General features: G+C 32.2%; 4 protein-coding genes and 2 long non-coding RNA genes across 46 annotated transcripts; 2 read left to right on the top strand and 4 right to left on the bottom strand.

Moving 5' to 3' along the window:
- Positions 1-16261: 16261 nt before the first annotated feature.
- On the bottom strand, positions 16262-22797 carry LOC129795367 (uncharacterized). 2 transcript variants are annotated; one of them, XR_008751120.1, is made up of 2 exons: positions 21918-22767; positions 16262-16960 (listed from the first exon to the last, which is right to left on the bottom strand). XR_008751120.1 is itself a non-coding variant. In XM_055836591.1 (2 exons), exons 1-2 carry the CDS (start codon positions 21942-21944, stop codon positions 16325-16327), a joined length of 663 nt encoding a protein of 220 aa, XP_055692566.1. In that variant the 5' UTR covers positions 21945-22797; the 3' UTR covers positions 16262-16324. The 2 variants fall into 2 exon arrangements, 1 of the variants encoding a protein (XP_055692566.1); XM_055836591.1 differs by having other exon boundaries at positions 21918-22797.
- A 3495-nt stretch (positions 22798-26292) lies between these two features.
- On the bottom strand, positions 26293-27573 carry LOC129795368 (uncharacterized). 2 transcript variants are annotated; one of them, XM_055836594.1, is made up of 3 exons: positions 27317-27573; positions 26822-27120; positions 26293-26684 (listed from the first exon to the last, which is right to left on the bottom strand). In XM_055836594.1, the coding sequence occupies exons 1-3, from the start codon at positions 27330-27332 to the stop codon at positions 26313-26315; spliced, it is 687 nt and encodes a 228-aa protein (XP_055692569.1). In that variant the 5' UTR covers positions 27333-27573; the 3' UTR covers positions 26293-26312. The 2 variants fall into 2 exon arrangements, with proteins under 2 accessions (XP_055692569.1, XP_055692570.1); XM_055836595.1 differs by having other exon boundaries at positions 27396-27573.
- A 30-nt stretch (positions 27574-27603) lies between these two features.
- LOC129795383 (uncharacterized) lies at positions 27604-28021 on the top strand. The gene is made up of 3 exons (XR_008751123.1): positions 27604-27655; positions 27729-27801; positions 27886-28021. It is a non-coding gene; the product is annotated as an uncharacterized LOC129795383 (long non-coding RNA).
- A 90288-nt stretch (positions 28022-118309) lies between these two features.
- LOC129795333 (serine/threonine-protein kinase MARK2) lies at positions 118310-227108 on the bottom strand. 39 transcript variants are annotated; one of them, XM_055836509.1, is made up of 17 exons: positions 226996-227108; positions 225217-225586; positions 198528-199525; positions 167380-167819; positions 163252-163533; positions 161570-161763; positions 154658-154770; positions 154255-154435; positions 153209-153371; positions 151433-151557; positions 151178-151340; positions 140477-140565; positions 137789-137912; positions 124057-124098; positions 121876-122025; positions 121668-121786; positions 118310-118883 (listed from the first exon to the last, which is right to left on the bottom strand). In XM_055836509.1, exons 3-17 carry the CDS (start codon positions 199362-199364, stop codon positions 118825-118827), a joined length of 3081 nt encoding a protein of 1026 aa, XP_055692484.1. In that variant the 5' UTR covers positions 199365-199525; positions 225217-225586; positions 226996-227108; the 3' UTR covers positions 118310-118824. The 39 variants fall into 39 exon arrangements, with proteins under 39 accessions (XP_055692484.1, XP_055692483.1, XP_055692468.1 ...); XM_055836508.1 differs by having other exon boundaries at positions 226923-227091; XM_055836493.1 differs by lacking the exons at positions 198528-199525; positions 225217-225586; positions 226996-227108 and adding exons at positions 177782-179088; positions 180685-181389; positions 183308-186665.
- On the bottom strand, positions 135790-136568 carry LOC129795382 (uncharacterized). The gene is made up of 2 exons (XR_008751122.1): positions 136134-136568; positions 135790-136057 (listed from the first exon to the last, which is right to left on the bottom strand). It is a non-coding gene; the product is annotated as an uncharacterized LOC129795382 (long non-coding RNA).
- On the top strand, positions 227085-237993 carry LOC129795365 (trypsin alpha-3-like). Its single transcript, XM_055836589.1, has 3 exons — positions 227085-228490; positions 228620-233499; positions 234703-237993. The coding sequence occupies exons 2-3, from the start codon at positions 233448-233450 to the stop codon at positions 235455-235457; spliced, it is 807 nt and encodes a 268-aa protein (XP_055692564.1). The 5' UTR covers positions 227085-228490; positions 228620-233447; the 3' UTR covers positions 235458-237993.
- The last annotated feature ends 24602 nt before the right edge of the window (positions 237994-262595 follow it).

Here is a 262595-nt window from a genome sequence, read left to right as displayed (position 1 = left end):
GGCCAGAAAACGGCAAACCGCTGCGGGAATCGAACCCACAACCCCAGCGATGAGTGGCATTGAGTGGCGCTTTAACTCTCTTTGCCACCGGGGCTTCATTGTAATGGAATTGTGATGAAATTACGATAGAATTGCACAAAGCAATACAATTTAATTACTCACAATTATGTAAAATAAAATAAATGAGCTAAAACGGCTGTAAATGTACTACAAAAGTGCAATAAATGTTCTCTAGAAATGCAATAAAACTCGAATAAATAAATAAAGCCAAAATGTTCAACGGAACGTAATTCGATTTTATTAATTTAATACATAGAAATATTTTAATTAAATTCATTTAATTATATTAAATTTTTTACTTGTACAAAATGATATAAAATTCAATATAAAAATAATCATTAAGTAATGAATAGAAGTAGATTCTGATATAAATCTTTTATTTTCTTACAATTCCTGACTTTTGAGATATTTGGTATTCTGAGAAAAATCTTATAAGATTTTTACTTTTTTTTCTTTAATCGAGTTTCTGGCGGAAAATTGCTTTTCCAGGGCTCGTATTAACATCATTAGATCTATCTGCCTGTTTACTGGATGAACAAATTATTTGTTTTTTATTTATAAAACGACAATAGAAAAATTTTAAAACATCAACTGTCAAAATCTTACAAAAACTTTTAAGTTGTTAGAAAAGAAAAGGAAAGATTTTTATCAGAATTGATGCCACATAAATAAATTATTTTCAAAAACCACATAAAAGTATTTTTTATGATTAAAGGTATTCGAATTTTCATCAATAAAAAAAGAAACTGTTTCATAAATATTGAGAAATATATTCCAAATATTCTTTAGGAAGAGACCTACATATATTGATGAGCATTTTGGGGGTGGAAAAGCTATTTTTCTCTTCCATCTTACTGATTAAAAGAGGGGAAAAAAATTGGAAATTCATTTCATTTTTTTAGCACAAAGAGGCTTCTGCTTTGAATATGAATTTATATCTCAAAGAATTTCCTTTAGGCCATGTGAATTTCAATATACATATACATACCTTTAATCATTTTCTTATTTTCCAGGAAGTGATGTATTACCTATATATGTATATAAAAGCTCCATATCAAATATTGATACAAAGAAGCTTTTGATTTATTTTAACCGCTACGGCGAAAATGTACAAAATATGAATTAAATTTGAATTATTAATCACATAAATATGGGAAGATGTGGAGGAATTTTACTTAAAATTAATCCAAAAAGAAATAATAAATTGATTTGAGGTAATTTCCGTAAATGTCACTTAATATTTGAAATTTAAGGAAGCAATTAACGTTCCATTTAAATCATTTTCCTCTCTGCGAGAACTTTATGAAGCTTTTGCCAATTCCTGCAGGCAAATGATATGGTAAAAGCTCACAGCAGGACTCAAAAGACAGACTATTCGGGCTCTTGCTGTGCTGAACTAAAGTTTCCTTCTTGTGGTTTTAATACCGCCGAGATGAAATTTAGCAATTTATGCATTGAGCCAGAAAGCCCACATAATATTCTCCCCGATAAATTCACCTGTGTGTGTTCAAGCTCAAGTTGTAATATATTTTAGTTAATTATCAGCGATGCAACAAAGTTTCATACAAAGTGAACGCAACAAGAGAATGGAGGAAGAAAAAATTGTAAAAAAAAGACAAAAATGTGAGGAATTTGCAAGGTCGTCGTGACGCTCACAGAATTACCGTGAAAGTCACTTTAAAGAGACTTCCTGTGCAAATGATTCATTCACAAAACTCAACGCTATTTATCAAAGCTTTTACAATTTATTCTGTCAATTAGCGCGGGAAGCTTTTGAGACACTCGCACTGACAAGAGAAGATTAACAAATGAATCATTTAAACACGAGATTCTCTTCGCAAATGAGCTTTTAATTAACTACGGGTGAGGGTGAAAAAAATCACCTTTGAGCTATTTCTCATCTCTTTAGCCTTTGCAGAGGGCAAACAATTTAAATTTACCCCAAAGGCAGAAATGGGGAAAGAGATTTCGCTGCTGCTGGTACTGGTCAGAGAAGGAGTTTACTTATTTTGATGCAGTGTTGAAGGTTTTTAAAGATTTCTAAACACAGAAAAAGCTTCTTTGTCAATTTTAGTACAACTTTATATAATTTTTTTTTTAATTTATAATGAAAAAAAAAAAGAATTTTTCATCCCTCTTTCGCACTAAAAATCATTTTAAAAATTCAAAGAGATTTCCCTTCAAACGGATAAAGTTTATTTGAAAGTTTATTAACTTATGGTTAAAGAAAAATTTCTTATTATATGTATTTGGCCATCAAATCACCCCACCCTACTCCGCCTTGAAATTCTCCCCTTTCCAGGGAACAGCATGACCTCCACTGAACGGAATTCCTCAAGGAAATTAAATACTGCTTCGGTGCACACCAAAATTTTCCATTTATAACAGATTAATTTAAATTTATATTTAAAATCATTAAAGAGAACGCAAAAAAATTTTCCGTGAGACAGCATGTTGATGAGAATCTTCAAAGACGCGCGTACCACCCTCTTAAGCCTATTTGATAGCCTGTTAAGGGTGTGTGGGGAATGGGAACTTTTTTTCTGCTCTTGATATTTAAACATTCCACCTGGAAAGTTTTAAATTTCTCCAATTTTTTTCCTCGCGAAACGAGTAGGAGGGGAGAGGAATGAATTTTCTGAGAGACGCAATTTTATTTCCAAAAATAAAATAAGCCTTCAAAAATATTTAAAAAGAAGAGCATTTTCTCATGGAATGATTATCCCCTTCTCATATCACTTTACGTGCCAAATAAAAATAGCCCCTGTGTGTGCTTCACATTGCAAGCAAAGAATCTCGCAGTGAGAGAAATATTTGATAGGATTTAACAAGGTTTTGCTTTTACACACCGTGAAATATTTCAATGTTACCGAAAGGAAAAAAAATCACAAATTGATTTTCACTTTCACCTCCAAATCGACCTGAAATTCCCAACAATAAATGGGATTTTTTTTACCTCCGCTCTGCTGCCCTAAAAAGCAATTCGATGCGAAAATCTCGTACAACACTGAAAGCTCTGTCACAACCTCTAAAAGCTCTCCTTGTAAGCTTTTCTTACAAATAATAAATCTTCAATGTTTTCTTGCACAGCTGCAATAAAGGGAGTAAAATGATGAAATTTCTTGTTAAATTTCAAGCAAAAGGAGGTTATTCAGGTATATATGAGTGTTGTCGTGATTCGAAGAAACAATTTTAACTTGCATTATATTTTAGAAAATCAAAAATGAACAAGAAAATGAAAAAAATTCTCGTGGTCATTGCCCATTTTGTCTCTTTAAATGTTTCGAAACATTCGCCTTAATGTTTCATAGCGACAAATTCAACGTACATGTCTGAATAACCTCCTTTCCTTTGCAAAGCGAGAAAGAATAATATTTTCTCATTAAATTCATGAAAGTTGGTGCCAATGAACTTCTTCTTCTTAACGTACAATCTACGTATATTTTATCGTTCTCATTTGCAATGTAGAAGAGAGGAAATTATTGTAAATGTGCAGCAATAAAATGAGAAGAATTGGATGACTTTGTACCTACTAAATAATTCATCTTGTCTCCCATGAAGAACAATAATTTTTTCATTTATAAATCGCTCATATAGAGCAATTTTCAACCCTATAATCTTCTCTCATAGACTATTTTGCTTTATTTCGATGAGAAAAGGGATTTCTGAGTGTTTTTAACATTAAAATAATTAAAATTTTCATTTTTTTTTTCACAATATTGGCTCATTTTCTTACATTATCTTTAATAAATACCCTAAAAATGCTAAATCACGCCGCCATTTTGATTTTTTAGACATGCAGCATATGCTTCAGTACTTCATTAATGACTTATTGTAGTACTTAATGGAGAAAAGAAACAAAGAGCGTTTGTATATTTAAAAAATGTACGAATAAATATTTCTATCTCCTTAAAATTCAATCCATTTCCACAAGAATTCTGCTAAAGGAATTTTATTCTTCTGTCACGAAGAATTCCAATGTATACTGGTCATTCCTGCATGATTGCTTTCCATTTTATCCTCTCTGAAGCATTGGTTGATTAAAAATTTCTTCCGTTGTACTTCAAGCTGATGGAAGACAATGCAATTTCTCACACAAATCCTCCATAACTTCGGAGCCATTTGTGTGATTGTGCAAGAAAACATCCCCACAATGCATTTTCTTGTGGAATAATAAATTTTGCTTATGTTGGACTAAATTGTGCTTTTGTGGAAGAAAAGTTTGTATATTAAACTAGCACTTTAAACTTATTTCTCCTGAATTCATTGAGAACTTGTCTCATACAGCACTTCAGTGTGAAATCATCCATTTCTGCATCCTTTTGAGCTCTCATCCGAATTGTGAGGAAGTTTATTGGGCCAAGAATTACCCCCAAAAACTTGGCAAAATTCACATTTAATCCCATCAAAATGATCAAACATGCATGCCAAGAAATTCAAAAGTTTTATTATTTAATGCATATTAGGGGGAGGGATTGAAACTATCATCTTCACTTTGGATATGTTTTACCATAACTCCACTTCTGTGGTGGGGGAAAATGGATTCAATAAATTGTTTGCAAGAAAAAGGATGAAAAACAAGAAAAATGAGAGTGTTTATGTTCTGTGCTCTGGGAAAACTTGAGAAAAACCCGGAAAAATATCCCCATCCGGTCAATACTGCCTGAAAGAGAAATAGAAATTGACGGAATCCAAAAATAGACAAAAATTGACCACAGAAGAAGGCGAGGTAATTCGCCGAAAGCTCTGGTAAAAATTGTGTTTTTCTCGGATTGACACGCACCCTTGACGCCCCTGGAGAGAGCATCCCAGCTCCCACCAAAAAAGTCAGAAAAACACAGCATTTCTTTACTTTAATTTCGTATTTTTTGAGAAAGATTCCTTTTATTGAATTTAATAAAATATTCAAATAAATTTCTTACTTCATGTAGACCTGAAGAAGGCAACAATCATCAACGAAATATCATTGGAAAAAGAGACAAGAGAAGATATAAGGAGCATCCCATGTTGAATTTCTTTATAATATCTCAGCAAGAAATGCAAATCATGCCACAATCTTCGCTTTCGCTTCTTTTCCCATAAAGCATATGCTTCATTGTGTTCTCCCTTTAATAGTAATTGGAGAATAAAATTTAGTACCTCAGACTTTTATTTGTTTCGCCCTCAATTTGCTTCACAATTTTTTTATTGGATGGACTATAAGTTTGAGTACATATAGCATATGCTTCGTAACTTTGTAGATTAAAAACAAATTAAGTGGACAGTTATATGGATTGACCCTTCTTTTAACAGTTAAAAAAAAATTAGAAAAAAACGTTTTGAATGGAAATTAAAGTACATTGGCATGGATTATTTCACTTTTCTGGGTCATAAACGTCATAAAGCATATTCTTCATCACTCTTTCTCATTGATAATATTTCAAACTTAAAATTCATTATTTCAGTCATTTTTTTTTCTTTTTTCTTTAAAGTATTGTTCTACAAATCATTTTACTGGACAAATTTTTAATAAAAAATCATTTGGAGCTTATAAAGCATATGCTTCATAACCTAAAAATTACGTAACAACAGTTTATATATTATTTTCTTTTTTTTATAACAATTAAAAGGAATAAAACTATAAAAATCAAATCTATCTCAGCATTGATGCATATGCTGCAATTCTTGGGAAATCAGATACAACAGGGGCGTGATTTAAGTACTTACTAACACATCCATTTCCCAGCTAAACAAATTAATGTCGTTTCGCATTTTCTTGAGTAATTTTCTTGCTCTGATGTAAGAAATTTCCTTCGGTGTGTTGTTTCAGTAGCTTGATGGTAATAATGTCATGAATGTGCTATGAATGAATAATGTCCTCCAAATTGAAATTTAACCGTTATAAATGAATAAAGTTTTGAAAGTAAATGAGATATGCAATTCAAGTTTGAAAGTTTCTTCTGCAATAACTTTACTTTCACGAGCAAAGAACGAGAAAGCTAAAAGAACCACACCATTAGTGATTGTCAGAAAATTAAATTGGGAAAATGAATTAAAATATAATTAATGGGAAAAGTAAGAACTTTCTGTGGTCAATGAATTTTGTGAACTTTTTCCTCACATTGATTTTCACAAATGAGCGATAGGTTAAACGCTAAATCTCCTTTGCTCTCTTGACTGAAGGGTTTCTTTTTATCGAAGCTCAAACGCTGAAAGTTTCCAATTTATTTTCTGCATCAAACTCAACGAAATGTGAGACACTTGCGGAGATTTTTCACTGGGAAAATCCATGTGATTTGTTCAACTTGATCTCTACTTTATAGATGTATATGTAGGTACCTTTTAGCTTTGACTTGGTTGCAGCCACAACTCTTATACAGAATGAATGTACGTGAGCTTATGTAAAGCTTGTACGTGCAAGTAAATCCAACGCACGTTGAAAAAGCAAAAATGCATTTTGTCCTTTTTTTTGCTCCACTCCTCGTTGCTCTTAAGCGTGTCAACGGTGAGAGCTTTGTTAACCCTTTCAACTCAAACATGATTCACCTTTAACACTCACCCCGTTCCGTGTACACGTAACATTGCACCACCTTCGCAATGAGTTGAAACTGAAACATGAAATGTGCTTCAATTTAATTCATCTCAAGTGGAATTGAGTTGTAAGAAGGTGAAGATGTGTTCACTCTTTGGATAAAATTTATTGAAGAGTTTTTTTTTGAGAGGTTGAAAGTAATTCAATCCAAGCTAAGAAGTTGGATAAGAAAAGGTATAAATAGGAGATCCTTAAACCTTATCTAGGTAATTGTTGTAAAAGAAACATTAAACGTTCGGAGAGAAACGTCAAATATTTGAATTTAAATAATCAAACGTTAGAAACTGCTAAAAATCATTAATTTCCTTCCTTTCAACACATGGAAAATGAATTTATTTACAAATGGGTGACTTTTCTTAACCAACCAAGAAATCTTTTCCCTTCAGTGCTGTTCTACGTTGTCCGAGAGAGTACAAAACTTTTGTATATAATTTCAATTTGATCCAACTCCCCCTTCACAGATGACCTGCCTGTGAACTTTTGCAAGAACTTTATGACATTTCCAAGGCTATGGGAAATCATCTACAATTTATGGATATTTTTTTCTTGGCAAAGGAAAAACTTTTCTTGTGGCTTTTCTCATTTTTAGAAAGAAAAAAATGCATGAAAAAGAAACTTTCAAGCTTTCACAGAGAAGAAAAAAAAATGATGAAGCCAAAAAGGCGGAAAAAAGAGGCTTCGACCTTTTAGAAGGGTACGCAGTACACCTAATTAAAATCCTCTCTTACAGTTTTGGGTATCCTTCCTCCGCCCCCTCCCCCACGTGACACCCTTCCTGGCATTGAATTTGATTTAATGGACACTTTGCAAGTCATCCATCATACTAAAAGCCATCCATACATTGAGAGGGTCGCTATACTTCTCCCGGAAAATAATACCACATTGCTTAACCACCACCCCCGCATGTGTGGAGAGGAGCATATGTGTGACGAGAAAAATGTTTGAGCTTTCACAAACTTCAAGCCAACAAAAGCTCTTTTCCATACATAATACTTTAGCACAATGTTGACCCATGTAGAGCTTTCCAAGAAGATTAATGTGTTTATTTATGCACATTTTCTTGAGGAGGAAGAAGAAGGAAAAATTCACTGTTGGGTGACCTCTATTGGGTCATAAATAAAATTATAGGGCTTGTCTCATTGAATTGCAAAATCTTCCTTCAAAGTATAAGACACCGGAAACTTTGTGAGATTTTTATTCACTTTCTTGAGAATATTCTTTGCGGAATGCAGAGTTTTATCACTGAATATGAAGGATATTTTTAAAGATTAAATGCTTAAAGACTTGTTAAACTATATAAGGAGTTTTTATTAATTGTAAAGGATTCAAAAATGAATTCAAATGAACAACCTAAAAGTTAAGAGACTTATGAAAAATTAGAAAACTGAGGCTACTAAACTAATAGAACGACTCAAATGCATTTCAATTAGCAGCTCTTTTGGCACTTTGGTTAACCCTTTAAGGTCCGCGATCAATCTAGCGAGCTGATTGAACTAAAAATAATTTTTGGGGCTTTGAGCTTAAATAAGACATTTTTGACAAAAAATCCCGAGTCAAAAATTTTCAGTTTTTCGTCCTTCCTGGTCCTTGTGAGTCCTTGGGGATGTCCTTTTGTGGTCATAAAAAGATCAGGGATTGTAAAGACATGGTCTTATATTAATTTGGACTCAATATTCATAAAATAACTACAGTCGTGATCGTGCAGTAGGACCATCGTCAAAAAAACTTCTCCGCGGTAAAACGGCTTCAAAATGAGGAATTTTGCCTTCGTAGTAGGACAATTGGTATCCTACCTTTCCAATAGTACTAATTGTCCCACTGCGAAGGCGAAATTCCTCATTCTGCAGCCGTTTTACCGCGGAGAACTTTTTTTGACGACGGTCCTACTGCACGATCACGACTGTATACAAAATGAAACCTTTTCAAAATCGAACCTTTGGGCCAGCGAATAACCCAAAGAACCTTAAAGGGTTAAGCAATTCTAATATTTATCATTTATTCTAACCCTTGACGATACTTTACTAACGTCTGATGCATGTATTGCTTTTACCAACGTTTGATATTTATTTTCGAATATTTGACAGTTTCTGTTTTAATATATGACTTTTCTTGTATTGTGTTTCACATTTATTTTCGATTATTTGACGTTTCTTTTACAACTTTTTCTAATTTTGTCGTTTTGATCTAACTTTTCTTTCTACCATTTAACGATTCTTTACTAACGTTTGATATTTCTTTCAAACGCATGACATTTATTTTCGAACATTTGACGATTCTGTTTTGAAATTTGACATTTATTCTCTAGCTTTAAAAATTGAATAACAGACGTTTCTGTTTTAACATAACGATTCTCTTCTAAAGTTTAATATTTCTATCTATAGCATGATGTTTATGAATAAATAAAATTTTTATCATGCCCTTTGCAAACTAGTGCTTAGGGCCAATCGCATGACGTTTATATTCGAACGTTTGACGTTTGTTCTCTAGCGTTTAACATTTATTTTTTAACATTTAACTTTTTTTTCTAACATTTATAGATTCTTTACTGACGTTTAATATTTTTTTCTAACTTTTGATAATTTTTATATAGCATTGTGGCATTTCCTTTCAAATCGTCAACCAATGTCAAAATTTTTGACGTTGGTTTTCTAACGTTTGATATACTTTTAATTCTTTTGTAACTGCTTCTACTTTACTCGTTAAATGCAATAAAAATTGAAAATTTAGAATAAATAAAATTAAAAAAAAAACTTTTTTTTATTCCCGAGGGAATTCGTTTTTTTTCTCAGAGATTGAAGAGATTGTAAAGTTTATTTTTACGGCTTTTAATTCTCTTCTTAAAGGGTTATAAAATGTCTTCTTCACGTATCAATTAAATGCAAAGATAAATCATGAATTGAAGAAATATAACTGAAAGTTAAAGTTGAGCTTTCTTAAGTTTTTTCTTCTTCTTTTTGGTGGGATGTGATGCCAGAGAGACAGAGAGAGAGAGAGCCAAAAGCATTGGAGATTTGCGATATTCTGAGAAACGAAGTGTGGGGGTGGCGGGAAATGGTGTTTTTGCGATGAAACTGATAAAAGAATAATTCACTTAATTACATCCTTTTTGTGGTGAGGATAAATCAGTCTCAACGACACTTCCTTGGACATTGTGGCATCCCGCAAAGAGAAAATTGATGGGAGGGATGAAAACCAACCAAAGCCACCCCCACAATGGCCTAATTGGGTAAACAAACATTGTGAAATGGCTTGTCGGGAAGGACTCCTCACCACACACTGCTGATGAAGTTCTTCCTCATCACCAGCTAATCTTAAATGACGACAGTTAAGAAGCTATTCGACCAAATTGCCAACAATTTCCTGGCCCAGGGAGGAGGAAGAAAAAACACAATTCACGATATGATGGGCCCCTTGGGAGGCAGAGAACATAATCCTCAAACATGCTTCCTGGTAGTGTTCGTTCTTTGCCCCTTCTTCCAGCAACCACCCAAATTCCTCACACACTCTGATAAATTTTATCTATTATCAGTTCTCTGTCTTATATTTGTCAATTTTCTCTTCTAGAAGGAATCAATTCGCATTGAAAATTAATTGAATTCTTTATGGGAAGATCTTTTTTTATTTAACCTTATTCATACATATTTTTTATGCTACTAACATCCGTGAAAAGTTCAAAATGCATAAGAATAAAATGTCATGACCTTAATACAAAGCTGCGTTGTTAGAAACTTTTCCCACCACACACCATAGTTTATCTTCCGGCTTTTGGCCAGAAAACTTTCAAAAAATTCACGAAAACATAAATTATGCCAGGAATACATAATACAATTTGCAGAGAAAAATATACATATGATGGGGAGAAAATCAATAAAATAAAAAATTAGCAAAAAAAAAGGAAATTCTGGGGATGATGGTGAAATCCTTTTGTGTGCAAAACATCCATGTCAGAGATTTTTTTATGGTTAAATCATCTCCAGGCGATATTTGTAAAAACATAAAAGCTTCATTTACAATGATGTTTTCATGTTATTTAAAACAAGGATGTTATGCACAATGTACAAGCTTTAATAATTTTGCACAACTTATGCTAAATGCTGTTATGTTCAAATTTATTTAAACGTAAGTAATTTTAATGGAAAATAAAATATAAGCTGTTGCATGAATAAAATCGTTTTGAAATTAAATTTGAAAATTTATTTTGATTGCACTGCGGTACTCTCGGTTCAATTGATAAATGAAGGTACATCCCTGCAATATTTTGATGCTGGTATATTGCTATTATTTCCAGGAAAACAACAGAAACATTTAGAGTAAAAGCAAAGAGCAGAAAATTCCGTACATAAATGTTGAATGTAACTCATTTTATTCATTTGAATTTGTATTGAAAATTACATTTATGCCGGAATTTTGTCAATTTCCTCAATTTCATTGATTATAAATAAATATTTTGTACATCATCCATTTATTCTTTGATATATAGGGGATCATACTAAATATCATATGTCAGGGTTTTAAGTAACTCACAGTGAATAAATAATATAAAATTCTCTTCTATGCCCAATAAAAGCCTAAATATCCAAAAAAAATTGAACAATTTTATCGTTTTTCCTTCTTTGTTCTCTTTTTTTTAACCCTCCAGCAACTCGTAAATATAATATTAACCCTTCATTACAAAAAAAGAAAAAAAGAGATAAAAATTTGAGATGAAAAACGATACGTATGTCTTTATTAAAAAAAAAATAACGAAAAGAAAAAACTAAACTCTGACAAATAAATCCTTTAGTTGAGCTGAAGGGTGTGAAAAGGGGCTCTTTTTACACCCCTTTTTTAGGGGGGAGGTGGGAGAAACTCAACGCATTTGAAAATTATCTTCAGCATCCATATTTTCCCAGAGAGAATTTATGGGTATCTCGTGCGAGAAAATCAAGTGAAAAAGGCCTCTCAGTCGTGGTGGCTATTTTTTGCCCAAAGGGGTTCTATACCTTCTAAGATGAATTTTAGTTCTTATTTATTAGGGTTTTTTTTTACATATTAAAATAAATTTGTTAAGAACTTTGTAAAAGAAGCTTTGAAGACATTTTCAGTAGGTAGTTTAAACGTAAAATTTCATTTCTTGAAGAAAATCTCTTTTATCCAAACTATCCAGACTAGGTCCTGACACTGTGGATAATCTTTGTTGGGGCATCCCATTATGCACAACATAAAATGCAACAGATAAACCACAATAGGCATTCCTGGAACACTGTTAAATATCGGAAATTGATTATCACGGATAGAAATTTTTTCTCACGGATAGAAAATTTTTTAAAATTTTTTTACATAATTCTGTGGAAAATTACAAAATTCTGCAAATCTCTGCTGGGACATCCTTTGCAACATAAAATGCAACAGATGAACCAAAGTAGGCATTCCTGGAACACCGCAAAATAACGGAAATTGATTATCACGGATAGAAAATTTTTCTCACGGATAGAAATTTTTTTTACATAATTCTGTGGAAAATTACAAAATCCTGCAAATCTCTGCTGGGACATCCTTTGCAACATAAAATGCAACAGATGAACCAAAGTAGGCATTCCTGGAACACCGCAAAATAACGGAAATTGATTATCACGGATAGAAAATTTTTCTCACGGATAGAAAATTTTTTTACATAATTCTGTGGAAAATTACAAAATCCTGCAAATCTCTGCTGGGACATCCTTTGTAACATAAAATGCAACAGATGAACCACAGTAGGCATTCCTGGAACACCGCAAAATAACGGAAATTGATTATCACGGATAGAAAATTTTTCTCACGGATAGAAATTTTTTTCTCACGGATAGAAAATTTTTCTCACGGATAGAAAATTTTTTAAATTTTTTTTACATAACTCTGTGGAAAATTACAAAATCCTGCAAATCTCTGCTGGGACATCCTTTGCAACATAAAATGCATCCGATGAACCACAATAGTTCAGTGCCCCCAGCCAATGAAAGCTCAAGCCGCTTGACCCAGCCGTCGATGTGATTTCTCAAGCCGCCGCCGCCGAGTCTTAGAATTTTTTTTTCAATCCGTCGCCGAGTATTGGGAAAAAAAAACTTTTTTTAAGTCACCGGCGCCGGAGTTTATACAAAATCAAGCCGCCGCCGCCGTTACAGTGTGCGACTGGGGGTCCTGCTGCGCGCTCGGCCACTCTCGGTGTTCTTTCGTGTCACTTGCCGAGTATCTTCTGCTAAGGGGCACGAGTGCGCCTTTGCAGGTATTTGTTTTCGGTGATTCTCGTGGGGCTTTCGGATGCGGTAACTTTTTTTTTCCGGGCGTAACAATATTTTTAATTTAAAGATAAATTTAAGAAATCTCTAAATCTTAATATATAAAGCTGAAAATTTTGTTTGTTTGTTTGTTTGTGGCACATGAACTCCTCCGAAACGGCTGGGCCGATCTTGATGAAATTTGGTATGGGGGTAGAGGGGGTCAATACGAGTTGCAAGCGCTATTTGGGATTCCGCCCCAACCCCCCTTTATAGCGCCCCCACACAAAAATTGATTTTTCCCTATTTCTACCTGCTGAAGGGTCAGATAACGGGATTTTTTTTATTTTTAGAATTTTTCGAGATACCGTATTATTCATCCCCCCTACTAATATACGCCCCCCTTTTATAGCTTAAAATGAAGTTTGCTCACACGTGATTGTGGGCTCGGGTTGACTAGTTGAATAATATTTCGAAATCTTCACGAAATAAAAGGTATTTAACCTCTTAACTTGTATTTTATTATTACGTCACATCCACTGGTGGAATAATTTATGAAAATTGCCATGGATAATCCACCATAAAAAGATACGAATGTGAAAGCTACAATATCTGTAGCGGCATAGGGGGAGGGATGATGCGTGGGTGGGTGCTCTTAATTTAATATTAATGCGGTTTAAATTAATGTCAATAGCTTGTATTTCAATTTTCTTCTTCTTCGAAGAAATCCTCCTTTTGTCTCTCCGACAGCCGTATGGTCTTCGTAACATCAAAGCCACAGCATTTGGGATATTTTATGCAAAATGTTATGCCCCTTTCCACCCTCTCGCAAAAAGGGAGGCCTTTTCCCAGTACTAGAAGAAGAATTATTACAAAACTCAATGGAACAAGGACTGTGGAGCTTGAAGATTATCACAGAAAAGCTCTTAATGGTTTTATATGTGAAATGTGTTTAGCGCGTTTTGTACTGTGAGGGGAGGGATGGAAAACAATGGAAAATAATCATGCGAGCGAATAAAATCCCTTTTGGACCTTAATATACATATAATACGAAATAAGACCTTCAATGGTGGATGGGAAAGTAGCAGGAGCCGTCTCACCGCATCAGTGGAAAACCCTAAATTGATATTGTTGGAAAATTAAAATTTTATTATGTACAAAAGCTCACGTGATGGAGTACAGATAGCACAGAGAGCGAGTATATTTTAGGCACAAAAGACACGGTGATGGTTCCACTTCGTTGGACGCTAATTTGAAATTTCAATTAGCACAGAGGGAGTAAAACATCGACAGGACGGGATATGCATCACAAATTCCTTTATATCAAGTTCACACAGAGTGTTAAAACAGAGGGAAATGTGAAGCTTCATAATAATTTACACACAGGAGCTTTTTGTGAGCTTTTTGCAACATTTACTAGCACCCGCATACACGAATTTCCTCTTTCACAACTTTGTGTTTGAAAATCTTTGTTCTTTCCACTAAATGATTGAACGATTTCGTGCTTTTCTGCCTTGTTTTTGTACCTTTAAAATTAAAGGGTGTCAATGTTTTGTCAGTAAATTAATTTTATGAGCGGGGAAATGTTTGATTTGTGTCAGAAAAAAATTAATTTGAACTAGACGCTTATTCTGACTCATTTGTTGCCAAATAAAAAACTTCACAAATGCTTCAGGCAGTGCAATGCATTCAATAAAATTGAGCTTAAATTTAATTCATTTAATTGCCCCCTCAACTCCATTCTACTGTGATAATTAATTATTTCTCAGTTCCTTTTTTATTTATTTTTTCCTTTAAACTCTACCCGAAAATGCTCTCCATCAACCCCCAAAAACGACGAGAAGAGAAAAAAAATCCTCTGAAGAGGGGCACTTTTAATTATTGAACACCACAGCTATGCTTTTGAGATACTTTTATACGTTTTGGAGGAACTTTGACATTCCTACATATAGTAGAAAATATATAAAACTACATACATAGGTATTAAACATCTGCCAAACTTTCCGGTCCGGAAGTTCAGATTGTTGACATGTTTTGAGGGGATTCTCCACTGTACGACCCCAGAATAAAAATAAAGTGTAGTAGAAACTTTAATATATCATTCTTCATTTCATATTGAATGAGGAAAAGTTTCACGTTTGAGTTTTGATCAAAATCCGATATGTGATTTTCCATCTTGACATATTTACCCCCACAAAAGCACAAGAAAAGCTCAAATGTTGGCTCAAATCTTTGGTCACAAATTGAAACTAAAACATCCCCATTTAATGATATCCATGCTCACAACAAAGTGTCGAGAAAGTTCCTCCAATTCAATCTATCCTTAAACAATAAGGGGTGATTATCTGGCTAACATTTTGTGTTATTTAATTTCTGAATATTCCGGATATTGAAAAAAAAATTAAATATTTCCGTTTGACCGTTTGACCGTTTAGTGACAAATATTTAAGAGTTTTTCTGATGATTCAACTATTTTACATTTTTACGCATGAAGCAAATGCATCAGTGCTTCATTCTGATGTATCCTAACTCACACATAAATCGGAAATTAAATGAGATATAAGTATTTGATGCCTATGCGCTTTATTCTAATGTATTCTAAGTAACTCGAATAAGTTGAAAATCAAAAGAGTCAACTATGTACTAAAAGGACTAAAAGCTTATGCTTCTATATTTTATGCATGCAAAAACTACACCACATTTTGAAAAGTGAAGAAAATCGTATAGAGAAACGCTGCATTTCACATCAGAATATACGTACTAGCAAATACTTTGTAATATACTTTATAAATATTCTGAGTATTATGAAGCAAATGCATCGCAGTGCATTTTTAGAAATAGATTCATGTTCAATTTAAAAATCCTAATTCTCGGAAAAAAAAAATAAAATGAAGTTAAATTCCTTTTTAAAAGCTAGTTTTCTTGAATAAAAAAAATCAATGAAGAGCATATGCACGACATGACAATAATGCGTTTTAATTTAATTTATGGAGCTTATGTGCATATGCTTTATTCACAAAGGAATCACGATACGATAGAATATGGGCGTTGCTTTTTCAGATCAAATGAAGTTATAATGTGGGCGTGGTTTGCTGGTAATTTATTAGTTAAAAAAAACAAGGGGCATTAATCTAGCGAGCATTTGATGATTCATTGACCAGATCATTACCCCTTGTCTTACAACATTCGACATAAAGCATTTTGCGATAAGATTGCCTCGTGGGCTCATCAAAAGCTCCACAAATTCTTCCTTGTGGCTGAACTCTCGTTAATTACCATCCACCACCCCCGTACCCGCTGCTTGTTTATGGGCGGGGGGTTGAAATGATAGCGGAAGATGCGATAAATTCTTGATATGCCAATTCACTTTTGCGCCTTCGTACCCAAAGGGCTATAAGGTTCTATCCTGGTAGTCCAGGGTTTATTTGACCTTTTCTTGTGTACAGGGGTTCTTCTTTTACAGCATATCTCTCAGCGACGGCGTCTCTCGTCGTTCTATCACGATCTTCCGGAAGGGGATGATTGCATGTATGGGATGCCTTTTCCCATTTCCTTTCCACAGCAACGGGAAGAGCCAAATGACAACTCTTCTTGCGTCTCCGGACGCTGATGAAGGAGAGCTAATTGACGAGCTCTCGTGACTTCCTTCGGGACAGGATGTGGTAGAGCGTAAAAGCAACTCTACTGGTGGCTTCAGCATGGCGAAGCCATTCCTTTCCGGCGACTTTGCAGAGTCCTTGAGGTGCAAAGCGCGAAGAGCTCTTGGCGACTCCTCCATTGTCCCATGGGCCGGCAGCGCAGAGCCAATTGACAACTCTACGGCCATTTGCTGATCCGGAGGGTCTTCAGCTACACACCGTCCTCCGGGAGGCCCTCTAACACACAAGGTGACGCTGTGGGGCGCACTCAGGGGCCCTTCCTGACATCCAGGGAGGCGTTCCCTGCCGCTGAATTCCGTCTCGTTCGCGGACACTTGGCACAATCTGCTGCCACTTATCCTCACTGTCTTCTCTGTGGCTCTGTGACCACTAATTCCGGCTCGCTTCCGGAAGGCGTCCGTCTCTGAGGAACTCCTAAAGCGTACTGAATCTTTCTGTCGGGAAGAAAAGAGCATATTAACTTGTCCCACCCCGACCCACACGAAACACACACACATAAAAGGTCATCAGTGTAGTTTGGGTTTTGGAGACTTTTCAAATTATGCGTTATTTCTCCCATTTTGTAAAATTTTCAAATTTGTGCACGTTACATCACCCCTTTGTTGCAAAAGAAAACAAAAAGAAAAAAAAAAAAAAGAAAAGAGTTTTAAGTTACTCTACTAAAGGAAGTGATGCAACTACTTAAGAAAAGAAAGCATTGGCGATGGACAGAATGGTTGGTTTTGGGTACCTTCCACGTTCGGTATAAATTTATAAAGAAAATGACTTTGATAAACAATTAATCAGTAGAATACCTCGGAATTTTAACAACATAATTCAAAGGGAATTCGAGCTGATCGCACCTAGAAGAGGTGAAAACTATGGGGATTATGTATCCCGCTCCTCCAAACCCTCGAGTGAATCTCACGCCCTTAAGAAAAGGTTTCGAGGTGGAAAAAGGCAAGGAAAGGAATTGGAAGGGAAATCAAGGAATGACAAAGGATACCTTTGTTCTAATTGCCCTTCTTCTTCAAAACCCACAGTCTTCTTCTCCCCAATCATGTAGATTGAGTTTCTTCAGGTTTATCAGACTCAAAATTACATTGAAATGAAAATAAAGTTATTGATTAACATCTCCTTCAACGGGTGGATCTAAATTAGCTTAAAGATCCTTAATTATTAAGAGAGTCACGAAAGTGAAGGAGAGAAAAAAATGTTTTACTAGAGAGAAATAAGATTGGAAGGAAGGCGGTGTGATTCTTAATAAAGCTTCTTGAGCTTTCTTCAAACTGATGGTCACTCTCTCCTTACCAGCATTTGCTATTAGCAACGCGGAAGTGTTTGTGCGGGGAAAGGAGAGATGGACTTTAAATTCATCTCCACTTCTCTCTCTGATCCTTCCGCAAACTCATAAGACATTGACTCACGCGCTTTGCATAACGTGAGCCTTGGACAACGGATTTGGGGGCGAAAGATCCTAACTGCGTTAACCACTGCTGGCATCTCTCGTTGGCTCCTCGCTCCATAAGTCTCCCGAGAACCTTAAGATTTCACACAAGTCCACTCGTCCATTGTCCCTTCTTAGCCGACACCAACTCCCCACAGGAGCATCTCATCAGATGGTCTCTAGGCAAAGAATCCTCTACGCCGTTTCTCCTTCTCTCTCTCCTCCTCCTTCTCTCTTCTCCTCCTTCTCTCTTCTCCTCCTTCTCTCTTCTTCTCTCTTCTTCTCCTTCTCTCTCTCCTCTCTCTCTTTACTGAGCTCACCTCCCCTCGGCATTTCACCGGCCCCCCTACCCTATTCTTTATTCCTCCAATCTCCAGCGCACCCGGAGGCCCCGAATTACTTTTCTCTCATTCTCTTTAAAAAAAAACTGTAGATGGGGTGGAATTTAGGACATGGGCACGAACGGGGTGAACCTTCGATGAAGATTTGGCTTTTCAGGGCCTCGGCTCCATCCGTGAGATTGCGTACTGGGTGGATGTGAACTCAGTCGCCGCCACCATTTGAGCAAAAGGCTCATATGCAGAGTTATCCCAGGTTGGTGTAAAGGACCACCCCTTTCATTGGGCTCTTTGTCAATCTGACTCCTGTTTTGCCTTTCTCTTCTCTTTCGCCGCTCAACTCCTCCACCACTCTTCAATTTTCGACGATTCCTTGCCTCGAGGTCACCGTCAGAGAGCACCTATGAAAAGAAGGAGACAACCTTGGAGGTACGCCGTCCTCGCTTTCCTGTGATTCATCCACGAGCCCACGAGAATAAGTATGGGTCCAGATGACACTTTTCTGCCCTACCATTGGAGGTGGTCGCATGGCAACAAGAGGAAGGAATCTTTCTATTATTTCATGAGGGTTTTTTTTTCCGCGGACTAGACGAGAATGCGAAAGGAGTATGGACTCTACTAGTTAGGTGGGATGGGTCCTATGCATCTTGTGCATGTACTTTCATAGGATTGGAAGGATGGAATTAATTGGATTCTGCCAAGTGCAGGGGAAAGAATTCGAGGAACAAACATCTCCGATTACGAATCAAACGAATGCCATCCGAAAGAGCTCTTGCCAAATTAGGCATGATACGACTCTGACAAATTTTAAAACGTGACTCTCATCAAGGATGTTCCAAGGCTGAACAACCAATTTTTAGGGAGCGACCCTAGAGGTGCTCATGCAATCTCTTCTCATACTGCAACCATTGAGGATTCAACAACAATAAATTTACAAATTAGCAATCCATCACCTTCCTTCCGGTTTAAACAAAATGAATATTTACGGAGAGAGTAAGAAAAGACAGTTAAAACCTAGTTCCAGCGGAACATGCTTTAATTTACTTCTCTCCATGCAAAACTTGTACAAAAAGGGCATTAACCAATTTCTGAATAAATTCAGATCCTGGTTTTATGGTGATATTGGATGATTGGAAATATGAAGGAAAGGAAAGAGAATGCAAGGGTCAACAAAGTCAAACCCCGGGATTGGCGATGAATTTCAAACGAGAAAAATGAAAAGAAAAGAAAGTGGAGGATCTCGAACCGACCAGACGTTCCCAACGAATTATCAAAAGAGAATCACCCATTTAGAGTATTAATTGTTCTCACAAGAGGCATCGAAGCAAAAGCTAATCAAGATTCCTTGTGATCCTCACACAGAGGGTGCGAGGAAAGAAACCACCAACGGTCTCACATCTCAATGGGGTCGGATGGATCTGGGAGAAGGTCACATCTCCTCAAACCAGAATCCACGGCGAAACTTCGGGACGAATCCCAAAATTTTTCCGGCGAGTTCTTCAAAAGGGAAGGACTCACATCCGAACTGGATAAACCAGACTAAAGCTGGGAATCCCGTGGAAGGAGGCGCCACTTCACAACGGGGAAAAGAAACAGGAGGTCTCGTGAAAAACATAGGCCGAAAAACCACTGAGGAGACCTCCATCCCCGGATAGAAAATCTAACGCTTTAACAAGAAAGCTTTCCAAGGATGTTTGTACTACCATTCAGTAGGTTTAAATTAAATTAGCAATTCTCCTCCTTACTTCCAAACAGCAATGCAAACTGTATCAAAAACATCCTCATCAAATGGAAAGCGCGAATTTTCCATCAACCCATCATCGTTCGTCGAACGCTAAACGCAAGGACAGAGTTTACGATAAGCGATCCGCCAAATTCCGCTCAACTCGCTTAATCAATTGCTAGGCAAGATACGAGGATCGGAAAATAAACGGGCGCCCATCCTGAGTCAGCTCACATCGCATGCCCAACGCCCGATGCAGGGGTCAGGAAAACGCAAGAATTAATAGATTCAAATTGAAAACTCAATCAAGAAACTTTAAATCAGGAAATTGTGATCGGGAAAACTTCAATCACAAACTTCAATCAGAGAACTCCATCAGGAAAATCTCAATAAAAAAAAATCAAATTTGGGCGCCATATACCGAACCGTGTACCATCTGCCATGCCATTTAGTTAATATTGGAGAAAAGAATGAATTATTTAGCGAATAAATTAATAATTTGATTGCATCCAAAGTGCAAACTTTTCAAGTGCGAATTATAAAGTTCAATAAAATCCGCATGACTATTGTAATAAATTACTGTATATTTCCAAATTTAAAAATTCGAAAAGTTTTATATCATTAATAGCGTGTCAGCAATGCAAGCTGAACACGGAAATAATTTAATCCCAAAAAGAGCAAAATAATTTTCCTCATCTCATCATCGCCCGCAGGACGCAGCACGCGAGAAAAGCGGACACCCATGTTCCAGCAAATTCCGTTCAACCCGCTTAATCAATTGCCTAGGCAAGATACGAGGATCAGAAAATCAAAGGGCACCTGCGTCCGATAAGCCCACAGCGCATGCCCCACGTTCAATGGCAAAATGAGGAAACGCTCGAACAAATTAATTTGAAATAAAATTTAATAAATCAAAGTTCAGGGGATCAATAGAAAATAAAGAGATTTAAAATTGTCCCCAACGGTGCACAATTGGAAAAAAGATTTAAATTTAAGCACCGGTAAAATTTTAAAAGTTTGTAGCAAAAAAATTTCTAAAGAGAATTGCTACAAAAGAATCCCCAAAATTTTTAGGGGGATAAAGCTTTACTTTATCTCTCAACTATTATTGCAAGAGAGATCACCGCTATGTGATAAGCGAACGCACTTTGACCGTGGAGCAATGTCATGGCTCCACAAGGTTAAAAGAAAGTCAAAGATTTCTCCATATCAGAATTTTACCCATAATTGCGAGAATCTTAAATTTCCCGTCATTTTCCTTATAAGATTTGTCTAAAGGAAAACGCTGATGATCTTATCAACTCATTAAGTTTCAAAATTCACAAACACACAGAACAAATAAGTCCCTACTTTGCGATGAAAATCAACTAAAAGTTGATAAAACTTGTAGAAAGCAAAAATTTTTAAATTTAAGAAACTTCAAAAACTATTATTCATTTTGTTGCCGTTACAGGGAAGAGACCTTTCGAAAGGATAATGATTCAATCTCTTCATTCGTCCTGTTCGTGCAAATCAATCAGAGGTCCTGGGGGAGGAATATTTGCCACAGAATATCCCTCTTTCGTCCCCAGAAGGGCTCTGTATAAATTTTTAAATTCATTTTAAATGCCAACTCGCATGGCTAATTTACTTTAAGCAAAAATTTTGGATTTTCAATCCAAAACCATTTCTTCTCAAGAGAAAAGAAAAAAACGAAAAAAAAAAGAAAAATTCTTTAACGCGAGTTTTCTTTCCAGCAAGGCGGCTAGAAGAGCCCAAAATTGCTGGAAATTTCATCTCATTCAAAGGGGAACTTTGTCAATGAATTAACACAGAATGCAAAATTGCATCGAAACGCACGTTTTTCACTAAAATTCTAATTGTCGGTAGCTACCAGGGGCATGAGACTTAAATTGGGTACTTACCTGGTTCCACCGCTGGTTGGGCGCCATTTATAAGGTTCTATCCTGGTAGTCCAGGGTTTATTTGACCTTTTCTTGTGTACAGGGGTTCTTCTTTTACAGCATATCTCTCAGCGACGGCGTCTCTCGTCGTTCTATCACGATCTTCCGGAAGGGGATGATTGCATGTATGGGATGCCTTTTCCCATTTCCTTTCCACAGCAACGGGAAGAGCCAAATGACAACTCTTCTTGCGTCTCCGGACGCTGATGAAGGAGAGCTAATTGACGAGCTCTCGTGACTTCCTTCGGGACAGGATGTGGTAGAGCGTAAAAGCAACTCTACTGGTGGCTTCAGCATGGCGAAGCCATTCCTTTCCGGCGACTTTGCAGAGTCCTTGAGGTGCAAAGCGCGAAGAGCTCTTGGCGACTCCTCCATTGTCCCATGGGCCGGCAGCGCAGAGCCAATTGACAACTCTACGGCCATTTGCTGATCCGGAGGGTCTTCAGCTACACACCGTCCTCCGGGAGGCCCTCTAACACACAAGGTGACGCTGTGGGGCGCACTCAGGGGCCCTTCCTGACATCCAGGGAGGCGTTCCCTGCCGCTGAATTCCGTCTCGTTCGCGGACACTTGGCACAATCTGCTGCCACTTATCCTCACTGTCTTCTCTGTGGCTCTGTGACCACTAATTCCGGCTCGCTTCCGGAAGGCGTCCGTCTCTGAGGAACTCCTAAAGCGTACTGAATCTTTCTGTCGGGAAGAAAAGAGCATATTAACTTGTCCCACCCCGACCCACACGAAACACACACACATAAAAGGTCATCAGTGTAGTTTGGGTTTTGGAGACTTTTCAAATTATGCGTTATTTCTCCCATTTTGTAAAATTTTCAAATTTGTGCACGTTACAGGGCTTCCCGAATAATTCGCTTTTGTAGCACAGAGAATGGCATCAATTTCATTATTTGGTGTGGGTGGATTAAGTTGGATTGGCATCTGAGTGATTTTATTCCACTAAAAACATTCTTTCCGAGGTCGCAAGAGCCTTCACCTCCCGTAGGGAAAGACGACAGTGAAGTTGTCACGGAAAATCCTCTTTGTTCTCATTCGCTATCGTTGCGGCCAGTGTTTTGAGGATTGAAAATGGGGAATTTTAATAAAGGGCTTCTTGTTACATTAGAATTTGAGGTTAAGAAGCAATTTTCTTATGAGTTTTCTTTTAAATATTTTGTGTTGTAATTTAGAACTATATTCTGTTACAAAACAAGAAGATTTTTATTGGTTTTGTTCGATAAATTAGACAAATTAAAATGTGAGGTTATGTTTCTTACGCAACAGTAAAAGTACTTTGGAAAATGCAGTAAATTTTACTTTACGTAATTTATAATTGTGTAATGTGCAAGGGTAAGGAAACTTTACTAATAAATGTGAAAAAAATCAAATTCATTTCTGATGCTCAATTACGTTTTACATTCTTACGTCGTTCTTACATTTTTAAAGTGAGATCCCGCTCATATTCACGTAGAGAAAGGTATTTATTTAGAGATAACATTAAAAGCAATTATATAATATAAAATTTATTTGAACAATTATTTTAACATAGCTTTGCTCAAGAATAGAATTGTGCAAACTTTTTAACAGCACAAATAAAACAAAACTTCTGTCAATATATAAAATATTTATATATTAAATGGGATAGAAGGAGAAAAGTTTCACAATAAATTGATATCTCTAGCAATGCTTTAATGTTGCATGACTTTTATGCTGGTTCCCATTCACAGAGTCAGAGAATATTATAGAAGACATGACCAGAGAGCACAAAAAGTATTTGAATTGGACAAATAGATATCTCTCTTTTTTTCCCAGAAAGAGGAGATGTATCAGCAAAAGAAAAAAAACTCCCGAAATGTAATGAAATTCGTGGACGTATTTCGCATATTTTATCATTTTCTTCTCTCTATGCTGAATTTTTGTTTATATCCTCCCCCTCTCCCGTCTGTGCCCCACAACATTTCCATCTTGAAAATGGATGAGAAGACTTTATCTGATGAAATGTGGGGCAACTCTTAATCTCAAATCAGGCAGTGATTCTCAAATTATGGGGGATTCTTTCTTGTAAAGCAAGCGCATGCAAAAATAGATTCGTTTTGCTTCTGAGAATGTTGCCAAGGAAAATCTAAGAAACTGAGTTAGAGAATAGAGAGAAAAGAAAACTTAAAAATAAATTTAATCTTTTACAAAAAATATAGAGATATTTCTTCTGGCTCTTGTTCTAGCTAGTCCAGCAATTCCTAATTTGTTTCTTCTTTCTTTATCAAATCTAGAATTTTTAGAATCAATTTTATTAAATTCTTAGCTTGATCGAAATTGTTTCGAAATTGATCCATCGAGCTAATAAAATTAATTCTAAAAATTCTAGATTTTATAAAAAAAAAGAAGAAATTGCTAAACTACCAAAACAAGAACCAGAACTAAAATATCACAAGTTTATGCTCTATTTCTATCTAAAAGAAGTAATGAAAATTAAAAATTTCTGGTTCAAAATTATTTTCTCATTTATATTTTAAAAAAATCTAAAATTTCCTTAATAAATCAGAAAATTGTCAGAAATTCGTAATCAAACATTCTTGTCTAGCTAGAATACGAAAAGAAAATTAACAAATTCCTTTTCTAGACCGGAACTAATTTGAATAAATCTATAAATTCTTAATGAAGGTAATATTCGAGAAATTCCTGACCTTGAGAGAAAAACAAGATAGAAAATCTAGAAATTCTTACTCAAACCAGTAAGTTAGAAATAAAATTAAAGAAGAATAAGATTATATACAAAAGTTTCTGATTCTAGCTAACAAAATATCTAGAAATCTAGAAATAAATCTAATACGACTTTAGGAACATAATCTTATATTAGATTCAGAATAATTCAAAAAACTTCAGAATGAGTCAGAAAATTTTAATAAAAAATTAGAAGTTTTTCTTAGCTATTTAATAAAGTGACAAAAAATCTAGATATTCTCGGTTCTAGATAGCGAACTATAAATTTAACCAAGATAGTAATGAATTTTTGTAGAAGTTCTTTATTAAATCAGAAAATAAAAAAGAGTTTTCTGATATTCCTACACAGAAAATAAAAGTTCGTAGCATTGTTCGTCAAATTTCGTGAAAGGTTCGTAACCCCAATGCTTTTACATAGGAAAATTCACCTCCAGGTTCGTATAATGGGGTTAACCTCCCTGGGAGTGAGACCCCATTTTACGAAGATGGAGGTAAATTTTTTAATGTAAAAGCATTGGAGTTACGAACCTTTCACGAAATTTGACGAACAATGCTACGAACTTTTATTTTCTGTGTAGTCAATATTAGGTCCAGAAAATCTAGTCTAGAAATTCTTAAACTAGGCTTAAAAAAATCTAGGAATTCCTGCTCTGAAAAAAATAGTTTGTAGCGAAGTTTGTCAAAGTTTGTTAAAGGATATTAATTTGGAGGTAAATATGAAATTTAATAAACATAGTTTGTATTTGGAGATTATTGGTTGTAAAATGTTTGTAAATTCAGGGAAAAATACAAAAAAGTACAAGCTTTAACAAACATTTTACAAATTTTTGCAAACATATTTTAATAAAAGTGAAATGGAAAATTTTTACTTTTCCTCCGGTGAGCGTCGGAAATGAAATCTCAGTTCAGAATTAAACGCGCAATTCTGCCAGAGCTTTCGGCACAAGACAGTGCCTTCCTCAGTGGCTGTGAGGAGAGGAAAATTTATTACAATCAAATTTACAACAAAGAGAGGAAATATACAGAAAAACAAACATTCAAAACTCTTACATCATGTGCAAACAATTTCTGAACATCGTCAAATAGTTTCTTGCAGAAGGCATACTAACATGGAGAGGGCAACCTGAGTAGAATACAAAAATACAAAAACTCTTAAGAAAATGCAAGAAAACTCGGGAAAAATCAAGAAAAATTACAGCGTAATTGAAAAATTGTCGTCCAGCAGAGACTTCAGGGGCGCAACTGTACATGCATGGACGTTGTGTACTAAAAACACTGGAAAATAAATTTAAATTTTCGAAAGATCCCACATCCCGAATTCAAACACAAAACAATGCGTTGGTAAAGATGCTCATGGAGAGGAGGTACATTGATGAAAGGGAGAAAAGGACACTGATGTGCTACTCTGGGGTTCCGCCTAGACTGTATGGGCTCCCCAAAGTGCACAAGGAGAATGTACCGTTGAGACCTGTGGTGTCTTTCATAGGTAGCCCTAATTATAACATGGCAAAATTTGTGTCTTCCCTGTTATCTCCGCTCGCGGAAAACCACTACAATGTCAGGGACTCACGGGAGGTTGTTGAGTTGGTCAGAGAGAGGAAACTTCCGGAAGGATACAAGCTAGTGAGTCTAGATGTAATATCTTTATTCACGAACGTTCCTGTTGATTTGGCTCTTGAAGAGATTGACAGGCGGTTCTCGGAGATTGAGCCTCACACAAAGATCACAAAAGGGGATTTCCTGAAATTGGTGAAGTTCTGCTTGACATCGGGTTATTTCCTGTACGATGGAGAATTCTTCCTTCAACTTGATGGCGTGGCCATGGGATCTCCAATCAGCCCCATCGTCGCTGACGTGGTTCTTCAGAGACTCCTTGATGAAACCCTGAAGGGCTCCCAGCTGAGAATTGAGTGCGTCAAAAAGTATGTAGATGATCTTCTTGTGTTTGTCCACGAGGATGACGTCGATGATATGCTGTTGAGGGTGAATAGTTTCCATCCGAAGTTGCAGTTCACTCTGGAAATGGAAAAAGACAACACATTGCCTTATCTTGATATGAAGATTCATCGGGATGAGAACAACGTTCTACACACGACTTGGTACTCCAAACCGTGTGCTTCAGGAAGACTGTTGAACTTCAATAGTGGACATACCTTCAACATGATTGTCAATGTGGGAAGAAACTTGGTGAAGAGAGTGAGGGGACTCACTACTAAGCCTGACGTGGATGTGGACTCGCAATTGTTTTCTCTCCTCAGGAAGAACGATTTTCCACCCAAGATCATCAGGAGATTATTGAGTGGGCATGATCGACAGCGTCGTCCGGAGGACGGTGTTCCGGCTGTGGAGGTGGACCCAGGGCCTTTCCGGTCGTTGGTGCACATTCCGGGTGTCACGGAGAAGATGAGGAAGAGGATTGCAAGGTCTACGGATGTGAATGTGTGCCTTGTACCTGCAGAGAGAGTTAAGAGATTCTTTACTGTGGTGAAGGATAAATTGCCCATTGGGCTACGTTCGGACGTGATCTATGAGATTCCATGCCGGGATTGCAATTTAAAATATGTGGGAACCACGGGAAGACTCCTCAAAACCCGCCTTCAGGAGCATGAAAGGAACTGCAGGGATCCGGAGAAGAACAACGGGCTGACCTCTCTGTGTGCCCATGTCTATGACACGGATCCACACCACGAATTCGCCTTCGGGGACACCAAGGTGTTGGACACGCACCGTGTCTACTCAAAGAGAATGATGCTGGAGATGTTGTTCATCAAGAGAAACCTGGCCAATGTTGTAAACAGCCGAAGTGACATTGATCGACTTAGCAATGTTTATGCTGGACTTGTCAATGAATGACGGAGGGGAAAATGACAGTTGGCAGACTGGAAATTTAAATTTATTTTCCAGTGTTTTTAGTACACAACGTCCATGCATGTACGTACAGTTGCGCCCCTGAAGTCTCTGCTGGACGACAATTTTTCAATTACGCTGTAATTTTTCTTGATTTTTCCCGAGTTTTCTTGCATTTTCTTAAGAGTTTTTGTATTTTTGTATTCTACTCAGGTTGCCCTCTCCATGTTAGTATGCCTTCTGCAAGAAACTATTTGACGATGTTCAGAAATTGTTTGCACATGATGTAAGAGTTTTGAATGTTTGTTTTTCTGTATATTTCCTCTCTTTGTTGTAAATTTGATTGTAATAAATTTTCCTCTCCTCACAGCCACTGAGGAAGGCACTGTCTTGTGCCGAAAGCTCTGGCAGAATTGCGCGTTTAATTCTGAACTGAGATTTCATTTCCGACGCTCACCGGAGGAAAAGTAAAAATTTTCCATTTCACTTTCAACATTTCACGTCGGCTTCACTTAAATATTTTAATAAATTTGGAAGAACAAACTTTTTACAAACATTACAAATATGTTTGTATGCTGGTTTGTTCATAAAATCAAACGTTAACAAACTTTTTTGATAAAGTTTGTTAAAAGGTTTGTTGTTTTAGTACATTAACAAGCTTAAACAAACAATTTTGAAATAGTTTGTTGAAGGTTTGTTATTTGGATACATTTTAATTAGAAATAGAAAAGGGGGACGCCGTTTAAAAAAAAAGTGCAAAAAGCAGAAAAAATGGAGGCTTTATGGAGAATCCCCAACTTTATGACTTGTGCGTGCAGTTTGGGGTTTTTGAGGCAGATAAATCATATTGAATGGTAAGTTATTTAAAGATAACCTCAATCGTTTATGATATCATTCTCGAATTAATCATCCTTTTTATTTACAGATAATAGAATAAGTATGGAACTTCTGGAGGAATTCCTAGAGAGCGACATCAGTGTGATTTTCATCCACGCAACCATAACAGTGATTTTTTTTCGCGAATGGAGGAAGGAGCAGGTCGCCCATAATCACCAGGAAGCCCCACATTATCCCAAACACTTGTAAACCTAAAAGTTAATAAATTTTGATGATTCTTATTTAAAAGAATGTCTCTTATTTTAAAAGTAACAAAATATAACAAAAAAACTTGTAATAGTTTGTAAGGAGGGCTACGCAGATTTTCATACAAATGTTTACAAACAATAACAAACTTCTACAAACTTGGATATTATTTTTGTCAATAACAAACTTGGAGATTAAAAAGTAATCTCCTTTGACAAAAAAGGGCTTTGACTCCTTTTCACTTCCATGTTTGTTAAAAAATGTATGGGAATTACAAACTTTGACAAACTCAAATACAAACTTTTTTTTTCAGAGTGGTCTAACAAAACCAGCTTCAAACAAGAGAAAAACCTCAATGTTAGGTTATAGCTAGATCCAGAAAATCTAGTCTAGTAGTTCGTAATCCTGTTTGAAAATTTTAAGGAAAAATTCTAGAAAATCCTATTCTGAAAATCCACCTGGGAACAATAGAAAAATTTCAATAGTAGGTCATTGCTAGGTCCAGAAAATCTAACCTAGAAATTCCTAATCTAGTTAGAAAGTTAAAAGAAGTCTAGGAATTTCTTCCTGGCCTAAAAACCCACCTAGAAACAGATGAAAAACCTAGAAAAGAATTTTTTTTTGTAAAAGTCTAAAGATAAAATAAAAAAAATAAATGAATAAACTAAAATATTCATCCCTTGTGGGGAAAAGTCTGAGAAGCAGAGATACACCATCATGTTAAATTTAGGTCTTATTTGATGAGCTAGAAGGGAGCCAAATTTAATCTGTCTGTGTCGTCAATATGGTCCGCCGATATGGCTGAAAGATTGGAATCTAAGTTGGGAATATGGGATAAATGAATTACGAACAATCACCCAAAAGCTCCATGACGCATTATCCGCACACGATGCATTTGTACCCCAATAAATACAGCCAAAAGTGTCTCGTCCTTCCCCCTCCTCACAATACAATGGATGTGCCAATATACAGAGCTTTTCTCCACCACGCAGACCATGAGCCATGCTGAGAAATTCCGAAATAATTGAGTTTGTCTACGTCATGCGGAAAATGGTTGTTGTTCAATGCGGGAATATTTTGGATTTTCTGTTGGAATGTTTTCACTTGGAATAATTCAATATGATTATGATGAAATTTCTCATTGTGCCAGTCACGTCTTATGCCACTGGCACATCAACAGCACATCTCACACGCATTTGAGAAGTTCGATTTACTCAATCCCCAAACATTGCAACATTGTCATACAAAGTAATGACATCCTCCACCTCACTTTGATGCAATTCACATCAAGTTGGAGCTCTTGCGAAGGATTCAGTTCGAAGCAATTTTCACGCGAGATATCATTCGCTGCAATATTCGCCCGAGGGGTGGTGATGGTGCTTGATTGAACGCCATGAGAATGGAGTAAAGGAAAATTGGAAAATCTTTCTGTACACAATCTCAATTTCATTCTCCTACACGCTATGAGAATGTATCTATTCGCGTGCAATGCCAGAGATATATAGTGCAGACTTTGTGATTTCCTGCAAATTGATTTTAAATACAAATACATAGTATAAAGTGGAGGAAAAAACTGAAACGAGGATCAAAAAGAAGATATTGGTAGAAAAAAAATATGAAACTGAATGTCAAAAGAACATTGTAGAGAACAGTAAAACAGATTATCTGCATAAAAGTCTTTTTGAGTATTTTAAAAAGGAATTTAGAGCTTGAATTTATTTTTCTAAAATATATTAACAGAATTATTTTATTTTTGTGTTGATTCTGAGAACCAAAAAATCCTAATTTTGAGAAAATCAGCACCGAATTCGCATTAAAAAGGTTCTCAGAAAGAATATTAAAGGCATTTTGTTTTTTTATACTAACAAAAAAAAAGAAAATATGTTGCTTACAACATAGAACAATTTGCTGACAAAATTAAAGGTTTTGCTGACAACAGAAAACAGTTTTCTGAAAAAAAAAACATGCTTACAAACTTATTATAATAGATCAGTTTGCTGACTGAATAAATTTTTTTCTGACAACAGAAGCTGATTTCTGATAATAAAAAAAAACATGCTGACAAACTTATTAGAATAAATCAGTTTGCTGACTGAATAAAATTTTTCTGACAGAATGAAAGGTTTTACTTACAAATTAGAAATGTTTGCTGACAGAATAAATATGTTTGCTGATAATACAGAAGAGTTTTCTGACAAAAACTAAAGTACTGACGGCATTTTATGAATTTACTGACAAAATGAGATAATCTTCAGGCAAACACAGGAACTTTCTTCCAAAAAAGAAATTATTTCCTGTCTAAAAGAAAAATCTAGTCAAGTAGAGAACAATGCTGACAAAATTTACAGATTAGAAGATTTTGCTGACAGAATTCAATGCTTTGCTTACAGAATATATTGACAAAATAGAATATTTTACAGACAAGAAAAAGTAATCTAACAAAATGGAACGGAATAAAAGCGATTTGCTGACAGAATACAACCCATTATAATAGAATAAAGAATACAACCCATTATAATAGAATAAAAGAATTCCATTAAACAGAATAAAATATTCTTTTCTGAATTATCAACGAAAATTCTATTAAGAATTAATAGAATAAATCAGATAAACAAATTTTGGCAAATGCATTGATGCAAATTTAATCCATTCTTGTGGAAAATACTCAATTTAGGTATTGCTGCAGGGGTTGCAGGATAAACTGTTCTCAAAATTATGTTACAAAATTACCATATGAACGTTTTAGAGAAGATTTGATATGTGCTTATTTGCATCAAAAGCCCTCCTGCCTTGCCCCAAATAAGCTCATATTGAGTGAAATGCATCAAACATTGAGTGCGGGAGCTTTTCCCTCATTCAACATGTGGATGAAGCTTTATTGAGAATGTATAATTTTCAATTGAAGAAGCTCCTCATACATCAATTTCCGTCTATGTGGTCTATTTGATAAATTTCTTCGGTACGTGACTGACATTCCGCAACCCTCATTGTGGAATTTATCAAAATTTAATAAGCTCCACCCCCACGATATTCGATATCGCAGCATAAATTCACTTTTCCTGCTAATTTAATATTATTGCTTTGGCAGCGGGGTGGACTTACTACATATAAATGGGGGGGTAGAGTAGCACTGTAGTTGATTTACAGTCAGCAGTACCCTCAGCAGATAACCACGAGCAATAACCATAAACAGAATAGGGGAACCTGGGGTAATTCGGTGAATTTTTGGGAGATAATTTTTCCTGAGTTCCATGGAAATATTTGAGATTTCCCATGACAACTGTCTTATAGCAAATTTTCCGGGCTACAACTTTGCCTCAGACGATTTCTCTCTATCTTAACGGGAAAATGCTTTTTCAGGCCATTTTCCAAACCCTTCCACATTTGCATGTTCCAAAAATCTTGGGGTAAAATGGTGAATAATTTTCAAATGCGCTTTTCTTTGAAAATCCATGTCTGAGAGGTTATTGATTTGCTCTGGGATAAACATACCTGTTTCGATTGAGAGATCTCACTCCGTATCGTAATGATTATTCACTTTTTAGTCCTATAAAATTGATAAAACACAAATTTTGTCGAAAAGCACTTCCATTTTCACCAGTCACCATTTTACCCCAGTTACCCCTAATTTATTGAAGTGGAAAATGTGGTTAGAATAAACATTATTCGCATAGATTCGTCCATTTGTAGGGATCAATACAAAATGCACCTTCTTAATTGCTTTTTACGTTATGAATATTTTAAGAAAAGAATCATATGCATCATATTTTTCAAAGCATAAATTCTTGTTATTTTCCTAGGGGAAATAATAGTTTGTTTGACGCTATATATGAAATTTAAATGAAACTTTAAATTGATTCTCGTGGTTTTATCCCAAATTTCTGCAGTGGATGGAAGTCGCATGTTATTCATGATTTTCGCCAACTTGTTGCAAATTTATCTGCATGTTTTGGCAGATTAATTTGCAAGTTGTCTCAATCCAAAGTCATTACAATTTTGCCAAGATGATGGAGCAACTTCTCAAGCTATCCAACACAGTAAATTCATCACAACATCTTCCCTTCTGTTTATTTCATTGGCAAAACAATGATATTTAACTTGCAAAATTGCTTCAATTTGAGTCTCTTCAGGAAGCTCCTAAAGATGAATTTTCGAAGATAAAAAAATCCTTTTAATAGCTCCTTCAGCGATTTTATCATTTCCCAAATGTTCAACAAGTGAAAAACGGAAGAAATAATTAACTACCTAAATCTTTTTATCTGTAGAAGATTTATGATTTGCCTCCATTTGCTTTTAAATGTTTGTTTTAAAGCTCCCAATTAAATTCTTCAGAAATGGGAGAGAGCTTTTCTTTCAATTTATGTAGTTTCTTCCGTAAACTTTTCCATGAGGATTCATTGAAATTTTCCACCGGAATTACCTACGGCGCCTTGTTTGAAAACTTTCATTGAGAATTTCATGGTATTTTAGCAAATGCAAAAAAAAAAAAAGAAAATCAGCAAAAGCTGCTGCCGGGAAAATCTTCCTACCGAAGGGCATGGTATTTTGCTAATTAAATTTGAATATCTCATTCATGAATACCACCCATTGTCATTTTTAGAGCTGGTGGGTGCGGTTAAACAATAGGAATGAATACTGAATTCCCCAGGGGAGACTGGAGGAAACCCCATCATTACTATGGGGTTGTTTTCTCTCCTTCTTGCTCTCTACTCAAAGGGGAATTCATCTGGGGGCTGCTTGAGAGTTAAATTTTTACCAAATAAAATAAAAATATAATTCAATAAATTGGAAATTTTTCTAGAAGAAAATATACGGAAAAAGCTAATAAATATTTAATGAAAATAAAAATGTTTTGTAAAAGGTTTGTAAAAAGTTTGTGATATTTTGGTGAAAATTACCAAAATTAAATAAATATTTTTTTTTTCAATTTCGAAATAAGAAGTCAATTATTTTTAAATTAATGAGAAAAAAATTTATCTTAGGATTTTAATGGAATTTAACATATCCCGGCCGGATCTCAATTAGAAATATATTTAAAAATTCAATTAACTTCTCTTTCACAGCGTAAAGAAAATCATAAAAAAGATTTTACTGAGGAGTTAGAAGAGATATCTTCAAACGGATAGAAATTCACATTGGAGACTTTAATATTTCCACAATGGCATTTAGCTTATATGCTTGATCAAAATCAGCGATATATCAGATATTTAGTAGGAAAAAATACTGTTCTCTATTTAAATCAAAAGATTTATTTTTCATCTTCTTTCTAATGATTATAAGTCTGATGTATTGCTGATTTCGACACACAAAAGCTAACCAACAAAAATATGTCTTTCAAATCATAGAAAAATACAAACAGGAGCTTCGAAAGCTTTAGAAAAAAAATGTAAAAACAAATTTTAATTGATTGGAAGCTCCAAAATGGACAAATCGCTCATATTCTCCCAAAAAACGTTCAAAAACCTTAAAGTTAGAGAAAGATTTTCATAGATTTTCCATTCTCTTTATTGAAATTTCCAAAAACTTTCCTAACTAAATCAATTTATATTGAAAGCTTTTGGAATGAAATTGATTTCAAAGCCAGATTAGAGCCCCTTTTGCCACCTCTTTATTTCCGCCGCGGATTCCCTATCTTTCGCACCCTTATCCCGTAGCTTTGTTCCGGGGTGGTGGATTGAAAATTTGTTCAACAGTTTGGGGGTAAATTTCAATTCATTTACCTCACCGTGTTTGCTTCACTTCCCTCCCTCCTGAGGGAGCCCATGGGGAAATCTTTCAGCTTATCCACGAGCATTTGTCGAGGGTAAATGCGTGAATTTTAACCTCCACCAACAGTTGAATTATTTTTTTTCTGCAAAGATGGATTTCCAGGCCATGGCGTTGTGAACAGTCAATGGTGGGGTGATGTGGGGTAAAAGTTTCTAATATAATTATCTTTTGGGGGTTTGGTGAGAAGAGATAATTATGCCACTCACCTAAAGCTGCGAGCCACATAATTACCCCGAAGTTGTGATGGAAGTTTACTTGAAGTCTCATCGCCCCATCTCGATTCCTTTGACGTGGCTTTCACAACCAGATTGCCACGCAATTGTCCTTCCTTCTCCGAAAGCTCTCCCGCCCTAGAGCAATGCGCACGGGAAGCTCCCTCTCATGGCCCCTGCCTTCCACGTAAAATTGAATTAATTGATGCTGAACGAAATGTAAATCGTAATTTTGGGTACAAATGGGGCTCCTTTGGCAATTAAAATGTATGCGAATATACCTATATATGTATATACTTCTTCCGTGCGAGTGCGTTGGAGCGTAGAAGACCCTCTCGCAGTAAAGAAAGCAGCGGAAATTCGAAACACGATGATGGGAAAAATTTAATTGAGTGGGGATTTATAAATGGAATTGAAATTTTTTTCACGAACTTCTTTTTTTACAGCCTCCTCCGCGAAGAAATATCATGGCGAGCTATTTCTTCGTTTTTTTTCAGCATCACTTCCAAAAGGAGAGCTCAAACTTTTGCGTTGCTTCGAATAAAATTCAAACTGACAGAGAGGGGTTGTCATTTGATGGGGAAAAGATGTTGAGAAGATTTTTTTATGGGGTTGAAAAAAAATTCATACAAAAAAGATTTGAAATAAGATTCTACTAACTTTCTAATATTGTCCAGCCGGGTAATTGTCAAACGTAATTTTCTAACAGGACGTATAAAAATATAAAAGGTCTGTGAACTTTCTCTCTAGACTTTAGATTTTTTATATTTTTATACGTCCTGTTAAAAAATTACGTATGATAGTTACCCAGCTTGACAATATTGAAGTTTTTTTTTTTTTTGAGAAAACTCGTTGTTTTCTCTTTCTATATGCTTTCACAATAATTTATTTTTACATAAGATTAAACACTAGGATTCATCAAATTTGCCAAAGTTCTACAAACTTGTTACAAACTATTTTTGCAAGAAAGTTTAATTACTTCATTTAACGTTCCAAAATTGATGTAAAAAATCAATTTTCTTTAACATAAAAATCTTCTAGGAAAACTTAGCTAAATAATAAATGTAATGGATGAAAAATACCCCCAAAAAAGGGGTTAGAAAAGCACCTCAATCACACGAAAAAAAATTGATTGATTGCGGGGATTGATTTTTTCCTGTAATAAATGAACACCTCATTTGTTACATGACAAACCCATTTACTGAAATCCCTGTCCATAAAAAGTCTTCCCGAAAGGAATCCTCCTTGGACGAATGCTTTTTTTTTTGTTCTAAATAAATCTATAAATCAATTTGTTTGTCGACCGTCCTTAAAACTTTTTTGTTCAGGGATTAGGCTTGAATTTAATGGAAATCTCTCTATTTTTTGTAATTACATACATCGCGAATAAATGCTTTTAATCTAATACAGAGAAAGTTTAAAGTAATCCCATATTTGACTTAAATGGCAGCATATGGAGTGAAAGGATTTTTTTGTCTCCAAGAATTATTGGAGCTGAACTAAAGATGAACTTTGACGCGAGAGGATCATGCAAGAGAGAATGTTTGGGATTTAGAAAGATTTAAAATTCCCCGCCATTTGGAAGTCAAGAGAATTTAGGGCTCAATGGGAGCTTGAGCACATTTTGGAGCTCTTTTCACAAGAATAACTTTCACTTTTAATGCTACAAATGAATTTTGGGGTGTCTTTTATTCTTCACTCGCAAAACCACCCCACCCACAGCCCCCGCAGAAAAAACAACGGAGCTGAAATCCACCCACAAAACCCTCTTTGAGTATTTCCCACTAAACAAAATATTCATTACTGGCACGCATGAAGTCTCCTGGATGGGGAAAAACAAAAGGAAAAGTGAACAAAGGGTCCATCTCACAAGAAATTCTCCCCACAGAGGCATTTTGGGGGGAACGGAATTCATGTATGGTTGGGGATTTTAAATGAAATTTCAGATGGGGTATGATGATGGGGTTTGTTGTCACACAGAATAAAGATCACAATTGCCGTACACAATAATTCCCACCCACACCCACCCTCGCAGAAAAACGTATTGTGTTGAAGATATTGGTGAGCTCGGAGACGTGCGGTTAACCCCCAAAGAGACTGGCAAAGAGGAATTCTAATCGACTCCCACCCATCCGGAGAAAAGCAAAAACACACAACAATTGATGCTCCCACAAGAAAAGCACAATATAATGTTCATTGGAGTTTCTTGTACCCAACGCACAGCTTGTCTCCTTATTACGCAGGGCGATAGTTTAATTCCCCAATTGAGGGTGGGATCAGTTAATAAAGCGAATACGTGATAATACACTGTGAGAAGCAATTTAAATTAATTAATTTATAAAACGAACCCAAAATCACGGAATTTCTCTCTCGGGGAAATCTCCTCAATATGCTCCAAATATTCATGAAAAGCAAAGAAAAAGATTTTTCTTTTAATGGGAAAATTCTTAAATGATTTTAACAAAAAATACGTAAACCACGCCCCCGTTGTAAGATTTATTTGCAGCATTATCTGATCCCTCGAAAAGAAATGACTGAAATTAGCATTTTTTGCGAGTATGAATGACAAACACAATCATACAATCATTTATTTCATATAAATCGTTTAATTTTAAAAATATTCTGATTATTCACATATTTTTAACTTTTTTTTTTTTTTAAGTTTCAACAACTTATTACGTAAAATTTCTAACGTTACATCGTTTTATTTCTGAAATGACTAACGCTGTAAAATCTAATTATAAACTTGAGATTCCTTTAAATTCTGAGCGTCTCCTGATTATCTTTTCATTAAATCTCCAACGTTCGAAAACATAATTTTTATTTAAATCTATCATTAGAACTTTAATTAATGACAAAATGATGTTTTAATTAGTGCTAAAATTATCATTTTCATGCCATCTCTAATTATCGAATCATTTACAGAGAATTTTGCATGGAGCACAACATGACAAGCCATCAATGTTTGCTATCTGTAAATTAGCATAAAATGGTGTTGTCGCCCAAAACTGTGCCAAGGACTTTCTTCGTTTTGAATAATTGATATTACACCGGAATTGAGTAAATTTTCCAAGAATTTCCCTCATTCTTGCATCTTGTTTAGATGGTTGTTTTCCAACTCAAACATATCAACATTATGTCAAAACAGATGTTGGCACAGAGAGAGACGTGCAAACGACGTAGTTATACTAAAAAATCGCTCTTAAAAGTCATTTATATAAAAAAAACGTTAAATTCAAAGTAAGAATTACTTAGCATGAGAATAAACTTTCCTCATAAACTTGCAGGATAATGCAATTTATTTAGTTCTCTCATTTTAAATTAATTTATAAGGTATTCTACCCTCGAAAGATCCTCTCATTTACATTTCTATTTGGTTCTCACTTCCAATTTGTGAATGTTGGGGAAAAAGAAGAGGATGATGGGGGGGGGAGGGAGAGAGAAGCTGTGGTGGAAAGTCTTCTCAACATATGCTGAGTGAAAAGGGATTTCCGTGTGTGTTCCGTACAGCTGGGAAGTTTTTTTTTTTCAGTAGAGAAGGGTGCGCGTTAAAGGGGTTTAGTGGGAGGGCGGGCTGTAATGGGAAGAATGTGTGTGGAATAAAAAAAACCAGCCACTTGAACAAATCGATCAGTTGAATTATGCAAATTGGTCCTCTGCACTGTCACATCCGGTTCTTCAGGTTGACTGAGCACCGACGTGGATTATGCTTCCGAAATGGAATAATTGGACATTTGTCAAACATAAAATCACTCCACTTTCACTCATGGTGGTACCTCAAAGCTCTGCGTCTACCCCTACCCATCCACCTCTTTGACAAACTACCCTGAATTTTTCAACTGATTCACAGGAATTCACCCCAATTTGCGACTAAGAAATTGCTTTTGGGGATATAATGTAGAATTTTCGACAAATATTTGCAAAAATTCCGCAAATATTTAGCAAAAATCCACGAAAATTTATATTTCTAAAGAAAATTCTCAAATATTCGGAATATTTATTACAAGGGGGTGTTTATCTGACGAATCTTTCGATATTTTTGGCAAATAATCCGAAGATTCGAAGATTTTTATTCAGATAAACACCCCTTGATTTATTAGCAAAAGTATTTAGCAACGTTTATAAAATATTTTGCAAAAATTATCAAATATTAGGGAATTAATTATATATTATATATTTTTTGAATCTTTGACAATGCCTAAAATAATTTAAAAACTAAATTTGATCACGAGTTAGTGACTGACTGCGAAAAACATGAATAAAACACTTTAACCTCCACCAAATTCCTTTATGAAAAGATACTTTCTTTAAGGAACAATTACTAAAATTTCTTTCATCCAGTTTTGTGAAATTATTATTATTAAACTCTTGATTAAACTTCACCAAAATAATCATTTTTCGCTCAATTATTGTACAAAGTTTACGTATACCTTCAGTGCATTTATCATCATTATCATTTGAACTGCATTGTTAAAAGTTTCTCTCACTGTCAGTTCGTTTTAGTCAGTAGATAAGAGGAAGTAAAACTGAATTTATTAAACTTCATTCATTAGAACAAATTTTAGTTGCATTTTCTCACTTTTCCTCTCTTCCCCCGAATTGTCCACAGAACGACCAGAATGTCCCCAATTTCCATAGTTCGTGTAGATCAACTTTATTTATGTGTGTTTCTGTTCGTACATATGTTATGCTTTGAATGCGACAATGTTGGGGGTTGTTAATGCTTCACCAAAAACGCAGAAATTCCACCACATCCGGGAGGTTTCTCATTCCGCAAAATTGAATACATTTATTCATGAGTTTCATGAAATATTAGTGCTGAGGCTCAAGTGAATTTCTCATGAGATTTTTCACGAGAAACAAACTCCGCATAGTACGAAGACAAGCCCTCCTCACCCACCTTCCCACGCATACCAAGCAAATTCATCGGAGTGGGTGGATGGGGGATGATTTTCCTTTTGATGAAAATTAACCACACGGCGGACTGTGCGGGGTGAAGATGGATTGGATGGCATGAGATTAATCCACGCGCCCATGGGGATGGCATTATAAATAGGAGGGACTCTCCTTCTCTCTGTGTAAATTTAGTCTCCACCACGTTTGCCTTTACTTTAGGAGACTTTTTAGGGGTCATACGGATATAATCCGCTCTTGGAGCTCACCATTCCCCCTTTCTGCCACCTTTAAATTGCCCTAAAAAGGGATTCGGCTTATGATTTGTGAGAAGGGGTTCTTGTTCCTCACTTCTTAATCCCTTGCCGTGGGCCATTAAATCTGTTTAAGGACTAACAGGTACAATAAAAAAAAGGATGGGAAACTTTTTAGAAAAAATAACCTGGCTGAAGGATTTTAAAAGATGAGCTTTTGAAAGCCCAACGAGACCTATTTTCCCAAATGCTGCCCTATTTCGAAATAATTTCCAAAATATGTCGAAAGTAGCTGCCCTATTTTGGAAGGAAATCATCTTTCGAAATATATTCGGCATATTTCCTTATCAAGCAGCCCAATTTCTGCCCTATTTTTAAGTAAAAAAAATGGGCAGCCCAAGTGGAAAATATTTCGAAAAAGTTTCGACCCTCTTCTCAATAGGGAATTGGATGTCGACAGTCTGTCGAAATTTTTCCTTCCTTCATTTCCTTTAATATTGGGAAAAAATAAGGCAGCTTGTCGACTAATATTCAACATGCTTTCGACAATCTTCCCAATTTTTGCCCTATTTCCTCCCAATTTCTGCCCTTCTCCAGATTTTTGATTTCATATTTTGTCAACAGATGGACTTTAAGGTTTTGAGGTTAATGAGCTCAATGGCGTACTTATTCGTGCGCGGCAAATCAAAAATTTACTTGCTAAAATTAAATTCGATTTATTAATTATCTGAGACTTTTGCATCCAAAATAAGTTGACCAACATGTTTCAGGATGAGTAAAGAAATTTTAAAAATACTTTCAACAAGGTTTTGGGAAATTTCATTTTTTAAGTGAAATTAAAATATTATCAAAAAATTAAATTTTTGTGAAATGCAATGGCATTTTATCGCCTATGGCAAATATTCATGACGGGAAAAGGGTGTGGCATGGTTTTCCAAAGACCAAGCGTCAGGATAAGTCGCAATATAAAAATATTAATATTTATTAATATCGTGTTCCATTTTGTCTTGGCATTTTATTGTTGTCATGTAAAATAACGCCATGGAGGCCCCAATATAATCATCTGATGTGTGAAAAGAGCAGAAGAATATAAAAATATGTTGTTTGAATTGAATATCATTGGAGAGAAAGAGAAGAATAATGAGGAAATCAAGGCAGTACATGTCGACATACTTTCGAAAATTTTCCCTATTTCTGCCCTATTTCGACGGTCCGTCGAAATATGGTCGGCCACGTTTCGACATCACTTCCCAATTGGGCAGAAATAGGGAATATGCTTTCGACGAACTTTCGACAGAAAAATTGGGATTTTTATTCCCCATTTTTCGTCAAGGCGTCGAAATTTTGACCAATTCTCGCCCTCTCCCTGCCGACGGATTTTCGAAAATTTTCCCTATTTTCAAGCGATTTCTCTCCTTGGGAGCTTTCAATATGAAAATTTTATTAAAGAATTGAGCTATATAATGTACATATATTCGGAGTCAAGATTATAAGATTTAAAAAAAAGCCTTTTATTAAAAAGTTGACTTTAGCATAAAAAAATATATAAAGATTTGTTCAAAAATACAAACAATGACGTCATCAGTGTCTTTTTGTATCCTCCAATGCATGAAGCATTCACGCTTATGTTTCATTTGTGATATTTTTGACGGAAAATCTTTATGCTTCATGCAATGAAAGAGAAAAAATACACAATTGTGACGTCATTACTCGCATTTTAAGGAGAACTTTTTATCGTCCTGTTACAGCTTATTCCAGTGGAAAATAGGGAAACTTCTTGGAGATTTCTTATTCTTTTTTTGTTCCAAAAATGGTAAACTCCTTTGTAAAGCACTTTAAAAAATAAGATTAAAGAATTTAATATTCTTTTCAGAATGAATGCTTAACGCCAAAAATGAGATTCTATAAATTCTCATAATTTTCTCCTTTAAATTTCCTTGAAGAAAAATTCCTTTCATTTTTCATTTTATATTTAACTATTTGTTTCTCCGAATAATTTGTAAATTCCTCGTTGAATCCTTTTCTCACAAATATATTGCGTAGTGTTACAGAGCAATAAGTTGGAGCCTTAATTTTCAGTTTGTTAAATTATTATTTTACTTCGTGAAACTTCAATTAATCACGCCGTGTTTAGACAAACTTTCCCCCGGAGGTTGGATTTTCTTTTGGGGCTGGGAATGGTGATGAATGGCAATTTAAAGTGGTAAAGCCTGTGTGAGGCACGTTCTTGCAATACCCACCCCCACCCCAGGCGTGGGGACAGTCTTTTAAGTATCCCCCGAAAAATATATGAGCAACAAACCCCAAACCCTTTTGCGTGACTTTTGCTTCTTCAACTTGAAAATCTTGGGACGACAAACTTTCCGTGTTTAAATTTATATATGTGTGTGCTCTAAGGGTGGATGGAGGGGGTAGTATTTGGTAGACTTTGCGGGGGAGGAGACTCCTTGGGATTTTCCATTGCAAAAGCATAAATAGAAGGGGTTCTGTTTGGACGAGACTTGTTGCTCACTTATTGTTAATTTTGTTCACATCCCACCCACACCACCCTCCGGAGGAGCTTTCCAACCTCTTTTAGAAAATTTGTGAGGCACTAGGAGTTAAAAGTTTCCCACAATATATCATGCAAAAAAGGGGATAATCCTATTTTGTGAACTCGTCAATCTTTGACGGAGGATTGAACGTGTCAACGGAATGCGCCAATGAATCTCCTCCAGCCCCACAAAAGGGGGCACACTCATCACTCTTTTTTACGGAAAATCCATTTCCGGGGGTGAAATATTTCACAATCAGGACGAGGGAGAAAAAAAAAACCACATCGATTGAAACAGACAACCCCACATAGATCACAATGACCTCAAAGAGAATCTCTGCAAATCATCAATCTCTCTCCTCGTGTATCCTCTATGTTAAAAGGAGGTTATTCATTTTGAGGCTCAAACGTTGATGAAAGAAAATTTCAAAGACAGTTTTCTCAAGAGAGAAAAAGAAAATCTTCTTTCTAATTTAGATCAACTGAGAAGTGAAATTAGCTGAAAATACAATAGAATACGCCCTTTGAAATCATCATATTACCTTCAAATGCATGAAGCATATGCATCAGTGCTTTTGTTGATGATCTATTGATTTTGATATCGATGAGAAATCATCAATAGAACCACCAATGAAGCACATGATACTTGCATTTAAAGGTTAAGAAGAAGTCCAATATGCGCGGCTTATGCTGCAATTCTTTAATCAATGATGTTTCATTGATTTCCAGTTTAAAAATACACAAAAAATATTATTTTGTATTTCTTTTGGGAATACCTATTATCAATTTAAAGTGTGTATGAATCATAATTTGAAGCTATGAAGCATATGCTGCATATACTTTATGCCTTATAAAAGTTAGATACAGCCAGAGGCGTGGTTTTATTCATTTAATTTAAAAAAAAACTCCCAAATAATATCTGTTTCACTTCATTAAGCCTCTAAAAAAATTCTTGCACTTGCCAAAATTTCTTTTTTAATCTCAAGATAACAGCCCAAAAATGAATGTTCTCCTTTGACTGTGTTGCTTGTGAGTATCAAACAATTTAGCAAAGGTGGTTGTGTTTGATTTTCAGCCTCTATCTACGACATCCTTCTCGTACATTGTACGCTGTGTGGGAGCAGATGAATAAATTAGTTTAATGATGCTGTAATACCCACCAAACAAACTTGAATGTTTGAGTCCGCCCCCGCTGAAAACCTTTTCGCAAACACCCCTTCGGTATTAAATACAAAAGTATGTATGAATGACCTAATTTGCAAAATTTGACATATTGCCCTACATAAAATCCTCATATGGGGGTACCCTATATTATGTGTAACAAAATGAAAACCTAATTAAAATTTTCCTCTGCCAATTTTCCTTTATCTTAATTTATGGCAAAATATGCGGTTCAATGGTAGAGAAAATTAGGGAAAATTGGGAAAATATTCCAGGAAAAATAGCCCTGAAGGACTGAAGACTTTTTTTATAAGTTTTTTTAAGGGAAATTTTCTTTAAAGAATGCGAATTTCTTTTCTTCAAACCATCACTGTATTAATTTATTTTTATTGAAAATTCACAAGAAAATGTTCAACATAAAATCTTTAAATAAATCCATAAAATAGAATTTAATCCAATATTGACTTATTGATTTTGCTTTTGAGACATAAAATTCAAATTTATCGATAATAAAATCCTCACAACGTGATGTCGCATTTTATCGGGTCAATTTGTGTGAAGTGAATAGAGTTATTTTGCATTTCATTAAAATATTCCTTGAAGATGTCGCGGGGTCTTCATGGTTGACACGATATAATGTCAATTATTGCTTTAATCGACGACCTCGTTTAATTTTTCAAACAATGGAGGAGGCTCCTTGATCAGGCCAAGGCTGTAGACCAGCTGTAGCGCCGGTTAAGTAAGTAAGTAAGTATATAATTAAGAAATATTTTAACTAAGTATATTGATTAATGAAAAATCTAGACATTAGAATTTAACGTTTTAAGTGTTTAGAAATTAAAGGTAATTGTAAGAAATTACAGGTCAACTGTCAGAAATTTAATTAAACGGAAAAACGTTGAAAAATAAATAAGGAAATTATTTATGAAGAAATTTAATTTGAAGCAAAACGTTAAAATTTAATGCAGATTTCAATTTTTAAAGTGAATTAAATAATCGATCGTTAGAATTTTTTAACCAAACAAGTTTCGAAAAATAGCTACAAATCCTTATCTAAGGAGAATCAATTATAAATAATGTTAGAAATAAAAGAAATTATGCGAAAAAACGATGGAAATTTTTAATACATTTTTGGTGTCAAAAATTATATAAAGAAACGTTAATCGTAAGATTTTTTTTTATTATTATTTAATTTTTTTTAACTGAACAGTGGTTATAAAAATTTAATGTAAAATCGTATATCTTTACATAAAATCAGTAATAATTCAATGATTATAATGCGATCTAATTTGTTAGAAATTAACAAGAAAACGTTAGAAATTTAATCACAAAATTCAATTATTAAAAAAATGAAAATAATCTATTTATTCAATGCATTCTCATCAAATATTTTGCAAGTTTCTACGTTTAAAAATCCCAAAAAGGATTCCAGATGGCATCTTTCGAAAATTGCTGATTTTCCCTATTGTTAAACCAACTTCTTCTTCAGCATGATGTTGTCTGTATGTGTTTGTGTGTGATTTTAGTCCACTCAGCTTCAAAGTTTTATTTGAATTTCAATCCCTTTCGGACAACGACGGTGGTGGATAAAGCCACTCGAATGGGTTTTGTCGTAAAAAGAAAATATTATATTAATCTACATAAAAGTGGGTCAAATGCTAAATAGCAGAATTGCCTCGAAGATACAATCCATGTAGTACTATAAAAGCATTCGCCCCGGTGATTCATCCTCCGGTTTCATCATCCATCAATTCGTCGGTAAAATTTTGGATGGATTTCATCAAAAGCAACATTTACTCGGCCATGGATTCCCTGGGCGGGGGGGGGGGGGATGAGGAGAAGGGGGTGCGGATGCGATAAATAAAAAGAGCCCCAATAAAGCGATTGGGGGGTGGGTAGGATATGGCAGGAGGAGCCACAAATGGATATCCATTGGAGAACAAAGGTTTAATTTTACCTTTTTCTCCCTCTGTGTGGGAGATGAGTAAAAAATTGGATGATGCTGGGCATATTTGGGATACATCGATGGGACACGCACAAAGTGAAGCGAAAAAAGGATAAAGATTTTAATTGGAAGATGCGGAATGAAAGGAAAATTTGTGGAAAATGGGAAATTGATGAAAAATTGGCAAATGAACGTCGTGGATTCACTTTTCATCATGAAAAAAGATCTTTTTTTTCTCTCATGGGAATGGTCAAATCAGTTTTCTCAGCTTTATTGTTGCTCAAAAGAGATTTTCCGATAAAAAAAAATCATCCCTTAATATTTTTCTTTTTCATTTATTGTTAATTTATATCACTGTATGTACTTGCATTTCCCTAAATGTTTTCCAAAAATAATTAACAGCAAGTAAATAAAGAAAAATGTAAATATAAGGAAATGGCGCATTTTTGCAAATATAAATAAATTGAAAATTATTAAAATTAATTTAATTTACATTATTATGATGAATATAGGTACTGCAAAATGCAAATTATATCGCTGTTAATGAAATACAGAAGAGCTTATGAGAAGCACGTAGTGTTGACTATATGTAATTCCACACGTACATAATTACCCCTCCCGTCTCAAGCCCCCCCCTTCCGGTACTTCACCATAGTTGGGAGATATGTACTTTGTAATGCATTCTATTGTTTAACTAGAAGGTGTATAGTATAGTCTCTCTAGAACCAATCCATCAAAATGAATTTCATCACATGCGTGATTAATGTAAACTACATCTTCGTCTGTACATATTGTTATTGAATTAATTCATGATAACGCGACAAATATGCTAACAACATTAGATAGATGACGTCGTTGTGTAGGCAGTTCTACCCCTATATGATATTTAGCTTTGAATAAACTCCTTTTTACCTATTTTGTTTGAATTAATCTGATTTTTATGATCTTTTCAGAATTATTGATTTCTCAATTAATTCAGAATTATTAATTTCTCAATTTAGGATCGAAATAAAGTACATAAAACATTTGACAAATATTCAGAATATTATGAAAGGAGATTATGCAGTGCTCATGTAAAAACTTCCTCTACGCAAAACAATTTTGACCCATATCATCTTGTAAAAGAAAAAGAAAAAAATAGAAAATTCGCGAGAGAAACTCCCCAAAAATCCACTGAGATCACAAAGAAAAGTCAATCATAACGCGTCCAGTTATAAGAGTTGGTATACCACAACGTGGAAGGGTCAGTTTATGCGTTAAATTACTTTGATTGGTGTTGTATTAGAGGATATTATGCAAAAATCCAATATCTCTGATATACGATTCCTTGAGTAGTTGTATTTTTAAAATTAAAAAAAAATAATAATTAGAATTTCACAAATAAAAAAAACTTACCATCCTCGCTCACTCCTTCCTTCCGCATCCTTTTCAGGTTGCGCAACATTTTTCCCTTAATGGTTCGCAGCAAGTTGATAAACTCTTGCTTTCGTTCGAGGAATAGCTCGATCTCGGTGATCAGGATGTTGATTTCTCTGAATATTTGTCCAGCCTTCATCAGAGTTTAAGAAAGAGGGCACCCGGATGCTGATGAGAATCCAATTTTCCTTGGCCACGGAAGGTACCATGCGGAGAAGATGCATACCTTGGGCACCGGAAATGCTGAACACGATGGGGTATGGCCATTGAGAGGAGAATATTGGGTGCCGGAAGGACGTTTTCTATATTCAAAGACATTAGAATTAGTTTTTATCTCAGTTTATTGAAAAATAATTCAATTAATTAAATTAATTTAAAGAGAAATATTCAATATCTTGTGGCGGCTGCTCTTCATTCTCTTCTTGAACATCATCTTGGCTGTAAGAAAGAAAAAGAAACGAATTAATTAAATTTATTCTAAATTAAAATAAAAAAAAATTTCTTACAGCGAAGGCGTAGTTCCAAGTTGTCAATGTTGTTCAGCATCACCGACACCACTTGTACAAGCCTGCGGACTGTTTGCTGGATTTCCTCTTTTATGTTGATGATGGGGATTCGGAGATATTGCCCCATAAAGTTAGGCAATTTTTGTTTTTGATTTTAGCGCCTCTTGCGGAACCTTTTGGAACTTGAAATGTTCTACATAATTGTAGGGATTCTTGAAACCTTTCATTTGAGCTTGAGTTGGTCAAAATCGGTCAAGCCGTTCTCGAGTTATATTGAAAAAACACTTTTTGCTTTAGGCCGCCATATTTGCTAAACCGCTTGACCGATTTTCAAGTATGAATTATTGATGAAAACGTCTCACTGAGCTCTACAACATATTAAAATTTCAGGCTTCTAACTGTAGGGGAAGTGGTTGACGGTAGTTCAAAATAGCGGACGGCGGCCATCTTGGATTTTGAAAATGCGGAAAAATGAAACTTTACACCCACATTTCTATAGAAACTTCAAACCGGAAGTCTCTATCTGTTACTGTTCTCGAGTTATAAGGCAAAATGACGACCACCGGCAAGATAACCGGCAGGCCGGCCGAATCACAAATTTTCCATCCCCATTTTCGTAATGTGGGATGTTTAAAACGTGCTCATACCAAGTTTGAGCCCGATCTGAGGTGGTCGGTTTTTTCCGACGATTACAATACTTGGTATGCCACGATTGTGGTATACCATCTAATTGCAATTAAAGATTGCTAAAAAATTCAAAAATTGCGACGCCATTTGCAGTTTTTCTCCCTCTAAAAAATGTTTCTAAACTTTTTAGTGGACTTGTCTCGTATTTTCATCGGAGGGTTTTACTCTATCAAATTAATTTTGCATAATCAATAAAATATGTCTATTATCTTGCAATAAATATTTATTATTAATTTGAAAAAGAAGAAACCTCCGCGGAAAATGCGTAACAAGTCTACAAAAAAAATTTGAAACATTTTTTTGAGTTTTTTTTAGCAATCTTTATTTGCACTTTTTTTGTGACCCCAGTAAATATTGGGAAGTTTCTTTCGCGATTCTTCAATGTTTTTTAATTCTCTAGAAGATGAAATGGGTCAAAATTGTTCTACGATAGAGGAAGTTTTTATATGAGCGCTGCATAATCTCCTTTTTAAAAAAATTTCGAATATTTCTTAAGAAATTCAAAATATCCGTGCACATATTTTTCAACAGATAATTGTAATATTACATTTCGTTTGGTAATTAATTAGTTTAAATTAATTGACATAATTTCCTAAATGTTCAGTATTACTTTAGAGCTCCTCATACGTTGATGAGACTCATAATTGATTGGTTAGTTAGGGTATCATTTCAATCAAAATAATAATTTAATTGACTTTTCCCACAATTATATCAATTTAAATTCTCATGTATTTATAAGCTTCAAATGGATGAATTTAATCTCATATCGTGAAAATAGTCTTTTTGGTGAGATTTCTTTGGGAATTTTGTTAAGTGGGAAGGATTTGGTTTCTTTTTTTTTTCGGAGGAAAAAAGGATGTGAGCCGATAATGCTCTTTTAGGGTTGATTGAATGCGATTGAGGAGCAGCAGCATGAGATTGAAATTGAGTTCCCTTCGAGTGCGTTCGCATACCAAATGAATCAACCCACTCTAAGTAAAGTATACATATTAAAGGGCCGTAGGGGGTTGTATTTGGAGTGCTTGACCTCCATGTGGTTGGGTCATGGCTTTTATCAGAGACATTTTCGAATTTTCCAATTTCTGTCTTAGCTTGGAGAAGATTTCTCTGTGCCTTGGGTTTCGATCTCGAACAAATACGAAAGTTTTCGAGTTCTCTGAATTTTTGGGAAATTCACGGGGAAATTAGTCAAGACACAAGGATATTTCCGAGGTAGGATGAAAATGTGTCTCGGGTTGAAACTGTTAGAATTTTCGAACATCCCTAAAAAGGATGCTTTGAATGAATTTCCGTTATTCAGGGTACGCAGCCGGAATCATCCCTTCCTAAAATTCCATCCCCACCCGTACCGTTGTGAGGAATGTGGGATGATTGTCCCAAAGATGTAATAGGAATTTACCAGACTCCCCCTAAAAGAGAGAATGTGCTTTTAGTCTTCATGAGTTATTCAACTTGAAAGCAACCCCATGACGAGCTTTAGAACAATTCACAAAAAAAATCACGACGAAATCTAATTCTTCCCGCCAAAAATAATGCCTAAAATGATTTTTTTTGGAGAAAAAGTTACTCAAAATTTTTCTCTTTTTTGCCTCTTTGAGAGAATAGTTTAAGGATTCTTTTTAATGACATATTTTGATCTTCAGAGATCATAACAATATCAATAGACTACAAATTACCAACTAAAAGTTAAACGACAATGGCAGAATATCCCCCAACTTGCTCTTCAATTAAAATTAATCACAATTAAACGACAACTTCCAACATTACACCGTCGACTATTCATTGAAGCGCTTCGATACCATTCGAAAGTAACACCGACAACTCTCCCTAACACCAATTTTGGAACTTTAATAATGAAAGGTTCTCACCTCTTCAACACACGCCTTTCAACAAAATTCTACAGGATGTAGAGACACGGTGAAAATGATCTAATTAGTTTTCACTTTAACATCCGGAAATTGAGTTCAAAGACGGAATTTCAGTACTCATTGACACGTTTCAAGGATCTCTAAAGTCTCTTTGTGCACGCGCGAGAAGCATGAGAATGTATGTATGAAGAAATAGTCGAAGACAGCTTAAAAGAAGTTTACATTACGAGATAATTCCTTTGGAGACTTCCTTAGAAAAGAAAAAAAACTAATATAAAAAGCAAAGCTTCTTTGAGTATTAAGAGAAGTTTTCTCTTGCAGAAATTATTGAAGATTCTTTCACGGAGAAAATTTTCCTGAATGGGGGCTATTTGAGTAGATCTACAACTAGATTTTGTAGAAATTCTTTTCGTTACATTACAATTCGCTAGTTTTAGGATTTTTTTTTAAGTATGTATTTTGTGAAAAAGATTTTTACAAGAAAAGTATACAAGTTGTAAAAACTTTAATACATTTTTTAGAAGTAATATCTCAGACAAATTTTGTGCAAAAAAAGCAAAATCCTTTGGTATATTTTAAGCAATTAAAATTTAATAAAATTAAAAAAATACATTAGATTGTATTGAAAATTATTTTCTTCTAAAGAGAAGTAGTTTAAAGAAACTATCAAGTTTAAGATTTTTTTTTCTATTATTCCATTGAAAATAAATATGAATAATTAGACTTGCGATATATTAGAAGCTATAAAATAAACTAAAAAAAGAGAATGATTTAATCTATACGAAGCTGATACAAAGAAGAGTTTTACAAGAGATTTGTTCGCCATTAATTTACTTAGCTCGATTAATAAAAAAAGCTTTATCCGCCCCCTGATATTTTGTTCTCATTTTTTTTTTAAAGTATTGTCAAGTCTTACAAATCTTTATCATAAAATACTTCCATAAATTTTAAAATTCATAAAATTGTAAGAGAAATATTTTTCTCTAAAATCAAATGTTTTTCAGTTTCAGTTAAACCAATTTCTTTAAAAAAAATCATTAAACTTTCTCAGAAAATAGTTCTACTTCAGAAATATTTTAAGACTTAAGATAAAATAGATCTACATGATTCAAAAAATTGCAAAAATCTACAAAGCTTTCACAAAGGATCTTACCCTGTTTGATAAGTTAATCAAGAAATTTAAAAAAAAATTAAGAGAATGAATGAATAAAATTTTTTATTATGCCCTTTAGAAACTAGTGCTCAGGGCAAAAAAAATAAGAGAAATCTATCTTTCTATTTCATAAATTACTTTTAAAAAGGTCCTAAGAATTGTGAAATGTGAGAGAAACTTAATTCACAAGATCCAAAAACTCGCAAAAACTAACAAACTTTTCACAAAGAATTTATCAATGTTTTAAGAAAAAACATTTATTATTTCTTTTTAAAATATTTGAATCAAATATTTCATGAAAATAAGGGATGGTCACGTTATTTTGGAAACTCGGGGACTTTCAAGAGCGATTTTCAAGCCAATTTTGAAACCAAAAATTCGAAATTTGCTTGCACTCTTGTTAAAGTGGCCAAATATTGATAAGAATTCAGTATTTTCAATTTTGAAAAATAATTTTTGTGCTCAAAAAAATTATTTGAAATTCTCACATTTTGGCAATTTTGTTCCTGTAGAGTTTCCAAAATAACGTGACCACCATCCCTTAATTCAAAAATTTAATGTAAATTAAAAGAAATTTAACCTTTAATAACTCATTAAACTCTTCAGTTTCAATATAACAAAACTTAATGTTTTATCCATTAGGTGAAGAAATATAATATTGCATGGAAGCTATTGATTTCACGATACCACGTTACATAACGTGCCTGTTGCAGAGTTTTCCTTGTAATTTCGCCTGAAAATTTAATGGAAATTCAATTTTAATTTGTTTTAATTGATTTTAGGATTACAATTCATTGCAAAAATTGCAATTTTTTGCATTAAACTGTAAAATATTATTCAAAAAATATAAAGGAAAATATTACATTTACTGTGAATATCATATTTTTTAATATAGGGAAGATCGGGGCAAAGTAAGTTACTTTTAATTTTATTTTTGCAGAATTTTTAAAGTCAAAGAATTTTTTAAATTATTATTTTCTAAATCTTTCTAGGAAATTCAATATGTTAAGCTTTTCCTCGGGCTATTCTCAAAATCTACTAACCCCAGTTTCCCCTAAAACAATACACTCATATTTTTTTATTAATCAAATACATCAAATTCCCCAAAGATTTTTTCTACCTTTGGGGAAATGGAAAACGGTGTGATGAAATGGAATATTTTAACAGATTAAAATACAAATTCCACTGAAAAAAATCTGTTAGATTGATTGAAGAACAACAACAAATGTTTCATTTCTTTTTTTTCTTTTTTCATGAGAAATTCGCGTATTGCATGATTTTCACATTTTTGCTGTGGCAGGAAATTATTGATTATGCCTTGAATTGAGTTTTTCCGCGATAATCTTGATGGATTTTCCTCTTTCCACCCCCCCACACACACTAATCCTCCAAATAATTCGGTCCGCATGTAGAGTTGCTGCCCTCGGAAAAAGATTGTGCTATATATGTATATGTAATGTTAGCACATATGTATATAGCACCTCCAGGGCGAGAAGATGGAGGGCCTCGCATCAATTTAGCATGCCAAAAGAGACCCAATTCATGTTTTACAGCTAATCCACTTTACCAATGAATTATGCGGGACCGTAGAATGGGGATTACATGGCGACCATGTCCCTGTGAGATGAACGAAATCACGTGGGGTGTGGTTAAGAGGAAGGGGGGAGGTGGGCAAATGGGTGAGATATTGGCAGGATTTTGATTAATATGCTTTTAAATCTTTGCATGGGGAGTTAATAAATTTTGCAGTGATTTTGGGGTCTTATTTGTGGTGTCAAAATACAATTTTGTTGCGGGAGGATTAAGAAAAGTTTAAGATTTCCTTTAAATTATGGCAAAAGAAACAAGAGAAAAGCTATTTTGCAACTTTTCCATGGAAGTAGGGAAGTTTTAACAATTTCATAATTTATTTTTCTTCAGAGATGTTCATTTTATGGAAACTAATAAAAATATTAATTTGAATTTGGCGCGCACACGAAGTGGGATAGGAAAGATTGTGAATTTGAATAATGATTGCAGAAATGTGGGGAAAATGTAACTTTTTGCGGTGAAAATGACAAATAGAAGAAGAATAGCTAAAGGGAACTCACAGTTTTAAAGAGAAATTCAATTAACTAACCTTTGTGGTCTTAAAACTATGTTAAAACTAAATCCTAATTAGATCCTTAATAACAAAAAATTTATCTGGAAATTTTGACTTTTCACATTTGATTCATATAACCAAGAAAATTGACAATAAATTTACAAACTTTGACAAACTTTTCACAAAACATTTTCTAATTTTACGTTAAAAATTCTCCAGTTCTCTGGATGGAAATGAAATTTCTGACATTTCTCTTCTGAGTAAATTTTGCAGCAAATGGAAAAATTGCAGAGTCTCCTAAACATTTTTATTGGCTAACAGAAGAATCCCAGAAAGAGAGAGGCAAATTCCCAGCAAAACAATGCTCCCACCGTGTGTGTGGCATCACAGTTTGAGGAATGCCACCAGAATTTCATAATAAACATATTTCTAGCATTGTTGACGCATTAATAAAAGCCCCATCTTTCAGCAATTTTTATTTTGTTTTTGGGGAGTAGAATTCAAGAATGTTGACTGCGGATGAACAGAAAAGAAAATTCTCATCATGACTAAAATAACTTCGGATTCGTTTGCTTCACGCGAATTGAATTTTTCTGTCACCTCAGACACGCAAAATATTCTGTAATTGGACTAATTTTGTGGAATATATCTCTGCCAGGCTCTGCATATTTTTTTTATCCACAGAAAGGGGCAAAGGAAGAAAGTTCTTTTCACGTGCCTCATGCGGGTGGGGCTTTTTTGTATTCATTTCCACCTAAAGAGCGAGCTTAAAATAATAATAAGGCTCACCGCATAAGCAACAGGTTGATATGCCTTAAGCATAATGAATTCCAGATAATTCTTTGTGTGGGAATGTGGGTGGAAAATTTTCTCAATTGTTTGCCTTTTTAATTGCATCTTTCTCTCTTTCTCCATGAGTGCAATAAATTATGAAGAGTGCAACTTATTGGCAAAGTGTTTGGAAAAAAAACAGCTAATTGACACGGAGGAAAGCTCTCAATTTAGAGGACTTAATTGTAAGCTTTTATTGCAAGGTATCAGTACATTAGCAGAGCTTTCGATAAATGAGAAAAAAGAATAATTGATATTAATAGATTTAATTTTTATTTACAAAATGTCTTTCATTATTGAAATCTATAGCAATTTCTTGTTTTATTCCGTCTTCTTTGAAGGAAACTTTGAGGTGAGAATTTTACTATTAAGATGTGAATCCTCCTTTAAATTCAATAACAAAAGACGTGAGAACTTTGCATGAATGAATATCATCGGAAAATGCAATTTTATCGTGACAGTCACAGAAAAGTTTTCAACGACAACAAGGGGGTGAATATCCGCGTGAAAAATTTATTCATAAAAATCATACTTTGTTTGAAAAATTTAAAGGAAAATATTTAAAAATAAACTTTTTTCCTTCTAAAAATTATTTTTAAGAAAAGAAAAGAAAAGAAAAGAAAAGCCACTGAGGAAGGTCCGATTAAGGGTTGAAATCCTTGGGAAGTACGTCTTTTTTTTTGGACGAAATTTTCTACCCCTATCGAGATAAAAGTTTCAGAATTCAACACTGGAAATTCATAAATTTTCTCCATGGATTTTGATCAATTTTTGCAATAATTTAGAAAACATTTTAACAATTCTAATTCTGAAACGTCATATGTAAGATTGTTTAAGAATTTAAACATCTTAAAATTCCTAAAATTCATAAAATAAGAAATAAATATCTTAAATGTTCCCTCCCATATTGAGACCCCTTTGAGAAAACTAACAAATTGAATGAGAATTTAGTTGAAGAACTTTTTCTTCTTCTTTGTGATGAAATTTAATAAAATGACAATGAACTTCTTGGTAAGGAAAATTTCTCTCTGTAAGAAATACAAAAAAGAGGCGACTTGCAACGTGCTGAAGCATTTTGCAGCTTTGCAAGCTTACACACCTTCTATAGGTAACGAGGATGTAGAGAAAGTTAACGCGCGGGTGCTGTCAGGTGAAAAAGCGCCAAGATAGAGTTTCTTGAATGAGTTGTGACGAAGGTTGGTTATGTGATTGGCTTGGTTCTAGATGGTTTCCTTCACTTTTTTTCTTTCTTTTTTTTTACATTGAAAATTGCTCAAGTTTCTCATTTTTGCAAAGAAGCTTTTTTTTGACAAAGAAGCTTTTTTTCGCTTGCTGGAAAGTTGAGACGTTGAACGGATACTTTTGTGTGTGCGCAAAAGAAGTCATATATCAAGTGAAATTCCATCTCCTTACTCATGATGGTTGGGTAAAATGTTCTGCCACTACCCCAAGAATTCCTTGACGAGAAGCTATAAATTATCCTCAGGCAATATAGTGTAAAGAAATGGAGGATTTTATTGCAAGTTTTTCGCACACTGAAAGGATCCGCCTGCTGCACACTCACATAATCTATTGATGGTGATTAAATTATATATATCCACCCCCCCCCCCTCCCCCTCGCAATATCCATTGACACCCCGTTTGGTACTAAAAGAGCTCCCCTGCCCCAATTCCAACCCCTTCCTCCCTCCCAGTTTATACATTAAAGACAGCCCACACGGCTATATAGCGTGTGGGAGGAAGAAGGTGAAGAGGGTGGTTTGAATTAAAATGAAGAATCCAACCCTCATACTTCTTGTCAAGGATGGAAAAAAATGAGAGTCATGTGAAGGAGCGCAATAAAAACCATTAATGCTCGAATTTCATCACCTTTCTCACATTGAAGTCATATTTATGCTTCTGTAATAGGGCTTCGTTGAGCAATTGCATGGCCAAAAGGGTTATAAAATAGATTGAGAAATTGTAGAAAAGTTACTTAACCTTCTGTACGCTGTGGACAAAATTCTAACGCGCATTGTCATGGGGTACGGGATCGACCTTATTGAAATTTTACCAAAAATAAGGAAATTCTTCTTGACTTATTGGTACCATAGCCCCCAGCAGCCGCCGAAATTTCAAGCCTTTTGAGCCAACCGACAAGCCAATTTTTGGAAAATTATTTTTTCAAGTCTGGGCCGCTTATAAAAGGTGGGCCAAAAGTACTACACTTTAAGAAGTCTTTTTTTTTTATTTAAAACCAAAAATTATTTTTAAGCTATTTTTGATGATTTTTTTTATTTTAGAATAATCTTGAAATGAAATCAATCAAAGTAACAACCCAAAACGAATAAATTTGACCGTTACACGGATTTTTGAATTCCCACTTCTTACATTTTTGTTAATACCCTTTTCTTGTTGGTCGGATGCAACTGAAATTTTTACACAATTTGAGTGAAGACCTTAGTCAAACAGTCTTAAGATTTCTTAATTTTTCTTAAGACTTTATTTTTCTAAAACATGTCTTAAATTTTTTAAAGTAAAATTTAAGAGTTATTCAGATTTTTAAAAATACAATCTAGAGATTTTTTTAATCCTAATTTTCTTAAGATTTCTTTTCTGGCGGTTTTACATTGGGTCAGTAGATCCAAAAACCTTTTAAGGTGAAGAGGCGGGTTAATAGAAAAAAATTAAGATTTTTTCAGTTTTCTTAAGAAAGACTAAAGATTTTCAAGCAAAATTTAAGATTTTTTAAGTCAGGCTGAATTGGACGAATTGCATATTTTTTTTATGATTCTTACGAATTTCCATGCCTGTAGATGATCAGGGGAAATCTTAGAAAAATATGCATTTAGTCCTATTCAACCTGACTTAAGAAATCTTAACTTTCATTTAAGAAAACTTAAGAAATTTTATATTTTCCTTAATCAAACTGAAATTTTGCTTAAGAAAACTTGAAAAATTCTTCAGAAAATTTAAATAATCTTCAGTTCTGCTTAATAAAACTTAGATAATCATAAGTTTTTTCTAAGACAATTTAAGCATTAAGAGATCTTAAGACTGTAAGACTAGGGAATTTCACCTCTTCTCAGGTAACCAAGGAATTTTTTTCTTCCAAAATATTTGGCTCTAAATCTCTTAGAATTAAGGCTCAATAACTCCACTCTAGGGTCGATCACCTACCCCTCATAGCAATATGAAGGTTAATTTGAAGTAAAAAAAAAACTTCTTACGCATTTGCTTAAGTTGCAATGTGAATTCCTCCTATTTCGTAGGTAATAAGAAGGTGATGATCATCTCCAATATCCGAGAATTAGTGCACAAAATTATTCAGTCAAGTTAAATGTGTACCTACATACAGAGTACAAATTCAAGATGCAGACTAAAGATACTACTTCAGCTGTTTACAATATGTTCGGGGGAGTGTTGAATTTGCAAGTTTATTTAAATATTTGAACAAGTTATTTACACTCTGTATGCTAAATTGCTTCCAGGCGTGTTTTAATTAAATGTTGAAGTTTCCTTTTCCCCACACGTGCCCCTTATTCTCTTCTAATTAAAGGGAAATGTATTCTATTTAAGGAATCCTTTTTTCCAGGACTTATTGAACTTTTTCTCCATTAAAAAAAAAACGAAGCTTTTACCTTCCTTTAATGCAAAAAATGATGAACTTTTGCAGTTCAAAAATCATTATTTTTAGGTGAACTGCTAAAGCCAAAAGGGATTTTTTTGAGAAAACTCTCCAATATATGAGGATAAAGTTGGGAAAATTCAATTAATACTGTCACACAAGTTTTCTCCACTCTGCCATTGACACATGAGTCCTCTAAACCGCAGAAAGTCCTAAAATTTCAAAGGGAAAACAACAAAACTTCATTTCTATCGTTCACAGCAGTGTTCTAGTTGGGGAAATAAATAGATTTTTTGCAAAAAATATTTTTTTATAAAGATTTTCTTGATTTTAGCCAAATTGCTTTTATTTTTTTGTGGCTCTAGGAACATTCATAAAAATTATTTCCTGCATTGGAAATTGTATGGAAAATATCAAAGACAAATGTAGGAAGACCAAAGGAAAAATCATTTAGCTTCAGAGAAAATAAAAAAGAACATTAAAGAAGAAAATTTGCGTAAAATGTTTCAAAATTGCCTTTTAAATTTGAAATATTTAAACATGGCAAAGAAATTGAAAAAAAAATGAGCATAAAATCTGCAAGAAAAAGCTTTTATTTGCTCAAAATCGTAATTATAAATATTACAAATGCACTGATAAGCTAACCAAGTTTACGTAAGCTGCTACGCAAACTAAAAAAAATATTATAAATTAGATTTCACCCCCGCGATGACATTTTATTAGGAAAATATTCTCCCTTTCTATTAAAATAATAAAATAAATTAATTCTTTCGCAACTTCTGGGATAATTAATTCTATTGTGTTGCATAGTAGAGGGAAAGTGAGAAAATGTAGTACTACGTAGTATAATTTTGCAATGCAATTAATTCCACTGCTGGAGTGTTGTATGGGAGACTGCTAAGAAGCAATTTGGCAAGAGTATTAATGAATTGCATGAGGTCGCTGTCATCGCGTTAACATTGTCCTCGTCCACTCTGGCTGGTGCTCAGAAAATTCATTTAAATTTATAATGTCTTCATTTATGCGAAGAATAGTTATATATTTGCACAAGTTCTTCGTGATTTATATCAAACACAATGTTAGGGAGGCGCTCCATGGTGGAAGTTTGCTTTTCTCTTAGTTCATTTACAAAAAAAAAGCTTATGGAAGGATCTTTTGAGATTTTACGAATAGTTTTTAGCAGCACTTTCAGCAACTTTTCCCTCTTTGTTTGAAGTTTCTCCTTTTTCCATTTTTTTCTTTCTCACGTCGTATATTGTTCTTGAATCTGTTGAATGTTTATTTAATTATTTTTTCTTGAAAAAAAATGAAAGAAGAGCTTTAAAAGCTCCAGCTCTTGCACGTTTGTTTTATAGTTGATCTTTCAATTTTATTTTGCGATACTGACACGTGAATTGGAATTGGATGACCATCACGGAGAAATTCCATAAATTTCTATTTTTCTTTGAAACTCTCTTTAAATCCTCTCCCCACACTTGCTTAACCCTTACCACCCCTACAGCAGAGAACCTTGAAAAGAAGGAACCAAGGAAGGAACCCAAAGGCATCACATGATGATGGAAAAGAAGATGTTATCGAATAACTGGAAAAAATGATTTTCCACACACACACGGGGCACATATTCAATTTTCTTCTCACCAAAACCACCCTCTCTTTCCGTGATCCTCTCCCGGGTTAAAGGGCAGGGGAGGCAGGAGGCAAAGGAGTGTATGTCTTGCCGAAAAAAAGGAGAAACATCTCGAGGAACCTTCAGAACGCGTGCTCCTCTTGTTGCAAAATGAGGATGGAATATTAAGTGAAAACAAAGAGAAGAGAAAAAAAAAACTCTTCTTCTATTACCCGAAAATGCGGAAAATCTTTTATGGATTTCACGGAAAGGCGAGGAAAGAATATAGTTTAGGGCAGGGGCGTAGCGAGGGGGGGGTTTTGGGGGTTAAAACCCCCCCTCGAGTCAAATTAACTCAAGAACATATTGAACAAGTATCAGAAAAATCGCTAAAATTTTCGATTTTGGGATCGTTTTTTTCTCATTTTCTTCTATCCAAACATTCTAATTTAAATTTTTCTTAATGTCAATTTTAATGTCTAAAAGAAAAAACAAGAATTTAGAGTTTCCAAAAAATACTGTTATATAAAAATAACCACGAAAAATTTCCTTTTTTTACTTCCCTGATCAGAAAATTTCTCGAAAATTTTATTTCTTTCTTTAAAAACGTCCCTCAAAATCCACATATTCACTTCGGATCGTCTTACAACCCCGCTTAACTATGAATATTGAAATCTCTGGCTTCTTTATAGTTAAATGGATCTAAAAAAACTGCTTGTCATAGATTTTTTTTAAAAACAAATTGGTATTTCATAAAATGTCGTTACTCGATTTGAAATCGAACTGTTTAGGCTGAGAAGATTTAAATTCAAACAATGAGTGAAATTCACAGTCAGATATAGTTTTAAGATTTCTTTATTTTTCTTAAGATTTTTTAAATTTTTTCAGAAAAAAAACTTAAGACTTTCAAAGTATTCGTAAGCGAAACTTAAGTTTTTTTTTTTTATGTCAGGTTGAATCGGGCGAAATGCATGTTTTTCGATGTTTTTTTTCTAATTTAGATGCCCGAAAACCACCAGAAAAAATCTTTGAAAAAAAATGAATTTGAACCAATTCAGCCTGACTAAAGAAATTCTATAGTTTTGATTGTGAAAACTTAAGAAATTTTATATTTTCCTTAAAAAAACTAAAATTTTTCTTAAGAAAACTTTAGAAAATCTTAAGAAGTTTTTTTTAAGAAAATTTATGAAATTCTTAAGTGTTTTAGACAGATGACTAGTGAATTTCACCCAATGCAATGATCGCTACTGTGGGAACATTTTGTTCTTATAAAAAATGAAATCAAAAACTTGGTTTGAAACCATTTTATGGACCTTGAAGGAGTTCAAAAGCCGTACAATTAAAAAAAACGAAGAAGAAGAAGAAATTTTTACCAGCCCCCCCCCCCGTCGAACAAATTCAAAAGTGAAAACCCCCCCTAAAATTTGGTTCTGGCTACGCCCCTGTTAGGGGATTAAGTAATGTTGAATCTTTGGAGAAATTAATATTTCCCATGTAGGCCTTTCATAGCAGGGATGTAGCCAGAAATCTACTCAAGGAGGTTTTTTTTTTAACTTTGAAGACTCTGAAAATGATTTTAACCCTTTTACGTCCATTGGGTCATACGCTGACCCAAAGACTCGATTTTTAAAAAGTTTCATTCATAATCAACTCGCTACAACATCACATTTAGAATTTTCTTTGATGAAAATTAAAGGAATTTAAGGAAAATTAATAAAAAAAATGCTGCTATTTTGAAGTCTTCTTCTAACCAAAGTTGTGCACTAATATCCTCAGAGAAAAGCTCATTTTTTATTTAATGATTATGTGCCATTAAAACCACAGTTATTAAGTCCCAACATTCCCCTTAAAACTTCTTCTAACAAAGTCACGTCGTTACTTTCAAAATCCCCTTAAAAAATGCATCAAACATTAAAAATTCTTCTTTTACGATAACTCAAATAAAATTTAAAAAAAACTTTAGAACTTTGCACGTGATGTTAGTTTATGGGGATGATGATAGTTTGTCTTTAGAGCGTGGAAAAAGAACCATTTGGATGTGATATTGGAGCAAATGGGTTTGTATTTGTTGGATATGAAAGTGGAGTTTGTGGAGGAATTTAATGTGAAGCGGAAGGATAACAAATTGTCTGCAATGGAGACAGGAAGAAAGATGAGTGTCATCATGCCAATTAAACAAGTCCATCCCTTTGCAATGTATTTTATCATCACTCTAAAATGCACTCAAGAAGACAACTTAACGCTAATACAACATCTTGAGAGCCAAAGAAGTAGAAGGAAGAATTATTTACTTTGTGAGCACAATTCAGGAAAAACGTTATTTCTTACAAAATTCAAATTAATTCTGTTAGAAAATGTGTTTTGGATGATTTACATAAAAGGAGTTTATCCGATTTTATGGGAGAAAACCTCTAATTCGAGAAAACAACAGAGACACGTAATCTTGTAAAGAATCTCAAAAAAAATATAGGAACTCTTCAATGAAACTACTAATTCTCTCCTGAAATTCATAGCTGGGTAATATGTACTCAAAAATACAAAAAATGACGTCACCGATGAATTTTTGTTCGTAATGTTTCATGTTCTTTTCCATACATAAAGCATTCGCGCGGATGTTTCATTGGTAAGTTTTGACAGGTTAATGAAAGTCCTTCATGCATTGAAGGAGACGAAGAATACAACAGTGACGTCATTCTTCCCATTTTTAATCATATCTGAATTAAAAATAGGACTTTATGCACAATATAACGAACAAGTTTTCAAATCTTATGAAAAATTCACAAAATACTTAACCCATTTCTGTCATTTGACGCAAAGAAAGTTCTTTCAAGCATTTAATTTTACTTTTAAACAATTTCACGTTTAAATGTCTCCGCTGAGAGCTTACAAAGTTTCCCATCTTGTTTTTTTCTCACTGTCTCACAGAAAAACTATGTAGAACATTTAAAATTCTCACGAGAAGAAGAATTTATCGGAGTTGTGAAACTCTCGCGACATTCTTGGGTGAAATTCCTTCGGTTTTATATATCTCATTACGACCCTTTTCCTCTGCGCGGAAACCAAGCAAGAAAAAATGCAAATAAATCTGCTTAAAAGATAAGAAAAAAGTTAAACATGCCTGCTTGAGACATGTCTTGCGTAAAAAGCCAAGAAAAGCTCGACTTCAATTGCACAGTGGGTTGTGGATTTGCAAATATACTTGGATGCAGTGTGAAAGATAAGTTGAGAATGTTAAGCATTTACTATGCTACTTACATATTTATGAAATTTCATTGCTGCAAATTATTATGATGTTGTTTCATTGTGTGAAATTTTATTATATTCATTCCTTCCAGGATGCAGCACAAACGGGATTGAAATGCCTTTTGCGCTTCAAGAGATATGAAATGAATTTTGTTAAAATGTTAATTTTTGGCGTAGTTTATGTGGGAATGTTTTATGTTCTGGTACAGTGAGGTTAACCCTTTCACGGCAAATTGGGCCAAGAAAAAAAATAAAAGAATGGTTAGCAGAAACGGACAGTATTAAAATAATTAGTTAGCAGGAGCGTTGTTAGAAATCTTTTAAGAAGAGGTTGATTTTGGAAAGCCCATAAATTCGTTTTTAATATGAAAACGATTCTTACGTTTCCCATTTATTTTTCTAACGTTTGACGTTTGACGTTAAACCGAACGTTTAACTTTTTTTCTAAATTCGAAATGCACTAAAAAATTTTTCATTGTATCTTAATCTTGACGTTAATTCAAATGTATGACGTTTCATTTCCAATATTTGACGTTTATAATGTTTCACACAGTTTGACATTTAATCTAACGTTTGTTTACTTTCAAATGTTTCCTTATTAAATTTTGCTGTCTCCTAATCTTGAGGTGTCTTTTTCAATTTGAGCTACGTTTGACAACGTTTTTCTGACGTTTATTCCCATATTAAATGTTTCTTTTCTTAATAAAAATGACGTTTCTTCTATAATTTGGAAGTTTTAACGTTCAGTCAACCTTTTGACATAGGATTTGACTTTTCTTTGCAAAAGCTTCAAAATATTTTATCCTGAAGATAAATTCTTGTTATTAACACCCTTAATGGCTACGCAATTGGTAGTTATTTGCCCCTCGAACATACAGCTTACATGGTCTCAATGCATTGTAGTACGCAAATAATTTAAATGGAGCCGCATTTAGAAAGGATTAAATTTCCAGAATGCGAACACGTAAATTAAATTTAGTTTGTCGATATACTAAATGAAATCAAACCAAATGGATCAATTAACTATAAACTTCAACCATAATCCTCCCCATACAATACTATTCAATCAAAATCAATGCAATTTTGGTGTTGAAGTTGCGTTCAAACTAATTTAATTCACACAAAAAATGAGAAATGAATTTTAAAACAGATAGAAGATGAAGAGATAATCATAAAAAGACACAAAAGAATTAATTTAAAACCATTGACTTTTGCAAAATTTCGTACTAAAGGATCTTCACAAATTATTTATGTTTAATTGTATATTTTACCTTACAATGTGCCCTATACCTCCAAAGTTTCCTAAATGGGAAAATTTTCCAAAAAAAAATTATCATGAAACTCAAGAAAGCTCATTGTCAAGAAAACTCCTCGGAGGAAGATGAAACTTCTTGCACTTCTCGCCTCTTTGCATCGTATCGGATGAAGGTGAGAAAATACTGCAAAATTCATAATGCTCGAAGGCATTTTGCAGAAGGGAATTCTCACGTTATATATAATTATATTTATTTCTCTAAATAGCACAAACATCTGGCCTTAAGGACTTTAATTTATGTCTTGAAGATTACACGAAGAATTGCTTCGTGTTCTTACCTTTTCCTCCTCCACCTCCCCGCAAAGAAAAAGATTTTCTTCTGCTCTTTTTTCGGGTATTTTTTCGCGCAGATTTTAACTGCTGAAAATGTTGAGATATGGCTGTGGCGGAGGGATGAATGGTGGTGGCAATAATTCAGCACAAATGCTGATTTGGGATGTGTTGGCGCATTTTGTATTTGAGGCGCCAAAAAGGCAGAAAACAGCTTCTGTTGTTGGTTAGTATTCCATTGAGGTTCCAGTGATGCTGGACTAAGAGAGGCCACGAAGAAGAAAAGTCCCCTCTTGAGGATTCCGCGTGCAAATGGATTTGATTCATTTCAATTGGGTGCAAAAATGTGGTCATCATACCAAATGAAACAAAAAAAAGCTTCCACCCACACACAGCAAAAATAAACGAGAGAGACTGATAACAATTGAGCGAAAATTAAAGTCATTTCCGTCTGTACGATGTCAGAAATTGCGGATGTCTGAATGAGAATATTTCCTCGAAAAGCAAAAAAAAAAGCTCCGGAGAGGGAAACTCCCGGAAAATGAAGTAAAAAACTTTATCTTTTGCTATATGTTAATTTTCCATGTTTCCCCACCGATATATAGTACTTATAATTGCCACTTTTTTTCCTCCTTTTCCATGCTTTTCCTCCTGTCTTCCATGGGAAGCTTGTTATATTTTGCAAGTGTCGGAAGGGATATGGGGAAGGGGTGTTTGTTCATGAATATGGATATTGAACAAATAAAAATAGAATGACGTTTTTTTTTATAGTCTCAAAGCTATTCAAGAGTATTTCCATTTTATGTCTTGATTAAGTTTATTTCTCTGAATTTTTCTATCTTGCTTTTCATTAATTTTCCATAGAATCCTTTTTCAGTGACAACTCTTTTAAAGACTTTATTCATTTTTATTCGTGGTTTGAATGTTTCATTGAGGACAATGAAAATCATAGAAATTTGAAAGTGTATTTAAAAAAAAGATGCTTTACATTATTCTCTGAAATAATTTGTGAAAAGTTGGTAAAAATTTGGCAAAAAATTGCACAAACCACTCCCCTGTTATTATTTCTTTTCTTTTGAAATTAAAAAAAAATATGCGTCAGACCTTTCTTTATCTTTCATATTTTAAATGATTTTATAATTAAAAATCATTCAACAAAACAGGAAGCATATGCTTTATGTATGGAAAATAAAATGAAAAACAGTGGGAGCGAGGCTTTTGCGTTTGTGCTTCAATCAAAGGTAATTCTATGATGTATGAAAAGCAATCTTTCATTGATTTTGAGAGATAATCAAACATGACAATACGGATGCAGCTTATGCTTTGTGCTTCTTATGCACTACAGTCAAGAATTGATTTAAAAATTTCATTTTTTTTAATGTTGATGGATTATTCTGCATTTTTCTACAATTATTGCTATTTATTCAAAAAATTTAAGAAATTTTAAAGATAACAACAAAAGCACTTAATTGATCTTTAATGGGTTAGTAAGTATTTTTATTATGGAATTACATATATAAGTTAGAAAGGGAGATACATACCGCAATGAATATAAGAATGAAGGAGGAAAATGAGATGAAATAGTGGCGTGAACTTCATGTTTTCTTCTTTGTTGAATTATTTCTGATTTTTCTCAGAGAATAATTGAAAGTCTTTTGGGATTTCTTAAATATACTCTTCCAATCTTTAATTTTTAGTTGAAATTATGAAGCAAATAAAAATGAATAGACTCCTTTATTGGTGAAATTGTTCATTCACAGACACACAACCCGCGTTCTTACCACTAAAAGAGAATTATCCTCCTTTTCCTTAAGAGAGGAATTATTTTTAAAAGTTCTTTACGTTCTTGGAAGTTTAAGTTCCTCCCCAATAGAGTACTTAACCACCCCCAATGTTTAACATAAAACACATACTTCTTAATGCAAATTTATGTGCAACGACAGACCACAATTCAAGGACTCAACCCCTGAACATCTTCCAACCCCCCGTAATTCGTGTCTTTTTGACATGTCGTCGTCACAGCCACCAACAATGTGTCTCATTGTGGGTGGAATGCGTGTGTGTAACAAGTAACAAAATAGGGGTGGTGCGATGGTGTGCCAAAAAGCTTCAAAGCAATTCATCAAAAGTCATTTGAGGTCGTCAATTTACGGGGTGTTGGTGCACAAGAAGGTATAATAAATCGAGCACATGAAGTTTCCCTCAACTTTCGGAGGTTATAAACTCTTCGTTTCTCAATCCCCACCTCCTCTATCCTTTCAACCCCCACGCAAAGGGGGTCTCTGAACTTTGTGCAGCACCATGCGATTATTTTGCTCACTTCTTGGACTTGAGGTCAAATTGATTGCAATTTAATTGCTTTGCAAATAAATTTTCTCTTGGTCTTTTGTGAAATAAGAAATTAAAATGCAATAAAAGTCGATTATGAGAATGGATTCCTTTAGAGTTCTTGCAAATTCTAAAGATTAATTCATAATTGCATTAAATACATTATGTATTATTTCACATAGTATATGTATTATGGAGCTTAATTATTTTAATAACATTTCGCATCATTAGTTCAAAAGGAAAAAAATGCAAATTTTATTAGATTAGAGCCACCATTATAAATTTCTTAATAAAATAGGGGAAACTGGGGTAAAAAAAAGTCAGTGGAAAATTTTCAAATGCTAATTTCTGCCAACTTATAAATCGAAAAAATCGGAAAAAAATTATGGTGGAAAGCCCTACCAACCTCCAATATTTGACTGCAATTTGGAGGTTATTCAAGCAATACTTTATGAGTTAAAAAATAAACAAAATTTTGGGCTCATTTCCCAAACTTTTGTGTATTGAGAAAAACTCGTTTTTCGATACATTTCCATTAGCAATTTTTCAACCTAATAATGTTTCTCACTAGCTGAGATAATGTAGAAAAACGTTGCCAAGGTGCATTTTCCACTAACTTTTAATGATTTTTCTTTACAATTATTTGAATCAAAACATACCCCTTGGGGTAGGGTAACTGGGGCAAAAAGTTAGATCGCCAGGAACGGAAAATGGACTGAAAATGCATTTTCCCATTGAGATAGAAAGAAATCGTGTGAGACAAAGTTGTAGCCCGGAAAATTTTCTATAAGACAGTCGTCATTGTAAAACTCAAATATTTTCTCGGTACATACCAAGGTAAATATATTTCTCAAATAAAATTATTTTTTTGCCCAATGTTCCCCTAAATATAGCCAACTAATTTAAATCATATGGGACTTCGAACTTTTGACGTATTTTCTAATTATTTGTTGCAAAATAGTGTGATTGAGAAAATCGCAAATTTCTATATTTTAGTGGGTATAAATGTGAAATTCCTCGTAGCGGATTAAAAGGTGAGAAGTTTAGCTATCAACTACTATCAATCTTTCAGGTGGAAAATCATTGGAAATGTCGTAAAAGTCCACCGAGTTTATTTACCCCGCTGGTGATTTTATTTACCCGCCGAAAGCTCGAAAACTCATATTTCCCGTGGAGATAGAGAAAAGTGGTCTGAGACAAAGATGTAGACCAGGAAATTTCCTATGAAAATGACCAATCGACGAAATTTTCTTGCCCTTGGGGAATCCTGCAGATAAGGATTTATGCAAATTGACTTTTTTTTACCTCGGTCTCGCCTAAACTCTTGTAGATATTGTAGTTCATAATTTATAGGTCAAAGGTCTCCTTATGCTACAAATAAAATCACTTCCTTTCACCTTTATGTAGTTTTATGCAAATAAAAACCACAGAGGAGGATCAGTGTACAGGAAAAAAATTGATTTTGGGGGAAAGCAACATTATTTCTTTTGCATTCTTCCCAACAATACAAGCGCCCCACGGAGTGTTCATTCACTATATATGTTTATGTAGCTACATATGTATACATTGTACATATATGAATGGGCACAATGGGGGTGTGTTTACTTACGCACAATAAGAGACGCTTTTGTAAATTGATTTTTCCTCTCTGTGAGAAAGCAGAGTATTTTCTCTGCGTTTCCCACCACTTGGCCTTTTTCCGCGTTTGGAAAAGAAGGAAAAATCTAACATCTAGAAATTTATGTTACGGATTTATGTGGAATGTGCTCGAGGGCCAGCATAAGCCGACAAGGTTTGTGTAGGCCATGTACGCCCCATGGGGATTAAATGGCGAGGGGGTTATTGTCTTAAAAGGAAAATCACACCACCCCCCAGCCCTGGGAGCCCCTTCCCAAAAACGGATAATGATATCGTATTTGCCTCCGGGGCTCATTTGAAGAAATTTTCCGGTTGGCCCTACACGGGGCTTTTAATCTCTCCACCATTCGCACAGATATGGGAGGATTACGGAAGAAATGAGAACCGAGAGGAATAATTAAGCAATGAAGGCAAGAGGAAATCTCACCTCCATCAACCCTATCTTCTTGGTCAGTTTATTCGTCCGTCTTTTTATTAGTCTTTCCGGTCTTTCCCTTTGACTATCTCAGGCATCTCTTGGAGCTTCTTTCTCTACATTGAAAGTGGTGGTAAAAGTTTAAATGATCTTCCCCAAAAGAAAACTCCATTCTCTGGGAAAATTTGAGTGGGTGGAAAAACAAGGAAAGTGCATTTTAGCGATTTTAGCTAAAAAATGAGATTTTATAGCCCAAAGTCTGCATTTGGAACAGCTACAATCAAAACCCTAAACTTTCTTCCGAAAAAGTCCACAAACACCAACACAATATTCCCCGGGGGAAAAGCTCAAGGAAAAGCTCGTTGGAGAATTTCAGATGGGGGCCAATTGGGGTAGTTCAGAGGGTAGTAGGGGATGACCTTCTGCTGAAATATTTAACAATACATCCTCATAGTCTTGCCCCGAAATTTACTCCTGGAAAAACCTCCGTCCGGTGCTAAGAAGTTGCAATTACGAGCAAATTGTGCCGAGGAAAATGATGAAATACCTCCCAACTGTGGAAAAGTCTCAAGAGGTGCGTGCGGATATACCCTAATTGAGCAATTAAATGTTCTTTCCGGAGATTTGGGACACAATACCCTCCCCCAAAAAGTAAAATATATTTTCCAACAAATTCGCATGCAAAGTACAAAATTTTTTTTCTTACAAACATTTTATTTCTCATTTTTTTTCTTCTTCTCTGCCATGAAGGTGGCTCAATTAAGTTGAAAGATCTTGTGCCACAGGTAGAGTTGGGTAGAGGGGTAGTAGTGGAGAATGTCCCTAATAGGGTTACTCTTTAAGCCTCTAGATTGAAAGAATTGTTGAGAATTTGTAATGAAGGCCAAAGAAAAGATTTGAGAAAAAATTAAGCATGATTTAAAGCTCTGACATTTATTGTTAATTGAAAGGTCAAAGCTGAAGCTTTTAATGAAAATGAATAAAGAATAAAACTATTTTTTCAATTAGTTCTTCTGCAACTAGGGGTGTCTAAAAAACTTTTTAATTACAGGCAATTTATGATTTTCTTCAGTGATAAAAAAATAGATTTCCACTAAAGGCTAAAAATTACATAAAAAATTCAAATTTTAAAAGAAACGTCAAACGTAAGAAATCATTCGTCAAATATTTTAAAAAATAATCATCGCAGGGTTAGAAGAGAAATGTCAAACCGTAAAAAGATCGTCAAACGTTAGAAATGCATAAAGGTTTGTCATAGAATTGTATGTCATTTAATAGAGCCTGAGGATGTCAATAAAATATTGACGAAACATCGCTAGTGAGCAGAAAAGGAGTGCTTTTAATTTAAGGAGGCTGCGTTTCCGATGATTTTCTTTTCATAAAGTTTATTCATTCAATTGATTGATTTTTTCAATTGATTAAAAACGGGTTAATGTAATACATTCTTGAGCGCCATTTTGAAATATTTATTTAATCCCATTTCAATGTAATAAAAAGATATTTTTCTCTGCTTCTACTTAACCAATTTTTATAAAACTTCGTGGAAATCATCTTTGAAGAGTGAAGAAAATTTATAAAATAAGTTTATTCAAATCTGTTAAATTTCCATTGAGTATTAAAAATCTTTGAATTTTCTCAGAATCAACATAACCTAAAAATTCTTTATTGACAATTAACGCTTCTGGAGTTATAAGAATAATAATTTTTCAAGGTTTCACTGAAATTGATTTAAAAAAATAAGAGGTTAAGAAAAATTCGTTAATTCAGTACATACTTGTTAGGCGCCATTTTGAATTTTCTTTTCAATCAAATTTCATCGTCAAAAACCTATTTTTCTCCACTTCTATTCACCCGATTTTCATGAAATTAGATGTAAATGAAAGAATAAGTAATAATAGAAAAATACATTTCCAGGAAGATTTATTTACAATTCCATTTATTTTTGAACATCAAGTGTCTGTGCACAACGAACTTGTTCTTCTCTAAATTGATAGGAAATTAAGTGGCACGATGGATAAACTTTTTCCCTCCACAAACTAAAAGTAGTAAAATAGGGGATCTGTTTGTTAACTTTTCCTAAATTTAATTCTCATCTGAAAAGTTTATTCATTGTAAAGAGTCGAAACCATGTGTCAGGGTGAGTTATGTATGTCGCTCATGCTGTCCAATTTTCCAATTAAATTGACTATTTATTTCTTGCTCCATGTGAGCATTTAGTTGGTGATGTTTTGGCATTTTGTTGCATTGAGAGTGGAGAATATTCCAATTGCAAAATTTTCAGCGTATTTTGACTAATGTGTCACACCACAAAAGCAAGTACAGAGTGAGTTGAAAGTCATTCTGCTGCATGTGAATGGACAACCACATTGGATGTCAACGAGACTCTCCTTCACCACTCGATGTTGCATTTTGGAGTGTGTGTACATGAAGTGCGCCCCATCGTTCACCAACTGGCCTAGCTCTATGTCATTCAAAAAGCTTTCCTCGCATTTCAATTAATAAATAACTAATTTAGAGAATTTACAAGATATGTGACATTTTGGCCCTAAATGATGGATTTCGGGGATGGGAGGGTTTTGCAATTTCTACCCCAAACAATATTCATTAAAAGCTTAAAGTATGACAGAGAGACACATTTAATTTATTAATAAAATTGGACGATCTTCAAAATATTTTATCAGTTTTCTTTTCTTTTAAAAAATCATTTCTTTTCGCAATTTTCATCTTAATTTTCTTCTGCAGAATTTTCAGTTTTGTCTGAAATAAATTAAAAGGATTTTTTAAGATTGAAATAAGAAAAGTTTAGCTGGAAACTACTATCAATCTCTCAGGTGGAAAATCATTGGAAATATCGGAAAATTCCACAGACTTTATTTACCCCATTGGTGACGATATTTACCCGTCAAGTTTAAAAAAAGGGTTCAAGAAAAGCTCGAAAACTCATATTTCCCCGGGAGATAAAGAAAAGTGGTCTTAGACAAAGTTGTAGGGCAGGAAATTTCCTATAAGAATAACCTATAGAGGAAATTTTCTTGTCTTGGGGAATTTTGGAAATAAGAATTTATGCAATTTGAAATTTTTTTTACACTTGTCTTACCTGTGAATTGAATAATATATTAAAAAAATAGAATGATTTCAAAAATTACTTGAAAAATCAATAATAAAGCAACAAAAATGAGTTAGATTAACCCTTTCTCGACCATACGAGACATTGAAAAATGCAGTCTTTTTATTACGATATTTATTTCGTCTTCTTTGACCACTTCTACGTCGTAAATTTAATGTACTTACAACTAAAAAAAAGTTAAAGTTTTTTTTAATTTTGAGAAAATAAAATATTTCACAATTGAGTCAGCGTAATAAACGCGAAATGGTTAAATTCCTCAACGAGCTTTTATACACAATTTTTCATATAATATTTGTTCAGAATTCCTCAAAATTTCACCTTAAATCCCCTCTTTACTTCAAAATTCAGTAAAATAATTTTCTTTTTCTTAGAATGGAAAGGAAAAGAAATGAGGAGGAATGGTGGGAAAATTCTCAAGTTGAGAAAATCAATGTTTTTTCAATCTAACACACCATTTAATTCCCCCATTTAATCCCACACCCCTTTAATTCATCGACTTGATATAATTTAAATTTCTCCCCCAATAAAACTTCGAGGGGAATTGTTGTTCAAAGATTTTTGCCGTCTCATCGCAAAGCTACTCCAGTCCCTAAAATTTATTTAGAACAGCTGAATTTGCGCGGAAGTTTCTTCTACCTCACGGTGGTGTTTTGTGCCCCACAAAAAAAGGTTTATGGAATGAAAATCCAAAACCTTTGTTTTTCTTTTCTTTGGCTTTGCAGGAAAACCTATTTGCTGTATTTTTTTCTTGCTAAATTAGCAGCAACAAAAATAGGTAAATTGTGAATTTTTTTTGGGAGAGAGGAAAATGCTTTAAATGGAAATTTCCTTTGAATTTTCTCTCCCTATTGAATGTGCGATAAAGTAAATTTATCCATATAGGAGAAAGCTCCGCTGAAAGCTTTGGCAAAAGCTCCAGTTCAAATATTAACAAAACACAAGCAAATAGGAAATCCCAAAAGTCAACGAGATGTGCCCTAAAACATATGCTAGAGTACCATGGCGAGAGACTAGTGTAAGCTGCGAGTGTTTGGAGTAAAATAAATCTGCGCGAAATGTTTGATAAATTCGTCATGGTGTGTTGTCCTAAAGTAAATTCAGTAAACCCGCACCAACATGGGCTTTTCAATTGAATCCTCAACCCTCTCTCTCTCCCAATTTTCCGGTAGCGACTCTTTTGGCGTGCTGGGGCGCTGCTTTTAATGCCGCTTCAAACGCAAAAGTTTATTTGCCACCAAATCACCGAACCTTCAAACAGTTTTCAGCCAAATATTGGAACTTAATTGAATTTATTGCGGTGCACGAGAGCATTTTGAAAGCACAGCAAATACGCGACAAAAGCACAGAAATGTTTTGCAAATGCAGAGAACTTGAAGTCATTGAATTTTCTTTCAGCAGGAGGGAAATAAATGAAAATAAAAAAGTTCTTTCGAAACTAACTAAATTCTTGTTAAAGGCGAAGGAGTCAAAGCTCCAAGCAAATCCTCCTTTACCTTCTCCACTGAAGATTAATTGGAGATTTAAACATCACTCAATGTATTGCTTAATCCTACATAATAATACAGATCAATGGGGATAGGATATTGCATCATCTAAGATTACATTGCTGTATTACTCCCAAGAATTTTCATTTGTGATTGTTTCCAGGAATGCTGGAAAATTAATTTAATTAAAAGACGTATCCTTTTTTCCAATATTCTCCCTATGTTATTGAGATTAAAATTTATCCATTAAGGACCTCAGTCAGAAACTTTATTTCATGCGTCGTGTAATAAATTATAAAGTCATGTAGAAAAGTCAACCCGACTGGCCCAAAAACAAACTTTTTTTTTCATCAAAATTGTCTTTAAAAAACTTATAAATTCGTTGATTTACCTTATACTCCAATGAGCGTGTATAATACTTGAAAAATATTTTTTTACCCGACGTGTATAAAATTATTTAAATACATCGCTAGACTATTTTCCCGGCTGACCCATAAACAACTCAATGCTATTAACTCTATAGAAAAACATTGTTAAAATCTCTATTTCAACAACGTCTAAACGTAAGAACAATTTTCTAGTTTCTAGTGTTTCATAAAATTTTTTCTTGTTACTTGTGTTCCACGGAATTATATTTTTTTGTTTCTCACGTTCTGTAGAGATTATATTTTAGGTTTCTCATGTTCTTCTGGCAAGTTTTAATTTATTTACATTTTATGCAATTTATCTTTTTGATTTTTTCCCCTAGCGGTCACTTTTGAAACTTCGGATGTTCTGGAGAGTTGTAGGGTTTGTTGAGAGCTTCCATTTGACCTCAGGTTGATCAAAATCGGTTAAGCCGTTTTCGAGTTATGGTCGATTTTCGATGAAAAATTGTAGCGGCCATATTGACTAAACGGCTTGGCCGATTTTTGAAAATAAGGTGTCGTTGGAAAGGTCTTGATGGCCCCTACAACATATAAAATTTTTAGATTTTTAGCTATAATAGGGGCTGAGATATGAGCAAAACAAAACTTGGGGGTATTCAAAATGGCTGTGATTTTTTCTTGTTTCTCGTGTTCTTTTGAGAACAATTTTACATGATCTGAGTCATTCTTTTGCAGATGATTTTAGACAAACTTTCTGGTTTCTTGTGTTTCACGAAACTTTTTTTTAATTTTTAAAAATTTCAAAAGAATTTTTGCTTAATATTTCATTAAAAAATTAAATCAATTTTTACATTCCAATGCAACAGAATATGAGTTAAGAGAGACAAGAGATATAAACCTCTTGGAAAATATTCCATCCAACTGATTCATGGCACCAATATGAGCTGAAATAACTCGAGGAAGCTCTTTTAAAAATTGCAATAAATCACATAAATAAATAAATTTCCCTGTAGAATTTTTCAGAATTCTTCATAACACTTCTCTATGAGTAATGGAGTGCAATGGAAGAGGGAAAAGTTTATGAAGAAAATTAAAATTCTGCTTATAATGCAACTGAACCACCCAGTAAATTTCCCAAAAGCAAAACTATTGCAAAAGTAGTGGTGTAAAATGCATTCAACGAAGAAGGGAGAAGCTTTCAAATTAACAGCAAAATGAACGAGAAAACTCCTCTATGTTTTACCATTTTCCTGTTAATTTGATGCTCCTTTCAACTGAGAGTATCCAATAAATTCGCTGAAGAATATCCTTTGGAAAATCTATATACTTGTTTTTCAATGAAAATGCTACATAGACGGTGAAGAAAATAAACAACCACATCAACCATGATGAGTTAATCTATCCCCAGAGTACCAATTTAATGAAAACACTTCGAAGGAGCGCCGTTGAGAGAGAATTAAATGAGAATCCTTTGGGCAGGATTCGAGGGGTTTTATCGAGGCTTTCATTTCATGCCTTTTGCAATGATTTTTTAGACCAGTTTATTTAGATTTTTGTAGATTGTGAAAGGATCAGGAATTTAACGAATTTAACTTTATGAATTGAATAAAAGCAATTTTCTAAAGGTTAGAACCCTTCGATTTTTTTTTAGAAATTAAAAGGATTCTTTGTTCTATCCTTTAATTTATTAAATATTTAGGCTTATTTTATGGAACTCATCAGGGATGATGGCACCCTTTTTATCAATAATATTAATAAATAAATAAATTGGTCTATCACGTCAATAAGTTCTAAGAAATAAAAAATCTTGCTTTCAATTTATATTAAAATTTTAAAGAATTCAACTTCTAAAGGCAACAATTTTTAATACATTCTGTTTTCTATCCTTTAAAGAATTTAAAGATATCAGCAAAATGAATTCTATTTCATAGTCTTCCTAGAATTAATGTTTATTGTTCTTACCAAAATTTAACAAATTTTGCTTTATATCATTTAGAAAATTTAAAAGTCCTACTTCCTCTTAAAAGTCTCATAAGAATTTTGTTCAAAAATTCTTTTTCTACTAATCCATCGGAAAGAAAGTGAATCTTGTTCTACAAGGAATTTTAAGAATTTTTCATTTTTTTCTCTCTCAGTATTAAGTAAATTCAAAGAAAATATTTTGATAAGAATATTTTTTTCATTAGAAGAAAAATTTAAAAAAAAAAAAGTTCTAAGATTTCTAAGATATCTGAGCCAAAAATCATCTAATTTTCATAAAAATTCTGCTTCCTGTTCAACCAAGAATTTAAAGAATTCTCTTTGTTGTTCAATCAAATAAGAATAAAAGAATTTAGCTTCATGCTTTTCAAAGAACTGAGAGAATTCTTCTTTCACTCTTAAATTAAAAGAAGAATTCTGCTTCCAGAGCCAGAAAGCATAATTCTAATTCTTCCAAGAATTATCAAGAATTCTTCTTTCAGCATGTAAAGAATTTTTCTCAGCATTCTTATCTCCCTTGAAATTGGGTACTAAACCCCTTGTTAGAATTATCTTGTTTCCCTAAAATATCCTGCTAATAGTAATTTACACGAAATTTATCTTTTCCTTGCGAGAGAGACTTTCCGCAAATACTTTCCCCCGAAAGCATCCCCCATGTGATATATTGCAGTAACATCCAAAATAATCTTTCTTAGATTTAGTCTGTCTAAGGCATGGAGCCCTTGTTCTAGTGCAAAATAAACAGCCTTTTGTAGGGCAAAAGTTTATCGATTATTCCATCGTTGGAATGCATAATACAGTGTTAGCTGGGAATGAGGAGGGGGTGGCTCCTCCTTGCTTCTCCTTTTGTATACCTAAACATAAATTCCTCAGATAGAATCTTACAGAATATTAGATTGTTTGATAAGAATTTTAGTGGTAATATATAGAGGTATTGATTTATTGCATTCTCTTCAACTTTCTCTGTATTAAAGTTTCCTACATTTTAGTGGGAAATTATCCTGAAATTCCTCAAGAACTTTATTCTATAGGGGAGACCGGGGTAAAAATAGTCAATTTGCATAAATCCTTATCTGCAAGATTCCCCAAGGGCAAGAAAATTTCCTCGATATGTCATTCTTATAGGAAATTTCCTGGCCTACAACTTTGTCTCAGACCACTTTTCTCTATCTCCACGGGAAATATGAGTTTTCGAGCTTTTCCAAAACCCTTCCGCTTCTGACTTTTTTTAAACGCGGCGGGTAAATATAGTCACCAGTAGGCTAAATAAAGTCGGTCGAATTTTCCGACATTTCTAATGATTTTCCACCTGAGAGATTGATAGTAGTTGATAGCTAAACTTCTCACCTTTTGATCCGCGACAAGGAATTTCACTTTTATACGCACTAAAACAGAGAATTTTGCAATTTTCTCAAACACGCCATTTTGCAACAAATGAATAGAAAATATGCCAAAAATTTCGATCTCCCATATGATTTACATGGGATGACTAGATCTACCCCAAGGGGTATGTTTTGATTCAAAAAATTGTAGAGAAAAATCATTAAAAGTTATTGAAGAATACACCTTGGCAACGTTTTCTGTAGTAACCCAGCTAGTGAGAAAAATTATCAGATTGGAAAATTGCTGAAGGAAAACTTCGGAAAACGCGTTTTTCTCAATACGCAAAAGTTTGGGAAATGGGCCAAAAATCTATTTTCATTTTTAACTCCTAAAGTACTGATCGGATAACCTCCAAATTACTGTCAAAAATTATAGGTTGGTAAGGCTTTGCACCCTAATTTTTTCCGATTTTTCCGATTTATATTTTGGGAGAAATTGGCGTTTGAAAATTCCAAAATGACTATTTTTACCCCGGTCTCCCCTACAAAAAAAAACCAGCAAACTTTTAAGTCTAAAAATTCACACAATTCTTGGAAAAGGATTCAAATTTTCTTCAAGGTTAAAAGAAATCCCTTCTTGGAATTTTCTTTCGCGTCTTCAACTCGTTTATTTAGAATTCTTCTTCCCCTCACAAATTTTTCTTTCTCGGGAAAAGGTGAAAAAGGTAAAATGGGTGTGTGGAGGATGTTCCCAGCAAAGCTGTGGCGGAAATTGAATTAAAAGCGCGTGTTAACCATACCAATGAGGATGATTTCAGGTGAAAATCAATACCTTTACATACATAATATTGGCTTTTGATTTCCACAAGAGCCGCGCGTCTACAAAAGGAAAATTTTCATCCGTGTGAATGTTTAATTAGGGCACAGAAAAGCCAAAATAGAGCTCCCGACCAAATACCGGTGATGGTGGAGAGATAATTGGGAGCATTTTGATTACATTGAACTAAAATCAACTTCCGGGAAAAACATTTTCATGCGCTTTCGGCAAAATGAGGTTTTGCGCTTAATTAGATGGGTTTTTTTTGTGATAAATATGAAATGAGCTTTAGTTTTGGCTAAAGTTTTGTTTTGAATCACACACTTAGAAAAAAAAATCCTTTGTACTCTATTCAAATTAACATTACATTGAGTTTTCGTTGGTTGATTACATAGAATGGGCTTAAAGACAAAAGAAAACGCTTTTGCCTGATTTATTGAGAATTCTTTCATTGAGTTCTCAATTTTTATTTTCTAATTTATTTACATTTCATTTAAAAATTATTTTTATGATCAATTTTAATTAATTTTGCACAGAAGCTTAACCGGCCGAATATTTTGACTGTGGGGAATAATCCGAAAATTAGCGAATAATCACAAATACTTCTGAAGATCTGAATATTCTCATTTTCAGCTAGAATTTAGTACTTCTTCAACTTGAATTTACTACTTTCTCAGCTAGAATTTACTTTTTTTAGTACTTTTAGAATAAAATTTAGTACATTTAGTCTAAAATTTAGTAGATACTTATTTGCCTTAAAAGTACTTTTTCGGCTTAAAATTAGTAGTTTTTTCTGTTAAATTCAAACCTTTTTCGGTTAGAATTTACAAGCTTTTTGGTTAGAATTTAGTAGGGGAAGACGGGGTAATTTGGCCACTTTGGCAAAGTCATTAATGGGAATATTTCAAGTATGGTAAATGCTAGAAAATCCATTTCTCCACAGTTTATACTCCCCATAGAGATAATCAATCGTACCAAGTTTGAGGAAAATCCGATCATTAGATTTTCTTTTATTTGATAAAAATCATTTTTTCACTTTTTCAAGTGCTTTTGACATTTTGAATGTACGTCATTTTCGAAAAATTTTTAACACTTAAAAATTAACTTTTAAGCCATTAAGGGTCATTGATCCATCATAAACACGATAGTGACATCTGTTTTCCGATATCTCAAACAGATTTTCCTGTGGAAATGGTTTTTTCCGGAAAATTGGAGTGGGGTAATTTGGCCACTTGAGTTTTTCCGGCACATTTTCCGACGCACATTTAAGATATTTATTGTGGTTGTGCCTTTTAATGTTTTCTTACAGATTATAAGCAAAGTAGGATAAAAAATTTTATTTAAGAAAAGAAATTTACGATAATTTGAAAAATGGCCTTTTTTAGACTTTGCCCGTTTATGGTTCAGAAAATGTTAAAGTTTAAGGCTCTGTTAAATATTTTTATCTGGCAAATTACTGGAAATGAATCTTAGATAAATATCCTATCTACCAATAAAATAATCGAAAAAATAAAAATTTGTTGTTGTCCAAAAATTTTCATGTTTAATAATTTGTGCGCCAAAGTGTCCAAATTACCCGTGCTCGGGGTAATTTGGACACTAAGCTAAGGGTCCAGGAGAATGGAAAATTCACCCATTTCTCATCGAGATAGAGAAAAGTGTTATATGGGGAAGTTGTAGGCCGGAAAATTTCCTACAAAATAGGGCTATTTGGTTTTCTTCATACTACCATACTTGCTTGATATATCCCAAAAACCGCCAAAGTGGCCAAATTACCCCGTCCTCCCTTATGCTTTCGATTAGAAATTACTTATCAAGATTAAATTTTAAAAAGTACATACTAAATTCTAGCCGAAACTATAGTAAATTGAAGCCGAAAAAATATTCTGAATACAATGGGAAAAGGATACTAAATTTAAGCCTATAAAGTGCTAAATTGAATTTTACTTCTTCGACTAGAATTTAGTATTTTTTAGGCTTTTGCTTCTCAGTCTCTATACCAATTTATGACTAAAAATAAAGAAATGTTCGTCTGTTGAATATTTTGATTTCATTGAGATAAATATCCCTTGTCAATTCTTTTTTATTCATTTATTTTTAAAGTTCTAAGAGCCATATTTCTTGTTCTCGTTGACCGATTTTGCTCATCTTGGTGTCAAATTAAAGATTTTGCAAAACTCTATAACTTTCTAGAACATCCCAAACCTTTAGAATCATTTCTTAAGGACGAAAAATGCCAAGAACTGTTGCATTTACAATTTTATTTATCATTTTATTTTTATTAAAATCTGTTTCTAAAATTTATGTTGATTATGTTTTAAAGATTTTATCATTCTACTAAAATATTTTTTTCAATAAAATCTTGATTCAAATTTTTTTCAAAAATAGGTCAAACTTCTTTAAGAAAAAAATATTTTACCAACTTACAGAATTTTTCCTATGTATTAATCGCATCCCAATCTCATCTAAATTATTTACCCAAGCCACGCATTGAGATCAGATAATTTGCATTTATAAGAAAAAAGAAATGAAAATATTTCCAGAGTGGTCGTATAAAAAAGGATTTAGTGTGGAAGGAAAATTTGATTCTTTTCGAAAAGAAAATTCTCCCAGCACCAACCCAAAATCCTCCAATATTATCCACGAAACTCCAATAAATTTGCACCTTTTATGGGAGAATGCGTGATTCATGTGTGGCGACCCCCAAAAGAGGAAGCTTTGTGCGTGTACCACCTCAGAGGCAAAAAAGATGCGTAAACTGAAAGTTTGGGAAGAGGGAGGCAAGGAAGTAAATCATTCACCTCTAATCTTCAATTGAGCTTTAAATGCCATTAAATGGAGGTTCTTCCCATCTCCCCCTGGGGCGGGGTTTGATGCCCGCACCCTTTTTGACTTGACACAGCAGTACCCAGAGAGGGAAAAGGCAGAGAGGGTGCGGAAAACTATACCATGAAGGGGAAGAGAGAGAGAGAGAATTTGATAATCCATTCGCGCGCGGTTATCGTGTGAAAATTTCAATGGAATTTACGAGAAGAAAGGATTACGAGTCACGCAATTATCTTTCACCGGAATTGGGTGTGTGCGGGGGGAGTTTAATGCTGAATCCCACACATACACCCCATTTAGACGCAAAGAGTTTCAATGCAAAATCCACAAAACATTTGTCTTTCAAAGCAATTATTTGCAGCGGCGCAACTCTTGCACAGGTGCTCACGAGGAAAATATTTTGCTGCACATCGAGCGGAGGGAGTTTTTCTCGGAGCGGTTGTGTTATGAGTTGTTTATGTTTATGCTGTGGGTACGGAACAAACCACGAAAATGCACTCTAACGGTTGTTAATATTTGAAATTATATTTTACCCTCAAAACATTTTGGGTTTGTGCAGCAACAACATGTCCATTTTTCTCTTTTTTTTTTTTTGCTTTTCCTCTTTTACTGTGAGAAAACCTTCCGCAGTGTCGTCGTAGCAAAAGTCTGCAATGGATGGCTTTAATTACATTTAAATGGCTCACACACAGATGAGGAAAATTTAGTGAAATGCTAAAAGGAACAAATGGACATTCCTGGAAGGATATTATGCACATGGATAATTTTTCTATGAATTTTTTAAAATTAAATTTACAACAAAAATTAAAGTTTATTTCACAAGATTTTTTTGGAATTCAATGAAGAACATTCATGAGCAAAAGATGGCCGAATATTTTTGAATATTTATTACAGAACTACATATTCGAAAAGACGCGATTATTTCAATATTTTTTATTGAGACCAGGTGCCATAAGCAGAAATCAATTTTATGGGTTATTTTTCATTAATTAGTAGGGAAAAGTGGCCTAATTCAGACCTCTTAAGGCCTTTTTAAATCCGATATAACTTAAAACTGATGAAACTTTAAATGTAGAAAGTTATGGGAGTTAAAAAAAAAAAAAACATTAAATGGTACAAAATTTAAGAATATTACTTTTTATTTTATTCCATTTTTTCTCATTCAGTGTGGACTTTAGGAGGTCAGAATTGGGCCACGTTCCCCTATATTTTTTATTGAATAGAAAGACTTTAAAAGTAGATAAAAAAAAGATTGAAGTAATTACATGTTTAAAGCTATTTAATCTTTAAGAATAACTTTAAGATTTTTAGGGCATTCAAAGTAAACTTGTTATACATAGCTATAAAATACAAAGCTTTTGGAATTCACCACCACGGGAATTAATGAAAAATGAGGGCGCTGTTTATCAATTTTAGCCATTTTATAGCAAATAAATGTCGACCTCTAGATACCCAAACTTACGGGTATATTCTGATAAAAATCTTTTCTTTTCTAACAACTGAAAAGTTGTTATAAGATTTTGACAGATTCTGTTTTTAAATCGTTCTATTGTCGTACTAGAGAAGAAAGAAAAACAAAGATTTTGTTGTTCAGGAAAATAGTCAGAAAAGTCTCTGAAAAGGCCTGGAAAAGTAAAATTTTCCTTCAAAAATCCGATTAAAGATAGAAATAAAATGTTAAAATCCTATAAGATTTTTCCCAGAATACCAAAAATTTTGTAAAAAAATTGTAAGAAAAGAAAAGAAAAGATTTGCATCAGAATCTACCCCTCAGTTTCTATATGGCTATGCCCCTATTCATTGAGTTCATTTTAGTTTTCTAGCTGAGACACATTTTGTGCTATAAAAATATGGTATTATAGTTGCTAAAGAAATAAAAATGATTCTACTTCAATAAAGAAAACAATTTAGAGATTATTTTTGTTATGTTGTTGTTGAAATTTTTTTTCTAAAACTCTTAAAAATCATTATTCGCATCGCTTTGATTTTTTATAGTATATGTGTCTTGTCTAGACTACCATAAAATATCCTTTTCATTGGGAAATTTCACAAGAATCCTTGAATAACGAAAAAAATGTTCATCCGAATTTACGCCAAATGTTTTATACGCAGAATAAATCGATTGAAATACAAATTTAAAATAAAAAAATCTTTTCTCAAAGCTCTCTCTCGTTTTGGGGTTTAAGCTTCAACGCACACAAAAGCGCCTAAATCGTGCTTTTGTGTCATGTACAGTACATAATATGCAGAGAATGTCGCGAGAGAAAGAAGCTTTCTATGTAACCTACATATACATTCTACTGTGCGTTGAATACCAAATGTGCGCGCGGGGCGAAAGAGAAAAGGCAACAAAGCTTAGGCATCGAAAGCTTCGCGTACAAAAGGAACCCAAAACCTCCATCCTTCCGCGCGCTCTTTTGAAAAGCTTTTTGTGGTGATCAATTTGTGGGCCCAACAATGTGTTGTCCATGCCGGCGAAAAAGCAGAAATCTCGTTACCAATTCCCGGAAATTAATTCATATTAGTCATCAGGCTGTGAGAAAGGAATTTTTGTGGATGCGTTCAGTGCAACAATAACAAAAAATCCATTGAAAATTGCATACGGTGGACGTCATGCGTGATGAATGAAGGACTCTCTATATGTACTTACCAGTATATGGGATGGAAAATGTGAAAAAAAAGAGAATAGAAAATCTAAAACAAGAAATATCAAGGGGCATTTAACAGTCAAATATTTAAATTTTTTCCGAGAATCATCCAAATATTTCCTTCGGATAAAGGCCCCGAAAAAATTAAATACGGATAAATAAAAGTGAATTTCGTACTTTTTAGGCTTGAATTTAATACCTTTTAATGCTTTTTCACTTCAATCTGAGACTTGTACTTTCAGGCTTAAATTTAGTACATTTTTAAGCTAGAAATGAGCAGCTTTTAGGCAGAACTTGAGTACTACTGAGGATTAAATTAAGTACATATTAAGCTTGAATTTAGTATTTAATTTTCTTTTCTGACGTTAAGGATTGCTGCTTTTCCTTGGGTAACCGGGAGTTTCCTCTAACGAACACCGGAAGCCTTGAAAAACTTGAATTTAGTACATTAGTTGGTATACCACAATCGTGGCATACCAAGTATTTCAGGCTTGAATTTAGATTTTTTTAGGCTTGATTTGAGTTATTTTTAGGCTTAATTTTAGTACTTTTCAAGCTTTTTAGCTCTTTTTTAGGCTTGAAACGAGTAATATTTAAGCCTTAATTTTGAACTTTTCAGACTTGAATTTAGTGCTTTTCAAGCTCAAATTGAGTAGTTTTCAGGGTTAAATTTAGCACTCTTTAGGCTTGAAATCAAAACGTTTTTGGGTTAAATTAAGAGTTCTTTCTTTAGGCTTATATTGAGTAATTTCCAAGCAATTTTTTTACCTTTTAAGCCTGAATTTAGCACTTCTGAGGCTCATATTAAGCTTGAATTTAGTATAACCTACTTTTTAGATTTTTGCATCTCATTCTCACTTATAAAACCGAAAGATATTTATCTGCTGAATATTTTCATTTGTCTTTGTGAATTATTCGTTTATTCTCGAAGATTCGATGTACTTTCATTCAGATAAATACCCCTTGAGGAATATAAGGTTTTTTTTTGTAGATTTTTCAACATCTCGGTGTCAATGTTACAAGGTTTTTTTTTTAAAGTTAACCCCACCCTTGCCACGTATTCTCCCCAGCAAATACAAGAGAAACATTCTAGTTGAATGAAGGATGAGGAAGGGCGAGGAAAAAGAGCCTTCAGCCTTGTTTTCGCCAAACAAATAAAGAGAGAAAGAGAAAGAGAGGGCGAAGAAGAGAGGAGGTGGAGGAAAAGCCAATGGCATGGTGATGACAACGTGTTGGATTTAACCAATAAACCCAAAATCCTCTTTCGCAGTGCTTTTTGTTGCGCTCAAAAATCCCCCAAAATGGGGGTGGAGAATTATTTGTGTGCTGCAGACATATGGATTGAGAGGAAATTTGTGTGAGCTTCATGAGCTTTTACGATGCAACGAAAGCTCTCCCTTTCTATTAAATGAAACACATAAGAATGGAATTTGTCTAATGAAACTTTTTAATTTATTTCCCATTGTTTAATTTTTTTTGTACGAGAATTTTCATTTTAAAAGATCATATCCTGCCATTTGTCCTCCACACAAGGACACAACTGAAAGCTTCTCTGCGTTTGAGATGACTTTGGGGAGGGCACAATGTGGCCATTGTGGCATCATCCGTGTTAAATGAGTTGATGAAAAATTGAAATGTACCAACAGGAGCAATAACTTTCTCCGCCCGGTACAAGATGGAATCCATCAAAGATTCAAAATGTCGTCACGCAATCAAAAAGGAGGTGCCACATTTCAGCGCGTTATGTGTTTAATAATAACGACATAATAGGAAATCTGTGGGCAGATTTAACATGCTTGAGAAAATATAAAAGTCTTTTGTGGTGTTATGTACTTTCATAAAGCTCTCCGAGAAAAAGCTCACTGCTGTGACTTTATGAAAATTTTATTGAAAATTTCCTTTTGGAAAAGTCTCAACTTCCTGCACAAAGGCAAACTTAACCACAAAACTCTTCGCACATGTAACTTTATCTATATTGGTACCTAATACACGTAAAATGGATTAAAAGCACCTGCATAAGTTTTGCATAAGTTTTGTAATAAGTTTGTGTGCATAGCATGAGGTTTAGATGCATTAAAAGTTCTCTAATTAATTTTTAATTATTTTATATTAATAAATTCTTTATTATTCTGTGTTGGAACTCCAAGTATTTTTCATACAAGAATTTTATTTGTTTGAAGAACTTTTTATGTATTCGTAATAGAGCATTGTAATTTTCAAGTTTTAGGAACTTTTAAAATGAATAAAAACTATCAAATAAAATAAAATTCCGCAGCATTAAAATGAAATAAGTATATAAAAAAATAATATTAAAGTTTATTTCCCACTGAGGCGAGGAAAATCTTCACTTACAACCCACAATACTACACACACCATTCAATGTGAATTAGATTAAATAATTAGCTTTTGTGGAATGAGAAGCGTATATACTTTCCTGCCAATTCTTCTTGAGCTTTCCCCCGTCTCTTTTTGTTGTTTGCAGGGAAATTGCGTGCGTGTAGGTGAGCAGGAGGGGTGGAAGGCGATGGGGGTGGTTAAATATAGAAAAGGTGAACACGCAAGTGATATGGGAAGAATCCATGCCTTATCATTTCATTCTGTGCAAATATATCGGCAGGGAGGCTGGGAATTTTCCCAAGAAAAGGTTAATTAACCGTAAGCTTGCCGGGAGGAAGAAAAATCCTTCCCTCCCTTCCGTCCCTCACAAATGTAGGCTCAACGTATTGTTTGCTCTCCCCTCACTCCCCACCTCCCCCGCAAAACACGTATTTGCAAATTGATATTGAAATTCTATGTTGCGACAGAAAGGGTTAGGGGTGTGTGTGTGATTACCTCGTGGATTGCCGCCAAAAACACCTCCACGTACACAATGGCAATACAGGGGAGATTATTTCGTTAAATACCACGGAGGGAGCTTCTTCAATTGTATGATTTTGCAATTATTTGCGCACCATTGGGATGGGAGCAATTAAATGAGAAAAGAGCTCACAAACTTCCGGTGTGGGAGGGAGCTTTTGGGGAGGAGAGAAAGATGATTGTGAGACACGGAAAGTTCTTCTAAAGCTGTGTGCAAATACGTACCCCTTCCCCACCCAAACACAATTGAGAAAAGGAAACTTAATGTATGGGGCTACGAAGAAAATCCCATGGATTGCAAAAGGGCTTCGCGTTGTTCACGCAACTTTGAGTTGTTTAGTTATAAAGCATTCTTCATTCCCTTTTTTTGAGGGAAGGGGAGGAGGTGGATGTGAAGAGAAGAACGCCACAGAGAGGAGAAAGTTCTGTGCGGGGGTTTGAGCAACAATTGCTGCGCTAAAGAATGGATTATTTTATCTTGATTTAATTCCTTTGCACAACATTTCCCTCATCCCATTTTTTTAAGGGAGCTTTCTTGTTTCTTTACAATTGCACTGCAAATTCCTCTTTTCTCCTGTGTGGATTTAGTGTCGTAATTAGAAGGGATAGGGCGGGAGCTTTTGGAGCTTTCTACGGGGAATTTAATTTATGAGGTATTATGCTAAAAATTTAGAGGAGAGAAGCCTAAAAATTTTTAACTTTCTGACCTCAGTTTTAATTTAAATCTTCGCGTCCTCATGAAAGATACATTGAAACATGCGATCACTCTGTAAATGCTCACAAGGGCCATTTCACATTCAAAAAGTCTTTTTCGGCCTTTTATTCGTAATCTTAACGTATTTCCAACTTGGAAAAATAATTAAATTTATTTAAATTCATGAAAATAAAATATTTCACGTTTGGGTCAGCGTATGACCCAATGGACGCGAAAGGGTTAATTTCTATTTAAAAACTTTACAAAATTATGCTTTCGAATATTCGAACGATTCACCAAAAAGAAATTAAAATATTACTGAGAGTCACAAAAAGAGACTGATTAAGGGACAAAAGCCTAAAAGGTCTTATGCGCAATACAAGGAGTAAGTCCTCTGCATGTAACCAAAATTGGTTTTAAATTATTGTAGGGGATCATTAAAGGTTTAAAATAAACAATTGAGATATAAATCAACATAGGTTAACCGTCCGTATACTGTGACCAAAACACTTACGCGGATTACTATTGGGGTAGGTGACCGACCCCATAGAATTTTTCGCAAAAAAGCAACTTCTTTCGTTCAAATGAGCTTTAATAGATTCTTTGGTACTCCCTAAAAAGTCTTTTGATCATTTTAGAACACAAAAATATATTTTAAATGGATTTTTTATGCTTTTTCCAATGATTTTTTTTAGATTAGAATCGTCAAGAAAGAGACAAAGAGTGACAATGGAAGAAAACTGGAATAAATTTGACCGTTATACCAATTTTTGAATTCCCACTTCTTACATTTTTGTTAATAACTTTTTTTCTAGTGGTCGGATTGACCTCAAATTTTTACACAATCTTTTCAGATAACCAAGGAACTTATTTCCAGAAGCTTGGTTCTTAACCTCTATATAGCTCTGGGGTCGGTCACCTACCCCTCTCAGTATACGGAGGGTTAAACGGAAAACTGGAAAATTCGTATGTTTCCCAGCGCTTTTCCGGGAAATAAGCACGCTTATTTTGAACCTTTAATGATTTCCTACAATAATTTAAAACCAATTTTGGTTACATGCAGAGGACTTACTCCTTGTATTGTGCATAAGACTCTTTAATTTAAAATGTTAAAAGCCTATAAAAGCTCTAAAATCAAACCTAATACGTACTTAATTTAACCCACAAAAAGCAAATTTTAACACTAAAAAGTACTAAATTTAAGTCAAAAAATTTATTCTGATTTTAGTCCTAAAAACATTCAAACTGTGAGGAGTACAAAAAAGTCCTGAAAAGGTTTGTATTTAGCTCACTCTACTGGTCAACATTGATTGGGTTTGTATGTTCGGTATTCTCCAATTGAAACTAAAGTGAATAAACTCCTTTTCTTCTCATTATTCTCAATAAAAAAAATCTCACGTATTCAATGTAAAATATTGTGTACATAATTTAAAATATTCGTTGACTTTCCACACACATTACATACATTGCAAATACCCCTCGAATATTTACCAAACAACACATCACAGTTTGAATTTCATTGAATTCTGACTGAGAGAGAGATTCTCTTTTCCAGGAATATTTGTGGTGAATTTTCCAGATGCACACAGGCGAGGGGAAGGGGGTCAGTTGGGAAATGTAAACAAGTGTTTATGCATACGCTGCTGGTGAAGGTATAAATTAAAAATTCTGCACCACAAGAGAATTACGAGCTGAGAGAATTCAAAAATATAAATGTGTATGAATGGGATGCAATGGGTGGTGGGAGGGATAGTGTATGGAATGCATTAAGGGAGAAGTTGCAGAAAAATAAAAGAATGAAAGCCTCTGGAGAGGTTTTCCCTACAAGAGCGAATTGTAGGTATCTCTCTGTAAAGAAAATTGGAGGAAAAGCCCAACAATATTGCTCTGCAATCTGATAAAGTAATTGATATTCCAAATTTGTGTGTGGAAATAAAATTTATTAGCTCAATATTTGAAGCATAAAAAATTCAAAAAATATTAGGATATTCTTATTTTGTTCTAAATATTCGTTAATATTCGGAATATATAAGCAAATTCACAAAATGTACGGAATATTTATGAAGAATTTCACAAAAATAATGCAAAATTAAAATCCAAAGAGAACGAATAACGAACCTACATAGAATAACAACTATATTTGATTCAGTGTGTGCAAACTTTCTTCATAATACTACACGTCGGCATCCGCAGCAACACTCATAAATTCCCCTTAACCACGTCGCAACTTTCCAACTTTCCTCTACCAACTAAAAAACTCCCTTAATATTGCTTTATCCCCAACTCGATGCAAAAAAACACACAGAAAAGAAATTTATTTTCCACGAAGAGAAAAGGGTTGAATTTGGTAAAACAGAGGAGAAAAACCAAAAGGAAAATTTGGTTGACTCACCTCTAACCCCATAAGGGGGTGACCTCATATAGCGCTCCTGTAATCCGTCCCTCCTCCCCCGACAAAATCCACTCTTCGCACCGCACTATGACTTGACTTTTGGGACTTTCACACGAAGCGTGTGTGTGAGATGATTTACCACTTCCGGTGAAAAAAAAATTGTCACGTCGCAGATTGTTCAACGTGAGCAATTTTTGTTCTTGACGATGAAAAAAAAGGAGGTCACAACACTGAATTGTTGGAAGGAAAAGAAAAGCAAAAAGAAATTGAGATGAAGGAATATTCGCAGAAATGGTCACAATTTTCCCTTGTGGGGAAAGAAGTTACAAAACGTTGGAAAATGCATTTAATTCGTTTTTTTTTTCAGCTATAAACGAGCTTGGGAGTGCAAGCTTAAGATTTGCAATTAGCTCTTTTTCGTTATTAATTTGGTTCTCTAAGTAATGCGTGTGTGTATCAAAATGAATAAAGTCCTTTTACGAAGAAAAAATTGTGAAAAATACTAGAAAAATTAAGTTCTCAAGCAATGAAATTAAATCTCTTTCGTGATTTATATGGAGAATTTTAAATCCACAACTGCATGGCGTATGGCACGTTGTCAATGCAAAAGGATGATGTGGGCAATATTTGCTTCAAGGCTCACAGGGATAGCCTTTAGTGTCAAACTAATATTGGTGTCAACGCTCAAAAGGATTTATCAACTCAATTTTATCCCTCCCACGCCTAATTCAATCACAGGGGGTTAAGAACTAATGATGTTTGTGTTTGATTTGAGGTCTTAAGGAGAACGTTTCGGACTCAAAAGATTTTTTGAGGTTTTTTTTTTTTTACGGAAAAAATCTTGAGCTTTATTTAAACAAGAATTTTTTCTTTGCTGTCTGAAGTAGAACTTATTTAGATCTGACGGAAAAACTGTTGAAACTTTAAAAGTCTGATAAAAAATGTTTAAAAATGTCTCACAATAAATCTTCTTAATGGTTTCTAGTAATAATTTTAAGATCTTCACAAAAAAAATTCTTGAATTGTCAAGTAAAAAAAATCTAAAGATTTAAAGAAGTTTTCAAAATACCCAATCAAAGGTTTTTGTGATCTGAAGCAAAATATTTCTCATGTTATTTTGCAAATAATCCACAAGTCAAGCAATTTTTCTCGTTATCTAGAGCATAAATTGCGAAGGTTTGAAGAATTTGTTGAAGTTTCAAACAGAGGATTCTAGAATTTTTTAAAGCAAAATTTTCATGCGAATAAGAAAAGAAAAATTCTTATTTTTAACCAAACATTTATATACAATTAAAAAAATCTTAGGGTCTTAATGGAATCCTCATGCAAAAATTCTTGAGAAGTCAGAATAATTTTCCAAGACAGTAGGTATTATTTTTTTCTCAAGAAAGTATTCCTTAAATTTAAAGATTCATTTTAAAAGTTCGTGGAGTTTCCAGCAAAAATTCTTGCCAGCGAAACTTATTCAAGATTTCGAGCAGTTTTTTTTAAGAAAAAAGGTTCTGTAGCTTTCACAAGCAAAATTCTGCAATATCTCAAAAGTAAACGTTCTTGGAATCTTAATCGAACATTTTGGGATCTCAAGTTTACTTACTTAACCGGCGTGCTACAGTTTCTCTCCAGTCTTGGCCTGATCAAGGATCCTCCAAGTATAATCTCTCAAATTTTGTCAAAGAAAAACAAAACTTTTACTTAAGTTTTCTTTAGAAAAAAAAATATTTTTAAGAAATCCTTAAATCTTTGGCGGTATTCTAAGATAAATATAAAGATCAAAATAAAGAAAAAAACCAAGATTTGGTATTCTACTTTAAAATTCCAAGAAATTTTCAGGATAATCTTGGAAATTCAAAATATTTCAAGATTTGGTATTCTAAGATAGAGATTTACGGTCGAACCATAACCTAAAAATCTTGTTTCTTCATACAACTTCCAAGACTTTTAGTATTCTGAGATACGAATCAAAATCAAAATAAAGATTTACAAAATGAGTTGTCAAAAGAGACTTGGATAGAAATATTCCAAGATTCTGTATTCTACGATAGAGATTTACGGTCTTATTATAACGTAAAATGTCTTGGATTTATGTGAAATTCCAAGACGGTTTTAAGGTCCTTTGAAAAATTGGTTTTCAAATGAAGTAAAGGCAATGTAAATTCAATATGGGAGATATGAAAACTCTTGAACAAATAGGGAATGCAGATGCAAAATGACGGGTTTTTGCCGGATTTGAGTTCACTCCATCTTGCTAATGATAGAGTGACCTCCGGGATGTACCAGGATTGTCAAATCTTGGACAAATACGTGATGTCGGTGCAAAATTTTTTGTTTTTCACTGGAATTGTGGTCACTTCTCCTTTGTAATGGTGGAGTGACCTCCGGATTGGGGATCTCATCCCCGGATTGTCACATCCTGGACAATCCTGGGATGCTGGTGCAAAAATGTTTGTTTTTTGCCGGAATTATGGTCACTTCTCCTTTGTAATGATAAAGTGACCTCCAGATTGGGGATCTCATCCCAGGATTGTAACATCCTGGACAATCCTGGGATGCTGGTGCAAAATTGTGGGTTTTTCGACGGAATTGTGGTCACTCCTGATTGGTAATGATGGAGTGACCTCCAGATTGAGGCTCTCATCCCAGAATTATCAAGTCCTGGACAATTAGGGGATGCTGGTGCAAAATTGTGGGTTTTTCGACGGATTTATGGTCACTTCCTATTAGTAATGTTGGAGTGACCACTACTCTGGCGAAAAAACCACAATTTTGCACCAGCATTCCCTAATTGTCCAGGGCTTGATAGTTCTGGGATGAAATCCCTAGTCCGGAGGTCACTTTATCATTACCAATGAGAAGTGACCACAATTCCGGCGAAAAACAAACATTTTTGCACCAGCATCCCAGGATTGTCCAGGATGTGACAATCCGGGGATGAAATGCCCAATCCGGAGATCACTTTATCATTACCAATGAGAAGTGACCACTAATCCTGGAAAAAAATTAAAAAATTGCCCCAGAATCCCAGGATTGTCCAGGATATGACAATCCTGGGATGAGATCCTTAATCCGGTGGTCACTCCATCAATAGCAAGAAGAAGTGACCACGATACATACCCCCCCCCCCCCAGTTACCGCCAAATTATCATAATCTGGAGGCAGAAAGCACCTCTCCGACAATATTCATTCCATTCCCGGAGCAATAATGCCTGGGAATAATAGCCGAGATTATACAATCAGGGCTCCTGGATGTAATGGCAATAGGGAAGAAATTCCCATGAAGTGTTTAAATTTCGTTCAATTGTCATCCGAGAGCGAACGAGAAAGCGCAATAGAAAAAATTAATGCGTTAGAAAGAGATATCGCTAAAGTTTCTTTGGCGCGAAGCTGAAACCAAGAAACTGACAAGTAGGATAACGCAAATTTTGATTTTACTTTCCTGGATAATTCGTCGTAAGGTAGAATACCGACAGTCTTGGTCTTTATTTTGATTTTTATCTTGATCTTGAAAGGTGTCTCTATCCTAGAATACCACCCCTTTTCCTTAAAACGTTGCAAGGGAAATTTCTTGAAGTTTCTCAACTCCTAAAAGATTTTTTCTTATGTATAAATTCTTGAATTTTATCAAGATATTTTTCTTTTCTTAAAAAAAATCTTTGCAACCGCTTCGTCATGCAATCTCTCGAGATTCTCAACACTTCTTGCATTCCAAAGAAAATATCATGAAACGGAAATCTTTACACAAAATATCAGCCCAGTTACACGCCCCCGCTTGAAAGTTATTCGTTTTTGTATTTTAATAATGTTCTCTCAAAACATTTTTGACATTCATGATCGGGGTGAGTTTTCTCTGGGATAAAATCGCTCCCTGTCCCCTCTTTAAACCCTCTTTTCCACCCTGAAATGGGATTTTCCGGAACATGTGTGTGTTAGTGTGTGAATGCCATGGACTCCCTCATCCCTTCTCAATAGGGGGTGTTGTGTTATACTATGAAATGTAAGTCCAGAGCAATGTTAGGGGGAAGATTATGTGAGAAATGTGATGAGATATTGACAACACATAATTAGCATTTCTTCGGATCAACCCTATATAAAAGTGAGGGTTGAGCCATCCCTCAGCGTGGAAGAATGAGCTTTATAGGAGAGCGGCTGGGGGAGCTTCAAATTCAAAGATAAATGGGGATTGAAAGGCATTTTCCCCCCCGAATATAGTGACAGCACCAGCTGAGATTATTTACAATGCGGCTAACCGAGGTTCCTGTCTCCTTAATTAAATAAATGATGTTTCCGTTCATGCCCTACCCCCTCACTCCCCTACTCACAACCCTATATAAAAGAGCTTTCATTGAATATTGCTTTCACCGCCCAACAGACTTATTTTTCCACACATCAGGAAAATTTTCTGAGCGGAAAAGTTTCACATATTGTGCGAAGAAAAGTCTTGCGGGGAGTTTTTTTTTAGATGGGAGGAGGTGGATTTTCTTCCTTCCCCGCACAGAGACTCCTCTATCTCACCCCCACCCCGCCCACCCATAAATACACCATCCCAAACACCTCATGATTGAATTTATGTTACCAAGAAGTATATTTTTGGGTAAATATTGCATATATTGATTTTTCCTCCACACACACAGGGTGGGCTTCACTTCCTGTTCATATCACACCATTGTGTTGCTTCACTTTCCCTCTTCAAGAGCCCATGTCAGTCGCACACACCATGGCCTCCACAAGGAACACACGCCATACTCTTCCAAAATACACGAAGAGGAGCTTTTGTACTTTGTACGTAACCACCTAAGGTTCGACTTATATGTGGTTTGTGTCTCCCATAGCCATAGAAGAACCATGTCAGGCCGGGGAGGAGGTGGCAGAGAAAATTATTCTATTAAGAGAAAATAGTACATGATGGCCCCCCCCCCCCCCCAACCCAATCAGCTTTATGACTTCAGGTGAATGAACGCGTCGTCGAAATGGTGCTCATGAGATTGCTGAATTAGGACTTAATCATTCTTGCATGACAAATTGGGCTTGATGGAGGTTTCTCTCGCATTTTTTCTCTCCGTCTCTTTCTCTCCCTCTCTCTCTGTGTCTATTTATCTGCCCCCGCAATATGGGGCATCATAATGTGTTGAAGTTCTTTTTGTCAAAAACACACGAATGACCCAAATTTGACCCAATATGGAGGAGTTTTGGTTTTAAAACTTATAGAATTTCAAGTGAAGGGATTTCAAAAGGTTTCTCTGGGTTATTTTGTGGAATATTCTTTAAAGAGAATAAAAGATTTCTGAAGAAATAACTGAAAAAGTTTATAAGGATTGAGAATAAAATTTTCAAATATTTTTAAAATCTTTTAGAAAATTTATTTCTCCAAAAAATGGGGTCAAGAGTTAGGTCAAAAATTACCAAGAAAAATTTAGTTCTCCCAGATACTTCAGAGCTTTTTAATTTAATTACTCCTAGCTCTTTTTTAACCCTTTCGCGTTCATTGTGTCATACGTTGATCTAAACGTGAAACATTTTATTTTCATGAATTTAAATGAATTGAATTATTTTTCCAAGTTGGAAATACGTTAAGATTACATAGAAAAGGTCAAAGAAGACGTTTTGACTCCGAAAATGGCCTTTGAGAGGATTTACAGAAGGAATATGGCTATAAAATGATCGCATATTTCAATGTTTCTTGCAGACGCGAAAGGGATAGAGTGAGGATTCGTTCTAAATCCTTCTTAAAGACTTTCCATAACGCAAAAAACATTTTTTTTTGCATTAATTATCACAATTGCATCCCTAATGATGGGAAAATAATTAATTATTTTCTCAAATTTAATTTATGGTAAAGCTGTAGTTCTTTAAAGGGTTAATATCTTTTCAAAAGACAAATCTTTGGTCAAATTTTTACAGCTTATTATTGCATCAAACAGACAGATCAAATATTGATCAATTATTGACCAAGAATTGAACTATCTCAGGTCAAGTCTGCTTGTCCAATAAGTAATTCTCTATGCGAATCTACGTTGACTCAATATTGAGCATTTTTTTTACTGAACTGTTTAAGAGTTTAGAGCTGTGTGGATGACGAAACTACATCCGACCCGAAAAACTTAAAAAAATAGAAGTTTAAGAATTTTTCGCATTAAATTCTAAGAATGATTTATTTAATCTCTTAAAAATTTTTAATCTGACAACAAATTATTAAAGAAAATCTTCTAATCATATTAAATTCAGCCAATTTACCTGATCACGATGGAGGCGCCGGGTTGAAAATAAACATAATTCTTTTTTTTTTATCTCCTTCCTTCGTTTAAAAAAAAATATTTTTTTAGTTATTCTCTAAGGAACTTAACTTCTTTTAAAATATTTTTTTAGTTTTTCTTTCGATTTCTCTCACTTATTTTTATACGAATTTTAACTGAAATTCACCCCACTTAACTTTGTGTATCTTTAACATTGTCTTACGCAACCAAATAAAGAAAATCTTCACAGTTTTCCCTGAAGACTTTTCCACCCCCACCCCCTCACACTCCCAAAAGAAAAGGTTCCTCTGGCCACGAATAAAAAAAAACGACGAAGAAGCCAAAAAGTCGTTCATTTTCTCGCAACATTCCTTCGCTCTTTCGTCCAAATTGATTTCTGTGTGAGGTGCGGGTGGAGAGCTGCCCCATAAAAACGTGCTGGTGCCAAGGATGGATTTCATGCTTTACGATGGATTTGTGCAGCATAGTTGGGTGTGGGGGTTTGTATAAATCAAATTATTTACTTCTAACGCACAAAAGCTCTTTTCCCATCTGCTTTTGGCGATGAGGAGAGTTCACGGCGTTGTGAGTTTGTGTGGATTGTTCTATGGGGGCACGTGGCCTGGCCACACAGCCAAGGATGTGGTGGTGGAAAGAACATTTGTCCGCAATGGGGTCTCTCTCCGTTCCGGGTCAAAGATTCTTTTTTTTTCTCTAGGAGGGAATTTGGAGGATGTTTTGTGTGTGTGTTGTGTTAGAACATCCGGCCCTGCCACACCTCGTAGGCAACCACTAAAAGCTCTTGTTGGAAGCTCTCTGACGAAGATGGAGTTTCTTTCACAAATTTTCGGGTGGGCGGGGAAGGTCTAGTGAGGGGGTGGGGGGTGGCGCAGTGTTAATTGAAAAGAACCAACCGTCAGGAATTCATGAAGAAGGTCAGCAGAAAAATAACCCATTCTAGTGCTGCTGAATGACCTCACTGAACACACTTCAAAACAACGTGGTTTTCACAGAGATGATTTCCCAGTTGGGTCATAATTCACAGCCTGTACGAGAACGAGGGATTGTGGGTTCGTCGTTCATTCTCATTTTTTTTTAATAGAAAATTACAGAAAAAAAACTTCAAAAAACTATTTCCACTTCAACCTCCCTCAAAACAGAAAAAAAAAGAATGAAATATTGTGAAGAAGCTGGTGGTGGGTGGGCTTTGCGCTGGGAAAGAGAACGTACTGGGTGGTTGTGAAGATGAAAATATATATAATTTTTTCTGTGCCAAAGAAAATCCCCCGAAAAGCTCCAATGAAATGTGATCTGAAAGTCAAGCATGGAGCCGAGAGAACATTGGACAGAGTCTTCAACATTTTCTAATGGCTTTCAATCGATTCTCCGTTCCTTGCTTCATGTTGAAATTCAATCCCAGGACGAGAAATGAAATGAGGAGCAAAAAAAAACAGTAAAAACCATCAACCAGGAAAAGTTACCATGAGAAAAACCTTCTTGCACGAAGAGCTAAAAGAACGGAGAAAGGAGCTTTTTTTTTACCACCACGAGGAAGGAATTATAGCTTCCTTCAGGCTCTGTGAGAGGAATTTGTGCAAACGGAAGGACTTCCTGGCAGGGTTGTTTTTTTATATCAACATTTAAAAAATAAAGGAAATAAAACGTAAATTTCCCCCGAAAAAGATTCTTCGAAAAACTAAAAGAAAATCCATGTAAATGATGGGGCGTACGCGTAATAAAATATCCAAAAAAACTTAATGGAAAATGTCACATTTGAATAAATTCCTTGTAAAGAAGAGAAAGGAGACAATTTATTCATTTTTAGTCTTTTATTACATTTAGATATCATTTTGGATTAAAAAAAAATAGAAGAAGCATTTAGAAAGATATTTTGTTGATGCTTTTAGTACGTTAAATATCAGTATAATACACGGGAACTAATTTTTTACACGAGGTGTAATAAATTACTTCTCGTGGTGTAAAATATTACCCGGCTGACCTTCAGTTTCTTGCCAAATTAAATGAGAGGAAAGAAATGAAAGGAAAAGATTTCACTGAAAGAAATCAAACTTTTCAGGCACTAAATCCGGCCTAATCTGAATTTTAGAGCTTGTTTTGTTCTTCAAAAGCACTAAATGTCTTCTTCTTCTTACCTTTAATTTTAGTTCAATTGATGAAGTAGTGCTTTATTAGTACCTAAAAAAGTTCTAAATTTGACATTAGAAGCACTGACAGATTTTTCAGTGTTCTAACAGTATCGACCCCTAATTCAGAATTTTCTTTGTTTATTTATTCATAAAACGAATCAGCTCAAAATTCATAAACTTCTTTTAAATTTAAAGTCAAGCTTAGAAATTAATTTAATATTTTACTGATTATTAATAATCTTAATTTTCTGATGTAAATGAAATAATTCTGACAATTCAATCAGTTGCACCTGAAGTAAAAATATCAGAAAATGTCTTTACTTTATGCCCTGTTTTGGGCGCCATTTTGAATTTCTTTACTCCTTCTGCCTCATCATATTTCTACATAAAAATACGTTTTTCTCCGTTTCTACTGAACCGATTTTGAAGAAATTAAATGCAAATTAAAGGAAATTTAATTTAGAATAAAGTTGTGAACATTAGAAGACTGTTGAGATTGACAATCATTTTTTTTTTAAATCACGCCACGAACTGTACGACTTGAATGCATTTAATTAAATGTTCCCGTGTCTTCTATTGAGCAACTATCTCTCTATTCTCGGGTTGATACTGACGGAAATTTTAATGTTTTGATGATGGAAACCGCCATGCCATTATGCCACTTATGCTTATCTCAATGTTTGTAGGATAACCCCTTCCCCTATAATTTCGAAAATTGTCAGTTATGCCTCAGACAATTGCCAAGAAAAGTCAGTTACAGTACAGTGAAAGAAAATCAAAGAAAAAAGAGGTAAAATTTAAGAAAATTTAGGTCACAAAGTTCACAAGTTAGTCAGTTAATCGTATTCTCTTCAAAAATAGAATCCCCCTACATGAAAATCAGCAAGATCACTCATTTCAGACGTTTGACGATTCCCAAACAAAGACACAATCGAGTAAGTTAGGAAATTTTGAAAAATTGGAAAAATTGAAAGAGATGAAATATTGAAAGAAAAATTGTAATTTATTGAAATGTTTAATAAAAATTCCAGCCACTGAGGAAGACGCACAGTAGCGTCGAAAGCTCTGGCCCCTAAAATTGAAAGGATGTGTTTGGGTTGACCTACCGTCCCTTGGCTGACGCAATTCGGAAGGATTTATCCTAAATCATCAAAATATCTCTCTATTCCTTTGCTATTTTATCAATTCTTTTGCACTTCATTACACCCCAAACTATGTACGATATTTTACATGATTTTTTTTACACAAAAAAGAAAAACAACAAAATTTCTTTCAAGCTTAATTTAATGTAAAGTTGAGACTTTCTTGAGCACTACACAAAGTATTTTAAGTAAATGGGATGTAACACAAAATAATTTGTTACTTTGTAAGAAAATGAGAGAAGAGTTTGGTGTTGAGGAGCGAAGCTCATTAATTACTTTTCCCCTTTTATACAAGCAACACACATCCACCAAAAACTCTCTTGTAGGCTAAACTTTTTAGTCGTCTGTCGCATACCGAAAGCTGCTCCTCTGCATCGACAGAAGATGAGCTTTTATGCCTCTTCTAATGAACACTCTCCCCTCCCCCCCCCCTCCCTTCGCGTTCCCCCGAAATTTTGTCTTTGAGAGGCGATGAAACGTGCAGATGCCTGATAAAATATTCCCTCTTCCCACTGCTAAATAAAAACTTTTCCTGCTCATATTTTCCATCAACGCGCAATGGACAATTGATGGAAAATAAATTTTCAGATTATTGTGGAGATTTTAATGAGTTTTCCCGCATTTATGTGATTTTATTATTATTATGCTAAATATTCTGTGAAATATGGGAATTTAATTGCAATGAGTTAAGCGAGATGGATTTAATTGAGTTCTTTGATGTTGCTGCCCGCATGAGGAATTTAAAATCAATAAAATTACATTCTCTCCCATTTAGCGCCTAAAAGTATGCAGAGGAGCTTTCCTGCTGTGGCCAGATAAAAGCCCTCTGGTGGGAATTTTAAATCAATTTAATTCAGGGAAAATTTTCTCTGTAACGGAGATTTTCTTGATTTTGAAAATAAAAGGAAAAGAGGTGGAAAATGATCATATTTGATGATCTACCTCTTTCCCATCCATAATGTTGTACATAAATGGATGGAAATCTTTGAAGATTTGAGTGAAAAGTTTCAACACGTCGTTGCATTTGCCGTGGGAGGGAATTTCGAAGGAAATTTAATTACAAAGCTGGCTCAAGTTGTTTGGAAAACTTCAAAAAGCTTAATCGCAATTTGAAGAAAATTAATTGATTGAACATGATTTTCTCCGCTATGCTACAGCATAGACGACAACGTTGGAAACTTACTTATTTAATTCTATCCTTAAGAATTTTACACATGTGGCCTAAATTACGTAGTTTCTTATTTAGTAAAAAAAATATTGCTTCAAAAATTGCCTTAAAGTTCTTAAAGTTTTTAGAAGGACGCCATGGCGGCCATATTGTTTTTTTTTAAACCAAAACTGACAGACAGATCCATCTGACGGCATTTGACAGCATGCCATGTTCTAATCAAAATTCAAAAGATAAACCGAAATATTCCAACCGCTTTTCCCGGGAAATTTAAACACAAACCATCTATTACATGAATACATAATTCATAAAATGGGCCAAAAGAAGTGCGAAAGGAGAGACGAGGGGCGGGGTGGATGATGAAGGGTGGAAATGCAAGCTGTCAGTTAATTTTCCAAGCATTACTTGCTCGCGATATTGTTTGTCAAGTTGTCTGCCGTTAGAAAACTCCCCCGTGCCTTCCTCTTGTTGTAAAACCCTCCTTATACATTCGCTCAGTGCTCAATCTTCCCCATCTGTCGTGACTCGATGCCGTGTAGCTGCTTTTTTTGTTATTTTATTTTATTTCTTCCGCGATGGGGAAAAGGAAGAGCAACTGGAAAGCCATGTGAGCGTGCGGAATCCCCAAGGGAGCAACGCTATGGAATGCCATGCGGTGAGCCATATCAACCTTCCGGAATCTCCTGTGGCCAGCAATTTTAATTCATCCTGCCTACAATTCACATAATCCCTCCCCCTTCTCTTCCCCCCACGACGCCCTTAGTCAACATGGCTTTTCACGCCATAAACGTGGAAATACGTGAAAATTATTTTTTAACGTTTTTTTTCTCTTCAATTGGGAAGAATAATTTCCCGGAAGAGAAGTTTTCCTTTTGCAAAAGAAATTTTATTTTTTGGAGGGAATTAAATTGAATTTAAAATGTTCTCTGTGACGTAGGTATAACTTTGTAGCAAGATGTGGAGGTTTTAGTAGTAAACTTATGCTTATACTTAAACACTTTCAATTACATATAATTAAATTTCTTCTTTATCTCCATATGCTACATACAATCAATGGGCAAGAAAAGGGAGATAAGGACAATTTGATTAAATGTATTACATCATTACCATCCCACCACCCACCCACCTCCTTCCAGCAATGCTCATTCTATCTTCTTTGACACACACACTCCCCCAGCCTCAATGTTTACTCTCAAGGGAGGGAATTCCTTTGCATAAACCCCAAACAACCCCTCCCGAAGGAAACCACTCTTCCCTTTTCAAAGGAATTTCGTAATCTAAGGAGGGTTCAAGGGGGATGGGGGGGGGTGTTAAGGACAGGGCGGGGTGGTTGTTTGATAAATCTAAAATCAATCAGGTGTGGTTGCATGTGTTGACCAGAATCGGGACATGGTTGCCCATCCTCTTAATCTTAACTCTGTACAATCACACAATTGATCCTTTGGGTGTTGTGCAGCAGTAACAAAACATTATCGTCTCTCCCCTGTGTGCTCATGCCCCCTCCTACTCCATTAGCCCAATGGGAATTTGCTGGGAATTTGCTGGGAATCAAGAATGCATGGGAGGTTGTGGAGCGGGGGGGGGGTAGTTCAAAGGGCACACAATTTAGTTGGATTTAATGAGGACTTTCATTGGTTTATCTATTTGCCCCTTTAGTAGGTAGGGGGAAATGGGGCAAAATGTTAGAAAATCAAGACCACACATCTCCAATATCTCAGTAAATATTATTTCGTAATTGTTCTAATTTAGTCAAAAGGTACCTTTTATAACTCTAACTAAGCCTATAAAGTTTTATAATAATTGATCTAATATTTTGGGATTTATTTAAAAAACAAATTTTTCGAATTTCAAAGTTACTTTGACCTTTCATTTCAATATCGTATTTTGGCGTATTTCTGTGTAATTTTTTTGATCCAAATGCATTTTTTGATAGAGTAACTATTGCTGAACACGAATTTAGTCTAAATTTTCCGAAAAAATTTTCCGGGTTTTCCCGTATAACACTGATAGTAAAAAGTACCCCTTGGGGCAAAATGTTAGAAACTGTTTTTAAGGCTGTTAACTATTTTTTTGTATATTTATTTTATTTTTTTCCAGTCGGCACACTTAATACTTATAATTTAGCATGTTATATTACTCTCTATTACTAATATAAAATTATTTAAAAAATAAAAAGTGCAATTTCATAAATTTTTCATTTTTTTTATTTTTTGTATTTTTTTTATTAAAAAAAATTTCTAATTGTTACACAAATACCTTATTATCAATTGCTTTTATAGTGTCTAGATGAAATAAATTCATAAAATTGAAATTTAAGGCCAAAAAACGCAAACTAACATTTTGCCCCATGATTTTTGAAACAGGCAAATGTGCAAGGGTTTGGAAAATGGCCTGAAAATGCATTTTCCCGTTGAGATAGAGAAAAATCGTCTGAGACAAAGTTGTAGCCCGGAAAATTTCTTATAAGATAGTCGTCATGAGAATACTCAAATATTTTCAGGAAAATCAGGAAAATGTTTCTCCCAAAAAACTAACAAATTGCCCCATTTCCCCCTACACTAAATTTTTTTTTAAAGTTAGGTGATAATGGGTGGTATTCTAGGATAGAGACACCTTTCAAGATCAAGATAAAAATCAAAATAAAGACCAAGACTGTCGGTATTCTACTTTACGACGAATTATCCAGAAAAGTGAAATAAAAATTTGCGTTATCCTACTTGTCAGTTTCTTGGTTTCAGCTTCGCGCCAAGAAAACTTTAGCGATATCTCTTTCTAACGCATTAATTTTTTATATTGCGCTTTCTCGTTCACTCTCGGATGACAATTGAACGAAAAAACACTTTATGGGAATTTCTTCCTTATGACCATTACATGCAGGAGCCTTGATTGTATAACCTCGGCTATTATTCCCAGGCATTATTTCTCCGGGAATGGAATGTAGGTATATTGTCAGAGAGTTGCTTTCTGCCTCCAGATTATGATAATTTGGTGGTAACTGTACCCACAAAGATGTGTATGCTACTGAAAAATTTTGAATTTTTCGTAAGAATCATGGTCACTTCTTGCAATTGATGGAGTGACCTCTGGATTAGGGATCTCATCCCAGGATTGTCATATCCTGGGATGCTGGTGCAAAAATGTTTGTTTTTCGCCGGAATTGTGGTCACTTCTCATTGGTAATGATAAAGTGACCTCCGGATTGGGGATCTCATCCCCAGATTGTCACATCCTGGACAATTACGGGATGCTGGTGCAAAATTGTGAGTTTTTCGCCGGAATTGTGGTCATTCCTGATTGGTAATGATGAAGTGACCTCCGGATTGAGGATCTCATCCCAGGATTATCAAGCCCTGGACAATCCTGGGATGCTGGTGCAAAATTGTGGTTTTTTCGCCAGAGTAGTGGTCACTCCAACATTACTAATGGGAAGTGACCATAAATCCGGCGAAAAACCCACAATTTTGCACCAGCATCCCTTAATTGTCCAGGACTTGATAATCCTGGGATGAAATCCTCAATCTGGAGGTCACTCCATCATTACCAATCAGGAATGACCACAATTCCGGCGAAAAACCCACAATTTTGCACCAGCAATTCAGGATTGTCCAGGATGTGACAATCTGGGGATGAGATCCCCAATCCGGGGGTCACTTTATCAGCCACTTGAAATTTGCCTTCAAAAATACGCCATTTTTGCTTGCCCGGAAACTTTTGACGGGTAGTGTAGGTAAAGCTCTTAATGAAAATAATAATTCAATAAAGTAAATAATTATAATTCAATATAATGTCATGACCGTTAAACTACTCGATTAATTATCTCTTGATTATTTTAATAAACATTGTTTTTGGGTGGTTACCACCCACCCATCCCCTATTCAACGTTCATAGTGTAAACATTTCAATTTCCCCTAAAATATCATCACGGGCGTTGTTTTTAATGCCGCAAGTGGAACATAATGTTTCGGTTTTTGCGGGTTTATCTACTCCAGCCACCCCCCCCCCCCGCAATTTGAGTTCGACCTAATTGCACGTAAAACAAATAAATTATTGCGCCATATCGCGAGTAATTTAGCAGCATAACGCAACATTATGTTCCTCTTTTTCCAATGAATGGAAATATATATATGAAAAATCATGTGCAAGTAGTTCTACCTCATAAATTTTCTCCATAAACTACATTTATTTACGTACTTGTTGCTCTCTGTCAGCCAATTTTTCCAGGGAATTCTTTTGTGGTAAAATTCTATTGAGTCTCTGGGAGAAATTTTTCTTTTGACTTATCTTCTGAACTTTCGAGTATTTTATTTTTTGAGAAATTCTTCTAATGAGCACAACTTATCTATATTTGAAAAAAAAAATCAGAATAAAAGTTCTTAAAGCGTTTTAAAAAATGTTTGAAATCACTTGTCTAACTTTCTCTCATTTTTCTCTCCTTTATCGGGAACTTTTTCTCCCAAAGTTTTCCACCCACGCAATGACTATCCCCCTTTAACTCTACAAATTGCATTGAAAACTTCTCAAATTGAGCCACAGAATTTACTCTTCGTCATCCGCATGTATACCCTTATTGTAACCTTCCATGAAAGAATGAATGCAAAAAGGAGGTGATTATCTGTTGCAAAAACTGCTCAAATATTCGGAATTTTCATAAAAAATATTCGATTTTTTTCAAGATATTTAAGAAAAACTTCTTTTTTTTATCTGTGTTGGAAAAGTTAAGTAAAGACTTTCAACAGAGTAGAATAAATTGAGAAAAGTTCGATAAAGCTTCGTAATATGTGATTAAATAGCGCAAAATACATCTTAAACCACGCAGATTGCAGTGAAAAATGCTTTAAGGCTCCAACAGATGGACGAGAAATTCCTCGTGCGGTGCGGCGCGGCGAGGATTTCGTGGCCCTTCGTCGCTTCGGATTGGCCGAAAAACGTTCTCGTACGGTGCGGTGAGAATGTGTGTGCCATCTCTCGCTTCTGATTGGCCGAAAACCTCGCCGCGCCGCACCGCACGAGGAATTTCTCGTCCATCTGTTGGAGCCTTAAGTTGAAAAGAATTACGCGTTGTGCGATAAAAAGTACTTCAAATGCCATTAAAATTACTTAAAAATGTATACAAAATTTTTATTAAAAATATCTTTAATTTATAAAAATTTCAACGAGAAAAAAAAAGAAATTTCCTAAAAATTGCGAAATATTTAAATTTCTGAATTAAAGTAATTAAATTCAAATTAATTACCAATAAAAATTGATTTTATAATAAAAATAGGCCTTATTCAGGAACCAAGAAACCCTTGAAATCTTTGAATTTTGTTCTGAAATTTCAAGCGAATTTCAAGGGTTTTTTAGTCGCTAAATAAGGCCCAATATCCAGAATATTCTTATGTTATGTCTGCCACTGACTTCCCACAATCAACCTCAGCAAGAAAACAAGAGAAAACTTCTTTCTTTTCTGCTTTTTCTGTATCAAAAACTTTCTTTCAAATGAAAAAAAAAAAACAAATATTCAGAAATATTCCGAATAAATCCACAAATATTCACCAGATAGACACCCCTTGAAGAAATTCAACCTCCTACATAACAACGCACAGTTAATCCTGTGATCCTCCGTACCTTATTGAAACGTCTAAAGAGAGCGAGATGAGGTCACGGTGGGAAGGGGAAGTTTGTGAACTACATTTTATCTAAACCAATCTATCTTTTGGGGTTCTAACAGCCTCCAGGCGATGCGAATATTTTGTACAAAAGCTCCCCATTGCGGGTTGATAGAAAAAGTTTTCCACCCGAAAATGACTTTGAGGTTTTACATATATATTTACTTTGAAAAAAAAAAAAAGCTTTAGGGTGTGATTTGCGGGGGTTAGTTGTTCCACTTCCTCATCCCTTTGACGCATTTTATTTACTTTTTTTATTTTTTAGAGGAAAATTCTGATGAATGGGCTTGATCCTAAATCTCCTCTGACTGAGCATCTTTTTCACTTTACCGAGACATGGATGATTCTCTTTTTTTTATCTTTGAAGGGGATACTTTTTGATCCCCAAAATGGGTCAAATCTCTGTCAGCCACACAGTTTCTTTCTTTTTCTTGATTTTATTGCTCTTATTTTATAGTTTGGACACGAATTAACTTTCTCTCTCAAGATTAAGGGGTCTTCTCTTGCAATATAGTCTCAGAGAGCTTTCACAAACCCTCCATTTGGGTGAGAGAAATGGTGGTTTGCTCATAAAATAGTTGAAAAAGAAGAGAAACTCACTGCTGTGGAAATTCCTTAAAGATAATTGAAGAGGAGCGAGAAGGGTTAAAAGCTTTGAAAGCTCTTGTGAAAAGTTATATATAGGCAATCAGTTGGTTTCATTTTCTCAGTCAGACAATCTGAATTTGTAGGACGATGAAAGGAGTTTATTCATTTTGAGTAATTGTTCAAATAAGTGCAAAAAACATTCAATTTTTCAATGAAATCACATGAGAAAACCTTTAAGACATTTTCCTATAAAATATGGAAGCCACGCCTTTATTTTATCTCATTTTGTCAAATCCATAAAGCATATGCTTCAAGACTTTCATTGAAGAGTTCTTAAGCATCAAACAGCCTTACATGACGAATATTACATAAAATGTCTTTGGCGAATTCCAAACCAAATAAATTTGAATATTTGCCTTATAAGATAATTTTATTATAATTATTTTTTTCCTTGAAAAAAAAAAGGATTTTCTAACGAAGGTTTAGAAAGAAACAAACATCAGACGTTCGAATTTTTTGTGAATAAAAAAAATCTAACGTAAGAAACTTTTTTTTTTGGGAATGTGAGAGGCTTTTTTTATTTTTTTTGAAAATTGTCAAAGTTTTTTTTTTTAATAAATTGTCAAACGTTAGGAATTTGAAAAGGATGTGAAACAATTTGAAATATTTATTTAAGGTTTTTAATAAAATAAAACATTAGAATTTCTGATTGGATGTGAAGCGTTAGAACTTTTCCATTGTACGTCAAATGTCAGAAATTGATTCAATTTGACAGTTACTAATGTCAAAAATTACAAACTTAAATATCTTAGCCGTTAATGATTCAGATGGTTCAGGAGTTTTAATATTTTTTCGTATGTAGCATTTTAGTTTCAATAAATTTATTATTTAGTGGTTACTTTAAATGCATTTAAGTTACCTTTAAAAATTGAAAAATCAAACGGATTTTTTTGCAGAATTTCAGCTACCTTTTCATTCAATTTCTATTAATTAAATTTGAACAAGAGAATTTATAGAACAAACTCACCATTTTCTTCCTCCAGGCATTGAGAGACGTCGAGACGTTGCTGGAAATGTACAAATAACCCCCCGAAGGACTTTTCTCCGGCCACATGCTGCCCCCCTCGATGCACGACGAAAAAACTTGTTCACTTTTCATCTGTATTATATTCTCTACAATAATACAATGTCATAATTAATTATTAATTAATCAATATAATGCAAAATATATAATTATAAATTTATCTCTGATTTATGATTCTTCACTTTTTTTTATTTAAACTGCAAGTGGCTGATTTTTTTTTTGTATAAGAATTACTTTAAATAAACACCTCTTTTTCGGCTTTCACACTGCGTAATTTTAATGAGAGTTTTTTTTTATTATTATTATTTTAGCTCTTTGTCCTCCATTAAAATTGCGCGCTTCATTCGGCACGATTTAGAAAAAGGAATAAAAAAATAATTTCAAATGAAAATTTAAAGTAAATTTCACTGAAATTCTTTTTTTTCTTCTACTTCCTTAACACCATTTTTATGTTTTCTTTTTTTTTTAATTCCACTCTAAGACTTTTTTTTGTCATTATTTATCATTTTCTTTTATTTTACTTTAATGATTAAAATTAATTTCTAAACTTTCTGCTCTACCAAATCTTTTATTTTTTTCTTTGCTATATATCTCTCAACTACATATTGTGTGTGTTTATTTTATTTATTTCTTCATTTATAATTTCTATAGGTTTTTCTTTAATGAGAGTGAAGTAAAAAATAAAAATTTTTTCATTAAAAATTGTGTGATTAATGTGATAAAAATGATGGGATTTCTGTTTTGTTTAAGATAAACGTCCAGAGGCGCCACACTGAAAGCTTTTTTTTTAACTCACTCAGCTTAATGAGATTTTTTTCTATAAGTTTCTAATACAAAATTATTTTCACTTTTTATTCAAAAATTAATTCTACTATTCGCTATTATACTGATACCCACTGCTAATCCTTTTTTTTAAGCTTTAAAAAAGGATTTTTCTGGGCAGAGTGGAGGGTGTTTGCTTAGCAGAGGGGAAGGGGAGATAATTCAGAAGCATAAAAAGAATTTTAAAAAAAATAGAATTGAAAAAATGCCCTCACCCATAAAAGGAAAAATAAGAATAAAAATAAAATTAGGAAATTAACATATTTTCTTTTTTTAAATATATTTACAGGATTTATTTATTTTTTATTTCTTTTTTTATTTATTATTGACTTAAAGAAATTCTACGTCACATTTTTTCTCACCTCGCTATCATCATCAGCAATTTATTTATTTATTTTTATTAATTATTTATCATCTTAGTTTATCAATATTTTTTATTATTATATAATTTATTTTTTTGCATCATCAAAATTCATCTTTCTGCACTTTAGCACGCATTTTTTTTTGAGGGGGTGTGATTTTGTTTTTAATGAAATGAGAATTTTTGTAGCCTTTTCTTTTTTTTTTAGAGTGCATTTAATGAGATTAAAATTCAGTTATTTATTTATTTATTTATTATTTATTTCTAGTTTTTTGTGTTTAATGACTTTTATGCGATTTATTGTGTTTTTTAAAAAGTTTTTTATGGATCATTTCGAAAACTTTAGGATTGGTTCTGTTAAAAAATATTTTCTTTTGGTAAATTATCCTAGACACAAGACTGATTTGTCAGTAAATGTGTCTCAGCTGAGAGATCTGTAAAAATCTTGCAATTCTTTTTCACAGAATACCACAACAATAAGAAAATTTTTTTAACAGAGGGTGAAATGCACTAGTCAGACAGTCTTAAGATTCCTTAAGAAAGACTTCAGTTTTGTTAAAATTTTTAAAGTTTTCTTAAGATTCTTTAAGTTTGGTTAAGATTTATGAAGAAAAATCTTAAGAATTTTAATTTTTTCCTGAGAAATCTTAAGTTTTCTTAAATTTTTCTCAAGATTCTTTAAGTTTTCTTAAGAATGTCTTAAGTTTCTTTAAGAAAATTTAAGATTCTTAAATTTTTTTAAGAGAAACTTAAGATTCTTAAATAAATCAAGCAAAATACATATTTTTGATGATTTTTACGAATTTCAATTCCTCAAGATGATCAGAAAAAGTCATAAAAAAATGCATTTTGCTCAATTTACTTCAGAAATCTTAAGTCTTGCTAAAGAAAACTTAAAAATCTTAATTTCTTTCTTATGATCTTAAGTTTTTTCTTAAGGATTCTTAAGAAATCTCTTGAAAACATTCTTAAGAAAACCTTAAAGTTCTTAAGAAAATTTAAGTCTGTCTGACAATGTGAATTTCACCCAGAATCAACAATTTTGTCAGAAAATCCTTTTGAAAAATTCTTTTAAGGGGAAAATTTAATTTTCAAACCTTCTTCATGAATGAGAAAAATAATCAATGAGATGAAAATGTTGAAATGTTCTAAGTAGAAGCTACCATTTCTTTTAAAAACTATTTATTCTCTCTCTCTTTTCATCCCCTAAAGAACACACAGATTTAACTTGATTATTTTATTTTTCTTCATTCTTTACGATTTTCTCACGTTTTATTATTTTTTTTATTAAATTCTTTCTCCATTGAATCTTATTGACTAATTTAAATCTTTTTTTTCTCACCGAGAGAATCTTTCATTTAATAAGAATATTTTTTTCTCCATTTTTTCCCCTTTTGCATGGAAGAAAATTGAAAGAGAATCAAGGTATTTTCCTCCCCCAAAAAAACAACAAAAAATACCTCATTCATCTCTCATCGCAATTACTTATATATAGCAGAACAAAGATCATGAGGAGAATGGTCCAGACTACACACACACACACACAGGCATACAAAAGAGCTCAACATTAATTCTCCCATAAGGAGCCTCTTGGGAAAGGAGCAAGAAAAAAAAACGAGGAGTAGTGAGACTTTTATATGGCAGAGAATGGGATCAGAAGAGCTTCTTTTCTTTCAGCTTCACCTTTCACATCCAATACCCTCCCCCTGCCCTTAACCATGGGGGTCATTTGGAATTCCACAAATTCCTCTTCTTCTCTCACATTTTCCGCATTTCCCTCACACAGACAGGCTATTGTTTGTATGCCATGAAGGTATTTTCTCTATCAGTTCGATAGACGCCACATCTCAATTTATCCAACTCTTCAATCCACCCCCGAGATTTTCCACAAAGTCAGGGAAATATTTGATAATTTACTGAGAAAATTGATTTATTGCAAATTATTGAAGAGGCTTAACCGGCAAAGAATTTAAGGAGAAAATTTAATTTTTAAACACTTAAATTGGATTAAAAAATCTCATCATGTAGGGGTATTCAAGGCATTAATTGTAATGTTGCTTTACGCAGTTTACTAAAATCTCTGACAGCTGTCAAATTGACTGACAAATGTAAATAAATTATCACTGAAATGTCAACCTTTAATATCAAATTGTTATTTCAAACGCAAGTTTAGGAATATAACTGTTTTTTTTAAATTGTTTTTCTTCTTCTTTTTTTTTTAATTTTTCAGGAGATGACGTCATTTTTAGACATTTGTACAGTCCATATTTTTTTTTTAATCATTGCGAAAAAGTTAGGAAAACTGTCAAGTGTCATTTATCAGGAGTGAACGTTTCAAGAATTTCACAGTTGAGAATATGTCAAATTCATTTTTTAAAAAATGTTTCAAATAGTGTCAAACTTTAATGAAATCAATTGTTAATTATTGTCAAATTGACATTTAATTATCTGTCAAATTCCTAATTGAATTTTTTTTATTTGTAAAAAATGGAAAAGTGAATTTCAAACACGTCAAAATAGCAAACTTGTCAAACTGTTATGAATTTCAAATGTCAACAAATGTCAAACTGATTAACTTGTCAAATCCCTTGTAATTTTTTCTTTTCAAATATTTATGGTAATTTTAAAAATATACTACATTTGTCTATTTTTTGAAAAAAAATATCATAGTTCAAATTGGGACGATTTGTAAACTTCAAACACAAAAATACGTCAATCTGACATATCTGTCAATTTATTTTTTTTAATTTAAATATATGTCAAACTAAAATATATCTTTCAAACTGAGACATTTGCAAACAGGACGTTTACTTTAAACTAAAATATCTGTCAAAGTGACATCTGACAATTTTACATATCTTTTAAATTGAAATATTTGTCAAATTGACACATTGGTTCAACAACCAATTTATGAACTGACATTTCTGACAATTTAACGTATCTTTTAAATTGAAACATCTGTCAAACTGAAATATATTTCAAATTAAAAGATCTGTCAGATCATTATTTACGTCAAATTCACAAATGTCAAAAAATCATTTTCTGCATAAATTCTCGCATTTTTCCACCCTAAAAAGCTACGGTAATACGCATTTACTTTGCAAATGCAATGGAGAAGTCTAATAAATGACCACAAAAGTCATGATTCTCGCGGTGATTTATCACAATTTGCGTGTGAGAACCACAAAACAATTTCCCGCAGCTAGAGGGCGTAAAGAGAAAAAAAACTGCCCATTTATATTAATCCCAAATGACCGTTGCTGGGGGCTGAGGACTAGGGTGTTGGGTGTCAACAATCAGTGGAAAATATTTTATTACCACCTTGTGAATTAAGGACGAATTACTGCGGGTTTTTTTTTCTCGTTTGTTTTTTACGACAGAGAGTGGCCTAAAGTTTTTTTTTTTCGTTTTCCTTTAAGAGCATCACATCATTATTTCTCATTAATGGATGATGAGCACTATGTGCGTTCTTTTGAGGGTATATAGGAGGGAGTAATGAAGGGAAAGAATGAAGAAGAAGAAGAAAAAAGAAGCTCTCGAGGATGTTCTTCAAATACGAAGGAAATTGTTATTCTTTTACTTTTTCGTGGGGCGAGTTGTTGGTTTATATGTAAGGTGGGGGTGACTGTGAAGTGGGAACCACTTGAGAGAATTTTCACATTATTTCATTTACCCATCATTATCACGAACCTCTTCCCAAAACAATCCCAATAAGTACATTTATTTTATTATTTTTCATCCCTTTCATTTTCACCTTTTTCGCCCCTTTTTGTGTGTTTTCTGCACCGGTACAACCTCCGGCATTTAAGGGAGGAATTTCAAACACAAAAAAAGGATTCTTTCAATTTTTGAGGGAAGATTCTTCCCACATCACATTCATTCGTAATTTTTCTTTGAAAATTTCTACAGCATTTCACGCATTTTTGCACATTTTCACTCAATTTTCACTCAAATTTTTGCTCTTTGCGGAGATTTTTCATTTTGTGATTTTTCTAACAAATTTTTAATTCATCCCTTTCAGTCAACTTTTATTCCGCACTTTGCATTAAAAAATCATTTTTTATACAAATAGATTAAATTTAATTTTTTTATATTAAAGTTTCAATAAAAAAAATCGGTCCGAGAGAAAAGCGCTGAGCGCTGGCAACACTGATTGGTAGTTTTTCTTCTTCTTTTAAATGAGGCGTAAACCGTTAAAAGAATTTTCTTTCATGTGGAAAGGAGCGACACAGCTGAGGTTTTCACTTCAATTTCTCCGCAGCAAAAACTAATAAATCAACTCTCACAGAAGCGAAATATTTCATCATTAATTTTATTTCATCCACCCCCCAACTCCCGGAAAAAGCTCAACCATATGGGGAAACCCCAAAAAGCCGAAGAATTTTTTTTACAGTAAAACCTCGATGTAGGACGAAGTATTTTAGGAATATTCTCAATGCAGCATGAGCAATCTCTGAATATTTTTATTGTCTTACAAATATTCTGAATAACAGGAATATTTGGATTATTTCATTGGAGATTCTTTAAGTTATTTGAATATTCGTTTAAAATTCCTATTATTCTCCTATTATTCCGAATACTTTTTAAGTATCCCGAATAATTATAAACTATTCTTTTAATATCCGGAATATTCCCTAAATATTCCAATTATTTTTTTTTATTTAGATACTTTAAAAATTTGTAAAATATTCTGAATATTTCTTAAATATTTCAAATATTCTACAAATATCCTTAATATTCGCTAAATATCTAGATTAATCTTGAAATATCAGGAATACTTTTTTAAAATATATTAAATACTTTAAATATTTTCAAAATATTTTAAAAGCATCCAAATCATTGCGATTACTTAGCAAAAAATTCAAACTCTGTTTAAATATTCGGAATATTCGTCTAAGATTCTCCAAATATTTCACAATTATCCCGAATCTTCTTAAAATATTCGGAATATTCTCAGAAAACGAACTGAAACGGCGCCAATTTCTTTTTTTAAATTTAGAATTACATTAAACACAAAAATCTTAATGAGAAATTCTTTTTTAAAAGAGCTTTCAAAATCAATTTAATGTCCACAAAATTAATAAAAATTCTTTAATGAATATTTCTCCTGAACTGAGACCTGACTGTTTTCTTCTGAATATTTTTTTCAACATTTTTTTTTGCGTGTTTGCCATACCCCCTAAAGAATTTTCCATTTAATTACATTTGACGTGCAAGATATTCTTTCATTTTATTTCTTCTTCAACACTCGTGCCATTCGATTGACGGAACGAGGGTGTGGGAGGGAGGGGTGTTACGGTGCGGTGTGTGTGATGTTTGAATAATGCGAAATTATTGAGACAAAGAGTGGGCTTCTCCCCTTGAAATATTTCCACCGCTTCTGCCTATGAGAGTTTTCTCGTGATTAATTTTTAGCATTTGCGAACGACAAGCCTTTTCTCCTTCACATCGTTTGTTTTTTTTTTCTCTCTCTAAATAAACTTTAAGAGGAATCTGAATTTTTATTTGTTTATTTTCACAGAGAGAGAGGTTGAAGAGAACGGAGAATTTTGCTTGGAAATTAGAAGAATTAATTTTAAAAACATTGAGGTTATGTCGAGAAAGTGAGGTTAGCGTCATGACGCGATCATTTCTTTCTCCCTCTAAATAAACTTTAAGAGAAATCATAAGTTTTATTTGTTTATTGTCACAGAGAGAGGTTAAAGAGAACGGAGAATTTGTTGAAATTATGAAAGAGAAGTATCCCGTTAAGCAGAATATAATATAAAAATTTGCTTGAAAATTTGAGACATTGAGGTTATGTTGAGAAAGTGAGGTTAGCGTCATGACGCGATCGCTAAAATCTCTATATTTCGGGCTTTTCTAACTCTTTCAAGCTTTCTCTTCATTTTCCTGGCTCAATTCGAAGGCTTTTGGGCATATAATTCTTTCGACTGACTTCAAATAGATATATTTTGCATACTTTCAGGTGTTTTTCTCCCTGCATTTGAGCTCTTTTTTCGAATACTTTTCAGTGGCTAATTTTGTTTCATTGAGAAACTGCATTCATTTGAGAACTTTCAGCAATTTCAATTTGAATGATTATCTGGAATTTATGTAATATTCATCAATTTAACTTTGCACCCTTTGTTATTTAATTCCGAATATATTTAATTTATATTGCTCTTCAGTATCCGAACGATTGTAGTTGAATATTTAATTGAAATTCTCGAAAAAAAGGGAGAAATGATACAAACAAGGAATAAAGTACCAATGAAATAAATTATATTTTTTACTACCTACTTTTTTAACATTCTTTCCGTCCATTTCCAAGGGAAAATATTTATTAAAAAAAAGCATTAAAATGCATTCGCCCAATTATGGGCAACATTAAAAATCCAATTATTTACTTTTTTATTATTCAATTTCCATTTGAAAAATCTCCTTTTCGTCACTCAATTTGAGTGTTGAATTTTCTGGCAGAGAATAAATAAATAAATAAGGTCTGAGCTTATTAATAAAATGTATCAAATTAATTCAATTTAATGGCTATTTGCAAGAGTTTTTTTTTTCCTTTGAATTTGAGCACAGGGAAATATTAACTAATTTTATCATTTAAAAGCCATTTTCAATGGGGAAAATTCCATCGTTGTGGAATGAAATTAGAAAATTTTCTGATTTAATTAGAGGAAAATTTACACAACAAATTTGTTCTCTAAACATGCCGCAAGAGACAATGGCATATGTGCCACATGATATGTTGTCGTACGTCAATTCCTCATGAGACATCCATGGTTATACATTGAAGAGCACGATTTGATTCAATATGTTCGCGGTGGTGGTGCGTGGGAATGGAAAATTGACGATGTCACCGAGATGATGGAGATGAAATTGCCATTATAGCAGGAAGCTTTCCCTCTTTGAATGGAAGGAGTGTGTGTGTGTGTGGAAATATTAATCAAACTCAAATGAATTTTCCTTTTTGAATTCACTTTTTTTTGTTCTTATTTCATCACCCACATGGTTATCTATTTGATGGAAAATCTTCCCCAAAACATTTCCCTTTCCCTCAATAATAATCTTTGACGAAAAAGCTCTTTTGATAGGAGGCAAAATTACTTTTTCTCATCAATTTTTTCAACTCAAAAAGATGCAGTTTTTCAAGGAAAAAAATGGTCTGAATGACCAAAGTAAAATTGCAACGATCTGTCTGCAATGGAAGCTGAGGAAATTGCGAAAAAAAACAGAGCTTAAGATAATAAATAAATTCAAAGAATTTTTAAATCAAATAATTTAGTTTAATTAGACGAGGAAATGTTAAAGAAAATCTATAAATTTCACTAAAATTAATTAATTTGCCTCTAAAACCAGGACGGAAATATTCTAAATTACAATGAAAATCTGTAAAATCTGTATTCTTTTAGGCGCATTGTGGTACTTTAAGGACAAAAAAATTTAAAAAAAAAATTACAGAGGAACATTTTAACCCTTTCGCGTCCTCTTGAAAGATGCGCTCCTTCTCTATCATGATATTAAACAATTTCTTATGCAAAAATGTCTTCTTTGGCCTCTTTTGCATGATTTTTAGTGCACTTGTGACCAAGGGGTGTTAATAATCTATCAAATATTTACGAAAATCTGAATAACACGAGAACATAAATCGAAAAAAAAACTTTGTCTTTTCGGCTTGAGTTTACTACTTTTTTATGAATTAATTTTAGTCATTTTTAGGCTTTAATTAATTATTTTTAAGGCTTTTTGAGATTGAAAACTCTGTCTTTTTAGAGGATGAAAACCAAATAATACTTTGAGGCTTGAATTTAGTATGTTTCGGATTGAATTTACAACCTTTTGTTCTTTTTAGGCTTGAATTAAATATATTTTTCTAAGATTTTTGCCTCAATATCTGCCATTTTAGGACTGAAAAAAAAATTTTTGTACTTTTTTTTTAAATATTGAATTTAGCATGGTTTCGGCTTAAATTTACACCTTTTTTGGGCTTAAATTAAATACTTTATAGATTTTTGCTATTTAAACTGATACATGTTATGATTAAATACCAATATTTTGATTTCTTTGACCCGAATATTTTCGAAGATCCGAAAAATTTCATTGAGATAAACACGCCTTGATCAGAGCTAAAAATAATAAATTTAAGGAATTATTTTAAGGAAATATTTTAGTTTAATTTATCGAGGAAATGTTAAAGAAAAAATTACTGAGAAAAATTAATTTGCCTCTAAAACCAGGAAGGAAATATTCTAAATATATGAAAATTTGTATAAATTCTATGCGCATTGTGATACTTTGAGGACAAATTAGTTTAAAATAAAAACAATAAGGAACAATATTAACCCTTTCGCGTCCTCTCGTGATATGTTTACCTATGGATGCTCTCAGAGACAATTTCTCACGCAAAATGTCTTCTTTGGCCACATCTGTGTGATTTTTAGCTCATTTGTTGTTGGAAAAATATTTAAATTCATTAAAATTTGATAAAATTATACGTTTATAATTATTCGTGTGCCTCCAAATCTGTCCCTAAACTCTATCCAATAATCACCCGAATGTATGCAAATTGAGGAAAATCCCTTAAACCTTTAGAGGCATTTTCAATGTTTTGTGGAAAAATATAGGGGAATGTCGGTCAATGCGAACCTTTTACTGATTTTTTTTTAATTCACTTTTATTTAAACCCGATAACACTTAAAATTTAAGAACTTATGAGAATATTAAAGGCATTTAATGGACCTTAAAATAGTACCAAATTCAAAAATATTAATTTCTATTTAACCGTATGAACGCTGTGATCAAAATACTCACGCGCATTGCCATGGGGTACATGAAGGACTCTATAAATTTTTTTCACAAAATAAGCAAATTCTTTCCATCAAATGCACTTTAATAGACTTCTTGATACACGCTTAAAACTCTTTTATCCATTTTGGAACGAAAAAAAATTTTAAACGCGATTTTTGATAATTTTTTTAGGTTAGAATTGTCGAGAAATAAAATGAATTATAGTAAGTACTATGAAAACATACAAATTTGATCGTTAAACTATTTTTTGAATTCCCTTTGTTGGTTTATAGGTGTTAACCTACGAAGACCGATATTCCTAACCTCAAAACCCTTTAATTTGAATTATCTCTCAAAAACAAAATGTGTTTCAAAGGTTCTTTTCAAGCTTTCTAACGAACTTTAAGTAACTTGAACTTCCCTACACACAGATGTAGAATTTATCACGGAATTTTCAATAGATTTTTAGTTCTGTGACAATTGAAAAGAGACAAATTGGCCACGGTGACCACCAAAATGCTCCATCGAACTGAAATTTTTACAGAATCTTCTCAGATAAATTAAGGAATTTATTTCCAAAAGATTAGTTTTATTCTTATAAGAATTAGAGCGTAATAGTTCGAAATATAGCTCTAAGGTCAGTCACGTACCCTCTCATGGCAATACAAAGGTTAAAAGAAATTCTTACATTCCTCTACAATGAATTTTCAAGAATAATTTGTAGATTTGTGCCAGTTAATTTTTCTCTCAAAAAGCTCAAAGTTCTTGTTTGAAAAAAAAACTCCCAAAAGTATGCAAATGAAGCTTTAAATTGATTTTTTTCTTCTTCTGGATTTCCCTGCAAATCAAAGCCCTTTTGTTCTAAATGAAAATGTCAGTAAAATCACAATGAAATCATCAACATTTCAACCCGAAATAATCTTCTCTTCGTGGAAAACCCTTCAACGCACATTACGGGATAAATTAATTTGCGGTATATCTGTGCAATTTGAAGTTTTAACTTTTGTGTGGCAGTGCAAATTTCTGCATTTTCTCACTCATCTGCACACACACCGCTTTTGAACGGAAACTACTACTGCTGCTTCTGTGAGAATTAAATTTAATTTTCTATACCAAAGTTGATGCCACAGATATTCTCTGCCTCCTCACACATGAAGTCACCTTCGCGGAAAATTCAATTTCAACAAATCCCACAACACCTTCATCTGCATAAATTTTCCACCAACTCCTCTAATTTTTTCTTATTTAACCCCCCGTGGTTGTGGGTGGGAAGGAAGAAAGTTTGTTGGTGGGAAAAATGAGGTAATATTCATTTGAAAAATAAATTGATGTCACCTCGAGTGTCGCTCCACTTTTCATTTCTTTCATAGAATAAATCACTTTAGGGAAGAAAAATTATTAAAATTGCACGGAAAAATTACTATTTTCCCACTTTTTCTCTCCTCTCGCAAAAAAAAATTATAATTCTCTCTCAAGATAATTTAAAGAAAAAAAAAAACTTTTCTGTGTGTCTTCACTTAATTTTTTTGGTTTTGAAATTTCTTCAATTCAGAAAATTCATCCAGAAAATATCGTTGAAAAAAAATGTATAAAGGCAAAACTTTTAGGGGAAAATCTCTCTCAAAAGAGGAAAAAAATAAATTTCTCCCAACCACATAATTTCATGGGGTGGTGTGGGGGAGGAAGAGTTCTTAAGAAAAATGTTTTTTGTCTATATTTACAGTGTTGTCGTTCGCAGCAGCGATGCAATGATGTTGTTGTAGCCAATTTTGCTGTTCCGATTGGTTGCAGCAGCAGCCGCGGCGGCGGGATTCTTGGCCGCTCCCTTTGCTCCTTCATCGGGTTTTTCTTCATCATTCGGCGGATCCTCCGCTTCCTCCTCCACCAATTCTTCCTCAACCTCCTCAACAACACACGAATCTTCCTCCTGAATTGCCCGCGGTGGAGCCTCACCATCACTTAACCCCCCCATTGGTGGTGGAAGCTGCTGCTGCTGCTCCGGTTTTGGATCGAGTCACAGTCGAAGGTCATACGCGATTTTTGAAGCAATATTCTTGAAGCCAATACTGGTACCTATTCCAACGGAATTTTCATTTAATTATCAGTTAATTTTTTTGAGAATTAATTTGAAAATTTTAGGATTTTAGAAGGGTGTTTGGATTGTTAAATACACGCCTATAAATTTAAAAAAAAAGTTCAGGCTTATCTCCAGAAACTCCTAATTTTTTTATTGAAAAGAAAATTTAGTTCACAAAAAAGGAATTTTTAAAAATATATTTTTGGTAAATTTTTTAATGTTTAAAAAGTAATTAAAAATTTGCTCAAAAGTATTCTGATTTTTGATGAAAACTAGTCTTCATTTTAACTATTAATCATTTTTATTATTAATACTTTCTTTTAAGTTGAAACATTTAATTTTTTTTTGTTCAGAGGCTTAATTTCTTAGGATAAAAAGTATTTAGACATTTTTAAATCAATAGCCCAACTTATCAGTTGAAGGACACAAATTTCCAACCTGAAACTTTGGGCTTAATTTTGTATTATAAAGAAAACAATTTTTCAGATTTTCTTTTGTCGAACTTCTAGTATTTGAAGTCGTCTACACATAGATGTAGAATTTATCATAAGTTGGATAGATTTTAATCTATGGCGGTTTAAAAAAAATTAAACTGGCAGCGATTACCAGTTTTGTCCTCCAGTGTTAAAAAGCTTTGTACATAACCTCAAATCCTATTTATTATTCGATTTTTGAGGTTATGTTTAAAATGAAGCGTCCTTTGGAAATTATTCTATGAATATGTTTCATATTTAATAAAATTACATTTCAGAGTATTCTTCTGTAAGGTAATTTCCAGACAGAATAATTAAAATAATTAAAATTCAAAACTTCGGTTTTTTACTACGAAATTTTTAATTTTAATATACGCAATATCTCATTTCTGTAAAGAAATATTCAAGATTTTGTCTCTCACTTGTTATATACAGAAAAATTTCAAAATTTGCATTGAAATATTCAATATTTTTGTTAGAAAATTCAAATTCTTCGCCACAATAATAATTTGTGTCAGAAATATAAAATTTTTGTACAAAAATATTCTCTATTTCTTTGAAATATTCATTGTTTTTGTGAAATTTTCCAATTTTCTCTCAGGAATTTTTAGTTTTTCCACAGAAATATTCAGTTTTGCCGTGAAATTTTCAAATTTTCGATTATAAATATTTAAATTTTTCATCGAAATATTCAAATTTAGCATAGGAATTATGTGAAGGAGTTTAACGACTGAAGAAATTACATAGATTACAAAGATTACGTAGGAATTATTCAATTATCAAAGCAATATTGAAATTCGCCACAGAAATATTCATTTTTTGCTCTGAAATTTTTTATTTTTGCTCAGAAATAATCATATTTCCCTGCAAAGTATTCAATGGTCTCTCAGAACTATTTTTTCTTTTCACAAAAATAATCTGTTTAGCTATAAAATCACAGCTAAAAAATGAATTTTCCTTCTGCAATTTTCATTTTTCCATCCTAAATAATTCACGTGGAAAAAAAATCAAATTCAATCAGATAAATTCAAATTCAAATAAAACGAATGAAAATCAAGGAAAATGACACGAAGAATATCCTTAACAATGTACATTCATTCCTTGCATTCATTAATAAGAATTTTATTTGAATTTCCTTCAGTTTATACGATTTTATTCAATGAACTATCATTATGTATACTTAATGTTATACATCATCAAGATTGAAAGAGCTAAAGAGCTAACAGGATTATGGTGCTGCTGCTGCTGCTCTTGCACCACATTCATCCTCTTCATGTGGAAGATCAGCAGGAGGATTACAGAGAGAGTGGGCGGATTATGGGGTTCATTTACAAATCAAGAGGATCGTTGGTGGTTGATTTAAATTTAAAAGGAAAATTCATGAAAATCTCATCTAAAATTCCACGAGAGACGAATAAAATATTGATTGCAAGTGAAAAGGGAAAATACGGCCAATTTCAGAGCAGAATTTTCCTCTCTCGAGAGAGAGAGAGAATTGCTCGTTCGTACACTTTGTTGGGTTTTGTTATTTAATTTTCCAATAATGTAACATTGATTGCACGATGAATTGCAAAGCAAAAGTCATTTGAGATAGGTAAGCATTTCACGTGGAGAAATTCTCAGAGTGTGGTTTCTGTGCAATCACGTTTCCGACGTTTCCTCGCATTTATTGGACTCTCAACACGCGGAGAAATTCTGTGAAATGTATAATGGAGGAATTTTCCTCGTTCTGTAGTTTGTTTTTATCAAAATAATATTTCAAAATGTTGTGAAAATATTTTCAAAAATAAATAGAAATGTTTAAAATTAAATTATGTACAGCGAACAAACATTTACTTTATATTCACAAAACTTTACTCAAAAATGCACACAATGACGTCATCATTGTGATTTTTATCTCTCTTAATGCATTAAAAACAAAAAGATTCATCGTAAAAAAAATGTGTGACGAAGCATATGCATGAATGCTTTATGTAATTCATAAGGAGTCAAAAATATAACAAATGACGTCATAGTTGACATTTCTAGAATAATTCTTGGCAATTTATATTCATCTGCTTTCAGTGTTGGTGATTTATGAATTTTTTTTTGATCCTGTGAAATGATTACGCGTGCCCTGATAGTTCCCTCGAATGAGAAACTTTCCATACAACCATGAATAAATTCCTTTCTTGTTCAAAGTAACTTTTTGAAGATTTTGAGCACTTTTGATTATTTTTTGTGTTAAATATTGAATATTTCCGGAATATTTCTTTAAGAATTTTCAATAAAAACTATTCAAAAAAAAAAGGAATTTAATTTACTTACCAGAAATACGTTTGAAACGAACACCATTGAGTGACAGTCTTGGCAATTTGCACACCTCAATCTCCCACTGGACCAGGGAATCCGTATTTGGATCACCATGAACACAGAGTAGGACGAATCTGCAGCAGCAGTAAAAAAAATGAAGAAAAAAGGAAAAATCCATTAAGGGGAATTTTCTTTGTTTTTCAATTCTTTAACCAAAATGTACCTCTCACGCTGCTCGTAGTCGCAATTATTCTTGTCCAGCACCGATCGAATCTCAGCCATTATCTCGTCCGGAAGACGCGGTGATGTTGTCTTCATGGACCACGTAAAGCGTAAGACACGCGGCTTCACTGGTTCCTCCGTGTTTGTACCGCTACGGGGGAAAAATCTTAAGGTAATTCACCAATTTAATCATTTTCCATTTCCTTGCTTTCTTTCTTTACTTCTCGACTCTTTTTCTTCTACTCAATGCAGCTCTTTCATCATCATCAAACACTTTTCCTTACAAAATGCTACACGATGCTCCAGAAAATTAACAACAAAATGCAATTTTTATGCACAAAAAAAAATTAAAGAAAAAATCATGTGCAGTGCCTGCGTGCAAAATAAAATTAATTAACTTCCGTATAAAGCTCATTCGCCTCCAATCTCCCCCCGTGAAAAGCTCCCTTTTATCCCTTTCCACCTCCCCTCTCCATTAGGAGGAAGGAAGTCAGATTAAATTAACACAAAAGAGAGAGAAATTAAAGATTAATCTGAACTTATTTCCATTTACATAATCAATTTGATTTTCAATGGAAAATTGAAATTGAAAAGTTCAAAGGAAAATAGTTTATAGAATAAGGAATCTCATCCAGCAGTTTTCCATGGAATTTTGTTAATGGGATATTTTTTTTTAAATAGAATAAATATTTTCAAAAATATTCGGTTTATTCTGCGAATTTTACTTAAAATTAAGAAAGCTTAAATGTATTGAATAAAACAGAAAATTTCCTATTTTTTTTACGTTCTGATGAAGATGTAGAGTATGAATCGAAATTCTTAGGAAAATTCCTGCAAAAGTCCTACAATTTTCCTAGGAAAAATTCCCATGATATTCAGGAAATATTTTTCCTTAACTCTAATTAATTTTCATATTATTTATATTGATTTATTTAATTTATATTATTTTAATTGAGCAACAAGTTTCGAATATTTCTTTATAAACAATTAAAAATAAGTTCAGATTTTAACTTTATTTGGATGGAATTAACAAGAATTAATTTGAAAGGAAAAATAGGAAATTTTCTAGGCAACCTTAAGGGTTATTTTAGAGTACACTATGGCCTATCACCTTAATGTTCTCACGTGTAAACTTTTATCAGATTAATCTTCAGTTTAATCTGCTGAAATTTGCTCAAAATTGAACGCATTTTAGTGACAAATTAGCTGCAATTTTTGCTTGCAAAATATTGCTGAAATCGAGTTAGTTTGGAAAGTTTATTCAATTAGTTTCAGCGATTTATTTTATATGTTATTAAATAAATTATTAAACTGAGCAAAAAAATTGAAATGAGCGCAGTCAACTGAGCCCAAAATTAGCCGAGACATAATTAAGACTAACTGGAGATTAAACTTTGAAATAAATGAGTTGATTTTCGCTCATTTTTAAGCGACAATTAGAGCGATTATTTTCATCTAAAGTGAATTTCAAAATAGCTCAGATTGAGCAAATTAATTCTGAGATTAATCTTCAAGTTTGAATTTCCCAAAAAAACATTTTAAAGTTTATTTTAACTGAAAATTGCTCAGATTAATCGCATTAATCTTAAAGAATCTTGAAAATAAACATAACTTAGCAATATTTTTTATTATATTGAATTGAGCTATATTACAGGGGATGAAGTTGCTCAGTTTTGTCGAGTTAATTTGAAGATTTAACAGAATTCAGCGATATTCTGCAGGGTATTTTGTGGCTCAAATATCTTCTGAAATTATTGCACAAATGCGCTGAGTTTGCGCTACTTTTTAGCATATTAAACGTCAGATTAACCTAGAAAATCACTCCCTATTGAAAATGATTAAAAATTTAAATTGTTAACGACAAAAGGCCAGAAGAATTTTTCTTTTATAAATTAATTTAGTATTTTCCCAGTTTTCTTTAGCATCTTTGTACAAATTCTTCTGACCAAAAAAGATTTCATGAACCTTCCATTAACCATTTTTTTCTACTCATTGTTCAATATTGCGCCTAAAAGTATGCACTCCAAAGTAGATTTTTAAACTACTTTTCAGCACATAAGACGATTTTCAATTACAAGAAAACAAATTAAGGCAAAAAAAATGAAAGAAAAAAGGAAAAGGAAGAAATAAGAAAAAGAAAAAAATGAAAGGAGAAAATGAGAAATAATTTGTGACTAATTACCTATTATTGTTTGGAGTGGAGTTTGCTTGGCCATCGTTGGGCCTAAAATAAAAGAAAGAAAAACCAAACGCAAAAAATTGGTTAAACATAAACAAAAAAAGAAACAAACAAGGTGGACAACATAAATTTCTTTTATTTCTTTCTTCTCTAATCATCCCCCTCTCCGAATGCCATGGCTCTCTCTCTGTCCATCCACCCCTCAAGTCTTCCCGCAAAAACCAAAAAAAAAATCATACAGGTGTGTCGGAGAAATTAATTACAAAACAACAAACTTTTAGTAGGTAATAGGGAAATGATTGGCTTACAGAATTAACAACAATTTTAGCAAATGTTTCACCGTAAATTATGCAAAATTGAGTGAAACATTGTCATGGGGGGCGGTGGGGGAAAATCAATTAAATTCCCCAAAAAAGGGAAAACAACATTTTGTTAAATATTTACAAAGAGACACAACATTGACACACATACCAAGCAAATGATTGTAAAATACGAATTTGTTGTTTTGTGAAAACCAAACAATTTTCACTGCTAATTGCATACCTTTAGGCACATATTGGGATTCTCGGAATGGGGAAAATTTAAAAAAAAAAAAACTGACTTCTCTGGTGAATTCACATTGAATTGAATTGCAATGAGAATTCTCTGGGGATTTCCTATTGTTTTCTGAATTCTCCGCAATGATTCTCTTGTTCTTGCACACAAAATCGTCAGATAGGTATGTACATAAGAATCTACAAGTGCCTAAAGGTATGCAAAGCAATATGTGGTACATTCTCCAAATAAATCCCACTCAGATTGATCATTTGTGCACTGCTGGGGATTAATTCATCAAAACCACCCCCATGCTGTGCCCCCCGACAGAGAGAGAGAGAAAGAGAAGCAATGAAACATCCTCACAATGAGGAATTTTCAAGAGGTGTTTATCTGACGAATATTTTAATTAATATTCCGAATCAACCGAATATTTACGAAGATTTGAATATTTTAATTCTAATAAACATCATTTACTAAGAATTGAAAAAAATTAGCCCTTTTCGGCTTGAATTTACTACTATTTAGGCTTTATTTTGAGTCCTTTTTAGGCTTGAATTAAAAACAATTTAAGCTTTTTGAGATTGGAGACTATTTAGGGTTGAAAATCAAATAATATTTTTAGTTTGCAAAGTATTTTTATCAGATTAATCTTCAGTTTAATCTGCTGAAATTTGCTCAAAATTGAACGTATTTGAGCGACAAAATAGCTGCAATATTTAATTCCAAAATATCGCTGAAATCGAGCTGTCTTGGAAGGTTTATTCAATTAATTTCAGAGATTTTTTTTAAAAAAAATGCTTTTAAATAAAAGGTTAAACTGAGCAAAAAACTGAAATGAGCGCACTTAACTGAGCCCAAAATTAGCCGAGACATAATTAAGACTAACTTGATATTAAATTTTGAAATAAATGAGCTGATTCTCGCTCATTTTTAAGCGCCAACTGAGCGACAATTAGAGCGATAAACTTTGCAGTTGAAGTGAATTTCAACGCATGAATTAGTTCGAAGAAATAGCTCAGATTAAGCAAATTAATTCTGAGATAAATCTTCAAGTTTGAATTTCCCAAAAAACATTTAAAAGTTTATTTTAACTAAAAATTGCTCAGATTCATCGGATTAATCTTGAAGAATATTGAAAATAAACAAAACTTAGGAACATTTTTTATTTCATTTAAGTTAAGCTATTACAGATGAAGAAGTTGCTCAGTTTTGTCGAAATAATTTGAAGATTTAACGGAATTCAGCGACATTTCGCTGTGTATTTTGTCGCTCAAATATTCTCTCAAATTGTTGCTCAATTGCGCTAAATTTGCGCCACTTTTCTAGTGTTTTTTAACTCATTTTTAATTAAAAACAATTTTAAGCTTTTTGAGATTGAAGACTCTGCCTTTTTAAGGGTTGAAAATCAAATAATACTTTTTGGTTTGAATTTAACCTGTTTCAGGTTGAATTTGCTACTTTTCACCTTCAATTGACTTCTTCGGACTTATTTTTATCCTTTCTAGGCTTGAATTAAAAATTTATATATTTTTTTTAAGTTTTCGTTCTTCAATCTCTGCCTTTTTAGGGCTGAAAACCTTTACGCTTTAATTCAGTCATTTTCAGACTTGAATTTAGCCCGCTTCGGCTTGATTTTAACTTTTTTTAGGCTTGAAATAAATATTTTTCAGGCTTGTGCTTCTCAATCTTAGCCATTTTAAGACTAAAAACAAATATTTTGATTTCTTTGGTGAATTTATACGAATACTAACGAATAATCCGAATATTTGCCAAGATCCGAATAATTTTATTCAGATAATCACCCCTTGAGAATTTTCTAATGAAACGAACTTGATCATATTTTGGGGAAACTCCTTTCATTGTGAAGTTGAATACACAACAAACATAATACACACACAAAAAAACAACCCCATTGTAACCTCGAGTGCTAAACATTTTCAAGGGGTCAGTAACACAATACGCGCGCTGTGTGGCGCAACAAGTGGTAGAAGATTTTCCACTCGTCCCCGCCCCGCACCCCGGAAAAGGTCAATTGAACACTCAAGGGCATCGCATTTCAAAGAAATCTCCACCACAATGAGAAATTTCCTTCTTTTTTTTCTCCTTGAATCTTTTGGGTTTTTTTTTGTGAATGAGACAACCTATGTAAAGCAATCAATTTGTGCCCCAAAAATACATAAAGTCTTTCTAAATTGCTTCTGTGAGTCGTTGAAATATTATTAAAATATTCAAATTTTCAAAAAAAAAGAAAAAACGTTGAATGTAAAGACGTTGAAGGAACACTGAAAAGGAAGTAAATTTTGCAGCAAAAAGAATTTATTCAGCCAGCAACGGAAGCAGCAGCAACTAATTAAGATGAATTCCCTTCCAGCAGCAACCTAATGTAGGAATAATAAGCTCTTATAGGCAAATACAGGAGCAAATAGAAGCTGAAGAACTTAGGATCAAAATCAATTAAATGACTTCTAGAAAGCTTGGAGAAATCACAAATTGAAGGTAAGTTGAATTTTTGATCAGAAAATTTATATTCAGTCAGGAAAATATTTTATTTATATTTATCGGATGAAATTGAACACTCTTCTGGTCAAAAGAACTATTTTCATGTTAAAATGATGAAATTTCTGATTAGAAGAATAATTTTTCTTATCAAACAGAAAGGTTTTCAGATCGGAATAACTTTTTTTTTTGATCAAAAGAAAAGATTTTCTGTTTAAAAGAATAGCTTTCTAATGAAATTAAACATTCTTCCCGTGAAAAGAACAATTTTTCTGATCAAACTGAACGATCTTCTGGTCAAAAGAATTTTTTTTTAAATTAAAATTGAACGTTCTAAAGTCTAAAGAATTAATTTCTTATCTAAGGAATTATTTTCTGATTGAAAGATTACTTTTTTTTCTGAAAAAAATTGAACGTTCTTCTGGCCAAAAATATTATATTCTAATCAAAAGAAATGACTTTCTGATTATAAGAAGAATTTTGCTAATCAAATCTAATGTTTTACTTGTCAAAATTATAATTTTCCGGCCAAAAGCATATTTTTTCTGATCAAAAGAATATTTTTTCCGATCAAATTGAACGTTTTTCTAGTCAAAGGAAGTTTTTTCTTAAAAATTATCAAAAAAAACCTCCCGTTTGGTCGAATCCCAACCAAACTCTTAACGAGATTTCTTTACTTTACTGACTCCTATTTTCACTCCATTAAATACCTAAAATTATCCCCAATTAACAAATTATTGGAAATTCTTTCGTTGAATGTGAAAAGAGCAGCAAATAAAGCAAATAGGACAATAATAAAATTACAAATGATTATAAAAAATTAAAGAACCATCACCCACAAAGCGTTTTCATTAAATTAAAAACAAAAATATCTTTTGCAGCAGGACTTCACCTCCCCTGTACACGTCAAAAGGTGCTGGCAATTAGCGTACATCAAAAAGCATTTGCAAAATAAAAAATTCGCAATTTAATTAATCAAAAGTAAATTGTTTAAAAAAAAAAAAGGTGAATAAATTGCAAAATATCTGCATCATCGCACCAGGAAGTTGAGAGAGAGAGTGTGGACAACAGGAAGTCGGTGTGACGATAATTTTTTTGATTGTTTTTCAAGAGAAAAATCATTAATAAAATGGAATATGGGATTGTGATTGAGGAAAAACAAATTTTGTGTAGTTTTTTTACAATATTTTTCACTATATTTTGTTTTCAAGATATAATTTATTTTGTTAAGCTAAATTACTTCATTTGTCGCTAATACCTTCATAAAACTAACAATATTTTTTCTTGTTTGACATTTTTTTTCAATTTTTTTTTATTAATATTTTGTTTACTAATATATTTTTTTTAATTTTCTTTTGGGTGGGAAATCCCAAAAATATTTTTTCTGCTTAACCTCAATTTTTTTTTCAAATTCAGTTCAATATTTGGCGGGGTGACATTCTGGCGTTTACATTGCAAAAGCAGTTACTGAAAATGTCAGATTTTTTGCTGTCAAACAGTTTGATGTTAACGTTGAAAGTTCTGTCAGATTTTATGTCAAAGGAGTCTGTCTGATTGAAAGTTGAATTTTCTGTCAAACTTAGCTTGCAAACTTCTGTCTTTCTTTGAAGTTTACAAAATTTGTTAAACTGCTGTCAAATTTATCTAACAAGCTTAACATAATCTGTCAGATTCTGCTAGAAATTTTGTCAGAATTCTCTCAGATTCTGCTAGAAAACTTGTCAGAATTCTATCAGACTGATAGAAATTTTGTCAGAATTCTCTCAGATTCTGCTAGAAAATTTGTCAAACTTCAGTCAGATTTTGCTAGAAATTTTGTCAAACTTCAGTCAGATTCTGCTAGAAATTTTGTCAGAATTCTCTCAGATTCTGCTAGAAAATTTGTCAAACTTCAGTCAGATTCTGCTAAAAATTTTACCGACTTTCTATCTTTAGTTTGAAAACTTCTGTCACATTTCTGTTAGACTTTGCAGGAAGGCATGTAAACGCTTTCTCAGATTCTGCTAAAAAAAATTGTCAAAGTCACATCAGATTCTATTTGCAAACTTACGTCATTTTCAGCAACTTTTTCTAGAAAAAATTGCCGACCTTTAGATTTCAAAATTCTGTCAGATTAGGCAAAAATATTTGTCAAACTTCCGTCAAAATTAGTTTGCAAACTTCCGTCAAAATTAGTTTGCAAACTTCCATCAAAATATCCTTTTAAGCTTCCGTCAGATTTAACTGTCAAACTTCAATCAGACCCTGTTGTCAAACGTCTGTCAGAATTAACTGTCAATTTTTTTTTTTGTAAATATGGCAGTTTAACCCCAAATTTTCTACCCCTATTTTCTTCTAATTTATTTCTTTTTCTTTTCACTTTAGCAACACAGTTTTATTCTTATCTTTTTCATTTCTTTTTAAATTGAATCTCTCATTACTTCCTATCACTTTTGACATAATCCTGCAACATATTTTCCTATTTATTTCAAATACAAATTATATATTTTTCTCGCAGTGTTCTTAACCCCTCCCCTTTGTAGGTTCTAATCCGTTGAAACTGTTGAATCAACATTGTGTGTGTGAGAAAAAAGGGCTGGTTTTTCTCACTCTGATGACACTCTGCATTGGAAAATTATCTTAAAAACTACGTCATACAAACTTCTGTACTAATTCTTCTTTCTTTCAATGCAAAATAAACAGAATAAAATTAAAATATTAAGGAAATAAAGAAAAAAAAGGGTTTGATGGGATAATTTATTTCTAATCTTTTCTTTTTAATATCTTCTTGATGTTATTTTCAAATATTTTTCCTAAACTTTCAATTTTTCATTGGAAAATTTCATAAGATTTCAATGGAAAAATGAACTTTTCACAAAAATATTTCTTTTTCATTATAAATTTCAATACTATTCATTCTCTTTTCAAACGGAGGTGTTGCGTGAATGGGATGGTGAATTAATTGGTGGATTTCTTTTAGTTTTTCTCACTTTCTTGCTTCGTTTAAAGCTCATTCTAATTCCAGATGCTGTCAAATTATTTGGCAGAAATTTCATTAAACTGAGAAAAGAAAAGAAAAGAGGAAAAAAACAAAAATAATAATAGAAAGAATTTTTGAAAAATCTTCTAAAAAATCTATTTTTGTGCTCTAAAATTTTGTTTGAACAAATTTTAGTCAAAACTAAACGATGTTCTGCCTTATAAATGTCTGTTTTTTTGCTTTTAAAGACACAACAAGACGTTAATCATTTATTTTAAATTTTTGTTCTAAACGGTGCATTAAACAAAACAACTTGCAGTCTTTTCTTTGTTTTGTTAATAACTTTTACAACATAGAAGAAAGAAATAGAACATTATAACTAATTCAAACTAACTTTGCATCAATTCTCTCCCTTCAATAAATTCAAATAAAATCAAAAAAAAAATTTGTCAATGAAATATAAATAAAAAAGAAGAAGAATCAGTGTGTCAATGATGAACTCTTTGATTGGTTTGCCAAACATTCTCATTGGCTTAGGCGCTCACTTACAAGACGGAGCTTTGATGCAATGTTAATTTGAACAGAAGAAAATTTAAAAAAAAATAATAATAAACACAAAACATCTAGAACAGAAAAAAACTCTAAAGAATCCCCACAAATTAATTTTAATTTTTCTTTCAAAACTCAACTCCTAAGAACACTATTATAGCTCTCTTTTTTTAATTTCTTTTTCAAACTCATCAAAAGAAAAAATTATATATAATTTATTATATATAGTAGGAAAGGAACATTTTCTTCCTTACAGCTAAATATTCATTTTCTTTTCTCTCTGGGAGGTTTCATTTTTTTCTTTTGAGAAAGAAAAGAAAAGAAACTAAATACAGAAATTGATGGTAAATTTTTCTCTTTAACTTAAAAACTAATAATTAATTTTCTGTTGTTATTAAATATAATAAAGAACAAAAGAAAATGGTCACAGCTGCAGATTTTTCATCACTTTCACCCCAAATGTCTCTCATGCCCCCATTTTAGCATTCCTTCGAATGCTATTGATTCAGCCTAGAAGAGAATTCCAATAATAATAATTGTTTTACAACCATCTCCAATTTTCTTTTTTTTTTGTTATTTTTAATTAATTTTTTGAAAGAAATTCTTTATGAAACTTTTTTTTTAATGCAAAATTTGTGCCAAAAAATATAAAATAAAAAAATGAAGGAATAAAAAGTAGAATGAAGACATAGATTTTGAGAAATATGTATATAATATTTATAAATATATAACGTATAGAATAAGAAAAAAAAACTTTGCACAATGATTTCATTTCTGTCCTTAAATCTCGGCACATTTTCTTCATAATTTAATGGATTTGACAACAAATAAAAAATCTGCAGTGTGACCAAATTATCTTTTGTAGAAAACGCAAAAAATTATAATAAAGAAAAGAAAACATTTGAATGATTTACAAGAAAATAAAAAAGTATAACAAGATCTTCCATACAAGAAAAAAATATTGTACGTGTAGTTTATAAAAATGTCTTAAATTTTGTAAATGAACTACTTCTTAAAAAATATTTTCCATTTTTATATTTTTGCCTATTTAATCACTATTTTATTTTTTTTAAATTCTTGTATATAGTTTTTTAATCGAATATATTTTTAGAGGATGTAAGGAAGGATTTCTTTTTTTTCATTTAGTTGAGAGGGATTTATTTTGGAAGTTTACTAAAGGAGTGCACAATGATTTTACATTAATATTAAACAAAAATATCCAAAACAATCTACTAGAAGAAATATTAAATAATTAAAGAAAAAAAAAACAAAAGTACGGGGATGTAAGAAATGTTTGAAAGAATTTTCTGTTTTGATTCGTTGAAATATGGGAATTATTCAGCACGCCTTTTTTTTGCTAAATTTGTCAGTTTAATGTCAACATTTGAGCGAAATTCACTAGTAATTCAGGCTTAAAATTTTCAACCTGTTTTTTAGGTCGGTCTTAAAAAACTTTTTAGTGAAATTAGGGAATTTCATTGAAAAATAAAAATTATAAGTCCAACTTAAAAAAATGTCTTAAAAATTTTAAACGTTTTAAAAACCGTCTCAAAAATTTTAAACCCGATATTCTAATGAATTTTGCCCACTTGGGTAAAATTCCAATTCAGACAGACTTAAGCTTTCTTCATATTCTTTAAGTTTTCTTAAGAAAGTCTTAATTTTTCATAAAATTTCTTTAAAAAAACTTCAGATTTTCTAGGAAAAATTTAAGGTTTTTAAGTTTTCCTTTAAGCTAAACTTGAGTTTTTTCTTTCAGTCAGGCTGAATCGATCTAAATGCACATTTTGCGATGATTTTTTCAGATCGCTTTCGAGTAGCGCAATTTGCAAAAATCATCAAAAAATACGCATTTTGCTTGATTTATTTAAGAAATCTTAAAGTTTCGCTTAAGAAAACATAATAATCTTAAATTTTTCTTAAGAAATCTCAAGTATTTTCTTAAGGAATCTTTCAAAACTTAAGATATTCTTAAAAAACCTTAAAGAATCCTATGAAAACTTTAAGGCACCTTAAGTCTTTCTTTAGGAATTTTAAGTCTGTCTGACTAGTGTATTTAATCCATTTTGACAGATGAAACTGTCATTCAAAACTTTATTTAATTTTTCACCTAGAAACGGCAAATGCCAAAAAGCAATGCTTCAAAATTATCGTCTGTCTGTCTAGAATTATTCATTCGACCTAAGGATTGATTTCCTTTAATCATTAGAATTTTTGTTTAATTTTCTACGATATTTGACATAAAATTTTTTGTTGCAAACAGCAATTTGTCAAAATAAACTTCATTTTTTTTTTATATTCAAAGTAATTCCTATATGTAGCTAAGAGCTTTCAGTTTAGAACCGTTTAAAGTTTCTCTTCGGATTTTTATTAAACATTTTTTTCCCTTTAGCGTCCTTTTATTTCGTTCTCTTTTTTCCCCCTTTAAAATCACACCGCGCCACTGTGCATGCCTTTCACAACATGACCTCTCTGTCTCTCTGTATGTTTTTTATTTTTTTTTTTCAAAGTTAATTACTACAAAAGAGAAAAGGATGTTACGAGAAAGCAAAGAGAGATGCGAAAAAAAATTAACAACAGTGAAATATTTAATTAAATGGTCCCGCATCCGCGGCAGAAGCTCACAACGGGTAAAAATCATTTGCAGATGTCTCGGAATCCATTGCAAAATTATATTAAGGTTTATTGACAAATGAATAAAAATGTTCTCATTCTTTTTTATTTTATTTTCTAAATCATTGTGCAAACCTTTTTCCATAAACTTTTAGTCACTTTACATGGTGTTGAAGGTTTATTTATTTACTTTTATTTTTTAATGGAAATTATGAGGATTGTATATTAAAAAATAAAAAAAAAAAATTAAAGGAAAATAATGGGAAGTGTAAGAGGAAAGCGCGTGTGAATTAATATTGTTTTTCATCTTATTTTCTATGCTATGTATAGCTGAGTTTATTTATTTATTTTTTATTAGTTTCTCTGCAAAAGGTGGTGTTTTATAGATTAAAAAAAAATAAGAAAACAAAAAAATAAATGACATGTGTATGTGTGGGTGCTTTCTCTCAGCAAATTGCCGTGGAAATTTTCATTTTTTTAGTTTCCTTAATTCTAAGTTTAATAGATGTTTTACTTTTTAATAAACAAATAAATTAAAGTTAAATACTTTTCAAAAAAAAAAAACATAATTTTCAATGCTTTGATTTTTTTTTTCTAAATTCTAACAAAAGAAAAGAAATCTAATAATGAAAATTCGAAAATTATCTACACACAAAGCTCCTTCTCAAAAATCTTCAATTTTTTTCATATTGTTTTATGAGAAAGAAAGAAAAACAATTTTCAAAAAAAAAAAATAACATAAAATATTAATAGAAAATAATATTATTTCTTTTTAAATGTCTTACTTCATTGAGGAGGGATTAAAATAATATTTTGCTTTATTTTTTTTAAATTAATATTATTCTTCTTCTCAAACAAGACTCTTAATTTTTAGCCGTAAATACCCTAAACCTGAAATAAATAATATACGAAAAAAATGTTTTAGAAAAAAAGGAAAATTAAAAAAAAAACAAAACAGAATCTAAATAAAAATAAAATAAAAAAAAATATTCTAACTAACTTTTGGAATTATTTGTAAATATTTCAAATGCAAATAAAACACTATTTCTTTCACACTAAAAACACCCCTAAACAAATGGGCGGGAAAACAATTTTCTTATCCCACTATGAATTAATAGAGACAAAGAAAATAATGAAAATACTGAGAAAATTTTTCAATGTGCAGTGAAGTTGATTTTTTTAAAAGATTTTTTTTTAAGTCAAAATGAGAAGGAACAGTAAATTAACAGAGATTTTTGAATGTGTTACAGAGGAGGTGAATTACGAGGGTTTGGGTGGTGGTGGTGGACAGAGATAACCAACAAAATTCAAATTAATATTTATTATTGCATGCAAAATGTTTGTCTTAATCTGTTTGTTTCTTTGTATTTAATATGTGATTTAAAAAAAAATTAGCAATGTTAAAATGCTTTCATTAATTTTCTTTCACAATTAAAGAAAAAAATAAATCTAATTATGTAATAAGAATTATGTGCAAATCACGATGAACATTGTTACAAAAATAAAATAAAAATGTAACAATTAAGTACATTTTCATCATTAAAAAATAATAATAATAGTAGTACAGAGTAGTCAAGTCGAGATGTTCCTAAAACGCAAAGATCAAATCAATAAAATTAATTAAAAGCGCATGAAGAAGATAAATTTCAATATTTAAATAAAACTTTCAGGAACTGATAATAATTTTCAGACTCTAAAGAAAACTATTAGGTAGTAATACAATGAAATTAAGGGTCTGAATTTAATATTGCATGGCTGGAAATAAAGCTTTCAGGGAGTAATGTGAAAATTTCAATATTTTATGAAAGTTTCCAGAGCTTAAAAGTAAAGTTTCAATATGTCAAAAATACTTTTCAGTCTGTAAAGAAAAAATTCTGAAGCTGAAATTAAGTTTCAGCTTCTAAATAAAATTATCAAATTTCTAATTTAAAGGTTTCAAAACTCGCGAATAAAAACCTTCACAATAATGGATGAAATTCAGTAGTCAGACAGACTTAAGGAGCTAATTCTGGCAAAAATATTTTCTTTTCTTTTCTTACAATTCGTGAGTTATAAGGTTTTTTGGCATTCTCACAAAAAAAACTTATAAATTTGTAAGATCTAAAAAGTTTCACAGTTCAACTTTTAGACCACGTCGCGAGAAACATTTTTGCTATAATAGAAAAGAAAAGGTTTTGGTATTCCGGCCGAATTTTTTCTTATAACTTGTAAGAAAATCTTACAAAATCATATGTTTTATAAGGACCTGCCGAGGTGCTTTTTCAATCTTTTTGTGATTTTTGTGACCACCAAAGTATGATTCATCGTCATAATAGGCAGCAATTAACTACTTTGACGGATATTTTACATGAATCTGAGTGTTTGGAATTGTTTTAGGTTGTTTTTTTTTAACAAAAACTATTGTGAAATACGAGTGAAATATGTGGAAAAATTCGGACCATTTTTTTTTGGGAATTATGCCAACGAATGTCAATAATTTCCAGAGACTTGGCCTTGAGGAAGATGATTAGATTATGCAGTAGTAACACAGGCTGCATTGAAAGATATTTAGTGTAGAATTGGTAGAATTAAAAGCAAAAAGATAGAGTATGGAAAAACGTTTTATTTAAGAATATTCTAGATTCGTGACTTCATCTTTTTATGGGTTTTATGGCCATTCTGTAGAGCTGGTTCAACCAATCTCTACTCTTTCACAAATGCTTCCAGCCGCTTCCAGCATTCCGCATAAGATTCTGCTTATTAAACAACCATTTTATGCTGCCTGAGAATTGTCCGGGTATCTCTTCCCGGAATCCGTGGATGCCACAGACGTTCAAAAGTTCCAGATGATTCAATTTTTCCCATCACAATCTAGATAAAAAAATTAAAAAAAAAAACTCTTTATCATGTAAAATGCAAAAATACTTTAATAGGGTTAAATTTTTACCAAAAATCACGAATAATCCATTGTGTTTTGTTGATAAATTCACTTAATTTTAACCTCATTTTATTTGTTTACATTAACTTTTTTCACTTCGCCTATTTTCGGTTTCACTTCGTTTTTCAACGTAAACAGCGACATCTGTTTTCGACTTCCAGTTTCGGAGGTCTGTTACTATAAAATAATGAAAAAGAAATTTTTGCTGGAACAGCAAACCTTACAAAATCCCTTGTAAGACGAAATAAATAGAAAATAAACGTCCCTTTTCAATAAATTTCCTGTAATAAAGTTCGATCCGAATTAATTTTATTTATTTTCTCAATGTCAAACGTCACAAATAGCGACATCTAGTTACGTTTTGGTGTTTTGAGGGGAATGTTCTAAAAAGGTGCTATAAAAGATTTTTTTGCTGGAATACCAAATCTTACAAAATCCCTTGTAAGACGAAAAAGATAGAAAAGAAAATATTTTTGTGAGAATAAGCTCCTTAAGTTTCCTTAATAAATTTTTAACAAGATTTCTTTATATCCCTAAAGAAAAAACATAAGAAATCCTTAGATAAATTTAAGATTTTTAAGTTTTCTTTTAAGCGAAATTTAAGCTTTTTTCATTTAGGCTGAATCGGGCTGAATGCACATTTTTCAATGATTTTTTTTCTGATCACATTCAGGCAGAAAAATTCGTAATAATCTTCGAAAAATATGTATTTTGTACAATTTACCTAAGAAAACTTAAAAATCTTATATTTTTCCTAAGAAATTTTAAGTTTTTTCTTAAGGAAACTTTAGAAAACTTATTAAAACTTAAGAAATTCTTAAGAAAACTTTGAAAACTTTAATAAAATTCAAGTTTTTCTTTAGGAATCTCAAGTCTATCTGACAGAACAGAGTTTGATGAAAGTATTCAGTCTGAACTTCTGTTAGAGAGCCTTTCATTATTTTTCAATGCTCTAAAGATACTCTCAAGGTTCTGGGAAAACATTGTGTGAAATTTATGAAATTTTGATACCTGAGAAAGTCTTCAAAGGTCGAAAAAAGATATCAATTTCAGGGTCTTTTACATTAAATTCTTAAGGATTCAATGAAAATTTTCCATTGTTTGATAACCTTAAGAAGACATTCAGAGGATTCAGAGAAACTTAAGAAAATTAAACGTTTAATTTCCCTCAATTGGAACACCTTGACATTGCTACTCTGTACTATTGATAAACATTGGCACTATGTAATTATCAGGCAGAATCACGATTATAATTGTTTTTTAAACACTCAATTTATGCTTTTTAATTTGTTTTTTAACTTGTAATGCCATTTATACAATCCAATTAACAATAAATTTAATAAAAAAAAAATTCAACAACAACCCCATAAAACCATTTTCTGTGCATTTTTCCTTCAAAAATAATTTATTAACAAACAACAAAAATTACACAGAACGGTGAAGAAAGAAAATCAACGACAAAAAGTGACTAAATATTTTGTATTTCTCAATTTCTTGAGAAAATTGAAAGAATTTTTTTAAAAGGAAAAACTGTACAATTAAACAAACGACTGATGCAGTGAAAACCATCCTAATTTTTTCTGTGATATAAACATTTTTTCTTAATGAATAAAACAACGTTCTTGAGAGAAATATAAAAAGGTAAAAGAAAATTGAAATCTTACCGTTTACTGAAGCGGGAGGAGATTTTGGAGAAAAAACTCGTCCTTCCTGAATGTGGAGAGTCTCCAGTTGTGCCACCCGTTCCCGAATACTCCAATCCTGTGTTGTTCCTTGCTCTTGTTTGTCCTGCACAGATGATTTGTACGATTTGCCAGAAGCAATGGCGAAAGAACGGAAAGAAAATTAATTTTTAAAATAAATTTAATTAAAATATGTTGAAATGTTCTCTTTTTTTCATGTAAAGGAGTTTACTCATTCTTCTACGAAAAAAAAATTACCAGAACGTCCATAATATTGTGGAGAAGTCAAGAAAAAATGAAAAAAAAATCTTCAAGGTAACTTTCAATTTTCCAGTACCTATGAGCTGAGAAAGAATCTGCAAAAATCCCTAAAAAAAATACTAACAATGACGTCATAGTTGTGTAATTTTTGTACCTTTCAACCCAAGAAGCATTTGCATTGATGTTTCATCAATGTTTACAACATATTTGTGTTTCATGCATTGAAAGACACCAAAAAACCCACAAGTGACGTCACTATTTGTATTTTTGAGCCATTAGACCGAATTTTTATCATCTAAACTCTCTTTATTCAATCATTTTGTGTAATTTCTTATCAATTTCTTTTACAATTCTCCACAAAACTACACATCTCTGGACTTTCTTCTCCATTAAGAGACTTTCTCATACAAGAACGAATATACTCCTTTTAAAAATTATTCAATAAAAAAAAACAACAAAGTTAAACAAACAAAAAAATATTAAATAAAATTAGAATGAATCATAAAATAAAAAAAGAGAAAAATATTCATAAATAAAATGCATCACAAATTCATTCAATTGATGAAGCACAATTTTATTTATTAAACCACCCACTTCAACACTCCCCTCCCTTTCGCTTTTATTTATTTATTCTTTTCATTACATTTTGCAATCAACAACCAATTTAATCATCCCCAAAATAAAATAAAATGATTAAAATACTTCAAAAAAAAGGACACAAATTTTCAATAGCCTTTCAGTACAAAATTTATTTTCATTCATTGTTGAAAAATATTATTTAAACGAAAAAAAAACTTCTGTCATTTGTAAACTAATTTATGAATCAACGTGACGACAAAACTCCACTCCCCCCTACAAAGGGAAGTGTAGTGAAAAGGGGTGAATTGGTTGGGTTGTGATTTAACAATAAAATGATTTTCAGTGCAAAATGAGAGAGAGAAATTAATAATCTTCACTGTCAAATTAATCTCATTGAAAATTTGTTTGTTGAACAAGTTCGTAAAATTGCGCGACTTTTAATCCCTTTTCAAACCCCCTCCCCCTCCACGCAATAAGAATATAAATAAATTATTATTTAATTATCTAAAATGATTCTTTTTGGGATTTTCTTTCCATCAAATATTTCGTGCTGAAACATTTATAAATTGCTTTGGATATTTTTTTTTTTTGAAATCTGAGCTAAATAAATAAATACTCAAGGGGCATTCAAGTACCAGAAATCAGTGCTCTAGCGGCTATAATTTTTAAGATATCTAATTGAAATAAAACTTTTTGAGTTTATGCATTTTTTGGCAGCCGAAGTTTTCAGATATCTTATGCCAGTCAAAAGTTATTCAAGGTTAAGGCCGCTTACGAAATACTTCAACGTGAGAGCCCTTTTACTGATAGAAGACTATCTATCTCCTTACCCAACCGGTCGTTTTGCACGTTATCCAGTGGGGCGCTTTTATTGGGTTCTGTATATGAACTGACAACCTTTTGTACGCAAATTAGAGCTAGGTCCCGTATATTGATCAGAAAATTCTGCTTTTGATCAGAAAATTCTTCTTTTGGTCAGGAGAATCTGCTTTTGATCAGAAGAACATTCCCTTTTTGTCAAAAGAATGATCCCATTTTGATCAGGAAAATGTTCGAATTCAAAGAGTAATGCTCCACTTTGTCAGATAACCTGTCATTTTGAACAGGAAAATAGACATCTGATCAAGATAATAAGCTGTAAATCAGGATAATTAACAATTGAACAAAAGCAGATTTTTTTGACCAAAAGCAGAATTTTCTGATTACATGATTTGATCCATTAGAGCTCTATTCATTGAAACATGTAGCTTTTTCGTAAATATTCTCTACGTTTATTTCACAATTTTTATGAATATGTGTAAGCACCTTCTTGTACTCAAGTTTCTTCATCACAAATTCACAAATATAGAGTAAAATCCTGAAGAAATGTTGCGTTTCACATTAAAATCTATTCCAAGCCGAATATATTCGCAATTGCACTGAATTCTATTACTTGTTAGCCCCTCTTCAAAATTTCTTCAATGCAAAATCGAATCATTTTCCTTCCTACACAGAAATCCATTTAATTTTCTAGCTCTCGATTTCAACTCAGTAGCAATAAATAATTTTTAACAAAAAATATTTTCCACATTCACCCGAGGAAAAGCTTTAAAATTGAAGTGAGAGAAAAAAAGAAATATAGCAGAGAGAATTTGTAAAGAAATGAACTCAAAAAAAATGAAAGAAGAACATTGCAAACGAATGTGGAAAATGATTATTCTGAAAAGAAAACTTATCTCCAAAATGCGATCTCTCTCTCTCTCGCATTTGTGTGTGAGTGTCGCGTCATTTGAATTGTGCCACAGACGGGGGTGGGTGGTTGGATTTAGTGCATGAATGATGTGGACTCACCTGAATGAAAAGTGGATCGTGATGGAACATTTCTGGGGAAATGACGGCTAGATTTAACAGCTGGTGTCAATCTGATGCGATTCAGCAAACTGAGAAAATAACCAAGAAAAGAAGAAGAAAAAAAACTCATAACAATGATGATGATTTATCAAAGATTAACTCACAGTTTAAAGGGATTTTTTCTTAACAAATTCTTTAATTTTAATATAAAATTATTTTTTTACGGAACTACAATGAAATGTTAAGTTCGCTTTCACACAGGAATCTCATTCGTGTTAGAGGAGAAAATTTGCATTAGGAAAAAAAAAACTTTGTGCAAGAATTTTTAATTAATTTTTTTAATTTAATTACTTTTCTTAATGCTAATTGAAAAATTAATTAGTTTGTCGTAGAGAGAGATATTTGTTGTTTGTGAAATTAATATCAAAATGTAGATTTAATCAAATTAAATTAATTTTTAATTAAATTAAATTTAATTAGTTGAAAGAATTAAAACTATCTTTTTATCATTTTTTTTTATAATTTGCCATAAAAAGTTTTAAAGCTTTCCATCGTTGTTTTAAACGAAAATAAAATTTAACATGATCTATTATTGCAATTAAATTATTTTAATAATTCGTAGAGAACATTAAAAAGAATTTTTTTTTTCTTATTATTTTAATAGCAAAATTTAATCTATTTTATTTACTTTATTTCTATAATCAAACTGAGCAATTGTTTAACCATTTAATGATTTTCTAAACGGCAATAAAATTCTTTAAAAATAATCTAGGAATTTCTAACAATCCTAGATTATAGTTCAATTTTTATAGCAACTTAATAAAAGGTTATCAATATTTTAGCTGTGTTTCTTTCAGACACAGCTTTTGTGTACCGAGCAAAATCGAAAGTCGTCAGATCGGGCTCAAACTTGGGATGAGCACGAATTAGGGTCCCCACATTCCAAAAAACGTATGCGCCAAAAATTTTTTTTTCCGGCCGTGGTTTATGACTGAATTGCGAGAGAACGGTGATAGATAGAGTCTTGCGGTAAACGGCAAAGTTTAAATATCGACTGGAAGACATCCGTTTATGATGTCAAATTTTACCCCCCACCCCCCCGTCCACCATTTTGAATAACCTCAAAATTTTGTTTTCGCTATATCTCAGCCGCTATTAGCTAGAGGGCTGAAATTTTGATATGTTGTAGAGGCCATCAAGACCTTTCCAACAATACCTTATTTTTGAAAATCGACCAAGCCGTTTAGTCAATATAGCCGCCACAATTTTTCATCGAAAATCGACCATAACTCGAAAACGGCTTGACCGATTTTGATCAACCCGGGGTCAAATGAAAGATCTCAACAAACCCTACAACTCTCTAGAACATCCGAAGTTTCAAAAGTGGCCGCTATAGGGCCAAAAATCAAAAACAAAATTTTCGATTAGTTTTCGATGAATATCTCGAAAACGGCGACATAAATTTTTTTCATTTTTTGATATGTTGTAGCTGACCATATTATCTAGCTTCATGCCAAAAATGAAGAAAATCTATGGATCCGTTCTCGAGATATAGCCTTCTAAAGATTTCTTAGGGTATGACTTTTACTTTTCCCGTTTTTGCGCGTATTTAAATTAATTCGCGTTCTAGTTTGCTCTCACCAAATTGGTACACTGAAAGAAACACAGCTCCCGTAAGCTTGGTCAGCTTACCAGTACATTCTTACTCTTGTAATGGCAATTATTATAATATTATAAATATCATTATAATTTATTGACTTGACCTCCTAATTAGCACTTGTCAAATTTGCTATATTTTATGACCTTTTTATAGGAAATTGTCTAATTGAAAATATGACTAAAATACCTGAAAAATTATTAAAATGAATATTTTTCTCTCATAAGAATAAATCCTAATAATCTTGCATTGCAATAATTTTAAAGTTTTTATCTAAGAACCTCATACTTCCTATAAAATTCATAAAAAGTGCTATAATGAAATTTTCTATACTAAAATCTAACCAAAATGGTGCATTCAATTGTATATTGACTATAAGAAAATATTGCACTTTCTGAATGGACTTTGATTTCGTTTTTTTGTTGAACGTGGTAAAGTTTTTTGTTTTATGGCACTAATATATACCTGTTAAATGGTGCACTTTGCAAAATAACAAATATCAATAAATTGCGAGAGAATAATGTTGGTTTTTCTCTCTGTCTCTCTCTCCGTTTATATACTGAGAAAACACACGAAAAGTACATTCCATAAAATGCAAATAATGCCATAAAGAAGGAAAAGTCTCTATTTTATTCCTTTTCTTTTGCATTATTTCCTTCACCGTGACTCCTTGCAAGTTTCTCCCCATGAGGGATACACAAATCTCCGTCAGAGTGTGCGGAAAATTTCGTTCAGCAATAACAAAATGTATTATCATTTTCAGTGTGTCAAGAGGGAACTGAATTGTGGGTGGATGTATCTCTTTCTCTACTTTTAGTGTGCATACAGTGTGTTGATAAACAAAACCACTGGGAAATTTATGCAATTAAATTAATAAAACATATGAATTTTGCATATAGATAACATCATGCAGGAATAAATTGCATTAAATGAAAGAACTTTTAACATGAGAAAATTGCAATTTCATTGTAATACAAAATCCACTTTTTTTTTTAATGAAAATTTTATAGCATCATGTCCTGTGTCATGGATTGAAACATTATTGAGTGTGTGTGTGTCTTGACTAAAAGTTTTTTGTATTGGATTTTTATTACAATGAGTTTTTCTTTAATCACTAAAACTTTAAAAATACTTTTAAAAATACTTTTTGAAATTAAAGAAGTTTTTTAAGAGTTATTTTTTCTATAAAATGCAGCAATACAAAAAAAATGCCTTTCAGCCTCATTTTTTTTTTAATTCTTGCAATATTTTCATTTTACCTGCTATAAAACGTTGAATGTTTTCTCATCCAGAGAAAAATGATTTTCTCTTCATTTCAAAATTATTCATTTAACTGAATATCATTCATAAAATAAATGAACTCAATGCCATGCTTAAAGAAATATTTTCTTTTCAACCAATTAAAATATTCCACTCTCTTCCATTTTTTAAAAAAAAATCTGCCTGGGTGGAATTTTTTTCTCGGTTTTCCTTTAAAAAATTCACCCAACAAATTGATTGATTATTTCAGTGATGTTTTAGCGACATATTTTCACACGCTATGCAATAAATCAATCAATTTGACCGTGGCGCAATGGCAATAAAAAAAAACGTCAATGTCCATCATTGTCAATTTTATGCAAAATTTCTTAAACTTCTTCTATAATTCATCTCCTCACACACACGCTTCAAAAGAAGAAAATTCAAAGAGAAAATAAAATCTCTGAATAAACGAGCCAAATTCATTCACTCAACAACAACAAAAAAGAAAAGAAAATCAATGACAAAACATTAAAGTGAAAGAAAGAAGAAAAAAATAAACATCACAATGATTTTCTTTGCCCCCTAGCAGGGACACTTTTCACATTTAAATGTGAAAAGTAGCTTGAAATGATTTTTTTTTTCAATTTATTATTATTTTTATTGTACGAAAACACTCACCATTCAGCGTTGTCAGTTGATGATGGTAATTTTTTTGTTTTGGTTTGTTTTTTTGAGTCAATAAATTCATTATTGAAGCGGCCATTGGATTAATAAAAAAATGCGTGAAAATAAAAGAGAAATAAAAGTGATATTTGGTTAATATTTTTTATAATATAATCTATAATGTTTGGATTATTAAAACGAATATATTATTAAATTATTTTTCTTTTATAAAATTAACCCCAAAATTACTGCAAAATATTTTTTTTTGTTATGAGAAGTTTAAATTCAAGGGAGGAAAAATTGATAGTTAGCTGAGACACTTTTTGTGCTATAAAAAATGATTACAAGGCGCCAACGCTAAAGAAAACATTTCTTTTATTACATTTTTGCGTCAAAAGTTGCAATATAAGTTAGATAGGTACGTCGAAAGAACATAGCTGAGACACAATTCGTGCCATAAAAATAGGTAATTTTATTATCAAGTACTCAAAAATCGATGAAATTTCAGAAGGAATTCTTGAAATTTCAAGGATTTCTTGGTCATTTAGGTTCTTATTTTTATGTCTAATCTCTGTTTTTTTTTTATTCCAAGTATTTCAACCTTTTTCCTCTCTTTTTAATTAAACTTCCGCTTATATATAAATATCCCTTTAATCTATTATTTATTGTCACTGTAACACAAAATTAATTGAGCATATTAAAAAGCACATATATAAACGAAAATATGTATATAGGTAGGTAACTGAAAAAAAACATTCATTCCCATAAAATGATAGAATCGAAATAAAAAAACATTTTTTGTGACTTTCTACCGTAAAAAAAACGAATAATTTTAATGAAAAATATGTTTCTCTATCTGTCTCATTGATAATGATTGTGTATGTTCTATTTTTATGTTTTCTGTTCATTTTGTTATTTATTTATGTTGTGTGTAAAAACATAAAAGCTACAGCAAAAAATCACATAGCTTTTTGCCATTTAAAATTGTAAAAAAAATGCAACAGAGACACAAATTGCTATAAAGCATTTTCAAAATGAAAAATCATCTCTGATGCACTGAAAAAAAAGCTCTCAATAGAGGCAGAAAAAAAGGATCAAATTAGAAACAAAATAGCATGAAATAATAATCAAATTGGACAAAAAAATTTGCTCTCTCCACAGGAAAAAAATTGAATTTCAAAATGAATTAAATTCAATTTTTTCTTCAATTTAGAAAAAAAAACAAACATAATATACTCTCCTCTGAAAATGAGCAACGACGCAATTGAAAAGAATAGAAGTTTTCTATATGGAACTATTTGTTTTATAGCATAATTTAGAGCAAGAAACATTCGCAAAAAAGAAGAAAAAAATCTTTTTACAAGAAACAAGAAAACTCAGCAGTTTTATAGCATCTTCCGCTACGAAGATTGTCTTTGCTTGAAGAAATTGAGCAACAAGATTTATTTCTTTCAAGTTATTCAAGAAAAAATATGAATTTATAGCAAATACCCGAGACACATTTTGTGCTATAAAAATTTTAATAATTTATCTTTTACCAAAATAATTTTTTTAAACAGAAATAAAAACGTGAGAGAAGTAAAAAAAAATAAACTAAATTCTACCCTTTAAAATTCATTAAAAACTTCATTCAGCAACTTAAAGACTTTAATTTCGAAAGAAATAATGACAAAAAGCTTTTCAAATTTTCATGCAAAATCTGCTGCTCAATCTCTCTTAATAAAAAAAAGAATTAATTTTGCATTTTTCGCAGCTTCAATACCTCGGTCCCAGTGGGTCTGTTTCCGCCGATGGACCCGGACTCGATACAGAGGCGCTCTTCACATGTCCTTTTCCGCCACCACTCACCGCCCCGGTGGCTCCCCCCGCCGTACCGCCACGTGTCAACTCCGACACAGCCGTGGCGAAACTTGAAACACACACAGACGTTGCCAACATTTTTTTCTTTTTCATTTCATTTCATTTTTAAAAACTTATTTCTCATTAATTATTTTAAGCATTTAGTTTTCGTTAAAAAAAAAGTATTTAAAAAAAATTCAGAGGCATTTTTCTTTTAATCAGAACAAACGAAAAAAAAATTAGAGAAATAATAAAATTCTAAATTTGTAAGAAAAATTAAAATCATGGAGAGAACATTCCATAGAAAAAAAATTAAATTTTCATCAAGTTTTAACGAAAGAACATTTTCTTTCGTTCAGTTTGAATATAGAATGAAGAGAAAATATACAAAACAATAAATCATCCTCAAGTGAAACACATAGAGAGACACATAAAATAAAATCTACGGTAGAAATATTGAAATAATAAAAAAAAAGTTTCAAAAATAAACTTTTTTTCTCACTGGTCTGAGGCGGTAAATTTTGTAATTTAAATTCCGCAGAAAAAAAATCCTTTTCGTTGAAATTCACTCCGAAAACTTTCAAAAGGAGTTTTTTTTTAGCTTTCCCATCACCCAGGGAAGTATGGTGAAAATTTTCTTTTTTCATACTCCCACACATTCATAAGTACGTCTTATAAATTGCTCCAAAAAAGGGGGTAATCAATGAGAAATTTATTTGGTTTAGCTTTCAATTCTTTCGTTAAGTTTCTTTTTCTTTAACTTCTATCGATTTTGAAATAAATTTTGTAACGCTTCTTTTTTTATAATGAATAGAGCCAATTTTTCTCAATTAAAAAGAAATATTTAACTTAACGAAAGTGGGGAGAAAGTTAAAGGGACATTAGGTCCAAAAACCTCGAAGATGACACGACCTAAGACCCAAGGGTCTGATGATATTTTACAATGAGGGCCAACCCCATTTAGGGAAAATGGCCATGTGTGTTGTTTTGTTTTATTTAACTTAACGAAACTAATTGTTTTTAATTAAATATTTCTGATGTCTTTTTTATTCTTTTCTTAATCCAAATTACATTACATAGAGAAAAATGAGATGTTGACTTTATACTTTATGTCTTCTATAAAATGAACAAAAGCTCCGTGTCTATTTCAATGATTCGTTAAGTTTAGCAAGCAAAATATGTCTGTTTCCTGTATTGCATTTACAACGATTTACAAAGGATATAAAGCATATTTGATTAGCTTTGAATTTTCAAAAACTCAACGAAAATTTCACACGGAGTCAAAACTTGAAACAAAGAGTCTTTATTTATCGTTTCGTTAAGTTTCATTAGACCTTCAAATTATTGATTTTAATCTATACATTAAACAAAATGGTTCTTACAGTCTTTCAAGAACAAATTCTCCTTGTTTTCCTTATAAAAAATGTTTCGTTAAGTTTGTCAAAACTATCAATTATTTTTCGTTCTTTGGCAAAATTGAGTTTTATTATTTTTTTCCAACACTCTTTTCTCCTAAAAATATTCAATAAGTCTTTAAATGAAACTTAAAATTTATACTGATTTTTTTTTTAACCTTTGGAATGCGGAGGCCTTGGTAGTTACGTAGAATGCGAAGGTGGGGTCGTTGAACGACCCCAAAAAGAAGGCCAATTTTCTCCCAAACTATACAACCTGGAGTTGTCGGGTTAGTGCCTATAGATTCCTTATATAGTCCTCTTGCACCCTGCACCACAAATTGGCCGCCCTAAAATACTTAGAAGGAGATATTAGGGAAAAACATTTTTCAATCATTTTTCACAATTTCTTTTTGAGAAATTTGCCAAGAAACTGCAATTTTTTTTTTCACTCTTCCCCACATTCCCCTCACTTCCCGCAACGTGATAAATGGCAATATTTCTCGAATATTCTTTATTGTTTTGCACATTTACATGCTTCTGATTATGTTTTATGTTGTTTATGCTCTAAAAAATTTTCCGCAGCATGACCGTTACACCAATTTTTGAATTCCCTTCTTCTACATTTTCCTTAATAACTTTTCTTGTGGTGGTCGGATTGAGCTGAAATTTTTACACAACCTCCTCAGATAACCAAGGAACTTATTTCCAAAAGATGGGAATGGTATCTTTTATATTTATGGAGATATAACACGAAATATAGCGCTGGGGTCGTTCAACGACCCCGCTCCGCATTCCAAGGGTTAATACTAAATAAAGTATCTGCATTTGCTCAATGATCACCCCATTTTTTGGTACAATCATTCACCCAAAATTTCTTCCAGTGTTCACCTCAAATTTCCCGTATCTCTCCCAATTGATTCAATTGAAATACTTCCGCTACAATCTACCCCCATCCATTCCTTAAATTCATACAGACTCCCCTTTCTTTTTTTTTCTTCGTTGAACATTCCACAATCATATTCTTCCCTTTCTATAATTTTTTTTTGCTTCGGCAAAAGACAGAGAAAAGAAAAACTCTTCCACCTACTCACTTTTGCCCTTCACACGCCATGACATGTCATATTTTTTTGGTGTAAGAAAATTTACAAAATTCATGTAAAAAAAAGGTAAATTCAAAAAGAAAAAAATATGTCGCGAGGATAAAAGTGAAATTCACTCCAAACTGCGAGCCTTTTTTTGTCTTATTGCTCCTTTACAGATGATTCAGTTAGACAACTTTGCATTTTCATCATCATCGTCATCAATAAAAAATAAAGTCATGAAATAGACGAGATGGTTTTTTCATTCTCTTCAGACACATTTTATTCTTTTGATTCTTTCTCTTATTTTTGGGGCAAAAAAGACTTATTTTTTCATCTTCTTTATAATTTTTTTTTCCGAGGATATGTGTGTGGGCGAAATAAACACCTATTGATGAAAATATTTGAGAAATATTTTAGGAATAAAATCCCTTTTTTTGCCACCTAGTCAATCCTTTCTATATTTAGCACAACACAAAAAAGGTCTCTCAATTGAAGCTCATTATTTACCTCCCCCAACAACGGAAATGGTAGGTTCTATTGATTTTTTTTCTTTAAGGAAATGAGGGTATTGGTTACCTTCTTCTACATATCATACAGCACAGAGAAGTATAATGAAACCCTGAAAGCACCCACGTTGAGTTATAAAAATAAAATAAAGTCAATCATAACGCGTCCAGTTATAAGAGTTGGTGTTCCACAACGTGTAGAAGTTTGTTTATGCGTTGTAATACTATTTGTGAGCAATATTAGTAGGCAAAGTTGAATTTTTTTGTGAAATTCAGCAATTTGATGCATAAAAATGGTCATATCTCTAGTTCTATAACACCTACAGAAATTTCGTGACTAGTTTTGGACAGGTCTTGAAATAAGCTATAATTTGACATATATCTCAATGATTTTCAAAGTCACCTCTGGAACACAAAATGGCGGTTTTTTGTTTCACAAAAAGAGTTTTTCGCATTTTTCGTCCTAAAGGAATGGTTCTAGAGGTTTATGATGTTTTAGAAAGTTGTAGATAATTGCAAAACCTTTAATTTGATACTAAGATGAGCCAAATCGGACAAGCGGTTCAAGAGATATGGCTCTTAGAACTTTTCAAATTCAAGAATTTTTCAAATGGCCATATCTTCTAAACGGCGACATAGATTTTCTTCATTTTCGGACTGGTGACAGATATTGAGTCAGGCTACAACATATCAAAATTTAAAGGAAATCTATAACAGATGTTCGGAGATATAGCCCCTTAAAGTTATGCAATTTTTGTTTTTGATTTTAGTGCCTCTTGCGGCCATTTTTGGAACTTAGAATGTTCTAGACAGTTGTAGGGCTTCTTGAAACCTTTCATTTGCTACCAGGATGATTAAAATCGGTCAAGCCGTTCTCGAGTTATATCGAAAAAACACTTTTTGCTTTAGGCCGCCATATTTGCTAAACCGCTTAACCGATTTTCAAGTATGAATTATCGATGTAAACGTCTCACTGAGCTCTACAACATACTAAAATTTCCGACCTCTAGCTATGAAGGAAATGATTGACGGTATTTCAAAATGGCGGATGGCGGCCATCTTGGATTTTGAAAATGCGAAAAAACAAAATTTTACACCCACATTTCTATAGAAAACTTCAAACCTGAAGGCTCTATCTCTTACCGTTCTCGAGATATAAGGCAAAGTTTGGGCGACCGGCCGGCAGGACGGCCGGATCAAAAATTTTCCACCACCATTTTCGTAATGTGGGATGTCTAAAACGTGCTCATACCAAGTTTGAGCCCGATCTGAGGAGGTCGGTTTTTCCGACGATTACAATACTTGGTGTTGGCCACGAAGTGGAACACCAACTAATTTTTGAGAAGAAATTAAAGACTGAAAATTGCTTGAGAATTATCGTCTTTACTTCTACAGTCATTTTGGGTTAAAATTGCATACTTTTAGGCATTAAGAAAATATTAATATTATTTTTTTTTATCTCATGGAAAGAAATTCAAGAGAAATGAAAAGAAGAAGTTTGAGTTGAAATTTCCTAAATTAATTTTAATCATCAATTTAATATTATTTTTTAAAGCAAAGAATTTAATAAAAAATAAAGAGAAAAATATTGATTTATAAATCCCTGAAGAAATAAAAAAAAGATTTTTAGACTTTAATTCATCAACTTTTCCCACAAAATTGCATACTTTTATGCAGATTTACGAAGGAAAATTTTATTCAAAAATAAATTTCATTTCAAATACACGATTTTCCATAATTTCCAAACATAATTAAATATTCTTTTCATTTAATTTTCATTCTCCCACCATCCCCTATTTCCCTATTTTTATTGCACTTTTACTGCCTCAGAGAACTTCTGAGTCAGAAGTTCATCAAAGTGCGCGCCTAAATGTATGCAAATTAGGAAATATTCTCACTTCTTTATAGAACAATCATCATCAACAGGGCATCATCATAAAGCCACCAAACATACAAGAACGACAAAGTAGAAAAAAATACGAAGACTTCCTTCTAAGAAAAAGAAGAAAAAAATCATCTCAATCACTCAAAGTTAATTTTGCTTTTGTGGAATCCCCAAATGAAATTAAAACTTCCACGCGAAGCCCCTCAAACACACCCCCCACTCCCCACACAGAACCTAATTTGTCATCCCTCCACGACACACGCGTGGAAAAAATTAAATAAGTAAAAAAAAAGTGTCTCTAAAGTATACAAAGGAAGGGACGAAGAAGAAAAAAAATTAATAACATAAAATGTAAGAAAGGAAAGCAAGCAGAGAGGACAAAAAAATAAAAGTTGAATGAAATTTTCTTGTGTGTTGTAACACTACATACTTTGACTCAGCCGGTAGAACATTTGTCTTTTCCGTTGACGACGTCTTCTCGTAGAGAGTTGTCGAGCGCCTGGGGATCATCCCACTGGGACCAACTGTGCGATTCCCATTTGTCGGATCGTATTTTGTTACGCTGCTACGTGGCTTTGCGGGACTCGAAATTGCTGCAAAAACAATAAAAAAAAATCACAAATTAAATAAATTCAACAAAAAAAATTAATAAAAGAAGCTTTTTAAAAGGAACTTCAAAACTCACCATTTTGAGTAACAGCCACGGGTTTTGGCTGAGCCGATGCTGGCCGGTCCTGTGCCACTAAACGACTCATCGTCTCTTTCACGGTAGCGGGATCAAGGGTGTTTTGCCTCTTAAAATTGCTGCTTCTGTGAATTTGACAAAAAAAAACCAACAAAATAATTTAAAAAATGTCAAAAATTCACTGAAAAAAATATTTTAAATTTTTTAACGTTCACCGTTATCGGTTTTACGTTTAAACTGAATTAGCTTTTGACATTTGGAAATTTGACAGATGAAGTTTGACATGTAAGAAAATTTTGACAATGTCAAATTGACGTAAGAAGATGTAATTGAAATTATAACTCATAACTGTTATAATTTAAAAAGATGGAGAAAAGTGAGAAAAATATCAGTGTAAATTTCATAGTAAAAAACGGTCAGATATTTTAAATTAGAACATCAATAATAACTACTGACAATAACTTGACATAAAGCTTTGAAAAAAACAAAATATTCTGACAGTAGAAAAATCTTTTATTTTTAAGAAGAAATTCTAAAAAATTTCAAGGATTTCTCAGTGACTGAATAGAGCTGAAAATTTATAATTGGATGTTTTGACAATTTAAATTTGACATTTAACTTTAAAAAAATTGACAGTAAAAAATGTGACATAAAAAACACTTTAGACAATAAAAATTCAGCAAAAGAATGAATTTCTTAGTCGCTTAATAGGATCAAAAATCTCTTATTGAATATTTTGACAATTCAAATTTGACATAACTTATTTGAAGCTTAACGTCAGAAAATTTGACAATACAGAATGTGACACTAAAAATGTTGATAAGAAAAATACAATTTTTTTAGTGAAAATTCATCAAAAAAAAGTTTTAATATGAATGTTTTGTATTAAAAATTTGACATAAGAATATTTTGACAATGTCAATTGGACGTAAAAAAAAAATTACACTAAATGTATCTATTAAAGAAATTTGATAGAATGATAAAACATTAGATAAATAACAGTGTAAAGTCAGTAAGAATTTGACTTGAGAAACATTCGGTCAGGATTATGATTAAGAAAAAAAAGAGACTTAAGAAAATTTTGACAACGTCAATTTGACATTGAAATTTTAATTAAGAAATTTTGACATTCAAATTTTAATAAGAAAATTTGACACAAGAAAATTCGTTTGATCACTCAACTGTGTAAAATAAGAGTGGAAAAAAACGTTAGAAAATTGTATAAGTTTTCCTTCAATTTTGACAGATAAAATAATTTGGCATATAATTTCTGTCAAACATACATATTCATAAATTCTTAATCCTTCTTATAAATTCATCACAAAAAGCTTATTAAAAATTTCACAGAAAAAACTCCTTGTAGGTTTGACGTAAAAATATATTTAACATTAAATATTATCTGTCATAAATGTCAATCAACATTGACAGTAGCGCCAAAAGCGCATTTTAAATTAACCACAAATTCCTTTTAAACTTTTTCTCTTTCCTTTAACTCTGCAAATTCCCTTTAAATTATTTAAATTCTTTCACCTTATTTTGAACATTTCAAATCTCCCAAATGCATTTTTTTCCTCTCTTTTCTCTACTCTTTTATGCACAAACACGAAAATCCTCTTACGACCAATTGAATTTTCAAAAACCTCACCCCTTCCCCGCCATTGTAAAAAAAAAAGAAAGTTTTAGACGTTTTTGGGGCATTTTGAGGGGTGAAAAAAAGTAGAACAAGTGGGTGGAAACAAATAAACGAAAAGAAAAGAAAATGAGAGAAAAACTTACATTGAAGCTCTCTCGGTAGACGATGTGGCACCACTTGTTGCTGTTGCTGCTGCCGTTGTTGTGTGATTATTGGCAACATTTGTTGCACCTGATGCCGTTGCAGCTGCAGCCGCCACAACAGCCGGCGTGGGGCCAACACCTGTTATAAAACGATGGAATATTTCTATAATTAACGTGCTGTCACCCTGTCACTTAATATGTCATCATTTAAAGCGTGTGTTAGTAAAATTCATTCGGAGGGAGAGACTTTTATTCTCATTTGTTTCTTTTTTTTTTGTTTTTTGCTTGAGGTGCGCAACTTGAAGATTTCTTTTGTTCTTCTATCAACAATTATACTACGTGAACTAACGGTTAAAATTCAAATTTTTGTTTGTTCTAAATGTCAAAATTTTGACAAGTTTGTGCGCATCTTCTTCTTCTTACAAATTAGGTTTTTGATTTATTAGTAAAAAACCATTTTGCATTCCCTTACTTACCTTCTCTTATATTAAGTTTAATTTTGTTAACAATAAAATGTTATATTTATTAGATTTAGTATTAGTAACAAATGTGCAAACTATGTATAGGTAGGTATATATATTTTACAGGGTTCATAAAATAATTTGCTTGAAAAAAAAATTTTTTTTTTTTTGACATTAAAAAATGGAAGAAAAAATTGCGAAAAATGATTTTTGAGAAATAAAAAAAAATTAAAAAGAAGAAATCATAAAGAAAATAATAATAAAAAAATATTCCCTCCCCCACACATGCATTAAATGAATTGAAAACATAAAAAATGACTGTTAATGGGGCATTTTGTTGTCTTAAATCTAAAACTAAACTAAGAAAAGCTCCATAAAAACAAAAACCACACATCAATCTTTATTTACTCCGACATGGCGTAAAAAAAACAAATTTAGAACAGAAAAATAAATTTTAGAACAAAATTTTTAGAACATAATATTTTTAGAACACGATTTTTTGTTCAACAAATAAAAGCAGCTTTATGGGAGTAAATAAAGTTTGAAGCAGCAGAAATCATTTAGCATTGACACATGTGGACTTACGCAGTGTTTCGGCACCACTAGACGCCCTCCTATTGGGTTTAGTACTCGATGCCGAGATACTTCGATGGACACCACGGTGCGTTGGGCTCTGTACTGCGGAATTACCCGCAGCTGCTTCATCATTTCCTGCTATATTCCTCAGTGACAGGGAAGATCCTGACCGGGAACCGTCGGATTCGGGCTAATTTCATTTGCAAAAATAAAAAATATTGTATTTTAGTACACATTTAGTACAAAACGCACTAACATCCATGACATTTTTCTTTCTTCAAAATAATGATCAATTTAATTAAATTTAATTAAAAGACAGCTCGTGAGATCAGCTAAATTTTCCTTTTCAAAAAAAATAAAGATTTGTACTAAAAAAAAAACATGACAGAGACAAAAAAAAAACATAACTTACATCTGTGCTTTTTCTTCCTAGAAGCAAATATGTGGCGAATACATCGTCATAGCGAACTTGTGATAGTGATTCTTCAATGTCTTGCCTATTGTACCCCATTGCGACTAGGGCTTCTACAATTTTTTGTTTTTGTTTTTGGCGATGACACAATAGCGACGATTTAATTGGAATAAAGACGAAAAAAAAGAAAGAGAGAAAAAAGAGAATTAATAAAATTCCTTGTGAAACAATTCAATAAAAAAAAAACATTTCATTTTGCATTTCTTAATTTTTGTTTTCTTTGTACACAATTCTCAAAAAATCGACAGCAACAAGACATAAAGATAAAAAAAAATACATTTAAGGAACTTTCTAAAAATGAAAAAATAAAAATAAGTTGTACTAAAACATTCTTTTTTATATAAAAGTAGGTACTAAAACTTGAAACAAGAGAAGAACAATCAAATGGCAAGAAAATATTGAAGAAATTATGTTTTGATTTTTTATGTTCCAAAACTCAATTCAATTTTTAGAACAAAATAGTACATGAGAAAATTTTGAAGATTTAACAAAGAATGTTGATTTCAGATGACAGCTAAAACCTTCCATTAAAAATTTAAAAAATACTTTTAATTAATTTTTTTAGTACATTCAGGTACTAAAAGTTTTCCAAAGATATCTAATGTTAGAGTTTGAAAAATCTTTGTAGCAGCACTATGCATATATTTCGAATTAATCTTTGAGTAAGATTTGTGGAATTTAGTACGTACTAAATGCGTACTAATTAGTACTAAATATTCCAAAGTTTTCTTGTCAATCTTATTTATTTAATTGAAATAAATAGATAAATAAGTAAGATTGACAAGAAAACTTTACAACATTTAGTACTCATTAGTACGCATTTATTTCTAAATGTTCTAAAGCTTTCTTATCAATCTTATTTATTTAATTGAAAAGAAAACTTTACAACATTCAGAACTAAATGCATACTAATTAGTACTAAATGTTTTAAACTTTTCTTATCAATCTTATTTAGGACAAATTAGTACGCATTTAGTACTAAATGTTATTTAAATCTTATTTATTTAATTGAAAAAAAAACTTGTCAATCTTAAATCCTTATCAATCACAATATTGATATCCTTCAATTCCTTTAGAGAAGTACTAAATTTTCAATCTTTATTCTGTACTAAAAACTGTACTAAATTGTTTTAATGCAGCTTTTTACATTAATTCCATTACTTTAAATCGTATTTCAGCTTAGTAAACTAATAATTTTCTTCCTGAATTTCCCTCCATTTTTCCACCTTCCCCCACCAATTAAATTTAAAACTAAAAAAAAAACCATTGAGAAAAGCTTTGAAAAATCATTTTGAAAAACATCTCCAATTGAAAATGAAACCAATTCTCATTTCATGTCGTCTCCATGTGATTCCTTTCAAATCAAAATCAACTTTAGGTATTGATTTTGGCTCAATAAATGGTCATTTAATGACAAAGTTTGTCTTCCACTTAACACAGGAGGGAAAAACATTCATTTCTATTGGAGAAAATTGGAATGGCATTGAAAGGAAAAATAAATGAAGAGAACGTTCTTCCTCATTTAATTTTTAATTGAAAGAGATGATGTCCCGTAAATAGAGAAAATTTGTACGAATTTTTCTTTTTTTCAAATCCATTTTCCGAGAGAAATGGAATCATTCATTGATTTCTAGTCATGTGAAAATAAAAATCTCAAGTAGTTTTGTATAGAAAATGTTCATCATTGAAAATTCTCTCCTTTGAATTGCATTTAAAGTGAAGGAAAATGATGGAAAGTATGCAGTTTGAGTTCACATGAGAATTTCAATTCAAACTCATCGAACTCTCTGTATTTATTGAGGAGTGAAAAAAGCTTCTTTTTTTCGCAAAAGAAATAGAAGAATTTTTCTCTTTTGCCATTCCTCCACAAAGAATCTTTTACTTTGTACAAAACACATGGCATGGAAGGAAGAGCAAATTCTTGCGCAAACTCCCCAATGGCACCTAATCTCCTTTCTTTCTTCTTCTTCTTCTTCTACGACTGCTTTCCATGGCTGTATTTGGTGTTTGATGAGCCATAAACATGATCATAATGGTGTGAGAAGCAGGGTGGTGGCAACGGACGGAAAGTCTATGGAAAATTCAGAGAGGAAAAATACCCCGAAAAGAAGAAAAAATTTCCCGAGGAGTATGAGAAGTTTTCATGGAGAAAAGTATCAAATTTCATTTATATTTCATGTAACATAAAAATAAAAATTTTCTCCCTTAAAAAAAATTATGTACTGTATAACAGAGTGAAAGGAAAAGCATTCACCAAATGCTTTGGAGCTTTTATATACATGGACAGGGTGTCTCAATTTAGGCGCTGCTAAGAATACTTTCTAAAGATTCTTTAGAATTATTTTAATTTAATTTCTTTATTTTATTTCTTATTTGTTTATTTCAGTATGCAATCTATTTAATTTCCTGACGAATGTAAACCAACAATTCTAAACGAATATAACAAAATATTCCGAATATTGAATGTAAAACAGAATAATTCTTTAAATAAATAAATTTATTTAAAAATTCACTTTTTCTTAATTTCTTTTCATTTTTATTTAATATTTTGCATTTAATACTTAATATTTAATACTTTAACCTAATATTCCGAATCCTTTTCAATTTTTCTGTATTTAAAATGATTCTTTATCAATAATTAAGAAGGAAGAAAGCAGTGAATAGAGGGATGAAGGGTTAGAAAGGGAGCACAGGCAAGATGATCAAATCAATTGACAAAGACGAATTTATTCGATTTCCGAGAAAATTCCGAATATTATTGATTTATTTTTAAACATTTCAAATTCCTTTGTTTGAGTATTTTAAATGAATTTATTCAGTAATTTATCACATTTAATCACTTTCCGGTAATATTCCAAATATTACTGATTTTTTCTTAATATTCCGCATTCCTTTTTAATTTTTGGGCATTTTAAATGTTTTTTTTATAATAATTTATCACATTTATTCGGTTTCCGGAAATATTCCGAATATTACTGAATTTTTTCTCAACATTCCGAATACATTTTTTCAATAAAAAAATCTCTTTATGATTCTTTTTAACACAAATTAACATCCCTTCAAGTCCTTTTTCCTTCCTTAAAGGAACTCTTTGGTAATAAAATAAATTTCTTTATTGAAAATAATAAAAACAGTTTATTTGAGACACCCTTTGAAAATTTTCCCATCACACCCACATTCTCTCCTTTAGCACAGCAGCTCTTTAGTATCCCACCCTCATCCCATTTAGGGGAAATTTAATGGAATCAAGAAAATATTTTAGTGGGTGGAAGAATATTTTACATCCACATAATATTGCCAACATTATGGTGTCAATATCACTAATAAATATACATTATATTGGGGTAAAAGTGAGCTTCAAAGGTATCATCCGTGGCACCTCGTTGGGGACTCTTTAATAAAAATAAAATAACAAGCTCCGACATCTTTCCTTCCTCCTACTTCCCCCTCCTTCCTCCTCTCCGCCATCACTCTTTAAATTTATTAATATCTCTTACTCAAATTTTAATGGCTCCTTTTTTTTCTCTCCTTTTATCGTGCATGGAAAAATATAAAATAAAATAAAGAGCTCGCGGGAAAGAAATTTTTTTACACTCTGATCATTCTAATTTAATCTATTGATCCACATCCCTCTCGCATGGATGCCAGTTCCTCGCCCCCTTCTCCTCTGTTCCTCCCAAAAAAGCCCATCAAATGGAAATCCATACGTAGAAGTGAAGGGAAAAAAAAACCTCTAAGCCCGTGAATTATTAATGGAGCAATTCAGTGAAATAATTCCCTTCACAAATCGCAATCGTTACCACCTCCCAGCACCCCTCCACCCCCCTCCCCAACCATATACTGTTGCTACAAAAAAATTATATAGCTCAAATCGAGCAATAACCTCCCTGCGTGAGAAATTTTAGCACGCCAGAGAGAAAAAAAACGTTGAATAGAATTTGGTGAAAATTGATTGCAAAATCAGCCCAATTCTTTTTTTGTTTCCTTGCCTTTCTTTCTTCTCCTAGACGCATAAAGCCTTTTTAATGCCATTCTCTTGTTCTTTTTTTGTTTTGCTTCTATATTCTATGAAAGTATATAATATTTATATTATATTTACAAATTATATTGTATATTTTTAAAAGTCAAATGAAAAATAATTAAAGAATTAAATTTCATTGCAAAATCTACGACAAATTGCATACCATGAAGGAAAAAATAAATAAAATTTTATACAAAATATTTATTTAAAGAATATTTATAATTAATTTAATTAAATTATTCATTCAGAAAATCTAAAAAAGAGAAAGAACACTCAAATGTAAAAAAAAAACAACAATACAGTGAGACCTCGATATAGCGAATGTTTTGCATTACGAAGAAATTGAGTTAACCCTTTGATGATCAATGAATGTCTAAAAGGTATTTTATCTGACAATTCTTCAGCATAGAATGCATTAAGAAAATTCTGCTTAAATTCATTAATCCACAAACGTTCTCAAGTCTTTATATTCAAGTAAAATTATTCAATAGATGGCGTTACTTTGCCACTATATCCCTAATTTACAGAGAATTATTTTTAAAAAAAATTTTCATGAAGTAAATTCATTGAAAATAATTATTTGAGTAGAATATTCAATCCCACATTTAACTTTCCACAAGATTTAACTTAAGTAGCAATAGGCAAAAAAGTCAGGTTAGAATTTAATTTTTCAGAGGAATATTTCAAATATTCTTTAAGAAATATTCATTAACTGTTTTTTTAAATATTATTATTAAAATACTTCGCATATTTTTTAATACTTTTGATATGCATTGAATATCCTTTAAATACTTTAAATAACTATTTTTCATATACTTCAAATACTTTTCAATAACGTCAAATATTTCTCAAATACTTTTGAAATACTTCAAATACTTGTCAATAACGTCAAATACTTAGAATACTTCTGAAATACTTTTCAATAACGTCAAATATTGCTCAAATACTTTAAATACTTTTCTTTCATTAACCTCAAATATTTCTTTAATACTTCTGAAATACTTCAAATACCTAAAATACTCTTCAATAACGTCAAATACTTCGAATACTTCTGAAATACTTTTCAATAACGTCAAATATTGCTCAAATACTTTAAATACTTTTCTTTCATTAACCTCAAATATTTCTTTAATACTTCTGAAATACTTCAAATACCTCAAATACTCTTCAATAACGTCAAATACTTAAAATACTTCAAATACTTTTCAATAACGTCAAAAATTTCTCAAATATTTCAAATACCTCAAATACTTTTCAATAACGTCAAATACTTCAAATACTTTTCAATAACGTCAAAAATTTCTCAAATACTTCTAAAATATTTCAAATACCTCAAATACTCTTCAATAACCTCAAATATTTCTTTAATACTTCTGAAATACTTCAAATACTTTTCAATAACGTCAAATACTTCGCATACTTCTGAAACACTTCAAATACTTTAAGTACTTTTAAATAACGTCAAATATTTCTCAAATACTGCAAATACTTTTCTTATACTTCGAATACTTCTCAAATATTCTTTCAATACATCAAATATCTTTCAAATCTTCCCAAAAACTTTGGAATTTCAGCTAAAACATTTTGGCACTCAAACAATTTTTTTTTCAGACTCAAAAAATGTCTAAAGCGTACCCAAAAATTGTCTTTTTAACACTCTAATTTTGCCTAATTTTAACCACATTTTTCCTCATTTCTTTTTGTCTCTTTTGAACATCAATATTGTCCATTTTGTCCCTTTTGAAAATCGTTACAATTTACAACTATTTCAAATAAACTATTCGTCTTCTTTTCATCATTTTTCCCCCCGCCTTATTTTCTGTCTGTGTCTCTCTCTTTTGTACGTTTGTTATATTTGCCATAATTCAATTTTCTTCTGTTACACAAACAAATTAAATTTCTCACCATCCTCTCTTTTGACTATCCGTGCGCATTTTCCGCGAAGAAATAAAATTGAATAAAGCTGCAAATCAGGAGAAACAATAAAACATCTCCTTCTCCCACAAACAGAGAGAGACATGACAATTTTTTGCAATTGATATTGTACTACACGTCCTGAAGAAAAAAAAATCCTTTTTCAATAAAAAAAAATTCACCGAATGGAGTATTCTGTGTGAGAAGAAGGACATTTTGAGAAGGATTTTTCTCTCCATATAGTGCAGCTGTATTGCAATAAATTTTCCTCTAAAGCACAAACCATATAACAAGTCTCTAAGGAAAATCCTATCGTATATTTGGTTCCCTTTTTTATTTTATTATTATTTTAAAGTTATAGCACTTTTAGGGACTTTCTCACCACAAATTCACATTTGACAGAAAATTTATAACCTTCCACACACCATTTCTTTCTTTACAACAAAATGCATTTTCAATGTACGAGTTTTGAATTTTTTCTTTTCTTGAGTGTTCTATCCCATAGAGAATGAAAAAAAATCTTTTGCCATTTTTCAGAGAGACACAATAAACGTAAAATAAAAAGAAATTTCATGACATAGAATATAAAAAAAAGATCTATATAAAGATAATAAATTACAGTAGAAAAAAAGAATCTATTTTACACCAAATATACAAGAAAAAATTGATTTTTTATCACTACAAAAATAACATTTTTTCTCTCTAAAAATCTCCCTAAAAGTATGCAAATTTTCTTCATTTTTTTTTTCATTTTGAGGGTGGGTCGGACACACCACACGTTCAACACACATACACGCGACAAAATGTGTCGCAATGTGTGTGTGTGAGAGACACAGATAGGGAGAGAATAAAAAAAGAGAAATATTCTTTTGAGAATGTGAATGAATTAATTGAATTTTTGTCATTGAATACAGTACCCGTCTTACCTATCCGTTTGGGATCTTTCAAATCGGGCACCGGCTCCGTGTAGGGCTTCAATTCGTCCTCCTCATAGCCCATATTCATCCATTTATCACGCATTATTACTTCTAGACTCGCCCTCTTTGCTGGATTCAATACCAAAAACTTACGAAGTAAACCCTCACAGTCCGTTGACATATAGAATGGAATTCTGCGGAAGGAATTATTTTTTTAAAATCATTTTTAAAGTTTTTTAATGAAAAATATTTTGAATTTATTTAATATTTTTCACCAAAAAAAAATTAATTTAAATTGTCTAAAAAAATAATACTTTTAGCCGAGACACATGTTGTGCTATAAAATAAAAAGATGAAAGATAATTTGGATAATTTATAAAAAAAAGAATTCCCAAATAATTTGTATGAAACTTTGACTTGAAAAATGTAAAATTTGGGAAGATCTAAAGTTTATTTATTTTATCTGAAACCCCTTTTTTTGCTATAAAAGATTTTTGCTATAAAAGAATACATAGTGTGTTCCAGCTAAAAGACATTACAAGAATTTGTAAAAGGTCTATTTATGTATCATTTGTAAATATTTTTCGTTGAAAAGAAAAAAAATTGATAACAGTTAAAAATTAATTTATAGCTGAGACACATCATGTGCTATAAAAAAAGATAAAAAATATTTTGTAAAAATTGTAAGAAAGACAATTTGCAAATCATTTATAAAGATTTTCCATTTAAAAAATTAATAAATTGACCGAATCTTTTTTGTAATCTAAGATTCACTTTGTGCTATAAAAATTCTTTCTGATATTTTGGTTTATTAAAAAAAAAACGATTATCAAATTTTGAGAAAAAAAATCCACAAAAAGTTAAATTTAAAAGAACAAAATTAATTAGATTTATTGTTTTTTTTTTCATTTATTAAGACACAATTCATGCTATAAAACAAAATATTTTGTGTTTCCTCTAAAAGATATTATAGTAAGTTACAGAAAATTTATTTATGAATCAATTGTAAATATTACTGGTTAAAAAATTTAAAAAAAAAAATGACAAGAGCTAAAAAATATTTTTTTGCTGAGACACATTTTGTGCTATAAAGAAAGTAATCTTTCAGATATTATGGATAATTATTTTCAAAAAATATATATTTTCAAATTTCAAATCATTTTTTCTTAATTTTCAAATCATTTACAAAATATTTTTCATCAAGTAAAAATTTAGGGGATACAAAATTGATTAGATTTAAATTAGGTAAATAGTTTTGCTTAGCTGAGACACATATTGTGCAATAAAAAAAATTCTCATAATTTTCCTATAAATAAACTTTAAAAAAAACTACAATTTGATTTATTACAATGCACAAATTCTTAGTTTTTTTAATTTCTTTTAAACCCTTTTTTAAACCCTTTCAATTAATCAATTCCAATTCAAGTTGGTAAAATTCTCCCTTAATCTGTGGAATTTCTCCTGGGAAAAATCCAACAGTTCTCCGAATTTTACGATAAGATATACTTTCTATATATGACCCTCTTGAGTTGATTGCACCCCAACCCCCACCCCCACTCCCGTGTACACCAATAAATGTCAATTGTTCAATGAATCCAATGAAACAATCAAAAGGACAAAAGTATTATGGCACAGTAAAAGAAAGAAAGAAAGAAAATAAAATAAAAGATTTTTATACTCACCGATACTTCCCACGAAGTACCCTCTCCCTCAGTTCACGCAATGTTGTGCCATCAAATGGCAATGAGCCACTAACGAGTGTGTACAAGATTACCCCGAGGGACCACACGTCCACCTCCGGGCCATCGTACTTCTTCCCCTGAAACAATTCCGGAGCTGCATACGGTGGGCTACCGCAGAATGTATCCAACTTTGAGCCTGGTGTGAATTCATTGGAGAACCCAAAATCGGCTATTTTTATATTCATCTCACTGTCTAGCAGCAGATTTTCTGCTTTTAAATCTCTGCAATGAAAAAGAGAAAAGAAGCATTTTAGAGATTTTTCATGAACGTCAACTTTGACGGGCTAAATTTCCGGGAATATTGTATGAATTTTTCATTTTTTTATATATCATTTGGAAGGGATTAATGTCAGCTATAACGTCTCAAAATTTCATTGAAATCGGTCGAGCCGTTTTCGAGATATTTAAGTTTGAAATGTTAGAATTTTTATTCGATTACTGCGCCCCTTACGGTCATTTTTTTAAGTTAAAATGTCTTAAGGGGATTTGTATACCACAGAAACTAAAAAAAGATCAGAACTATGCTAATAGATCAACAAAAAATTCAAAAATTTGCAGCTAACAGTGGAGGCGCCAGGTTAAAACTTTTAAAACTCCATTTAATCGATGAAAAATTATTATACTTTGTAATTTTTAGAAGTTTTCTATCTCGAATAGATTTAAATTTATATTTAAATAGATTTTAAAAAAAATCTGAGAGTTACCAGAGATGAGTTAATAAAATTAATTTTTCCATTTGTACGACCATCATTGTATAAAAGCTTTCAAAAGGAATTCTTTAATAGGAAATATTGTTGTTCTAACATATGTTGTAGCTTCTTCTCTCTCTTTCTTTCCACTAAATTTTTCACAAATTGATGCCACGTTTTTCAACTTTTTTCAACCCTTTAGCCCCCATCCCTCCACTAAATAAATAAACTAAATAATATTCCATTTTTCTGCCCCCTCAGTGGAGAATAAAGAGAATGTGTTATGAAGTAAACGTGGAGGATGAAGGTTTTTGTTACAATGTTTGAGTGAACAAAAAAGAAAATAGAAGAATTTTATGTGATTTTTATTGGAGCAGCAGGAGCCATATGACATTCAAGAGATTAACAGAAGGCGAAAGAATTATTATTATATAGAAAAAATGGGTGGTGGGAAAGTGTTGGCAACTGCGTGCAAGAAGCGTGAAAAGCAGTTGCAATAAAATATGTGGGTTTGTGAATTGATGGAAAAATTTCTTCTCGCGTGAAGCGATTACACTGAAAAAGGGCCAATGCGTGTGTGTGTGTGTGCTTTTTATGAGATTCATTTCAATTGAATTTTATTCTTGAAAGGGGGCCCCTTTCCCCACAAAATTCTACCCCTAAAAACATCATGAAAACACTGTGGAAGAGTCTCTTTTTCTAGCAACTCTTCAAGCATCAGAAACACGTACAGAGGATGCTCATCGAAGGAGTTTGGGGGCAAAATGGGCCAGGGAAATGTCAATAAAAATTTTTATTGTAATCTCCTCCACTATATGTACATACAATTCCCCATAAGAGATTTTTCTTTTTCTAACGCATTTTCTTTTGCTTTTGTCTCTCCTATTTTTTTCTGTGTGTGGGAAAATTGATTTTCCTGCAATTGTGGGAAAAATCTAAAAGACATTTCTAAAGAGGTTGAAAAATGTTTGTTTAAAGCCTTCTGCTGGAAAATTTCAAATGAAAATAATGTTGCAAAACTCCAATAATCATTAATTATAGCAAAACATGTCATCTCACTAATTCACCTATAAATTCAATAAATTCTACATTAGCAGCACATAAATTTACTTAGTCTGTGTACAAATATTTCATTCTAACCCCCTAACATTGAAAAGCTTTTCTACGTGATTTTTTTATTTCGTTGCATCTCACTAAAAGCAATAAATTGAATTTTCTATCCATTTTAGGGATTATTTATTTTGATTGTTCTCCTACAAACTAGTATTTGTAAAGCTTCCAATTTATGTAGCTACATAGTATGTATGCAAGGGGGGTTTATCTGAACGAAATTCTTCGGATTTTTGGAAATATTCAGATGATTCGTCATGGAAATTCAAATACAAGTCCAAGCCTTAAAAAAGGTTAAATATATGCATAAAAATACTTAAATCAAACCGAAAAGTAGTAAATTCAAGCTAAAAAAGTAGTAAATTTAAACCAAAAAACGAAGAATGAATTCAAGAAGCTGATTAATATTTGGTTTTAAGAACTTCCAAAATAGCACAGATTGAGGAACAAAACATTAAAAAACATCATTAAAGACTTAAAAAAAGGACAAAATTCAAACGGAAAAGTAGTAAATTAATGCTAAAAAGTAGTAAACGGGTTTCGATTTTTTTCCGTTTTTGCGTTGTTCGGTTTTTAGCAAGAAATATTCATGTGAAGTCAAATATTCATATCTTCAGAAATATTCGTTTAAAAAACCAAAATATTCGCCAGATAAACACCCCTTGTATATACATATGTATATAGGGGCATTAGTTTGGACTTTGAGAAGAGCATTGTTTAAGTTTTAGATTTACCCAAAAACTGCATTGAACACTTGGAAATGAAAGCTGATTTACGTTTGCAATGCGAAGAGAAGAGATTTTATTTGATTTCAATATTTAATACCCTTGAAGTGTCTACGTGTGTGTGTGTGTGTGGGAGTTGTGAAAACTTTGTTAAATCCCCAATTAAAGGGGTTGCAAGGAAGGAAAGGGGTTGTTGCTGTGCAAGAATAATAGGAGGGAATGTGATGAGAAGTTGGTGAGAAAATTAATTTTAAGTAATTCTCTGTGTCTTTGTTTCAAAATTAAATTTAGAAATTATGTGGGTGGGTGTGATTACCTACCTACAGTTTTTCCCACCCTCATCCCTTCGTGGAAATACACCGGAAAAATCAATATAATTTGTCACCAGATTTAGACAAAAAAAAGACATTGAAGAATAAAATTAAATAGCCTCTGAATGTCAAAGATTTCCTAAATTTCTCACGCTCTGTTTATTATTATTTTTACTTCTTTTCCTTTCTCTACCATCATACAAAAAAATTATATATTTTACGTAGTACTGGTGACAATTTTTCTTCATCTCTCTCTCTCTTCACCCCTGTGAGCTGAGAATAGCTGTGGAGTCATTTAAAATTAGAATTCAATGCTTTGGTAAATTTTTTTCTTTTCATTTCACAGCAATTTTCCTTCATTTGTTGATGTTCTTCTACATCCCAATAATAAGCAATGTGTCTTCCCTTTGCCCTTATGCTCAGGAAGGTTCTTTTTTCCATAAATTGAACTCTGACATCTCACCCTATTCATTGACTTGACAAATTCTTCTCTTTCTCCCATTTCTCCTTCTAACTTTGCTAAAATATTCAATTGAAATCCACGAAAAGCCCACGCAAATTTTCCTATTAGTTTCATTTCATTGCAAATTACTTCTGTCTGGAGAAAATTTTATCGGGAGTTTATGAGAAAAATTCTCAGAAATAGATTTAAAATTAATTTTAATTTTTTTTTACATTTTTTTTTCAGTCTTGAAGATTTTTAAAAATATTTCTGAAAATTTTGAAGATTCCTTTAATATTTCTTTTATTTTTTAATCTTCTAAAGATTTCTTAAATATTTGTGAATATTTTGAAGAATTCGTAAACTTTTCTGATTTCTTAAACTATTCTGAATTTTTCTGAAAATTTCTCAAATATTTCGAGAAGTTTGGACGATTTCTTCAAGTTTTTTGAATCTTCTGAAGATTTCTTTAATGTTTGAGAATTTATTGAAGATTTCTTAGATATTTCTTAAAGTTTTAAAGATTTCCTAAATATTTCTGAAATTTCTAAAGATTTTTCTTAAACTGTTCTGAATTTTTTGAAGATTTCTAAAACTTTTTTGAATCCCCTGAAGATGTCTTAAATATTTTACAAAGTCTTGAAAATTTTTAAAAATATTTCTGAAAATTTTGAAGATTCCTTTAATATTTCTTTTATTTTTGAATCTTCTAAAGATTTCGAAGATTTCTTAAATATTTCTCAATATTTTTTAACTCCAAAAACAATAATAGAATAAAAGGAATCACTCACCTGTGAATAATTCGCTTCTGATGACAGTACTGTACAGCTGAGACAATTTGCCGAAATTTAGCACGTGCCTCCTTCTCCTTCATACGCCCATGGAGGACAAGGTAGTCAAATACTTCTCCGCCCGATGCATACTCCATGACCAAATACAACGTCTTTTCCGTTTCAATTACTTGAAACAATTTAACAATATTTGGGTGATCCAGCATCTTCATAATTCGCACCTCACGGAATAATTTTTGCAATGAACCCGGATTGAGTTGTGTCTTATCAATTATCTTTATGGCAACCTCCTTGCCGGTGGGTACGTGCCTGGCCAGTTTAACCTTCGCAAAATTCCCCTTGCCAATTGTTTTTAGCAATTTATACTTCCCAATGTGCTCCTCAGCTGGGCGCCATCGACTCGGCATCCCACTCCGAAGTTGCTGCATATTGGGGGAGCCCTAAAATAAAATTAAAAAAACAAAAAAAAGTTTGCGTTAGATTTTTTTTTATTTCTGTACTAAAAATTATTTTGTTGTTGTTAAATTGTAGAATTTCTGGTGGAAGAATAATCTCCATTATATTGTTCAATATGTGGTTTTGTACAATATATTTTGTGTGGTTATTTCCATTAAATCTTTGTTGTACTAAAATTTAGTACACGTGAAAAATTAATTAATATGCGTTGTTTTTATCCCTTTTCAATTGGAATTTGTTAATGAAAATGCTTTTATTTTCTTATTGAATGCTATTTCCATATCAAATTAAATCAGTACTAAAATACAATTAGTTGTACCGAAATTGTACTAAAAATATCCACAAGCAATAAACTTCTATAGAATTCTCACCAAATGATTTTCTTTCGTATACTTCCCACAAATTAATGTGAAAAACTTATTAAATTGCTGTACTAAAATTGTACTAATAATACATCAAAATTGCTCTAAAAATATCCGAATGTAACAAAACCTCTAAGAATTAACACAAAATGTTCTTCTTTCGTATCCTCTTCAACATTTTTATGTAAAAACTGTTAAAACTATTGTACTAAATTAGTACTAAACTTGTACTAAAACCCTTGAAATTATCTGAAAATGAATTTTCTCACATTTCCTTCGATATTTTGTTATTGAAGTAATGCAAATAGATTTATGTAAAATTCCCATCATGTCTAGAAAGTCATTAATTTCACATTAATACTGTGAGAGCTTCTCGAGTTTATCAACAACATTCTCCCACTTCCCCTCCCTTCCTCCCAAATCATCTCCCATAGAATTATACCTTATTGGCATTTCTCATTCACCACCCCATCTACCAACCAACGTAATTTTCCCAATCAATCGAATTCTCATTATCACATTGTAAGTAGATTAGCACCGGAATGTGGGTGGAATCACAAAATACTTCCCAGATCAAATATCCAGGTTGTGACTCTTCTCCAACCCCTTTTCGTGGGGATTATGTGACCTCTTGAAATGATTTCAACAGTACTACGTCACTTGCACAAGTCCTCCCAAAGTAAAAGCGCTTCTCCCGTGCTTTTCACCCACCCCGTCCCTCTCCTACAAAAATCTCTTCCAACACAAGGAAATCAATTAAGAAGTTGTGAAGAGGATGGAAATATTCTCCTTCTCCTCCTCACACAAACACACACACAATTCCACCCCAAAAATTCAACATTCTGTGCCACCTTTTGCTTTATTCCTTCAACAATCTCTTCGGTGGAGAATTCTATGCTCCAAAAATCTATTAATAATCTTATTTCGTCACGCTGGAGGAGGAAGCAGGAGAGAGAGGGGGGGATGAATGATATTTTCCAGGGTTGTGACGATAAAGGAGATGAAAATTGTGTATGTGTGTTGGCAGCGGAAATAGATTTTCTATTTAAAAAACATGAGTATCTTTTTATTACTCTTGTTTGTTCTTTTCAACACACCCCCACCCACAACTTTTCCCAACAAAACTCCCCCTCAAACAGAATGTACACGGAAGCCTGGGAATATTTGACCTTTTCTCACATTCATCCCTCTCAAATATTCAACAATCCCCACAATTAAATTGATTAGATAAAATTGGTTGCCATTTCGTTGGAATCAAAAGTCCCATTGTCACGCGAATTTATCCAGGAAAAGTTGGTTTTTTTATTTGCTTCTTGTCCTCATCATTTAAAATTATGTAGGAACAGAGCTTTAAGGTGTGAAAGAGCTTTAAGTAATTAAATAAAAAAGCTCCTGAGAATAAAAATGTCTTTAAGCCATGGAAATTAGCAAAAAACAAAGACAATTCATCAATGTTTTTTCATTGAAAATTGAAGATTTTATTGAAAAAATCTTTCGTTAAGTTTATTTGATAGATAATTTTAATACAAATTCTTGGAATTTGAATTTTTTTCTTAGAACTGCAATATTTCTTTTTTAATCAGCAAATTAGCTGTTATTTTTTAAACACATAACATTTATTCAGTGTTTTATTTTTCATTTAATTTTTTTTAATTAAATTGTTTCGTCGAGTTTGAATCATTTTTTTCTCATTTTATTGCCCAGAAATTTATTAATTATGATTGAAATTTTGAATTATTTTTTTTATGAAATAATTTTTATTGTTTATAGAAGTTAATATTTTCGTTGAGTTTCAATAATATTCATTTAGTTGACAATTTGAACGCATCTCAATAATTATTAAATTATTATATTATAAATCTCATATAAAATCATCCACATGGAAGACAGTTAAACTTAACAAATTGCAATGAATCGATTGTCACTATACTTTCGTTAAGTTTTAAATGACAATTGGATAATTTTACAGATTGTTTCATGTTAAATCACACAGAATATCAAGTTTATTTCATCACAAATAACTTAACGAAATTTAATAAATTATCAAATTTTCGTCAAGTTAAAACAAACTGATTCTAGTGCAGCGTTGTAGACATTATAAAAGTTAAAAGCAGAGAATGTCCTTCACTATCAAATACCAAAAATTTTTCGTCATTAAAAAAAACTTTCGTTAAGTTTTTTTTATGAAAAATCTTAATATATAATTCAATACAATAAATAATAGTTCTTATTGTGAATGTTTCTTTTTAATTATCAAGGAATTTTCGGTCTCTTGTTCCGCAGTGAAGTTCATGCGTTAAATTCACTCAATTTTTTTTAATGAACAATCATTTTCGTTAAGTTTTTTCGTAAAGTTTCATGGATCGTATTTTCACTTCAATTTTCGGTAATTAAATAATTTTAATTTTATTTTATTTAAATCATTACCAAATATCAAAAAATCTTCGTTAAGTTTTCTCAAGAGTTTCATTGAGTCTTTTTTGGTGCTTTTCTCAATGAAAAAACATTTAAATCTCTCCTTCACAGCCATTGTCAGTGAATTGTATCTCCATGAGGAATCAAAGAGAATGAAATAGACCCCATTAAAAACTCAACGAACCATCAAATTCTCAACTTGTTGGGAAAACTAAACGAAAAGTCAATGAGTTTTTCAATGTATTTTGTGTACATATAATTATACTTGTAAATGCGAAGGGCTGCTGTGTCTCTTAGTAAGGGCGAGACTAAATTAAATGAGTAAGAAATTAATTTCTTCAGGGTGTAATTGCTTTAAATTTAAATAATCAACTGTGCTATTAAAATGTTTCACTCCCCTGGTGAGATTCATTTGCCTACTTTTGGGGGTGCTGAGTAGAAGCGAGCAATTCTATGCTGCCAATTGAATTAATTTACCATCTCTGTGCCTCCTTCACTTGGGGGGAACTTTGTGAGTATGCCAAAGAAGACTCTTTTTTTTTCGTTGAGTTGTTGTTGTGAAATGAGGTGAAATTCCAACACCATCATCACCCACACTCCCCTAAAAATTTATGCTTAGAAAAGCACTGAGCAGGACGTGGAGGATGGACATGAGGGGGCGTTAAGAAGAGAAACATTTGGGCTTTCTTCTGCGTCTATGTGTGCTTCGGAGGAAAACCAGATGGAAAGTCAAGTGGATGGAATTATGGGGACAAAAAAGAACAATTTACCAACTTCTCAATCCCATTGTGCCCCTCTTCAGTTCTCCTCATCTTCGGCACTTTCATTGACATTTCTGCGCTCTTTTTGCTTTCCCTTTTTATTATATTAAAGCTTTTTTTTTCTTACGAAGGGAGTGACGACAGAAAGAAGCTTTTCAACAAAAAAAAACGTATTTTAACTAAAGAAAAAGAGAAGAAGAAATTACAAAGAATTTGAGGATCTTTCTCTCTAAATTAATACCGCACCAACAACAATACCCCTCAAAATTGGCCCTTTTCTCGTCCCTTGTCGAATGTCCTGTCAATAATCCTTTTTTTTCCAACATTCCTTTAAGGAAAAATTCCCATCTTAACTCTTCTTTTCTGTTCTTTTGAAAACTCAACGCGACAGACGATGATGGAATTCACTTTCAGTGGACAACAAAACGTCTCTAGACCCTTCTCACAGAGGGTGCAAAAATTAGCCCCTTAAAAAATAATTATATTCAAAAGGAAATATCATTAAAATTGTCCCTCCCGCAAGATAACGGAAAAAGGGTCATGGCGAGTGGATAAAAATGACAAAAGTTGTGAGATTTCATCTCGTCACACGTCAAATTCCTCCTCAATCTCGCTCCCCAGACGCATGTCTTTCGCTGAATAATTCACAAGGGGGGGTTGCCCTCTTGTGAGACGACAGAATTACCCTCCTCCAAGAAAGTCTCCCACCAAAGACACGAGAAGTTGAAGAAGAAAAAAATTCCTTTCATGAATTTTTATCACTTCTTTCGGAGGAGGGATTTTTACCATGTCTTCTCACTGGTCTTCTCATGCAATTTTGTGGACGCTTTGATTTTTTTTTTCATAATAAAAAGAAACACCCTCCCTCATGGGAAGAAAGAGATGAGAACATATAATTTGAGTGCAGGGGGTTGCTAAATACTGCAAATGGCATTTGTAGCAATTTCCGTTAAATTTAAATTCAAATTTTCCGAATTTTTTCACTTCGGATTGAAGTAAAAAAAAAAATATTCAAAGTTTTGGATGAATTTTTAAATACGAAAATATGAGAAAAATTAGTTCCGGAAACTATGTAAACAGCAGTGCTGCCGTTAGAGAGTTTTCCGAAAAATAAACCCCAAAATCATGAGTTTTTTTTTTTTTTTTTGATAATTTCCAAAAGAATATTTCCGGAAAATTTTTGTATATACAAAAAAATGTAGAATTGATTGATCAACAACGATTCATATTTCAAAAGCCACTGAGACTCTTCCTGAACATTTCGGAAGATTTTTAGCATCACTCAAGTAAACTTTTTTTTAATAAATCTATTCGTTCTTGAATATTCTAAAACACACTTAACATATTCTTGAACGAGACACTTAAGTTCTTTCTAAAAACTCTGGAAGACATTCGGTCTTTTTCCGGACTTCAAAAACAGCCAAAAAGACATTAAGTATTTTCTAATGAAACTTCCGGTAGACATTACACATATTCTTGATCATTCAGGAAGAGATTTAGCTCATTCTTGAATGTTTGAGAAACACACAAAAGACTATTCCTAATATTCCGAAAAAAAGACATTAAACGAAAAATTGTAAAAGTCAAAAACACACTCCATGAAACATTCCATTTGTTCTTAAACCTTCTAAGAGACTTAACTTCTTTTGGAAGATACTTAACCCCTTCTTAAACCTTCTGAATAACATGAAAGACATTCTTGATTATTCAGAAAAAAACCTTCAACATTCTTGAAGATATTTAAATCATTTTTTAATATTCCGGAAAAAACATAAAGTTCTTATGTATGTCCATAGAACATTCTATTCATTTCTTTAAAAAGTCTAAAAGAAACTTTACTCCTTCCAGAAGACACTTAACTTCTTCCTTATTCATTTAAAATAAACTTAACCCCTTTGTAAATCTTCCGAAAAACACTTAATCATTTGTCGAACTTTCCAAAAAAAAAGTTTTTCTTCTTTTACTTTTCCATCCAGACATCATTCTGACATCTACACAGTCCCAAAAAATTGTTAATTTTTTTCCGGAAGACATTAACCCCTTCCGGAAGATACTCATCCCCTTCTTAAACCTTCCGGAAGACACTTTTCCCCTTCCTAAACATTCCACAAGATAAAATTCACATCAAATTATTATTTCCATCATTGATTTCAATTACTTTTCAGCCCCTTTCTGCATGAGAAAATAATCATGAGACTCAGGTGATAAGTTCAAGATGGTGAGAAAATTGCGTGCGGAGCCTCCCCCATACAGAAATCACACACGGAGACACCAATTATTGTCATCATGCTCGGAGATAGATGTACAACATTTGCCACAAATACAAAAGCTTTTCGCATAGAGTGTCTCTTGTGTGCCCAAAAGGAAGCGCTCAGAGGAAAGACAGACAGAGAGAGTCAGATTGGAAGAAAATGGGCCTAGAAAACGCATCTGTGTGAATAGTGGGAGGTATGGGGGGTCATATAAAAGAGAAAGAAGACAGTACATCTTCCCATTGTAATCCACACACGTCTTGTCGTCATCAACCTTTTATGTGACTCAAGAGACACCAGCAGAGCCAAAAATGCATGGGATGAGGAGAGAAAATCCAATTTCCTCCTCATTGTCCACCAAAGTGGAGAAGAAAAAAAATTTCGCCATAAAATTTTCCCATTTTTATGCCCCTTATTATGGTGTCTTGAACAAGAAGAAATTGAAACCTTTTTTTTTCGGAAAACAAGCATTGCCAATTTAATAAATTAATTAATCCAATGTTTAGCCAATTTTTATTATTTATTTTTGAACTTCCTCAGAAGAGACTTCCTCCAAAAATAAAAAAAAAAACATTCTTCTCTCATTAAGAGTTTCCCGGAAAACTATTCTACCGAAAGATTTCTCAATTAAAATTAATTAATATCCAATGAATTTACCTTGAAAGTTTACCCCAATATTGCTTTTAATGACTTTCAAAATGATAAATTTATGAAAAAAATCACTGAAACATTTGAAAATATTTCAGTGTGATGAAAAATTAATTTTGGTCATGAAAAATATTCCGGAAGTATGCAAAATGCATTCCGGAAGTATGTAAAATTCATTCCGGAAGACATTTTTTCATCTCCCCGCATAAATCTACTCCTCTTCTCCTTAAAAATGAAAAGAAAAATCAAAAGTTTTGAACATATTTTTCATTGAAAAAATCAATTTTCTCAAAATATCTGCAAATCCCAAAGAAGAAAAAAATATTAAGAAAAGATTTCCTAGAAATCTTATCACAAAGACGAGACTCATTGCGATAAAATTATCATTTTTAGTCCCATGATATGTATTTGTGTGTGCTCTCTAATCTACCCTGAAAATCACGCAAAAATGAGCATCAATGGGATCGACAAGAAAAAAATAAATTCACATTTTGGTGTGAGTTAATGTATTTGTCACGCGAAAGAACGTGAGAAGGAAGAGATATGCGAAGGTGGCAATTTATATAAATTTCCCTCAATTTTTCCACACACACACGCGCACACAATAACACCATCATGGACAATGTTGGGAATAACGATAAAATTGAGAATATTTGAGAGGAAAATTTCCCTTTTCCATCTCCCTAAATAATAATAGGATATATTTGTCACAAAATAACAATGTCTCATGTCCTTCTCAATGGTTATGTTGGTATCAATTTCAAAGGAGAAACATTTGCCATGAGATTCCTCCCTGAAACTTCTCCGCATCAACCATGAGGAAATATCATTGAGAATTTGGGCGATTGGATTACACCTTGCAACAAAATTTCAATGACAAACTTATACGGAATTTATTGAAAATTAAAGGGGAAAAAATCATAAAAGAAAAACTTGCATGTAAAAATATTCGGAATAACGATGGACAATCCGCGGAAAAATCTTGGGACTTATCCTAACAATTCTCTATTCAACAAAAAAATATATAAAATGTATTTTTTATAAAATAAATTGAGGAGAAAGTTGAGAAATTATTTACTAGAAAAGAATTTTATTCCTAAGAAAATTTGACGGAGTTTCATAGGAAAATCCCAGGACATTTCATTGGAAACTGGGTATCAGCATATAAAAATAATAGAATAAGAATAATGGACCTTACATCAATTAATTTAAAATAATTTGTTAAATATAAAATAAATTTAATAATTCATAATTTTAATTGAAAGGGGAATTCAGTCCAAACTTCCACGGAGAAATCATGGGAATTGTCCTTTTATTTATGCTCAAAAATCATTAAAGAAGACAGAGAAAATAGATCAAAATAAACAATTTCTCCGGTTTTTTTTTCACAGAAGAACGATATAAATATTCCATTTAAAGTTTAATATAGATAAATAGAGATTCATAAGATAAATCCTTCGAAATCTCCATGGAAAAATATTATAATTCTTTTAAAATGCTATCAAACAGGCAAACTGTTTAAAAAGAATCATAGTTAATTAAAAATTTTAAAGCTTTATTTAAAATTTACATTCGGGGAAACTTTTCAAGTGGATGAATCCCTCAAAAAAATGACATTAAGAAAAATATATACTTTTCATTTTTTTATATGAATTTCATAGGAAAATCGTAGGACATTTCCTTATTTATCTTTTCTGTTTCTTCTCAATTTAATTTTCATCGCTATTTTTTGTGATTAAAATAAATAAAGAGAATACAATAATTTCTTTCACTTTTACACTTTTTTGTCCTAGCGAAATAACACAATAAAATTAAAAAAAAATTTACGAAAATTCCGAGGAAATATCCACAGTTTCTTCATGAATTTTTTACAAAGCATTTTTTCACGTACTTTATTTTAATTCTTTAAGGCAATAAATAGAAAATACGAAAGCTCCAAAGAAGTATCAATATTCCTTTATTCCTTTTAGGACCTTTATGTATTCTCTTCGGTAATTAAGTCCAAAAATTGCTTCTTTTTTTTTAAATATAAAAACAAGATATTCCTACGAAACTCCCAAGAAAATATTCTCAGTTTCTCCACAATTCTTTTTCCAAATAATTAATTTCTAATTGTATTTCACTTTATAATTGAGTAAGAATTGAATTTGAAATGTCTGTAGTTTTTCCACAATTTTTTCCATATCATTTTAATCTTTTATTTCCCTTTAATAATCCCACGCAATAAATTCCACATTGATCCTTAAAGTTCCTTAAACATTTAAAGATAAATAAAAAAAGAGAATTTCCTAGGAAACTTCTGAGGAAATCTCCATCATTATTTTATAATTTTTTTCTTATCACTTTTTGAGGGATTTTTAACACTTGGAGGACCCAACATATGGCACAACGCGGAGGATCAAATTGGTAATAACTACCAGTTGATAAAATATGCTCAATAATTAATTATTAATCAGTTTATTGAACGAGGATCGAAAGTTTCACTAATCCTTAATCTTCTTCAAGCATTTCTACACCTAATTACTAAACATTTAATTAAGAAAATCGTCACTGAAAAAAAATTGCGTAAAATCGATGCAAAATTGCCAATTAAAACGAATTTTTTAGCTAAAATTTTGCAAAAATTTATTATTGCGCCTACATCATCACAAACTTTGATTATTCAAGTAACTTTTTAGTCACTTCTGGCAATAAAATTAGTCCACATTAATTTATTTTCACAAAGGAAAAGTGAACAAGGGTACTTTATTTGGGAAATATGGGGAAACATAACCTCAAAACCACGGCAAAAATGTATGGGATTTTGACTGGTAGCTATTACCAATTTGATCCTCTGCGTTGGATTCTGACTTTGACCTCAATTATCTTCCAAAGAAAAGACTTTTCTCGAGATTTTCTTTCTGCTATCTTAAAGTAAGGGATGGTCACGTTATTTTGGAAACTCTACAGGAACAAAATGGCCAAAATGTGAGAATTTCAAATAAATTTTTTGAGCACAAAAATTTATTTTCTAAATCAAAAATACTGAACTCTTATCAGTATTTGGCCATTTAACAAGAGTGCAAGCAGATTTCAAAATTTTGTTTTAAAAATTGGCTTGAAAATCGCTCTTGAAAGTCCCCGAGTTTCCAAAATAACGTGACCATCCCTTAATTAAAATTCCCTACACATAGATGCTAAATTCATCGAGATAGGTCCAATAGATAATATTCTGTGACGATTTTAAGGTTCCAATTGGTAGCAATTACCAGTAAAGTCCTCCGAGTGTTAAATAAAAATTCCCTACAAGCAAGCCCAGAGAAATGTAATGAATATTCCTCCGAATATCATGTTGCCAAATGTAACCCAATCAGGAGGTTATGCAGAGTATTCTGCATACATACAACATTCAAAATTACATTATTTGCAAGTTCGGAATTGGAAGATTGCCTAGCAATGGCAATATATTGGTGGATGTTGTGCATTTTAGGGATTCTGCCATCCACAAAATTCTCTTTATATTGTTTACCTGATGTTCCTGATTCCTTTTATGCCCTGACCCCGACGATGGGGTTGGTGATGGGGTAATTTGATGCCGGAGTGGCATTGGACTCTGTTGCTTCTCATTCACCCCCACAACACGTGGAGCTCTATCGGCATGATGTGTGTGCAGGACAACTGAATCCTCTTTGGTGCCTTTACGTGTTGGCTCAAGGGGAGCTGGTGGCTTCTTCAGGCCAGCTCTCATGAGCTTCACGGTGTTCTCGACATTTTTCGTGTCTGACGCCGTGCGATTGACGGGTTTTGCCATTTTTGTCTTTGGTAGGAATTTCGAGGCAATCCCCAGGGCACCACCCGTTGAATTACGTCCATCGGCGCCACGTTTAAATTCCCCCGGATGCATCATTGCACCCTCATCATCTTCCTCGTCTGTTGCATCACCACGATTGAGGTAGCCTAGCCCCTGACGTGATGCTATATTGCTTATGCCGGTTTGCAGGAGATTCTCATGCTCCTTGTAGCGCCCACTCTTCTGTGGTGCCCTATCCACGGCATCTTCTGCCCTCTCCTGCGGTGGATTCATCTTCGTATACACCTCCATGTCATTTATTTGTTTCTGCAACTTATTCAGCACATCAATGCTCGTGAGTGCAGTATCATCACCCATGGCCACCGCCTCCCCTTTGGGTGGTGGCTGTGGTGCTGCCACCTTCTTCTCACCAACACCCAAACTCACGTAATTCCTCACACTTGGCTTACACTCCAAATCACTCAATTTCAAACTATACCCATCCCTCAGCGATGCATCCCGCGGCGCCCCTGCTGATGCATCACGACGTCGTGGCGGTGGTGGAGCAGCACTCTTGAGTGTATTTCGCAAATTTAATTCCGCCATCACATCATCTGCTGCCGATGAACTATTCTGTTGCTGCTGTTGGTGAAATGTCGGCGGTGCTGGGGCCTTTCTCTTGTGTATACTCCGCCTAATGTCAATGCCACGCTTCAAATCTGACTCCATCACGACACAACCCGCTGCTACTACGTCACCCACACGCACTTCTTGTATTTTTTTTCTTCTTTTGTCCAGCAGAGCAAACCAACAGCCGTTTCAATGCAAAACTAACGTCAATTTCCACACATTAATTAGTCTTTTGCTGTTGCTGCTGCTGGTTGCGATCTATCCATGCAGCTTGAGGAGCAACTACTGCTTACCAGCCAAAGAGAGTTTAGTTGCGACAAAACGGTATATACCCCTCTTTCACTCAACAATAGTCAAACTCTTCAAAATGTTCTTCAATATACATAAATTTTTTGTAACGTTATTGCCTCGATGGGCTGTAAGTCAAAAAGATTTTTTCATTTACTTCAAATTCACTTCTATGTGTTAATTGTGGCTGCATGTGGTGGGCAAATACAGTGGTGAATGAAAGAATTGAAACACCTTTCGTTATTTAATTTAAAATAAAATAATAATAACGCAGAGACTAATAAAAACCGGAGGCTTTAACGATTTTTTAGGTTTTTTAATCAATAAACCTTTATTTTTATTTAATTTTGTCCTTTTCATTCGTTTGATTTTGTCCAAAAAACATCTAAAGTTTAGTTTTTATCCCCTATTATTACTTTATCTGGGAATTTCTTACGTTTAATATTTTTTATCCGTAAATTCTTCCGGATTTCTAATGTTCATAGCATTTTATCCTGAATTTCTAACGTCCGATTTCTATCGTTTGATTTTATCCAAAAACATTAAACGATTATTTTTTTTATCTCTTTATTTCTACAGATTATTACTTTATCCAAGAAATTCTTTCGTTTTTTTTATTTGTGAATTTTTAAATTCTCATTCCTGAAAAGTCAACGTATAATTGTATTATTCATAGATTTATTAGATTAATTATTTTTATCCGGAATTTCTAACTGTTGTTTATTTCTAAAAATGTCTAACGTATCTCTTTATTATATGAAATTATTATTTTATCCAAGAGATTCTTATGTTCATTATAATAGTTCCTTTTTTTCTCTGAATTTGAAAGTTTTTCTTTAAAAATAAAATAAATTGTTCCTGAAATTTTGAAATAACTTTTTTAGACAGATTTCTTACGTTCATTGAATTTTATCCTAAATTTCTAACGTGAACTGGGAATGTTCTTCGTTAATTTTATCCTGGAATTTAATATTATTTTAATTATTTATCCAAAGCCTATCAATGGATTCTTGAATTTTTAACGGATATTTCATTTTATCCAAGAAATTCTAATGTTTGTTCATTGATTCTATCATTTTTTACTTTAATATTTTCTTTAAATTTGCACCTCTTTTCCATCTAATAAGGTCATTTTCTATCTTGAAAATCTTATTTATCCCTGAATTTTCCAGATATCTAATTTCTGATTCTCTATCTTTTAAATTTTTATTCTTAAGATTTTATTATATTTTTTTTCATGAATTCCTAACGTTTGCTTTCGATGATTCACTTTTTTTTAATCGTTGTTTTAATGTTTATCCATAAAATTTCTAACGTTAGACGTATTATCCAAGAATTGGAAAGATACTCAAATCTTCATTCTTTTTAAAATTATTACGGCCGGAAGTTTTTTCAAACAGCCCAACGGCTCTTTTTAACTGTTCTACAATTTATCCTAAACTTTCTAACAATTATCATCATCGCTATTACTTCTTTTCTAACGTTATTTTCTTTTAAAATACTTCAAAAACTCCTTGAAATTTAAATAAAAACCGCCAAAAACTGCCGTTAATCATTCATTTCTCAACATTCTAACCTTAGATTATTTCAAGCACCAATTCTTTCAATCACCACTGTACTTGAGAGCACCACAACACAACTCTCATGGCTATTAGTCCAATAAAAAAAATATGGGCGAATGGAGAAAACCAGTCGTCTCAATTTCTTGTCGCGCAACAACCCACCCACTCGATGGCCACCTTGCGGTTTTAACGTTGTTCTAAAAATGCGCGCGCGCACCTTGCGAAATTCCTTTTGTGGCTCAACTTGCCCTCCTTGATTTTTCCTCAAGGGTCTCTCTCTATCTTGCACTTCCAATGTACTTTTTCCTCTAACGAAAAACCCTTAACTTTTTTTTCTGTGGCTTCGGAGGGATTTTTATATCACAAAAATGAAATCATCGCAATTTGTCACGGCTTTTTCGCGTTTCCCCGCCGCCGTCTGATGGCGGATCACCTTCGTCTGTCAAGTTGCGTCGACTCGTGTTGACTTTCAGAGCATTTTATCATTAAACACTGATAAGACACTGAGCAGCACTTTATCAGTAATACCAGTCGTATGTATCATACACCTGTTGCCGTGTCGTTTTAATATCAAATTTCACTTGAATTTCTTTTTTTTTCTTCACTTTTCTTCAGCAAAATATTTCAATTTTCTTCCTTCCTCCTCACATTCCGCTCACATCACATTTGCTGCAATAGATAAAGTTTTTATTTTTTTTTAGGAGAATTGATGACAGTTGATTAACGTTTGATTCCTTCAAATTTGACACATGAAGCTCTGATGCGTATGTCCTTTTGGCATTTGACGTAAAATCACAATCACTTGTCAATGTATAATGTTTCTGTGTCCTTTTTCCGTGTATTTGACAGTAGTTTCCAACTGTCAAACTGACAATGTCATTGTGACAAAAGACATTAAACAATATTACACAAAAAACAACAGATTATGAGAACAAAAAAAGAAAATTTTGCCTCCAATCTTTACGAATGATTAGACATCACTGGAAAAAAGCGTGCCACACACGGCTGAAAAGCTCTCTCACATACATTTCCACATCACTTCTGTGATACCGGAAAATGTATTTGCTGTCATGTGTGACATTTCACGAGATAGCCGCCATGAGATAACAAATACAAACAAACATAAATGGATAAAACAAAAAAGAATCTCAATTTGTGGCGGTTTTTTTTCCTCTCTCTCTCTCTTAATCATCTTAAACAATCTCTTTGTTGCATATAAAATGAAAACTTTTCTCTCCTCTCAGTTAGCCCCATTCATAGGCGTCCCTGTGTGAGAAAAATTATTTGCTAATTGCCCTTTCTCACCGATTAATTCAATTGCACAAATTATTCTACAATAAAACAATTTCTTTTGCTTTTTTTTCATTATTCCCCCTCGTGACACTTATCAAAATGACGAAAAACAAATACAATGAAAGAAGAGATAAAAGAGAAACAACAACAACGCCTTAGGAGGGTAATAATTTCACAAATTTTGAGGTGTGTCCCTGCCCTATAAGTATTTCTGGATGTATGTCAATAAATTATATAATTATTTTATGACAAAAGTAATTTATTGCTTTATCTATTTGTTGCTTTTTTTTCTGTAGAATTATGATGATTTAATGTGAATTTTATTTCACGGTTGATTTTTGAATTAAATTTAGACATAACTTGATTGTGACAATTAATTAATTTGACGTTTAATCTATAGTTTAAAAAAAATCGTTTTGCCACATCCTTATTTGTCAATGTGACAGTTGATTAATTTGACATTTAATCTACAGTTAAAAAAAGTTCGTTTTGACACATCCTTATTTGTCACTGTGACAGTTAATAAATTTGACGTTTAATCTATAGTTTAAAAAAGTTCGTTTTGACACATCCTTATTTTTCATTATGACAGTTAATTAATTTGACGTTTAAAAAGGTTTGTTTTGACACATCTTTATGTAATTGTGACAATTAATTACTTTGACGTTTAATCTATAGTTTAAAAAAGTTCGTTAATTACTGTACCTATCATTTTTATTTTTTTTATTATTCAGGCTTAATCTTAATAATTCTTCAAATATAAATTATTCTTAAAATGTTTAGAGCACTCGTTATTTTGAAAGACTACCGCAAGTGGCGCTGAATTGTTCGAAGACGCCATTAACATTTAAAAATAATTCTAGTCAAATTCTAGTCTAAGAACGTCAAGAGCACCTAATTCTTGCCTAAATTTACGTTGATTGATTAAAATAATGTTTTTAGTATATTTCCATATTTCTTAACCTAAAAGTAATCAAGAAAAAGGTTCAGAACTTGGATAAAAATCAACAAATTGAGCACCTTTCAATTCTCTCATGATCTGTTGATAAAAAGCAATTAAACTTTGACCAAAATTATTAATAATTTGCAATGAATTTATCTTTGAGTTTATCAATTAAAAATTAATAATCAATTCTTCCATCTTTTGTTGTTGTGTAACTCTTTAGTTGAGATTCAATCCCTTTTTTTACGTGTGTCTTGGGGGGAAAATCTCCCGGGAGAACCTCCCGGAAAAACCAATTGAAAATTAATTCGTGTTTTTTTTTCTTTGTGTATGAAGAAGTGCTTGAGAGAGCTACTCAAGCGTTGGATATGTGTTTGTATGTTGTATCAATGCACTACAAATTCGCCATTTCAGCACATTTTATTACTCTTTTACTAATTCAATTCATCAAAACCTCTCAAATTCACACATTAAGGCAATTAAGACGCGAAAAGAGAGAGAGAAGAGAAGACGTTTAAGTGAGGAAAAAAGCCTCAATGGCGTATTTACAATTGAAGTGAAAGGACGAGAGATTTTTTTTCAGTTCAATTTGATTTGATCATCACTTTTCACTACTTTGTACATCTTTCTTTCATTTTTTTTTCAACGTGTCTCCCCTCCCACACAATTAATTAGAAAAAAATCAACGATTGTTGGGAAATGCCGCTGAAAGTTTCCTTCATAATTCAGTTAATCAAGCACCAAATTGTTCATTTTTTTCCTCTAAACTTTCCATTGAGATGATCGTTTTGATATCTCCTTTCGTTTGATATCAAATTGATTGATTACACAGAGTTCGCACCACTAAACTCCCCCGTCACAGATACACATCAATGCCGGTTCTCAATGAAAATTCTTCACACAAACTTCTTTTCTTTGGAAAATTCCATCCGAATGTCCCTTTCTCATTCCAGGGAGAAAGCACAGGAAGAACACAACAGAAGGAAATAATTTTTTTTTAAATTTTTTTTAACAAAAACTGCAACAAAAGTTGCGGTGTGTGATAGAGGTGAAAGAAACAAGTGGAATGAAAATTTATATCGTGTTCTTTTCACGCTTATTTCATCATTTACTGCCGCACTACACCACCTCTCTCAAAAGTCTTGAATGTACTCTTTTTTTTATTTCTTCTACTCATTTCTTCAAAGCACCAAACTGTTACCTTTTTGCCTCTGTATGTATTTAATATTTTTCCTCTCTACTACCTCCCACCTAGCAAAAAAACAGCTTCACTACTACAAAGAACCGCAAGTGGGTTTATTGAAAAGAAGAATAAAAAAAACATCTACAGGTGAATTAATTTTCAAACACACACATACACTGTGAAAGATTCTTTGAGAAGGAAAAGCCAAATAGTAGGTCAAAACACTTCATACGATTTGAGATTCTTTTGCTTGAGACACTTTGATGGGGTTATCCAAGTTGGTTGTGAGATAGTATAAAGTTGGATAACTTCTTGAAAGTTCAAAACGAATATTGATGATTAAAATTCTCTACGAAATTAACAGAAATCCTTTTCAAATTAGATAAAAATTCTGTAAGAATCATTATAAATGGTTTTGAGATAGGATAAGTTGGATAAAGAATTTTTCAATGAGTTTCTAAAGAAAATTTCTTTGTAGAAAATTTTTCCAATTAATGCCTTCAATTAGTAGAGCTTTTGAACAAAATATTACTTGAATTCCATTAAAATGGATAGTTCAGAGACAAAATCCAGACATCTATCTAAAACAGTTTTGATATCAAATAAAGTTAGATAAATTCCTAAATTTTCCACATGTTTCTTGAAAATTAAATTAGTTTGGATAAGTTGGATAAGTTCTTGAGTTTACATGATGTTTGAAACGATTTTTCTTTAAGTTTCTTAAGATCTGGTTCAGATATTTATAGCCCGATTTTCGATTTAGATTTTCAATTAGTAAATAATTAGATAAAAATTTGCTGACATTTATCTTATCTAAAACAATTTTGAGATAGGAATCCATTTTAAATTGGATAAATAAACGATTTTTTATTACGTTTTGCAGGAATATTTCATTTAAAACTTCACTCTGATTGAGGTTTTAAATTGGTTGGAATTGTGTATGAAATATTCACTAAATTTCTGCAAAATCTGATAAAAGGTCCTTGGCAATTATCTAATATGGTTTTAAGTTATGATAAATTGGATAAGTTCTTTAGTTTTCAAGATTGATATTAGAATTCTTAAGGAAATTTTCAATAAATTAGGATTTATCAGAAAGAGTTTTGAGATAGGATAACTTGGATAATAAAATGATTTTCAGTAAATTTCTAATGTAAATTTCTTTGAAGAAAATTGCATGATTGAGAAGTGAATTCTTTATGAAATTTACATTCATCTACCATTAGAATTAGAAAAAAAAATCTTTAAGATTTATCAGAAAGAATTTTGAGATAGGATAATTTGTATAATAAAACACAGCAACGATCCGTGTAATCTGTTTAATTTTGAGAGACTCTTCATTTGAAAAACAAACTTATCTTATCTAGTAAACTAATTTATCTTATCCACAAACCAATTTTATCCTATCCATGATAAAAAAACAAATTTTCTCCCACTCAATTACAATAGCTGTGACTTGAAAAACTCCCCACATTGAGACAACATCCAACTACGATGAGTAATAAATTGAAACGGTAACGAGAGGAGATTTCAAAGTCTATTCAATTCACTAACTCCCAACTAACATTTGTGTGTAAATTTTCTCTCTTTTTCACTCCAATGACTCTCTATAGGGGTGAGACAAAAAAAACAAGAGACGAACCCAGAGCAAGAAAAGCATTTTCCACACAACAGCATTGTGATCTGCTCACATAGCTCTATACACATCAGAGAGAATCCCAAAGAGATTCTCTCACAGCCACAGATAGACTTCCTTTGATGGCACCGACTGCCTCCCCCCTCCTACATAATCCAAACTCAATTAGTCAGATTTTCCACCACAAAACCACATAAAAGAGGGAATAATTCCTCTCACATTCACCCTGTTTTTTTCTTAAAGTATTTTTTGCATCACTTTCTGTGCACCTTGCAGTGAAAATCGACACTCATACACCAATTGCCACATAATTTCCTTATCAACGATTTTTTATCGCAAGAATAATTTTTTTCTTCTCCTTCTCTTCCTTCCACAGTACCGCCGCTGGAAGGTTGTATGTATGAATTTTTTTTCTTTACATTTTTAACGTGAATTTCCTGAAAAAATTTCCACCCATGGCCACTGATTTATTTTTTTGTATTTATTATTTCTTTTTATACGCCACAACTAAGTGTCCTAATTAAACTTTTCAACGTGTGTTTTGCAAACAAGACAACAGTTCAAAGCCGCCACCACCTAAATGAGGAACCTTCAGTGGATATCAAGGTTGTCCAAATTGTGCAAAAAAAAAAAGTGTGGAGTCAAAGAACCGAAAAAGATTTCACTTTGTTCCTATATATTGTTTGAATGAAAACAATAGATTAAATGCTTAAGATTTAATTTTCTTTTTTGCGGATTTTTTCTTTGGAAGCCGTTAAAATTATCAAAAAAATGTTAAATGTATTAATACAGTAGGGTCCCAGGAGTAAATATAAAGAGCCTTATACAGAACATTGTTTTCTGTCATTTTTTTTTAAGTTTTCAGTTTTATATAAATTTAAGAGTTTGAGGGATAATATTAGGGCAGAAGATTTAATGAGAAATTATTTTGTTATTGTTATTAAAATATTAGCGCTACATTTTATAGACTTTCCGGAAAAAAGTTGTAGATTCCGGACACCTACTAAATGTTCCAAAGAATTCAAATTCATACGATTTTTAAGGAAATAACTTGTTTAAACTTTAAATATGACTAAAATTCTAAAAAAAAAAACTTTAATATGTTCTGAATATTAAAAATTATGTTATGCGTCCAGAATCTTCCGGAATTAATTAATGCTTTCCGGTTACCATATATTTTTAGGAATTTCAATAAAGGCGACTAATTTTTTTAACAAATAAACTGTACATATAAATTATCAATTAAGCTCAATTTCTAACAAAAAAAATACTAATTATATTTTCAGAATCTTCCGGAATAAGTTAAAATTTTCCAACTATTTGATATTTTAGGGAATTAAAAAAAAACAATTTCATAATAGGAAAAAAAAATTATTGATAAGTCTCAATGTATTATAAAACTTGACTCATTTATGCATTTGAAAATAGCTCTTTTTTTATTATTCCGGAATCACTCTTTGCTTTCCGTCTTGTAAAAAAAATCCCAAATAAAAATCAAATTATGTATAATTTTTGTTAATGAAAAAATTAATTCTAAATTAAACTCATTCTCTACCTATTGATTATTGTTTTATTTTGCATTCGGAAAATATGTAATTTTTCCTGAATTTTCCGGAATAAATTTCCGGATATCTCCTTCAAATTAATAATAAATCATTACAGTTTACAGTTTGAATTTCTTATTTATTGAAAGTTTTCTTCTTTTCCTTTTCCGGAAAATTTCCGGATTTACATTAAATTTTTCCTGAAGTTTTAAAAAAATGAAAAATAAAGTCAAAATCTCTTCGGTAAATGAAATATTTGCTATTCCAGCCACCAATTCCCTCCGAAAAAAAAATCCACAAAGGCAGGGGGATTTCAATTCTCTCCTTCTCCCTTCTTTAGCATAAACCCCTAATTTTCTCCTCACTCAGCTGATAAACCCCTCGCCATGCTTTCGGTGTCAACTTTGATTATCCCACTAAGACCACATTATTACTATTTTATGTTGCTCTTCTTCTCCCACAGAGAGACAACATTGGCTTACAGTCGTGCTCTCGTGGTAGGACCGTCGTCAAAATGACTTCTCCGCGGTAAAACGGCTTCAGAATGAAGTATTTTGCCTTCGCAGTGGGACAATTAGTACTATTGGAAAGGTAGAATACTAATTGTCCCACTGCGAAGGCAAAATTCCTCATTCTGAAGCCGTTTTACCGCAGAGAAGTCATTTTGACGACGGTCCTACCACGAGAGCACGACTGTATATCTAAATTATTTGTTTCTCTCTCCTTTTGGCTTTTTTTTTCGTGGCTCATCATGCTCTCACCCACATAAAATTGGTATTAGATTTTGTTTTATATTTCTTTCGTCTTTTTTTTTGGGATGGAGATCGCGTAGAGATGCGTGTGTGCTTATGCCAATTTTATTCGCATTTTTTATTCGTTCGTCTACACCGCTTGAGAGGCAAAATAAATTCTCATTTTGTAGGGGAGGTGGGGGGGAGGGGGAAAGAGAATCGCATATGGAATTCCAACAAAGTCTGTGTGAGCTAATATAGTATATTTGCAACATTTGCTCATTTTCTTTCCGTTTCCACTTGGCTAATTTCTCTTCTGCCTCCCAGAAGGCATTATCATCATCATTTTGTGCTGGATGAATCCCGCAATGATGACTCACAGATTGCCTTCGTCTCCGTGTTGCTTCCTCTTCTTCTTTTCTTTTGCTTTTGCTTTCTCCACAATTTTCAAAACGTCTTCCCCGCCACACCGTAACCGTGTGTCTTTGGCAGCAGCAGCAGCAACAGCAGCATAACATGCTTTGGTCATTTGGAAATGTATGTTTCCTCTTTTGCTTTACTATTTGTACACATATCTTGTGTAATTTTCTAACACTATATGCGCTACTGCTTCCACCCACCATGGCAGAGCTTCTTCTTCTTCGATGGAGATATCATTTGCCATTTGTACACACAACCTACCTACCTACAGAGTGAGATACTTTACTTGTGCGGAGTCCTCTCTTACTCTTCTTAATGAGATGTTCGTGCAATTAATTTGTAATTCAACACAGAAGAGAGTCAATGATTTTTCTTTTCTTATTCTCATTTACAAAAAGAATGATCCCCTCTCCTCAACTTTGTCTTATAACAAGAAAAAAAAAGAAGAATTTCTTTTACGTGCGGAATTTACGTTGCAAAGGGAATATCTCTCAAGATTGGAGCAAAGCATTCCTTCTTGGCTTTCGTGTGGTGGTCATGGTTTATACTTCTTCAGATACTTGAAGAGTTTTTTTTTTCTTTGCAGCAATGCAGGAAATTATTTCTTCATGGAATTGGAAGTAGTTTTTGAGGAGCTTCTTATCTTTCTTTTCAAGTTAAATTACCTTAATGTGGATTGTCATAAATGAGAGCTAATTGGCCTAAGACAGTTTCACATAAATGAAGAATTTAAATCTCAAAGAAGCGCTAAAATTTCTACTTTGAAATTTTTAGTCCGGAAATTTTTGGTCGACAAATTTATAGTTTAGGAATTTCTAGTCTGGAAGTTTTTAGTTCGGGAATTTCTAGTTCGGAAATCATGATTCAGGAATCCCTAGTTCACATCTAGGAATTTTTTTCTACTCTTTCTAACTTCAATTAGGAATTTCTGAACTAAATTCTAAAATCAGGTTCAGAAGTTTTTGCTCTAGGTCCTTTTTCTAGAATTTCTACTTCTTTTTTTAAATAATTTTCTAGTTTAGATATTTTCTGTCTAGTATTTCTGGTCCATTGATTTCAATCTTAAATTTTTAGGACACCAAAATCTAGTCCAGATATTTCTGGTCCAGAAATTTCTAATCTGGAGGTTCTGATCTAGGAATTTCTAGTTCAAAAATCATGATTCAGGAATCCTTGTTCAGAAATTTCTTATACAGGAATTTGTTGTCTTGAAACTTCTGGTTCAGAAATTTGAAGTCCAAAGATTATGGTATAGAAAATTTTCTGCAAAGCAAATGAATCTGGCTCAATGATTTGAATTTAAATTTTTCAAGAAATTTAAAACTACAGTTAAAAATTTCAATTGGAAAATTTCATGAAGCTAAAATCAGGTTCAATTATTACTGTTTCAAGACCTTTTGTACAAATATACATGGACGACATTCCAATCGAGAAATTGTCTAGCTCAGAAACCGGATTTGAAAATTCTGATCTAGATAAAACTGCTTCTAAAATCTTTCCTTCCAGAAAATCTATGCCTAAAAATCAATACCTCGAAAATTTTTCATTTGCAATCTAGATCATTTTGAATTCAATTTAAAATTTTCATGAATATTTAATCTTGTTTAGTAATTTCAATTAAGAAATTTCTAAACTTGATTCCAAAATCTGGTTCAGAAATTTTTACTCTAGGCCCTTTTTTCTAGATTTTTTTGTTGTTTTATTTAGAATTTTCTTGTTCAGATATTTTGTGTCTTCTGGTCCATTAATTTCAGTCTAGAAATTTTCTATCAGAAAAATTTCTAGCATAGAAATTGTAATTCTAGAAATTCCTTTATTAAGATAATTTTCTGTCTTGAAATTTCAAAATTAGTCTGGACAAGATTTTTCTCTTTTTTTCCCCTCCGCTCTCTGACCAACAATAATTTCCCAAAAAATACACTAAATCTTAACAAAAATTAATATAAAAATACCATTCTGATAAACCCCTCCTCTTGATTTTCTTTACAAAGAGTTTCCCCCTCTCACTCTCTCACTCAAATCCCTTCTCGAATTCAACGTAAAGAATGGAAAATTTGACGTGGAAAAAGAAGTGATAGAAAAGACATTTCGTGGTATGGATACAATGACAGTGAACTTAATTATACTACCTTCTCGCATTTCAGCAGCACCATTATCAATTCAAAACACGACTGATACGGACGAAGGAGACACACGCGAAGAAAAAAATGAGCAAATTTCCAGATTACAACTAAATCTCTTCTCTCAGATGGAGCTGCTTGGAAAATTTATGACAATTTAATTTCTCCCCTTCGTGACACTTTCTTTCCACGTCACACTGAAAGTCTCCAACCAATTTAGCATTCAGAACGAATAACGTTATGCCCTCTCGTCCATGAGGGTTGTTTCTTTTTTTCTCTCAAGTCACCCACCCCACCTACACACTGAGAGTGAAAGAATCATCATTCCAAAAGTCATCAAATCATCCACACATAAAATTTCACTTGAGATGTTTCACTTTATTTTATTTTATTCGTTGAAGTTAAAGTTAAAGCTTTTACGTACATATATAATGGAAAAGCTCCCCGCTATTCTATGAAAGAAAATCTTCATCGAGGAGGGAGTAATAAATAAATTTCCAATGAAAAAAGATTTATTAGAAATTTAAAATTCATTTCCGGATCTTCCGGGAAATTGTCTGCGACCTTCAAAGATTCATTTCTTTTTTTCTTGTTCAAGAGAAAATCTTCCTGGCTTTTCATTTATTTTCCTCTCATGCCCATTATTTATCATATTGACAATCCACCCACCCACACTCCAAAGTTGGAGCTTTCACAGAGTACTGGAAAGCTCCAGCTGTATTGCATATTTTAGGGATAAATCAAACAAATGTGCGAAGAGAGAAAAAAAGCTCCGCAAATGCTTCTTTTTGCAACGTAAAAGCCATGTGAGGTGTTTGAAGTTCTCAACGATTTTTTTGCACACAACATCACACCAAACAGAGCTCAATGAATGGGGAATGTGGTGGGAAAAAAATCAACACACGTGGTGAGATTTATGGCATTTCAAGTGAATAAAATGTAAAATCAATACACCTAAAAGTTTGCCAAATAAAACCTCATAAAAGCTCTCTTGAAGCCAATTTGATAAATTTGATACTTTCAAAGCTCTTCTCGACACTTAATCCTCCTAACTTAAAACTTCATCAAGCACTTTGTTGGAAAGTCGGGAAAATTTGGGGAAAATCTCTAATGGAAAATTGTTTTTTTTTCTACAATTTTCAGTTACTAAATGCATGTAATTTTCAACACAGATAGATAATCAAAGTAGAGGAGCAAATAAAATGAACAAAATAAATTAATTTCCCACTTTTATCTTCCCTTTTTTCCTGCACAATCACGTCAAATTAATGAATTACAAAATATGCCGTAAAAAAAGATTTTTACTGCTCTCAATAAAAGCTCTCTTTGATTATGTAAAAAAAAGCTCACAAAGAGCTTTTAATCCATGCCAAAACACGCCTTTTTTTGTTACATTGAAAAAGGTTTTCATTTGGAAGTTTTTTTTTTTAATCAACAATGTTATATTGAACCGAATAAAATTTTAATATCAATTATCATGATTAAATAATTAAAAAAAAATTATTATTACTTTCCGATTGCATTATGCATATTTAACCTATCAAAATAATAAAATTAAAAAGGTTTTTTGTGCATTTTAATGGATGAGATAATTTAATTATCGCAATGTGTAGTAATACTTTGTATTTACCTTTATAGCTCGTTTTTGTCAATGATTTTATTTATTTATTTATTTTTTTGAGGACTTTTGATTTATTTTCTGACCTATTTATTCAAAAAATTCAATTTATTTATGAGAAGAAACTAAAATCATTCGTCCTCTTTACTTCTCTCATTTATGCAATAGCTTAATAGATAGCATAATTGATTACCAATCAAAGGATCTACGGATCAAATCTAAGTTAGTCCCAATGGAAATTTCTTTTTTCCATCATAAATTTTCCTTTTGGATATCATAAGATTTCATTTAAACCCCAAAAACTCCCGAATGATTGGAGAATTTTCCTTCAGAATTATTTTATCCTTAATACAAATATATTCTTCCTTAGGCAAGCAACATTTCCAGATCAGGAGACACAGTCAATTGAAAATGAACGAGAAAAAAAGGGAAGAGGGATGCGTGTGTAGATTGGTAGGGAAAGCACTCGGATGTTGCCAAAAATAAAACATACATAGTATCTATATCCTTTTGCCTCCATTGAAAATCTCCGCAATCAATCATCATGTCCCCGCCCCGTAGTAATCCTCAATAATTCAAATATCCCCGTATACCATCCTCTTGTTTTGGGGATTTCAAGTGTGTGTCATGGTCCTTTTTCTTCCCTCCACAGCGCCGGATTGGGGGGATTCTCTGAATGAGTGTCTATCATTAAATTACACGGAAAATATTCAATGATACCTCCCCCGCACGCACACACACTGTGGCCAATTTCATGGGCCACAGACTTCGTGTGAATACATTTATATATTTGGGTGGGTGGATGGTGGACAAAAAATAAAAATTGCCAAGTACCGGAGCATGAGTAATTTAATTCACATTGTAGAAAAAATAATAAATCTGTATTGTAAAAGTCATTGACATTAATATTCATGCGTCCACGTGTTTCTCATCCGTCCGCATTTCTTTTTTTTTATTTATTTATTCTGTGTTCTCACCAATAGAACTCTCCTTCAATGTAAGTGGCTTTCATTTCGACATTATTTTTAGATTTAATTTTTTATTCCATTAAAAATTCCACAAAGGATATTAAGTGGAAAATTTGTATTTTAAATTTTATTGCCCTTGAAATGAAAATTACATCGTTTTGAGGATCTTTTCATGTCCTGTAAGTTATAAATAGATAGAGAGAAAAAGACAGAATTGATTTTTTTTAGAAAACCTATTGAAGCACAAGAAAAACTCAAATAGAGGAATTATCAGCTTTTATCATACCTTCTATAATTAATTAATTAACCGAATGAATGAATAATAGAAACCAGTTGAAATAAAAAACGTTCATCAGTTTCTCTAAATTTGTAATTTAGAAAAGAAATAAAGCTCCTCCTGATTTAAAAACAATTAATAAAGAACCCAAAAAACTGAATTTATCAATCTAAAGAACTGAAAACATTCTTATAAGCTCCCTATAAATCTAGCCTAAAAAATGTGAAATCTAACTAGAAAATCTGAAAGATTCTTAAAGTTTTTGAATTAATAAAAAACATTCTTCAGAATCTTAAAATTCTAGTTTAATAATCAGAATTTTTCCTTAAATTCTTGAAAATTCTATCATAAAAAGCCGTTGTGTTTTTTAAACTCCTGGAAATTCTAGCTCAATATTTAGAAATCAAACTAGAAAATTAGAAACATTCATTCGCATTTATAAAGCTCCCGGTTTTAAAGACATTCCTTAAATTTTAAAGATTTCTTGCTTAAAAATATTGAAATATTCTTAATAGAATTTTTGAAATTTTAACCTCTGATGATCTAGAAATATTTAATTAATTTCTGAATTGTTCTAGATAAAAAAAAATTTCAGAAAAATTCCTAAACTTTATTAAAATTCTAATTTCAAAAAGAAAACCGAAATATTCCTAATATTCACGAGATTTTTTACTCAGGAATCAGTAAAATTAAATTTCAAAAATTAGGCAACTTCTGACTGAAAACCAAAATCTTAAATAATGTTCTATTGTTTCTGAAAATTTTAACTTTAAATTTATCACTGATAAAAAAAACATTAAAGTTCTTAAAAACTTCAGAATTTCAAGCTTAAGAATTAGAGTAATGGGCCTTATTCAGTGACCAAGAAACCGTTGAAATCTTGAAATTTCAGTACAAAATTTAAAGATTTCAAGGGTTTCTTGGTCGCTGAATGAGGTCAAAAATATTACAAAGGTTATTATTTAAATTCCTGAAATTTTTGACTTTAAAACAAAATTAAAAATGTTTCTTATTATTACTAAATTTATTTTATTTAACAATAGGTAATAAAAAACATTTTTTTAATTTTTTTTTTTGAAGTCAAAAATTTCAGGAATTGAAAAATTATTCTTTATAATATTATTTTAATGAATAATTTTTAAATACCTTAAGTCCTTTTTAACTTCAAAAAGATATCAGAAATGTTTCTTAAATTCATGAAACTTCTTGAAAGTTTATTAGGTTTAAATAAACAAAGAACTTTCTTTAAAACTTCTCTCGTTTCCTCTAGTCTGAAAGTTTTTTTTTCTTCCTATTAAAAATCTTAAAACATTTTATTCAAAAATCAGAGACATTTAGTAAAGTTTCGCATCTTCTTGTCACGAAATCAAGAACATTCCTTGAAAATTCTCTGCTTTCGACTTTAAATAAAATTCAATTTCTCAATTGATCTCCTTAGAATTCCAGTGTGTAAATCCCTCCTTGAAATTTACAGTTGAATTCTTTCTTGAGACAGCTCTTCTCTATAGCTCAAGAAGCTCTCAATGTAAGTACACAAAATGTGCTCAAACATTTCTTATCGCACAAAATGCATTTTGTGTTAAAGTATCAGACACTATCATTATCCAAATGGCTTTTCTTTCTTTGAATAACGAATGAACTGTGTTGGAACAAACAATGTGTAAAAGACAAGAGAAAATCCTTATCATTGTGTCGATTTTCACCAATAAATTCCTTCCCCCATCCCGCCAAAAAAAAACGCAAATGTAAATTAAATCATGAAATTGAATTTGCATATGAATCCATGTTGAGATGATTCTTCTTTTTAGCAAGAAGAAGAGAGCTTTTCATGGGTAAATCCCTCTTTTGCTTTCTTGTTAGTTAATTTTACGCGCGTGCCCCTTTTTCCCTGTTCTTCCTTCTTTTTCTTTCTCTCGAAGGAATCTCTTCGTTGTGTCGTTATCTCACAACATTTCATGGATTACCATCAACAATAAAAAAGGTTACTTTCTTGTTCGCCTGATTGCCCATCAAACAAATTACACACAAAAGTCTTTCCCCATCACACAACTCACTCCATCTATTGAGGAAGGAACAATTCAAAAAGCATTCACACACACGCTCAAATCACCAATTTCCCGCCTTTGAAGAGCGTCACAAGAAAATTTGCTGCTTTTGGTGGGAAGATAATCTTCTTCTTTCAGCCATAGATATATGTAAGAATCCCCCGGAGGGGGAACTCGTACACACACACACACACACACACATCACACGCCAAATCCATCGTCAAAGAAGACGCGGCGATGAAAAAAAAGAGATAAATGGTAAAAGACGTGGAGAAAAAAGAGTATCTCTCAACACCAAAATTGTCGGAGACACCATGACGAGGAGCTTTAACACGTTAATAACCACTAAAATACGAGGAAATTATTTTTTTACGCGATATGTGTAATAAATTATCACTCCTGTAAAAAAAATAAACCCGACTGACCCATAATTGTCGGAGACACCATGACGAGGAGCTTTAACACGTTAATAACTGCTAAAATACGAGGAAATTATTTTTTACGCGATATGTGTAATAAATTATCTATCCTGTAAAATAATTAAGCCCAGCTGACCCATAATTGTAGGAGACACCATGACGTAGAGCTTTAACACGTTAATAACTTGCTAAAGTAGGAAGAAATTATTTTTTTACGCGATATGTGTAACAAATTACCAGTCATGTAAACAAAATTAAACCCGACTGACCCATAGTTCTCTGACATTTTTGCTACATTATATTGGAAAATTGTGTTAAATCTTAAAATTGTGACAACTCTGTTGAAAAATTTATCTCGGCTGACCCAAAGCTCATTGAGATTTTTGCAAATTTTACAAACAGTTTTACAAATTAAAAAAGATGAAGAATAGAAATATTCTGCTAAACAATTTTTTCAACTCCAATTTGAGTAGATTTAATATCCTTCTTCAATAGACAAAAAAACTCAGAAAACACTAATTAATAATGAAAAATTACTGAATGTATGCCAGCTGGGAAAATGTCAATCAGGCGTAAAAAATTATATCGGCGTAATAAAATGAAAATTCGCCATCAGAGACCACTCACAGTCCCCCAACAGTTTTTAACGTGTTAATGGATAAAAGGAACCTCCCATACATAAGAAAGAAAAGCAAAAATGAAGCTGATAAATGATTACGAGATGATGGTTTGCGTGTAGTATCATTTGGTAATCAGTTTGAGATCACAAACATTTTGTAATTGCTCAAAGTGCGTAAACTTTCGCACTACAGAGACCAAAGATAAAAAAGCTCACACGCAAATGGAGAAAAAAATTTCTCTTGCTTCCCCCTCTCATAAATAAGCCAATTTAGACGCGATTAAACTTTGCAGTAATAATGAAAAAAAAAATAACTCAGTTTTTTTTTCTTAATTTGGGGCAAATTCAACGCATCAGGCGGGAAGTTTTGACGCAATGAGAAAAGGCAAATGGAGGCTTTTTATAAAATCTTTTAAATATCTTCCTCAAGGTTTTATAGTTAAGCTTCAATTTGAATTTGGCGGGAATATTTTTATTTAATAAATTAAACGTTATAAAACACAAAAAAGTTTATTCATTTTGTGACTCCTGTGACTCTTTCTTTTGACAAATAATTTTTCTTTTTAAATTGATTCGACCTCAATATCTGTCAAATATATGACAAATAAATACATATTCGTGTAAAAAATAATTCAATTGAGTTTTTAACTTCAAAAACAACCCCCCAGGACTCTTTTGAACAAAAATAAATAACTGACAGATCATTTGGCACAGGCGTGGAAAAAAATGACAGCTCAAGCCGCAGCCGTCAATCAAACATCTGTCATTTTTGACATATCATTGAAAATCGCTCCAGAAACGAAATAACAGACAACCCAATTATATGATCCTTTTTCTTTCCACCCACCCACACACGATACCAGACCAAATTGTATCTCACACATAATCCTCCCTCATATCCATGTTACTTTTCTTGTGACATGGATTATCCCATCTTAAGCTTGCCCCCGTTGCCCTATTAGGTCACCAATTACCCTATCAATTATCCAAGGGAACACACACAGCATGGAGACAACGAGAAAAGGGACAAATTGAAAAGATACCAAGACAAAATCATAGCCAATGACAAGGAGAAAAAAATCTCCCCTAAAATGACCCACCTCGTACAATTTATCATTGATGAGGGACTTGGGGAAGCAGAGCAGATTTAGGGGGGATAAAGGGATGTCTGGCCAATGTTGTGCCCTCAATGCCAGACTTTTATTCTTTTTCTTTTTTTTTCATTCTTTCTTTCCAATTCCACTCAATTGGATTAATGAATTAATAGAATAAGATATTTGTACGCCCTTTACGGCGCTTATTCTTGACCTTAATTTTATCAGCATACACAAATCTCACCGAGGCGAGAGGATTTTAATTAAATGAATATTATCCCCCACATTGGAAGGGGGCGACGTTTGCAAAGAAGAAAAGGAAGAGAAAACAAATAAATTTATTTCCATTAATTTTATATTTGAAAGATTCAGTTTAATTCCTCAAAGATTCAAAGAATTGTTTGAAAAAATTAGTTGAATTTCTTAAAGATTTATTAAAATCTTTTGAAAATTCACTGGAATCTCTGAAAGATTCAAAATATAAGTCAAATTGTCGAAAAAATTCATTTAAATCTATGAAAGATTCAACGGAATCTTCGAAAGATTCAATATTTTATTCATAAAAATCTTTAATAAATTCACAAATCTCAGCAAAATACAATTTATACTTTGAAAAATTCATAACTCGTTGCAAGATTCAATTTAATCTTTGAAAGATTCAACTTAAACTCTACGAAGTTCACAAATTTCTGCAAGTTTCAATTGAATCTTTGAAAAATGAATAACTCATTGCAAGACTCAATTTAAACTCTAAAAAATTCACAAAATTTTGCAAAAATAAATGTTTTCATTGAAAAATTCACAAATCTTTGTAAGAATCAATCTAGTTTTCAACAAAAACAGAAATCTTTGAAAGATTCAACTTAAACTCTGAAAAGTTCAGAGATCTCTACAAAATTCAATTTATTATCTCATAAATTAACAAATCTTTGCAAGATTAAATTCAAACTCTAAAAAATTCGAAAATCTCTGCAAGATTCAATTTAACCTTTGAAAACTTCAATGAAATTTTTGAAAAATTCAATATAACATTAAAAATAATCCTAAAAAAAATATCAGGGGATTTGCAAAATCAAGAAGAATGAAACTCTTTACCTTATGCTTTGAGGATTCCTTGCCTTTGGGGTCTTTGGTGCGATCTTTGCTCTTTGAACTACGATGGTAGTCTGGTTGCTTGCTTGTTGCCACCACTGGTAGTCCACCATCAATCATGGTGACCATAACACGACGATTTTGATTGGCAGCTGTACTATTTTGTGCTGCATGTGCTGCAGCCTTCTCCTTTTGCATCTCCTTTATCGTCCCTGGCGTGTGGCTCTTTGAGCGTCGTAGGAATTTCATCATGTTCGATCGGTAGCGTGATTGACTACTCACAGACGTATCACCTGAGCCATTGGCATCCTTTGCAGCTGCTGCCTTCACCTCATCGAGCTTCCGGAAGCTCCCATCGGTCATTTTGATGTAGCACCCTTCGGATGTTTTGTGAAATGAATCCTGCGGGAGTTTGTGGTAGCCCCCATCGGGGGTTTTGTAGTAACAATTATCCGTTTTGTGGTACCCCTCGCCAACGGTGTAGAATTCCCGATGATTTGGTTGCACGGAATTCCGAATTATCTCCTGATCTGCCACCAATTTATCATTCTTCTCAATATTGTACGCATTCATTTCACTTATCGTCACGGGCCTTGCTGTTGCCGTTTCCTTAATACGCATCGTCTCCTTGCCCCTGTACAAGTGATCCTTCACCACGTGATCCTTGTACAGCAATTCCTCCTTTATTCGCCCCGGTACGGCACGTGGGTACTTCGTGGTGGACTTCTTTCCTCCACCCCCACCGTGATTACTCGATATTTGACCCATAATCTGCTGGAGACTTCTCAGAGCGCAAGCTGCTTCAACTTTATTACCAGCCACTGGGGCAACTTCGTACATTCTGGACAAAAGCCAAAAATTGTACTCAAATATCCAATTTTTTTTGCACTTTTTTCACTTTTCCTTTTAACTTTATTTTCTTTGTCACCTTTTTTGAGTCATTTTTATTACTTAAATATTTTAGAATTTTTTTTCTTTTGTTTTTCAGGAAGAAACTTTAACTGAAAGGATATTTTTCTCATTTAGAAATCAAAATCCAAAGATTTTTTAAAAATCTTTTTTTTGGGTTTTATTTCATAAGAAAACGTGCAAATTGAGAGTTAGATAACATAGTCGTACGTATTTTTATTTAAGTGCAGAAGTGTTGAAAAATTTTCATTTAAGAAAATTACATTGAGTGAGTGAAAAAAAAAGTTTTCATGGAGTTATTAAAAAACATTTCAAGAATACGTAATATTCAAATAACCTTGAAAGAATCAATTTCATCTTTGAAAGATTCATTTCAATCTTTAAAAAATTCAATTAGATCTCTGCAAGATTGAATAAAATCCTGAGAAAAAATTTTCTTGAAATCTTTTTAAGACTTTCTGTTAAATCTTCGCAAGATTCTATTTTAAAAAAAATGAAAATTTCATTGAATTATTCAGGAGATTTGAAAAAATCGAAAGAATCGATTAAACTCTCGTAATATTCAAATAAATCTTCAAAAGATTCACTAAAAATGAATGCGAAACAATTCATTTCTTTTTTATACTCGTAAAGTTTTTTGATATTAATAAAATAAATCTCTGAAAGATTCAATTGAATCCCCGAAAGATTCATCAAATTATGTGCAGCAAGTATCGCTTAATTCTTCATAAAAATAAATTATTTCTTGGTACAAATTTAGAAATCTTTGATATTTTTAATAGAATCACCGAAAAATTCCAATGAATATCCATTAGATTTAAAGAATTTATTGAAAGATTCAAATGATCCTTTACAGACTCGAAAGAATCATTTAAAACTTCAAAAGATTCACTAAAATGCGAAATATTCCATTCATTCTTTTCATTATTCGCAATAATTAATCATTTCATTGAAAGATTCAATTAAACTTACGAAAGATTCATCGAAATTATTGAAAGATTCAATGAAATATTCGAAAAATTCACACAAAATACAAATTTGTATAAAACTATATAAAATAATTCCAATTATTTCCTATCAGACCTTAAAATTGTTGGAGAAATTTATGAAATATTCAATTTACCACCTTTGAAAAATTCCTCGAAAAATCAATTTTGCATATTCCACATTACTTTGTGAATTCCACAAGCAAACTCATCCTTTTGTGCGCTTGAATGGGTGTCTTACACGAAGACATTCACCTTCAAATCAACATTTATTCGTAAACACAGAATATCAAAGGTAAAAGGAAAGTAAATCGATTAAACATTCCTGAGGTAGACACGTTGTGAGAGACACACCATCGTATACAAATATACAAGAAGAAATGGAGTCAAAGTTAAGCATTAAGACACCCTGAGGGTAACAAAAGCAAAAACGAGAAGAGCTCCTTTTATACGCGCCAAAGACGATGACATTGCGAGAAGAGAGAAATTCAAATACACCCAACAAGGATAAAGAGACTTCTCAACCATAATAATTATTTCTCACATTTAGTAAATTAATTTGCCCATTTACGAAAGGTGGTTCTCCGTGGTTGTGGTTGCATTTCACTTTGGTGGTTTAAGGAGTTAATTAATTTGATGTCCTTAATCATAAAAAAGTATGTGTACTGCGTAGCAAGAATCAAGCTAAAGATTTCTACAAACTTTTTCATCCACTCTTCTCTCAATGAAAGCTTTTCTTATAAAAAAAATCTTCCATGAGGTTAGGGGATCATTAAATTCCAATAAATATTATTTTGCTGGAGGATGTTTTTTCACCCCTCACAGTTATTTTATCAGAGTAGGAGTATGGGTGGTACTAAATAAATAGAAAAAAAAATAAAAGAACATAATGCCTAAAATGTTTCCCACAAACTTGTAATTGTCTTCCTCAGCTCCGATAAATGGTTTGTACAAACTGATAAACTTTTGCTCCTCTCAAAATTAATGGCAATTTCAGCTCAATGTACACGGAGTCAGTGTGATAAATTTTCCACCCACAATTTCTAGGCTTATGGACCAGAAAGTTTCCTCGCTTCCTTGAAATTTATCATAAATTTTTTTAGACAGAATTGAGAATAAAGAGGAAAAGATTGATGTGTATTGTTTACATATCTTGTTTACCCCAAAAAAGAAATTTTTAATTCAAAGAAATTTTAAAAAAAAATGACAGAATGTTGACAGAAGCTTTGACAGAATATTAAATTTTGACAGAAGCTTTGACAGATTTTCATTTGAAACATTAACAGTTACGTTTTGTCAAAAAAGAGCCATACGAGTCTTTGACAGAAGACTGAATAAAATTCTGACAAAACTGTCAGAACTTTGACAGTTTCTTTTTGAATATTTGACATGATTTTGTGAAAATCAAAATGACTGACAGGATTTTTTAAATGAGACTAAAAGGAAATTTGACAACTTTTTCTTTATAAGAACTATGATTTAATTTTACTTTACTTAAACTTTGAAACTTTGTTAATCTATTCTTGTTAAAGTCGTCAGCAATTTGTAACAGAAATCTATCAGAATTTAAACTTTATTCTGACAGCTTCTTGATTTTCTTCTTGATTTCAACATTTACAGCATATTCTTTGTAACTTTGACAATCTTATGTCAAGACTGACATCAATTCTGACAGAAGATTGAACAATATTTTAACAAAACTGTCAGAACATTGACGGTTGTTTTTTTTTTAAATATATGACAAGATTCTGTTTGACTGAATTTTTGACAGTTTTGACAGAAGACTGACGAAATTTTAATTCCTCTTGACAGCTTCCTGAATTCATTTTCTTTACTGTCATTAGACAACATTTCATTAAAAACTTTGGTATCATTTCTTCTCCGCCTTGACAGTTGCGTGTCAAAATTTTGACAGAAACTTTGACAGATTTTACTTTGAAACACTGACAGTTTCGTTTTTTCCAAAGAAATCTATACAAGTCTTTGACATAAGACTAAATAAACTTCTGACAAAACTGTCAGAACTTTGACAGTTTCTTTTTGAATATTTGACATCTGTCACCAATTTCTAAACGGCCCAAAGAGCCATTTTAATAATTTAAAATAAAAAACAATTAAACTCCAACTCAACGACAGATTTTCCTCTAGTTGTTTGCCCCTTTTTTGGGATAAATTTAACATTCTACATTTAAGTTTTTCTTCGTTTTATTGAACATCTACTGTATTCATTTTTTTTATTTTTATATAGAATGATTTTTCAAAAATTATTTAATCAATATTATTTACTGACCGTGAGAGGTCGCTAAATGTCATTCTTATAATTTTTTTTTTCATATAATTACGTTAAAAAACATAGTTTTGTGCAAAATAGAATCACGCAAGATTCGTTAAAAAAATGATTCATATTTTGAAATTGAGAAACAAAAATGTGGTAAAAATTGAAAATTAAAACTTTCACCTTTATTGTATTGTTTCAGTGCCTTCTTGAAGGTCATTCTACGTACAGTTCAAGGGCATTTTTGGGGTGTTTAGTGTGTATAAAAAAAAGAAGTGAATCTCGTGATTTTTTAAATATAAATTAATGTTCTTTTTTTTCTGCCCATTTGTGTACTCCAACAATAAACGTACACAAAAGGAGCTTTGAAAAAAAAAAGCGCACACAGTGAGAATTTAAATCAACGCTGAAGAAGATTTTATAAATTGGTAAGGAAATTATTTCATTGAACTTCTTCAAACGAATACACCAAGTGCCACTAAATGTAAAATTGCGCCCAATAAAAGTCAACCCTGGATCGCAATGATGACAAAATGCCTTTAAGAACAGACCAAATGGTACTCCTCTAAAGTACCTCACTGACGCTCTCTGTCTCCGGCAAAAGGATGTGCCAATCTTGTTCCATGATATTTAATTTAAGAAAATTTTCGAGAGAATCATCATCCACCCCCTCACAGTGTCAAGTCGCATTTTTTTTTTGAAAAGTTATAAAGCTCAACTCGCACTGAGTTTGTAGATACATAAACTAAAAGTCATTTCCTCACACACAACACCACACGAGACATTTATTTTATATTAATCTTCTCTCATTCTCTCTGCTGTGGTTTGATGGAGAAAATAATAATTTTCTGTTGAACAAATAAATAAATATTGGAGAAAATTCGTTTTTTTTTCTTCTCTTTTTCAACAAACATTAAATTTATATTAAAAATTTTCGCTTCATTCACCTAAAGCAGCCTCCTCCTCACTCCCCTATAAATATATATTAAATTTCCCATCACGGAGGGAGAAAAGTTTGAGGGAAAAGCTTCATCCCCTCGTCACTGAAAATTCATCAACTTTTTTCTCCTCTGTCGACAACTTTCATTCCACTCACACAGAATTTTTGCTTACGAACCGGGTGCGGGTATTTAGAATTAAAGGCACACGCACTTTTTGGCAATTTCCTCCTTGTGATGTTTAGAAAATATTTATTTTGCACCCAAAATACATAATTAATGCCACACCAGCGACACTCAAGCAATTTATTCGCGAAAACAAACCTGAATGCTTTTTCACCCCACCCTCCCATACATCCTCCTCTACCTTCCTTTTAATTAAACCACCCCATACTCCCCTACAAAACATTCTCACACAGGTTCTTTCCCGCAGTTACACACGGAAATTGGAAAAGTTGTTTCAATATTAGTCATCATACTTAGTTTCTATTTTTGGCATTTTTTTTTTCACCATCTTCTTCATCGTTGAAACAACAAAATATGTTTATTTTTGGAAGGAAAAAAAGTTTAAATTTCTCGCCAAAAATAGAAAATTCTAATGTATTTTTTCTTCATAATTTCATTAAATGTTTCGTTGGTAGAATTTTTGAAATATTCTTTAATTAGAAACTTAAAAAAAAGTCAAGAATCATCCAAATCTTGACAAATAATCAGAATTTTCTTAATGAATAGTTAGAATTTTATAAAGAATTTGAATATGCTTGATGTAAGTATAATCAGAATGAGAAATAATCTCAATCTGAAAAGATAATCTAAATTTTGAAGAATAATTTAAATCTTAACTAATAATATAAATTTTAAAGAATGATCTGAATCTGACGTAAATAGTCTGAATCATCTTGAAGAATTATCAAAATTTTCATGACGAATAGTTGTAATTTTGAAAATAATCTGAATCTTAAAAAAATAGTCTAAATTTTGACAAATAATCAGAATCCGAATAATCTAAACCTTAACGAATAATCCTAATATCGACGAATAATTAGAATTTTGAATAATCCGAATTTAATTGACGAATATCGAATCTCTACAAATATTCCGAGGATTTTCACTCAGATAACAACCCCTTCCTTCAGAATATGTATAAAAATACTTCGAGAGCACTCAAGGGGCAAATAAGTAATCGAATAGAAGATACAGAATAATCAGATATTTCGTCTATTCTCAAATATTCGTTGTTGATGCGAATATTTCGTTTATTTGCGAATATTTCATTGTTTTGCATTATCTTTTGGAGTTTGAATAAAAAAAAACCTTTGCTGTCCTTTCTAAAAAATCTTGTGGTGTAACTTTGAGAAATTTTCAATTGTAAGTTATTAAATAATTTCACAGAAAAGCTATATTAGGGCACTTCACTTACTATTTCAATCAGATTACTCAATCAACAAATTGTAAGAAGATTGTAGATTATAAATTCTTTCCTAAAGATTTTTTTCTTTATGTTTTTACGCTTTTTCTTTCCCTACATTGTGACCCATTCATTTTGTAAGGTAGTGTAATTTTTCTATTTTCTCTTCCATATTTTTTTTTCAACGAGGGTAGAAAAAAAATATGTATAAAATGTATAAAAAAGAGATTTTTCTCCTTAAATAAATCACGCATGAAGCTAATAGGAAAATTTGTATATGAATGAATGAAAAATTGAGAGAAAAATTGGTTTAAGGAAAAAGGAATGTGTGGTGGTTGGCTTCTTCTCCTCTGGCTGAATGGGGTAAATACAACAAGATGATGGGAAGAGGAGTAAAGAAAAGAAAAAAAAGGTATAAAGCAGCGAAGCCTGTTGCGAAAATATCTCAAATGGAATAAATTTCCTTCATAAATCAATTTGCTATGTGTGTATGTAACGTATGGAACCCTCTCAACAGTCTCACCACACTCCCTGAATCCTAGTTGCCTCTACAGGACGTACAAGAAGCTAAGAAACCATCCCTGTGTGTCGTTTAAGAAATCACATTCAATTTCCTTCCACACTTCCGCATCATTTCATCATAACGCGCAGAATTTGCGAAAGACAATTCATCTCCTTGAGGCAGGTAATGGGTGATGGTGAAGGGGGGGGGGGAAAGAGAATTTTATATATAATAAAGGGAAATGTCATCAACAAAGCTCCTCACACAATTCGTGTAAAACATTTACCTCGAAGGAGAATAATTACTTAATTGCAATTTAATGTGGATTAATTACACGCACTTGTAAAAGTATTTTGTATGGAAATGTGTGTCAATTAACCGTGTGACACATTAATTAAATCCAACGGCATGAAGCAAAGCAAAGCAACAAAATATCCACCAAGCAAAATTCTCGTGATGTGATTTCCTCTTAAGAGAAGCATTAAATTGATTTCTATTACCCATATTTCATATTTTTTTCTAAAACAAAGATTTTTTTTTGAAGCTCAAAAGAAGTTAAATTTCCGCATGAACAACAAAGTAAGTCAATCATAACGCGTCCAGTTATTAAAGTTGGTATACCACAACGTAGATGGGTCAGTCTATGCGTTGTAATTTAATTTGTGAGCAGAATTAGTAGGCAAAGTTGATTTTTTTATGAAATTCATCAATATGAAAGATTAAAATGCACATATCTGAAGTTCTATTAGACCTACAGAAATTTCTTTACTAGTTTTGGAAAGGTATTAAAATAGGCTATAAATTGACATAAATTTCAATGATTTTCAAGGTCACCTCTAGAACAGAAAATGGAGGATTTTTGTTTCACAAAAAGAGTTTTTCGTATTTTTCGTCCTAAAGGAATGGTTCTAGAGGTTTCTGATGTTCTAGAAAGTTGTAGATAATTGCAAAACCTTTAATTTGATACCAAACTGAGTCAAATCGGACAAGCGGTTCAAGAGATATGGCTCTTAGAACTTTTCAAATTCAAGAATTTTTTAAATGATCATATCTTCTAAACGGCGACATAGATTTTCTTCATTTTCGGACTGGTGCAAGATTATTAGTCCTGCTACAACATATCAAAAATTCAAGGAAATCTATGATTGGGATTCGAAGATATTGCCCCGTAAAGTTAGGCAATTTTTGTTTTTGTTTTTAGCGTCTCTTGCGGCCATTTTTGGAACTTGAAATATTCTAGACAGTTGTAGGGCTTTTCAATACCTTTCATTTGATACTAAGATGGTCAAAATCGGTCAAGCCGTTCTCGAGTTATATCGAAAAAACACTTTTTGCTTTAGGCCGCCATATTTGCTAAACGGCTTGACCGATTTTCAAGTATGAATTATCGATGAAAACGTCTCACTGAGCACTAAAACATACTAAAATTTCAGATTTCTAGCTATAAGGGGACTGGTTGATGGTATTTCAAAATGGCGGACGGCGGCCATCTTGGATTTTGAAAATGCGAAAAAATGAAATTTTACACCCACATTTCTATAGAAAACTTCAAACCTGAAGTCTCTATCTGTTACCGTTCTCGAGTTATAAGGCAAAGTTTGGCGCACCGGCCGGCCGGCAGGCCGGCCGGCCGGATCAAAAATTTTCCACCACTATTTTCGTAATGTGGGAAGTCTAAAATGTGCTCATACCAAGTTTGAGTCCGATCTGAGGTGGTCGGTTTTTCCGACGATTACAATACTTGGTATGCCACGATTGTGGTATACCAACTAATAACAAAGCTAAATCTCCTGTAGATGAAAGACGAAAAAAAAACAATGAATAATATTTAAATGGAAATAAATTGATTTATAGCAATATATATTTCTTCATATATTGAGAGAAAGAATGTAAGAGTAAAAAAAAATCAAGAAAAGGTTGAAGGGTTTGTTGTAAAATAAATTGATTCAATTTTCTTTTGAATCTCTTCGTCTATTCATACAAATTTTTATATATTTTACATTTTTTTTTCGTATGAAATTTAAATTTATTTTACTCATCTTCCGTGAGAGATATGAGATGTAATACAGAAGATTTATTTTAAGGAGACTTCACATAGGATATGCAAAATTGTAAAAATTTAAAGAAAATTGTCAAAATGTCAAGAAATCGTTACAATCTAAAGTCAAACGGAGGAGAAATTATGCAAAATTGTAGCAAAGAACGTAAGAACACAGTGAAGCAAACAGAGGGGGTGTTTGGGTGTCTAAACAGCCTATTCAGGCGATTTATTCAGTTAGAATAAAAGCGTCAATCATTTGAAAAGAACGTTATCAGGCGTTAAAAGAAATCAAATGTTTAAAAAAGAATATCAAATGTTGAAGGAAACTTCAAACTTTAGAACAATTTGAAATGTATAAGAAAGAACGTAAGAAAAATGTTTAAAAGAACGTTAGAAATTTATATTTTGAGTTCTGACGTGGGTCTTTATATTTTGCTAATCCGGTCTTCGTCAGTGGGGGCTTTTCTTTTTAACCAGGATTAGACCGGATTAGCAAAAGTTAGAAATTTAAATAAAAACCGGCAAACATTAGAAAAATTCAAATTGTTAAAAAAAAAATACCTCAGTGTTAAAAAAAAACCTTTAAATGTTTGGAAAAAAAATGATCAAACATTTAAAAAGAAACGTTAAAAGGGAAAATATGAAAATTCATACGTTAGAAGATTGCTCAAGCAAATTGTCAAAAGCAGCTAATTCAAATTGATAAAAAAACGGTAAAAATAATAACTGTCATTTTTTCCGCCAAATCATTCCTTTTTCCCCAAATTCTCTAATTTCACCACTCGAATTCACCACTTCGAGTGCGCGCCAAATTCAAATATTATTTTATTTCATAAGTTTTCCGAACAATAACATAACCTCAATTTTCGCAAATGTCGTTTCACGAGTCGCTCTTTTCTGAGGAATTTTTATAAATAAAATTTCAATTCAAAAAAAAAGTTTAAAAGTTTTTTTTTTATTAATCCAAAGACTTCTTACAAATCTTCTATTTATTTTCCAACCAATATAAGAAAAACATTACAAATGTGAATAGTCTCCTTTCAATATTTCATTGCATGTTGACAAATTTTATTTATTTCACCGTAGAAAAAAAATACTTTCTCAATCCAATTGTGAATTTAACGTTGTATGACTTTCTTTCATTCTCAAAGAAATAAGTCTCTTTTATTTTAAATAGACTTTTGTGTCACAATTTTTCCTTTCACTTTATTTAGTCTAATTTCTTACGTACATATATGTAGGTATATAGCGTAGTTTTTCGCACCAGAGATTTTTCTTGTCTTGCAATGTAAATTCATTTGTGGAGTAAAATGAAGTTTGCTGAAATGGAAATAATTATGCTACTGTGAAGAGAAGTTTCATTTTGTCATGTTTCTCACAGTCAGTTTCTTTTCATCCCCCGTCCAAATCACCCACCCACCACCCAACAAAATGAAGGGAAATAGAGAGAGAGAGAGAGAGAGAGAGAGAGAGAGAGGAGAAAGAAAGGAAAATTTGTGAGGCAATATAATTTATTATCAAGGAGGGACACACCGAATGACACGCTGAAGAAATATTTGTCATAAAAAATAGTACTATGCTTATATTAAAATTCTTTACTTGGGACCGAAAGGATCGTATAAATTTTTTATATTCCCAATATATTCCCAAGCAATCCTATATTTTCTCTTTCTCTCCCCATAAACCGCCCCTCCGCCGCCCACAAAATGAAAAGAAAGGGAAAATGCGGGAGAAAATGAAAGGCATGAGAATGCGTTTTGGAGTGATACTAAAATCCGTGGGTATCGAAAATTATTCATTTAGCAACCCCTGATAAATTAATAAAAATAAAAAAGAAAACCTCCTAGAGGGTTTATTGTTGAATTGGAGTTTATTTCAGGGGTTGTTAATTTGTGAGAAAATTCACTGAAGTGAGTATAAAATTGAGTGTTAAGAAGAGAGCTTTTTCTCTTGAAGATTTTCCACAAAATAGAGAGAGAGCTTTGGGGGGAATGGAAAATGTAATATTGAAAAGGTAAATTGATTCAATCATCTTATGCACTTTCTGTGAAGGAGCACATATGAATGTTATTTAATGCAACATTCAATGTATTTTCCATCAAATGGTGAATTTGCTTTCAATTTTCCATCAAACATTAAGTACATGGGAAATGCAGGAAAGAGTATTTTGTAAGAAAAATCTCCTATAGAAAATAAAATTGATTTATTTTCTTTCAATTTTATTAGTTTGCAATACATTAACGAAAATTAGTGGGGTGGAAAATTTCTTTTCTTTATGGTATCGATACGTAAAATTCCGTTAAAATACACAAAAATTATTTTTTTACACGATGGGTTTTAGTGGTTAAATTACGATATGTAGTAAATAGGTAATTAATCGTGTCATAAAATACAACCCGACTGACCTATTGTGTGTAAATGTTCTTCTATTTTAAGTATTTTAAGAATCGAAAGGAGAAGAGAGAAATCTCAATAAAGAACATTAAAAATTTGATTGGAAATGTCTTTTTAAAGTTTTTCAAAAAAATCGAATGATAAAAATAAGCAAATTGTTGGCCAGCCGGGTAGTAATGTAATTATAGCAGCGTAAAAAAATAATAACTGTCATTTAACATCATTTTTATCGTCAAATAGGCGTAGTAAATGGGTTAAAGTGATTAAATTACAGAGCTCAGAAAAATCCGAAAAATCACAAAATGACTCTAATTCACCCTTTAAATTTATTTCTTTACGGTACTCAAAGTTCAATCCGATTCACCCCATTTTGATCTCCTTCGAAGGTGTTCCAAATTAGAGGAGCAATTAATGCTTGAAATCAATCGCCACAAGGAAAACTTATAAAGGAGGTTAAATAGAGGAGTTTGTTGTACAATTTTCTTTCTTCCTTTACAACACTTTGAGGAGAAAAAAGAGAAAAACTCGAAGGAATTGCAATTAAAATCTTTTCGTACAAATTAAAACTTTCTCATGTTGAAGAAAAATACTTGAAAATGTCTTTTTTTTTTAATCTTTAAGATCGTGTAGGAAAAAAAAAGCTAAAGTTAAGTAAGATGTGCAACCATGTGAAACGACATTGATAGAACACGCGTTTTCTTATAATCATCGCACGAGAGACACGATTGGAATCACCAGAAAGGTGAACAAAAACACAGAGATTTAAATAATGAAAAAAATTGCGAAGAAAACGACGTTAAAAGACGCGCAAAAAAATGAGCTAAAATCACAAAATGTTTTGTCTCTCCGAGGAAAGAAAGAAAGAAAAGAAAAGAACGTGAAAATCCTTGAGAATACTGATTCTCTTTTATTTGATTCTTTATTGTAATATATACCTACATCTACATTTTGAAATTGTAGGCAAGAGATAGACACAGAACACCTCACACAGCATCATTTCCACCCACTTTAATTGCAAATCAATACACGACTTGATGGTGGAATAGACGCAAAAGCAACGAGATGGGCGCGCGTGATGTTTTGTGCTGCAAAATCTTGTGAATTTTCCGTGAAAATCAAAATTCATCCCATTACCAGGAAGCTCCTTTTCCACTCTCTCTCTCTCTCTCTCTCTCAATTCACGAAAAATCCACACACTGAATTTTCCAACTGATGAAATAATTCAATTACACCCAATAAAATTCACAAAGTTTATGCCAAAAAAAAAATGTATAATGTATTGATATTCCGGGGAAATACGGAGTATGTGTATGAAAGTTAATGACTCAAGATGGTTTTCTTCTTACTAAACAAAATGATGATTCAAAGGAAAAGAAAAATAAGCACACAAAGAAGATTTTTTCATCAAAAAAAAATTTCGTGTTTAAATCAAAACTATTCCGCAGAAAAAAAAACTCTCATTGATGACCAAAATTGTTTACATGAAAGAAATGTAATTTAGACGAAAAGGAAACTTGTGTTTGAAACATCAACATAAACAATGATACGGGATAAAAAAAACATTGCGAATTGTGGAAGATTAATTGATTTATCAAGAATGATTCAATTGATTACATTTTCGTGTAATCAATACGTAATTAATGCGGAATCGTAAGAAAAAGTTGCTTAGTGTGATAATTCGGAAATGGATTTAGAAGAAAAAATATTACAACAAAAAATTTTTAAGAAAAAATGAAGATTGATTCAATTGATTACATTTTCGTGTAATCAATACGTAATTAATGCGGAATCGTAAGAAGAAATTGGTAAATGTTCTAAAATTCGAGGCTTTGGCTGCAATTTAACTGTTTTATGTTCAAATAAAGGGTTTTGATGAAAATTACATCAAACGTTACAACATTTTGCGTTCTTTGAAGTAGAATATTAGAAATGTTAATTTTAATCTCAAAAATAAATCAAAGACTTTCTAATTTTAGTAAGTTACATATAATGCTAATCATGTTAAAATTTTCAATTTGCTAAATAAATATCTCTCTCAAATTTTCCTCATAAGAAAAATCTTCTTAGAGAAACAGACTGAATCCACTCAATAAATTGATGCAAAGTGCACAGGAAATTCATGGGAAAACGGAGAAAACTCTTCATTTTACTCAAAATTTATGTATAAGTTTTGAGAGAAATTTAGTACAGAATCATGTTATATTTGCATAGACATTTGAAGCATCTTCGTATCATACATAAATTGAAACATCTCCCACCCACAACCGCCTTATGATGCCTCAGGATGCCTCCTTAGCGTGATATAATTCGCATATTAAAAGAGACCCATCCAACATTGTTGGTTGTTAATGGGATTTTGAATTTATAATTCAAAATATGGAAATTATTTTGCTCTTAATTTAACTCTCAACCATATCTCATTTCCACCCTCACACCCTACGAAGAAAATAAATTTAAAAAAAAAAGAGGAAAACTTCTTATCAGCCCTTAAAGCGTCTCTTTTTTTGTGTGTGGGTGTATCTATTTACTGATTTTGACAGTTTCCTTTATAACTAATGTTGCCCTAAATGCGCAACAGTTTTATCGCAAAAGACTATTTTTCAATGTTGTGGAGAAGGAGGGAAAAATGTCAAAAGAAAACTCTCTCTCTTTCCTCTCTTGTAAAAGAATTCAATTTAAGACATGAGATTGCATTTTTTTTACCCTCAAAGCGCTAAACTTCTTTTAAAGGTCCTCCTCGTGTGTGTTGAGTTAACCAGACAACATGTTAAATTTACCCACAGAGAAAACACCTGCCTTTTGAGTTCTTTGTTGTTTTCTTCTCATCCCATTTTTTTGCAAGTCTCAAAAGGAGAAAAAGAAAACAACAAAAAATGCACCTTTCGAAAGAATCTTGTGCCTTGTAAAAGTCCTCCACTTTAACTCACTTCCAACTCACTTTCAAAATATGTACATATGTATGTTAGTATATAATCTGTATGTTTCCGTTTTAAGGGGCTTTCAACTCGTTGCAATGAATCACGTGAAGCACTATTGTAAGTCATTGATAAATTAATTTCTCTTTCAAGTAAATATTTGACGTTTCTTTTACAACGTTTGAAAGAAATATTGATCGTTAGAAGAATTCAACTAAGTATTAGAGTAGGAAAAACACGTTAAAAAAAAAGCTTCAAACCTAATTAAATAAACGTCAAGTCTGAAAAACAGAAGTGTCAAATAGAATTGACACGTCTGACGTTTCTTTTACAACGTTTGAAAGAAATATTAATCGTCAGCAAAATTAAATTAAGTATTAGAGAAAAACCACGTTAGAAAAAAAATGCTTCAAACCTAACTTTTTTAATAAACGTCAAACAGAATCAACACGTTTGACGTTTCTTTTATAATATTTGACGTGTCATTACAGTTTAAAATTCTTTTCCAACGGTTTATTTCTTTTCTAATGTTCAACGTAAACATCAGCTTTTATTTCTCAGGCTTTTCTCATATATTTGAAGTTCTATGTTCTTTTTCTAACGTTAAATCCTTTTTTCAATTATTTGACATCATATTCTTTGTAAAAATTGACAATTCTTACGTTCATTTTTCCAGTGTTTATATGAATGTTCAAAACGTTTTTATTTTTCTAGAGTTATTTACGTTCTTTTCTAACGTTGTAAACTTCTTTTCTACATTTGACGTTTTTATCGATTCTCAGCTCTTTTCAAACGTTTAATGCTGCAACGTATTATTTCTTTTCTAACTTTAATACCTTTCTTTAACATCTGAAGCTTTATTTTTTTTTAAGGATTAACGTTTTTTTATTACCCATTTGAAGTTTCTTATATAACATTTAACGTTTCTTGTTTTAAGTTTATTTTAGAACATTCAAAGGTTTGAAGGTTTTGTTCTAACATTTCATATCCATTCTAAAGTTGACGTTTGTTAGTAACTCCTAATGATTTTTTTCTATCGTTTGAAGTTTCCTTTTAAACGTTTTTTATATTCTTTTCTAACGTTTGATGTTACTTTTCAAATATTTTTTAGATTCCTTTCTAACATTCTTTGTTTTCATAACGTTTGACGATTTCCCCAAGATTTGACATTTCTCTTCAAATATTTTTCATTTTCTCAATGTTTTTACGTATCTTTCAACCTGTAACATCACTTAAACTTCCCCGTTAGCTGAAAATTCACTCTTATGTCCTTTTTCTTTTTCTTTAAATCCTTTTTCTTTTGGGAATATTTTAAGTAATTTCTTGACTTAGATAGATGATTAAATAAATAAAATACGAGCATTTTACGAAAACTCTCACACCTTTTCCCCACCTTTACAAGCAAACTGCTGCAAATTTCACAAAATTGCAGATGATGACTTTTGGGTGGGTTTGAAAGAAGGAACAGCGCGCCAGGTGAATTTCTCAACGGTGAAGTGGCATGTTTGTGGAAGAGCACCACCATCATTCTCTGCGCTCGAAACCATCCAGAAGAGTTGGAGGTGTTCCACATTTTTGCTGAATATATAGCATAAAATATCACTTTTATTGCACACGAGGTGTTGGTGCTTTCAAGATGCTGCTGATGGTGTGTTTGCATGTGGTTTGAATTGCTCTGTGTGTGGGTCGTTCTACCATCTTCCATGTCTCTAATCTTGCACGTGGAAGATGTTCTGTTTGAGTTTACTCAAGAAAACCATCACACATCTCACTGAATGTGAAGAAATGATGTGACGCAGTACGAAAAATGTGTCATTCTTCTGTGATTTTCCAGACACTATCTCAATATTATATACACACATTATTATTGATTCAATATATAGTTAAACGGTGTTTCTCTCTCTTGTCTCTCTCTCTCTCCCTCTCAAAATATCAAGGGGAGTTTTGACGTGTGCTATTGAGGTATGTACGAGGAAAACTACCTTTGATACATTGCTGAGATTGCGCAACTTTTCAATGATTTTTTGAGTATTTCACAGAAAAAGGTGAGAAATCACCTGTTGACCGAGAAACTTTGACTCGTAGTGAATTGTTTGAATCTTTTGTTCATGCAAAAATTGTATATAAAATCACTTCCGAAAATCCCCTGAATGATGTATCTACTGAGAGTTCTTTTTTTATGAATGACGTAAAATTTTATTTTTGGCACAACTTGATCAATTTAATACTTCATGGATAATTCCATTTATTCTCTCGCGCGCTTTTGAGCTTTTTTTTGTCTCTCTTCTCTTTTAATTCAAAACACCGTGAACCCCGCCAAAATTACCATTATTGAATGAATCACTCTCAGTGTGGTTAAATCTTATGCACGTGTGTGGGTGGTGCAATTGAAAAGAAGTTTATTCACTGCTATATGAAAAATTTTATCATTTAAGAGGAATATTCAGGACATGATTAATCTTTTAGACGATAAAAAAAGGCTCAGAAACAACCTTCAATAATTTGCACAAAAATACAAACAATGTCGTCACAAGGGATGTTTATCTGTCTAACTTATCTAACTGAATTTTAGGCTTGAATCAATACATATTATTAAGGGTTTTAGCACCTAAATGTAAGTCTCTTTAGGACTAAAAACAGATTAACTCTTTTCAACTAGAATTTAATACGTTTATGGATTAAATTTAGTACTTTAATGACTAGAATTTAGAACTTTTAGCTGTGATTCTTTGTAAGAGTTTCGCTTCTAAATATGATCCCCTATTTAGGCCAAAAAATTGAAAAACTTTGTCAGATAGAATTTGTTACTTTAATTTAGTACTTCTTTATGCGTAAATTTAGTACTTTGTTGCTAGAATTTAGTATTATTTAGGTTTTTGAAGAAATTTTTTCACAATTTGAGTCTCTTTAAATCTCAAAGACGAATCTATTTCAGTTTGAATTAATAATTTTAAGGCTTTAATTTAGTTCTTTTTTAAACTAGAATTTAGAACTTTTTAGTGGTTCTGCTCCTAAATCAGAGTCCGTTTTTGGACAAAAATGCAAAAAAAAACTTTATTTAAGTTTTTTTTTAAGATAGATTTTATTACATTTTAGGCTTTAATTTAGTACTTCTTTATGAGTAAATTTAGTACTATTTAGGTTTCAATTAAATACGCTTTTTGTAGATTTTTTTCTCAATCTGAGTCTCTTTAAGCCTCAGAGACGAATAATCTTTTTTAGCTTGAATTTAATAATTTTAGAGCTAAAATTTAGTATGTTTTAAGCTATAGAAATTAGTACTTTTTTAGGCTAGGATTGAGTACTTCTTTAGATTATAATTTAGTACCTTGATGACGTCATTGCTTGAATTTCTGAGCAAATTTTTGCCGACTTTTCCCCTTTCTTCCCAGAGTTGAAAATAGGTCTTTTCTTGTGATTTTTTCTCTCTTTTTTGATCCTCTAAAAGACTACACATGACTTGATTATTACTTCGTACGACGAATTTTTCCATACAACATTGATTAAACTCCTTTCACATTGGATTATATTTGCACAATTCAATCCAAAAGGATTTTGGGGATTTTATTACCAAAAACTGTTTGCTTACAAAATTATTTGTTATGCTTTCAATTTTGCTGTGTTTACAACCAATCATGGAGAAAATGTATTCACACCACCCCCTCCCCCCCCCCCCCCCCCCCTTTTCCAATTCTCTCACACACAGATTAGTCTCTACTATGTGATGGTTTATAACTCATAATACTGGGTGAGAAATCCTAAATGTGTGTTGTGTTGTGTGTACTTATTGTGTTTTGTTTCCTTTAATCATATTTAATGCCATAAGGGATTTCATTACCTTGTTTACCAATTGATTGTAGAATATACAATTTTGATTACATTCTATCCTGTGGTACGTAGGTACCTAACATTGATTGAGTGAGGATTTGCCTTGAAGCAAAATAATCTTAATTTAATGAATATTATTGGAAAACTATTTTAATTGAAAGTTTATTGATTTGGAAGATTTTGAGAAGTGCCCTTAATTATTGTGGATGCTTATGGACAAATCTTCTACAGTCTAAAATTAGACTAAAATACATTAAAATTCTTAGAAAAAAATTGACCATAACTTTCATTCTTTCTATGCGTATTTAATACACAATGATTCTGAATTAAATAAAATTAAAAACTCCATAAAAAGTTCATTTAAAAAGAAGATTTTTCTCATGAATTTCCCATTCTATTCTTTGCTTAAAAAATCACGAATTTCCACTGAAATTCATTCAAGATGAATCACTTTGGAACAATTTTAAAATTCATTGATAAATTTCATTGGAAAAAAAACTCTCAACTAAATAAGTATTGTAAACTTTCAGCAGGAATCTTTTAATATATAATTACCCAGGAACTCAATTGAGCGGAGATTTTTTTAATTTTCTCAAAACAAGTTCCTTCTTTTGCGTTAAAAAGAACGTTCAAGAATAATTTAAAGAGACAACCCAACAAAAAAAAACTTTCGCAAAACCATCAATTTGCATCAATTTTTTGTCATTTCACCGAACATATCATCAAACTTAACATCCCAGAAGAAGTAGAAGGATAAAAAAGAATGTTCAAAAGCAGGTGGTGACAGTACCAACTTGAATAATTTGCATGCTGACACTGAAATGCAAATTCCTGCTGAATTAATAATTAATTTCTTTTGAACCACAAATTCAGGAAGAATTTTATTTTTTTAAGCAAAGTTAATATTGATCCTAAAATGAATCTTTCTCCTTGTCTTCCTTTAATCAATCCCTTGACATTGAGATTAATTTCTTAATTAGATACAAAAACAAATACATGAAGATAAGGATTGAATATGAGGTAATTTAGTAAGTCAAAGAGAGCAATAAAATGGTTCATGTTGTGCCCTAATTTACTTAAATGCATCACTATGCGCGATAATGTTATATAGCTCACATCAAAAGACTCTGTACCACACAGAGATCTCAATATCATCGCATAAGATGCAGAGTGGAGCCCCCTCCTCATCCTGCCTTTTCGATGACATCAAAATACACAGTGAACGACATACCGCATTATTAAATATAATTGGTTTTTCCTTGAAAATTTCATGCATATTATACCCCATAAAATAAGCCTAAAGAACGTTCTCTTCCAGCATCTGAGAATATGACTTTACTCTCATCTCGTGTTATACATATTTTTTTTTTCATTATCGCCCCCCGTTAAAATTGTTCTAATTCAATTTTATCCACTAGAAAAATTACATACACTACGCTTCAAAAGTTTCAGAGCATGCGAAAATGGGATATTTCTTAAGGCAAATTTAATTGAACTATATCTCTGGTTCTAGTGAACCGATTTACAAAAATTTGCCAGTTTTGGAAAGGCACATTCCCCACCTTCCTAAAACTGGTAAATCTTTGAAAATCGGTTACTCAGAACCGGAGACATAAGGTGAAATTTACTAGTCAGACAGACTTAAGTTTTCTTAAGATTATTTACGTTTTCTTAAGAACAATTTTTCGTAAGATTTCTTTAGATTCTCGAAGAAAAAACTTAAGATTTTATAAGTTAGACTGAATTCAGGCAAAATTCGAAAAAATAATTTTAAAAAAATATGCATTTTGCTTAATTTACTTAAGAAACATAAAGTTTCTCTTAAGAAACCTAAAGAATCTTAAATTTTTCCTAAGAACCTTTAGGTTTTTCCCGAAGGAATTTAAAAAAAAAAAAAACTAATGAAAACTTGAGATATAGTTAAGAAAACTTAACGAACCTTAAGAAAATTTAAGTCTTTCCTTAAGATATCTTAAGTCTATCTGATTCTGACTAGGCAGACAGACTTAAGATTCCTTAAGAAAAACATAAGTTTTCTTAAGATTCTTAAAATTTTCTGAGGACTCATAAAGTTTTCTTAAGACAAATTTTCATAAAACTCCGTAAGATTCTTTAAAATAAATTTAAAAATTCTTAAGAAAAATTTAAGATTTATAAGTTTTCTTAAACGAAACTTAAGATTTGTCAAGTAAATCGAGCTAATTGCATATTTTTTTATGATTTTTATTAATTTCGATGCCCCGAAGACAATCAGAAAAAAATCATCTAAAAATGTACGTTTAGCCTGATTTAGCTTGACTGAAGAAATCTAAAGTTTCGCTTAAAATAACTTTAAAATCTTAATTTTTTCTTAGGAAATCTTAAGTTTTCTTTAAAGAATCTTTAAAGAATGAAAACTTGAAACATTCTAAAGAAAACTTAAAGAATATTCAGAAAACTTTAAAAATCTTAAGAAAACTTAAGTCTGTCTGAATAGTGAATTCCACCCTATAGTCCAATGAAATTTTCCTTAAGAAATATCCCATTTTCGCATGCACGAAAACTTTTTACGGGTAGTGTATACCACCATGTCTAAAATAGCATAAATTTATGTAAACTCGTGTTGTTGTTTCACTGTAAAATTCCCCCTTCACATCATCTAATCCCTCATACTTCCTTATACTTGGGATTATATACTTATTAATCACCAACTTAACCTTGCATTGTGTTGGTGAGAGATTTATTTAAAGAAAAAATAAATTATTACTTGTTTACATTCTATTTAAAGAAACTTTTAGTACATCCAAGGGCACATTGCATTTTGTCCAGAATAAAAATTGGGTTAATTCATTCAGGAAAATTTTCTTAAAAACATAAAATAAACTTGTGCTAAATGATAAACTTAATTTTTTTCTGGAGGCTCCACTTTTTTATTGATTTTGTAAAAAAAAAATAAAGCTAAACTCTATTAGAAATTCTTTCTGATTGGTCGAGAAAGTCTAGAATAATTATTGGTTAATTAAACCACAATTCAACTCTTTTATTGGCTAAACCTTAAATTTAGGATTTACCTTTCAAACTCTTCATTGCAGAATTATTAATTTAAGTTTAGAACCAACAAAAATCAAATATTAAATTGTCTTGGTATTATCTTGACTACATACCTCCAAAATTTCATATTTATTCCTCTTTAACATAAATTTAAGAAAAAAAAATAAGAAAAGAACTTTAGCTATTCAAAGTTTAAAGATTCTTTAATAAATCGTGGTCTAGATTGTATTTTTTAGGTCTTAAGATAAAAAGAAACTTTTCCATGTTAAAAATCTATAATTTATACTTTATTTTGCAAATCCATATTGAATCTTCTTGCTGTGAATTTATCACCAAAAAGAAGTACAAAATAAAAAATTCAACAATTCCTTTGTACAGCCAGAAAATCTTTTTATTCATAAAAGTGCATTAAAAGCTTTTTGCCTTATGAAAAATTCATTGAAAATGCTTTTATGCACTGCGTACATACATTTAAATGTTTTCCAGGTGAAAAACACGTTTTAGTTGGACTCTCCTCCTCTATACAAATAACATTCAACAAGCAGTGTGTATGTGCGCAACTACTCTGTGGGTTTTTTTTTTAATCTTGTTGAAAAATTTATTTTATTGCAAAATCGACAGATAGGAGGTTGAATGAAAAATGAAAAAAAAAACAGAAAAATTAATTCTCTGAGTGGTACAAAAAACTTGTTGAGGAGGTAGAATGAATGAAAAAAAAACTGCAATAAATATGCCACACATGCAATATTTAAAATGCAATTGCACAATTATTGTTGAACTTTCAATTGGATGCACATTTTGTGTGATAGCGTCACCACACATGAGTCGTCGTATCATCTCAATTATGTATTTATTTAGTTACCTACTAAACTTTTTTTTGAAATTCATTTAAAAGCTCTGAAAAGCTCTGAAAAAAGGAAGAGAATAATGTGCAATTTATTGATTTTCTTGCTGAAAGGGTTCTCCCTTGTTAAAGTTGAGAATGTTTTTCATTCAATTTAATGTCCTAAATATCCTTTTTAAATCATTTTAGTGCAACAGAGGGAGAGAGAGGAACTCTGAAAGGTCGATTGAAAGGACAAATGAATTGACTGACACAATATCTTCCGTTCTGATGCACTTTAGATTTTTTCTCGTGGAGAATTTCATGATCATCCCTCCCAGAAATCTTCCACAGATACTCAAAATCTCCCTCCCATCCATTCCTTTCAATCTTCACGATTACGTGCAAAACTCTCCATAGAATACAATTGAAATTCTCATGGATGAATTTTTCTCCACTTCATAAATACCTACGACGAAGCTCTTAAATCTTATCTTTGATGCTTGTGTGAGATTTTTTAGTCTCAAAGCTCTCTCTCTCTTTCTTTGAAAAAAAAGCACGAGTCAGCTTTGAAAATAATCAAGTAAAGTATTAATATATACGGATAAAATTAATCTCATTCACTCAACAAAACAGAGATTTTCCATGTCCTCATCATCGAATAATTTACGACTTTTCCACCCGCACTGATAAGTTTCGTCACATCAAGAATATTTTATACATATAGTACGTATACTTTATTATCTCTTATCAATGTTTCAAGTCATATGGGGTATAATGGAAGCAAGAAAAAAAAGAATCTTTAAGTAAACAAAAGATTAGCATTGTAATAAAGCCTCGAGTAAATGAACAGTATGAAGACACATTCAAGAGATTATGTGAAAAAACCAAAAATAAATTATAAGAAATAGTGGAAACTTTCATGAAGATTTTGTTCTTAAAAAAAATTCCATAAATTGCCCTAAAAAGTGATCCTTAAACTCTCTTAAATGCCCCTCAAAAGGTCATTAAACTTTTAATTTCATTTACGGTGAAGGCAAATTGTGTGGAGAAAACAACAAAACAGACACAAAGGACAACGTTCTAAATTCTAAATCATTTGTCGTGACATTCAAAGAAGCTCACAAGTTTCCTTCAACGTTCAAATTTTAGGATTAAATTAATATTTTTATTTTCAATATTTTTGAATTTGGCGCGCACTCGAAGTGGTGAATTCGAGTGGTGAAAATAGAGAATGTGGGGAAAAAGGAATGATTTGGCGACAAAAATTACAGATCAGACTTAGAAGGCAAGGTGTATGGACGCAAGTACTTGCCCCGTAATAAAGTATAGTTTTATTGCGTAAAATATGAAAATTTTGCGAACACCTAGACCACGATTAAAAAAGAGATATTTTTGATTTAAAAAATAAATAAAATTATTTGAATAATATATGTTGCTTATTAATGGAACAGAAAGCTAAATGTAAGTACAGGGTGGCCAGGAAATTAGGGCATGATTTTAACCGCGAATAACTTTTGATTGGATTGAGATATCGTAAAACCTCTGTCACCAAATTATGAGGAAACTCAAAAAGTTTTATTTGCTTTTTATTTCAAGTCGATATCTTAAAAATTGGAGCGTCTAGAGCAAAAAACGTGAAAAGAAGCGTTTTTTCGATGAAAAATATAATGCTTTTCATGTCAAATTAACGCTGAATTGCCCATGATGACAATATCCGCTTTAACTCAAAAATATTCTTTAAATGTCTGAATATTTGGTCGCATAAAGTCAGGAATGGCTTCTTTTATTCAAATTTAGTCAAATATTCAATTGTTTAATGATCTTTGGATCTTTTTAATCGATTTTGAGAAAAACAACAGACATGAAATCCAGAATATTTCATCGTTTTCCATACAAATGGTAATTTTTACATTTTTTGCTCTAGCGGCTCCAATTTTTAAGATATCGACTTGAAATAAAAAGCAAATAAAACTTTTTGAGTTTCCTCATAATTTGGTGACAGAGGTTTTACGATATCTCAATCCAATCAAAAGTTATTCGCGGTTAAAATCATGCCCTAATTTCCTGGCCACCCTGTAGTTGAAAGCTCATCCAAAGAAAACCAAAAAAACAATTTTCACAGTTTTTCCTATTCTAATGCATATTTATGTAATTTTGAGAACATTAGAGCATTTTTTAGATGCATTTTTCATAAAAATTTTCATGAAGAAAATTGTCTTAAAAAATTCAATTAAAATAAATTCTCAAACATAAATCTACAGAACCCAAAAAATGCAAAGTTTGCAATAAATGCAAGGAAATCTTTTAAAATACTTGATTATTCATTTGAATATAAATAAAATCGTTGCTCTATCGCCCATAGGGTATGTTTATATGAAGAAAACTTATTGAATTCCATGTGTTTATAAATATTTTCATTAGATGATAGACTAAAGTGATAGCCATGAGTTTGTTTTTTCCCCTTCTCAATCTATTGAAGAAAAATCTTTCAAGTGATAATTTTTGAGACAAAAAAAATTGAGTCACGTTCAATGTGAAAAAAAATCTGAAAATTATTCACAAAAGATGATGAAATAAATAAATCTGAAAATTGAATTTCTTAAGCTTCACATAGAATTGGACACTTGAATGGTTTCATATTGATTTTTCTTCTGTGGTCATCACACACAATTGTACATAATATAAATGTAGGTAGCATGAGAGTCTCCTTGACTCGTTGCACCTGATATTTAGTACATATAGTGTGTATGTAGGTATAATGTACAGGGTAGTGCAACAAAGGGGCATGTCATTTGCCGAATTCTTTTACCCAAAAAAAGAAAAACGTTTCATTTGAAGAAGAATAAAAATTCTGTAAGAATTCCCTGCTGAATTTTTTTTTAAATCAAAGAAAGATAAGAAAATGGTGGCACCTGATGATTAAGAATTTTTAGCAATGATGTTTAACCCTTGGAAGACATTGGTTAGAAATCTCAATCCTCTAAGAGCCAAATAAGCCAAACTAAAAGAATTTGTCGATTCCACAGAAAAAATTCTCAACAGTAGAATATTTGTGGCAAAATTGCGTATTTGGGAATTGATACAGTTTTATTTGTTAAAGTGCCCTCACGTTGTTTTTTTCCCATTAGCCCACAACTATTTTATTTCCTTTTTCGAAAAAAAATTTAACGACAATCTATTACAAAAGGCTAAACATTCTTCTCAGGGAAAGTTCTCTAGCTCATACATAAATAACTTTACCATTAGTATACTGATTTTTATCACCAATTTGTAGTACCTACTTTAAACATTTTTCATCAATTAATTGCCCCTTTGCGTGCAATTTGGGTCGTGATTCACTGAGAGAAAAGTCCCTCATTTTACATGGAAATAAAACATAAAGTTTTCCCACGAATATGCATGTCAAGTGCCCAAATTACTCATCTCACTTTCGCAATGATGCCATTACACGGAGATGTGTGATGGTGATGCCAATTTCGTGGAACTTTGACTCCAATAAGATCAGAATTATTTTCACCTTTTTCATCGTGTCTCCGAATGACTAATTGAATAGTCATGGCGGGCATAAAACCCGCAAACTATTGGACATTTGTCGTTGTTGTTGTTGTTGTTCCGCTATAGCGGTTGACCCTCGTCTGTTTTTTTTTGTTACTGTATTCGTGATATATGTGTGCGCAAGGAAAACATAAAGTTTCCGCAACATTTGTATGCTACAACATAGTTCACCACAGTATTTGTAACCCAAAAAGTGTTGCCAAGGAAATATAAAAGGAAAGTGAATTCCAGAAGGAGAGAAAGGAGGTTCTTTTTGCAGCTATAATATATTATTTTCTCAATGAGAAACTTTTCAAAACAATAATACTACAATACAATAGAATAATTCAACAAGTTCTATTTAAAGTTTTCTCTCAGAGGGTGTGTGTTTTGTGGTTAAATTAATGTTCTAAAACATAAATTTTCCATTAAATTGCAATTTAAAGTTGAGGGACAAATTAGTTTTGTAATTTTGTGAAAATTCTCCGTGTGAAATATTTTCACGTGAATGTTTGAAAAGGAAAATTTTCAAAATCACAAAAGACTTTAAGAAGATTTAAGGGAGGAACTTTTAAGGAAAACAATGAAATGCTTTTTGAAAGGAGCTTTTAAAGTTTTCCAGGAGGTATTTTACGTTGGAATACTTCCCAAGGATTACGCAATTTTGAGGGAATTAAATAATTTTGAAAATAAAGTAGTTTAAAGGCAAAATAATTTGAAATTTAATTTATAAATTTCAACATTTCGTAAGAATTTCTCTCAAAAATCAACAGAAAACACATTTTCAGTGAACTTAGAAGAATCTAACGAACATTTAGAGAATCTTGAAGAATTCCTGAAGGTCTCTATTTAATCCTGATAATTTTTTAAATGACTCAAACTGTTCAATAAAGGTACATTTGAGACCCCAAAGACAGTCAAAGAAATCTCTACAAAAAGTGGGTTCTTGGAGCATGTCTGGCCCCGTCTACGCACACAGTTTTACAAGAGAAAAAAAATGTGAAATAAAAATCCACCTCGTACGACTAGTTTTTTTCATTCTTTCTTGTTATCTTCCTCTTTGCACGTTTTCCTTCCACTTCATCAGCTTCTTCATCCACACAAACCTCCTCCTTCTCTTTTACTTCCAAAATTGAACTTTCCGCTGCTTCTCTCCGTCTTTTATCGGGCGCGCGGAGAATTTTTGTATCTTCGTATCACCTTGTGTAGGTTAGAGACACACCACAACGATTTACATTTGCACTTCTTTTTTTTCACGGAGAATTTTTTTTTGATATTCTTTCCAAGTCTGGGCGTCAACCTGCCCGTTGATTCTCTTTTTCAAGAAATATTTAGATATATAGGTAGGTATATAAATTCACCAAACACACACACGCAGCGTATTGGTTTGGAAATTCCTCTTGCACAAAAATTCTATCACAGTTTTGAGAGGGAAAATTATTCACGTTTTTTCTTATTTGTTTTTCACGCACAAATCTACAAAGAAAAAACCACAAAAAAAAACTTTTGTTATGAGAGAAATATAAATAATTTGAATTTTCTTCTTTTTTTACGTTCTTTTTTTGTGTGTAAGACGGTGTAAGAAGAAAAACTAAAAATAAAAATGTTCTCCCCCCTCACCAATGTGTGGGAAAAACATGGAGAGAGAGAAGTATGAAATATTTCAATAAACTTTTCAACACTTGAATGAAATTTTCAGCTCAGTGAATTCTGTCTTTTTTGTGCAAAAAAATCAATTTTATGATAACTGAAAATATTCATTAATAAAAAACCTAAAATGACTCTGTTTAAAGAAGCTTTGCACTGGAACGCCCACCTTCTTTAAAATTAAATCAGTTGGCCAATGAAAATACTTTATCTGTATTCATTAACCAATCAGAGCTTTTCTTTCAAAGACAGATTCTTCTTCTTATTCTTTTACATTTCATTTAAAAATCATTTGAATGACCAATCAGAGCTCAGATTCTTCTTTTTATTTATTAAAATTTCATTTAGAAACTATTTAAAAATGTCATTCAAACTAAATGTTCTATCCGAAGGCATAGCTTCGATTGATGGTCAATATTAAGACAGAATCATCCAGGGATGTAGCCAAAAATCTATTCAAGGAGCTTTTCTTAGAGAACCATTTTTTTTCACATAAAACAAAAAAATTACGACTAACATAAAAAAAATTAGTAGTTTCGTTAACATTTAATTTCGAATTCTTGATGTTTTTTTTTTACTTTTTATCATTTTTTTCTTCTAATGTTTGACATTTCTTTTAAACGTTCAACTTTTTTTTCTTTTTTTGTAGTTTTCTTTAAGTATTTGTCATATTTTCCAATTATACCTACTGAAATTTATTTTCTTTTAACGTTTGACAGGTAATTTCAAATATTTGATGCTCTTTTCCAATTTTTGGACGATTCTTTTCAAAGTTTGGCGTTTTCCTTTAAATATTTGACATTTCTTTTGAAATGTTTGACATTTCTTTTGAATTGTTTGACATTTCTTTTCAAATTTCTGCCATTTTTGTCATAACACTGACTTTTCTTTTCTACCGTTTGACACTTATTTTGGATTATTTAAAGCTCTTTCCAATTTTTTACGTATTCATTCTCAAACACTTGACATTTATTGAAACGTTTGACAAGACTTCTCTAACGTTAGAAAACCTTCTCAAAATTTTTGTAAAATTTTTAGCCATAAATTACGTATTTATGCCCCAAAAAAATTAAAATTTAACCGATTTTTTAGGGTTTTTTAAACACTCGATTCCCCTCCATGACGAATTATTAATTTTTAGTTTTCCTTTTCACACAAAAAATACCCTTTTCATGGGTTTTTTTTGCACACGAAATTCCTTTTTATCAGTGTTTTGAAAAGTATTTTCCTTCACGCACTTTTCGTGGAAAATTGTACGAGATTGATATCCCTTTTCTTTCACTTTCTGCGCACTCTCTTGTGGGAAAAGTTTATTCCTTTTGAATAATTTTTCCTTTTATGTGGAAATTATTCACAAATACACACAGAGTCGTTCAATGAACAATTTTCTCATCAAATACAGTCCTTTTTCTTTCTTTTTTTCTTTCAATTTTCTTTGCACAAATTGTCTCTCTCGTGAACGTCACGAACGCACGAATGACTCACTTATTTTTCTTATTCTTTCAACAACAACAAATGAGAGAACTGACGTAGCTGCGTGCCAATTTGAAATTTGCAACTAAAATGCGACCAAATTGCGACGAGGCTTTGGAAAATTTCTCTCACAGCACACACAAAATTGTCCTTCACACCTCCTCGCGCAAGAATCACGAGATGGGCGATAAGAGTTTACTTTTTGATATGGCTAAAAACAGCGAGTTTTCAAAAGTGAAAAATTCGTTTTTTTTTTCTTGTCTCAAAGACGTGAAACTATCGTGATGTCCCCACCGCGCCCGTACACTCTGAGTGGGCCCCACGGAATAAAAGGCAACACACCACTAAAGCATAAGCAATGTTTGAGAATTGACACTGTTGTGTATACAATACCCCACACAACACACATCGCATTCATACTTCTCACACATTTTCTATATAAAACTACATACATACATATGTAGGTATCTATATATATAAGAAAAATTCACGCGCGCGATAATTTTCTTTTTTATTCTCTTCATCATCATCACCATCATCATCGTACACTTCTCTCATTCTCCAATACCTCCCAACCAAAGTACTTAGTTGGTTGAGTAATAAGTTGGTAAGTAGTGAGATACCTACACCCCAATACAGCTCAATTCAATATATTTTCCCACCACACAGAAGCGCAATTTTATATTGAATACAAACATACAAAAGTTGACTTTTTTTTCTTTCGCATTTCTTGTCAAACGTGTGCTGCTTGATTGTCCGTTGTGGAGTCATTTTTATTTAATTTTTTCACAACATTTTGGGATAATATTCGTGATCATACATAGCTACCACACATATATACAACATACATTTGAATGTATAATATTTCCTCAATAATATAAAATTTAATTCAATATATTTGTGACTTTGATGTCACTACACCCATGATGGAAACTTTAAACTTTACCCCCATCAACATTTCTCGGTGCTATATTCTTTACCAATTTACCATGGAGGTAGGTATGTAATTACCACAGAGAACTTGGAGACTTTATTCGATTTACAATATGTTGTTGGGAATGTTCGTGTCATACACAAATACAATTGAATTAGTACAGTACAGTTGAGTAGTTTTGGGACAGAATTTTCAAGTTATTTTCTATAGTTTTATAACTGCAAATAATTTACCAAATATTGACCAATAATTGAGCATATGTTGATTGATAATTGACTAACTAAATTGTAAGAGAAATATTTGATCAACATTTAAGCAATTCAAGAGTATAAATTGATTTAGTTAAAATTGACTGAATATTTGTTCCAAATATTTTGATATTAACACAATGCTAAAATTGTATTATTGAACAATTATTGAGAAATAATTTGAAGTTAAATTGATTAATTTATAAGTAAAATTTATTAATTTATCCTATAGTTTAGAAGAAATAGCTGAATTGCTCAATAATTGATCAATGATTGAGCAAAAATTGTCCAAAGAATAAATGAGTATTTTCTCAATTATATTATTTCCTATTTAATCAAAAATAACCGCATGATTGAGCAATACTTGATCAAATATTGAGCAAAAATTCAATCAAAAAATAAAATGCAAAATAGAACCATAATTGATCAAATATTGAACAAAAACTTCGTCAAAAAAATAAACAAAAAATAGGGGTGAGCGGGGTTAACAAAGTCACTTAAGGGTTTAGAAAAAGCTCAAAATATCATATTTCCCAAATAGATAAAGCAAAATGTATGGCTCAATTCTTTAGGATATTTCTTGCCCTACAACTCTTTCTCAGATCATTTTGTTCTATCTAGCCAGGAAATATGATATTTTAGGCTTTTTCCAAACCCTTAAGTGACTTTATTAGCCCCGCCCTCCCCTACCTAGAAGAATTATATTTGATTAATATTTGACTCATTTTCTAACAAGAATTGATTGAGAAAAAATGACTTAATATTCTCTCAATTAATTTACTCAATATTTAATCAATAATGAACGCATTTTTGAGCAACCATTGGACCATTATTGGGCAAATATAGTTCAATTTTATTTTAATTTGTTTTTCAACGCAGATTTGACGATTTTTTGATCAATTATTGAGTATTAGTTGCTTTAATTGAATTCCTTTACTAGAACGCCTTTTTTTCTCCCTCCTTTGCATCTTTATGTTTGAAAACTTATATAGCATTATGAAGAAAACTTCTACGTAACTCTCACGTTGGGTTGTTGTGTTCGCAGAGTTCATCTCATTGAGAAACTTTCGATGCTTTTTCATGCGCAAGAGATGCCGCAAATAGAGTTATGGGAAATTCAAACTAAAAGTCTATTGAATGCGGGTAGTTGTGGGTGGATGGAGGTGAAGATTTTAATATGCAACGTCACACAAATAATCCCACAAAATATAGCCACACCGTGTACCCACACACCAACCACTCCAAATGGATTCTAAGGGGTAATGGAATGAATTGGCAAATTGAAACGAATACGGGGGTGGGTAGTACTGGAAAAGAACGGGTAGTTGCACGCGAGGTTTAACATTTACGTGCTGTGGATGAGTTTTTTTTTATTGAGTGGAAATGCGAGCAAATACAATATTTGTAAATGAAAAAAAGTTCTCTTGGTTTACCAATATGTGGTGAAGGGAGCTTTTAAAACTTTATTTTATTTTCAATAAATTATTCTATTCAATAGAATGTTGTTGAAATGAAAGTTTTATTGGAAAAATATTCGGTTTTTATAAATTTTTAAATTTTTAGGCTTATTTCAAAATAAAAAATAAATATTTTAAAAATTTTCCAATGAGTAAAATAACAATAATTTGTCTTATTATTTAAATCATAACATTGGCAGAATCTACACGACAGTTGGTGTAATTGATAGAGCACTCCGTTCATACCCTAAAGATCGCGGGTTCGAGTACAATTTACAAACAATTATTTAATCTTTTTTTTTACATCTACTAAATTTTTCTTAAATTAAAAATTCAATCAGAAACTTAAAGAAAAACTTCTCAAAAAAGCAGAAGAATAAATAAAAAAACCAACAAATAAACTTCTCAAATGAAAGCTCAGCTTTTTATCCATCATCCCTGAAAGATTTTTCGTCATTTTCCCCCTTAAAAGCTTTTGAAAAAAATGATGAAAAAGCTTCCTGATGATTGAACTATTTCATGGGAATAGTAAAATGTATTGGAAGCAATAACTTCCATTCTTTCTCTCATTACTTTTCCTGCAGTCACAGCAGAAAATTGAGAAGAGTACTTGGGTACTATATCCGCGCAATATTGAGGAATTTTCCGGGATTTCCTTTTGTAAAAATGTACAAATTGGAAATATTTCTCTTTCAACCACCTCTCTGCTACTTTATTTTCAATTTCGTTTGTTGAAGTAAGTTCTGAAAATTCTTCTTTTAAGCTCCTAAAATGAGTTTATTTGTTTGGTTCATTCCCTTTTGTTGTGTTCTAATAGCAAAAGAATAAAAGGATAAAAGTTCAAAGAAGTTCAAAAGAAAAAAATATCTTTATGATTGGTTTCGCAGCCCCAAAGGGTTGATTTCCTCTCTCTCTCCCACTCACTGTTGAGAACTTTAATGAATAAATTGTATATGTATGAAGCATGTGGCTCAATTGTTAGCTGACGGTCATTTAGAATGACTCGACGTGAGTTGAGAATTTTATTAATCATTGCAAATTATATGGCACAAGAATGGTTGCAAAATGAAAAAAAGAAATAAAAAAACATTACTCTATGAACAAAATTTTGTTTGAAAAAAAAAAATAGTTTTATTGTCTCTCTGAGAGATGTAATAAAAAAATCAATTTATTCTCAATTATTTCTTCTCTTATGACCAACTCCATGTCACATCTATGCGAAAAGGATGAATGTAGTATGAAAGAAGAATAATCAAAGCTTTAAAAAAAAAGCTCAATGTGATACATACTGCACTGATAAAAAAAGCGCTTGAAAGTTTATTTCATTCCTCACACATATTGACGTAGAATTGACTCAAAAGCTTTCATTAGTCTCACTGCTGTGTGAATTTATATTTCATCGCACACACACGTGAATGAATATATTGTAGTTGTGATTGGAAACTAGGCGGAAGGTTTGATTACTGTGGTGAGGTTATGACAACAGAAATCAATGAATTCTTCGGATAAATAGGCAGGTTGTAGTTGAAAATTAGCTAAAAGGAGAGGTTTGTTGTGTGTGTGGTTGTTCCACAGCGAGAATGTGTGCAAGAATGGATTTTAAGTACGTCTCCAAAGTATGTCGTTGGGTCTCCAAGACGATTTCAATATTTGTATTCACGATATACAGTTCCAGGGAGAAATTTTGAGGCAAGAAATTGAAGAAAAAGATTTTTTTTAAGAGATTTTTTTTGTGATATGTTGCAAATCGAACATTGGAAAAACTGCGCATAAATTGCTGAGAAGTTTAGAACAACTAATATCTTTTGAAAAATTTTGAAGAAAGAATTAGAAAATTAATTAATTAAAACTATTAAAGAGTTTGAGAAAAAAATAAGAAAAATTAATTTGTTAAGATTTCTTGTGATATGTCGCAAAAAATACATTGGAAAGACGGCGCAGAAATTGCAGCAACGATTAGAATGCCCTATAACCTTAAATTACTAATAATTCCATGAAAAAATTGAAAAACTTTGAAGAAATTTGAAGAAAATATTGAAGATTGTTTGGCAATGGCAACTATTGATTTTAAGACAATAATTGCCCAATTTTCATTCAAATGTCTCCCAAACATTGCCCAATATTTGCGTAGAAACTGCTACAACGATTAGAATGACCTATAACATTAAAATACAAATAATTCCATGAAAACATTGAAAAACTTTGAATAAAATATTGGAGATTGTTATTGTTATTACTAAGACAATAATTGCCAAATTTTCACTCAATTTTCTCCCAAACATTGCCCAATATTTGCGCAGAAGCTGCTACAGCGATTAGAATGATCTATAACCTTAAATTACTAATAATTCCTTAAAAAAATTGAAAAATTTGGAAGAAATTTGAAGGATTTTAAGACAATAATTGCCAAATTTTCACTCAATTTTCTCCCAAACATTGCCCAATATTCTCCCAATCATCAAGGCATCATTCTATTTCAAATTCTTTTGTGATTTTACGTAATTAAACAACTTATTTGTTCACTTTTTATTATTAATCCATGCCCATTTATTAAAAATTTCCCACCTAATACTACCCTACATTGACTAAATTTTTCCCTCAATGATTGATCAAACTTTGAGATACTTTCTTTACTGGGTAAAAAAATAGAACCTTCCCACAAACTTTGCATGAAATGAAAAAGGAAGTTCATCTCCCCCTTTTTTTAACACAACTCTTCATGCCAATAAGTTAAAAAGTGAAAAATTATGTTAATTATCAACTTCTGAAAGTCAATCTGGGCGCTTCTTCATACCTCATTTTAACTCCCTAATCAAATTCCTATTTATTTTTTTACCCCCCACCTTTCTCATCCACAGCGTGCAGAGCAACTCTCTCGTGAAAAGGGTCTTCCGTGAAAGGAAAAACCTCATCAATGGAGAAAATTCTGCCAAAGAGAAAGAGGAGAAGATGAAGGGAGAAAAAAAAAACATGCAAATCACCCTCAAGAAGAAAATTTCTAATGAAGCTGAAAGAAAAAAGTGGGAAAACACCGTACAGTGTTTATCCTATGAATTTCCCAAGAGTGTGTGGTGAGGGATGGGGGGTGGGAAACCCGTGAAAAGGGACGCTTGTAGATAAATGAACATGACTCAATATTTCCTTGCACGTCTTTCACACACAACACAACACATCTTCATCAAACACTTTGGAAGTGTTCACGACGATAAGAACTTTTGAAACATGGAGGTAAAAACCCATTGGAAAGACCAGGAATGACCAAGAAAAAACTCCCAAAAAAAAATGATGAAAATTAGGGAATTTCTGAACACAGATCCCTTCAGAAAGATACGAGAAATAAATGTGAATGGAAACTCCGTGAAAACGTTATCAAAGACAAATCAAAGCAAATCCTATGATTTTGGACAAGCGCCCGCTATCAAACCTACTTGAAGTACTCAGAAATACCCAACTGATAACACCTCCATACGCACCTCATTCAATATAAAAGACAGTGACCCATTGCCAAAAAGTATTATTGTGAAGATTGTGGTCTCGAGTGAAAAGTCAAGTGCAGAGAAAAAGTCTTTAAAAAAAAAATGATTAAGTTCTTTATTCTAACTACCCTCGCTGTAGCAGCTCTTGGAAGCGGTAAGTTGTTGAAGTTTTTCATTAGAATTTTTGAAAGAGCTAGATCGTATAGTTCACTAAAAAACGGAAGACGTAAAACAAAATATTGAAGAAGTCGGATCTTACAAATGATGAAGACTTAGGAGAATCGGTCTAACTAGATCAGGAATAGTTCTGTCAAAAACAGAAGAAGAAAAGCCAAAGTTTAAATGAAATAAAAGGCTGCTAACAAACTTTCTGGAATTCATTTTGAACAAGCCTTAAAACTCTTAATTTTGACTCCTGATCTTACAACTAGTTCTGAGATACTTCAGACTAAAATATAAGACAACAAAATTCCACTCTTTAACGGTTTTTATCAGAAACAGTGAAGAATTTAAACTAAATTCACTAAAACGACAGGAATTTTCCTAGAATAATTTAGATTTATTCAAGAGTAATTAGGTTTAGAAAAGTCTAGTCAGTAGATCAGTACAGACGTCAAAATCCTGAACTATTTAACAGTACAGGCTTCGAAACATAATTCTGAGCGTTTTAACAGTACAGACGTCCAAAACTATACACTGAACTTTTTAACGAAACAGACTTCAAGCACTTTTTTGAACTGTTTAGTAGTATAGACGGCTCAAGAATAATCTTGAATTTTTTAACAGTACACACGTCCAAAACTATTCCAAAACGATAAATTTTGAGCCATTCCCACAATAGAGGTCAATGAACAATCCTGTACTGTTTCCCAAAACAGTCGTGTAAAATAATCTTGATCTGTTTAAGAGTAAAGTCGTCAAGACTATACGGAACTGATTAAATCGCTTAAGTACAGTACAGAAACAAACATAATTGTCAACAATTCTTGGTTTTAACGATTTTGATCATTTCCTGATCTCCTTTGAACTTCCTAGAACTGTTGGATAGTAAAAGCATCAAAAACCTATAAACGAACGTCTTAAAGAATCCAGAACTACGTCTGATCTAAACTAAGACTGATCTTCTCCTGATCTCATTAAAATTCTGAAGAACAAAAAAATGTCAAAGATTGATCAAAAAACATTTAAAATAATCCAGAACTATTCAACAAATCAGACAGATTAGACAACAACCAACTATTCCTGATTCCATTAAGTCTGATCTTCTCCTGATCTCCTTAGAACTTGTCTGAACTGTTAGACCGTTATCAGATTTTAAATAATCTGCTGATTTTAATGAATTTCTGACCTTCTCCAGATCTTCCAACACCCCATGACTTTATAAGCGCCGTGTGGCACCTTCAGAATGAAGTAGGAGTCACGGAGTATGCTGAGAATTTCATTGTTGGCGGGAATACCGCCTCACCGGGCCAGTTCCCCTATCAGGCCTCCCTCAGAACATCGGCTAATGCTCATTTCTGCGGTGGTAGCATTGCCAACAATCGATGGATTGTCTCAGCTGCTCATTGCACTGTTGGCCGCACAACAGGCAACACAATTGTCGTTTTGGGTGCACACTCAAGGACTGCGGGCGGAACTACTCATCAGCTCTCTAGAATTGTCAATCATCCCCAGTATAACGCTAATACGATTGCCAATGATGTGTCCGTTGTGCAAACGGCCAATGCCATTGTTTTTACAAATCTCATCCAACCCATCCCCCTTGGATCTAATCACATTGGCGGTGGTGTAACGGCTGTGGCTTCGGGATGGGGTCTTACATCTAGCCCCGGAAGTCTAGCTGCTAATCTACAATTTGTTCACGTGCAAACACTAACAAATGCCAATTGCCGCAATAACATTGGTGGGAATGGTGCTCTTGTTTTTGATCACAAAATCTGCGCTGGAGGTGTTGTGGGACAAGGAGTTTGCACCGCTGACTCCGGAGGACCCCTTGCAGCTGGTAATACGTGCATTGGGATTGTCTCCTGGGGCATCCCGTGTGCTCGTGGCTTCCCAGATGTCTATGATCGCGTTTCTTCCCATCGCAATTGGATTGTTGGGCACTTCTAAGAAACTTGAGAATTCATAGAAACTTAAAGGCTTCAAAGAAACGTCTTCCTTTCTCTTTTACGCGAAGCTCTAGTATAACGAAGCTCCCGTACAACGAAGCACCCTAAGTGGCAGACCATGGCAAAAACACTCAATCCCACAATAAAATTAATTAAGTTTGCATAAAATGTCTTGATTTTTTCTTCTTCTCTGTTCTTTCACCATTTTCAATATCTCGGAATTAAAACTAAGAAGGAAAGTGTTGATTCTGACACATAGCAGCAATTCCCGCACTTATAAGCGAAAATGGAATTCAATCTCATTAAAAACTCTCTTTCTCTTTACTCCTCCAGCGTAAGTCAATATTGCAAGGGAGAAAGCATAAAATCCAATTAAGGGAAAAGCAAACACGCAACAGGGTGAGAAAAAAAATTAAGAGAAAAATATATATTTACTTCCCTTCATCGCATCGATACCATTGGAAAATAATAATAATAACTCCATCCAAGGGACTGAGTGAGACAGATTGTACAACGCATAGATTTTAATTAAAATCACCAACCATGATGGAGGAATATTAATATAGAGAGACAAAACCATTTTGCTATCTTATCTCATGATAATCACAGGGCAAACATTCCATCCAACATCCCACGTTATTTTCGCACCAATCCACCGCATAATCAGCAAATGTATAATACAGGAGGTTTATCCAATGATTTTACCACCAAATGGGGATTTATTTTACGGGAAAAATCAAAAAGGAATCGCTAGAATGGAGGGGAGGACGAAAATGGCCAAATTGTCCAGTGAAAGAAACAGCTGAATAATTTAAAATTTATTTAATAAAACTTGAAAGAATTTATTTCTTTCAATTCCAAATGTAAATTACTTTACTTTCTATTAATTAAAAAAATATATTTCTTATACGAAAAAATGTAATTTACTTAAGAATTTTAGCTAAGACACATTATTGTATTATACAAAAGCAAAAAAAAAATTATTAACCTTTTCTAAAGAATAATTAATATTATTTGCCCAAAAATTAAAAGGAAAATCAACAAAAAATAATGAGCAATAAAAAAAAGGTAGTTTTCCTATAATATTAGCTAAGACACTTTACAAAAAAATTATACTATTTAGAACAAGAAAATAAATAAGAAAAATAATGAAAATCATCTTATATTGAAAAGATGATTTTCCATTGAAATGATATTTTTTTTTCTTGCTCCAAAGGTAATCTTTTGTAATGTGTCTTAGCTAAAATATTACCTACTATAAATAGAAACTAATCGTTTTTATTGCTTTTAATTAATTTTAATTTAATTTTAATAAAAAAAAAAGAATTTTTTTCAGAATCAATACTTAGATTTTTTCTTAATTATGTTTTACCAATTTATAGCACAAAGTGTCTGTACTATTTTATTATCAAATGTTGCAAATTCTTTTCACACGGATTATCGTTAATTTTACTTCTCCAAGTACTCTTATTCATCTATGTTTGATAACTTTTTGAATGTTTGAAATTACTTTTTATAGCAAAAAATGTGTCTTGAGTAAAATGTCAAATATACCCAAAATTTATTTTAAAATCATTAGATTAATTTGTTTTTATGAAAAATCTTACAAAATACAAATATTCAGTAGAAAATAGAAGAAAAAATCATAAAATTAACTCTCAGATTAATTTATAAATTTTATGGTTTGTGTCCAGGATGCCATAAAAATTTTAAAAATGAAAAAATTCAATTTTCTCAGTAATTTCCAAATATTTTCCTTTAAATATGAAAACTTTCGATTATTTTTCATTCAGATAAGCACCCCCTACCACCCTCTCACCTATTTTCCACCCTTCAAAACACAACGATCATCCACAACGCAGCCTTTTCGTCCATATTGTGTGCGTGGAAATGATGGTAAATTCACCCGCATTCATTCTAATTAATCATCACATTAACATTTCTCTGCTAACAGAGCAAACTTGTCCATTTGTTTTCCCACCCACCCCCCATTATTAGTTGACTATATCACCCAGCAAACACACTCTCGCGCACTTTGGCGATTCATTGAAGGATAAAAGTTCATGTTCAAACACAACTCTCAACTGCGCTTTAAATGCAAACAAATTTGCATTTTGATACGCAGCAGCAGCAGCAGCACATCCTCACAGCTATCATTGCAACTACTTCATCGTCTCCATGAATGGAGGAGGGAAGAAAAAAAAGAACGACGGTGATGAAAATAAATAAAGTTGAGGGAGTGAGAAAGAAATGCGGAAAAAACAGTGAGGAGACAAATTTTTTTTTAACTTCTCCATCAAAATCATTTAAATTCTTAACAAGTATACTTTGTATTATATGGGCGCTTATAGGCAGTACCGCCATCATATTAAATTTCCTACTAGTACAAAACAGCGAAGAAAAAAATCATAAAAGTTCAAACACACAAGTTCACATGATTGGGACTTCCTGGAGAGCGTTCTGCTCAAATTGTAAGCCACTAAAGAGGCTTTGGAGACATAAATATTCAATTAATAATATTAATTTGCAAAATATCGAAAATTTTTCTATTTAGTACAAAATGTGTCTTAGCTAGGTGGTCTAAACAAATTTATTTGTAGAACTTTATAAATTTTACGAGTTCAAAGTGAAGAGTTTTGAATGCATTGAAAAGAATTTGTACGATTTAATAGGTCAATAACAATTATTTATGTAAAATTATTTTATAAAAAAAAACTTTAGTATACTCTAATTTTCAAAAATATACAAGCAGAGTACTAAAGTTTTTTTTTTTTTTATAGAACGAATTGTATTTCAGATAAGTGTTCTAAAAGCAGATACAATTTTTTTTACTACTTTTTACTACTGCTACGAAGAAGGCTTCTTAGTAGCAGTAGTAGTAGTAAAAAAAATAGTACCTGCTTTTAGAACACTTATCTGAGACACAATTCGTTCTATAAAAAAAAATCTTAGTACTCTGCTTACATCTTTTTGAAAATTATCTTTAAAAATTATTATTCTAAAGTCTCTATTTAAAAATAAAATTTCATAATTAAAAAAATAAATGTAATACAGTAAGAATTTTAAGTTTGTTTAATTCAGAGCAATATGTGTCTTAGCTAAATGTGGGTACTAATTATTTTAGATCATTGAAACCTTCTAATTCTTTTGCATTTGTTGATAATCTAATTATTTAGATTATCTGATTATAAATCTATCAGTGCTTAATATTTGTTTCCTGTGTTTATGTTAAATTTTCTACTTAGTAGGTATGTGTCTCGACTAAAGGAAACACAACATATTTTTGCTAGAAATTTATTAAGTTTTCTTTAAGAAATTAATTAATTCTTTCAAAAAATTTTTAATGAATTTCCTCAAACTTTGACCAATTTTTAATGTAAACTCCTTATACTTCCTCTCTCACATAAATAATTCATTTTTCCTTTCTCCATGAGAGATTAAAAAAAAAGAAAAATCAAATTCAATGAGAAATTCTTTATTGATTTTTTTTTATTTTTCTTATTTCCCCAAATGCACCTTCAGTGAGGAATTTTCCTTCAAATGTGAAAATGGGGAAATATATTCAGTTAAATTAAAAAAAAAAAAAGGTTGAAAGTTGTAAGGTGTTGTACAAAGTCACATTCCTCCCATCAACAAACGGTTAGTTTCCGCACACGTTGGAATTATTTTTTGTTGTTGTTTTTGCTGTATTTTCTCCTCTCTCTCTCTCTCTCGCATAATCCATCATTGAAAATTATTTATTCAGTGTTGCAAAATGAGAGATATCGTGAATGTTGTCTTTACAAAAAAAATTAAAGAAAAAGAATAATAAAATAGAAACAAATGCAAGTGGAATGATGTGGTGCAGAGCTCCCACATTGTCACTCAAGAGTTGAGGAGAGAAGAGAGATTCAATTAAAACCTTCTGAGAGGCGTTTTGAGGTGGAAAATTGCATCCTGCGTGCATGTGTGGAGTGTCTGGAAAATTGTCTTTCCACACAATTCAACCAGCTGCAAGGTTTTTCATCATTATTTCGTATTTTTTTTTTATAAAATACAAAAGCAACAGAATTTCCTCTGCGACAGTGGAGCGTATGTGGTTGGTGCATGAATGTGTGAAAAGTCTGGGGCTTAGCTTCATCATCATACTCCTCACATTCACATAATGAGCAATCAAGACAAGTATGTTACGATGATGATTTTAATTAATTAATCCGCTGACATTGAGAATTTCAACTCTCTTACGACACTTTTGTGAGGAAAATTCTGCTTCTGCTGCGCTATACTACTGTGCAATGCCTCGGGCATTAGCAGAGGGGTTAAATTGTACATACTTCTATATACATATATTATGAAAAGCACGTTCAAAAACTCAACTGGAATACACTAAACCAATTTACTATGGAATGCCGGAATTATGTATGTACGTATATTATTCCATATTACAGTGAATGTCATAAAAATGAGCACGTTTTTAAATTTACTTTACTTATTTAGTACTTACTACCTACATTTAATTATATATAATTGCCTACCTACGACGGTATGTATTTATGGGATTATTATCTTGTCATACAGATTAAAAGAGAATTTTTAGTTTTCAAGGAATTATATTTGATTTTGCAATAGGAAATTGCGCGACAAAATATTTTATTTGCAGTGTAATTTACATTTTTTTGACAGTTGTTACAAAAGGTGACGTCTGCAAATGTCAACAGAGTGGGAAATCAGGGAATTTTCTCCGCAAGAATGATAAGATTTTCATAAAAATCTTTGGGGATTGATAAGAAATTTATTTTCCTAATAAGAATTGTAGAATATCCAAAAAAAGGAAACGTTAATCAACGGTTAATTTAATCAAATTTCAAATGTCAAAATAAACTGTCAAATATCTAACCGTAAACGTTCATTAAATGACAGAATCAGCAGATTCAGGAGCAAATTGTTTTTATTTTACGAGTCAAAGGTTAAAATATTTTCTTCCAAAAAACATTCAATTTTCTTTAAAACTTTGTAATAGAGACAAAAAAAACTTTAATTAAATCATCTTCTCTTTCTGAATTTTTTTCTGATTATTTTGTTGAAAATGTCTTCAATATTAATTTTTATTTTTTTCTAAAGAATTTCTTATTTTTTCTCTAAAAAATATTGGAATTTTCTGTAAAAAAAAAAAATTTCAATTCTCTCAAACAATTTCCTTTAAAAAATTCAATTTTTTTCTAAAGAACTTTAAGACTTTTTTTCTGCATTAAACATTTTTTAATCTTAATTTTTGAACGTTGAGTTAAAATTAAAATTCTAGAGTATGAAAAGAAAATATTAATTCTTTGGCATTTACGATCTGTGATACGGGTTTTCTGCCGTTTTCCCGTTGAGATCGGTAGTGGTAAGTCAGCGGCAGCCGCAACAATAGTGTGAAGATGGAATAACTAAATCTTAATCTAATCTTAATCTTTAAACTGAATTGTAGAGTCTGACAGAGGCCTAATTTGTAATTTTCTAGCTTTAACAGCCTCAATACTGGAAATTTTTATCGGTTTTATCATTTCTCTCCTTCTCCTTGGTAGATCAGTATTATGTACTTATTTGGTTTATTTTTGATTAATAATTTCTAAATTTAACCAGTTTATATCGGAAGAATTTCAAAATCAGAATGAAGAGAGTGAGAGAGAGAGTGAAAAACAACTTAATTATATTCAGCCAATTTTACCCAAATTAAACCAGTTTTAATTTAGATTTGTAATCTTTCCTTATTTGTTTGTGTCTCAAAGAACAAGGAGACTTTCTTAATCCACGCATGTATTTTTAGTTGTTTACTAAATTGAAGGAAAATCTTTTAGGAAATTAAGCATTAAATAATTTTAAATTATCTTATGTAAATTTCCTGAATTTTCCCGAAAGTTTCTTAAGGAAAGTTTTTTGTGTGAGCCCAGCCTTCCCCTATTTCAGATTATAATTTTTTATCAATATTTTCTCCATCACAAAGCTCCCCACAAACTATCAAATAGATAGTAATTTTCCTTCTTTGATCAAGATAAGAGTGAAGGAATAAATCTTGAGAGTAATTTTTAGTTTCTTCTCTCCGCATGCTTAGCAAATCTTGTGGGTTTCTCTCAAAATAATTCAGAGATATGACAAAAGCTGCCCTATTTTCTTGTCTGATATATAAATATTTCTCACCTCTAAATCACTTACTATATGTACCTATCTACATTACATACATACTACCCTAATGTCCTACACCTTATTCCTGCCATAAATGTCACAAATAAATTTATAACGTTGAGACAGAGAGAGAAAGAAAATCTCGCCTATATATTTTTCATTCCCCTCCGCTAAAAGGCAAAACCAACATCTTTTCGCATAAAATATTTCATCTTGCATGAAAAGTAGGAAAAAAAATGAATAACTTGTAATTTTTTTAATTAAATAAAATTACATTTGAAAGGAAATTCTGGTCACAGTGCAGAGAGGGCAACAACAAAAAATCTTTCAACTTAATTTGCAAGCATCCCTCCCTCAAAAAAACGTCTAACCACCCGCTGATCCTTCGGAGGGTGGGCGAGAAGCTCGTGCGAAAGCTCATGAAGATAAAAATTAAATAACATAAATTTCAGTGAAAGAGCACGAAGGAAAATTATCTTCACTAATACTCCTCGCACTGTGTCTGTGTGTTTATATATACAAAAAGAAAGCTCTATTCCTTATTTGACGCGCTAACCACCCCCCGTAGTGGGACCACAAGAGAATTACGGAGAAAGCAAATGTTTACAAATTTTCCTCAACTTCTCTTTTAGCTGTGTTTCTTTCAGACACAGCTTTTGTGTACCGAGCAAAATCGAAAGTCGTCAGATCGGGCTCAAACTTGGGATGAGCACGAATTAGGGTCCCCACATTCCAAAAAACGTATGCGCCAAAAAAAAATTTTTCCGGCCGTCCGTCCGTCCGTCCGTCCGTCCGTCCGGCCGTAGTACAACGCTAAATTGCAAGAGAACGGTGATAGATAGAGACTTGCGGTAAACGGCAAAGTTTAAATATCGACCTGAAGAAATCCGATTATGAAGTCAAATCCACCCCCCCACCCCTCCGTCCGCCATTTTGGATAACCTCAAAATATTGTTTTCGCTATATCTCAGCCGCTATTATAGCTAGAGGGCTGAAATTTTTATATGTTGTAGGACCCATCAAGTGCTTTCCAACGATACCTCATTTTCGAAAATCGGTCAAGCCGTTTAGTCAATATGGCCGCCACAATTTTTCATCGAAAATCGACCATAACTCGAAAACGGCTTGACCGATTTTGATCAACCCGGGGTCAAATGAAAGATCTCAACAAACCCTACAACACTCTAGAACATCAGAAGTTTCAAAAGTGACCGCTAGGGGGCCAAAAATTAAAAACAAAATTTTCGATGAGTTTTCGATGAATATCTCGAAAACGACGACATAAATTTTTTTCATTTTTTGATATGTTGTAGCTGACCATATTATCTAGCTTCATGCCAAAAATGAAGAAAATCTATGGATCCGTTCTCGAGATATAGCCTTCCAAAGTTGGCATGTCATATCTCGGGTTCTACAAGTCCGATCTTGATCAACTCAAGCGCAAATGAAAGGTTTCGAGAAACCCTACAAATGTCTAGAACATTGCAACTTCGAGAAATGACCGCAAGAGGCGCTAAAGTCAAAAACAAAGTTTTCGAAAATTTCGAACTCGAATTTTTCGAAAATGGCGACATAAATTTTTTTCATTTTTCGATATGTTATAGCTGACTTCAAGACCTTTCAAACAAAAAAAAATTTATGAAAATCTATGGATCCGTTCTCGAGATATGGCCTTCTAAAGATTTCTTAGGGTATGACTTTTCAACTTTTCCCGACTTTGCGCGTATTTAAATTAATTCGCGTTCTAGTTTGCTCTCACAAAATTGGTACACTGAAAGAAACACAGCTCCCGTAAGCTTGGTCAGCTTACCAGTACATTTTTTTCGTTGCTTCCCTTCCGCACATTTTGCGAGTAATACATTGAGTGACTTTAGGAGAAGTAAGAAAAGAAAAAAGAAGAAGTAAAAGAGCTGCAAAAATTTATTATATTAATAAATTAAAAGTATATTACTACTACCATAGTATTGAGGGGAAAAATTATTTTCTTTGTTTGAGAAATATTCTTAGAATTTTTGTCATAATTTTGTTGTGACAATGTAAAGGAAACTTGAGTTCTTTGAGGGGTTGGTTTGCATACTTTTAGGCTTATATTGGACCATAAGGAAATTTTCTTTTTATTCAAAAGAAATATTACTTTAAACCCTTAAAAGGACCCTGTTCGCGAAGTTTCCATATTTTACGAGATAAATTACACTTTATGAATTCTAAATCCGATCTGTCTGATTTGCCGCCAAATCATTCCTTTTTTCCCCACATTCTCTATTTTCACCACTCGAATTCACCACCTCGAGAGAGCGCCAAATTCAAATAGTATTTTATGTTTAGGCGAAATATGAAAATTTCTCTTTCTTCACCCCACCAGGCAGGGTGGATTTAATGTTTTGGGTGTAAATTCTATATGTAACGCGTCTTTTCATGGATTTATACTCTCTCTCTCTCTCTCTCTAATTCCGTCACTTGTGTACTGATCCGTATGATATGGATTAGCCATGGTGGGTTGGAAAGATAGATGCGTTGAATTGTGGTTTGATGCGGGAATGAAGGACGAGAGGGGGTGTAAAATGATCCCTAAAGTATCACGCGGGATGAGTAACTTTAGTGAAGAAATTATTGATCTTTCGCACTCGTCTCATCTTTCATTCCAGATTAATATCATGGGTGTGTGTGTGTGTTTGTGTCTATTTGGAAAGTCTCTTTGGATTACGGATGCCCAAAGTTATCGCATGCGGTGGGGGTGAGAGGTGGAATTTGGGGGTGTGGATGAAAGTGAAATTCGGCATTTTCTCTTCTTCATCATTTTCTCACCGAAGAAAACATCATTCATCTCATTTATTGATGGTGAATTTCCTCCTTCACCGTGTACTTTTATGCTGATACTTTTCTTGTCTCTGCCCCCCCCCCTAAAACTCCCGCACCCCCATTTCCCGAAGACTGAAGAAGAGTGTGGTGCGCCAAAATGTAGGCAAAAGTCTGGGTTTGATAGGGGGAGGAAGACACACTCCTTCTTTTCCTTTATAAGATGCTGATGTAAGAGACACAACACACAGTGGTGGAAGGCAAAAGAGCATGATTGAACAAAAGAGGAAGTTTTTCTTGTAACGTACACTTTCTTTTTTTATTATTATTATTACATTATTGCGCCTACAAGTTGTGCAAAGAATGGAAGAAATTTCTTTCAACATGAAGGTCGAGACTATCTTGATTCATCTCTCTTTTCTTGCCTTCAAGAAGGAAGCTCGTAGTCTTCGAGTGCTTCCTCAATTGTAATACTTTCCTTATCATCTCCTAACTATAATATGCTACAAAGTTACTCATTTGCCCCAGAAAAAAATCTTGTAATTTGTCTTAATCTTGAGTTCATTTCAAAACTTCCTAACATTTGAGCAATTTTTTTGCGAGGGTTGAAATTGAGGACAAGAAGTTGAAAAAGAATTTGAAAATTTAACGGTTTTTCTTAGGACGTAAATTAATCTAAAATCCCTTAAATTGTTCCTTAATCCTTGGAGGATATTGCTGGCTACAGTGGCCAATACGACCTTTTAAATAATCAAAAAATCAATTACTGCAAGTTTATCGAAAGAAAACATGGAAAAACATTTTTTTTTTTGAGAAAACTAAGAAATAAAATTTTGAGGTTAGAAATATCGCGTCTGTTCGGAAAACTTATGAAATAAATTAATATTTGAATATAAAATCGATTTTTTTTAGACAGAATTTAGTATTTTTGAGGCCTTAATCTGTTTCTTTTTGCGAATTATCCACATATTTCCGAAGATCGGAATAACAACCCCTTGTTTTTTTCATCTTTCTTCTTCCTTTTATGTTCATTTTTTTTTCTTTCTCTCTTTCAAACACAAAATTATGTGGATGGGCGTGCTGGAAAATATTATCCCCAAGCAACATATTAACCCCTCTAAGTGGACACTTTAAATGGTTACCACAGTTGTTCCTTTTTCATCCATCCCACACCCCCAACCCCCAAAAAACATCTCGAACAGACAAATAATATTCTCTTCTCTACTGAATATGCAAAAATTTGGGACACATAACGCAAAACTTTCATCTCCAATTGGTTATTTTATGGACTGTATGGAGGACCATTTTTGGCAGCACAAACCCTTTAATGTGCGGATGATTGCGAAGGAATTGCGGGGGTGGAGATCTCTGTGTCACATTTGATATGACAAAGATGGCACACGGAAAGACCCCCCAAACCAACAAGCAATGAAAATGAGGGTGTTTGTATGATACCCATTTGATAGTTTCAATATTTAGGTCTCTCTCCTCTCTCTCTCTAATCTTTCATGTGAAATCCCCCCCCTTCTGCCCATGTGGTTTATCATCATTGCCACACACGCACTTTTATCTTGGCAGGGTTGGGATTGGATCCGCAAAACACCGAGAAAGAGAGGAGGAGGAGGTTCTGCGGGAGGGAGAGAGAAGCAAATCTCACATGGATTTTCCTCTATATTCTCTACGTTTTATATGTAACGTACATATGTAGATATATATAGTTGAGTGGAGCCTCAAATAAATATTTAACTACGGACTTATCTCATGGAGCACCACCATCCGCCCCCCCCTTTGGATATTACAACGATGTCGTCCTCCTGTCCCCTCTCCCTTCATGCCCACTCATCCCCTTTTCTCGTCAAGCCATGGCAATTATCACGATTACTCTAATTTTTCACTCTTCGTCCTTCATATTTACTCAACGCGTAATACATTGGGATTTACTAAAGTAAAATACACGAAGCAGCAGCATCATCAGCAGAGGCAGCAGCAGCAGAAAAAATCTTCAGTTGTACCATCATATTAATTTACCATTAGTAGCGTGAGACGCTGTAAAATGGTCCATTTGTGAAAAAAATTGTTTTTTTTTGCTGCATAATTTTAGGCGGATTGATGAATTTTCATTGAAAATTAAAATTAATTTGATTTTTTTAAAAATGAATTTGAAGCAAAGAGTATAATTTGAGATTAAAAAAATAATTTTTCAATGATTTTCTAACTATTTTATTGAATATTATTCAATATGCGCCTAAAAGTATGTAGAAATTCTTCTAAATCTTTTTATAATATTAAATGGCTTTCAATTTTTTTTTAACGTTTCAGTATTTTTTTAACGCTAGAATTACCCTAAAAACCATTAATAATCTCTTTAATAAAAAATGCTGATAATTTGTTTGAAATTTTGCCTACCTTCTGGCCTATATTATATTAAACATTAATTAATCTTTTTTTTATGAGAAAAAAAATATTAGACTCATATTATCTCTTGATTTTCAGTTTGACTTTGTTTTTTTTTTATCATTTTTATTTATTTCTCAAAATTCCTAAAATTTCAAAACGCCCCTAAAATTAGGCAAGTATTTTCAGGCTCTATTTTAACATTCATAGACAATTTTAATTTTTTTAACGTATTTTTTTTTGCTAGAAATTTATAAAAATAATAATTTTAAAGCTTCTTATCTTTCAATTTTTTATTCATTCAATTCAATTACTTCTCTTGCTTCCTAAATGCCCCTAAAAGTATGCAAGAATTGTTAAAAATCTTGTGATAATATTAAATAGTTTTTGAATTTTTTTAACGTTAGAATTGCCCTAAAAAACATTAATAAACTCTTTAATAAAAAAAATCTGATAATTTGTTTGTAATTTTGCTATATTCTGGCCTATATATAAAAAGATAAATAGAATTATTAAATCTTTGTTTTTATGAAAAAAATAAATTTAAAAAAATAGTAGACTTGTTATCTCCTGATTTTAAATTTTATTTATTTTTTTTCACAAAATTCTTCAAATTTGCCCCTAAAATTAGGCAAGAATTTTCAGGCTCTAAAATATTAATTTTAAAGCATCTTATCTTTCAATTAAATCCCTCCATTCCTCATTCATGGCATTTAATCACAATCCTTGCTTCCTAAATGCCCCTAAAAGTATGTAAAACACAGTAAAATTGGTAATTATGCAAAAATTAGTCCTTTTGGGGTATTTTACAGCGTTCCAACTGATAGAAAAAACATCACGCACAGTTGAAGTTTACCATCACACAACCCCCTAAAGCGAATTTTTTTTGTTACTAAATATAGAAACACAATTGAACGTGATATTTGGATTTTTTCTCTACAAGAACAACATCTCCATCAGTAGATAGGTTGAGATTTTCAATCTCTTTCGCGAGAACATTATCACACACACCGAGCAGGTGAAGGAGCAAAGAAGACAAAGAGCTTTTCTCAAATGTTTTGTTATGGATTTAATAGCTTTATCCTCTATCTTTTCGATGAGAGAGAGAAAGAGGAGAAGGAAAAAAATAATCTCAACTGGTTGGAGAAGAGATGAGATATGTAAATAGAAATATCGTAAGATTTTCCAACGAAATAACACACATATAAACATTAAATCCTCATATTACATTTTTCTCCATACATTGCGAGATGGAGAAGGTATTATCCTTCTTGCAACTATATGTACAACATACCTTTAGAAAACGAGGTAATCCACAAGGAAAATTCTCATTTTATCCACGACTCCGCACATACAGACAGAAATACAAAGATATTTTGCAATAATATAAAAATTCTTCATCATTGAAAATTCCTTACGCGAAGGATTTCTTTCATTTCACAACAAGAAGAAGAAAAGAGAAGAGCGAGTTACAATCAATAAATCAACTTGACAAAATGGAAATTCTTCGTATTTTAGTATTTTATTTTATATATACTACTACTCGTCTACTATATAAAATAAATCGAGTACCGTAAAATGGGGTGAATAGAATCAGTTTTCAACTTTGAGAGGCTGTAACTATAAAACTATTTGAGCTAGACCTATGAAATAAAAGCGAAATTATGGGTCTCTCCTTCTACTTTGAGGATACTATTTCACTTTTTCACCGCATGGTGCTCCTTTTCGTTAATTTAAAAAAAAAATAGTCCTGATTCTATTCACCCCACCTTGGGGTGAATGGGATCACATATTTTATTTGCGATTTTTACGTGGAAAATCACTAATTATTGTAAGAAAAATCATTTTTAGTTAATGTCAATTTAATTTTTAACCAGTTTAGCCAGGCTTTGAGCGAATTGGTGATCCTTAATCGTTTAAGGACCAATAAAACGTTATCGTCCCATAGCTCGTTTTTGAAAATGCCTAATTTTGACAAGTTAATTATTTATTCAACCAGAAATAATGGAGAACTAAGTTGTAATAGCAACTGAACATTTTTAAATCACAAAAGGACATCCTTGAGGACTAAGAGTATTAAAAAGGACGAAAAACCGAAAATTCCAAAATCGGGATTTTTGGTAAAAAATGTCATACTAGAACTCAAAAGAATCTCCAAAATATTTTTTTTCACGCCATTCTGGAGTCTTTACGATCCTTAGGCAGTTAAGGATCGAAGGGCGACATTTTTAATCATAGCTTGTTTTCGAAAATGGCATGAGTTTAACCCTTACGGACCATAAGATATCCCAAAAATTTATGTTCTTTTGATTGCACCCGCTGAAATCCTTATAGTCTTTAGGATTAAACTTACGCCATTTTCAAAAATAAGCTATGATCCGAAAATGTTTCATTAGTCCTTAACCCCTTAAGGACCACAAAGATTCTGGAATGGCGTGTAAATAAATTTTGGAAGTTTGAACTCAAATAAAACATTTTTGGCCAAAATTCTCAACTTTGGAATTTTCAGTTTTTCGTCCTTCTTGATCCTGTGAGTCCTTGGGGATGTTCTTTTGTGATCTCAAAATGTGTAATGATCATTAAGACATAGTTCTGCATTATTTCTAGCTAAATAAATAAAGATTAACTAGCTAAAAAAAGAAATTTTCAAAATCGAGATATTTGCGAAAACGTTCAATCGGTCCTTAAAGGGTTAAAGGATTAAGGGTAAAGGACTAAATCTTCAGATTCAACATTCTTCTTGCTTGTACATCTCATATCTTATCTCATTTTTTAGCACATTAGTCAAATAATCATTTTAGAAGCCCCTTGAAGTATGAAAATTAGTGATCCTATTCACCCCAAATTTTTAAATTAAGTAACATGAAATCAAAAAAGCACTAAAAATAGAAAAAAATAATTTTTTATATAAAATGTCTTTACTAATCTCTTTTCCTGAATAAAAAGAGCGTTGAATGGCAGTAGAATTATATTTTTAGAACTTTCGTACTTTTCAGAACAAGTAAAGTTTTATGGGTTAACCAATTTAGGGTAAAATACAGCATTTTAAAAAAATTAAAAAAATGTAAGAAAATTTTTTTTGAAAAAAATTCTAATATTCACTAACTAACTCTATATAGTCTAATGTTTCTTTCGGTGGTATGATTTCAAAATTTAAAAACATATTTTGGTCAAAATTTACGATCAAAGATTTTCCCAGATTGCTGATTCTATTCACCCCAGTGATCCTATACACCCCATTTTACGGTATTAAATTTTTTCTCTCGAAAGCTCTCTAAAGCTTCCCCGAGAAGGATTTAATGCAAAATAAAATCACAAAACTTGTCATTCTCATAACATTCAAGCGAAAAATGAAGGAATAGCGAAAAAACCACTGAATATGCCAAATAGCCAAATAATAATGAAGCTCAAAAGCTCTGACTGAAATAAAACTTGAGGTAGATGATGGATTTTGACTGTGAGAGACATAAACTTTGCTATTTTACGGATAAAATGAATTGAATTTTGACGTCATCGTAAAGTAATTTAATGTGAAATTTTATGCTTTATTTTATTTTATTTTGAAAATAAATCAATGAAATGTTCGTATTTTGAAATGAAAATTAAATTTCAAATAAAACCAAATTGTAAATCAAATTGATTTTCAAACGATAACGTTTTTACTTAAATACGTAATACAGACAGAATATATCTACAATATTTTGAAATTAATTGTCAAAGTTCATTAACCTATTAAGGTTTTTTGGGTCATACGCTGACCCAAACGTGAAACATTTTATTTTTTCAATTTTTTTATGAATGTAATTGTTTTTCCATGTTACAAATGCATCAAATTCAAACATAAGGGGTCAAAGAAGACGTTCTGAGTGAGAAAAGTCCTCTAAAAAAATTCATAGAATAAAAATCGCGATAAAAGAGCGCATGTTTCAATGTTTTTATGTTTCACGTTGGACGTTAAAGGGTTAAACGCATAAAACTAGTCTTTTTTCTTGTTCTTTGAGAGAATTTTTTACGCGCCTAAAGCTCTACAAATCTAAAGCTCCTGAATTCCTCCTTATTCACTCTCATTTTTCTTCTTCTTCTCCATTTAATTGATTTTCATTATCGAACAATTCACTTTCACTCACCCAACTACCCCCATCCCTCCTTCCCACCCACTCCCAGAATGTAGCCTTGGTTGTAATTTCTTCCCAAAAGCAATAATTTAATTATTATCAAAAAGGAGTGCCCAAGAACACGAAGAGATTCTTCCGGAGAGTGAGTGAGAGAAAGTTTATCAGGTGCCAAAGTTTCCCATGAGTCCCATACCTCATACAATTAGGATAGGATCCCTCCTCCACACATTTTTGGGGGAAGAACTCGGTCAAAATTCCTCACCACGTACCAATGAATGTAATATTCTTACCCAAAAGTAAATCATATGTTGCACTTTCTAACTTTTAAGATATAAATTTAATTAGTATTTTATCAAATATAGTTATAGTAAAACCAGACACAAAACCAACTCTCAAAACTTTCCTCTTCGTCACACACTTCCTCTTCCTTCGTTCGTGAAAACTAAATATTTTCATGAAAATTATCTTCAATTTTCAAGAAACTTTTTCTCTTCATAAAGTGTGGCAATTTCATGAAGTTTTATCGAATGAATGGAAGATAAAGAAGCCTTTTCAACAGTTTTAAATCAACTTTGTAACCAAACTAGAGTAAACAAAGTTTTCTCCATATTCCCATAAAGATCCTTTTCCCAAGGACTACATGCTTAATACTTTAATACTCATCCTGATATAATGAATTGTGGTTAAAGCTTTCAGAGATTGTGAAGCGTTCTAATTAATTTAATTGATTTAAATTTGATAAATAAATTGTATTTAACAGAGACAATTAATTTGAAAAAATGTCGTTAATATTTAAACAAAATACCTGTCACAATGACACTATCAAAGTGACAACTGTCAAAATTAAATTTCCCAAAAGGCTGTTAAGTTCTTAATTATTTATCTGTAGTTTTGCTAGATTTTTTGTGTGTAAAGTTTTCCTATTTGAAAATGACAATTATTCAGAGAACAATTGTCATGTTACTTTGACAGATGTCAATTCTTGGGAAGAATTTTAATGATATTTTTATAAATAAAATAAATTAAACCGATAATTTTTGACAAAAAACTAACAATACAGAAAATTATCAATTTAATTTACCTATTATTTTCCTTCAAAGATCTTTAAAATTTGTCCCGAAAATTGACATCTGTCAAAGTGACATTTCATTCATGACAATTTCTCTTCTGAATTTTTTTTAAAGCTATTTTTGTCAATTGACTTCTGTCAAAATGACAATCATCCCCTTAAGACTCAAACATATTTAATAAATTGGCATCATCTTCCAAAGGAACCAGAAAAAAAAACATTAAAATTCCCATTAATTTGCTTAATTATGGGAAAGAAAGAAATGTCAGATATAATACAAATCCAAGGGGTGGGAGGTAAAAGGAAACTCAATTGAAGAAGATTGAGCTACCAACTGAAAGATAAATAGACATTCCCCCTCCTTTTTTTCATCTTCTTCTTCTTCTTTTGGTCTCAATGTATTAATTTATCTTCTGTATATAGACATTGAGAAGCAACACCAAAAAAAAAAGAAAAGTATTCACGTGATATTAATTGAAATGGAGAGGATGAATACGAGAAAAAGGATAGAGAGAGGAGGAGAAAAAAAATGCAAAAAAAAATATTTCTACTCAGAGAGAAAATATGAAAAATGAATAGACGTCAAAAGTTTTATCATAAACACGCAAGACTTTTATCATTATCTCACCACCCTCCACCCCCCTACCCAGTACTACCATCCCCTACCATTATACCACAAAGCATTTTATTCAGCCGCATTGACGCTTTGCACCACATCTCTCTTTCTACTTCACTAAGCATATTTTCCCCAACGATATAACAGAACCTGTATGAAGATACATTTTCCACTAGGAAAATTTCAAAAATTATAAATATATAGATATGTAGATACATGTGTATGTAGTTATGCGACACTTAGTACATTGTACACGGAATCATTTAATTGTTAAACACGAAGAGATAAAAATAAAGTGTGGCAACATGTAAATTATTCTTGGCATTTTATTAAAATTTATCATGCAAAACTTTGTTTGAAAATTCAAAAATATCGTTAAAGAACATTTTTTTAAAACTTTTTTTAAAGATAAAAAACAAAATTTGACATTTCTTCATTTGACAGAAAATCAATTTGACAAGTAACAATTGACAGTTGAAACTGACACCGGTTAAATGAATTAAAATTTATCATGCGAAACTTTGGTTGAAAATTCAAAAAATATCGTTAAAGAACATTTTTTTAAAACTTTTTTTAAAGATAAAGAACAGAATTTGACACTTCTTCATTTGACAGAAAATCATTTTGACGATTAACAGTTGACAGTTGTATCTGACAGCTGTCAAACAAGTCTCTCATGTTCATTAATTTAATTTAATGAACGGGAATTTAATTTTCTAAATTACTTAAGTATGATTGCTTTTGTAGAACTCAAAATAAGAATGAAACCTGTTAAATACCAGATTTGTCAAAATCTAGAAATATTCTTACAACTCTTTCATCGAAAATTATCCCACTTTATTCTTTAAATTTAATCTGTGTATTTAAGTTTAGGTAAATTATAAAATTAAACACTTATTGTTTTATGTTAACAGATGACGTTTCATAGTTAACAAATAATCAAAACTGACAGCTGTCAAACGTCATTTAAATGTCAAAATATAAATAAATACATTTGTATATATCTCTGTCTTGTTTACCAGGTATATTATCAAACTTAATCAACTTTAGCTTTGAACTAAATATCTCTCTTTACGGAATTAAATTTAAAAGACAAAATTATCCATTAAGGAAGACTTTTCAATGATTTGTTTTTGTTGACAGCACGCCTCTTGTTTATGTCTCTTTTGCAAATAAATTTAATTCTACTATTTGCATGGAAAATATTTCCTCGTTTTATTTTTGCGCAGGAAAAGAACATTTATATCAAATTTTCCCGGATATCTCTATATATTTTCTCAAGAATCTCCTCATGAGAGTTTTGAAATCAAATAAATGACATCAATTCTATTCGTGTGGCTATATTTATCCGGCACCTCTTTCTCCCTCACAGACAATACAATAACCAAAAAAAGAATTGAGAAGGAGGAAGAGGAATATCTTTAGCAGGAGGAAAAGAAGAAAAAAAAAACAGGTAAAGTGAAAAATTATTCACAAAGAGATTTTGAAATTCAGATTGATTCCAAAGAAGAAGAAAATGACATTTTCCTTCGCAATTTTCTCTCCTCTCTACACCATCGTCCTCTCTCATCCAGGTATGAAGGAAAAACAACATGATGGAATCAAAGACAAACGCCAGTGAATTTAGTGGGGGGAAAGGAAAGCTATGAAGAAGAAAAAAAACGATGAAATCAGAAAGAAAAATATCCCGGAAATGCCATTGACAGACAAAATTGTCCTCCTCAAACTGCTGAATTATTCCGCGAATTTCTCTTTACCAGTGAAAAGGAATAAAAACTAGAAAATTATGCCATCATCCCCATAGGGGGTAACATGGAAAAAAAATCACCTTATCTGTGTGTGTGAGAGAGTGAGAGAATTGTACAACAAAGTGGAAAAATATTGGGAAATTTTTATGTAAATTTCCAACCACAAAAAATATTTATCTACAACACCCTCAAGCCAATAAACACACTCACTTTTTTTTATCCCACACACAAAGTTTTCCATTTTCTTCCTATCTAAACACTCCCTCTCTCTTTCTCTCTGTATGAGGGGTGGTAGACCGTCACAAGCATATATCCTTTTTTGCTTAAAGTATATTTATTTCATGATAAGTCATATCCTTATGATGTGGTGTGTGTGTGCATGAAAAACAAGTGGAAATTGCTCGTCAAAATGCGATTGAGTTGAATTTATGTGGGGATAAAGGGCATGATATGATGCAATGTATAGTTTATAAAGTATATTGTAAGGAGAAAATCCCTGGAGAAAAATTTTCATATGTATACAACGTTGATTTTATTTTTATCCAGAATTCTGGATAAGAAAATTCTCCAAAAAAATCATTTAATTTGAGATATTTTAATTTAGAGAGAAAGTGTATGAATTAAGTTAACAAATAGCAACTTTTATATTTAATTACGTGCTATAAGGATATAATAATCTTTATCCAAAGTTAGGATAATACATTTTTTTTAAGTATAATGTGAAGTTTTGAGTTTTAAAAAGAAATCTAAAAGAAAGATGATGACTGATTTTAAATTTTTAATATGTTTTTTCGGATAAACTATCCAAAAACTCATTCCATTAGAGACACTTTAAGATTGACAGAAAGTATGAATTAAACAAAGAAATAGCAGCAATTATATTTACTTACTATATCCTTATACTGCTTACGTACTATAAGGATATATAATAATCATTATTATCCAAGATTAGGATAATATATTTTCTTAAGTATAATGTGAAGTTTAGAGTTTTATAAAGGAGCTCAAAAAAATAATAATGACTGATTTTCAATTTTTACTATGTTACTTCAATTTTTGTTTCATTATAATAAATTTTATCCAAGATTTGGATAATATTTGTGTCATAAAAAAAACACACACACACATTAATATAAAATTACGGCTATAGCATTGAAAATTATTCAATAAAAACATCATTATTAATCTACATATTGCTCATTACTTTTATCCTAGATTGGGATAAAATTATTTATACAAAAATATTATCAAACAATACAACGTTTTTCTTTTATTCAACATGAAATGAAGCTCAATTCATAAATTGTAAAAATTGCTACAGTACAAGTATTTGTGGAGTTTATCCAGCATTTTGACACCTGTCAAATAATAAACTGTCACAATGACATTTCAATACTATAGTTTATATTTCAAAGAATATTTTATCCAACCATCATCCATTACTCGAAAATAAATCGGATAATTCATCCCCAAGGGGGGAGGGATACACAATGAGAAAATCTTCCTAGATAACTTCCCAAATAGGTATTTATTTTCTTTTCCCACTTCCTTTTGCATTTTCCTCCCTAAACAAACGAGGCAAAGTAATAAAAGATGATTTAAGATATTTTGGGTGAAAACTCTAAAATTCCCCAACTACCTTTTCTCATCATTTTGTCGCAACTTTTTGCACACAGAATGCTTTTTATTTGAAAGACTTTTCGTGCCTTATTGGGGGTGAAAATAAACTTTAGTCTTTCTTTATTTGTTCCACGTGGATGTAGTAAAAAAGAAAAATTCCTATAATCACCCCTCCAATGAAAAATTTTCTCTTCAAAAAAAAAGGTAATTTTGAAGTTTTTGGAATAACCAAACCACACCGTATATTTATACACCAAATACAATCTAATTGGATAATTAAATAAAATCCCTTCGAGCGTAACACACACACAAATACACATAAAATTCATTTGAGTGTGTGAGAATTTTACGTAATAGCATTTTGACCCAAAAGGTAATGTTGAGTAAATAATATAAAATAGAAGAGAAGAGAAAATGAGTGGGAGGAAATTTTCCAGGGGAGAATGAGATTTTAAGGGGGGTTTGAGGGAGAAAACTTTCCTTCTTTTCCTTTCCTCTGATAGCCCCTCTTCTCCCTTGTGCGATGAACAGTAATTTCGTACATCGCACGCAATTTTTGCGTAAAAAAATGGAGAAAATGAGACAATCAATACTACTGAAGTTTCAGTAATAACCATCCCCTTCTTCCCTTAAATGTTCACAAAATATTTACAATAATACAAGGAGAACACAACATATGGCAAAAGAACTTTACAACACTTGATAATTAAACCGTCCATGACCCAAAAATAATGTAAAATAACAACAACAAAAAAATCAATAAAATCCCTTTAAAAGTTTTCCTTTTTCAGGGAGAAAGTTTCAAGAACATCGCACCACATAGTTTGAAGGAATAAAAGGCTTAAAATGTACAACAATGCATAGCGTTGAAACCCTTTTAGGGGGTAAGTATATGTACGTAGCACACACCCTAAAACAATTCCCTCATCAACACTTTTTCAGCACCCTTAAACATACATATTATGTATATATAAAAATCCCCTCTCAACATTTTAGATGTTGCTGTAGCTCCACAGCAGTTAGCTCCTCTTAAGTATAATGAACACATGTTTTTCTTTTATTATTTTTTTTCTTGCCACCCACGCCCCCATGTAGAAGCACAATAATGATGAGATTTATTCTTCACCAACCAGAATTGCAAACATTTTGAAGGAATACATTGAATTTATATATAAATAAAGGGAGGATATCTTAATATTAAAAGGAAATCGTTATGAATTTTAACTTAAAAGGAATCAAATTTTTAAGAGATTTTAAGAGAGAGAGAGAGAAAGAGAGTAAATTGTGTTGTCATTGGGACACCCTGTTACAGTTCCATGCGGGAAATATTGGAACAATTTTATAAATGGAATTTCTCTTTGAACTCATTATTAAAATTATTTTTTATATTCTTCTTCAGGTCAAATATTTTAGCTGGAAGGACACTAAAAAGGAACTTAGAATGACTTAGAACACGAGATTTATGACGATTAAAATGAAAGAGATATTGCGTCAAAATAGGAAGGTTTTGAGATATTTTTTTGTGCAATTCAAGTGCTTGACATTCATTTTCTAACGTTTGATGATCCTTCTCATAATGTTTTTACATTCATTTTCTCGTTTGATGTTTCTTTTTCTTGTTTGAAGTTTCCTTCACAATTTTACGAATTATTTTCTAAAATTTAACATTTAAATGAATATTTGAAGATTTTCTGACATTTGGATGTTCCTCTACAAAAATTTGACGTTCTTTGTCTTTTTTAATGTTTCCTTATAAATTTGACGTTTATTTTCGAAATTTTCACGTTTAATCAAACATTTGACGTTCTTCTACAACTTCTAATGTTTATTCGTATATTTTACTAGCTTCAAGTTTCCTAATTAATTTGACGTTTAATCGAACACTTGACGTTTCTTTCCTAATGTTTGATATTTGTTTATACATATATTTAACGTTCTTCTCTACTAACTTTTAACGTTTACTCGTACATTTGACGTTCATGTCTTAACGATTGACGTTTCCTTTTCTTGTTTGAAGTTTCCTTCACAATTTGACATTTGACGTTTAAATGAATATTATTGAAGTTTTTTCTGACGTTTAGGTTTTTTGTTGTTCTTATCCTTCTTATCCTTCGTTTGGATAAATCCATGTTCAAATATCTGATGATAACAGATTGTGGAATAAAAGCTTGTTAAACTAAATATCTGATAAAACGGACACAATAATGTTAATATGCTAAAATTGATTATTCTTTTATTTCAATGTCATATGAAACAATATTCAACTGTCAATCTTGGATAATTCTAGATAAAATCCTGGATAATATGTTTTTTTCTTTCTTTAAAACATTAAAGAAATAAAATAAACAATAAAAATACAGAAAACCATTTAAATCAATCCCATTTAAAAAAAAGTTCTTCACAACTAAACTCACAATTATTGCTTCAATATTTTCACAACTAAACTCACAATTATTGCTTCAATATTTCTTGTATGGAACTGTCTTTTACTGCTACCAAAGACACAAACCTTTTGTGGTGAGTTTCATTTAAAATTTATTCACACAAAAAAACGGCCACGGAAAAATTATCTCCCTTTGGCGCATCTAATGATGTTGGAGGCTCCAAAATAAATATTATAAGAATTATTTGGGGATTTCTTCATCAATGATTCGATAAAGACAAAAAAAAACGTTTGATTGCGCCATTTATTGGGGAGGAAATGATTTACAACGATGGGAGTGCAATTAAATGAGCAATTTGGTCAAAACAAATCAATTGACACAGTTTTCTCATCAAGATTATGCTTTTTTCTCATCAACTTTGTGACGACATTTACTCTCTTTCTCTCTCTCTCTCTCTTTCAATGAATTTGTGGGAAATTCAAATTTTTTAATGAAAAAAAGGGAATAAAAATTGATTTTTTTTTAAGAAAAAGAATTCTTCGACTTACCTTTGCTGATGAAGATCTTGTCTTGATGGCCGTTGGGTTGGTTGTGTGCGAATGTGCCTTCGTTTCAACGGCCGTCGCTCCCTGGGGGGCAGTTGTTGTATTCGTAACATGATCAGCTGGTAGAGATTCAGGAACAGTCTGGAGTGTTGTTCTCATTGTTGCCGACATCCTGGACACACGTCCTGTTTTCCTTTCCTACAAATTTATTCCTTTTTCTCTTTGCCACGCGTGCGCGCACGTGTTGATTTTCTCACCACTCCGTTAACCCTTCGTTTTCCCCGAAAAAAAATCGTGAGAATTTTCCTCTTCAAAAGTTCCTTCACACACACAAAAAAACTACCTAACTGTACAAATTTCTTTCTCAAAAAACTTGAGAAATAATTTTTATTCAAAATAAATTATTAAATGTAAATTTCTCGCACACAATGATTTTTTCTTCTTCGCGCGCAAGAATCTACTCTTAAATTCCTAATAGCACACACGAAATATTTTCAATTTTATAATTTACTTTTACTTTTTTTTTTATGTTATTCCCATAAGTACGCGTTAATCTACAACTTTTTTCCTCTTAATGCAAATTTTTTAATCTTTTTTGCCAGTCTCAATGCTTTTTTTTGAATGCAAAGCAATTTGGTGGGTAATTTTTATTTCTTCTACTTTTTTTATTCTTTTTAAATTGTGTTTCAATCAACACACTGACACTATAAATATATGTATGTAAGTATATAGGTATCACTCCTAACCGAAGAAAAAGTGCAAATTTGTTGTTGTTAAATTATGTAACGAACGACTCACTAAGACAGTGGCGTAAACTTAGGGGCCGCTAGGACCTAGAAAAAAGTTTTTTAAAAAAAAAAATATTTAGTATAAAAAATCACTTAAATACCTTTTTAATTCATTTCCACACTCTTGTCGTACGAATTTCCACTGGAGAAAACAAACATACATATTTGCAATCATTCTTTCACACATTTTACGATAAAAATATTTTTTAATAAGTAAAAAAAATAATAGGAAAATAATTACGGAAGATCATAATATTCTCCAGAGAATTGTCCTATGATAATTTATCAGAAAAGACGAACAGTTTCAAAGAAAGAAAATAAAGCAATAAGAAAAATTGAATAGATTTCATTTTTTTGGAAAAAACTTTAAAATTTTATTAAATAAATTGAAAATAAAAATGATAGGAAAATAATTACAGAAGATTATAACATTCTCCACAGACTTGTCCTATGACAATCCAAAAATAAAATATTTATTCTATTTGATCAATTTTCTTCAAATTCCATTAAAAATTATCCAAAACAATTTGAATAAAAAAATAAATTAAAAACTCTCTTGAAGACATTAACGTCGTAAGACATTTCTAGAGAATTTGTTCTTTTTTCCAATTTATTTATTTATCTGTAATTTTTTGAGTATTAATATTATAATGATTTAAAACATTTCAACTACCTTTATCTCATTGATAAAATAAGTGCTTAATAAATTTTTAAAAAATAATTTATAATCAAAACTGATAAATTAACCTCAAGGTCGTAGGACATTCCGAGAAGTTCTCCACTGAAAATTCCCGATGATTCTATATTTTTAATTTATTTATAAAACATGACAATTTTGAATCAAAACAAAAGCTTTTTAATGAAAAAAAAAGGAATGAAAATTCTCTTTAAATAATTATAAAAAAAATTACCTACTTAATTTTTCTGAATTTTTTTAATAGATTTTTACAATTAATTTCCACCTAACAAATAGCAAAAACAAATCATTTAATTTTTGTAAAAATTTTACTCAAAAATTCTCTGTAAATAAAAGAAATAAAATGTTACTACACAAGGAAAAGTTGAAGGTGATGTAATCAGTATGAAAATCTCATTAGAATTTCTCATGAAATGTATGAGAAAATGCTAATTTAAATTTCCTAAGAAAATTCTTCTTTAATTTTCTTGTGTTTTCTTTTAACATTTCCTTGAATTTTTAATGCAATCCAGATAAATTTATTTTTTGAATATTTATTTTGAAACAAACTTATTATTAAACTTAATTTCTACATGATATTAGGCATTGTCCTATGAAATTCTTTACAATTTCCCAAGAGATTTTCCTGTGAAAATGAGGATTTTTTACATTTTTGTTTGTATCAAGCTTTCTTAAATTTATTCAAATTGATTTAAAATAATTTGAAAAAAGTTATTGAATACTTTAAAACCATTAATTAATCAAAAGATTAAAGAGTGTCCTACGAAATTCCTTGCGATTCCCCAATTAATTTCTCTTAGAATTTTATTTTTTAACAATTCTTTTCAATTCTTTTAGAAAATTAAAATATTTCTACTTGTTAAAAGACAATTTAAAAAAAAAAGAGATTTTTACACAAATTTGTAGTAAAAAAAATATAAAGAAGCAGTCCTACGAAATTCCTTTCGATTTCCTTGGAAACTTTCGTATTTCCCCATAAATTATCATTGAAAAAAAAATTGTCATAATCAACTTTCTTAGATCAACAAACGCCAAATAGAGAAGTGAAGAAGCAAAATAAAAAAAAATCCCTCAATCATTGATAACTTTCACGTGAAATCGTCAATTAGCAATTTCCCTCCACATGTGAACGCGCATCTTTGCAAGTGACATTACCACAAAAAAAGAAAGAAAAACAAGATCAAAACATATGGTAAAGAAATTGCCTTAGATTGTACATAATATTCACTCTCACTCCCCATGGCGGGCATTCAAGCTCATCATCCTCAGCTCATACATACGAAAGTCTCCATGTACGACCTTCCAATCACACGGTGAAACAACTTTATTTTTAAATTTATTAAGTATTCCGAATGCAGAGATACTATTTTGCCTTCCTCCCTCTCCTTTCCCACCCCTCCTCTCGCGCCAAAATATCATCAATCGACGGGGGAGGAGGGAGAGTAAATTTTGAGGCTCTTTATACAATATTCACGTTTCGGATCAGAACCAACAGAACACCCAACATTGCGCATATTATACTTTAAAATACATAACAAAACAAGAATTGAGAGAGAACCTCCGAAATTAAACAGAATGAAAAAAATTTTCAACATCAGACAGACTTTTGAGGGGAGAGAGAAAATTACACATATTTTCTGCACACAGAAAATACATAAAATGAGATAATGCAAATTAGAATTCCATCTGTGGAACGAAAGTAAGGAAAAAAACTACGAATTAATGAATTATTCTGTTTATTAACAAGTGGCTGAAAATGATATCACAAAGAGTAATGGAGGGGGGTTGGACGTGTTTTACTTCCCCACAAGAATAAAAAAACCAACAACAACTTTAAACCATGAGGAAGCTCATTACAGAAAAGGGGTTAAATTACATACTACATTGAAGATCTTTCTCAAACAAATAGAGTTGAATAGGCAGATTAAAGATTTTTCTAAAGATAATTTTTTTACAGAGTTTTAGAGAGGAGTTTTTAACGAATTCTCCACGGAAAAATTCCCCTGATACAGAGAAAAAAGTTTTCAGAGTTCAATTGTGAATGTAAACTTTAAGGAAATCTGAATAAATAAATAAATGAGGTAAATGCGGTGTTTTAGTCGATTTCTCCCTGGAAATTGTGGGGACATTTCTTATGTTTCCTACGGAAAAATTTAGTTAAATACTGTTAGAAGATTTTCAGGTATATTTCTGAAGTATTTTATTAAAATTCATCCATTTAAA

The sequence above is a fragment of the Lutzomyia longipalpis genome, chromosome 4, assembly GCF_024334085.1.
Source record: "Lutzomyia longipalpis isolate SR_M1_2022 chromosome 4, ASM2433408v1".
Lineage (NCBI taxonomy): Eukaryota > Metazoa > Arthropoda > Insecta > Diptera > Psychodidae > Lutzomyia > Lutzomyia longipalpis.
This window is presented reverse-complemented; position numbering and strand designations above follow the sequence as displayed.

What these genes read in the sequence shown, in the direction of transcription:
- LOC129795367 (XM_055836591.1), bottom strand. Translation starts at nt 21,944, where the DNA reads ATGGCGCCCAACCAGCGGTGGAACCAG. An exon ending in CCAACCAGCGGTGGAACCAG is followed by an intron (nt 16,961 to 21,917) that starts GTAAGTACCCAA and finishes TCTTCCCGACAG; the next exon opens with AAAGATTCAGTACGCTTTAG.
- LOC129795368 (XM_055836594.1), bottom strand. An exon ending in CATTGACAATCATGTTGAAG is followed by an intron (nt 26,685 to 26,821) that starts GTATGTCCACTA and finishes TTCCATTTCCAG; the next exon opens with AGTGAACTGCAACTTCGGAT.
- LOC129795333 (XM_055836494.1), bottom strand. Translation starts at nt 178,771, where the DNA reads ATGGAGTCAGATTTGAAGCGTGGCATTGACATTAGGCGGAGTATACAC. An exon ending in GTACTTCGTGGGAAGTATCG is followed by an intron (nt 161,764 to 163,251) that starts GTGAGTATAAAA and finishes TTCCTTCCGCAG; the next exon opens with AATTCCATTCTATATGTCAA. An exon ending in CAAACGGATAGGTAAGACGG is followed by an intron (nt 154,771 to 161,569) that starts GTACTGTATTCA and finishes AAAAAATTGTAG; the next exon opens with AAGCCCTAGTCGCAATGGGG.
- LOC129795365 (XM_055836589.1), top strand. Translation starts at nt 233,448, where the DNA reads ATGATTAAGTTCTTTATTCTAACTACCCTCGCTGTAGCAGCTCTTGGA. An exon ending in TGTAGCAGCTCTTGGAAGCG is followed by an intron (nt 233,500 to 234,702) that starts GTAAGTTGTTGA and finishes GACCTTCTCCAG; the next exon opens with ATCTTCCAACACCCCATGAC.